A 288358-nucleotide genomic window follows, 5' to 3' on the forward strand; every position below is an offset into this window, starting at 1 on the left:
TAAATCAGGGTTCCCACAACTACCCCCTTAGTTTTCATGAACTTACTTGAGCAGCTCATAAAACTCAGAAAAGCATATTAACTTATTTATTCTAATAGATATTACAAAGGATACACAGAAAGAAATGTATAAGACAAGAAATGGGGGAAGGGACCCAGAAATTCCAGGCCCTCTTTGGGTGGTATACACCAGGAATCTTCATTTGTTGATCTATTCAGAAGTTTATGGAACTCAGCCCTTTTGGATTATTTATGTATTTATTTGCCAGTTATGGGCCTTGGAGTCAGGGCCTGAACACTGTCCTTGTACTTTTCTCAAGGCTAGAGTTCTACTCTTGAGCCACAGCATCACTTCCGGCTTTTTTCTATATATGTGGTGCCCAGGAATTGAACCCAAGTTTTCATGCATGCTAGGCAAGCACTCTACCACTAGGCCAAACTCCCCGCCCCTGGATTTTTTTTTACAGAGGATTCATTACATAGATACAACTAAAAGATGGAAAACTATGTAGAAATGTGACTGGAAAAAAAGAGACTAGAATCTAATGCAAACAGACAGAGAGGAGAAACCACAAAGGCCGGCTCAGATTTTTCTAGGCAGCTCTATACAGAATTCTTTCCTTTTTGATCTGAGGCAGGACACTTACTGAAATTGGAGTCTTATGATCTATCAGATATGATAGGTCAGATAATTTTTTGGTTGGTCATGGCCTTGGGCTCTTTTGCTCAAGGCTACAGCCCTACAACTTTGAACAACAGTTACACTTTTCTTTTTCTAATGGTTAATATGTGTGTGTGTGCATATATATATATATATAATCATATATATGTAATAAAACATAGCTTCAGTGGATGTTATTTATACAGTCAGAAAATATAAGTATTCATTAAAAATGCATATAAAAATCACTTTTGTTCCTCAAAATGTTCACTGCTTTGTGACAAAATGGTTCAAGAGCTATTACATAGGATGTAGTGGCTGATGCACTCTACAATTATGAAATCAAATTAAGTTATCTTCTGTCAGATCAATTTGTGAGTGTCAAGGGAATATTCCACAACGTATTCTTTTGCCAGTTCTAGGGCTGGAACTCAGGGCCTGGGCAATGTTCTTGGGCTTTCTCAAGGCTAGAACTCTAGCACTTGACCCACAGCACCACTTCTGGCTTTTTCTGTGTATGTAGTACCGAGGAATCTAACCTCGGGCTTCATGTGTGCTAGGCAAGCACTCCATCACTAGGCTACACTCCCAGGCCCCAAACATATATATATATATTTTTTTTTTATTTAAGCTTCATAACTTTACTGGAGGGAGGTATGCTACCCTAACAGGAGATGGAAACCCTTGAGTTCCTTTGTCACAAAGCAGTGAACGTTTTGAGGAAGGAAAGTGATTTTTTACAAGCATTTGTAATAAATGCATGCACTTCTTGACTATATAAATAACATTCAGAGAACCTATGTTTGATTACATAAATGTGATTACATGCATATATGGTTACATATATATATGACTACTGCTGCTTCTCAAGTGAGAAGTTTACACAGTCATTACCACCCTGGTCCTCAGAACCTGCCTCATTTGGTCACCTGATATGACCTTTGTCACTGGATGAGAGTTGCTGGGAGGAACTAGGTTCCCTGCACATGGGTAGGCTCTAATAAGTGACCAAGGACATAGATACAGCTTAGTAAAAGATACAAAAGGCTTCTTAACAGGGTAATTTTTGTCAGTCCTTGGGGCTTGAAGTCCTGGGTCCTTGAACTCCTAAGGCTTGAACTCCTGGTCCAGGCCACAGGACCAGAAGCTTTTGTGCTCAAGGCTAATGCTCTACCACTTGAGCCACTCCTCTATTTCTGGGTTTAAGGGTACTTAATTGGGATTAGAGTCTCACGGGCTTTCCTGTCCCCAACTGGCTTTGAACTATGATATTCCGATCTCAATTCACATTACAGGCATGTGCCCAATGTCTGGCTTTCATGAGGGTCATTGTTTGTTTTTTTTTTATCATCATCTAATGATGGCTATGAGAAGGAATAAGAAGTGTCCGGAATTTATACCGACATTAGTGATGTTTCTATCATAGCTGAAGGTATGTGAGCCACTGTGCTCAGAGATGCTTTCCCTGCATTGCCGCTCCCACCTCCACCCCTCCGATTCCCTGGTGCTTGAGTGTCCCTCATCTCTCTTGGTCACAAGATCTCCCACACAGCCTACTTCAGTATGGGATCCCTGAGTCGCCCCACACCCCAGGGAATTTCAGCTCCCACAAAGGCACCCAAACTCTCTGCCGAGTCCACACACCAGGAGGTGAGACCCTGTTATTCTCACCAGATCTCGTTGGTCTCCATTAAAAAGCGGATCAGGTCCTGCGGGTCGCCATGATGACGTCAGGTTTCCATGGCAACCTCATTGTGCTTTCCACCGGAAATGCCCACGCACAGCCCTCCCCTTTCTTGGGAAGCAAAATCGCCTTTGCACGCTAAGATCTGAGAAACCAAATTAGAGTGTCTGGGAGGGGGCATAAGCAATTGGTGGAGCTCTGTTCAGGATGCTAGAACAAAGCTGTAAAATGGCCTTAGGGAAGAGTTATCAGTACAAAAAAATGCACTGAACCAACTAGAATTTATCACAAAAAATCTAAGGAGAATTTATCGACTTTATTCTTCATATATTAGAATGGAAATACAAATATATAGCAATATTTTCTACATAAATATATAAGAATATTATAGGCTGCAAATTGCTGCCTATTTTTTTTAAAGCACAGATTTAACCTCTACAGGTGGCTTTCCCCTCTAATCCTACTTACTCCAGACACATATCTAAGGATAAGGGTTCAAAGCCAGCTGGGCAGAAAAATCCAAAAAGACTCCAAGTAGGGTGTATAGTTCAAGTGTTAGAGAACTAGCCATGAGCCAAGAAAGTGGAGACTGAGAGACTCTGAGTTTAAGACCCAGTACCATTCATGAATGACAGGAATGGGGAAAAAAGTCCTGTCTGGCCAGGGGTAATAGTAAAGGGGAAGGGAGGAGGAGGTGAGCAGAGACCGTGAATATGGTTAAAACCCTACATGCATGTATAAAAAATACTAAAATTAGGGCCGGGAGTTGGGCCTAGTGGTAAAGTGCTTGCCTAGCATGCACGAAGACCGGAGTTCAATTCCTCTGCACCCCACATACATACAAAAAAGCCAGAAGTGGTGCTGTGGCTCAAGTGTTAGAGTTTCAGCCTTTGGAAAGCCCAAAGACAGTGCTCAGGCCCTGAGCCCAAGCCCAGGACTGGCCAAAAAAAAGTAGTGTATACGAATAGTATTCTAAAGTATATCTCTTTAACCAAAATTAAAAAAATGAAAGTAAGATGACCTGAAAGTAGGAGAGATGCTCTGAGGGACTGGGAAGGGAGCCAGGAAGAGGAAGAATAAGGGGAAGAGGAACAGGACAAAAGAAAGATGAATGGAGATGAATGATACACATATATGATTAAAGGTACTGATGTACATGTATAAAAATGTGCCAGTGAATCCCACTATTTTATATAATCAGTGTGTTAATAATTATAATGGCATGGGCCGGAAGCTCACCTAGCCTGCACGAAGCCCTGGGTTCAATTCCTCGGTATCACATACACAGAAAAAGCCAGAAGTGGTATTGTGGCTCAAGTGGCAGAGCACTAGCCTTGAATAAAAGTTGTCCAAGGAGAGTGCCCAGGCCCTGAGTTCAAGCCCCCAGGACTGGCAAAAACGTAAATAAGTAATTATGGCAAAGTGTTGTGCAGTTGTGTGGATGTGTGTGCCACACACTCCTTAGCACTCACACAATTGTCACTCTCCAGGGAAGAATGCAAGGCCTGGATGCTTTTTTGCTCAAGTGTAGTGCTCTACCACTTGAGCCACTTCTCCACTTTTGGCTTTTTAATGGTTAATTGGAGCCAAGCATCTCATGGACTCCTCTATCAGAGGTGGCTTTGAATCACAACCCCAACCTCCTGGGGCCAGGAGTTTGGCTTAGTGATAGGGTGCTTGCCTAGCATGCATGAAGGCCCAGGTCCAATTCCTCAGTACCACATACATAGAAAAAGCCGGAAGTGGTGCTGTGGCTCAAGTGGTAGAGCTCTAGCCTTGAGAAAGCCAAAGGATGATGCCCAGGCCCTGAGTTCAAGCTCCAGGCCTGGCAAACAAAATCTCAGCCTCCTGCATAGCTAAGATTACAAACATGAACCACCTGCATTGTACCACTTATAAAGTTTGTTAAACACCATCCTTTCAAAATAAAAACAACTTTGTGACATGTTACTATACCTAAAGTGGCCTTGAATTTCTTAACTAATTGCTTTTTGGAACTTTATGGAATTGTCTTTCAAAACTTGCTCTCAATTTGTGGTAGGATGAATTTGCCAGTTGTGGGCTTGAACTCGGGGCCTGGGCACTGTCCTTGGAATTTTGTCAAGGCTAGAGCTCTACCACTTAAGCCACAGCACCACTTCCAGCTTTTCTCTATGTATGTGGTACCGAGGAATTGAACCCAGGCCTTTGTGCATACTAGGCAAGCACTCTATCACTAAGCCAGACTCCTTGCCCAAGATTACACATTTTTAAGAAAAAAAGTTCAAGACAAACCAAAAGATGACTAAATGGTCTGATAAGATAAAGGAAGCATCAAACCATTCACAGATATGATAACAAGTTTTGATCACTGGAGAATTTAAAAATAATCATGCTTAACATGTTAAGGAAATATTGCAAATAGTAGACAACATGAAAAAATAGACAACGTAGCCAGAGAGATGAAAACCTAAAATGATTGAAGAGGAAATGTTAAAAATTGAATAAGGATATTGTTACAGTATCTTACCTTGTTATCTGATATACTGTATATATGTTTATTTGTTTATTTGAAATAGGATAAGGAAGGAGGAAATTAAGATGAGGGGAGGCAGTGAGGGGAGGGAAATGGGGATAAAAACATGAGAAGGGATAGCAATGATTGTTAAGTAATGCACCTTCTATCTGGCGAATATAATGTAATCCTTCTATTAATTGCAATAAAAATATATTTTAAGATGGAATAAGGAATGCCTTTGATGGGTTCATCCATAGACTGGGCATGACCAAAGGGGTGTGTGTGTGTGTGTGTGTGTGTGTGTGTGTGTGTGTGTGTAAAATAGAAATAAGAGGATATTTCTCATATGAAATGAAGGAATTTTTTAAGTTCAGGCTCTGATGGCTCACATTTGTAGTTATAGCTATTCAATGGGCATAGATCTGAGTGCAAAAGTTCAAAACCAGGAGCTGGGAGTTTGGCTTAGTGGTAGAGTGCTTGTCTAGCATGCACGAAGACCCGGGTTCGATTTCTCGGTACCACATACATAGAAAAAAGCCAGAAATGGTGCTAGGGCTCAAGTGGTAGAGCACTAACCTTGAGAAAGTCCAAGGACAGTGCTCAGCCCTGAGCTCAAGCCCATGACTGGCAAAAAAATAAAAAGTTCAAAACCAGCCCGGGCAGGAAAGTCTGTGAGTCTCATCTCCAATTAACCAAAAGAAAACAGTGGTGCTGTGGCTCAAAGTGTTAGAGCACTATCCTTGAGCAAAAAGAGCTCGGGGATTGCACACAGTCACTGTGTTCAAGCCCCAGTACCATAAACAGAACAAAACTTCTAAGTACTGTGAAGCAATTCCAAAAAACAATTAACATATTTTAATTGGAAAGCCAGAAAAAAAAGAGAGAACAAAGCAAAAATGATATTTGAAATAACAATGGCTGAAAACTTTCCAAAATAAGTGATACCAAATCACATATCTAGAACGATGTGGAATACTGAAAACTATACATAGGCATATAATATTGAAACTGCAAAAACCAAAGATAAAAAAGTTATGAAAGAAAATAAGGGAGAAAAATTTATCTTCTGAGAAACAAATAGGCATTGCAGCAGAATTCTCAATCAAAACCATGTAAACAAGAGGGGAGCAAAGTGAAATCCTTAAAAGGTTGAACGAAAGTAATTACCAGACTATCTTTTGATAGTGAGGAAAAATATTTTTCCAAACAAAAACTTGATAGCTTATAGCATTAGTAAACCTCTGAAACCTTTCTTTGAAAACTATTAAAATTTTATTCATGTATAAGGAAAGTAATATAAGTCCATGATCATATCTATGTAAAGAATGGAAGAGTATCATAAAAGGAGTGCTGTGTGTGTGTGTGTGTGTGTGTGTGTGTGTGTGTGCGTGTATTGTTAGGAATAACTTGGGATGTGAAGTGTCATGTAGGTAAAGTTTACTAGTGCAAAAGGGAATGCCATTAGCCAAAAACTTGGCAAGCAAGTACACAAAGCATACCTGCTGCTCCTTTTTTATACCTAATCCAGCAGTCTTGGCCCCTCCGCTCAGATTTGCTTCAATTGAGGTTCGCAACCAGCCAAAGGATGTGGCTTAATTAACAGGTTGCAACTAAAATTGAAAGAGCTTCTTACAGTATGTTTTAATTAAAAGGGAGCAGGAAAAGGATGCAACTAAAATGTAATTATCAAGAGCTAAGCCACCTGATGGAAGTGGAAACTTTTTAGAAAAAAAATTCACACAAGATTAGCAGAAAGTAAACAAACAGCATTTATAGAAAAGAAGCCCCTCCCTCTCCTCTCCTCTCGTGTTTTCAGATCCTAAGAGTTTGAGTTTGAACTCCCCTCATCTCTGTCTCTACCTCTCTCTCCTTCCCTCCCTCTGCCCTCCTCTCTCTTCCCTGTGTTTGCAGATCCTAGAGCTTGAACTCAAAGGCTTGGGTGCTGTTCTGAGCTTTTGCCCTAAACTAGAGGTCTATCACTTGAACCATAGTTCCAGTTCCAGTTTCTTTTGTGGTTAGTTGGAGGTAAGAGTCTCATTGACTTTCAGGCCTGCAACTGTCTTTGAATAGCTATCCTCAAATCTCAGTTTCCTGGGTAACAAGTATTACAGATGTAATTTTAAAATAATCCTTTAAAGAAATAATAATTTTTTGCCAGTCCTGGGCTTGAGCTCAGGGCCTGAGCACTGTCCTTGGACTTTCTCAAAGCTAGAGCTCTACCACTTGAGCCTCAGCACCACTTCCGGCTTTTTTCTATGTATGTGGTACCAAGGAATCGAACCCGGATCTTCATGCATGCTAGGCAAGCACTTTAAACACTAGGCCAAACTCCCGGCCCCAATAATAATGTTTTGTAGCTTCTTATAGTGCTATACAGTGTAGATAAGTGAAACAAATAACAAATACTCTATTAAGGCATCTATATGTCTCAGAATTTACATAACATGGCCCGGAAGTTTGACCTAATGGTAGAGTGCTTGCCTAGCATGCATGAAGACCCAGGTATGATTTTTTGGTACCACATGCATAGAAAAAAGCTGGAAGTGGTTCTGAGGCTCAAGTGGTCGATCTCAAGTCTTGAGAAAGTCCAGGACAGGGCTCAGGTCCTGAGTTCAAGGCCAGGACTGGCAAAAAAAAAAAAGAATTTACATCACAGAAATCAAGTGGAATGTAGCAAAGATATGAAACCAACCCAGATGTCCCTCAGTTGATGAGTGGATCAACAAGATGTGGTATTTATACACAATGGAATTCTATGCTGCTGTCAGAAAGAACGACATCTCCCCATTTGCAAGGAAATGGAAAGACAAAAAAAATCATATTAAGTGAAGTAAGCCAGACTCAAAGGAACATAGGCCCAATAGTGTCATAATCAGTAGAAACCTTGGGCTCTCCTAGCAGAGATTTACAGTAGAACAAAATCTAGAGACATTAGGAAAATAGTATGACATTAAATGTAAGGACCTCCAGGATAAGGAAACAAAAGCCATATAATGAGTGACTGTTGTCCTTAATGTACTATGTTATCTCTCATCTCTTGCCATCCCTTGGTTATCTCATATTGTTACAATATTTCACCTCGTTATCTGATATATTTTATATGTGCTTAATTGGTTATTTGAAATTGGCTAGGGAAGGGGGAAATCAAGATAAGCGGGGGGAGGGTGGGAGGGAAATGGGGACCATGTCATGAGAAAGGGTATCAATGTTTGTGAAGTTATGCACCTTCTATCTGGTGAATATAATGTAACCCTTCTATTAATCACAATAAAAAATTATTAAAAAAAAGAAATCCAAGTGGAATGATGTTATTTGAAAGTATGATTGTATTGGTCAAACATGTACAGGGGTAGGAGATGTAACTCAGTGTGATGCAGTACTTTCCTGGCATGTATGAGGCTCTAGGTTTGAGCCACAGTACCGCAAAAATGTACATTGTGAATCCCAGACTAAACATTAAATATAATATCCTCTGTGTGTGTGTGTGTGTGTGTGTGTGTGTGTGTGTGTGTGTGGTACCTATATAAATGTCAGAAAATGCATGTTTCAGAGCATGAAAATTATTAGGTATAAAAGATGCCTTATATAATAGAAGATCAATTCTCCAGGAGCACATAATTTTAATCATCATACTTGTTGGCTGTGGCCTTGATCTCCATGCCTGTGTCCTGCCCCTGAGCTCTTTTTTGCTCAAGACTCATTCTCTACCACTTTGAGTTACAGCACCACTTCCACTTTTCTGGCAGTTAAGTGGATATAAGTCTCAGACTTTCCTGCCAGGGCTAGTTTTGAACTGCTATCCTCAGATCTCAGCCTGCTGAGTAGCTAGGATTACAGGGGTGAGTCACCCTTTCCTGGCTTATTTATACATCTAACAAAGTGTCAACAATGTGAAAGAAAAACTGACAGAACTGAAAAAATGCATTATTAGAGCTGTCAACTTCAAAACTTCCCCCAATCAATAGTTGACTAAAATAGGCATATAGAATATAGTTAATCTAGAGAACACTATGAATCACCTTGCTCTAACGGACCCTTGTTCTAATTTTTCGAACATCCAGTAGAACACCGCTTTTCCTCCCAAACTCTCAGAATATGTACTAAGGGGACCACAGTCAAGGCCACAAAAATGCACAATAGAACAAGAATAATAGAAATCATAGGAATATGCCAGCTATTATAATTAAACTAAGTCAATGGAAAGACAGGTGGAAGTTAAACATACTTCTGAATAGCACATGAATCAAATAATTATTTTTCAAGATAAATGTAAAAATATTCGAATTAAAAAATATTTTAGGGGCTGGGAATGTGGCTTAGTGGTAGAGTGCTTACCTAGCATGCCTGAAGCCCCAGGTTCAATTCCTCAGTGTCACATAAACAGGAAAAGATGGAAGTGGCTCTGCGGCTCAAGTGGTACTGATAGTCATGAGCACAAAAAGCTCAGGAACAGTGCCCAAGCCCTGAGGACTGGCAAAAAAATAATAGCGGGGCACTGGTGGCTCATGCTTGTAATCCTAGCTACTTGGGAAGCTTGCAGGTCGAAGCCAGTGAAGACGGGAAAGTCCATGAGACTTACCTCCAATAAATTACTCTGAAAAAGCTGGAAGTAGGTAGAACACTAGCATTGAGCAAAAGCAGCTCAGAGATAGCCCCAGGCCCAAGGTTCAAGCTCCAGCACAAGCAAAAAATAAAAATAAATTAAAACTTATTTTAAATGAAAATATAACATATCATTCGTACAGGATGTAATAAAACCAGTGTTCACAGAGTAATTTCAACCTTAAATGTATATGTGATGAAAGTCGATTTGAAATAAATAATCTAAGCGTTACTTTTGGAAACTAGACACACAGAAGAATAATTTAAGGCGAGACCAAGCAGAAGAATAAAAAATTTAGAGAATAAATGAATGAAATTGAGAGCAGAAAAACATTAGAAGAAATCATTGAGACCAAATTCTGGATCTTTAACAAGTTAAATAAAATTGATCCATCTCCTGCCAGCCTATCTAAAGAAAAGAAAGAGGGCACAAATTAGCAATATCAGAAATGAAACTGGGGTTACTTTCATAAGCCCGTGCACGTGCAGTAAGAAGAAAATGAAGGAATGCTGTAAACTAATGCAAATGAGATGGAACAGTTCTTTGATATAAACAGACTACCAAAACTCATAAAAAGAGAAATAACCTCAATAGCGTTGCATTTGTTAAATACATAAAACCTTTGAAATACAGACACTATAGTGTGTATCTGCATATGTATTCTTATCAAACATTTAAGGAAGAGTGTCAGTTTCCCACAATCAAGTCCATAAATTAGAAGCAGATAAACACTTCCAGATGCATTCTATGAGGCCAACATTACCTAATTTCAAAATTAGATAAGGACATTAGAAGAGCTGGAGATATAGCTCAGTGGTAGAAAGTTTACCTAGCATGTACAGCCCTGAGTTGTATCCCCACAAGGACACAACAAGAAAAAAAAAAAGAAGCAATCAATTGCTCTAGTGAAAGTAAGATATAAAAATCCTCAGTAAAAGCCAGGTGTGGTGGCTCACACCAGTAATCCTTGCTACTCAGGAGGCTGACATATGAGTATCAAGATTCAAAGCCAGCCAGGGAACAAAAGAACTTTATACTCTTATCTCCAATTAACCCCTAGAAAATGGGAAGTGGGGCTTGGCTCAAGGGTAGAGTGGTAGCCTTGAGCTGAAGAGCACAGAGACAATGCCCAGGCTCAGGAGTAGGGTGGTAGCCTTGAGCTGAAGAGCTCAGGGACAGCACCCAAGCCAAGTTTAAGCCCCATGACCCACAAAAAAAATTCTCAATAAATACTGCAAAGGTCAATCCAGTAATGTATTCAAAATTAAGGAAGTGGGGGCTGGGAGCATAGCCTAGTGGTAGAGTGCTTTCCTGGCATGCACAAAGCACTGGGTTCAATTCCCTGGTACCACATACACAGAAGAAGCCAAAAGTGGTGCTGTGGCTCAAGCGGTAGAGCTCTAGCCCTGAGAAAGCTCAAATACAGTGCCCAGGCCCTGAGTTCAAGCCCCAGGACTGTCAAAAAATTAGGAAGAGTGGTTCAACAATTGAAAAGCAATCAACATAATTCACATTAACAGACTGAAAAATTAAAGAAATCATTTGATGAATTACCTCATGCAAAAAAATGTATTTGATAGAATTTGACACCAAAACACAAAACTAGAAAGAGCTTCTTCAAAAATCTATATCTAGTATCGTAGTTAATGGTGACGAGAAATATTTCCTCTTAAGGTCAAAAATAAGATAAGGATACCATTTCTCATTGTTCTCATTAGACATAATACTGGACATCATGGCTAGCTCAGTATGAAAAAAATAGAAATAGGCCATGAGTTTGGCCTAGTGGTAGAGTGCTTGCCTAGCATGCACGAAGGCCCAGGTTTGATTTCTCAGTACCACATACATAGAAAAAAAAAGTGATGCTGTGGCTCAAGGGGTAGAGTTCTAGCCTTGATTAAGCCCAAGGACAACGTTCAGGCCCTAAGCTCAAAGCCCAAGACTGGCAAAAAGAAAAAATATAGATAAAACTAGTATACTGGAAAATAGGAAATAAAATTGTTTTATTTGCAGGTGCCATGACTGCCTATGTAGAAAATACCAGAGAACTGAGTACTCAGGGCTGCAAAGCTCAAGAGAAACAAAGTTAATATAGGAAAGCTAACTGCTTTTCTACATACTATACCAGGAATGAACAATTAACATTTGAAATATTATTTACAATAGAACTTCCTAAACACAGAATATGGAAAAACGCCTTCTAATGTATTATAAATATATAAAAGCCCTCACTGAAGAGAGATGGAGAAATATCATGCTGACACAAGTAAACTTGAAAATGAATCGAGTTTAAGATCCAAGCCAAAGGAACTGTATTTAACAATGATTGGTAAAGGTGTTTCCTACAAGGGCACAGATTAACAATTTGGAGACTACTATATATACACAGCAGAATGTAGTAATTTTTTTGTTCTTGTTTTTGCCATTCCAGAGGCTTGAACTCAGGGTCTGGGCAATGTCCTTGGTATTTTTTAAGGCTAACAATCTACCACTTGAGCCACAGCACCACTTCTGGCTTTTTCTGTGTATGTGGCACTGAGGAATTGAATCTAGGGCTTTGTACATGTTAGGCAAGCACTTTATCATTAGACCACACTCCTGGCCCAGAATGTAATAATTTTAAAGATAGGTAGAAGTCAACAGGAGTTATATTTCTCACACTTTGCATTAGGTTACAGATAAGCAAAGGAAACTAGAATGATTCATGTAGTAATTGCAGTTGGATTCACCATTGTAAATTTATGTTTAGTTTTATATAGATACAGATGTTCACATGTAGGAATAGTTGCATTCGTTTTTTCTTTGTATACATAATGATATATACATATGCAGTTATTACATATGCATGTATTTTAACTGAGAGAGCTAGAACCCAATGGCATCCCTATAGTCATGGGTAGCCTAGCCTCCAGAATTTTTTTTGTTTGTGAGTCCTGGGGCTTGAACTCAGAGACTGAGCACTATCCTTGGGCTTTCTCAAGGCTAGCACTCTACCACTTGAGCCACAGAACCACTTCTGGCTTTTTTTTATCTGGCCAGATGCTAGGTGGCTCATGTCTGTAATCCTAGCTACTCAGGAGGCTGAAATCTGAGGATCACAGTTCAAAGCCAGCCCAGTCACAAAAGTCTGTGAAACTCTTAATCTCCAATTAACGACCAGAAAACTGGAAGTGGTGCTATGGTTCAAGAGGTAAAGCTCTAGCCTTGAGCTGAAAAATTCAGAAACAACGCCCAGGCCCAGAGTTCAGTGCCCAGGCCCAGAGTTCAAGCCCCACGAGCAACCAACCAACCAAACAAACAAACATAAATCTGAAAATAATTATTCTTGACCAAATGATAAGGCTGAACTGTGGTTAGTTACATGGCTGACACAGGAAGGCTAATTCATTATGTCTCCATTCTGTAAGTTTTTGTTGTTTATGTTTGTCCTGGGTCTTCAGTTCAGGGACTTGGGGCTGTCTTAGAGTAGGGTTTTTTTTCTTATTTTGATTGTTTTTGCTTAAGTCTAGCACTCTGTTACTAGAGCCATATCTTTATTTCCAGGGGATTTGGGGGTGCTTAATTGGAGCTAAGAGTCTCACAGACTTTCCTCTGCACACTGGCTTTGAACTGTGATCCTTAGATCTCAGCTTCCTGAGTATCTAGGATTATGATGCTACCAATGGTTGTATCTTATTTCCTCAATGATGAGTGATGCTTAGTGGCAATCTGTATATATTCTCTGGAGAAATAGCAAGTCACATCCTTTGCTAATTTTTTAAACTGGAGTATTTTTATTTTTTGGAGTTTAAAAGTTCTTTATATATTTTCAATTTAACTCTATGCAATATGTGACATGCAAATATTTGCCCCAGTGCTACTTGTTTTTCTGAGTAGTTTATTGGAGATAAGAGTCTTATGGACTTTTCTGGCTGGACTGTCTTCAAACCTCCATCCTTAGATCTCAGCCTTCTGAGGATTACAGAAGTGAGTCACAGGCCTGTGGCTTGAGTTAATTGTTGTTTATTGTATCAGGAAAATGTTGCAATTACTCTTTGGCAGGCCAGTATCTACTTTCTTAACACATTTGGTTAAAAAAAAGACCATCATTACTTAATTCTTTGAATAATGTTGACACCTTCATCAAAAATGTGTTTAACTTTATAGTTAGATAGAAGCAAGAAGTTCTGCTGTTCTATTGCATGATAGGGTGTCTATAGAGTTAACAAATTGTATACTTCAGAATAGGAAGAGATGATTTTATATACACAGAAAGAAATGATAAATAATGAAATAATTATTATGCTTATCTGATCATTGATACCCTGATTCTGTCATTACACATAGTATATAAGTGCTAAAATGTCACACTGTAGTCCCTAAATATACACAATGATTATATGTTCAGTAAAAATAATATAAATCTGAAGAAATAATGATTTCGAGTGAATCATCTAGTGGAAAAGGTGGTTATGCTTCCGTTGTAACCTTTTTTATTTCAATAGCCTTACTTCAGGTGTGCGTAAGAATCCGAGATCTTCTTGGAGGCAACAATTACGGTTACAGGGAGGGACATGGGAACGAGTCAGGGACTTGCCTTAATCTCAGTGCCTGAGCCTTTACTTTGAAGGAATGAATAAACCTGGATGAATCATTTCCTTTCCCTTCTTCTTGGCTGCCAAAAAAAGACACATGAGGAAAAGGGTGACATCAATCAAGATGAATTATAAATTGATTTGTTGAATGGCAACTCCTTTTACATTCTTTAAAGATAATAAAATATACTTTAAGAAAAAGGTTACAACAAGGAGTCAAGTTAATGGGAGTTATTGTACTATATTGAATGTCGATATTCTCCATGCCATGTGCTTGTGCTGCTGTTTCTTCTGCCATTTCTTCTTCTTCTTCTTCTTCCTCTTCTTCCTCTTCCTCTTCCTCTTCTTCTTCTTCTTCTTCTTCGTCAGTGGTGGAGCTTGAACTCTTGGCCTGGGAGCTTGTCTCTGAGCTTTTCAACTCAAGGCTTGCACTCTGCCACTTGAGCCACAGAGTCACTTCTGTTTCTGGTGCTTAATTGGAGGTAAGAGTCTCATAGATTTTTGTGCCCAGGCTGGTTTTTGAACTGTCATTCTCAGATCTCAGTCTCCTGAGTAGCTAGGATTACAGGCGTGAGCCACATCTACACTTCTGGGTTTTGGCTTGGTTAATTGGAAATGTCACATGGTTTTTTTCCTGCTTGGGCTGGCTTTGAACCACTATGCTTAGACCTCAGCCTTTTGGGTAGCTAGGATTATAATCATGAGTCAACATCACCTGACCACATTTTTTTGCTAGTCCTGGGCTTGAGCTCAGGGCCTGAGCACTGTCCTTGGACTTCCTCAAGGCTAGAGCTCTACCACTTGAGCCTCAGCACCACTTCTGGGTTTTTTTCTATGTATATGGTACCAAGGAATTGAACCTGGGTCTTCATGCATGTTAGGCAAACACTCTACCACTAGGCCAAACTCTCGGCCCAACCTGACCACTTTTAATTCTCCCTTTTTGCCATGTCATCTTGCTTAAGTGGTCTTAATGGGGCAGAGTTAAGCATATTAGAAAACAGCTATGGGACTATAGATACGATAGGGACTCTGAAATATCCTGAAAAAATGACAATAGGAAAAAGCTAGGGTTGCAGAGACTTCCAGTCATGGGAAGCAGCATGTTCAAAGGCCAAGCAGTGGGAAGTAACTTCGTCCTTTCGGGATGCCCAGTGGGTGTGGGAAGGGGTGTGGCTCCACATGAGAGTAAGGAGAAGTGAATGGTCCAGAGTTCCCCAGGCCCTAGCAGGCAAAGGTTCATGGGCCACACTCTGGTAAGGCACTGGGAGGTTGTACATAGGTTTGGTTCCACTTGCATTTTGGTTCCATCTTGCCTGAAATATGTTGGGCATGGAAGACAAAAATACCACCTTCAGAGTTAAGGTTGAATATTCACATTATATGGCATCTTGGGTGGGAAATCTGTGCTACTGTAGTAAGATTTTCACCGTGGTATCTGGCTGTGGTGGTGATGATGATATTTAACAGTGTGGCTGAAGTGAATAAGGAGTGAAGGAAAGATGCTCCACCAAAGAATTCAGGTTAGGCTATCAGTTCTATTAAGGTAGGATAAAAGTCACAAAAAAACATAGCTCCAGGCCGAGAGTTTGGCCTAATAGTAGAGTGCTTGCTTGCCTAGCATGCACAAAGACTGGGGTTCGATTCCTCGGTACCACATACATAGAAAAAAAAAGCCGAAAGTGATGCTGAGGCTCAAGTGGTAGAGCACTAGCCTTGAGAAAGTCTAAGAACAGTGCTCAGGCCCTGAGCTCAAGCCCAGGATTGGCAAAAAAAAAAGAAAAAAGAAAAACATGACTCCAGTTCCCTTGTATGAGGCAGAAACAAGCTATACCACTTAGAAATTACTCTGCTTGTGACAAAAGGTCCATATGGCCCCAAGACATTTTAGTTATTAGATTCATACCAAATCACAGTTCCTGGTTATTTTGCTATTTATATAAGATATGTTTCACCAAAGCCTAACATTTTCTCTTAACAAGCTATAATTTGGAAGGATCACAGAACATATTTATTTAAATTTCTAGCTAGGATTTTATTTTCTGCATTTTGACATCATAGACCACATGGAGCTAATTAGCATTCAGAACCCAGTGTTTAATAGAACAAAAAGATAAGTGTGTGTGTATGTGTGTGTGTGTGTGTGTGTGTGTGTGCACATGAGCACGCACTTACCTGCATGTGTGGTTGTACAGGCCTTGGGGTTTGAATTTAGGGTCTGGGTACTGTTTCTGAACTTTTTTTTTGCTCAAGTATAATGCTCTATCACTTAAACCACAGCTTCAATTCCAGCTTTTTGGTGGTTAATTGAAATTAAGAGTTTCATAGACTTTCCTGCCCAGGATGATTTTGAACCACGATTCTCAGATCTCAGCCTCTTGAGTAGCTAGGATTAGAGGCATAAGCCACTGGTGCCCAGCTTGTTTATTTTAAAGTTACCAAATTGGTATTATAGAATAATGATAGTTTTAAAATGCTCTTCATATAACAAGATACAAACTTTTAAAATTATACTCATTAAGCTATGTTTAAAGTAAAAGTCACTGTTTTTAGTGAGTCTGTAAGACTAGCTAAGTACATAAGTTGTGTAATCACTATGACAATCAAGGTTTAAAACAGGCTGAACATGGTGGCTCATGCCTAATCTTAGATGATTAGGAGGTGGAAATTGGAAGAATTAAAGTTCAAAGCTAGCTCAAAAAAATAAAAAGTTAGTGTGACTCCACCTCTACACAAAAGGATGGGCTTCATGAAACATGCTTGTCATCTTGGCTATGAGATGACTTCTCAGCTATGTAGGAGATGTAAAGTAGGAGAACTGCAGTCCAGGCTGGCCTGGGCAAAACCAGCAAGATGCTATCTGAAAACTAAAGACAAAAGGGCTAAGGTACTGCATCAAGTAGTAGAGCACTGACCTAGCAAGTGGAAGGGCGTATGTTCACATCCTAATGCCACCAAAGTTAAAAGAAAATATATGCAATAGTTCCATTACGCCAAAAATTTCCCCTATGCCTCTTTATAGTTCTGCTATTTGCTCCACCAAAACCGTGGTTAGGACATACTTGCATTCTGAACATGCCCAGGTTCAATTCTTCCTATTGTTATTGATTCTAGTTGTATTCATTGCTGTCAGATAGCACATTCTGTATGATTTATATTCTTTCAATTTGTTATAACCTTTTTATAACACAGGATAGTAGTTTTTTTTAATGAATTCACTAGCCAGGAGCTGTGGCTCACACTTGAGCCACTCAGGAGGCTGAGATCTGAGCATCAAGGTTCAAAGCCAGCCTTAGCACAAAAGGACCTAAGACTCTCATCTCCAATTAATCTCTAGAAAACTGTAAGTGGGGCTTGCTTCAGGGGTAGGGATCAGGGGTAGGGGTGGGCCTTGAGCTCAGGGACAGGGCCCAGGCCAAGTTCAAGCCCTATAACCTATCAAGAGAGAGAGAGAGAGAGAGAGAGAGAGAGAGAGAGAGAGAGAGAGAGAGAGAGAGAGAGAGAGAGGGAGAGGGAGAGGGAGAGGGAGAGGGAGAGGGAGAGGGAGAGGGAGAGGGAGAGGGAGAGGGAGAGGGAGAGGGAGAGAGAGAGAGAGAGAGAGAGAGAGAGAGAGAGAGAGAGAGAGAGAGAGAGAGAAGAGACTTGTTTTAGTTTTAAATTTTGACATTTTTCTGAAGTTTATTTTGAAATCAAGTTAATAAATGCATTAAAATTTTTTTCAGTATCATGAAGTTATTTCTTAAATGTTATTTGTTTTGAAGTGTTTTATTATTAATATAACTACAATGACTTTATTTTTGTTACTCCTTTTATTTTTATTTTTTTGTGCTGGTCCTGGGATTGAACTCTGGGTTTGGGTGCTGTCCTGAGCTTTTGTGCTCAAGGCTAGCACTCTATCAATTGAGCAACAGCTCCACTTCTGATTTCTTGTGGTTGGCTGGAGCTAGGAGTCTCACACACTTCCCTGCATTCAGGCTGGCTTCAAACTGAAATCTTCACATCCCAGCCACCAGAGTTGCTAGGATTACAGGGGTGAGCCACTGGTACACAGCTTTGGTTAGAATTTTAGTGTCATAATTTTTCTTATATTTACTTTCAATCGTTATGAATCCTTGTGTTTCAGGTTTACTTTTTTTTGCCAGTCCTGGGCTTGACCTCAGGGCCTGAGCACTGTCCTTGGACTTTCTCAAGGCTAGAGCTCTACCACTTGAGCACCAGCACCACTTCTGGCTTTTTTCTATGTATGTGGTACCAAGGAATCGAACCTGGGTCTTCGTGCACACAAGGCAAGCACTCTACCATTAGGCCAAACTCCTGGCCTCTCAGATTTACTTTTTGTGCTCATACATTCTGGGGATTGAATCTACAATGTGAGGTACTCTGTCACTAAGATATGCTACTAATCTTTCATGTTTATCCTATGTAAGTAAAATATAGTTTATTTCTAGTCTAAAAAGTCTTTATCTTCTAATTGCTGCATGTATACCACACTAATGTGACTACTGACATTAATAATTTAACCACAGGGTAAACTTCCTTGTCTTTGTGCCACCAAACCCATCTTTCTCTTCATTTTTCCCTTCTCTTTTTCATTTGGGTCTTTTTTTCAAATATATTTTTAATCTTTAAATTTTTTTTTCAAATGTATTTTTTGTCTTTTCTTTTTTGGTACTGGGGATCAAACCCAGGACATTGCACTTGTTAGGCAAGTGCTTTGCCACTGAGCTACATCCCAGCCCTCTTTCTTCCCTTATTAATGTGGACATTATACAGTCTTCTGTTGTTTCTTCATTATTTTCCAGCAATTATCACATACAGTCTTTACAATAAATGGCTAATACTAATGTATACTGTTACACATACTTTATATATTGAAAATACTTGACATAGCTTTAGTCCACTTAATGCAGGTTGTCAGTGCTTTTACGTGAAAAATACTTCTAGTATTTTCTATATGCTTACATTCTTGCAGAAAGCCAGCAATCTATTTAACTTTTATCTTTCTAAACATATTTTTTTCTGGTTACTTAAAAATTTTCTCTTTTCAGGTCCGGGAGTTTGGCCTAGCAGTATAGCCCTTGCCTAGTATCTATGAAGACCTGGGTTTGATTCCTCAGTACCACATATATAGAAAAAAAACTGGAAGTGGTGCTGTGGCACCATTGTGGTGCGGTGGTAGAGCTCTAGCTTTGAGAAAGCCCAAGGACAGTGCCCACACCATGAAGTCAAGCCTGGAGGGAGCAAAGAAAAATTTCTCTTTTCTGTTAATTCACTACCTGAGCTTCCCCCCAGGCCCTTCTATGGAGGATATGTTAAGTGAGCCACAAAGAATGGCTGAAATTCAGCAGTACCAAACCCTACAATGTAATGCCTTTCCCTATAATTTAAGTAACATATCTTACCATGTTCTGTGGCTTACCATAGATTTGTAGTTTGAGATCCAATAGCAAAAAATAGCTGGACTATTTTTTCTTTTCTCACTATTGCATGGACAAAAGATTAATTCTTACCATAGATCTTAACAACCTAAGAGTATGATTTTTTTTTACATTTTGATTTATCAAGAACTATTATGTTTTTGCTTTAAAAAAAAAGGTTGTATAAATGGGGCAGTGTTGGTTCATGCCTGTAATCTCACTGAGGAGGCTGAGATCAAGGATATCAGTTCAAAGCCAGCCCAGACAAGAAAATCCATGAGACTCTTATCTCCAATTAACCACCAGAAAACTGGAAGTGACATTGTAGCTCAAATTGATAGAGAACTATCTTTGAGAGAAAAAGCTCAGGGTCAGTGCCCAGGCCCCAAGTTCAAGTCCCATGACTGACAAGAAAAAGGCTATTGTATGTCTTTTTTGCCAGTCCTAGGGCTTGAACTCAGGCTCTGAGCACTGTCCTTTAGGTTTTTTCAAGGCTAGAGCTCTACCACTTGAGTCTCAGCACCACTTCCGCCCTTTTTCTATGTATGTGGTACTCAGGAATCGAACCCAGGTCTTCATGCATGCTAGGCAAGCACTTTACCACTAGGCCAAACTCCCAGTCCCTATTGTATGTCTTTTCTGTAACCTATCTTAATTGCTAGCATCATTATCCTTGTGTTTTAGGGATCACTATTAAATAAAATACAATACCACAATACCAAACAATGAGCCAATAATTGAAATAATCAAAACGAAATGACTCACAGGTAGATAGCATATATTATGTACAGATATGTTACATACAAGCAAGCATGTCACATAAGAGGATGAATAGGACAACATAAGTTTTTTTTTCACAAAAGTATGTTTTAATTTATTTAAAGACACCAGTGTTATAATAATAGATATTTGCTTCAGTGTAAAGTTAGCTGCATGGTTATCTTGTTTGATAAGTAAAATGATGTGTTTCAAAATCCAAAGGTGTTACAAAACGATGTAGCCTCTTGTTCTCCAAGTACTTTAATAAAAATCTCTGTGGTTCTTTAAGCTACAGCTGTAGTAGGCCTATGCCTTGCTTCTATGTTTGTAAAATAACTTTTTTTAATCATCTTACTCAGAATGACATGTGATTTCAAAAATTATTATTATTATTATTATTATTATTGTTGTTGTTTTTAGTCCTGGGGCATTAACTCAGGGCTTGGGTACTGTCCCTGAGCATTTTTTTCTCTCAGAGCTAGTGGTTTACCAGTTGAGCCACGACTCTGCTTTTGGCTTTTGGGGTGGTTAATTGGACATAAATGTCTCATGGAATTTCCTGCCCAGGCTGGTTTCTTAGTCTCCTGAATAAGTAGGATTACAGATGTGAGCACAAACATGAATTATTCTTGGAATTTTCCTTTTCAATATTTTTGGAGTATTGTTCACAGGTAAGTGAAAATGCAGAATATGAAACTATGGATAAGAGGAGATTAGTGTAGTGTGTGTGTGTGTGTGTGTGTGTGTGTGTGTGTGTGTGTGTGTGAAACTATGGATAAGAGAAGACTGGTCTGCTATTAAATTAGTTTAAGTTTGTTTTTATATATTCTGTTTGTGGTTGAAGTGATTATTTTATTTTACTGTCGGGATGATGTATACAGGGCTTGCAGTTATATTCATCAGGTAGTAAGTACATTACTTCTCGCACATTGATACCCCTTCTCATGTTTTTGTCCCTGTTTCCTTCCCCCTACCCCTCCCAATCATCTTGTTTCCCCCCTTCCCTTCCATTTTGAAGTGATTCTTGTATCAGTGTCTTTACTCAGTTATAAAGTATCTTCAGTCATTACATTTTCAGAGATTGTTTTTGTTTTTTTGTTTTTGTTTTTTTTTTGCCAGTCCTGGGCTTGGGCTCAGGGCCTGAGCACTGTCCCTGGATTTTCTCAAGGCTCTACCACTTGAGCCACAGCACCACTTCTGGCTTTTTGCTATGTATGTGTTACCAAGGAATCGAACCCAGGTCTTCATGCATGCTAGGCAAGCACTCTACCACTAGGCCAAACTCCCGGCCCCTCAGAGATTGTTTTTGAACAAATGCATTTACCTTCTGAAAGTACAACTCAACATGCTAGAACTGGTCTCTTTTTCTATTATACCTTACATCTTCCCTTATATATTTCCCATCTTTTTTACATTTTGTGTAGACTTACACTTTCTTCAGAGTATAATTTCTGGTCCTTCCTTTAATTCTTTTTTCAGCATTGTCTAATCTCTGGTTAAAGCCATCTATTTAGCTAAATTACTAGTTCATGTAATAATGTTTTTCCATTTGAATTCTTTCATTTTTTTTCTTGCTTCTGTTTCCCAATTGCGATCTTCAAGATTAGATTTGTTTACCTAAATACACTTATCATATTGCTTTAATAGTCTGTATTAGTAATTTGAATCATTGAAATCTCAGGGAGCTGCTGTGTTTCCTATTATCTCCTATTTATAACTCATATTGTTTTCTTTCTTTTTTTTTATACATATTGCGCCTGACCAATTTTTGTTTGGAATAATTTAAGACCTAGGATGATAGAATCTTACTCCAGAGATTTTGTTTGCTTTGGCTGTTCCTAGAATGGTATCTCCTGCCTGGAAATCATAAATTAGGAAGACTAACAGTATCAGATATATAAATTCATTATATCCTTTATTATTCAAACTAGCGTGTAAAGAGTAAACAGACCAATGGAAAAGAATGGAAAGCCCAGAACGTTTTCCAAGTACATATAGGAAGTTAGTATATAATAAAGGTAGAATTTCAAATTACGGAGACCAAGATGGACTTTTTTAGAAATACTACTAGAGTAATGAGAAGCCAATTCGATGAGAAAAATATCTAACTTCTTACATTGAGATCCATACTTATTTCACATCATACACAAGTATAAACTTGAAGTGTAAACAAGTAAAAACCAATGTATACTAGAAGAAAATATGAGTGAATTATTTGGCTACAAGTAGAAAAATGTGTTTTTACTACGAATTAAAATGTAGAGGCAGCAAAAGTTGGTAGATTTGACATTTTTAATACATGACACAAAAATGTCAAGGTAGAAAGAAGAAACTTGACAAATCTGCAAGAAAAGAGTTGCAACATATGCTAAGTAGATAAAAAGCCTAGTAAGGTTAAGCTATGAAGAGCACTTAAAACGCACACTAGAAAAATGTGGAAAAGACATAAGCAGTCAATTCACAAACTAAGATAAACTGTCCTTACACCGAAAGCAAAATAAAACATCATTTAAATACCACCTCCCAACCTTCCAAGTTAGTGTTAATTTAAAAGTTTGCTGTATGTTATGTTGGAAAGAATTAGAGCGCACTCTCCTATTATTACTGGTAGAAACACAAATAGGGTCTGAGATTTGGGGAATGAATATCCTCGTGATGTAGTGTGAAGAGTCGTGAATATTATCCAGGGGTTCAGAACTTAGGAACTGAGAAGGTCGAGAACATAACCCAGTAGAATGATAATTTTTAGGCAAGCAGCTCCGCTTTCTAATAGACTTCCACCATTTTCTGTAGTAGAGCTGAAATAGATGTGCTGAGTTTGGTTTGGGGGTTTGTTTTTGGTTTTTGGTTTTCAGACAGGATCTTGTTAAAGGCTCAGGCTGATCTCGAACTCCACATTCTTCTGCGTGATCTCCTAAATTGTGGAATTACAGGTCTGAGCCACTATGCCCAGAGTTGTTTTTAAAAGTTGACTGTACACTTCGTGAAAGTCGAGTACACTCTGTGATGGGCTGTCACACCTCTAATGGGCACCTCAGAGTGTTCCAGGAGCCATGGCAGGTAGAGGACCTGGGGTCAGAAAGCCCTGGTCCTCTGTAACGCTGGGCTTTAACACACACACATACACACACACACCCTATAGCCCGTGTGTTCTTGGTCCTTTGAGGATGGGGTTGAGATGGGTCAGGAGTCTTGAGGGGAGGCGATCGAGGGTGACGCGACACTCACGTGACCGGCCAGGCGCCGACGTGGGCACGAGCCCCCGCGCCCGCCCTACTGTCCAGTCCTGGCGCCCGCGCGCAACCAGCTCACTGAGCAGCCTGAGCTGCGGGCAAGCGGCGAGCGGGCTTCTGCGAGCCCGAGGAGGCGCAGGCCTGTCCTGGGTCCCGTCAGGTTAGTGTGGAGGCGGCCGCTGCCAGCCGACCCAGGTCAGGGGTGGAGGTGGATGGCAGCTGCATCCAGGAGCAGCAGCTCTGCAGCTGGGTGGGGAAGGAATCAGCCAGACTGGTGAGGAGAGGGGCTCCGAGCGGGCAGGGCGGCCAGGGAGGAGGTGACGGGGGGGGGGGGGGGAGGACCCGCTGAGGCTCCGCTGCCTTGTCCACCCCCATCCCTCCATCCATTTTCCAGTAGGCAAGGGGGGGTGCGCCCCGCAGTGCGACGGTGACAACGTCGACGCGTTCGGGAGCAGCCCCCTCCCCGCACACTCCGCGCCGCCCGAGGTGACAAATCGATCAGAACCGAAGGCGGCGGGGGCGGGGCGAGGCGCCTCTGGGGAGGGAGGGGGATGCACACCAGAGGTAGTCTGCAAAGCATCCTGCTTTGGTGCCCGGGCCTGAGGAGAAATGGCGGCTGGGGTGCGCGGGTGGGGGCCGGCGGTGGATGGGGGGGGGGAGCAGAAAAAAAGAGGGGCGAGAGGAGTCGGCGTGCAGGCGAGGGACCGGGTCCAAGTGTCCTGTCTGTCTGTCTGTCCGCAGGTCTGCGTGTCTGCTGTTCCCAGCGCTGGGCCAGGCCTGAAAAGGAGGCGCAACCTGTCCTGATCTCCGCAGGTCAGTGGAAGGTGGCAGCCTGCACAGGGAGTCTGGAGGGCTGAGAGCCGAGGGCCTGGCCAGCGCAGGAGGTGGGGGCCTCTGCGCGTCCCCACCCCAGCTGTGATGCCCTCACCTGCCTCTCCTGAGGGACCAAGGCGACAGCAGCAGGGCGAGGCAGCCTGGGAAAGGTGGGCTCGCGGGGGGGAAATGTGGGTACGCGTCAGGCAGAAGGGCACTTGGGGACCCCCACCAGGGCGAGATACACAGGCCAGGTGAACCCCCGTCCACGCTGGGGGAGCCTCACTCTTCCTGCCTCCTCTTCCTCTCCCTACCCTCCAGGGCAGCAAAGGGACGGGACATCGCGACATGGAGAAACTCTCCAGCGACCTCGAGGGAAAGCTGGACCAGGAGGGAAAGTCGGAAGATGGACTAGAACCTGAAGCTGAAGGGAAGGCGGCGGAGGAAGAGAACCCCAAAGTGGAGGGAAAGGCGGCGCGCGAGGGCCAGCAGGAGGGTGGGGGAGAGCCAGAGGAGGAGGGCCACCCCCGGGATGAGGACAAGTCAGGAAAGCAGGGCAAGTCGTCGGAAGAGGAGCCCCAGGCCACCACAGCCAGCGAGTCGCGCGCCGCCGAAAAGCGTCCGGCCGAAGACTATGTGCCCCGGAAAGCCAAAAGAAAAACCGACCGCGGCACGGACGACTCCCCCAAAGACTCTCGGGGGGACTTACAGGACAGGCATCTGAGCAGTGAGGAGATGATGAGAGAGTGTGCAGATATGTCCAGGGCTCAGGAAGAGCTAAGGAAAAAACAGAAAATGGGAGGATGTCACTGGATGCAAAGAGATGCACAGGATGCATTCGCCCCCAGGGGCCAGCGGGGGGTGCGGGGAATGAGGGGTGGAGGAAGGGGCCACAGAGGTTTACATGACATCCCCTACCTTTAACGCCCTTGGCCTGAGAGTCTGACTTCCCTCATGAGAACTCTGCACACCCTGCTTTTCCTGGTGGATAAGTGCCAGGCCCTGTGCTTTTACCTTAAGCTTTGCATTAGGTGTCACTGTCCTGACCAGCAGTGTTTTCACTGAATTACAGTGCTCTCTCTTTTAGTACAGGATTTTCACCCATGCATGTACATTGTAAATTAACAATAAAAAAGTTTGCCAAGCTGCATATATGGTATCAGCCTATTTTTTCAAAATATAACTGTGTTTGTACAATGCATTTTTACACAGAGAAAACAAAATATGTGGGACCAGGACTGTGGCCTAGTGGTAGAGTGCTCACCTAGCACACAGAAAAAGCTGGAAGTGGTGCTGTGGCTCAAGTGGCAGGTCCTGAAATCAAGCCCCATGACAAAGAAAGAGAAAGAAAGAAAGAAAGAAAGAAAGAAAGAAAGAAAGAAAGAAAGAAAGAAAGAAAGAAAGAAAGAAAGAAAGAAAGAAAGAAAGAAAGGAAGAAAGGAAGGAAGGAAGAGGAAGAAAGGAAAGGAAGGGAAGGGAAGGAAAGGGAAGGGAAGAAGGGAAGGAAGGAAAGAAAGAAAGAAAGAAAGAAAGAAAGAAAGAAAGAAGGAAGGAAGGAAGGAAGGAAGGAAGGAAGGAAGGAAAAGAAAGAGAACTGTATGCAAACTTCATGCTAGCCTGTGCTGCAAAGTATGCCCTAACACTTGATAGTAGCAAGGTTCTATGCCAATCTTCTTCTGTGTACCTGTCCCAGGACTTCCCTGAGTGTGTCCAGATCAGTAGGCATAGCTCCTATCACTTTTGAAGCCTTTACTCTGTCCTCTGTCTCCTTTATTTGTGACTTTTTTTGGCCCTTTCTGTCTCTCTCTTTCTCTGTCTCTATGTTTTTCTGTCTCTCTCTTTCTCTGTCTCTATGTTTTTCTGTCTCTGTCTCTGTCTCTGTCTCTGTCTCTGTCTCTCTCTCTCTCTCTCTCTCTCTCTCCTTCCCTCCCTCCCTCCCTCCCCCTCTCTCCTCTTTCTCTCCTATATCAGTTGTGGGCCTTGAACTCAAGGTCTTGGCACTGTCCTTGAGCTCTTTTGCTCAAAGCTAGTGTTCTACCACTTTAAGCCACAGTACCATTTCTGGTTTTTGAATGGTTAATTGGAGATAAAAGTCTTGTGGGGAATTTCCTGCCCAGGCTGGCTTCATACCACAATTATTAGATCTTAGCTTCCTGAGTATCCTGAGTAGCTAGGGTGACCGGCATGAGCCACCAGCAACCGGCTTTTTGGCCACCTCTCTCTTGTCTCTACATTTTCCTTAACACTGCATTATTTTTGCCATAATAACATTTTTTCAAAACTAAAACCAGAATAACACATGATAATAATACATACATGATAATAATACATGATAAGCATTTGTTCAGTTAAATGTTCATAGGAGAGCTGAAAACAAAATCTCTATGGTCAAAATGTAGCGTAAGTAAAATTTACCTTAGCTCCGGGACCCATGGCTGGCAAAATCACCTTGGTATTTATCCACTGCTGTAAGAGTCAGCCTTATTGTCTGGAAAATGGGAATAATACTAACATCACAGGACTGCTTAATGAATCTGATTACATGCTAACAATGTGATCTGTACAGAGCTGGCTTCTTGGCAGTAGCAAAATCCTGAATTGTATGAAATACCTTGTGGAAGGGAGGGGAGAAAGGACTGAAGGTCATTCTCACATGTGCCCACACACAAGTTTATGTATCTGGTGAACATTCCTGTCCTCTCCTTATACTCCCTGCTGACAACACCTTCTCTATTGGAGTCCCCTTGGTGATGAGTATTACTGGCTCTATATCGCCCACAAAAGGCAAAAGCCCCTATTTGGCCACTGAAAGGAGTTACATAAAGCTTTTTTCCTTGCTGCAGATTTGGAGGACATTTTGGATTTCAGAATATGTATATTTAATGGATAAAATCTATGCAAATATTGCATTAAAAATAAACTCTGATGGGCCGGGAGTTTGGTCTAGTGGTAGAGTGCTTCTCTAGTATACACGAAGATCCAAGTTTGATTCCTCGGTACCACATACATAGAAAAAGCCAGAAGTGGTGCTGTGGCTCAAGTGGTAGAGATCTAGCCTTGAGAAAGCCCAAGGACACAACTCAGACCTTGATTTCATAGCCCAGGACTGGCAAAAAAAAAACCTCTGCAATCTGAAAGATTTCTGATTCTAATCATTTTTGATGAGGGATGTTTAGCCTATAATAATGTGCTTGCTTTCCTTGTGGGAACACCATGTAATGCCTGACAGTTTTAATTATTTTTTCTGTCAAATATTACTAAATTCTCACCAATAAAATCCAAAGTTCTTGGTCTGTTCTCATCTCACTAAAGAGCTGAGCCAGATTTGTACTCTTTTTGCAATATTACCTCAATTAATTCTTCAGAAGAGACTCGCACATCCGATGTAAGAGAAGAAAAGGTTTAGAGTGCAGAGTCTAAGAAGAACTCTCTGCTAATCAGTTTTCCCCACACTCTTAGGAAACAACATCTGTCGCAGGGACTTACTCTCAAGGAGTAGGAGAGAGATCAGTCCCATCCTTTAAACATCAGCTCACATAATGTATTTCAAGAAACAGGAGTGCAGAGTTCTCTTATGATAGATTTTGTAACCAAGTTTCTGTCTGTTTTGGCCCATTGGAAAGCTCTTGAGATCTAAAGGCATACCAGGTCATTTCCCCCCCAAATAGCTCATATCTGTTAATGCATGTAATGAATATGCTCACAAAGGGCATCTACTAAAGAAGTAACTCTCAATAACTGGGAATTCAAAGTGAGCATATCTGCAGGTATCATTCACCCTCTTCCTTATCCCTCTGTAGCCCTGAGTTTGTTCAATAGGGCCAAGTACAAACTGGCTATGAAACAGATCAAAAGCTTTGATTTCCTTTACCTCCCTGTCAGATGACAATTGAGTTTGTAATCTACCCAAAGCCAAGGCTAATTATAAGTCCCTAATGTGGTACCATACCCAGAGGGAAGGTAGGTTATAATGGTTCTCTTTGGGTATAAAGGAGTCATACTTTAATCTTAAGTGGAAACAGTTGAACTTTCAAAAGGATACATTTGATGTCTAATTGCATCTATTACAAAAATTTACCCTCTTAAAATATACAGTTCACTGTATTCAGTATTTTCAAAGTTGGTCATCCATACTTAATATCTAAATTTTGAACATCTTCATCATCTAATAAAGAAGCCCTGTATGTAGCAGCAAAATGCACATCCCTCTTATACCTCCAGCCCTTTTATTTTTTAGCAATCACTAATCTACCTTCTGTCTCTATGTACTTGAATATGTACACTGATGGCTCATGCCTATAATTCTAGGAGGCTGGCATCTGAGGATTTGGGTTTTCAGCGAGTTCTGGCAGGAAAGTCCTTTGGAGTACATATTTAGGGGTAAAATTGCTGGGTAAAAGGGCAAAAGATGTAGTTAAGTGATAGACTAACAGGCATTAATCCCTGGATTAAACCCTCTGAACTACTGTAAAAAATTTTGGCCAGGGGGCGGGGAGTTTGGCCTAGTGGTAGAGTGCTTGCCTAGCATGTATGGAGACCCAGGTTCAATTCCTTGGTACCACATACATAGAAAAAAAGCTGGAAGTGGTGCTGTGGCTCAAGTGGTAGAGCTCTAGCATTGAGAAAGTCCGAGGACAGTGCTTAGGCCCTGAGCTCAAGCGCAGGACTGGCAAAAAAAATTGGCCAGGTGCTGGTGGCTCACACTGTAATCCTAGCTACTCAGGAGCCTGAGATATGAGGATCAAGGTTCAAAGCCAGCCCAGACAGGAATGTCCATCATACTTTTATCTCCAATTAACCACCAGAAAACCAGAAGTGGCAATGTGGCTCAAGTGGTAAAGTGCTAGCCTTGAGCTGAAGAGCTCTGGGACAATGCCCATGCCCAGAGTTCAAGCCTGGTGACTGGGGGAAGAGAGGCGAATTCAGCAAGAGCTAGACCTCAGTGGCTCATGCCTATAATCCTACCTACTCTGGAGGCTGAGATCTGAAGATGGTGGCTAAAAGCCAGCCCAAACTGGCTTTGACCTGTGATCCTCAAATCTCAGCCTCCTGAGTAACTAGGATTACAGGCGTGAGCCACTGGCAGCAGGCTTAGGTTTATTTCTTTATTCACATTTGAATATCTTTCATTTGTTCCTCTTGTCTAATTGTCCTATTTAAAATATCTAGTATGACATTAAATAAAATTCAAGAAACCAAACAGCTTTACTTGGTTCTTGATCTTAGCAAAAAAAATTAGTCTTTCATCTTAACTATAAACTATATATCTATGTATATTCTTAACTTTTCTAATTAGCCAGCAAAGTGCTGCTGAATTGGAGGAATAATTCCACTAGTCCAGCCCTAACATAGGCAAGCAAGTTTAATGAGGGCACAAGGCCTGAATTCAAGCCCTAGTACAAGCACAAAAAATGTCTACTTCATCTAGGTTATCTAATTTGTTGCTAAAAAAAAACAACAAAAATCTACTGTGTAGCCAATCAGCAAGGAGGCTACAAGATAAATTCAAACTCCAATTTGTACTTGACCAAGTAGAAGTGTGGGTTGCCTTAAGAATTCCTTTTGCAGCTGGCATCTGAAGAGTGGGGGAGTCTTAGGAAACTGAACTCTTAACCTTTGTGCTCTGTCCTAACTAAGGAGTTGGTGTTGATAGCCTGCAACACCCTACCGCCTGACGTACACAGAAGCCACTACTGTAGTACTAGGTTTATGCTAAAATAAAAACTATTTCATGATCCAACAACAAGAGCTAAAATGGAGCTCAAATTTGCCTTCTTTGGTCACTTTGTCACCCAATGGAGGTGAGGTTTAGTGAAACTTCCCTTTAAATATAGGAAGTCTTCTCTTCGAGTCCTTGATTTCTATCGCAGAATAAGAATTTCTGGACAAGTCATCAAGGTAAGAAAACTTGGCAGAGGTTTATTGAGTAAATAGACAATCAAACAAACAGACAAGAAGCAGACAAACAGAAAGGCAGAGGCACACTCTTATGGAGTGTGGGTGATCTCATATGGAGATAGAGAAGCACACAGCTCCTTGGGCTGCTGGGGTATTGATAGGGTAAAGGTAGGGGGTCTAGCTTCAATGTTATGCAAAGATAGCTGCTTTGTCTTTGGCTCTTTGAGTTTCAAAGTAAGAAAGCATCCTGCCATAAAACAGAAGCTTGAGAAAAAAGGCACCCTTTTATCTGTATTTTGGGCAGGTAGTTTGATGTTTTTCTCCAGAAGACATACATAATTTCGTCAGTTAGCTGTTAAGTTGGGTGAGATATGCATTCCTCAGGAGGAAATGCATTCTGTTGTCTCTCTTTGAAGCAATGATAGCACTTCTAAAAACTGTATTTTTTTGAGTTGCCTTGACCAGGCCTCAGTTTCCTTTACTCTGCTTCATTTCCCCTAAAATGACTTTTGTTCCCTTAATCTTAAGGGAAGTACAAGAAGGAATATTTTGCTGTAAGATGACTGTACTTCATTTTCCCTTGTATATCTGGCTTCATTTTCCTTAAAATGGATGGACAAGCTTTAAGCTTGGTTCTTTCAATCCCTGGTAGCCATTTCCCATGTCTCATTTTCCCTAGAATATCCTGCCTCAACTTTATACTGGGAGAATTTATAGGAAGGGAGAGGGAAAAATTTGTCTGTTGACAAAATGGTGAAAAGAGAATTCTAGGGTAAATTTGAGCAGGAATAGACAGATTGTCATGCAGTTAACATCTTCTGGTTTGTAACATTAGGTGAGATAGTTCCTTTTGCACAAATCTATTCTTGCAAAGCCTATTCCAAACCATACTTAAATGGACTCTAGAGACGGTTCCTGAAAGACAACTGAAGATTATTATGTAAGGAATTTATGTTCAAATGCTTCCAGGCCTTAACAAATTTCAGTATTGGAACTGAAGAGAATTGTAGCAATCCAGAGAATTGGTTGGTGTTGGAAAACACCACTCATTAGTTGTCAGAAGTAGTGCCAGAAAATGCCACATATGTTGAAAGGTAATCAAGAAGATATCAGTGATACTTCAGTTTGATTTGTCACAGGCCACCTGAGTAAACTTGGAGAACATCTCCTGAGATCAGAACAAATCTCCATCTGTGTAACAATTTATGCTCCAAAGCATTGTTAAAAACAATGGTGAAGCTGGGCATGAGAGGCTGACACCAGTAATCCTAACTATTCAGAAGGCTGAGATCTGAGTATTATAATTCAGAGTCAGCCTGGGCAGTAAAATCCATGAGATTTTTATCTCCAATTAAACCACTCAAAAAGCCAAAAGGAGAGGGGTGGCTTAAGTGGTAGTGTGTCTTCGCAAAAATAAAGTTCAGGGCCTAATTCAAGCCCCATGACCAGAACACACACACACACACACACACACACACACACACACACACACACGCACGCACGCACGCACACACGCATGCACACACGCACGCACACAGTGGAAAAAACTTAGGAGGCAATTACTGAAGTTAAATGTCTGGGTAGGGCCAGGTAAAAATGACAAAGACCATCCTGCCCCAAAAGCTCTCTGTCCTTCAGAGACTGAGGGGATATTCAGTCTTGTATTATTCAGGAGTAATACAAGAGGTTTCAAACTGAATATAGGCATACATTTTACTAAAACAATCCAGCTAATCACCAAATAAATAGATATGGAAATAACAATAACAAGACCTAGATGGGTAAGGGAAACCCGCACCCGGAGCTTGTATATATTATTTAGAATAGTTTCTTAAGCAGATTACATGCATATAATCCTCACATTTGAGAGACTGAGGCTGGAGTGTGCAAAGTTCCAGGACAGCCTAGGCTACATAACAAGAACTCAAAAAATGTCCAGTTTCAGCCGGGAGTTTGGCCTAGTGGTAGAGTGCTTGCCTACCATGTAAGAAAACCCGGGTTCAATTCCTTGGTACCGCATGTATAGAAAAAAAGCCAGAAATGGTGCTGTGGCTCAAGTGGTAGAGCTCTAGCCCTGAGAAAGCCCAAAGACAGTGCCCAGGCCCTGGGTTCAAGGCCAAGGACTGGCAAAAAAATTTTCAGTTTCCAATAAAAAGAAATTTAAGCTTTGAGCCAGATGCTGGTAGCTCACAACTTTAATCCCAAGTACTCAGGAGGATAAGATCTAAGGATCACGGTTTGAAGCCATCTAGGGCAGGAAAGTCCATGAGACTCATCTCCAATAAACTACTCAGAAAAAAAAGCTGGAAATGGTGCTGTGACTCAGATGGTAGAGCACTGTCCTTGAGAAAAAGAATCTCATGGACAGGATGCAGGTCCTGAGTTCAAGCCCCCCCACCACAGTTTTCAAGTAAATAGGAAAGAATTATCCATATGCCAGAAAAAAGGACAACAGTCATAAAACAGTAGCATATGAGTTAGATTAATTGGCTGATTTAACAAGTTTAACCTTGGCTGGGAGTTTGGCCTAGTGGTTAAAGTGCTTGCATAGCATGCATGAAGACCAGGGTTAGATTCCTTGGTACCACATACATACAAAAAAGCCGGAAGTGGTGCTGAGGCTCAAGTGGCTCAAGAGGCTCTAGCCTTGAGAAAGTCCAAGGACAGTGCTCAGGCCCTGAGCTCAAGCCCAGGACTGGCAAAAAAACAAAACAAAACAAAACAAGTTTAACCTTCCCATAGTTGCTGGCATAGCAGGGATGTACCATTTTGTTCAGCTTCTCCCAATAGAAATAGAATTTCTGACTTTTGTGCCATTCTTGGATCTTAAACTGAGGGCCTAGCTGTTTTCCCTACACTTCTGTGCTCGACGTTAGAGTACTTCATGACTTCCACTTCAGAATGTTTTGGTAGCAGTGTGGCACAATTGGTAGAGTGCTAGCCTTGAGTTGAAGAGCTCAGGAATAGCAGCCCAGGCCCAGAGTTCAAGACTCACAACCCACACACAAAAAAGTTACAAGTGGAGCTCTGACTCAAGTGGTAAAGCACTAGCCTTAAGCACAAATTGGCTCAGGGACAGCACCTCGCCCTGAGTTCAAGCCCCAGGATTGGAGGAAAAAAGGAATTAAAATATGGCATCAAATTAAAATTTTCTGTATATCAAAAGAAACTATTAACTGAGCACCAGAGGTTCATGACTATAATCCTAGCTACTCGGGTAGCTAAGATCTGGAGACTGTAGTTTAAAGCCAGTCATGATAGAGGGCCTGGTATGAACAAGAAAGCTGAGTAAGAATGTGAGGTCAAGTTCAAGCCTCAACATTGGAATAAATAAATAAATAAGTAAATAATAATACATTGAGTCCTTTGGTATAAATCATGGCCAGTTCCATGACTTTTAATGTCATCATTGTATATGGATATCATAATCAATCCCCCTTAGCTAGTACAATTCAGCACCAACACATCATTATCTATATATTTAAGAGAAAATTATTAATATTTTGTAAGTTATGGGGCTTGAACTCTGGGCTTGGGTGTTGTTTCTGAGTTCTTCTGCTCAAGGCTACTGCCCGCCCTACCTCTTGAGCCACTGTGCCACTTCCAGTTTTCTAGTGGTTAATTGGAGATAAGAGTCTCACGTTCTTTAGTGCCCAGGCTGGCTTTGAACTGCAATCCTCAGATCTCAGCCTCCTGAGTAGCTAGGATTACAGCCTGAACCACCATGCCCAGTTGAGAAAATAATTAAAAAAACAAAAAACCTTTCATGGCTGGGAGTTTGGCCTACTGGTAGAGTGCTTGCCTAGCATGCACAAAGACCCAGGTTCAATTTCTTGGTACCACGTACATAGAAAAACCAAAAGCGGTGCTGTGGTTCAAGTGGTAGAGCATTAGACTTGAGAAAACCCAAGACAGTGCTCAGGCCCAGAGTTCAAACCAGGACTGGCAAAAAAAATTTATAAAAAAAATTTTAAAAACCTTTCAAGAAAACTCCAGGCTCATTTGAGTCTTCTTAGCTGGGCAAAGTGGCTCACGCCTCTAATCCTAGCTACTCAAGAGGTTGAGATCTGAGAGTCGTGGTTCAAAGCCAGCCCAGGCAGGCAGTAAAAAGTCTGTGAGACTCTTATCTCCAATTATGCACCAGAATCTGAACTGTGGCTCAAGGGGTAGGTGGTAGCCTTGAGCTGGAGAGTTCGACACCCAGGGCCCAGAGTTCAAGTCCCACATCTGACAAAAAAAGTACTCTTCTTAGTATTCAAGGGTGCTACAGTTGGTCACTTGTCCTGATAGTATAAAACAAATGAGCAATAGTGTGTTCTCTGGAAGAAAGGATATTTTCATAAGTGGCATCTAGCCATTTTTAATCAATAAGACGTAGGTATACCCTAGGTGCTGGTGGTTCACACCCGTAATCAGTCCTAACTACCCAGGAAACTGAGATCTGAGAATCACAGCCAGACTGGGCCGGAATGTCCGGGAGACTTTTTTTTTGTGGGTCATGGGGCTTGAACTTAGTATGGGTGCTGTCCCTGAGCTCTTCAGCTCAATGCTATCAGCCTACCCTTGAGCTAACCCCCACCTCCCATTTTCTAGAGGTTAATTGTAGATAAAGAGTCTCAGGTTCTCTTGTGGCCAGGCTGGCTTTGAACCTTCATCCTTAGATCTTAGCCTCCTGAGTAGCTTGGATTACAGTTGTGAGTCACTACTGTCCAAGAGACTCTTATCATCAATTAACATGCAGAAGTGGATCTGTGCTTTAAGAGGTAGAACCCTCGCCTTGAGAAAAAAACAGCAGTGGGTTAGCACCGAGGTTGTGAGTCGGAAGTGGCACAGGCACATACACCTACATACACACACACACACACACACACACACCACAGATACAGGCATGAATTTGAAAACTATAAAAGACAAATCTAAAAGCATAATTTTGTAATCCTGATACTCAGTATGTATTAAACACAACTATTGCATAATTTAATAGCAAAGAACTCTTTGGTGCATCTATCTTTTGGAGCACAACAGACTCAAGACCCAAAAAGTTGATTTAATGAATTAATATATTTGTCAAATTGAATCAGAAACATTAAGAGGATTTAGAGTCCTGTAAAATGTTTTTATTTCTGTTATGAATAATAACTTGATATATGTGTATATCTATGTACATAGAGAGAGAATACTGTGCATTGACAGCAAAAGCTCTCATTTCAGATAATTGTTTTTGGATTGTACTTAGAAGGATGTATGTACATTTTGCCCTTACAAATTCTTTATAGATGTCTAGAACTGTATGCTTACCAATTTAGAGTGTAATATAAATGTGTAGCTCCAAAATCCAAAATAATGATATGAAGGGAAAATGAAGATTATCAGACAAGGGACAAGAGATGAAAACATCATATGCTAGGATGTGAGCATGTTATAAATTCGTGAAGTTAAAACAGTCAAATTACAATAGAGGATCTAAATGGGTGGGAGAAAATATATGTGTATATGAGGCCTTGGTAACTGAGGGAAGGTGGAGGGGGAAAGATGGTATTCAGCAGAGAGGAAGAGGTAATGACGCTCAAGGGAACAGATGCTAATTTTCCACACTCAGAAAAAGGAGGATATAAACCAAAAGAGGTGAGTGACAATGTGCGCTCCTTGTGTCTAGCGTGAGGATGCTGGCAGGCTGCTGGCGAATGGTTGCTGGACAAAGTGGTTACTAGGGATCGGATCTCGGCAGTGACGTGCAGCCGTCACGTGACCTGGAGCCTATGTCTGCCCAAGTCCCTCTCGTCCTGGTCCTTTTTTTTTTTTTTTTTTTTTTTTTTTTTGCCTGTCCAGACACCATCTCCCTATTAGCCTTTGGTCGAGAGGGAAACCAGAAGGAAGTAAGTTCCCTAAATTCCATGAAATGGTGTGATTGCCGATGCCATGCTGTCTTGTAAGCCCTGGGATCGGATCGGGATGGACGGTCCAGGGCTTTTCCGTAGGCTCCAGCCCCGCCCCCTGAGCCCACGACTTTAGAACAGAAAATGGTGGTCTTGAGGGTGGGGCGGGGCGGGGAGGTGAGTGCAGCCGTTCTGGCAGGGGGAGGGGCAGAGCATTGGCAATAGCTTTCAACTTCCCGCGGGAAAACAAACAAGACCCTTCCTGGGTGGGGAAGCCCGAGTACTTGGGCTTGGCGATGGGGGAGTCTGAGAAATGAGATGAACTCCAAAGGGGCTTGGAGGGGGTAGCGGGTGGTGTACAGAAAAGGGGGTGTGTGTCAGTCTGTGACTCCACTGCTCTCCCTGCCCCCGTGCTCTGTTTGGCGTCTTTCTGCAGATCTGCAGCAATCAAACCCAGCGTCTGGAGGAAGGGACGACTAGGTGCCCTGTCTCAGGAGGACCAGGTCGCAAAAAGGCTTGAGCAGTGGGCCAGGACTGGGAGTTTAGTCCTGGAAATCACCTAATGGAATGGAGTCGTGGGTACCAGTACCCCGCCCTCTGTCACTGCGGGAGAGGCCTGTGGCAAGGCCTGCTGGGAAAATGGTGGGCTTTGGGGGAGGGGGAGGGAGCCGACAGAGCCACTGTTTTAAGGACCTGGGCCCGTAATAGAGAAACACAGGCATCGGAACCCATGACGGAATTATTGGTCCACACTGCCCAAGATTGTGACTTTAAACTGCCTTTTTGTTTTCTTGTCTCTTAAGACTTAACTGTGCTTAAAGGAGAAAATCCTCACCATGGAAAAATCATGCCAAGAAAACAAAGACGAACCCCCGAGCGCTCCAAAGGCAGATGAGGAGCAGCCTCCGATGGAGGAGACCCCTGAAAAGCCAAATTCGGATGAGGATCAGACCTCGGAGGAGCAGTCCTCCGAAGAGGAGGACGACGAGGAAGAGGATGATGATGATGATGATGATGATGACGATGACGACGATGACGACGATGATGATGAAGATGATGATGATGAAGATGATGATGATGATGAAGAAGAAGAGGAGTTCTTCCCGGAGGAGCTTCTGCCAGAGCTGCTGCCCGAGCTGCTGCTGTCACAGGAGCGCCCCCAGCGGCAGCGCCTCTCAGTGAAGGCCCTGCTGGAGGAGCGACCTCCCATGGAGCAGCCTCCATGTGGCTCGGGCAAACACAAGCTGGAAGAGGGAAGTTTCAAAGAGAGGCTGGCTCGTTCTCGCCCACAATTTAGAGGGGACATACACGGCAGAAATTTAAGTAATGAGGAAATGATACAGGCAGCTGATGACATGGAAGAGATGAAAAGAGTAAGAAACAAACTGATGATAATGCACTGGAAGGCAAAGCGAAGCCGTCCATACCCCATTTAATGGGGGCTATGTTTCATTTTGCTTTGTCTGAGTGTGGCCACCTGGACATGCTTTGCATTTTCTTCCATGGCTTTTCCTCTTTTGTTTTGTTTTGTTTTGTTTTGTTTTGCGTTTAACATCTTATGAAACTTCAGTTGCGATATTTGACTTATAAAGTTGTTTCTTTTTGTAACTTCCTAAAATCAGAATATTGTCCATTTGCATGGAAAGATGTACATTATATATTGTGAAGTGAAAAAAGCAATTTTCAAAGGTATATATAGTATCTCATTTTGTAAAGACACATATATTTATATGTTAATATGAAAAGAAAAAACAAAGTATATAAGTAAAAAGCTTAACACTTGCTATCTGTGTAGTAAGAAAATAGATGAATCTTTTTTTATTTTCTGCCTTATCTGAATTCTCATTTTTCCATACACAATATAATGAAAAATGTGAAGCAATGTTGAAAGAAAAACATGTTAATCAGCCTATACAGATGTGACCACTAATAAATATTTGTCAATCCATAAAAAAAGAAATGTGAATCCCTGTTCCTTCTGAATATCCTAAGTAAAGATAGAAATTATACATTTATTATGAGTCATATTTTCTCATTTAAATAAGAATAAAACTTGCCTTACAGTGCTGCTGTGGAACCAAATGAGGTAAAGATACTGTGAACTGTTAATTCCTTCATCTGCTCATAGAGGACCCCATTTCCTACAGATTTCCTTCAAATACACAAGATAGTACACAAAGGGAGACTATTCATGCCAATATTTCTTGTGAGATTCTAGATGGGTACGGCACTATTTCTGTCTTACTGTGCTCTGGGATACTACAATAGCTGTCAGGCATAGCTGCCTATTCTCCAAAGTCTTCCTCCTTCCACTGGCCCCCATAGCTGCTGATATACTCAAAGTGAAAAACCTTACTGATTTGTCTGTAGTCCCTGGTGAGCCACAGCTGCACTATAACTTCAGCAGGCATGTGCAGGACGACACTGTCTTTTCTAGTTTTAATATTATACATACCCAGGTATATAATATCCCAGTGATGGGTGGACCCTCAATGTCTTCAAAAATGCTTACCAGAATAAATCCTTTCTATTCCTCCTCACTTAAAGTCTCTCTTTTTAAATTATGATTCATCCTGAGTGCCAAGATTGCTTGCCCAAGTCAGTGTAACAATTATGCTTTTATGGCCAGGAGTTTGGCCTAGTGGTAGAGTGCTTGCCTAGCATGCACGAAGACCTGGGTTCGATTCCTTCAAACCACATACATAGAAAACAGCCAGAAATGGTGCTGAGCCTCAAGTGGTAGAGCTCTAGCCTTGAGAAAGTCCAAGGACAATGCTTAGGCCCTGAGCTCAAGCCTAGGACTGGCAAAAAAAGAATTATGCTTTTAAATTTCAAAAGGAACCCCATGGGAGTTCAACATTCAAATTACTTAAGTAGTTTTTGCATCAGTGTTTTTCTTGCAAAAATATAGAAAGCTAGGCTGTACCTCTAAATGCACACTAATGTTGCCTTTAAAAAGCATATTTTACTTGTTAGATTTATTTGCATGTGTGCCATGACATTCATCTGCGTGGGTATTTCAGGAACATATCCTGTGATGCTAATAACAGAAACTACCATTGGCAGATGGTGGGTGTCTCTGAGGTGAAGAGTAGCTGGGAGTGTGCTAGTGTCCCACAGGAAAGTCCAAACTATGCTGAGTGTGTGCTTTAGGTTTGTCTGGGTTCCAGAAAAGATGGCAACAGCCACAACCTGAAAAATGTCCCTATACAGAACAAATAGTGTTCTATTCAGCATAAAAGGATTAGTCTTCTCACCATAGGTCAGAAGCCATTTAATAGGAAGGCATGAGGGTAGCAGAGAAAGAACTTTTTTTGCCAGTCCTAGGGCTTGAATTCAGGGTCTATCCATTGTCCTTGAGCTTTCTCAAGGCTAGCACTCTACTACTTGAACCACAGCACCATTTCCAGCTTTTTCTGTGTTTATGGTACCAAAGAATGCAATCCAGGGTTTTATGCATGCTACCACTAGGCCACAATCCCAGCCCAAAGAAAGAACTTGTATTAGAATAAACTAGCTAACTAGAAAATGGCTTGTCATCCTCAAGGCCATGTTAAGAACAGACTTTTACATGGAATTTAAAGGAATGGATGTTTAGCCACAGATGGAAGAGTTCCAGAAAAATCACTCTTCCTATTTTGAAGAGGTGATTCCTTTCTTTATGTACATTTTGGTGTTATCTGAAGGACTGCAGATGTTCTGCATTCTGCAAATCTAAAGGAAGGTTATGGAGTAGTAGGTCTTATGACTAATATTCTCTTTTTTCCTTTTTCTTGCAATAGCAGACACTAGCAGATACTATATTAATCATCCAGATGCAGCTTTTTATTTTAAAATTTTAAGAAATGGTAAAGAAAACAAATTGAGTTTCTAAAGGACAATTTTCAAAAGTCAAGTTAACCCACTGAGCAGCTTCATTTCTAAAAGAAGCTTCCCTCAGCATGGGGAAAAGGGTGGAGTCACAGCATCCTACAGCTGCAAGGGATCTCCTTCATAGTCCTACTACAGCCTCATCTACCTTTAAGGGACCTAAATGGGAACAAGAGCAGGGACAGGAGGCTCCTGGGGCTCCAGAGCTCCAAGCACATCATCAGTGACATTCTGGGTCCTGTCCTGTTCCTCCTAGCCTGTTTCTGTCTCCTTTCAGCTCTGGTCACATCAGCTTATGTGTTTCCAGAAAGTCATAATCCAGTTTTTCTCAGAGCCTCTTCCTTGTTTTCCTGGACACATGAAGAATGTGTGTGTGTGCGCTCGTGTGTGTGTGTGTGTGTGTGTGTGTGTGTGTGTGTGTTTATGTAGGCCCAGAAGCTGGAAAGAGAAGGCTGTTGCTCCTGCATTTCTCACCTGGAGATTTTCCCTGGGGTAGGAATGGGAGGCAACCAGAAGAACCACTAGCAGGATGGGATTGCTGCCATTAATGCCATTAGGAAAGAATGCAGAGGGGGCAAGAGAGGGCACCCTGAGCTAGGGAGGACAAAACTCTAGGCAGATAGGCTCTGTCAAGTGAAAACAAGGGCAGTTAGAGGGAGGAGGGGAAGCTATGTTCTGGCCACCGGAACAGTAACACATGAACTAGAAACCCACCCTAAGCTTCCTCAGATTCCCAAGAGAAAGCCACAGGCCTGGAGACTGTTGCCATGGCAGCAGCTATCCAGTGCTCACAGCCTTCTTACTTTCTGCTTGGCTGCACTGTGTGCCTTTCTGATGCATTCAGCTTCTGCTTTCCACCAAGGAGGGTTGACGTGGCTCAACATGGCTGGATGGAAATGGTCTTCACCAGAAGACCCCTGCGGTGTACTCTAAAAACTGTTAGAAAGTGAGACATAGGGACCAGTGTTTTCCTGAATTATATAGGGTAGTTATGGAGGATAGAAGGAATAGCTGTGAGTTCACAGATATAAATTCCAAGACCAAATTTTCTGGCTTGTTACACAAATTTGGCAGATTATTTAATATCTGTGTTGTTTTTCATCTGTGAGATTAAAAACTGATTTAAAGAACTATGTTCTGGGTAAAGGGCATGCTTAGCACAAGTGGTCAAGGGGAGAGGGAGAGAAAAAGGAAAAAAGAGAAAGAGGGACAGTTTTGTCTTTGAGTCTAATGTGAATTTAAGCATACATAAGAATAATTTGGAAATTGATTCAACTCGGTATTGGTTGATTATTATGAAAGTAGCGAATATGCAATGCAAACTATATTAAATAGATGCCAATGCAAATGACTGAATGTAGCAACCTGCTGTGTGCCTTTGTATGCCACCATGCTCTTTAGATCAGAGAAATTATTTAAAAAAAATAACATTTGTGTGGTTCTGGGGATCAAGTCCTCATGCATGGTAGGCAAACACGGACACTGAGATACATCCCTTAATCCTGGATTTCATGCTTTTAAAACTCTTTATTCTTAAGAGGTCACAGAAAGCACTTTGGTCTATTCTAAAAGGCAATATATCTACTACCTAATAAATAATTTCATCCAGCCTCATATTCAGACTCTTGGCCCTGGCCTTCTTTTTGTTGCAAGATTTGAAGTGTCTCTCCTCTGTATTTTTCCTACAGGGAAGAAGTTTTCAATGCGTGTCAGTTTGCAGGTTTTTTCTTTGTGTTAAATTTGGCCACAATTATTTACTTCTATGTGTGTGTGTATGGGGGGTGTCTTCTCCCCCACATTCAGTGTAGCAGAGGAAATGCCCTAGAGCATTTAGAGTGGGTGGAAAGAAATCAATACACATATATGGATACATGGAAGAAAATGGGGGAAAAGGTAAAAAATATCCCAAAAGAAGGAGATCTGTATACCCTTATGCCAACGTTGAGGCCAGATGCACAAACTAAGCAATGCATTTGTGATATGCTGCCAGAGTCTCTTTTCCACTGGTCTGTGGGAACTATTTAGTTCCTCCACCAGAAGGAAGGTGGTAGCACAGAAGTGGTTACTAATGGCTCTCAGTAGGTATAGTCTATTTAAAATATTCCAAAGAACAAATACTTTGTCAGTAATGCTGACTGGGTTGTCTCTTCCAGCTGTAACAGGAAAAATGGATATCAGAGCTTAGAATCTGTGTCTCAGCCTAAATTCTGAAAAGCCCTGAATGTCAAGGCCTTTGAGAAAAGAAGGAAACAAAGTTAATTTAACCATTTACTTGTCTGGTTTTTCTTTTCTATTTTAACATTTTAACTACTGATTTCAATCTACATTGATTAGACAGTGTCTTCTCTAAATTCATATTGGCCTGGTAATCATCTATATTTCACAACTGTTGAGGGAAGACATGGAATGTCCTGCTGGCCTACCTTAACACTCACTCTGGTACATAGCGAGCATGCAGTAATGGTGAGAGTCCCAGAAATTTTTAGAGAATGAGTACTGTTTCCTTGTGGCTGGATTTTATGTCTCTTTCTTTATGACATATTCTATTGGACATAAAACAAATTTCATAAATCAAATCAATATGGGTACCTTCTTTTTCTCTTTCCCTTCCATCCTTCTTCCCTCCATCCCTCCCTCCCTCGCTTCCTTCTTTCTTTCTTATCCTGGGGTTTGCAGTCAGGGCTTTGTGCTTGCTAGGTTTGCCTGCTCATAGGTAGCTGCACTCTACAACTTGAACCACATCTCTCTTGCCCCAGAATGTTTTTTGCCAGTCCTGGGGCTTGAACTCAGGACCTGGGCACTGTCCTTGAACTTTCTGAAGGCTAGTGCTCTACCACTTGAGTTACAGCACCACTTGTGGCTTTTTCGGTTTATGTGGCACTGAGGAATTGAACTCTGGTCTTTGTGCATGCCAGACAAGCCCTATAACACTAGGCTACACTCCCGGGCTCGTCCAGTTTAATTTGCTCGTTATTTTCTGCCTGGATTGGCTTTCAACTGTGATCCTTCAGAGTTTAGCCTCCTGCATGAGCTACTGGCATTTGGATATGGCTGCTTTTTATTGAATGACTAAAATATGAAACTCTATCATACCAAACACAAGATAATTTTAAAAGTTACAGAAACAAAAGAAGTACTTGCCAGGGTTTAGGATGGAGCTTAGTATTGCCTACCATGTGCAAGACCTTAGATTTGATCCTCCACACTATAAATCAAACAAAAACAATGTTGGCCAACTAATCATATATTTATGTTAAATTTTTAAATTTATTTTTATTGTAATTAATAGAAGGGTTACAGTTATATTCGCCAGATAGAAGTTGCATTACTTCACATACATTGTTACCCCTTCTCATGTTTTTGTCCCCATTTCCCTCCCCTACCCCTCCCCTCTTCTCTTTCCTATTTCAAATAAGCAAATAATTGTATATACACTATACCAGATAACAAGATAAGATACTGTATCAATGAGTTTCTGTTAGATTTGTAAGCAATAACTAATCCATGACTATGTATAGGTGAGGTTTTTTTTATGGGGGGGCGGTGAAGAATGACTTAAACTGGAAACACTTTTCTCCCTGACAACCATGTTTTAGAATGGCCCTTGATTTATATGTAGCTGAATCAGCTCCCCTATCCTTCCCCCTCTCCAAACACACCCTGCTACTCTAAAAGAGATAAGCTGTGAACTGAGGGCCATTAAAAACCCCATTCCTATAATTCAAGATAAGAATCCATCTCTGCACAAAAAGCCACTTTCAAGTTTCCCATCCTACCTGCTTTCCTATGACAACTACCCTAGACCCCTGCCCTGCCTGACGTCACTCTCTCTGCCTAATAAAGAGATCTTAGTTGTAAGGGACTTTAGCCATTTCTTCTCCAGCTGGGTTGAAGAAGACATGGACACCCTTCTCAGGTTCTTCAGTCCAATAAAACCTGTTTGGGCTGTGAGTTTGTCTTTCTGATTTTTTACCTCTTTCATACTCCTAGTACTTGATATATTTCCTTAGAGAGTTCAGTAGCAGAATATAGATACGTAGAAGTGAAAAAAAAAACATTTGCATGATTGCAGGTAATTGAGAGATGAATTCAGTTTGAAACTAATGAAGCTTAACCTTCAGGATCATTAATTTGTACAGACACCACCCAAGGCATCCAGGAAGATTGTGGAAGGCAAAATTCTAAAGTGATCTCCAGTAGTATTTGCATGTATATGATTTCTCCCCTTTTTTGTAGATGGAACTTAATTACATATATTACTGCCATAATTATGCTATAGTATTTAACTAGAGAGATTTTGCAGCTAAAGATTCCAATAAATGAATTAATCAAAAGTGAAATTACTTGTATTGGCATTGGTCCGTAAGTCAGAGAGATTTGAAGAATAAAAGAGATTCAAAGTGAGAAAGATTTTCTCCTTTGCTGGCTTTGAAGATAAATGGGAACATGTGTCAAGGTATGTGAGTTATGTCTAGGAGTTGAGAATGACTCCTGGTAACAGCCAGAAGGAAAGGAAGGGGCTGGGAGCATAGCCTAGTGGTAGAGTGCTCGCCTAGCATGCACAAAGCCATGGGTTCAATTCCTCACTTCCATATACACAGAAAAAGCCAGAAGTGGCACTGTGGCTCAAGTGGCAGAACACTAGCCTTGAGCAGAAAGTGTCCAAGGGCAGTGCCCAGGCCCTGAGTTCAAGCCCCAGGACTGGCAAAAAAAGGGGAAAGTAGGATGTCAGTCCTATTAACATGGATTTCAGTTCTGCCACAGAAAAAAGACTTCAAGCTCCAGATGCACCTTTACAGATTGTCTTCAACTTTATAACACTTTGAGAAGAAAGCCTGATCACACCATGACTAGACTTCTAACTTGCTCAGATGTGAGCCAAATAAGTGGGAGTTATTTTAAGACTTTATGTTTGTGATATTCTGTCACTACAAAACTGACATATGGGTCATAGCTATGTCACAAATATTTTGTAGAATTAGCAAAAGTGGGAATATTGATCCCAATTCACGACTGCTGTCTATTCTGACTTCCTGTTCTATTGTTGGTAAGATGGATGTGGGCATGTTGTTCGACAAGAGGAACTTGATTTGAAATTGCATTTAGTTTAGGCTTGGTTAGATAATTTATTCATGGATCTTTTCCATATATTATTAACTACAAGTAAGAGTAAACACAGGGTAGTAAAAAAAAGCCCTAATATTCAAACTAAGATTATTCACCTCCAATGCTATAGAACCTGCCTGCTATACTATACTGGCTTTCATAGGCATAAGTAAACAATCAACAAGTCTTATACTACAGTTTTTTTGGCCAGTCCTGGGGCTTGAACTCAGGGCCTGAGCACTGTCCTTGAGCTTTCTCAAGGATAGCCACTAGAGCCACAGAACCACTTCAGGCTTTTTTTAATGTATGTGGTACTGAGGAATTCAACTCAGGGCTTTGTGCATGCTAGGCAAGCACTCTACCACCAGCTCACACTCCCAGCCTTATACCACAATTTAAAAGCATGATGATCTATCATTGCCTCTTGCAAGAATTTGAAGGGTACTCAAAGTACTCCCCACTTCCTTGATTCCAATATAATGTTTTAGCTTTAGTTCTCCCTACTGCCAAACAAGTACCACATGATTTATCAAAAATAGATTCTACCATAATTTTTGCCAATTATGGATGTGGATTTGCTCAGTCATCTATATGGGTTTATATGTTTCTTTCTTGGTGGTTTGGCATGAAATAATCATATTACACAAGTTATCAAAATCAAAATATTCACCAGGTGATGGTGGTTCAAACCTAGTTACTCAAAAAGCTGTGGATCACAGTTTGAAGCCAGCCTGGGCAGAAAGATCTGTGAGATTCTTATATCCAATAAACTAATCAGAAAAAGCCAGAAGTGGTGATGTAGCTCAAGAGATAGTGGTAGCCTTGAGCACAAAAAGGCTCAGGCACAGTGCCCAGGCCCTGAGTTCAACCTCCAAGACTAGCAAAAAAAAATAGATCAGAGTAGCTGGGCACCGGATTCCAGTGGCTCATGCCTATAATCCTAGCTACTCAGGAAGCTGAGATTTGGATCGCCATTCAAAGCCAGCCCAGGCACAAAAGTCCATGAAACTCTTATCTCTAATTATCCACCAAAAACTGGAAGTGGTACTGTAGCTCAGATGGTAGAGTGCTAGCCTTGAGATGAAGAGCTCAGGGACAGAACCCAGGCCCAGAGTTCAAGCCCCACAACTGACAAAAAAAGATCAAAATACATTACTACGATGAGGGCATTGATATCAGACTGATTTATGAGTATTAAGGAGATATGATTCCTGGCTGGGTATATAGGTCAGTGATAGAGCTATACGACTTGAGCCACAGTACCCTTCCAGATTTTTCTATGTATGTGGCACCAAGGAATCAAACCTGTGTCTTTGTGCATGCTAGGCAAGCACTCTACCATTAAACCAAACTTCTGGTCCTGTTCTAATTTTTTTGCCAGTCCTGGGCTTGAGCTCAGGGCCTGAGCACTGTCCTTGGACTTTCTCAAGGCTAGAACTCTACCACTTGAGCCTCAGCACCACTTATGGCTTTTTCTATATACGTGGTACCAAGGAATCAAACCCAGGTCTTCGTGCATGCTAGGCAAGCACTTTAACCACTAGGCCAAACTCCTGGCCCCCTGTTCTAATTTTTTATTAGAAGTAAATGCTAACTCAGATATCTAGTCACCTGCATTGCCCATACCTTTCAAATATAGGCAGCATTTTAAAAGGGCCCCTGAATTGCAAATTTTATGCCCCTCAATCTCTTCCTGAGGAAGTAAGGAGTAGAAGCTTTTTAGTTGCAATTGGAAAGGGTTAATAGGGACATGCATGTGGCAGAGAACTAGAAACAACAATTACAAAGGTTCAATTAATAGAAGCTTTGAAGACTAGACCATTGCAACAAGATTTTTAAATTTTGGAAGTTTTTGGTCCCTCAGAACTATGGGAGTATGTGTCTATAACAGCTGACTTCATGGAAAAGCCTCTCACACATAAGAGCTCCTTATAAGGGAAGCTTCCAGCTGCTCTGTACAGTTCAAACTTCCAAAATAGTGACTGCTTAGAGGATCTATATTTGTATTATCACTGAGGAGGGAAAACAGGTGGTTGAGTTATTTGCTACTCACATGCACTTTTATCTTACTCTTACTTCTGAAAGGAAAATAGTCCTTTCCTGTTTTATAATGACAAACAATATTTAGGCTAATAATAATAACAGTAGTAACAATGACGACCACAAGGAACAGAGAAAACACTAAAAAAAAATTAATGAAAGTCTTACTCTCTGGTTTCATTTCCCGTGTTTGATTTCGGCATCTGAACAGGACTTCAAGTGAAGTGGCAGACTCTTAGGGTCTTGGAGGAAGGGAGGTGGGAATTATAGGGAGTAGGAGGGGGGAAAAGAAGATGTGGTTTATTTAGCCTAAACAGCAACCCTCACCAATAATCTGAGAAAAATAATTCCACGAAGGTAGAGTACACAGTGGCAAAGACAGAAAAGATTCACAAGTCCAAAAGAAGGGAGGGGCCAGCAAGCTCCTGTGGAAATGCTGTTGACTTAATTGGGGACCCGAGCTCACCGAACAAAGAGCTGACATGAATTTACATCTCTTTTCCCGCAGCACCTTCTTCCTATTTCCTTGGAAGCAGGCTGGTACGCTTCTGGCCACTAAACAGAAACAGAGGAGACTGCAGCCTGCTCCTGATCTAGAGGTTAGAATGAATAATGGATAGATCCTTAGAGACAGGCAAAGATGAGGAGGATACGGACTAGGGTAGCATTCCTAGTCGCTTTCCTACTCAAACCCTGATCCATATTCAGGCAAAATGGTGGACTTGAGGGAGGGATCTGGGAAATGGGGGCTGCAGTTAGGTTTGGATGCTGTCTCCTTATTGCACTGAAAACAAGCTGGATTTTGCCTCACAGAAGGAGGAGGGAGGAAGGAGGAGGAGGAGGGAGGAGGCAGGAGGGAAGAAGGAGGAGGGCGGAGGGAGGAGGAAGGAGGGAGGAGGGAGGAAGAGGAGGATCCCGGGTTCTCTTGCAGGTTAGGGTTAGACACGGAACCACCTGCAAACCCCTGGAAAGGAAAAGAGTGAGTAAAACCGGAGCTGCATTTCTCACACCACGACCACGCCCTCTGTCCATTTTGATTCAGAAAATGGTGGGCAAGTGAGAATGTTGGGAGAGCGGAGTCAAATCATGGGTGGGTGCCAGCTTCCTATTGCTAAGAATGTGGGCATGGTAATCGAAAGATGGAGAAAGAGGTATAGGTGGATACGAGAGTGGGTGGTGCCTGTAGCTCCCAGCAGTGGTGGCAGGAAACACCTTAGAGGATCAGCTCTCTGAGACTACATTCCCTACAATCCTTCCTTGCTTCTTTAGTCCTTTCAGAGAAAAATCAATGGCTTACACTAGAGGAGTATGTCCAGCTCACACGTGCCAAGTATATACATTAGTGAAGGTCAAGGTTGACTAGGGCTCTGCTCTCATGGTCTCTTAGGACTCAGGATAACAGAAGTTTCACAGCCTGTATTATTACTGATGACAGTGGCAGCAGGAGAAATCATGAAAATCTCTTACCCACTATACAATAGTCTAGAAATAGCATGTTCTTGTTGCTCACAGAATAGCTCAAACTAAGCAAATAGCACGTCATTTAACAGCAAAGGCTGGGAAGGAGAGGAACTAGAAAACATAATTTTCTTTTTAGAAGTGAGTGTAAACTACAAAGTGAGAAAAAGGAACCAAGAGATTATTCAAAGTATCCAAGGGTAAATACTTCTGTAAAAACAAAACAAAGCCAGGTTCTGGTAGCTCAAGCCTATATACTCTTAGCTACTCAGGAGCCTAAGATTGAAAGATTATTGCTAGAAGCCAACCTGGGCAGGAAAGTTTGAGACTTTTTTTTTTTGCCAGTCCTGGGGTTTGAACTCAGGGCCTGGGTGCTGTCCCCAAGCTTCTTCTGCTCAAGGCTAGCATTCTACCACTTGAGCCATAGCACCATTTCCAGCTTTTTCTGTTTATGTGGTACTGAGGAATTGAACTCAGGGCTTCATGCATACTAGGTAAGCACTCTACTGCTAAGCCACATTCCCAGCCCCAAGCCTGAGACTCTTATCTCCAATTCACCACCAGAAAACTGGACGTGGTACTGTGGCTTCAAGTGTTGGAGTGTTAGCCTTGAGAGAAAAAAAAAAGCGCAGGGATAGTAGCCAGGTCCTGAGTTCAGGCCCCATAACAAACAAAAATAAAAATATTGATGACTGTGATAGGATAAAACTTGCTTCTTTTCTCTCTCTCTCTCTCTCTCTCTCTCTCTCTCTCTCTCTCTCTCTCTCTCTCTCTCTCTCTCTCTCTCTCTCTCTCTGCCATTCTTAGGGCTTGAACTCAGGGCCTGGTTTCTGCCCCTATGCTTTTGTTTTTGCCCTACAATTTTACAGCTCTATTACCAACTTTTGTAGTTAATTGGAGATAAATCACTTGGGTTTTTCCTGCCCAGGTTGGCTTTTAACCCTGATCCTCAGATTGCAGACTCATGAGTAGCTAGGATTATAAGCCAGAGCCAATAGCTCCTGGCTAGAATATATTACTTTTTATTTGTTTGTTTATTGAATTCTTTACTAGGTTCAACTTAAAGTAGAAGTGGCTGCTTCTTCCCTCAGAGCCTACTAAATGAAGTAGCGTCCAGAAATATTGGGACAAAAGAAAGTTAGCAAGCAGATAGGAACTTACCCATCCCTCTTGCATTCACCTTGCTCAGATTCCCAGGAGGAGCTGGGACATGCCCTGGCCTGTCTTGATGGTTCTGTGATGACTTAGTGCTATGTGATACAGAGCAACCTGTGTCTGAGTCAGCCTAGGTCCAGAAGCATAGAACTTGTAGAGGAGAAGCAAAGGAAGCTTGCAAAGGCATGTAATCCTGTAGCTCAGGAGAAAGGATCATTATATTTTTTAGCCATATACACAAAAATTTATGTACATATGTATTTATTTATTAATTTATTTTTGTATGTGTGCAGGTCCTGAGGATTGAATTCAGGGACTGAGTGTGCTCCACATTTGGCTTTTTGGAACCCCAATCCTCAGATCTGTTTCCTATGTAGCTAGGATTACAAGTGTGAGCCACCAGCTCTTGGCTTATTATCATTATTTTACTTCACAGTTAGTTGTGCATTTTAAAGTATGTTATCTCATTTAATTCTAGAAATTACTTAGCTAAGTCTCATATCCATAAACTAATTCAAATGACAAAAATTGAAGAGAACTCTGTTTTATGTGTGTGCTGATCTTGAGCTGGAAGTCAGGGCCTGGGCTCTATTTCTGACCTTTTTTGCTCAAGATTAGTATACTACCACTTGAGACACATATCTACTTCCAGCTATTTTGGATTGGCTTCAAACTGTGATTCATAGATATATCTTAGCCTTCTGAAGAGCAGGATTACAAGTGTAAGCCACTGGTGTCTGGCCCAAACCAATCTTAGCAAACTACATTATTCCATTTTCATACATGTACATATTTTTTTTTGATAGTCGTGGGCTTGAGCTCAGGGCCTGAGCACTGTCCTTGGACTTTCTCAAGGTTAGAACTCTACCACTTGAGCCTCAACACCATTTCTGGCTTTTTTCTATGCATGTGGTACCGAGGAATCGAACCTGGGTCTTCGTGCATGCTAGGCAAACACTCTACCACTAGGCCAAACTCCCGGCCCCGTACATAAAGTTGACTCTCTTTTTTTCTATTAACCTTTCCCCCTTCCACTTAGTGCACCCACTCCAGACAAGATCTGTTTTCCATTCCTGTCATTCATTTTGTTTAATGTTTACTGTTTTTTCAAAGTGATTCACCATGGTATTTCACATGTGCATACTTGAAATTAGATTGACAACTTTACTTACTGTCACTTTTTTCATCTCCACTACTGGTATTATCCAATAGCTTTCACTGAGTTTCATCTTTTTTTTTTTTAGTTGTGGGGTTTGATCTCTGGGCCTGGGTGATGTCCCTGAACTCTTCAGCTCAAGGCTACCGTTCCACCATGTTGAGCCACAGTGCCACTTCCATCAGTGAGTTTCACGTTGACCTCTACATTCACAGATGTGATGAATGTGTGTGTGTGTGTGTGTGTGTGTGTGTGTGTGTGTGTTTATGTGTGTGTTACTGGAGTTTGCAGTTTGAACTTAGGGCCTTGGGCTTACTATCATAGCATATTTCCACTTGAACCAAACCTCCAGCCATTTTTTAATCTTGGCTTTTTTTTTTGGTGGTCTTGGGGCTTGAACTCAGGCCTTGAGCATCATCTTTGTGCTTTTTTTTGCTCTAGGCTAGTGCTCAAGAACCTGGTAAGCCTGGAGAAACTGAACCCGATTCTCCAGACCAGAGGGTTGGATAGAGGCAACAGGAATAAAGGGTATAAAGACATGATGCCAGGTCAAACCATCAGCAACATATCCCTACCTAGTGTGGATAACACCTGTTGACAACAGGGCTCTCTTTAGGGTTTGGTGTCTGTTATAATCATAGGATGCTTGTACAATTAATGGGAATAAGGAATCATTGATAATATTGGAAGTAGATTTTCTATTAGCATGGTAATGTTCTTTTAAAAGTTACCCAAATACATGGTGTTTTTTTTACATGTTTAAGCATGTGAGCTAAGATTCCTATCTGTTTGGTAGGCCTCCCATTCATTTAACAAATATTCTGTTTTCTTTTGGGCTCTTTCATGCATATCACAGTCTATTTCACAACTGTCCCCTGAGAAGGAGCAGTCTTTATTCTTGGCATTACCAAGGGCCTGTTAGGTGGTACTCTAATAATTAAGCCACACTTCAGCCTGTTTTATTCTTATATTTCAGATAAATTATTATTTTTGGTTTTGTTTTGCCTGAGGCTGGCCTAAAATCATGATCTCCCCATTCACAACCTCCTACCTCTACCTGTCACTGAGATTAGAAATGTGAGTCTGGCCAGAGTCATTGAGAATTCAACTAGGAGTTAGGAGTGTTGCATAGTAGCAGAGTGCTTGCCTAGCATGCACAAAGCCTTGGGCTTGATTCCTTGGTACCAGCTGGAAGTGGTGCTATGATTCAAGTGGTAGAGCGCTAGCTTTGAAAAAGCTCAAAGATGAGGCCCAGGACTGGCAAAAAAATTAAACTAATTGGTTAGACCCTAGAGGTCAAGAGAATATACCGATGAGGGGGTCTCAAAGTTTGCACATATATTCATCCATGAGTCACCAATATAGAACTTGAATAATTTACGCCATTTGACCCTAAGTATTCACCTACCTGTAAATATTCACTAAGACACAATACCAAGATGTACTGTCTTCATTGAACAGAGATTTGAGCACTTGTTTATATTTTTGGTACTTAGGGATTTGAATTCAGGGCCTTGGGCTTGCTAGGCTGGCAAGATATTGCTGAGACATACCTCCAGTCCTGTTTTCTCACTGGTTATTTCTAGGATAGGATCTTCCTTGCTACTTGGGCTTCTTGTTGTTGCTAGGACACATACATGCACCACTGTGTCTAGCCTTCCTCCATAGAGACAGTTTTGAAGAGCTTTCTGCTTAAATTGGCCTAATACCATAATATTGCTAGTCTTAGCTTGTCATATACTTTGGATGACAGGTACATGCTACTGTGCTGAGCTATGGGTTGAGAAGTGTCTTGTTAACTTTCCTGCCTGGGTGGTCTTGAACTGCCATCTTTCACTTCTTGGCCTCTCAAGTAACTAGGATTTAAGGCAGGAGCCACCAGGTACCAGGCTCATTTGAGAAACTTCTATGTCTTATAGACCAGAGTTAGAGTTGTTAATTACATAATCAGTAAGGTACATGGAATTATCAACAAACCTATCCCTCCCCTCCGCCTTTTCTTTCTGTAGAGATTAGACCCAGGGCCTCACACATGCAGGGAAGCACTTTAACTACATCCTCATTCCCAAATCCCTTTCTTTACACTAGGTCTTTTCCTATTCCTGGTTTACTCAATTGAAACAGAGCAGAATTTGAGGAATAATAATCATTTACTGGGGGCTGGGAGCGTAGCCTAGTGGTAGAGTGCTTATCTAGCATACACAAAGTCCTGGGTTCAATTCCTCAGTGCTACATACACAGAAAAAGCCGAAAGTGGTGCTGGGCTCAAGTGGTACAGCACTAGCCTTAAGAAAGCTCAAAGACAGTGCCCAAGCCCAGGGTTGCCAAGCCCCAGGACTGGCAAAAAAATAAACATTTGCTGGGTTTAGTCCTTTATATAGTGGTATAAGTCACAATGCAGCTAGATCTGCTCTAATACTGTTGTCTAGGCACGAAAAAGAGTGTTCCTTGAGCAACCACTCCCATTTTTTTAGTCAGTTCTGGGCCTAGACACTGTCCCTGAGCTCTTCAGCTCAAGGCTATCGCTCTCCCACTTGAGCCACAGCACCACTTTGTTTTCTAGTGGTTAATTGGAGATGTGTCTCATGGACTTCTGTACCTGGGCTGACTTTGAACTATGATCCTCAGACGTCAGCCTCTTGAGTAGTGAGGATTATAGGCGTGAACCACCAGCATCCAGGGACCACTCCCATTCTTATTCTTGAGAGTGTGTATAGGTGTGTGTTTATAGTGGTAGAAGAAATATTTTATGTATTTATATTTAGGGTACATGAATCTGTTTACTCACCCTTCTTTTAAAAATTAGCCTGCTTGTATTTTTAGACTTATTCCTCTAGTCTTTGTGAAGAGAAAAAAAACAATTTTATACCTTATATCTTTTATATTTTTGGCATTTGTATTTTATGTTTGTGTATCACTATTCTGTTGTGTCATGTTTAATAACTTTTATCATCCTATTTTGCAATAGTTATTTAAAATATTTACATATAAGAACCTATCCAGGGATCTTGCCAATAATATAATATTTGAAAGGCCATCCTTGAGTCAAGATTACAAAAATCTCTTCTATTTTAAAGAAATAACTTGGTTTCATTTGTGAGTCCACTTAGAATGTATTTAGAATGCAATGCAAAAAAAAAATCTAACATTCTACTCAGAGGTATTCTTGAACTGGGGCTTTAACTCTGAGCCTGGGCACTAAATCTGAGCTTTTTCCCCCTCAAGGTTGACACTCTACTTGAACCACAGCTCCATTTGCTTTTTTATTTGTTAACTGGAGATGAGTCTCCTGAACTTTTCTGCCCTGTGGGGGAGGGGCTGGCCTCGAACTGTGACCCTCAGACCTTAGCTTCCTGAGTAGCGAGGATTAGAGTTGTGAGCCACCAATGCCTACCTCTTTAACTATTTTTCTTTTCTTTTTTTTGATATTGGGGTTTGAATTAAATACCTAGTGCTTGTTCAGCTGGTACTCTACCTTGAGCCACTCTCAGATCTGCTTTTTGCTGTTTATTTTTGCAGTCTTATAGTTTTCTGCCTGAGCTGCCTTTAAACCATCAGCTTGCTGAGTGACCAAGATTTCATGAGGCACTTGGCCTAGTTCTAAATATTTCTTGAACAACCTATTCATTTGCTGATTCAAATGTTCTAACACATGAAGAAAATGCATATACACATTTGCAGAGATTTTTGTTCTGTTCCTCCTATATATACTAGATGCCTAAAATAAAAAGATTTTAAAATGTACCATTCTAGGGCTGGAGATATAGGTCACATGGAGGTGGAGCACCAGCTAAAGGCCTGAGGTTAGTCTTTTATCAGCTCTCCTTTCCCCAGAGTACCCTTCTATAACAACTCCTTACCATTTTCAAAATTTCCCTATTTTTTTTTGCCAGTCCGGGCTTGGGCTCAGGGCCTGAACATTGTCCCTGGATTTTCTCAAGGCTAGGGCTCTACCACTTGAGCCATAGCACCACTTCTGGCTTTTTGCTACATATGTGGTACCAAGGAATCGAACCCAGGTCTTTGGGCATGCTAGGCAAGCACTCTACCACTAGGCCAAACGCCCGGCCCAAAATTTCCCTATTTTTATACTTGAATTTTTATCAGATGATTAATAAACTGGTTGGACTTCCTTTTTACATCAATTTTGGGGAAATATGTGTGTAATTCAAGGGATTTACAGCAAAATATTATTTTGGATGTGATTTTTTCCAGTTTATACCCTGTCCCTATCCATTTCCCTTCTTGCTCTGTGTATCTCAATCTTGCCAATACAAACCATATCAAAGGTATTTGTAGCTTTGAGGCAGAGATTGACCAAAATGAAACTGCAGGAGACGGGGGAGCAAGTGAAATCAGATACTTATTTCTACCTTGGCTTCACTTTACAGGATCGCTGAGCTGACTCCATTCTGAAGCTCACTGATGCTGTCAGACCTTTTTGCATGGAGCTGTATACCATATTGCACCAAGATTCTTCTTGCTTTGTCCTCGTCCTCCCATTCTCCCAAGGGAGAAGCAGTAATCTTACGTGAAGTATTAAGCTGGGTCCCTCCTGAATTCCTGGTGAAGTGCTAACTCTTAGTAACTGAGAATGGGACTGCACATAAAAAGCTTTACAGTTAAATTAAAATGAGGTAACTGGGGTAGACCCTACCCCAACGAATGGGTCTTAATCAGTAAAAAATTAGTACACAGCCAACTGTAGAAGACTGAAGAAAAAGGAGGTGCATGAGGCCTCAAAGAAACCAAACTCTTCCAATACCATAATATAACAGCTTGTAGAACTGTGTTAAAATAAAGTCCTGTTAAAGCTACTTGGACTGCAGCACTTTTGTTATGATCAATTAAGCTGACAAATACATACCTTGTTCTCAATTCTATCCCCCTGCTAACAGCATGAATAAGAAAATATCACAATGTCTTATCAAGCAAGGTGCTGACTTGTGGCTCATGCCTGTAATCCTAGCTACACAGAAGGCTGAGCTAGAAGGATCACAGTTCAAAGCCAGCCCAGGCAGAAAAGTCTATTGTCTCTTATCTCCAACTAAACAGAAACAAATTGGAAGTGTGGCTCAAGCAACAGTACCAGCAGTGCAGTGGCTTTCTTTAAAAGAAGCTAAGCAAGAGTACAATGCAGAGTTCAGGCCCCAGTCACAACACAAACACACACACATACAAAACTCTCCTCACCACCTCTTGCAAGGACCCTGGCTAATCCTATTCATGGCTCTTGGGGGAGGAAGTTCTGGGTTTTGAAATTAGGACCTCACACTTGCTAGGCCCTTACTGCTTAAGTCACACTCTCCTAGCCTCTATTATTTCTATATTTCTTCCAAATGTTCTGCAATAACCATGAAATACTTCACTTGCTTAAGACATGAAAAAGGCTTGATTAGACTGGGAAATATCCATGCTAACATTGATATCTAAGCAACCAACAGCATCTCCTTTACCTTAGGATTCCCACCGTGGCATCCAAGGGATTATAAAAAGAACACTATAACTGTGTTGTATTCTCCTATCTATGTAAGTATAAGGTACTGTGAAGAAAAGAGGGAAGTAGCTTGACAGATCACAGTTCTGGCTGCCACACCTACCCCACCCTACCCCCCCCCGTTTCACATTTTCATGAGCCTGTTAAATTTGATGGTATTAGTGACATTAATGACAAACTGGAAAATCTCTTGCTTTGAATTTTAGAAACAAATTTTATTTAAGATCTGAAATACAACTCCTAAAATACCAAGTTTTCCAGAAAACCATGGCTACACAATAATGCATTGTGTCTATCATGTTATAACGTGCATTAGTCGCAAGTACAGTCATTAAACCACCATCCTTCAACAATTTCAGCAAAGATAGAACGCCAAGGGGATAACATAGATGGATTTGCACTGGATGGGTTGTTTTACTTCAAGCACCATAAACAAAGAACACAAATGCAAGGGTTTTCAGGTATATACATGAGTTGAACCTTTGGCACTAAGAATCAGGGCGTTTTATCACATAGCATTAACACATATTAGAAAATTTTGTAGTGTCAAAGGGATTGAACCACCAGCATTCAAGCAATGTTGTCAACTAGGCAATAAAATGTTCTACTGAATGTTTCTTCATCTAATTACTGTATACACTGGTAGCAACTCTGAAATAAAGGAGTGTGTACTCCTTTTATTTTGTTTACATCAGAAAACAAAAACATAAGCCCTGTTATACATTAACAATTTTAAGGAACATCGATTTTACAAGGAAAAGACTAAGAATAAGTATCGTTTACAGATACTAAACATCAACCAGTGGTGACAAAGCCTTCACAGGGCTTTGCGGTGATAATCGGCAGATGCGACTTTGTAATCACTGGTGGTAAAGAGAGAGGCGAAATTCTTGGCCAGATATTTTAAAAAATCATGCAGATAACCAAGCAATAATGCAAGGCTCTTTTCGTCAAGGGGCGTGTAGGCCAACATTGCTCCAATTCTAACAAATAATCGCAACAGGTGTGGTGCCCCATAAACCTGTGACATAGGAGCATCAGGATAAGCCAACAGAATTTCAGCATACTGAGGCCTCTCAAATTTGTACAGCAGCTGAGTGCCCAACATCACATTAAAATATTCCTTGATACCTCCCACAATTTCGTTAACAGCATATTCCTTATTATCAACATTGCCCTGTGATTTCTTACAATTGGCATACTCCTCTAGAATGGCATCCACATTCTTCTTAGCAGGCAGTTGAAAGAGCTGCTTCTGTCGAGTTACCAGATCCCAGTCCTCAACAAGCCACGGCTTTAATTCTTCTGGAATCTTCACTTTGACTTCCATTTTATTCTTGAACGCCTCTTCGGTCTCAACGGTAGCATCAGCTCGGGCCCTCTTCTTTCGTGGGGGCTGGGGAGCCTCGCTGGTACTACCACCATCGCTATTTCCAGGAGCCTTTTGCTTGCTCTTTCTTGTTTTCCGCACTGATCCAGCAGGGGGGTTCTCTGCAGAACGCCCTCCCCATCTTCCTGGGAGAGCTGGCTCAAGATTCTTTGGCTGTGGGCCAGTGGTCTTCTTCCCAGAGGCAGCACCTCTCATCTTACTTCTTTGCATACTGCCTCTTGCAGGCTTTTTAAAATTCTCTTCTTCTGGAGATTGTTCTGCAGGAGGTTGTGGTCCCTGCTTTCTGGAACTCATTCAACCCTGTTTTTATTCCAACCACTGTAATAATATAAAGTGTTTTACTTGACTGTTTTCTATGATGACATTTACTATGTTTCATAAAGGCCCAGCAGACTACTTTCTGCTTCTTCTTCCTCACTACCACGTACAATTCTTAACCACTGAAGCACTTAGCAGATGTGCCAAGTTTTTTTCTTTTTGGCTAGTTCTGAGGCTTGAACTCAGGGCTTGGGCACTGTCCTTGGAACTTTCTCAAGGCTAGCACTCTGCCACTTGAGTCACAGCACCACTTCCAGCCTTTTCTATATATGCGTTATCAAGGAAATGAAGCCAGGGCTTCATGTAAGCTAAACAAGCCCTCTACCACTAAGCCATGCTCCTCGCCCCCCAACAGTTTTTTTTTTAAATGTAATTCAAAAAATAGGCATTTAATTCTAAGGAAAGAATGAATTATGTGGGAAAGACATGAAGAACAATTTCAAAGAAATATTGAAGGAATCAATCAACCCACTTAAACTAATGAATAAAAGCACCCAGCAGAATATGGGAGAACAGAAGAAATCACCTATTCTTTCAACTACTCTGTCAATCATCCTCTACTGCATACCTGCTTCTGGATAAATGCTACAGTAGGTGTTTGCAATTTAACAAATATAAGTGACAAATACAAGAATTTTTATAGACAAAATATTTTGGAGCAAAAAAAAGTAAATCCTTCAGGGTGAATGAAGGCAGAAATTCATGTATGAGATTCTAAGGATAATTAAGACAAATGAAACAAAAATAGTAATAGCAATAGGACAATAGAAGAATGTTATATTGAAAGCTGAAGTAGTTGAAAGTCTCAAGGAAAATAGATTAATTGCCATGAAAAAATGTCGCAGGGAAGACTAGTAAGGATACAAAAAACCCTCATTATTCTTATGGTGTGCTACACAAAATGACTTACATAATCTTGGTTCTTTCTCTTCAAAGATCTCCTAATGATTTCCCAAATGGAATTTTACAGATTGTCTCCAATGTTCTGGGAGTAGGAATGAATTGAGGGACAGGACCTAGAATGGAAAAGCATGTATCTGCAATGAATACAAACTCCAAGATATTTATGTTCTCTGCCTTTTTTTTTGGGGGGGGGAGACTTACCCCTCGGCATCATAGGCTCTTGTAAGAATATCAAAGTGCGATGTGACAGAACTAGTACAGTAGCAATGATTTTAAGTGAATGCAAATGCAAAGATGTTCATACATATGCACACTACAAGAATATTCTAATACGCAGAGATCCATGTACTGATATGGGAAGATATTCAGTATGCCATTAGGTAAATTGGCAGGTTGCATAATACTATGCACAAAAGGGCCCCAAAGGTACACAGTACAGATACAATCTTCAGAATAGTTATAAACAGCATTATCTCACTTGGTTCAAGCACATAAGCCTAAGTATATAGAATATGAGCCTATAAAAAAATCAAGGTAATCTCCGAGAAAGGGATGGTGACAGGTCAGCTGTTAAGTCTGGTTCCTTATACAACAAAATTAACCCAAAGAAGCCAGCCAATCACTACCCTTTAAGAGTATGTAGGCAAGCTGGGTGCTGGTGGCTCAAGTCTGTATTTCTAGCTACTCAGGAGGCTGAGATCTGAAGATCATGGTTCAAAATTAGCCAGGGCAAAAAAGTCACTGAGAGACTCTTACCTACAATTAACCACTGGAGCTGTGGCTCAAAGTGGTAAAGTAGCCTTTAGTTGAGCTTAGGAATAGTGCCCAAGTCCTCCACCCCCCCCAAGAACCCCCACCTTCCCCTGCTCTAGCTATCAGGGAAACCCCAATGGAAGGAGATGAAAAAGGAGTTGTCATTGCCTGCTCAAGCTTGTAATCCTAGCTACTCAGGAGGCTAAAATCTTGAGGATTATGGCTTGAGGTCATCCCAGGCACAAAATCTACAAAATGTCTCCAAAATAAGGAGCAAAGAGCAGGGCTGAAGAGGTAGGTTAAATGGCATCAGCATAACATGCAAGTCAAGTAAGAGTGTGAGGCTCAAACCCCAGTACCTCAAAAAAGGGGGGTAGAATTCATCATGATCATCATCAGGACAAAGGTGATCCAGAAAACCTATCTTAAGGCCCATACAGTGCAGCTACACTAGAGGGACCAGAACTATCGCCTAAAGATGATTTAATACTATGCACTGATCTGTGACCATTCCTTACGAAAAATGGCACCATTATATTTCTTTCTTGATCTTAGTATTTCCTAAATGTTTTTTTGGGAGCCAGTCCTGGGGCTTGAAGAACTCAGGGCATGAGCACTGTCCTTGGGCTTTCTCAAGGCTAGTACACTACCATTTGAGCCATAGCACCACTTCTATTTTTTTTTCTGTGTATGTGGTACTAAGGAATCGAACTCAGGGGTTCGTATAGGCATGCACTCTACCACTAGGCCATGCTCCCAGACATTTCTAAATGTTTTATATCCTACTATTCATTTCCATTTGCCTCAACCCTTCTGCTATGCCTATCCTCAATAGCAGCATTTTGCCCCTAGTGGATATGCAAAAAAAAATAGCATGATTCTACACATGAATACTGGACTATAAACTAGGATGATCAGTCACTATTATTCCATCTATTCTTAGACTAGCCTGACCTAAAAAATATACAAGCCTAGGTGCTGCGTTAGGAATGTTACCCACCCCCATCTCTCACCCTTTTTGGCTGAAAATCTGAGCCATACTCCAGTTTGGCTTTTTATGGGGTGGTTAATTGAAATGTCTCATGGACTTCCTGCTTCTAACCGGGATCCATATATCTACGACTCCTGAATAATTACCAACAGTTGAGCCACGGGTGCCTGGTTAGTTATCACTTCACTTAGCTATTCTGGATTATTCTGTAGTAGTAATTCACATAAACATGTTTAGCCTCATTTCCTATTATTTCTTTAAGGCTCCCAAGAAGTATTTAATAGGTTGAAATGTAATATGTTTAAAGGTTTTAATATGTTCTCAAATTACTTTCCCTCTCAAAAAGTCCTACCGACATGCCTAAGTATGTGAATTCTTTTTTGGTGGAGCTTAAATCCAGGGCTGTGAGCTTACCAATAGTCACTCTAACACTTGAGCCATGCCACCACCTCTTTTTGCAAAAGTACAATCTCATAATTAGGCTGGCTTGGAAAGCAATACTATTTTTGCTTCTCATGCATCTGGGGTGACAGGTAGCTACCACCATAACCAGCTTTTCTCAGTGTGGACATGTGGGTCTTCTTAGTGTTTTGCCCAGGCTGACTTCAAACAGCCTTAGTAGGTAGAATTAGAGAGATGGTCCACTATGCTTGGCTTCCCATTTCTATTGGCTGAGTTAAGAATAGAACGTAGGACCTTATACATGCTAGGCAAGCCCTCTACTACTTGGCCAAATCTCGCAACACTTTTCAAAAACAATCTTCATTTAAAATGTGCTAATTGGGCAAGAAAAATGTGTCCGCCTATTCAGTTAACATAGGTATCTTAACATTTAAAAAGGTATACTTTCCATTCATATTTTTTTCTTTTGAATTCATTGTTCTTTTACACAGTTAAGATTGTTCAAGTTCTCAACCTTACAGATGATGTGGACATTGTCTTACCACCTCTTCTTCATCAGACTTACTCTCTAAAAATATATACATACCTTCAATTCATTTAATGTACAGAATCATATAAATAGCACTGATCTATACCAGCTTCAAACATCTTCATAGAAAAAAGTTGGGTGCAGTGGCTCATGCCTATAATCCTAGCTACTCCAGCAGCTGAGATCTGAGGATCATGGTTCAAAGCCAGGCCGGACATTAAAGAACATTGAGACTCTCATTTCCAATTAACCACTAGGAAATGGGAAGTGGGGCTGTGGTTCAAGGGGTAGGGCGGTAGCCTAGAGTTGAAGAGCTCAGGGACAATACCCAGCCCCAAGGATAAAGCAGGAGACTTGAGCTAAACACTCAGGGACAGCAGCCAGGCCCAGAGTTGAAGCCCAATGACCCATACAATATGTGTGTGTGCATATGCGTGTGCGTGTCACCAGTGCCTGGCTTACATGTTATTGCCCCCTTTTATTTGAGTTGCTTAGTGTTTCTCATTAATTTCTAATAATCTTATGATTTTAATTAATTAAAAATATTCCAGCCAGGAGCTGATAGTGCATACCTGTAATCCTAGCTACTCAGGAGGCTTGCTATTTGAAACTAGCCTGGGCAGGAAAGCCAGAGAGATTCTTATCTCCAATTAGCCTCCAGAAAACCAGAATTGGCACTGTGGCTCAAAGTGGTAAGACTGCTAGCCATGAGCAAAATAGCTCAGGGACAGTGCCCAGGCCCTGAACTCAAGCCCCATGACTGACCAAAAGAAAAATCTAGTTGGACATTGGTGGCTCACGTGTATAACTCTAGCTATTCAGGAGGCTAAAATCTAAGGATCATAGATTGAAGCCAGTCTAGGCAGATAATTCTGTGAGATTCTTATTTTCTATTTAAGCACGCGCACGCGCACACACACAAATCCAAAAGTAGAGCTGTGGCTCAGGAACAGTGCCTAGGCCCTGTGTCCAGGACAAGCACACACAGACACACACATCTTATCAGACTGCCTATAAGTACATATCTCAACATTACAGAACTGGTTGCACTTTTCCTTTGTGAACTTTTAAAACTTTATGTAATGTTTAGAGAAAATGCTCCCAAACTAAGGTTGTACAGATTACAGATGATTCCCATAGTATTTCTTGGCATTTTTATGATTTTCCCTAAACTTGTAATAATCTTTTCCTAATAATCATTATAGAAACAGATCATCTTCTCTGATGACTTGAAATACTGCAGCATTCTAAATTTCTAGTTATATGAAAACGAAGCTTTTTTTGTGGGGGGGGCAGCCTGCACCTTGAGGTCAGGGCTTGAGCACTGTCCTTGGGCTTTCTCAAGGCTAGAGCTCTACCACTGGAGCCAAAACACTACTTCTGGCTTTTTTCTATGCATGTGGTTCTGAGGAATCAACCCTGGGTCTTTGTGCATGCCAGGCAAGCACTCTACCACTTGGCCAACCTCCCAGCGCCCCCAAAAAGCTTTTTTTCCCTAATACTTTTTGTGTGCCAGTTTCAACTCAGGGCCTGAGCTTTTGTGTTCTACCACTTTGAGCCACAGTTCCATTTCTGGCTTTTTCATAGGTAAGAGTCTTTTCTGCCCACTCTGGTTTTGAGCTGCAATCCTCAGGAAGAATGAGCCACCAGTGTTCTGCCCTAATAATTTTCTCATTACCTTATTTGAAAACATATCAATACTTCTATGCTGGAAATATATCTAGAAATATTACAGTTGGATCACAATGGCCTGTGATTTGTCAGCTTAAAAACATAAGCACTGCTATAGAATGACACATGCAAATGAGTTCCAATGATGTTTGATGCAGCATTATTTTAAGTCATGAAAGGCAACCCAAATGACTATCAATATGCTAGTTAAGACTCACTGTGGAAGAAAATTAGAATAGTGAATGGATACAAAGCTATTAAAACAATTTAAGTAAAATCAGTATCCGTAACACTGTATTTATACAAAGAAAACCAAATAGTATTTTATGTATTTCCATATTGATTTTTTAGACAGGTATGTGGTTTAGTGGCCTAAAAAGAAATGGAGAAAATTAAGGGTAATAAGAAAAGGGAAATGGGACCTAATCTAATCTTTTCTTGTCAGTTGTGGGACTTGAACTCTGGGCTTCGGTGCTGTCCTTGAGCTCTTCAGCTCAAGGCTATGGCCCTACTCTTTGAGCCACAGCACCACTTCCAGTTTTCTGGTGGTTAATTGGAGATAAGAATCTCACGGACTGAGGCTGGGAGTTTGGCCTAGTGGTAGAGTGCTTGCCTAGCATGCACGAATACCCGGGTTCGATTCCTCAGTACCACATACATAGAAAAAAGCTGGAAGTGGTGCTGAGGCTCAAGTGGTAGAGCTCTAGCCTTGAGAAAGTCCAAGGACAGTGCTCAGGCCCTGAGCCCAAGCCAAAGACTGGCCAAAAAAAAAAAAAAAAGAATCTCACAGACTTTTCAGCCTTCAGATCTCAGCCTCCTGAGTAGCTAGGATTATAGGTATGAGCCAGTGCACCTGGCTACTGTATTTTTTTTGTATGTTGTTGCTACTGGGACTTGAAGGCTTCAGGTTCGCATAGGTTTTTCTGCTCCTGGCTGAGGGGTTACTGTTTGAGCTACACCTGTAGTTATGGTTTTTTTTTTGTTTTTTTTTGCTGGTTAATTGGAGACAAGTGTCCTAGATTTTTCTACCTGGACTGGCCTCAAACTTCAATTCTCTATTTTAGCATCCTGAGTAGTTAGGATTAAGGTGTGGGCCATGGAAGCCTGGCTATAATAGTTAAAAATTTTAACAAAAAACGGTGTTGACACTGTCAATTACATGATTACTAGTTTTTTCTGGCTAAAATGGAATTTGGAACTCAGGGCCTTCTGCCTGCTAGGCAGGTGTCCTATCACTTGAGTCATGATGTCATCCCATGATTACATTTTTTTTTTGCTCAGGTCCTGGGGCTTGAACTCAGTACCTGGGTGTGTCACCGAGATTTTTTGCACAAGGCCAGGGCTCTACCACTTGAGTGACACTTCTAATTCTAGGTATTTGGTTGTTACTTGGAGGTAAGAGTCCCATGGTTCTTTCCTGCATAGAATAGCTTCAAACCTTGACCCTTAGAACTCAGCCTCCTGAGCAGCTAAGATTAAGTTGGGAGTCAACAGTACCAGCTACAATTTTTTCTGTGTGTGCAGGTACTCAGGGCTGCACACTCTTACTTGGCTTTTTTGTTCAAGGACGGTGCTCTAACACTTGAACCATACCTCCACTTCTGGCTTTTTAGTGGTTAGAGGTAAGTGTCTTGGTTTTTTTCTGCTAAGGATGGCTTAGAACCATAACCTTCACATCTCAGCCTCTTGAGTAGCTAGGATTACAAGTGTGAGCTACCAGCACCCAGCTAATTACAAAATTTAGTGAGAATACATTTAAAAAGCACTGACTTTTATTTATGGATATCTTATATGGCCATATCAATTACTCATTAGCATGTACTATATGCTTTAGAGGCATATCATGGAATTCAGACTAGTTTCATTCTCTAGTTCTAGGTTCCGCCCCCCTTCAGAGATCTAGGTGAAGGTATTCTTCATCTTTGCCATTAATAATTTTCTAAATGATCTCATGTAAACAGGGGTTTTGTGGAAGTGCTATCTTCTGAAATCTAGTTTGCGGAAGGAAAATCAATGAAGGAGCCTTCCTTCAGCTCCTCATGGTATGAACAGGTCATCTGAAAATCAGATTCTAAACACAAACATCTTTTGTGTACATGTGCCACAAAGGTGTGGTGTGATTAACACCTATAGTTTGTTGGAATAATTTTTTTTGGGGGGGTACAGGGGATCAAACCCAGGACGTTGCACTTACTAGGCAAGCGCTTTACCACTGAGCTATATCCCAGCCCTAGAATAAATCTTTAAACGCATCAATTACATTTATACAATTTTCTCTTGGATCATGGAATAATTAAGATTGTTTTTAGTTTGAATAGAAGACAAGTGATAGAAAACGGTTAGCAGACTAAAATATAATTTGTTAGGTCAAATTACAACTCCTGGATGCTCCCTTATATGCAAATTAATTCATTTCAAGTAGTAACTGCTGCTTCTGGAAAATGAGAGAAACCAACAATATTAATTTTTTATAAAAATAGATATCCATTGTATTTAAAGCATAAGTACAAATGCATAAAACAAGGTAAGTCAAAAGTAATAAGACATTATTAAAAAGCAAATACTTCTATGAGGAAATGTAGGGAGAACTTAAGTATTTTTCCCAGGATATAGATCTTAGTATCTTCATGCAACTACCAAATTAGCGGTGCATATGTGAAGTCTCAAAGAAAAACAATTATTTAAATTTGTAGTACTATAGAGCACCAATTTTAATATCTTTTATTAATAAGATTACATAGCCCCCATGTTATCCATTTTCTATACTGTGGCAGCAATGGAACTAGCTCCATCCTGTCCTTCTCAGAACGTAACAGTATTTTGTGAGATAGAAGATAAAAAAAAATCTTCAAAATATTTCTGGAGATTGAGGAAAGGTATATGATATTATCTCATTCAGGAACTGAGGTAGGCAGATGCACTTACCAAGAATTCTGCAGTCAGGGGAGGGATTCTGCAATCAGGATATGATCTCCTGATTTTTATTGTATAACAAACTTAAGCTTTTCTGAGGATGGCCTAGAAGATCAAACAAAGGGACAGGAAAGGATATAGAAAGATGAGACAATCGTTTGCCTTTCAATCATTTAAGGTAATTTCATTACACAAAAGACACCAAAGCTGATAATAAAAGTGCTTTTTCTCCCTTTCTTATGGTTAAATTTTCAAATTTACTTCGGTTTATAAAATGCAATTGTTTTAAAAAATTATTAAAGATAGTGTCTAATGGATAAAAATGCAAAAGGAATTGTATTACAAACCCACAAGAATCCATCATCCAGCTTCAACAATTATCAACTGAAGGCCATCTTGTTTCAACTGTAGCCCCACCCACCACCCCCCCATGGACTTTTTAAGCTCGCGGAATAAACGTTATTATGAAAAATTTCAAAAAGAATAGGAAGGAAAATCGATTAACACAAGAAGCCCTACCTACCTATTATTCAATTTAAAGGATTGTTAATTCAGAACCCGAATTTTGTCTCATTCATACCCCTCCAATTTTCCCCCGTCGCTAAAATTATTTTGAAGCAAATTCTAGTCATCTACGTATTTTGAAGCCAATCGCAGACATTGTTCAATCTGTTCGGATATATATTTTTTTTCACAAAATAACCACACTACCACTATAAGCGTCTAAAAAATTCAATTTCATAAAAAATATCAAATGTGCATTAATTTTTTTGTGATGCATCCTAATTTTTTTTTACAATTGGTGCGTCTTACCAGGATCCAAACAAGGCCTACTCATTGCATGTGGTTCATTTCCAGCTCGCTTTCATTCTCCATCCGCCCCCCCCCCCGCCTTAACTTTTTAATATACGAAATTCCCAGCCCCGGTATTTTGAAGCAGTTAGCAAATTATTTCGTCGATAACGATTAATGTATGTTTTTTAGCTTTAATTTCCCTTAGAGAAGAGGTTGATGCAAGAAAAAACACTAGAACGAGTGAATTTACATAATTCATAATTTTTCTCATTTGGCTACGTGAATATAATATACGTTCATAAACAACAGTTTATATCGTTAAAAGCCGGCTTTATACTAAATCTTTTCCACACTATTCTACAGTATACGTCTCTGAGGAAACGCCGCGGAGGTAGATACTATTATTATCACCACTTTACAAACATGGAAACCGAGACAGAAAGGAGTCTTGCCCAAGCTGGGCGTTGGCGAACGGTAATATAATTCAAACTTCGTACGGTATCTTAAAGCCACTAGCTAATCTTATCTTCATACGCAAGAAAATGAGGAAATTATCGACCCTTTCTTCCCACCCCACACCGAAACCTGAACCGAAGATCCAGTTCTTGCCGGCAGCAGACGAGTGGCCACCGCCGTTTCTCCAGCCGCCATACTAAAGCCAGGTTTCTCTGGCAACTAAATATACACACGCAGACACGTCACCGTGGAGGCGGGATAATGCCCTTTAACCAATCACAATCGTCCTCTCTGAGTTTTAGAATGTTCCATAAGCAAATGATTGGACCATGACCCTCACGTCAGTAGTGACGTTTCGCCGCAGTAAAGGTGGGGGTAGTAGCCAGCTTCTTCACGGTGAAGGCCTAAAACAAACCAATCACCTTCGTCCTTTGTGCGGACTGTAGCCAATGACCTTCCCCGTCTTAGGCTTGTAGCCCGCCCTCCAAGATCGTGACAGCATTTAGGTCAGGAAGCTATAGGGCAGCGTGTTCACGTGGCTTGGTTTCACGACCCAGAGTTCCTCTGACCATAGGGTTTTTTTTTTCTTCCTCCCCCTCTTCTGCAGGGAGGCATTGTGGGTTTGTGATTTTTTTTCCTCAACTGGGAAAGGAAGTGTCTACGTGGCCTGCGGAAATAGGATAGACGGAAATGAGCTAAGGTTCCCGCGAGTGGGGAAGAGCGAGGTTAAATCTAGGGCCACGCCCCCAAGCCTGTTGCGCAACTCTAGGAACTGGAAAAAAAAAAGGCGCAATGGAGGTTTTGAAGTGTGTGCGAATGGGGGTGGTGAGTGCCGCGGCCTCCTGCCGTTGGGGATTGGGTTACATTCGGGGGCGAGTTCGCGGGACCACGGGGTCGGTTGTGAGCGCGCGCCAGCCCTCGTGGCGCTGGAAGTGGTGGGTGTGCGCAGGCGTGCGCCCCTGGCTTGGGGGTGGAGTGTGCGTGGGTGATCTGCTTTCTTAATGTTGGTGGTTTTCTACATTTGTTTGCAAAATGTTTTTAACGGAAATGAAAATTAAAGAAGGTGACTATATCAGAAAAATGGACTTTAATTAAGACATACCCCGGCCGTCTGTACAGATTTTAATATAAACTCCCCAAATTCATTTTGGTAGCACATTCTTCCTCTGTCCAAATCCTGTTTTAAAGTACAGCCCTCCTGAAGTTAAAAGCCAAATCCCTATTAGCAAAACCAAAGGGCGGTTTCTTTCAACCTCTCCAGTATCCTTCCGCTTCCCAGCCACCTGTCCCCTTCCCCACCCGCCTCGTTTTCTCACATCCCCGCCCCCCTTTTTTTCACTCTCCTCTCTCCATTTCCCTCCTCCCTCCACCTCAGGTCTTGGTGCCTTCTAATAACACTACATATTATAAACTATCCCTCTACTAGACTCCAAATTTCGGTGTTCTGGGGGTTGGAAAGGTGATAGTACCTTTTTTTGGTCATTTCTGCTCATAATGCAATTCTTCAGGCAGATACGCAGTTCATTTTCTAGAAAGTTCTCTGCGTGAGAACTCAAATTTGCCACTAGATGCCGCCAAGTCCCAGCAAAGGATTGTTAATTTTCTCACCAGAATGATGGGATTTTTGTCTCCTCTTCCCATTTTCTGATTTCCCAGATTTCCAAATTATGAGGATCACGTATCTTTCTTTTTTTCATATATTTAATTGTAATTAATAGAAAGGTTACATTATATTCACCAGATAGAAGGTACATTACTTCACAAATATTGATACCCTTTTTCATGTCATGGTCCCCATTTCACTCCCCCCTGCCCCGGAGGATCACGTATCTTTCATTTGATAAGTATCCATGTTAGCCAGGGAACTATGATCCACGATCCAAATATTTTTTTTTACCAGTTTCTGCTTTTCTCCTTGAAAGAATTAAGCTCTCCATCTCCTCCTTGTATTTTTCAGTAACAGTTGATAAACGACCCTGAAACTGGTGCTGATGAAAATCTCTGTGAAGCAGAATGGCAAACATGGGAATCCAAGTTCTATGGAGGTGAAGGCAAAATGATCTGTGAGTTTGTGACCAGCCCAGGTTGTGTGGGAACAGAAGCCTAAGAAAAAGAAAAAGAAAGTCCTAACCCTTTTGTTTACTGGGGTTTTTTTTTCAGTCCTTCCAAATGAAGAAACATGTGGACTAGTCAAAAGTTGGGCTCTCATATTAATCTTTGTGAACCATTTCTCAGATATGTGTTTGCATTTTATTTTCTGTAATGTTGCAGCTAGACTTTGTCTTAGAATAGGGGACTTAACCATATTTCACCACTTTCTATCCCTATGAAGAAAATGATGTACCTCAGTGTTTTGCATGCTTTATTTTAAATGTTATGTCCTTTGCATATTCTTTTTCCCTTCATAAAATTCTTTTTTTGCCAGCTGTGGGGCTTGAACTCAGGTCCTGGGCACTGTGGTTGGACACTTTTTACTCAAGGTTAGCGCTATACCACTTGAGCCACAGCACCACTTCCAGCTTTTTTCTGTGTGTGGTACCGAGGAATCAAATTCAGGGCTTCTTGCATGCTAGACAAGCACTCTTTCACTAGGCCACACTCCCAGCCCAACAAAAATTCTTATTTACATGGGTATTACTACATCAAAAGCAAATAAAAATAATACCTGTTTTGTTTTTTTTTTTGCCAGTCCTGGGTTTGACCTCAGGGCTTGAGCACTGTCCTTGGACTTTCTCAAGGCAAGAGCTCTACCACTTGAGCTTCAGCACCACCTCTGGATTTTTTTCTATGTATGTGGTACCGAGGAATCAAACATGGGTCTTCATGCATGCTAAGCAAGCACTCTTCCATTAGGCCAACTCCTGGCCCACCTCTTTTTTTTGTTGTGGTGGGACTTGAACTCTGGGCCTGGGCCTTGTCCCTGAATACTTCAGCTCAAGACTAGTGCCCTACATCTTGAGCCACAGTGCCACTTCTGGTTTTCTGGTGATTAATTGAAGAGTCTCGTGGAATTTTGTGCTCAGGCTGGATTTGAACCTCAGTCCTCAGATCTCAGCCTCCTGGTAGCTAGGATTACAGGTGTGAGCCACCATGCTGGGCAATAATACCTCTTATAGTTATTAATTAAATATACTTCTACACACATGACAAGAATTTTTTAAAAGCACTGTTCACCTCCTTTTTTTGCCAGTCATAGGACTTGAACTCAAGGCTTGGGCACTGTTCTTGAGCTTTCTCAATGCTAGTGCTCTACCACGTGAGCCACAGCACCACTTCTGGCTTTTTCTGTGTATGTGGTACTGAGAAATAAAACCCAGGGTTTCGTGCACGCTAGGCAAGTTCACTACCATGATAGGACACCATTGGCCCAAAAGCAGTGTTCAAAGCATATTTCTCAGAAAGGCTAGAAACATCACCATCACCTGAGAAACTGTTAGGAATTCAAATTTTCAGGTCCTTCCTCAAACATAATGAATCAGAAATTCTGGAGGTAGTGTTTGGTATTTTGTTTCAGTGATGCCAGTGCCTGCTGAAGTTTGAGAACTGCTGTTTCTGAAAGGCAAAAATGCAATGCTTATTTTTTTTTGTTGTTGTTGTTCTTTTTTTCATATATTTTTTATTGTAATTAATAGAAGTGTTACATGCTATTTGCCAGATAGATGGTGCATTAATTCCCATACATTGATACCCTTTCACATGTCTTGGTCCCCATTTCCCTCCCCCCCCCCCCACCCCTCATCTTGTTTTCCCCCGTTATGCAACCACTAGAGGGTGCCACAGAATGCAAGACAAGGCAGTAATGATTTATTCTGAGATACCCTGCAAATTATCAGTTTAATTTTGCAGATTAAAAATTAATATGTAGAGCGCAACTTCTAGTACTCACTTTTTAGTAATCCTAGCTACATAAGAAGCTGAGATCCAAAGGATGTAAGTTTGAAGCCAAATAGCAGAAAACTCCATGAGACCATCTCTAAAACAACCAGCAAAAAGCCACACTGGAAGCATGATTCAAGTGTTAGAGTACCAGCCTAGCTACTGAGCAAGTGTGAGGCCCTGAGTTCAAATCCTGAGCCTCTCAGAAAACAAAAACAAAAAATACCAAACCGAATAATGCCTAGAGGTGTCAGATTAGTTTTCCAGTGCACAAAACACACATGTAGTTCAAGATTTGAACTTAACCTGCCTTAAAAAAATTATTAACATAAATTACCAGTACAAAAGTTATTTCAGGGGCAGAGAGTTTGGCCTATTAGTAGAGTGCTTGCCTAACATTCTCAAAGACCCAGGTTCAATTCCTTGGTACCACGTACATAAAAAAAAGCCAGAAGAGGTGCTGTGGGTCATTTGGTAGAGCGCTAGCTTTGAGGAAAGCCCAGGGACAGTGCTCAGGCTGTGAGTTCAAGCCCCAGGCCTGGCCAAAAAAAGTTATGTGAATTTTCACATGTATAGAATGTATTTTGACCACAGCACCATATTTCTCTTTTTTGATGTCTTCCATCCTTGTTTTTTTGGTCTTGAACTTTTTGTGGCTTGAACTTGGGCCCTGGGTTCTCTGAGCTATATTGCTCAAGGCTACCCCCTACTAGTTTGAACCTCAGTGCTACTTCTAGATTTTTGGTGGTTAATTGGAGCTAAGAGTCTCACAGACTTTGCTGCACAAGCTGGCTTTGAACTGTGATCCTCAGATTTCAGCTTCCTGATTAGCTAGGATTACACACGTGAACCACCAAGACCCAGATTTCCTCCTTTTTTAAAAAACAGTTGTAGATATCTTGTTCCCTGCTTTAGCTGATTGAATGTTGATTGAAACATCAAAAAGAGTACAGAAGCCAGGGGCTAGTGGGTCTCAGTAGCTAGTCCTAGCTGAGATCTGAGGGTGGCGGTTTGAAGCCAGTCTCAGTAGGAAATCCCATGAGTTTCTTTTTTTTTTTTGCCAGTCTACCACTAGGCCAAATTCCTGGCGCCTTCCGTGAGATTCTTATCTCCAATTAACTACCAAGAAACAAAAGTCAGAAGTGGAGCTGTGGCTCAAATGGAAGAACACTAGCCTTGAGCGTAAAAGCTCATGGATAGACCCTGAGTTCAAGCCCCAAGAGTGGCACACATGCACACACACACACACACACACAAAATAATACAAAACAAACCAAGTAAATATAAATGGGTGACTTTCCTTTTTTTTTTTTACCCAGTCCTGGGCCTTGAGCTCAGAGCCTGAGCACTGTCCTTGGGCTTTCTCATGGCTAGAACTCTACCACTTGAGCCACAGCACCACTTCTGGCTTTTTTCCCTAAATATGTGGTACTGAGGAATCGAATCTGGGTCTTCATGCCTGCTAGGCAAGCACTCTACCACTAGGCCAAACTCCTGGCCCTAAATGGGTGACTTTCATACTTGTTTTCCTCTCTATTTTTTGCTAGTCCTGAGGCTTATACTCAGGACCTGGGCACTGTCTTTGGACATTTTTTTGTTTAAGGCTAGCACTACACCACTTGAGCCACAGTGGTACTTCTGGCTTTTTTTCCTATGTATGTGGTATTGAGGAATCAAACCCAGGGCTTTGTGTATGCTAGGTGAGCACTCTACCACTAGGCTATATTTCTGGACCCCATTTCTATTCTTTAATTGGTTTGGGGGAACAATCTTGGTGTTTTTCTTGCTTCCCCCATGCTCTGTATTTACACTTCACTTTTTGTCTGAATTTATTTCATGTGTGATGTAGGAATCAGGATGATTCCTGATGATTCTGAAAGCAGTTATGTTTTAGTTTTCATCTGAATCTATTTTATGTAAGATATAGGAATTGGGGTGATGAAGAAATAGACTTGTTGAAAATCTATTATGGGTCATACACTATGTTGCTTTATATCCATTAATTACCAACTATACATCTGTAAGTTATGTGACAGTTATTGTTTTATATACAGTGAAAGTGAGTTCTAGAGTAGGTATTTTTCTTTGGCTGCATGATGTGTAAGTAATAGAGCCTGGATAATTCCAGGTAAATCAGACCCTATTATACTTATTAATGTTTCTAATCCTTTGCTTTGACTCTGGTTTAGTATCTTCTTTTTCTCCTCCTCCTCCCCCCTCTCCCTCTCCCTCTCCCTCCTTCTCCTCCTCCTTTTCTTCTTGTTCATGTTATGATGATGATGAAGAAAATGATGTGACTTTTAGCAAGTTATTTAACTTTCCTAAGGTACAGCAGCATCATCATAATGAAACAAATAATTGCTGTGTCATAATTTCAGACTCACACTATCCAGTACAGTAGCCACATGGCTTGTGGCCGCTAGCATATGTGGCTATTTGTTAAAATTAATTAGAATAAAAAATTGATTCTTCAATCATATTGGCCAGCTTCAAGTGTTCAGTAGCAAATTGTGGCTAGTAGCTTTTATAGTAGTATAGATACAAAAATTTTTCAGAATTATTGCTGGACATTGCTGATTTAGAGGATACACAGATGCAAAAGGGCCTGGTATGGTGCATGTCTTATGGTAGGTACTCAAGAAAATGAATTTCCCTGCTTTTTTACAACATTAGAATTGAAGGTCATTCTACATTATTGGTGTGGTCAGTAGAGAGAATTAACTCAACCCAAGCCACTATAACAGTGTTCTATCTGGCACTGAATACACATCTCCAAACTATTCCTATAGCATTCTGTCTGTCAATAATGTGAACTAACTTTGTAATCAGAGTAATAGTAGAAAAAGGGCAGAAAAATGCTTTTTGTGTGCAAGACATTACTGTGACACCTCTGTTCATCTGTTATCTTAACGTCTCCAGACTTCATGAAGTCTAGCAATGTTAAAACTCACTCAAAGTTGCTCAGCAAGTAGAGATTCAGCAAGAAGTCAGACTTAACATACTAAAGCCTTGGCTTTTTTGTACTATACTATGTTACCCTTTCTATGTGAATACTCCCTTGCTGCCTCTGCTTACTATTGGGATAAAGCTTCATCAGATTCCTCACTTATATGAGTCTTCTGAAAAATGTGAGTTATTCTTCTTTAGAGTTTACAGTTGAACTATTGTCACCACACTGTTTCAGCTGGAAGGAAAAACATAGATTAGATTTATTTGGTTCCAAAGCCCAAGGCGAGACAGAAATTATTTATGGTCTCAGCCTTCCAGACACCCATTAGCTCCAAGAAGCCTGTGTTAATTTGCAAGGCCACCATTAGTTCATACAATGCCCTTGTGCTAATTAGAAACATGGGTTACCTGGGGGCAGACAAATTGCAGAGATGTGTCCACTCCAGTGGAACAATGAGAAAAAATGCTTTTTTCCCCTGTGGGCTACTTCAACCACATCCAGGAACTTGAAACTAAATTTTAGTCTGGTCTAATGATCTCTTAGTGCAATATGACATTGTACAGGTTGAAGCCTGTCTGTCATTATTTGCTGGTCTTATGGATAAGGCATTTCTTTTTTTTTTTGCCAGTCATGGGCCTTGAACTCAGGGCCTGAACATTGCCCTGGGACTTTTCTCCAGGCTAGTGCTCTACCACTTGAGCCACAGCAGCACTTCCAGCTTTTTTCTATGTATGCAGTACTGAGGAATAGATCCCGGGTCTTCGTGCATGCTAAGGTAAACACTCTACCACTAGGCCAAATCCCCGGCCTCTGGATAAGGCATTTCTTGTGACTAAGAAAACCTTCTAAGGTAGGTAGTGGTCAGTGTTGTGGAGCATGAGGGAAGTTTCTAGTACATTCCCATACCTTTTGGATAGCTAAAAATTGGCCTATCCAAAGGTTTAGTTGATTTTTTTTTGGTCAGTTCTGGGGCTTGAACTCAGTGCCTGGTGCTATTCCTGAGTTTTTTCCCTCAAAGCTAGCTCTCTACTACTTTGATCCACAGTGCTACTTCCAGTTTTCTGGGGATTAATTGGAGATAAGAGTCTCTCAAAACTGGTGTTGGTGGTTCATGCCTAAAATCTTAGCTACTCAGGAGGCTGAGCGCTGAGGATTGTGGTTCAAAGCCAGCCCGGGCATGAAAGTCCATGAGACTCTTATCTCCAATTAACAACCAGAAAACCGGAAGTGGCACTGTGGCTCATCGTGATAGAGCAATAGCCTTGAACTGAAAAGATCAGGGACATCTCACAGGGCCAGAGTTCAAGGTCTACAATTGACAGTCTTACAGACTTTCCTGACCAGGCTGGCTTTGAACCTCAATCCTCAGATCTCAGCCTCCTGAGTAGCTAGGATTACAGAGTGAGCCAGTGGCACCTGGTTTTAATTGATTTCTAAATACTTGGTTCTAACTTACTTATTGGATATTTGTGTTATAATTATTTGCATAGTCTTATAATTCATTGTAGCTTTTCCACACATGTGGATACTGTATCCTGACTAACCTCACCCCTTTTGTCATTCTCTCCTATCCCATTTCTTCTTAAAACAATTTCAACAGGCTTTATAGTTGTTTTCAAATATGCAAATGAATGATTTCAACCATTCTCATCCTCATTCCTCTTCATTAGCCTTCTTCCTTACCTCTCCCCGTCAGATCCTGTTTTACTTTCCTGTCATTCATTTGTATGTGTATTAGTTGTACCAAGAGATTTCCCTATGATATTTCAGATATGCATATATTTTGTTCAGAATAACCTCTGTTGTTATCTTTCGCTGTACTCTCTTGACATCTTTCATTGAGCTTTTTTATTTTCTTTATACATAGTTGCAATTTATTTTGAAATGTTAGATATTTCTTAAAAGAAATGCTTGCTTAGTGTAAAAATTTTAAAACACAAAACATAATATTTCAAAACTAAGTAAAATGATAGTTCTATAGTGAAGTTTTTTCTGTGTATATTTGCCTCATTCCATAGGAATTTCATAAAACTAGCTGAACAGATTCATCTATATCAGTATAGTTTGCTAGCTCATGACTGGCAGGCAACAAAAACTGAAAATAACCGTGAGAAGGGTAATTCCTTTTTGTTTTTTTGCTGGTCCTCGGGCTTGAACTCAGGGCCTTGGCACTATCCCCAAACCTCTTTTTTCATTGTAATTAACAGAAGGGTTACGTTATATTCACCAGATATAAGGTGCATTACTTCACAAACATTGATAACCTCTCTCATGTCTTGGTTCCCATTTCTCTCCCCTCACCCCCCAAACCTCTTGGTATTCCAGGGTAGTGCTCTACCATTTGAGCCACAGAGCCACTTACAGCTTTTTTTGAGTAGTTTATAGGAGATAAGAGTCCTTTGGACTTTCCTGCCCAGGCTGCCTTTGAACCGTGATCCTCAGATCTCACCTTCCTGAGTAGCTAGGATTACAGGTGTGAGCCAACAGCACAGCACCTAGCTAAGTTTTATCCTTGTAAGATATCTATTTTCTTCTATAATTAACCCTCAACCCTTACTGACCCAACCATTTGAAAGAAAGAAATTATTTCAAATGACCCAAACCACTGAGAACTTTACCCTAACAGTGAAGTCCTTGGATGACCTTGGAGTACAAGACTTGCATATTTTTCTCTTCTGAGATAATAGTTGAGCATGCAGTTTACCAAAAATTTGTGGTCTTGTGAACAACATACTTTATTTGCAATGATCACATAATATCATTCATGTTATATATCAACTAAGAAAGATGAGGGCTAATTGACCAGTGTTCACAGATACATGTATTCTAAGTTTTACTTCAAAGGTTGCTTTGAAGCATTTTTTCCAGAGTTAAATTTGGTTTTGCTTATAATGTCTACTTACTGTTTCCATATCATTGAAAATGGTATTTAAAAAAGCTGTGGCTTTTAAATATATCAATTGCGACATTAAAAAATAACAAGAGAGGGGCCGGGAGTTTGGCCTAGTGGTTAAAGTGCTTGTCTAGCATGCATGAAGACCCGGGTTCGATTTCTCGGTACCACATACATAGAAAAAAAGCCAGAAGTGGCGCTGAGGCTCAAGTGGTGAGCTCTAGCCTTGAGAAAATCCAAGGACAGTGCTCAGGCCCTGAATTCATGGCCCAGGACTGGCAAAAAAAAAGAAAAAAATAATAACAAGAGAGAGAGATGGGGCCGGGAGTGTGGCTTAGTAGTAGAGTGCTTGCCTAGCATGCACGAAGATCTGGGTTCAATTCCCTGGTACCACATATGTAGAAAAAAGCCAGAAATGGTGCTGTGACTCCCGTGGTAGAGCTCTACCCTTGAGGAAAGCCAAAGGACAGTGCTCAGGTCCTGAGTTCAAGCCCCAGGACTGGATAAAAAAAGAGACATATGGGCCGAGAGTTTGGCCTAGTGGTTAAAGTGCTTGCCTAGCATGCATGAAGACCTGTGTTCTATTCCTTGGTACCACATACATAGAAAAAAGCTCGAAGTGGTGCTGAGGCTCAAGTGGTAGAGCTCTAGCCTTGAGAAAGTCCAAGGACAGTGCTCAGGCCCTGAGCTCAAGCCCAGGACTGGCAAAAAAAAAGAATTAAAAAAAAGAGACATATTTGGGTGCTGGTGGCTCATGCCTGTTATCCTGGCTACTCAGGAGGCTGAGATCTGAGGATCACACTTTGAAGCCAGCCCAGGCAGGAAAATCTGGGAGACTGTCTTCTCTAATAAACAGCTTCACTGTGTCACGAGTTAAAAAATAATTGTAAACTAAGCCCCGAGTTATAGCTCTACAATGACCAAAACAACACCAATAATACAAAAAAAACCCTCATAAATAGTGATGTTTCACATTTTGTTGGCATTACATTCTAGAGACCAGTGTGATAGATAAAAATCTTTGAAGTAGCAATAAGTGAACTATGATATAGCATGGGACAACTATATACTGCTGCTACTTTGTGGATTTTCACCTATTGATGGGGTCTACCCAATGTAACTCCCATAATACTTGAGGGATTCACTATACTCAGAAAAATCCAGATATGGAGCTGTGGTTCATTGGTTGAACAGTAGTCTTAAGCAAAGTAAGCTCAGGGATAGTGCACAGGCTCTAAGTTCATGTCCCAGGAATGGCACACACACCAAAAAAAGACAGGCCAGTAGTACTGAAAAGTGTTGCATGTAAATTATTGAAGCTTATTGTTGGAATCATAGCAGTTTATCATATTATTTTATTATTTTGTACATTTATGAATGTTTCCATATAAAAACATTTTATTAGCATATATTAGTTGTGTGGAGGGGGTTCATTATGACATTTCTATATAAATCTTTTTTTAAAAGTAAAAAACAGGGGATGGAATTTTGGCCTAGTCGTAGAGTGCATGCATGAAGACCCAGGTTCAATTACGAGTACCACATATATAGAAAAAGCCAGAAGTGGTGCTGTGGCTCAAGTGGTAGAGCTCTAGCCTTGAGGAAAGCCCAAGGACAGTGCTTAGGCCCTGAGTTCAAGGCCCAGAACTGGTGAAAAAAGTGCTTCCTTTGCCCAAAGAAGAGAACATGTATAGCTTTCTTATCAAAATAATTCTTATTAACCATAAGATGTGGCTAAATGCATTCCCTTTAGTAGAAATGGGTCATGTAAAAATCTAGGAAGGAGTGATTTAGATTTTAAAAGAAAAGCCTCTTCAACAGACTTTCTGATAAGGTCTCCTAGAAGGAAAATCCCCTGCCTACAGTCACTTCCACCAGACCCCATCAGAAGCATTGCTTTAACGAACCATTGTCAATGAAAGAAGTATTATATATCTCTCAGGCATTTAGAAGTGGAGGAAGGTTGAAAACCTCAGAGGACTCAGCTAACTGGTATAAACTATGTTAGCTAGCAGACAGAGAAGTACAGGCAGAAGGAATCTGAGGGCAAGATACAGCTAGGAATTTGAAATTTGATAGGGAAGGGGGGAAAACCAAGATGGGTGGGGGGTGTGGGGGGGGGGAGGGAAACGGGTACCAAGACATGTGAAAGGGTATCAATGTATGTGAATTAATGCACCTTCTATCTGGCAAATATCATGTAACCCTTTTACTAATTACAATAAAAAAAATGTGGTACATAAAAAAAAAAGATACAGCTAGGAATGTACTGGGACTCTGTGCTTCCAATAAGTTGAATGCTGCAAGGCCAGAGCTGTTAAGGAAGGAGGAAACTGGGGTGCAGGATATATGACAGAAGACCTCGTTATAGACCTCATGAATATTCTTAGAAGGTGCCACGACTCACCGCATTGTCAGCTTTTTAAAGCATGAGAAAGCCGTCTATAAGCAAAGATCATGTGTGTGCGTGCATGCACACATGCACACACATGTAAAGATATGGAACCATATCATTCAGCTTGGAAAATCAAATTCTGGGAACTTCACATTTAAACTGTGCAGTTTTGTTCTGTTTGCTGCAGTTTTTCACTATTTGACTAAGCAAATGAGGGTATTTGTAAACTACTGGGAATGAGCAGACACGGTTGGACTTGCCGGGCACTGTTAAGAGAATGGAGACCTCCAAGGACATGTTCTTTCAAGGCCCTGAGGTTGACATAAAATGATTTGAAATTGAGAACAGAGCAGAGAGAAAGAGCAGTTCCTAAAAGGTACAAAGCTGAGATTCACCCAACTGTTCCCAGGCTATAGTTGTGAGTGGGACATCAGTGAGATCTAGGCGAGCACAGCCAGTTTTCAATAGAGCTGGTCTGTGAAACTTGGCTAAGAGGACAGAGGAAGATTGATATTTGGTCCAGAGTGGGGCTGTCAGCTGTGCTCACCGACTCACCAGGCTCCCAGCTGTAAACAAAAGTCCTGGCCCATCATGGCACTGCAGAGCAGTCCAGGCTGGTGTAAGTCTCTGAGGACAGCTAGACCATTTTCTCATTCTGGCTGACAACCAGGAGACAGAAGAAACAATAGAAGATGGGGTGGGGGGGAATTTCAAGGGGTGGAGCAGTGACTGTTGGGAAGGAGCTGTTAATTTTAGATCTTAGGTCTTTGAATGAAAGTAGTACATATATTTTAGGGAATATAGACCCCTTTCCTTATGTCAGCTTCACAGATAATAGTAAATTTCTAAAGATGGCCTGTAGACATTCTGGTGCATAGTTCATTCACTTATTGATTCCTTCAGTTAGGATCTTAGGTCCATCACTGTACTAAATGCCCTGGATGATACTTAAGTAATAGAAGACAGCTTTGTATGTTCTTAGAAGGAGTTTGAGTATGTTTATGAGGTTAAGTAATAACACCAAATAGTACATTTTTAATGCCATGTGACAAAAATAGGATGGACATCAATTAGATAAGGGGTATGGAGAAATAGCCACAGTTTGGGAAGGGAAAAAAGGTACCAGGAATCCTAGGCTAGGATCAACAGAGGCCAGCTTTGGCTAGAGCAGAAAGTTATTATGTTAGAGACTCTTCACTTTTCATCCCCTCATCTTACCATGTCTAACCCAGCTTTGAAGTCCTATAAGTGTAACTCCTTCAGGGAGGCTGCCTTGAGCCACAGTACCAGGTTATGTTTTGCTTTGTGTTCCCATAGCACCCATTGCTTTCCCCTTTCAAATACCTCCATTTGCCCCTTTCTGTTCATTCTCTTTTCTACAGGTGTCAGGGAAGTTTTCTACAACACCCTCTTTCCCAACATCTAGCATAGCTAACTACATCAGTCCTCTTCTGATGTATTTTCATAGTGCCTGCACGTTGTTTCCATTTTGTTATTTTTCAAGTCTTCATCTCTTGCCATAATGCAAGGCCTATGAGTGCAGTACGGGTTATTTCACTGTGTATCCTCTGTGTGTAGTACAGTGCTTGGCATGTTGCAATAGGTACTCTGCAAACATTTGTGAATGAATCCAAAAAGGTGACACAATATTGGTTAGTGAAAGCTATCCTACAGAGTTAATCTTAGGCTGGGAGTTTAACATAGTGGTAGAGTACTTGCCATGCATGCACGAAGACATGGGTTCCATTCCTTGGCACCACATACATAGAAAAAATGCCAGAAATGGTGCTGTGGCTCAAGTGGTAGAGCTCTAATCTTGAGAAAGTCCAAGGACAGTGCCCAGGCCCTGAGTTCAAGGCCCAGGACTGGCAAAGAAAAAGAGTTGATTTTAATATCTATGTGCACAGAGAAATCTTTAAAAGCTTTCAGTTGATCTGGGGATGTAGCAAAAAGATTTTGCAGCCTGGCACAGTGGGTAGCTTTGTCAATAATCCTAGCGTGTCACTTGGGAGATAGAGATTTGGAGGATAATGGTTTAAGGTCAGTCTAGGCAAAAACTTATTAAGATCCTACCTCAAAATCAGAAAGTTGTATTTGAATATGGTGATAGATACCTGTAGTCCCAGGTATGCAGGAGGCTATAGATAAGAGAATTTGGTCTGAAGCTAGCTAGCCTTAGACAAAAATATGTGCCAAAAATGGACTGGGAGGGTGTCTCAAACTCCAATATTAACTTTTTTTAATTAGAGGAGGAAAACATCATAAGAGACATTTTTGCAGAATGTGGAATGGAACTGAGGCCCTTGTGTAAGTTAGACAAGTGCTCTGCCACTGACCATCTCCACACCTGAGTAAAAAGTGACTTCTAGAAAAAAAATAATGTGCAAAACTCAGAGAATACAATTTTACTTTACCCCAAACACTTGCTTCCCAGTTATATATCTATGTTGCCAATCTTGGGGCTTGAACTCAGTGCTTGAAGACTGTCCTTGGGCTTTCTCAAGGCTAGAACTTTACCACTTGAGCCACAGCAACTCTTCCAGCTTTTTCTATAAATTTGGTACTGAGGAATTAAACCCATATCTTCCTGCATGCTAGGCAAGCACTCTACCACTAGGCTAAAATACTGGCCCCATCTATATTTTTGAGGGTGGTAATGGTACTGGTATTTAAATTCAGGGTGTATTCTACCACTTTAGCCATTTACATACCTTCTCTTTTTAGGCCAGTTATGGGGCTTGCACTCAGGGCCTGGGCACTGTCCCTGAGCTTCTGTTGCTCAAGGCTCGCTCTCTACCACTTGAGCCACAGCACCATTTCCAGCTTTTTCTGTTTTTTATGGTACTAGGGAATCAGACCCATGGCTTCATGCATGCTAGGCTTTTTATTTGTTGGTATTTGATTTGAACGTAGGGCCTTGTTTGTTTTGTGGGCACTCTACAATTAGAGTCACACTTCTAGCCCTGCCTTTTTCTGGTTATTTTTCAGATAGAGTCACATGAACTTTTCTGCTTGGACTAGCTTGGAATTATGATCTGTTTCTCAGCCTCTTAGAAGCTAAGATTACAGGTGTGAGCCCCCCGTCTCTTGGCTAGTAGTAGACCTTCTTTTAAAAAGTGGGGACTCGGGCCGGGAGTTTGGCCTAGTGGTAGAGTGCTTGCCTAGCATGCAGGAAGACCAGGGTTCGATTCCTTGGTACCACATACATAGAAAAAAGCTGGAAATGGTGCTGAGGCTCAAGTGGCAGAGCTCTAGCCTTAAGAAAAGTCCAAGGACAGTGCTCAGACCCTGAGCTCAAGCCAAGGACTGGCAAAAAAAAAGTGGGGATGCAAGGAACTCAGAAAATGGGTGCTTATTTCTACTAGATTTCCCCCTTCTTTGTAGAGGCTAAGTGGTAGAGATGAGAATGGAAGGGTGCAAGCAGTAGCTATCCTTTAACCTTATGAGGCTGATCTTACTAAAGCCTAGGGCCACCAAGGTGTAGCTCATAAGCAAAGCGGGCTAGAAAAACTTAGGGAGTGAACGGGAAAGGAGTTAGATTTCCCAATAAAAGTAGAAGAGCTTTCCTATACCCTCAGGGAGTTAACATAAAATTATAACTCTTAGAAAGCTTCAAAGGCACTCAGAGAACACCAACCCTCACATATTAATGAATTTATTAATGCCAGGGGATTTTTTCCCATCTATAATTCAGGTCCCAGGTGGTTAGAAGAACAGGAAATGAAGATGTCAGAGAGGCAGAATGCATGTACCTTCTTCACTGCTGCCTTCATCTAAGGAAGAGTTAAGGGAAGATGTGCATAGTATTTTGTAGCTACAGTCCTAACTGGATAGTTCTTGGTTACAGAATAATATCAGAAGTTATATGCTTTGAAGATGGGTCCATTACTATTCTTCTCTCACTCCCTTGAATCCTTTATTCTTATTTTTTTTGCCAGTCCTGGGCTTGAGCTCAGGGCCTGAGCACTGTCCTTGGACTTTCTCAAGGCCAGAGCTCTACCACTTGAGCCTCAGCACCACTTCTGGCTTTTTTCTATGTATGTGGTAACTAGGAATCGAACCCCGGTATTTGTGCATGCTAGGCAAGCACTCTACCACTAGGCCAAACTCCCGGCCCCGAATCCTTTATTCTTAACATGAGTCTACCACCAGGGTATTAGGGAGTTGGATTCTGTATATATCAGAAATGAATGAAATTAATTTTCATGGCTAATTATTTTTTCCATTAATGTTGGATAAAGAGGGTTTGTAATCCTAGAAATTGAAATCCTTTTTTATTTTATTTTTTATTAAAGAATTTATTTATTTTTTTGCCAGTCCTGGGCTTGAGCTCAGGGCCTGAGCACTGTCCTTGGACTTTCTCAAGGCTAGAGCTCTACCACTTGAGCCTCAGCACCACTTCTGGCTTTTTTCTATGTATGTGGTACCGAGGAATTGAACCCCAGTCTTCATGCATGCTAGGCAAGCACTTTACCACTAGGCCAAATTCCCGGCCCCTATTAAAGAATTTATTAACATTGATTTTACATCGTATTTCAAATGACATGTTTAACAAACAAGTATTCAGGAATGGAATCTCTATATACAATCATTGTGACTTAGATTTTAGAACATAATTAAAATTAGCCTAAGGGTTTGAATGTCATAGATACATATTAATCTATGTAATAAAACATGTCTATAGAGTCATAAATTTTTATGTCTATGTAGTTGTGTTTATATTTCCAATACCATGTCCATAGCATTGGTACTCAAATATTGAGTCATCGCGCTTGTACTGTTTGGATCTGACAGCCACATATTAAGGATACCATGCACCTTTTGTTCCTTTGGTCTTGACTTGTCTCACTCAACATGATTCCCTCTAGATTCATCCATTTCCCTGTGAATGCCATTATTTTATCTTGTCTGTTGGCTATGTAGAATTCCATTGTGTGTGTGTGTGTATGTGTGTGTGTGTATATATATATATATATATATATATATATATATATATGCCACATTTTTGTATCCATTCATCTGCAGTAGGGCATCTGGATTGTTTCCATCTCTTGGTTATTGTGAATAGTGCAGAGATGAACATAGCTGAGCAGGTGTCCTTATCATATCTTGGGTTATGATGTTCAGGATAGATGACCAGGAGTGGTATGGCAGGATCGCAGGGAAGGTTTATTTTCAGTTCTTTAAGGAACCTCCACACTGCTTTCCAGAGTGGCTGAACTTGCTTACAATCCCACCAGCAGTGCAGTAGAGTTCCTTTTTCTCTACAACCCCGCCAGCATCTGTCATTGTCTTGAGTTCAAAATCTTGGCCATTCTTGTTGGGGTAAGTGATATGTTAGGGTTGTTTTTATTTGCATTTCCTTTATGACCATGGATGATGAGCATTTTCTCATATGCTTTTCTGCCATTTTAACCTCTTCTTTCGATAAGTCTCTCTTTAGTTCCCTTGCCCTGTTAGTGATTTGTTTGTTGGGTTTGGTGGGGGGGGATTAGTTTAAGTTCCTGTAGATACTGGATATTAAGCATTTGTCTGATATATTATTGGTAAATATCTTTTCCCAGTTGGTTGGCTGTCTTTCTACTTTAGTAGCTATGCATTTATCTGTGCAGAAACCTTTTATTTTTAGGTAGTCCCATTTATCGAGTCTCTCTCCAATCTGTTGAGACCCTGGGATTCTGTTCAAGAAGGTTTTGCCTGTGCCTGAGTTCCAGTGTCTTCCCAACTCTATCGTATAGCAGTTTTAAGATGAGATGAGACAAAAGGATCAAGTCCAAACCTGAAAAAAGTATAAATCCAAGAGACTCATAAACTCACAAAGAATTCTTGGTGAAGCAAACCTTGTATTTATAGAAGTGAAGCTTGGTATAACCTTTTCTCCTTGTATTAGTAGCTTATTACCAAGATTTCTGCGATTCTCCCACCCCATTTTTTGTTCATTTGTGGGACTTGAACTCAGGGCCTCGGTGCTATCCCTGAACTTTTTCACTTAAAGCTAGCACTTTACCACTTTAAGCCACAGTACCACTTTTGGTTTTCTGGTGATTAATTGAAGGTAAAAGGTCAGGCGCCTGTGGCTCAAGCCTTTAATCCTAGCTATTCAGGAGGCTGAGGTCATGAATCCAGCTCAGTCAGGAAAGTCCCTGAGACTCTTATATCCATTTAACCAACCGACATCCCAGAGTGGTGCTGTGGCTCAAAGTAGTAGAGCACTAGCTTTGAGCAAAAAAGTTCAGGGACAGTGTCTGAGCTCTGGGTTCAAGCCCCATGACCAACCGTCCCCCCTTCCCCCCCAAAAAATGGGTCTCATAGACTTTTCTTCTCCAGTTGGCTTTGAACTACAATCCTCCAATCTTAGCTTCCTGAGTAGCTAGGATTGCAGGCATAACACACTGATACCCAGCTTCTACTATCCCTTTTCTATGGGGACTGTGAATATCTAATATGAGTGAATGGCCATCACAGGAACAATTTCCTGTGATGTAAATTACCTTTGGCATGAATCTGTTGCAGTCTATGAGTCAGAGCAGTCACAGAATGAGTCTCTGTAGCTAACAAATGATGTCATCCTCTAGTTTTTCCCTTGCTATTCTATTCTTAGTTTTCATATCCTCATCCAAGTTGAGGGGGGAAAGGGCATGGGCTTTGCCCCATCAAGCCCTCAGTATCCTCATGTTATTTGACAAGGAGAAAAGATTAAATGATTTGGGAATGACCTTCTAGTTTAGTTGTGTCAGGGTCTAGAATTCTAAGACATGATCTATTGACCCAGTTGTTTTATGGGACATCTCATGAGATGTTAGTTTTCTTAAGAAGTCAATGGTTTGTTTCTGTGGTGGAATAGTATGAGTAGTTAGAGCAACAAATTGGAACAGATTATTGCTGTGACCTACATCTCAAGTATTCTTGCCCTTTTTGATGTTTTTCTAACAGTGATAATTATTTACTAAAGTAGTTAGAAATTATTATAAAGCTGAGGATTACTATGTCTGAGATCTGTCAGCAGGCATTATTAGTAAGGATAAAGGGATAGAGTGACAAGTGTTTGGGACTTCTGTTGGTTGATAACTTGAAGAAGCATATAAGAAAAGATTCCAAATTATTAGATTCCCTTGTCATGATGGCTTTTCACTTCTGACTATTCCTACAAACCAGGTCTTCCTATAATAATAGCCAAACAGTACAAATATAACCCTTGAGCTATTAGATGGCTTACCTCTAGATGCAGTTTGGCTTTTCAAGAATTTTAAAGCAACAGTAAACTGTCCCACTGCCAGAAAACAAACCATTTTTATTAACACATGTGAAAATTGGAACAAACAGTTCAATAATTTGTAGAATGCCACATAGTCATTGTCTGCTAGATCATTCCTGGCCTTTAGATGGTGTTTTAGAGGGAGAAAGATGGTGTTTTAGAGGGAGAAACTGGGGCTGAGGAAGGTGAGATAAGTTTTTCAAAAAACCTGTATGGACTAAATACTGGAATTAGAATTGAAACTTGGGGGCTGGGAGCATGGCCTAGTGATAGGGTGCTTGCCTAGCATGCATGAAGCTCTGGGTTAGATTCCTCAGTACCACACAGAAAAAAGGTGAAAGTGATGCTGTGGCTCAAGTGGTAGAGTGCTAGCCTTGAGCAAAAGATACTCAGGGATGGTGCCCAGGCCCCGAGTCAAGCTCCAGGACTGGCAAAAAATTTTTCAAACTTGGGTTATGTCTGGCACCAAAACCACCACACTGGTATATCACTACACTGATATGAATGCAAGAGAGAAAATATGTGTATACATTTTTTCCTAGAGCATATTCTATAAGGAAAAATATTCCCTAAGTTGAGGTGATGGTAAGAATTTTCCCTTATCTCAGGGAGTTGACAGTGAAAACAAGTACTTCCTTTGAAGTGTACCACATAGTATAATGCAGCAGGGTATTTGTAGAAGGCTGAATAGGGAAAGCAGCAGATGGAAAAAAGAAAAAAATGAACTACTACAGAGAGGTGGTAATAAGGTGAGTTCTCTTGTGACTTCTCCAGGTGGTTTCATGACAGCATACTGTCTTTGTCCTTCCATGGAGAGAATGCTCTCCATTGGCTCAAATGCCCTTTTCTTCACTTAATATTGGATAATGAGCTATCAGTCTAATTGTGAAACATTGGCTAATGAGTGCTATCAGTCTTAATTGTGAAGTATGATAGTATGATATAGCGGAGAATATGATTCTGTCTCTCCAGCAGGAACAATGTGTGGAACAAGAGGAAGCAGATAGTTTTCATCTAGTGATTGCCTTCCAGTTTTTCTATATGAAAGAGTATTGTTAGAAAATTCTCATTCTTCATTCAGTGTGGCAATTTACAAGGTTTTGGTGTTTATGTGTATGTGCGTGTATATGCATGTCAGTACAAGGGCTTGAACTGAGTGCCTGAGTTCTTTTAGGTTTTATGCTAAAGGCCGATGCTCTACCAGTTGAGCCAAACAGCTGCTTTCTGGCTTTTTGATGGTTAATTGGAGATCAGAGTCTAAGGGACTTTTCTACTAAGGCTGGCTTAGAACCATGATCCTCAAATCTCAGTAGCTAGGACTAGAGGTATGAGTGCCCAATGCCTAGCTGGTTATCTTTTAATTTCTCATAGTTTTAGAGAGTAGTTCTTCTATGTGAACTCTATGGTTTTATAAGATGCATCCCTTACCCTCAGAGCAGCCCTTATCCTCAGAGTTTATTTTCAATTCTATATTTCTTTCCTTGAACTAATCAATAATACAAACTGGATAGTAAGCTAGGTTGTGGCTTTTCTGGGTGGTTAACATGCTTGCTTGATTTGTATTCATCAACAGAGCAGCCTTAGATGATCATGAAGTCAAATTTAAGATTTTGGATAGGCAGGATTGATGAGGTAAGAATAATAACTACCAATTCCATAATAACAAATCAAGAAGAGAGAGAAGCAACTGAGGACAGATAATCAAAATTCCCAAGAGATGATATGTTCTGGACAAAGTGGAGGTATTTATGTGTCACAGTGAAAAGACAAAATAACTAACTCAATTTAAACGTTTTAAAATAGAAGAATGTCTGTTCTTTGGTGATAGGTGAGGAAAAATGGTGGTAGGAGAAAGTTAAAGGAACAAATTTTATTCACTACCCTTTTACGTAGAAAGCTCTTTTTGCTTTGCTTATGAATTCTGGGAAGGCAAGAGGCCCTGCTGTGCATGAAGGGAAAAGAGGACAACAAACAACTGGTTTTCCAAGTAGCAGAGCAAGCTGAAGGAAAGATGAAGGTGCTGGTAGCCTTAACAATAACTGAATAAGGAAAGCCCTTTCTCTGGAAAAATATATGTATAAAATATTTAACTGAAATTAAATATTAATAATGAATTAATGAAAACACTTAGAACACTTTTATTTATGTAGGAAGTTCCTCCCTTTAAAATGCTATTTTAAATCTCAGAATCATTTTGGTTGTGAAAAAAAGTAGTATGGGTCTCTGGAGGGGTGAGAACTACAAGAAAGATGATAAACAGACATGACTTCCAAATAAGCTTCTAATATCCCTGCTTGCCAACTCACTGTAGGAAGAAACGTCTAAATTTAAGAATGGATTGCTAAGTGTCAGACATCCTCTGTGAGATGAGGCATTTTCCCAGCCTCTGTATATCTGTGGGAAGGATAAAGAAAATGAAAATCATATGTGTCTGATTCTGCCACTGTACATCTCCTTTTTCTGCTTATCTTAGGGGCTCCACTGGGAGGAATGGTACCTTCTACCTGGCATTGCTTCTGAGTAGCTTTGTAGACTCCTTTGGGCTATTATGCTAGTTGGTACTTTGGCTTCTTTGGCACCCAGCACCAGCTGATGCCCTGCCAGGCTGTGTGGCTCAGTACTATAGCTATCTCCAGGGTATTGTTCTTGAGACTTCCAACAGGGCAGATTTGTGCAGTTGGCCCATCTGGACAAGATCTATAACAAGTAGAGCTCTGTGTAATAAGCTCATCTCCATAGTCCATCCCCCGCTATCCCCGCCTTCGGGCTGCAGCAGCCTGACACCCCAGTTCCACCATGGAGACTATCAAAGAGGTACTCTCTGCTCCTTTCAAATGGAGTATTGCTTGTGGCATCATATTGATTGGCACTACCTGGGCAGAAATGGAAAAACAGGGGATCTTTGCTGTAATTCCTACACTCAAGAGGCATAGAAAGAAGAGTCAGAAATTTGAGGCCAGCCCAGTTTGGGCTACATAGAGTGACCCTGTCTGAAAAAAAAAAGTTGGTGTCAGTGGCTCACATTTGTAATCCAAGCTATTTTGGAGGCTGAGATATGAGATTTATGGTTTGTAGCCAGCCCAGGCAGGAGAGTCTATGAGACTCTTGTCACCAATAAAGTACAAAAAGACAGAAGTAGAGCTGTGTCTCAAGTGGTAGAGTGATAGCCTTGAGCACAAGAATCTAAGGAATAGCAGCTAGGCCCTGAGTTCAAGCCCCAGACCAGTATACACACAGAAAAATTTAGACCAGCTATCTTGGTCACCTCTGAACACTCTTTAAAACAGACAGACAAGAAGAGTATCTCAGAGAACCAGAAAGAGTAGACAAGCAATATGAATAGGGAAAAAGAAAGCTCAACTTTTGCTTTGACTATAGGATTTACTTTGACCATTGGATTTATTAACCTTCAATTTGGAATTCCATGTGGAAGGAGAAAGGGAGGAAGGAAGGAAGGAGGGAAAGAAAGAAGGAGGAAGGGAGGGGAAAGAAAGAAACTGATTTCTAATATAATGAATTATTATTCTAGGTTCAGAGAAAAGGACATGAAATCTAAGAGGTTACTTGACAACTTTAACTGTTGGCCCCACAGGAACAGAACATGATGTTCTGTTCTTCACGGTTGAGTCACTTCAACAGACTCAGGGAACCAGGTCCATGCGTCTCCATGTCCCTGGAGTATGTTAGTTTTAAAATGGTTTCTTCCATACCAGCCCTCTTCATTCTGACCTTTCTAGTAGCTTTATCTGAGTGATATATCTCTTCCCTGCTCCTGCCTAGAGAGGAAAGGAGATAAGAAAAAAGTGAAGAAAAACTGATTATTGATGTCTATGACTTGTATAACAACTACTATAAAGTTTGTTGAGTTGATGTTTGTCTAGGATAGAGACCATCTATATGCCTGCTTCCTCCTCAGGAACTTAGAAGCCTACTTCATGTAGAACAAGGTGCCTGCCTTGTACCAGTATTTGCTCACATGGAAAAAAAAAGAACAAGTAAGAACCTTGGCACCCGTGGCTCATGCCTACCTACTCAGGAGGTTGAGACCTGAGAATTGCAGTTCAAAGCCAGCTCAGGCAGAAAAGTCTGTTAGACTCATCTCAAATTAACCACCAGAAAACCAGAAGTGGTGCTGTGGCTCAAGTGGTAGAGTGTAAGCCTTGAGTTGAAGAGCACAGGGACAGTGCCCAGGCCAAGAGTTCAAGCCCCATGACTGACTTAAAAAAATTAAGAAACTAACAGGAATCACAATTTGGAGTCAGCCCAGGCAGACAAATCTGCCTCTTATTTCCAAATAACCAGTAAAAAGCTGGAACTGGAGGCAGGGCTCAAATGGTAAGAGTGCCAAACTTGAGCAAAATAAGCTGAGTGAGAGGACCTGAGTTCATGCCTCAGCATAGGCAAAAAAAGGAGCTAAATATGGTGGGTTATGCCTGTAATTCTAGCTATTCAGGATGCTGAGATCTGAGGATCCTGGTTTACAGCCATCCCAGGCACTAAACTCTGTGAGAGTCTTTTGTTTTTTTTTTGGCCAGTCCTGGCTTGAGCTCAGGGCCTGAGCACTGTCCTTGGGATTTCTCAGCACTAGAGCTCTATCACTTGAGCCTTAGCACCACTTCCAGCTTTTTTCTATGGATGTGATACCGAGGAATCGAAGCCAGGTTTTCGTGCATGCTAGGCAAGCACTCTCAACACTAGGCCAAACTCCCAGCCCTAAACTCTGTGAGACTCATCTCTAATTAGCCACTAGAAAACCATATGTGGCACTGTGGCTCAAGGGGTATAGCAGTAGTCATGAGCTGAAGAGCTCAGGGACAACACTCAGGCCCAGAGTTCAAGTCTGACAACCGACAAAAAAAAAAAAAAAGGCGGGGAAAGGAAAACAACAAAAGAACACTCACCTAGTAGTGGACTCTGAGAATAATAGTTTCTATATTTCAGTCTTCCTGTTCCTACTATTCCCTTTGATCCCACTTTTGTTTTTAGCATCAAGTAAATTTCTTTTTTTTCATTGGCAGTCCTGAGGCTTGAACTCTGGGCCTGAGCACTGTCCTTCAGCTTTCTCAAGGTTTTACCACTTGAGCCACAGCAGAACTTCTGACCTTTTTTTCTGTGTATGTGATAACTAGGAATCGAATCAGGGTCTTCATGCATGCTTGGTAAGTACTCTACTACTAGGCCAAATTCCCGGCCCCTCAAGTAAGTTTCTTACAGGGTATAAGCATTTTTCTCTTTTTATACTATCCAGCATCCTAACAAATGATGTCAATATGCTACTTAGGGAATAGAATAAATATTTCTGATCATTCTGGGTTCTTGCCCCAATTCTGACAGAGTTGGATTTCTCTGAACAGTCGAACACCTCTTCTTCAGGCCATATAACGAGGGCTTAGCGTAGTACAACCTATGATTGTTTCAGTTGGGAAACCTTTTTCCTTGTTTTCTTCTCAGTGTAAGAACACCTGACTGGGTCACACAGAGCAGCATTTGTGGATGAGACAGTCTCCGTATTTGAGCATGTAGCAGGAGAGACAGAGAGCTGAATAAAGGCCAAGATCGGAAGTGGCAAGGTGAAGAATTAAGGTGGTACAAATGGCAATCAAGTAGTAGAGGCCAGAATAAAGGTGGGGAGGTCAGCAAGGGCAGAAAGGAATCCTGGCCCCAGGGCCATGGCCATACCTTAATCTCAGGGAAATGAGAGCATAGCATAAAGGTAGAATTAAGGTAGATGAACCATATTTGTAAGTACAGCCACCAATGGCAATTATGCAGTGTAGGACCACATAGCTTTGGGATTGGTAATTGAAGTTTTGAGTGGGAGGTCCATTAAGAACTATTCAAGGTCCTCATGGTATCTAATGGAGGAGAAAAGCCCAATCAACAGAAAGCAGGAAGCCAGCAGCTGGACTTTAGAGCCCACTATATTCATAGTGCCTGGTGGATATCTTCTGATCTTAGTACTTTATAGACAACCCAATAGAAGATATTGAAGATGAGAAAAGTGAAGGGAAAAACAGCCCGGGAAATGGTGTCGATTCTCTTGGCTCGGTCCACGTAGACTTTCCGCATGGTTTCTCCCTCCTTTAGAATAGGAGCAGGAAGTTGGGGGCTATAAATGCTAGAACCTTCCATTGGACCTCCATCCCTTGCCTGTAGGCAGTGTCCCAGGCCATACCCACGGAAGTAGAAACGGCTTTCTCTTATTATGTCTTCCTCCTGGAATTACAGGGAAGAAAAGACAGAATTTGAGGTAAGAGTTCAAAGAAAGGGGATAAAGATCAGGCTATAAATGCCTCATGATGCAGAAGAGACAAGGTAGATGAGTACACAGGTGTATTGCATGTTTTATTTTTCTTTTTTGCTAGTCCTGGGGCTTGAACTCAGTGTCTGAGCATTGTCCTTGGGCTTCTCTCAAGGCAAGAGTTCTACTACTTGAGCCATAGGACCACTTCTGGCTTTTTTCTATGTATGCTGTATTGAGGAATCGAACCTGAGTCTTCGTGCACGCTAGGCAAGCACTCTACCACTAGGCTACACTCCCTGCCCATGCATGCTTTTTTAAAATTTTCTTTTGGTTGATTGTGAGGATTGAACTCAGGGCTCAAGTGCTGTCCCTGAGCTCTTCAGCTCAAGGCTTGCACTCTACCATTCTGAGCCACAGTACCACTTCTGGTTTTCTGGTGGTTGGAGATAAGAGTCTCATGGACTTTTGTGCCTGGGCTGGCTTTGAACCATGATCCTCAGATCTCGGCCTCCTGAGTAGCTAGAATTACAGGTATGAGCCACTGGTGCTCAGCTGCTTTTTTTCTTCTGTTAGTCTTGGGGCTTAAATTCAGTCAGGGCCTGTTGGGTGCTGTTTCGGAGCTTCTTTTTTTCAAGGCTAGTGCTCTAGCCATGAGCTACACTTTGAGCTACAATGCCACGTCCTATTTTTGAATGGTTAATTGGAGATAAGAGTCTCACAGACTTTCCTGCCCAGGCTGGCTTCAAACTGTGATCCAGATCTTAGCCTCCTGAGTAGCTAGGATTACATTTATGAGTCACTGGTACCCAACTCTTTGCATACTTTTTGATAACAACATGATTACTCATGAGACAGATGTATGCTAAGCAGCTATATGTGGTACATATGGTATATACTATGGTTTAATTTATAGATAGGCCTTAAAGTTGTCTTTTGAAAATGTATAACATTTAAGCTAGCTGCTAGTGACTCATACCTGTAATCCTAGCTATTCAGGATCTAGGATCATGGTTCAAAGTTATTCTGAGCAGAAAAAATTCATGAGACTATCTCCAAATAGCCACTAAAAAGCCAGAAGCAGAGCTGTAGCCCAAGTGGTAGAGCACTAGCCTTCAGCAAAAGCTGTTAGGGATGGCACCCAAACCCCAAATTCAACAAAAATTCTGCATAACATTATTCAGAGACACCTAAAACTATTGTGAGAGGGATGATATCTCAATGTTAAATGATCTCTGACTGGTAGTAAAAAAAAAACTAATAAAATCACAAGACAATGAAGCTAAGATATCTAGACTGGGTGGGATTAATTTTAATGAATTTCAAAAGCTTCAGAATTACTTCTCCTTATATATAATGTCTTCAAAAAATTATCCTGACTCAAATCTTGAAAATTCTGTAAGTTTTAAATAACCAAATTAGCCACCCATAAATGAGTATAAAGTTGTTCATTTTATTGTAGATAGGTGTTCTTCTCTGCAGATCAGCACAATTAACATAGGTATTGGTATACCTAGAGTAACATTTATTACCCAGTGCACTTTCTACTTGTAAATGCATGCCTTATGAACAACACATTAACACTTAGGGGGAAAATTTTATGTAAGCACTAACTAATATGTTAGACTGTAGAAAGTCCATTAATTCAATAGTTGACTGCTATCTTTAATTATGATATAGAGACAGAGAAAGAAAGAAAATTAAGCTCCTGAGTGATCAGTGGGGTTTTACATCCACAAAAGGTTCTCTGTCCCAACTCAGAATTTATTTGCTGTTATTTTAGGACATAGTTGAGAAAAATGTCCCTCAAAGATTGAAAAAGGCATTCAGTTGAAGGTTCTAGAGTGAAAGCTTCAGCTTAGTATTTAAGAGGTCACCAGAATTGAAATGCCCCATGCCCTCTTATAGAGTAATGCTAACTTTCAGTTTGCCCAGAAGTAGGGTGTTCCTAAGATCATTTAGTACTAAAAGTAAGAAGTTCAAGGTAAACCTGGAAGTTGGTCACCCTAGTTACCTCACATAATTACTGTAAGTTAAAAATAAGATCTATGTATATAATAAGCCAGATGCTGGTAGCTCATACTTACAATCCTAGTTATTCAGTAGCCTGAGATCTGATGATCCATGTTCAAACCAACTAGGTTAGAAAAATTCACAACACTATTATCTCCAGTTAATCAGCAAAAAGATAGAACTGAAGTTATGACTCAAGTGTAGAGTAGAAAGTGTCAAACAGGAGCCTGAGGTCCAGAGTTCAAGGCCCAGTACTGACAAGAAATAAACAACAAAAGCCATGTGTATTATCTGGGTAAAACACTGATACAATGTGGATAAAGTATATTTTAAATAGGCTCTTCATAATGAGATGTCTACAGCTATGAAAAACACCTTTGTAGGTGAGACAATGATGTGGTAGGAGGTCCTACTAACTTGTTTGCATCACTGGAAGTGACCTGTCATGAGGTCAGGCCTGTTACTGGGCAGCAGGAACAAGGCAAATTCGGGCCAGAAAATCCCTAGCAGACCTTATTCCTTCCTTTGTTCTCTGTGGGCTCATAGTACAAACTGGAGATGGCCTTGATCTTGTTTACTGCTATATCCCCCAATGCTGTGCCTAGAATCTAATAGGCACTCAGTACAAATCTGTTGAATAAATGGACTGATGAACCACATACTTCAAGATATAGGGAAATGAATGGTGTGTGTGTGTGTGTGTGTGTGTGTGTGTGTGTGTGTGTGTGTGTGTGTGTGTGTGTGTGTGTGTGTGTGTGTGTGTGTGTGTGTGTGTGTGTGTGTGTGTGTGTGTGTGTGTGTGTGTGTGTGTGTGTGTGTGTGTGTGAAGCCAGTATCCTCTCAAGGTCTCAAACTGCAGTCTGTTCAGAAGAAAATCACATTTGCAAAGTACTTGGCAGGAACAGTCTTTGCCCACCCTGAAAAATGGTTTGCTGCCCTTTGGCCTCTAGAAAGGATTAGCAATTCTGGCATTTGAAAGAGTTGAAATCTTTCCACCAGAGAACTCTGTTGTGCTATCCTTGATTTGTCAAGGATTTTAGGGAGAGAGTTATGCTGTAGGCCAGAGGCCATTAATTATTGTGGTTGTACTTTGGCCCTGAGTTTAGTTATAATGGGGACACCTCAGATCTCTGCTCCATTATTTCTGTAGCCTCTTTTACAAAAACCTTTGGTTCTTACAGGAGAGATTTGCTGGGCCCATTTTAGAGAAAAAGAACAGGAGGCAAGCAAAATATCTCCTAAGGGGCCAAGTGCTGGTGGCTTACATCTGTAATCCTAGCTACTCAAGAGGCCAAGACCTGAGGATCACAGTTCAAAGCTAGCCTGGGCAGGAAAGTCTGTGAGATTCTTATCTGTAATTAACCACCAGAAAACAGGAGTGGAGCTGTGGCTCAAAGTGGTAATACACTAGCTTTGAGCAAAAGAGCTTGGAGGACAGTACCTAGGCCCTAACTTCAAGCCCCACAGCCCACAACAACAGCAAAATCTCCAAAGGAATTGAAAACAGAAGGGTAAGTGAAATTATTTTTCCCCTACTTTCCAGCTCAGGTCCATCAGATTACTCCATTTGTTCTCCACTGCTCTTTAGGTAGAGGAAAATAAACACACAATGTGTGTTGGAAAATAGTTTTGAAAGAGAAACTTGTTTCTATAGATTCAAATATTTCCCCTTTTGTCCAATCACAGTAAATCTAAATAGTGTTAGTTTGGAAATATTTGCCAGGATGGAAAAGCCATTTCATATGGGAGAGGAAATAATGGCCAATAAAATTAGTTGCTCTTAGTTCTTTTTGATTTTAATATATATATCCTTTGTAGTTGAAAGAGCAAGGATGATTGATCAAAAAGCCAAGGGTGAGGAGTCCTGGGTTTGGGTATTACCTATTTAGGAAAAATTCCTAATGGAGATGGCTATGTATTTGTAAACTGTGTGTTGGGGAGTAAGCCTTAAATACCATTTTGTAACTTACATGGCTATTGATATAAAACTTCCTTTCAGCTTTGGAAGGAACAAAAGCTGAGAGGATAGAGAAAAGATATTTCCCCAGCTGGGGGAAAGGCACAATGTAAGAAGTAGAGAAAGAGTAATACAAGAAATAAGAAGAAAAGAGATTGGAAATGGAGTTGCTAGATGGAGGATGAAGAAATGTCAACAGGATTCTGGGACCAAGTCTCTGAGAGGACTTGGTCGTGTCTTGAAATTTCACTTCACAAGTCATTCTATTGATAATGGCTGATTTTCTCTCTGTCCAGTTTCACAGAGAGCCCATTCCAACCAGTCTGCCCAAGTTGATTACACAACTGCTATGTTGAGAGCCTGAAGCTAGAGCCAGCTGAAGCGATGAAAGACAATTTTTCCTGTGACTCTTGTAGACCAACTGGGAAGACAAAGTGGAGGTTCATAGGGGAAAATCTCAACCATTTTAGACAGTGATATGGAAGGAAATCACCATGTAGTAGTGGTGGGTGAATGAGGAAAGACTAAGGTAGAAAAGCCTTAAGATTAAAATTTGAACAGATGATTAGCTCCTAGAATACTCCTTAAAAATCATAAGACTTCCCCTTGCCTTATTAGGCTCCCTTTAAAAATGTCTACTTTCCTAGTTGGAACAGCAGGACCCAAAAAGAAGTTCTGGAATAGATGAACTCTATCAGTTTGTTCAGCCTGCTTATAGAATGCAGGATATGTGATATAGTTCCATTTACCAGCAATTGCTTTAAGAAACTCAAGAAGGGACATAATTACTAGCATAGATTTGATTTTAGTCATATTAATAATAAGCCTTAGCCCACTTAACAGACACATCCCTGGGTCCTAAGCAGGTCCCAGACTGCTGATATAGCTTTGTAATAATTGAAACCTGGTGATGATGACAGTCCATTATGAGCTCAGAGCCAACCTTAATTTAAGCAGGAGAGGACTGTGTCAGGTGGGGTTGGGTAGGTAGTACAAGCAACTAGGTGAAGCTAGTATCAATCCTGGTATAGCCCTCAGTAGCTACAACTACCTTTTGTTTTGGGGACATCAACACTGGCAATTTAATTGGACAAGGGACTCTGGACTGATTGGAGGCCTGATCTTCTTTCTCAAGGTAGGCATTAAGAAGCCCTCAGTATCAAAATTCCTATAAGGTTATCTGAAAACAGGTCTAATACAACTGAAAAATGGTGGGGAGAACTACCTTAGAAAAGGCATCATCCACTTTTCTTCCTCTGTGCCAATTCTATTTTATTTTTATTTATTTATTTTTGCAGAAAGGCTTTTAGGACTCTTGAAGAATGAATTTTAGTCAAGATGAAGTTGTGAGTCCTTCCACTAGAGGGCATGCTGCCTAGGAACTAACTAAACTAGAGAGAGGCAATAATAAATTTGGAAAAACTATTGAGACAGGAGCCCTCCCCTCTGTAGGAAAAAACATTAGCAAGGGGCATGAAGCCATGGAGAAAGTGTGTCAGTTACTATTAGTGTGGACATATGGTGGGAATGCCTCAAGAACAGCTGAGGTGGGAGCTGGGTGTTAAGAGGGAAAAGTTCCTGTTTTGATATGGTTCAAACAGGTTAGAGCCAGGATTTTTCTTTCTTTTCTGTAGTACTGGAAATTGAACCCAGAAACTACATGCCTGCTAGATGATCACACTGTTGCCCAGCTATATCTCCAATCCTTCAAAGTCAGGGTTTTAACAGTAGGTAATTATTTTCTACCCCCTAAAGGCCATTTTATGCTTGCTCTTTTGATTTGGAAACCTTAGATGAGGCAGAAAACATGGAGTCAGAATTAAAGACAGACCAGATTTTGTCTCTGGAGAATAAGCAAGCAGTATGTAGCTCAGCCAAGGTTTGCAGCTTTATTTATAATTGGTCCTTTGCTTCTGTGAGAGTAGCCCAGCCACCTCCGTTGTCATGACAACTTACCTAGCACCTATTGTCTGGGCAATTGAGGGTAAACTGCTCAGTTGTCATGACGACAAGCTTTCTGTAATATTTCCCCCAGGTGATCACTCTGCTATAGAAGAAATGGGGTTAACGAACAAGAGTGAGGAAGAACAATATCTCAAACCCAACAACTCTGATGTATCCAATGAAGATTGAAAAGAAATTCAGCAATTAGAAGAGGCAAGTAGTGTTCTTTCAATATGAACAGTTTGGGGACCTTCTTTTAATGCTCCCTTAGAAAAGCATCAGTGTCTGATTCTTGAATGCTTAGGCCACCAATCGTGTAGGACATCCAGAGTACCTCCTTTTGGGTATGTAGAGGGACTGAAGCAATCATTAATACTTCTCAAAGCAAGACCATATGAACCAAGTGGATACAGTTCTAATATTACATCATGCTTTCGGTGCTTACAACATTCCAGGTATTGTGCTCATACTCTTAATTATTCTACTAGGTTCCTTATTGGTCCTAGTTTGGAGGAAAGGATTTCAAAGGAAACATGATTTGAAAACAGGATTTCAAAGGAAACAGGCTTCTCCCCAGTCATACTCACCATGCGTTGGCGCCTCTGCCTTCTTCGGAGTCTCATGAATTCCTTATGCTGACGAGAAACAAAATTGACAGCAGCATACTCCAGCAAGGCAGCAAACACGAAGAGCAGGCAGACAGCCATCCAGATGTCAATCGCTTTCACATAGGACACCTACAATATCCATCAGCAGAGCAGTCAGACTCCTTGGATTGTTTCCATTGCCTATCCAATGGATTTCTTACTTATACCAATTGCCTGTTATTCTTCAGTTTTATCCTGAATTTCTGGTAAGTTTTAAAGAAGCTTACCATTATATGTCCCATTGTCTGAGGACCCACATGAAAAAGATCCCATGATCCTTAACCTCCCTGAACTCTACACCTTCCACTTCTATCAACCTTTTCTGCCTATACTTCTTTTCCTTAATTATTGCCTTCTTGTTTCTGCTTTTGTTTATTATTCTCATCATTCTTTTCTGCTTCTGATCCTTCTGATATTTTCCCTTCTGATTCTTTCCTTCTAATTTTTCTAATAAATAGCAGTGGGTATGAATATGGCATTTGCTTTCCCTCTGTTACTCGACAGGTTCTCACAGCTACAGTGGTAGTTGGGCAGGGTTCATGATTCCCATGAATCCTATAACGGTGTTTAAGAGTTAGAGAGAAATGGTCTTAGCAAGGTTTACTTCATGGTAGCAGAGCACTGGGTCTCCGAATTTTTTGATTCAGTAGCCTTGTCATTAACTTACACTGTAGCCTCATAGATAGACTAGGAGCTCCTTTAGTTCCATGCTGTTCTTCCACTGGCATTTTTTTTCCTATTGCTTTTTACAAAGGAAAATGGATCTCAGCTCAGCTCTCATTTGGGAGAGGAGAACAGGGCAGGGTCCCAGAGGAAGCAGCAGCAAACTCCTGTCATTATATTTCACTAACTGCAAGGTACTACTGGCATCCACCTGTCCAGTTCTCCTCCCAACCTGCCTGGACAGCTGCTGTGAATATTTATCCCCTTCTTCCTTTGTGAAACTTGTAATTGACCTCTTCCGGAACTGGGTGGGGCCAGGAGGAGGAGGAGAACTCCGCTTTAGGAGATCCTTTCATCTTTTTAATCCCCAGTGACTCCTTACAGCTCTATAGCAGGAGTAGGTTTTGTAACATATAACTTCTTTCATTACTTGCTATGTTGAGCAGTGAGGGTGCTACAGATGCAGGTAAGGAGAAGGCTTACCTTGGTGACTTTTTATTCATGGTCCTGGGAGTTGAAATCAGGACCTCACACATGCTAGGCAAGTACTGTACCACTAAGCTCTATCCTCAGGCTCCTAACTTAGTAGTTCTTTTTTTGCCAGTCCCAGGGCTTGAACTGAGGGCCTGATCACTGTCCTTTGGATTTCTCAAGGTTAGAGCTCTACCACTTAAGCCATAGCACCATTTCTGGCTTTTTTTTCTATATATGTGGTACTGAGGAATAGAACCTGGGTCTTCATGCATGCTAGGCAAGCACTCTACCACTAGGCCAGATTCCCAGCCCTAAGTTAGTAGTTCTTAACTGGGGAAAACATTGCCTCACACTCAGAGTCATTTGGAAATATTTGTAGAAATTTTGGTCACGTAATTTTAGAATATAATCTATAATATATAGCCCCATTCCTGTTATCTGCCCTAAATGGCATCCATGCTAAGGTTGAGAAACCCTGCTGTAATTTTTTATTTTTATTTTTATTTTTATTTTTTTGCTGGTCCTAGGGCTTGAACTCAGGGCCTAGGTGCTATCATCCCTGAGCTTCTTATCACTTGAGCCACAGTATCACTTCTGGATTTTTCAGAGTAGTTTATTGGAAATAATAGTCTACGAATATTCCTTCCCGGAATGGCTTCAAACTGTGATTCTCAGATCCTTGCTGTAATTCTTTAAGGGAAATTCCAGTGAAAGGGTGGTGGCAGATTAGTATGAAACTCTAATTACTAAGAATCCCTTAGTGTCTCCACATTACCACCTACTAAGTAGTCCTATTTTCATTTTCCTTCTCTCAGTCCCACTGGACCCCCAGATGTCAAATACCTGCAGAAGATATAATGTGGAGGGCGGAAGGGTCGTTAGGGGCTTTGGATCATCCAAGGGAAGGACACATTCTGTCCCAGGAACAGAAGCTTAATGATGATGATATATTACTAACACATTCGTGAAAATGCTCAATAATTTGTCCCCTTATTAGTTCAGCTCATATGATAATACATCTACTAACTATCCTGGTATATAACTTTTATTGAATGAATAAACTGAAGGGTAATTTAGCAATAAGTTTTTCTCTGCTGGCTTCTACCTGATCTATCTGACCTTCTTGCCACTACCTGTCCCAAGAGCTAAGGGACACTTAGGTTATAGGACCTAGAGAAAATTGGGACTTTTCTTCCACTAAAACTTTAGGTTGAATCTTGCATTTTGTCCTTTTTGTTGTTCTGAGCACTTGCAGTTGTAGAGATCAAAGACTTAACAAAGAGATGGTGATTTATTAAAAACCCTGAAATTTGATAATTATAAAAATAGTTAACATCTGAGTGGCTGGGAGTTTGGCATAGTGGTAGAGTGCTTGCTTAGTATTCATGAAGCCCTGGGTTCCATTCCTCAGTACCACATACAGAGAAAAAGCGAGAAGGGATGCTGTGGTTCAAGTGGTAGAGCATTAGCCCTTAGAAATCTCAGAGACAGTGCTCAGGCCTTGAATTCAAGCCCTAGGACTGGCAAAAAAGCCCCAAAACACAAAAATATAGTTAACATCTGGAGAACGATGATTCCCATAAAAGCAAAGAAGTAATTTCCTAGGAACATGGGTTCCCTTATGAAACAAGCTTCTGCTACTCTCATTTTAGACACTAGAGTTGTAGAAGGTGGGATTAGTCTGTTTTTCAGAAATCCCTGGTCTGTCTCATCTCTTCCTTAGGGCTTCCACTAAACCTAATATTGCACAAACTAAAGAGTGTGCAGACGCCCCCTGCTTACTTAGTCATTGCTCTGTGGGGTGACTAATGAGGCTATTTAGCTCAGGAAGCATGCCTGGATATTTTGCTTACTGGGCAATGAGGCCATAAAAAGAGTCATGAAAATCTGACAAGAAGGCAGCAAATGTTACAAGCAAACAACCTCCCAACAAAGTCCATTTTTTTTCCAAATGAGGAAACTAAGAGCAGATGGGTTGTGTTCACTCATAGGAGGGGGCGAGAAAAGGAGGTTCTCTTGGCAAGAAGGAGGCATGAATTTCAGTATCTCCCTGAGTTAAAGAATCTTCTTGCATGGTAGAGGCAATAAACTAGGTCAGAATTCCCAGGGTTGAACCTCTCTTCTGCCTGTGGTCTTTATACAAGGCTACTACCATAACACATTCATTGTAGTTTAGCCTGGCCCTGTGGTCCTTGCCTAAGTATAATTTGCCTCTCAGTGCCTCTGTCCATCTAGGAAATAATTTACAGGGTGTCAGTCCCTGACAGCTTTTTCTCAGGTACTAGATCCTGATCTGAGATTTATTACTGTTTATTCCTATAGAAGGTTTTGGACTACTTCAGAGTTTCCTAGCAAATAAAAATAATGTAAAACACTGGCTGCTTCAGTCCTAGATCCCCCACTTACTTTTTTTAATTTTAATATCTGATAATTACAACAAAAGTTAACATTTGTACTTATTTTAAAGAATAACCATATCTTAGCTACGGTAAGGCTGCAGTGAACATCATTGTGTTAGTAAGTTTAGTATGCCCTTGTTTCTTGACATTTGAGTAAATGCCAAGGCGTGGGATTGCTGGGTCATTGTCTTTTGAGGAATCACCATACTGCTTTCCAGAATGGTTGAACAAGTTTACACTCCCACAAACAAACAGTGTAGTAGCGTTCCCTTCTCGCCGCATACCTGCCAGCATGTTATTAGATTTCTTCATCATGGCCATTCTAACTGGAGTGAGGTGGAATCTCAAAGTTGTTTTGATTTGCATTTCTTTTATAGCCAGAGATGTGGAGCATTTCTTCATGTGTATATAGGCCTTTTTTTTTCTTTTTGCCAGTCCTGGGGCTTGAGCTCAGGGCCTGAGTACTGTTCTTGGACTTTCTCAAGGCTAGAGCTCTACCACTTTGGTACCGAGGAATTGAACCCTGGTCTTTGTGCATGCTAGGGAGGCACTCTACCACTAGGCCAAACTCCCAGCCCCTCTATAGGCCATTCTTATTTATTCTTCAGAGTAGTCTCTTGAGTTTTAAGGAGATCACCACTGAGGAAAACCAGGACTTCTCAGAATGCATAGTTTAAATACAATTGATGATAACACATGACTGACAGAAAGCTTTTCTGCATCACCTGAGCTCCATACTGGGCACATGGGACTTAAAAAAATAACTAGCTGGGCACGGTGGCTTACACCTATAATCCTAACTACTCAGGAGGCTGAGATCTGAGGATCAAGGTTCAAAGCCAGCCCAGGCACAAAAGTACCTGAGACTCTTATCTCCTATTAACCTCTACAAAAATGGGAAGTGTGGCTTAGCTCAAGAGTACGGTGGTAGCCTTGAGCTGAAGAGCTCAGGGACAGCGCCCAGGCTGAGTTCAAGCCCCATGACCCTTAAAAAAAATAGCTACACTTGTTTAATACCAGACGTCAGAGCCTGGCACCAGTGGCTCACGCCTGTATTCCTAGTGACTAAGCAGTCTGAGATCTGAAGATTGCAGTTTGAAGCCAACCTGGACAGGAATGTATGTGAGACTCTTATCTCCAATTAAGTACCCCAAAAAAGCTGGAAGTGGAGCTGTGGCTCAAGTGGTAGAGCACTAGCTTTGAATAAGAAAGCTCAGGGATAGCTCCCAGGCCATAAGTTCAAGCCTTAAGACTGTCCAAAATTAAAAACAAAACAAAACAAAACAAAAAAACCCAAGCAAACATGTAATATTCACAAAATAAGGTAAGTTCCATCATATAAAATGACTGCTATAAAAGGAGAAACTGGGATTTAAACCCAAATCTCTCACACTTAACCCCTAGTTCCTCTATATAGAAGATTCATAAATTCAGCACCGGTGTCTCAGCTAACTCCCTACTCAAATTCTGAATAAAATGTCTTATTAGAAACAGAGAGATGGGAGATGACAGGGCTTAGTCCCCAACAAATCAGAATAAGAGGGGATATGTTCACTGAAAGACTCAAAAAGAATTCTACTACATTGAGTTTCCATTATTTCTTCATGACTAAGTACAGTACCTGCTATATACTACTTGCTTGATAAATATCTATTAACTTAAAGTAAGGTCTCACTCCCTGATTTGCTTAGAGCCTTGCTGACTATTAGGATTTTGAAGTGACCTTAAAGTTCCCTATGTGAAGACAGGAGGCAGCGAGAACTATTCCCAGTTTCATCAGCATAAATCTTTCTGTGTAATCAAAACATCACCAGGCCCCAGATGATCAGCGTTTACTGCTTTTAGCTACCTCAAAATGTTTCCTTCCCTAAAGAATAGATAGTGTACCTAGACATCTTTGTAAGACAATCTTATTTCTGATTTAGTAAGAGGACAGATGTTGGTTCAAAATCCTGATGTCTCTTTGGTTATTTATGGTGCGATATGACCTTGAGAAAGTCACTTTGTTGCTCTGTCCTGTATTCTCATCTGTACTGTGTAGGAGTGAGGCTTTCTGTTTGACAATGGTCTTTTGTTCTGGGATATGCTATTTCTTGCTATTATTTCACTAACCTCAGCCTCTACATTCTTTGTAAGAGAATCATGGACTAGTCTGCCTGAGCTGGCTTTGAACCAAGATCCTCAAGAACTCAGTCTCCTGAGTAGCTAGGATTGTAGTCATGAGCTAATAGCATCTTGCTTCAGGAGTTCTTAACCTTAAGTCCAACGTGAAGAGTGAGTGAGCAGAAAGGAATACAAACTGAATGGGAAGCAGAGCTTGGTAGCAATCAGGTTCCCTTGCATGTACTCACCTTAGGCAAAGAGGCCCGGGAGCCAGAGCTCTGGGTTGTCATGGTGAGCACAGTGGTGATGCCAAGACCTACACGGGCGGGAGCTGCATCCATATTGATCCAGAAGGAGACCCAGGACAGGATAACAATGAGCAGGCTGGGGATGTACATCTGAATCAGATAGTAGCCCATCTGTCGTTCCAGATGAAATTTGACCTCTATGCAGGTGAATTTCCCTACAACAGAAGAAATGAAGTATCAAGCCTTCAGTCCCTAGCCTGAGACTAAGTCTGAGGATACAGTACTAGAGTAGCCTTATCTGTTAGCTAGCCTCTCTCTGGTCATCTCAGAGAGTCAAGTCAGTAAATGAGGCTTTCAAAATGGCCACAGGAGGTTTGCCCCTTTTGCTCTTAGTAACACAAGATCTGTCTGTTTTTCTTCCCTCTCCACTTACATCCCTCTTTTCACTTTCTTCCTTCCCTGTTTTTCCTTCCTTCCTTTCCCTTCCTTCCTTGTACTGTGGTTTAGACCTGGGGGCCTGTGCTTACTGGACAGGTGCTCTATACTGGAACAATACCCCCAGTCCTTTTTGCTTTTTTTGCCAGGCCTGGGGCTTAAACTTTGTGCCTGAGCACTGTCCTTGGGCTTTTTCATGGTTAGCATTCTACCACTTGAGCCACAGCACCACTTCCAGCTTTTTCTGTCTGTGTGGTACCAAGGAATTGAGCCTGGGTCTTCATGCATGCTGGGCAACTAGTCTACCACTAGGCCAAACTCCCGGTCCCTCCTTTTTACTTTTTGAGATAGAGTCTCACTTTTTTTGCCTGGGCCATCCTGGACCATAATCTTTTCAATTTTTGCATTTCTGAGATGAGAGGTGTATGCCACTAATGCTCAGCTTTTTTTAAAAAAAAATAGAGTTAAGCTTACTTTTTTGCCCTGGTCTGGCTTCAAATCACAATTCAAAGTGGCATGCACTACCATACCCAGTTATAAGATGTTTGAAATGATAGCACCGCAAATAGGGTAAATGGCAAGAGAATTCCAGAATCAAATTAGCTGGGTTGAGATATTAAACATTCTACTTAGTTGTGTGGCCTTGGAGAAAATGCCCAAGCTTTTCTTTTTGTTGTATGTTTCAAGACAAGGTCTCATTATATAGCCCAGGCTGCCATGGAACTTATACTATTTTAGGTCCCTAAATGCTAGAATTAAAGGCATATATTACTGTCCTCATTCTATTCTGGATTTTTAAATTTTTCTTATGGTGGGAATATGAGGTTTGAACTCAGGGCCTTAAGATTTCTAGATAGTCACTGTAATACTGACTTACACTGTAGTCCTATATTCACTAATTATTATTATTTCTTGCCAATCCTGGGGACTGAACTCAGGGCTTGAGCATTGTCCTTGGGCTTTCCTCAAGGTTAATGCTCTACCACTTGATTCACAGCACCAGTTCTGGCTTTTCTATATATGTGGTACTGATGAATCAAACCCAGGTCTTTGTGCATGCTAGGCAAGCACTGTACCACTAGGCCAAATTTTTAAGATACATTCTCTCATACTGCCCTGGGCAAGTGCTTAGACCATGATGTGCCTATAGCAAGCTTACTGTAGTAGAGTTTCGGGGATGGCAAGTAAGCAATACTGTGTCTAAAATTTTGCTGAGATAGAGCCTGTCAGACTTCTGCCTAGGCTGATTTGGAAATGTGATCCTCCCAATCTCAGCCTTCCATGTAGCTTAGAATAACAGGTAAGTGCCATTTGCCCAAGCTATGAGTTAAGAAGAGGTCTCATGAACTTTTCTGCCTGGACTGACCTTGAATTATGATAGCGCCCCTATTCTCAGCTTCCTAAGTAGCAAGGATTTGGGGCATGAGCCACTGATGCCTGACCAGCCAAAGTTTTGAATTTCACTTTCATTGCCCATAGAACAGAGTATTCACAATTTTCACCTCCATCATTGGGCTATTGGAAAAGCTAAAATGAGATCATGCATTTGAAATGTTGAACACATAGGTAGCTGTTAAAATTACTCTATTATCAATAAAGCAACTTGTTTAGACTCCATTCAGGTGTCAGTAGCCTCCCTTAAACTTGATAGTATCCCAGACATTGTCTAGCAACTGTACAGAAACTTTAAAAACAAGTGAGAAGAGCTAGACAGCAGACATCTGGAATATACTCAAAGGAGCCTAGATATGGACAGTGGGCAGCAGATTCCTATAGAGCATCAGGCAGCAACGTTCTATTCTAAGGAAGAGTGCGTTGGCCCCACGCCCATGTACTGATGTTCTGCTTCCCCTGTCAGCCATCTTTACTTTATTTTGCTTCTCAAAAGCAGAAGTCCAGCATATCCCAATAAGAGAGATGATGTGTATAATCATCTCAGTATCCATAGGAGATTGGTTCCAGGATTTCCTGAAGATAACAAAGTATGCTGATGCTCAAGTCCTTTACATAAAATGGCATAGTATTTATATCATTTATATATGTTCACATATATACACACGTACATACAAACATACATACATAGCTTCATATATATCTACATACATATATTTTAAATCATCTCTGGACTACTTATACTTAACACAGTATAAATTTGGTATAAATGATTGTGAAATTCTATGCTGCTATCAGAAAGAATGACATCACCCCATTTGTAAGGAAATGGAAAGACTTAGAAAAAATCATAGTAAGTAAGCCAGACTCAAAGGAACATAGGCTCAATGGTTCCCCTCATTTGTCATAATCAGTAGAAACCTTGGGCTCTCCTAGAGGAGATTTACAATAGAGCAAAACCTAGATACATAAAGCCATATAGTATGAGGGTAAATGAAAGGACCTCCAGGATATAGAAACAAAAGCCAAATAATGAATGATTGTTGTTCTTAATGTATTATGTTATCTCTCATCTCTTTTGCTATCCCTTGGTTATCTCATATTGTTACAGTATTTTACCTTGTTATCTGATATATTGTATATGTGCTTATTTGGTTATTTGAAATTGGATAGGGAAGGGGGAAAACAAGATGAGGAGCGGGGGTGGGGGGAGGAAATGGGGAACAAGACATGAGAAAGGGTAATCAATGTTTGTGAAGTAATGTACCATCTATCTGGTGAATATAATGTAACCCGTCTATTAATTACAATAAAAATATATGAAAAAAATTGTTATACTATATTGTTTAGGGAATAAGAGGACCAGAGTCTGCACATCTTCAAAACAAGTGGAATTTGTTTTGTTTGAATTGGAGCTTGAACTCTACGTCTTGCACTTGCTAGGCAGGTACTCTATCACTTGAGCCATATCCCCAGCCCTTTATTACTTTAATTATTTTCCAGATAGTGTCATGTACTGGCCCAAGGCCAGCTTTATACCTTAATCCTCCTACCTATAGCCTCTCACTTAGCTGAGATTACAGGTGCATATTGCAATGCCAAGCTTTAAAAAAATAACTGAGGAGTCCTTGTTTTTGCAGTTTGGCCTAAAACTCTAATCCTCCCGATCTCTGCCTCCTGTGTAGCTGGGGTTATAGTCGTAATCCACCATACCTGTGCATAAATATGTATGTATATGCATATACATATATATATACACATCTATTTACCCCTTTTTTTGCCAGTTCTGAGGTTTGAACTCAGGGCCAGAGCACTGTCCTTGGGCTTTCCTCAAGGCTAGTGCTCTACCATTGGAGCCAGAGCACCACTTCTAGCTTTTCTATGTATGTGATAGCAAGGAATCAAACCTGGGTCTTCATGCATGCTAGGCAAGCACTCTACCACTAGGCCAAACTCCTGGGCACCTACTCATATCTTTTAAAAATATTTTTGAGTTTTTTAATTGGTTCCTTGGATCTGGAACCTTTCAATGTAGACATTGAAAGCCGACTGTAATTTTTATTTATTTATTTTTTTGTTGGGTTGTGGGGCTTGTACTCTGTGCTTTGCGCTGTCCCTGAGCTCTTCAGCTCAAGGCTACTGCCCTAACCTCTGAGCCTCTGCCCCATTTCCCATTTTCTAGAGGTTAATTGGAGATAAGAGTCTCTTGGACTTTAGTGCCTAGGCTGGCTTTGAACAGCAATCCTCAGATCTCAGCCTCTGGAGTAGCTCAGATTACAGGTGTGAGCCACCATGCCCGACTTGTAATTTTTAATTCTGTCTTGGGTTTACTTGATTTCTCAAGGCTAGTAATTTCTTTGTCATTCCTTTTTTTTGAGACAGAGTCATACTGTAGATCACCCATCTGTCCTTAAACTTACTGTGTAGCCCAGTCTGACTTTAAATTCCTGATCCTTCTCTGTCCAGGAGCTGGAATTTCAGCCACTAAGCCTGGCAAGGCCAGTTACTATCGCTTTGCCATACTGTCTGATAGTATGACCTCTTGCTATTTCCAAGTTCATGTTGGACTTCTTGCCATGACATGCCTTTACTGTATACCTATAGTTACTTTTCCTTTCATCCTTCCTTTTTTTGTAATAGCAGTTTTGTTTCTAATTATAAAATCAACACTCATTTAGTAGAAAAACAGGAAAAGAATAATAATCTCAAGCTCATATTTATCAAGCACCTACTAAATGTTCTGACTGTATAGTTTAATTATGTAACAAATCTTGGAACAGTAACAAATCTTGGAACAGTTATGATTATTATGTCCCATATCACAGGTAGGGGTACTGAGGCATGAAAACATGGTTATGTTTCTCTAAGGACACTCAATAAGTTTCTAGACTCGAAACTTAGGTCTCTCTGACTTAAAATTTCTTGCTCTTATCCATTCTGTCACATTATATAAAAGCATTTGCTACTACTATTTTCTTCCAGGATTTAAAAATTCATGGAATTATAAAATTCATTCCTTTTTTCACAGTATAATCTTTCTGTGTTTACAAATTTGAAACTTTTTTTTCCCATTTGTACTTTCTCATGTAGACACAAGCACCTTGAAAGCATCCTTCTTTAATGCCTGCCTACTTATGGCACCAATCAAGACACATTATATGATTTACTCACTTCTGCCCTACTGGCAGATATTTGAACAAATCCGAATTTGCTAACATAGTGACTCAGGATCTGTACTTGGGGGTCTAAACTCATGGTGATACTTTAAAATGCTACTTGTAATATATTTCAAGGAGTGGCATTTCTGGATAAATATGTATAGAAAAAGTCAGCTTTAACAATGAAGGCCACCTGCATTAGAGTTCTCAGGATGCTTATTAGAAATACATCTTTCTGGGGATCATTCCTGGCATGTATACACATCAGAATCTGAGAGGTGCAGCCCAGAAGTCAACATTTTAACACACTCTCCAAGGGAATACATTGAATAGAGTTGGAAAACAACTGACCTACATACTAATTGCCAATTCTTCCTCCCTGGAGGTTATACCATTTTCTGCTTCTGCCTCTGTTTTCCCAAATCAATAAACTGTTGTTCTTCCCACACCCATGCCCCTACACTTCCATGTACATTTATATATGTGGGGAGGGGAAGTTGGGGGGACCAGTATTTCCCCCTCTTTAGCTTCCTTAAAGCCCAGTGTCTGCACTCGTCACAGCCAAATCATGGGGAAAAATGAGGCACCGACAACTCTTAGGGAAGCTACAGAGGGTGGATACTCACTCTGGAAAAGCAGGTCCTCTTTCACTTCTTGGAAAAGCATGCCAGTTTATGAGAGCTAGGTAGCGGCTGGTAGCAGTAGAGATGTAGACAATAAGCTGGTTACTGCCGTCAGCAAACATGTTCCCTCTTAGTCCACCATTGATATTGATGTCAGTTTCCAAGCTCTCACAAAATTGGTCACTCTCATGAAGTGGGACACTCTTGCTACTTATCGGGTGCATTGTTCAGTAACGTGTGAGAGAAAAGAACATGGGCTGTTGGAATGCTAAAACTATCCTTTATTAGCTGTGCGATGTGGATAATTGATTTAACTTCTTAGAAAACCTTGTATCCTTTTCTGGTATTGATTATCACTGGCATGGTAAAAGAATTAAAAATCATAGCATCATATCTCCAGTAGAAGTTGTCTGTCTTTTCCCCTTGCCTTCCTTTCCTTCTAGATACCATCTATCTGATACCTCACAGCCAGTAAAGAGCCTGGTTCTTACCTGTGTTATAGTGCTTGGTACAATAGCCTAGATCCTTCTCATCCTGCAAGATGAACTGGGGAAGAGTCAACCCCTCAGCTACTTGGACAGCAGGAGCATCTTCCAGCCATTCAAACATGAGGTCATTCATGGTGTAGCCAACTGCAAGTGAGAAAAATAGCAGAGAGCTGCAGAATGGGTGTTGAGTGAGAGGTAGGTTTATAATTGGCAGGCTAGCATAGATGAAGAAGGCATGTGGTTTAGGAATTGTATGTTCCTCTAAGAGAAACTTTGTCTTTGAAGCTTATCCTAAGTGGACAAGTCAAAAGGATTCCAGATTCTGCTCCTACCCAATTCTCAAAGTTGAGAAAGCCCCAAAGAGAATTTATTCTGGTAGACCTAGAATGCAGGCCAAGAAGGTTGGAAAGATGTCAAGGACCCCAGCTGGGAACTTCCTGCCATATCTCAAGCCCAGAGGAATAAGCATGTGTACTGCCCACATGTCTTGAGCTGAATCAGCCCCATAGGCAAGGCTGCTGCCATTTCACCTCAGGGAACAGAGAGCTATTTCTGTGCTGCCAGTCATGCATGGGACAATGTGCATACCACAGACACCCAGCCAGCTCTGGCCTTGAATTGGGACAGATTGAGAGTGAGTATCTGAACATGCTGAGTCCCTCACAGATAAACTAAACAGTTCATGCATGAAGGCGCTTACTATGTGTAGGGCCATGTATACAGCCATATTCACATGTGTCAGGAGGGACAGGAGCAGAAACACTACGGCTCAAAGAATAGGGACTTGACTCAATTGCTGTTTGACTGTGAGATTAGTCAATTTCCCTTCTGTAAAATGGTAATGGTAGTAGCTCTGCTCTACTTAGTCTTCCAAGTTGTGAAGTGCTAATGAGAACACTGTATGTGAATTCTGCTTATGAAGAATAAGGTGCTGACCACAGGGTGCATTCTATGCATCACTTTTATGTGCTAGTAACAACTTTATCAGCCTTGTTCTCTCACTGAAGAAGTAGAAAGAGTGGAAATAGGTGATGGATCATTTTCCCAACTTTTGACTCCTCACTTTGGGAAGTGCCTACATTTTTGGCCCCTGTGCCATAGAGGAACCTTTGGCTGACTTCTGTAGGCAGTATTCTGTGCCTGGCCCTCTTCTCCCCAACTGTTATGTGTTTATAGGTATCAATTGCAAGGGTGTCCCCTACCCTGCCCACCACTGGCATTTTTAAGAGCATCTTCAGAGTCTTAACTGAGAAATAAAAAAAAAATCAGATACCATAAAAGAGAATATACCTTTGGGTACAGGAGTTGTACTTGAAAACAATTGCCTACAGCTAGTACCAGTACATTTATATATAATGCAGGGGCCTTGCCATTGCCTAGCCCTGTGGAACAGCCAGTCAAGTTATGTGGGGCTGGAAAAACACAATGGGCTTGGTGTCACACAGTCCTGGCTTCTAGTCTCCTCATTATCAAGAATTGACTGTGTGTTAGGCAACTCGCTCCCAACTCTGGGGTGGGGGTGGGACTTCCCCTGTGTGGAATATCATGACTTAGGTTTGACTGGCTGTATTCCAGGACTTTGTCTGTGACTACAGACACTCACAGCTTTCCAGCTGCATCGTGCAGGTCTGGATATCCATGGGGAAGTTCTTGAGGTCCATCGGGCAGGACAAAATGAGAGTCAATCTGGTAAGAACAGTAAGAAAAAGTGACATCAGCTTACTAGGACTGAGCAGCACAGAACAGAGACCCTCCTCCCAGCCCTCCACCTCCATCTGGCTTCCACTTGATGTCCACCAGCTGCACCTGATGCTGTAGAGCACATTGCCATTCTTGAAGATGCGCAGTAGCTTGTTATCTGTGGTCACCTCATGGAAATTGGCTCCCTTCTCATTTGCAAAGAACAGGTCTGGTTTCCAGATAGAGTCCAGCATAGAGGGGTCAAGGTCCAGAGAGTCATCAGGATATTCTCTGTAGGCCAGACGTGGGTCATTCCACTGCTGCCGTAAGAAGACATTGACCCGGTAGTCCTGGGAAAGTTCAGAGATGAGCCCATCAGAAGCATTGCTATTCCCAGGGGCCTAGCATATATATGTATGTATCTATACCTCTATACCTGTATATTTATCTATCTACCTACCTATCGATCTACCTATCTACCTACCTATGCAGGAGGGACATGAAGAGGAAATGCTGGGGGCTCATCTTAGAGGCAGTAGCATTTTTCCATTAAAAGAGTCTGCTTTAGGCTGTTAGGGCAATCATTGGAAGGGAAAAGGCATTTATGTAAGCATTTTCTGTGTGCCACATTCTCTGCTAAGTGCTTTCTCCATATGTATCACCTCATTGAAATCTTGCACCAAACTTGTATGTCATGATCTATATTTCAGAGATGAGAAACTGAAATTGAGAGATTTATGTAAATGCCAAATAGTTATTAGAAATAGAATTTGGATTTGTCTGATTTTAAAGTTTATACTCTACATTGTTGGGGGCCGAGTAACGCCATGTTTAATAACTTTCTGGTGAGACCTGTAGTAGGGGTAAACAAGTGGACCTCTGTCCTGTCCACCTGTTGTGCTGATAGGTTCCCGCACCCAATATAAGGAGGGGAGTTTTAGAGAGACAGATTCCTGCCTTGATGAAGCTGCGTGGCGTCTCTGTTCGTGCTCTGGAGAAGCAAGGCTGAGTGCGGGAGGACAGTGGGCCCTCTCCTCTCGCGGCTCGGACGGGTTGGGGTGTGTTTTTCCCCATCCCTCCTCAAGAGGGACTGGGGATAAAGCACCCTGACACTACATTAATCTACTTGTTTGACCATTTGCTGCTTAAGCTAGTGTCTTTTTTTTTGTCAGTCCTGGGACTTGAACTCGGGGTTTGGGTATTGTCCTTAGGCTTTCTCAAGACTAGCGCTCCACCACTTGAGTCACAGCCACTTCTGACTGTGTATGTGGTACTGAGGAATCGAACCCAGGGCTTTGTACATGTTAGGCAAACACTACCACTAGGCCACATTCCCAGGAGGCTAGTCTGCATTTAGTCATGAAATTGAGGCTAAGGAAGAATGTTCTACCAGTGACCAGTTTCAGATATGACATGTGAAACCAGAAGACGACAGCAGAGGAAGTAAATGTTTGTTAATTAGTGGGCTTTACTCTTTCACAGGAGAGTGGCAACAAGGAACAGAAAGACTCCTTACCATAGTGGTCTCGGTGACAGAGCCAAAACTGTTGATGAAGATGTTGCAGGTCACGTTCACAGGAGGGCCTGAGGGTAGCAAAGCATAAGCCATTGGCAGGGCATTCCAGGAAGCGGGAATTAGGTTTCAAAACTCCCTCCTTCAAAGTTAGACAAAGAACTCCTGGGAGAAGACTTGCCCAGAGGGAGGTGAGGCTCTTTCTGAGCTAGAACAACTAGCTTTAAACTTCTAGCCTCTTTTCGTGAGGCAGGGCACAAGGAGTGGAGCTGACTGTATGTCACCAAAGGTGGTGAACTGTGTGTGGAGGATTTTGTAGGATAAATGTTTCTTTACCTTTAAAATTTGGTCGAATCCTGGCATCATATCCAGACGTTCGCCCCATAAGCTTGTCCAGGAAATCAGATGGTGACATGGGCTGGGAACCTTTGGTTCCAGACTTGACATCCTCTTTTGCCAAGGCTACCCTAAGCAAGAGAAAGAAAGAAGTCTGGGACCAGTTTTATTCTGCATTTTTCATAGACTTCATTTTCATCTCTATCTACTATTGATAGGGCTTCTCAATGTGGTGGATAGGATAAGAGGATGGATCTCTGGATATCAATGTACAAGATGAGGAAGAAAAAAATCCCACACATAAGTCAATGTAGCAACTCAACTAGTAGTTCCAGGAAAGAACTTTCTCATAAGTAAGGTCTTTTACTCCGAATCCTCATTGACAGGGAGGTAAGGAATGTTATATCCTTTTTACATAGATGAAAACTGAGACTTAAAAAGGAGCCACTTGTCCAGGAGTCTTTACCTTCTTGCATGCACAACAGGAAATGTTTCTCCTTTTCTATTTGCTCCAGCTTTATCCTGTTACACTAAAATAAATTAGTGCTTTTAAAATAATGAGTTAGCCTGGTGGGCGCGGTGGCTCACGCCTATAATCCTAGCTACTCAGGAGGCTGAGATCTGATGATCAAGATTCAAAGCCAGTCTGGTCACAAAGGGACCTGAGACTCATCTCCAATTAACCTCCAGAAAATGGGAAGTGGGGCTTGGCTTAAGGGTAGGGTGGTAGCCTTGAGCTGAAGAGCTCAGGAACAGCTCCCAGATGGAGTGCAAGCCCCATGACCCCCCCCCACACACACACTAATAGTGAGTTGTCACTCTTGTCAGTTCTGATCATGGCAAGATTTGAACCCTGTGCCGCGGCCTCCTCATGCTGAAGGTGCTTTGAAAGCTCTCAAATGAGAATGAAGTCTTGCTTATTGCAATGCTTTACTTATAATTGGGCCTCTGCAGTATTTCCTAGTCTGGCCTAGCCAAGGATGGGAAAGACCCATGGCTGAAAGGTGGTATCTGTGGCTTGGGCTTCATGCTTGGGCTCAGTTTCTGAAGGAGCCTTGGCAGGAGGCTGTGCTTTGAGTTCTGCTTTAGTTCAGAGTTGTGGCCACTACAGGCAGGTGAACTCTCACTCCTGACTCTCAGTCTTAGAACAGCAAAGGCCTTCTACCTGTTTGCTTACTAGCCAATAAATTGACTCAGCAAAGCCTTGGAGGCTTTTGCCCAGGGCCAACCTCAGGCTGGACTCCTGACTGCATCCATTGCTTTATGCTCCATCTTGCTGTCATCACCAGCACCACTGTTTCTATAGCAGCTGCTCCACTGTATAGCTGAGTAGCTGGACTGCTTTCCTTGTAGGTCCTTGTCTCCTTTTACCTAGTGGCTCCCTCTTTCCCAGGAAGACTATGTGCCAGCCAGTGATTAGTACAGTGATGAAAAAAGCTAAAACCTACATGTACTTTACTAGTTCTTGTGTCATTACTCTTTAATTATCACTATTAGTCAGCCCTTGAGCATTGGTTCTAGGACCTGCTTGTAGTTATCAAATCTGGCTCAAGTCCTTGATATAAAATGGTATTGTTTTTGCATATAATGTATACAGTTATTGCATGTACTTTAAATCATCTTTTAATGCAATGTAAAATATTATGCAAATAATTATTGTACTGTATAGTTTAGGAAATAACAATAGAAAACAAGTTTGTGTGTGTGTTCAGTTCACATGTAGTTTTCAAAAACAATGTTTTTCTTTTTTTATCTGCAATTGATTGAATCTGTAAATATGGAAGTCATAGATGTGGAGGGTCAGTTGTATAGATGGAGAGAGTGAGGGTCAGTGAGGTACAGTCACTTCACGATCACATACCTAGTTCATGGTTCAGTCAACATTCAAACTCAGAGCTATTGATTTCAAGACTATCTACCAGGATCCCATGAGGCTAGCACTCCAGGGTAATCTGCCAATGAACCAGAGTAAGGAAAGGCCAGTCACATTGAGACCTTCTGGAGTCCTGCTTCCTTAAATTTCTGAAGCAGGAAGAAGTCCTTACTGTGGAGACAGAGTCTACCCTGACCCCCAGGAGAAGTAACCAGAGAAGGTAGTCTAAGCAGGCTGTAGAAATCCAAAAGGGTTGGTATGGTGCTGAAGCAAGCAGAGGTCTGTGGCTTTACCACAGGATGTATGTGCTAGCCAGGTGCTGTTGGCCACCTGCCACCTGCCTGCTGAGAGGCCACAAGGACTCTGTACATGGAGCAACCAGACACTTGCCACTGTCCTCAGCCCCACTCTCAGGTCACTCATCACTAGTCCCAGTTGTAGGGTCCTGGGCCATACTAAGACTCTTCAACTGAGTACCCTCTTCCAGGGCTACCTTGCATGAGAACCAGAAAAGAGTCACTATGTGCAACCACACTTTCTTCTCTAGAAAGTCCCTAAAAGTGGCAGGACCTAGCAGGATTCAAAACTTGCAGTCTTTTTCCTACAAGGCTCTTGGGTAGGGTGAGGGGGAGCTCTAGTTATTTGCTGGGTTATCTTAGTGACCTTGTGCTGGTTACTCACCCTCTTTAGGCCTCAGTTTCCACATATATCAAAAATGACTTAGACTACAGAGTCTCAAAAGGCCCATCTTGCTCTAATTGCCTACAGTCTCCAACCTCAAGTTGCAGTGCTTCCACTGAAGTTTGCACTTTGAGGCAGCCTTCCCTCCCAAAGAGCAGTCAAGGCTGTAATGAGTGCTCTCTTCTGTTCCTATCTTTCTATAAACTCCAGCTGAATTGCCATTCCCCTTTGAGCTGCTTCTCAGCCCCAAGTGTACTGTCCCTCTCTGTACTGATTTCTGTCTGTCAGGCAGTGTGTTGGCAAGAAGTTCTGAAGTGTTTTTTAGATTAAGAGGAAGAGGAGGCCCGATGCGGTAGCTCACGCCTATAATCCTAGCTACTCAGGAGGCTGAGATCTGCGGACCAACGTTCAAAGCCAGCCTGGGCACAAAAGGACTAAGACTCTTATCTCCAATTAAGCTCTAGAGAAAACAGGAATTGTAGTTTGGCTCAAGGGTAGGGTGGTAGCCTTGAGATGAAGAACTCAGGGACAGCACCCAGACCCAGTTCAAGCCCTATGACCCACAAAAGTAAAAGAGGAAGAGGATACTGCCATGGCACCCACTACTTTGAGAGGCACATTCCCTTGAAGACCAGTTCAGTCCAAAACATAGCCATATTTCCTGCTCAGCCAACCCTGTCCAGCTTAACTGACTCCTGGTATAATAAGAAAGGGGTAATTGGTGGGACATGTAGAAGAAGCCCCCAACATGCCTTGTCTACAAGTCCAGGGACTACTGATACTTGATGTCCCTCAAGGGATAATGGGCAGGTAAATGCAGAGGTAGGGAGGTTACAGAAAGCCAAGGTTTGGGCACCTCACATCCATCCTAATGTGATTTTGGAACAAACCCTTGCTCTTTGAGAAAGCTTCTTGGGCCGGCGGCTGAAATGTACTGTCATTTTTAGGGATTTGAGCAGCAGGGAGGGAGACAGGATTAGATGGCAGGACAGGTGTTTTCCATTTGGGAGCTTTCCATCTAGCCTTTTTCTGGGCCCAAGAAACCCTCACCCATGCAGAGACTCTCCCACCAGCACTAAGGCGTTGACAACTTATATCCTCTACTGAAGCCCTCCAGACTGTGGCGTGTTTTTTTTTCAAACTTAGAGGAAACTGCCACCTGCCCCAGCTGTCCCCAATCCCCAGCCAGTGTTTGCATGCATCTTCTTCTCATCCCCACTTAGCTCACCTGAGGAGGACCTGCCCTGGCAGGGTCCAGAGGAGAAGGAAGGAGAGAGTTGCAGGAGCAAGAGATGTCATTCCACGGATACCTTGGAGCCCTTTTCCCGGCCTGGCTGCCAAGGTGAGAACAGATATCCCTGTAGGAACGGCCAAAAGTACAGAGCCTTCCTCCAACTTGGGCTTCCCACAAGAGCCGGTGGGGCTGGGCTAGGAGTTGTTCGCTCTTTTTTTTCCTTCTGTCAGTCAGGGACCAGAAACTGTTCCCTTAGAAATGATCATAACAGAGATAACCCTACCAGCTCCTGCTTGGGTTCCCCTTGGGCTGTGGAGGGCCTCAGCTTGCCGGCCAGGGAGCTAGCAAAGATGCTCTTTGGGTAGCAATCACTCTCCAAACCCTGGAGAGTCTTGGAAGGGAGGGAGGAGGGAGACTGGTAGGAAGATGTTTCCCTCCTCTCCCTCTCACCTCCCCTTAGATGCACCCTCCGAAAGCAGCAATTTAAAGGCACAGACGCTAGCAGCTGGAGTGGGATTCCAAGTAAGCAGGTCTGTGTGCCTGGGAGGAGCTTGGTCTGCTGCCGCTGCTGCCTGGGGACAGCCGGAGGTGTTCTGTCCAGCCTCCAACTCTCTAGCTGGAGGAGTGCAAATAGGCGGCCCTGCTACTCCCCACTCAACAGCTTTCCTTTTAGCCTGGCGCTGAGCTGGATCCCAATAGAAAAGTCCTAATGATTTTCCTAGGAGGAAATCTACCTATTCTCAGAGAGGTTAGGTGGAGCCTCTAGGTATCTTCGATTTGGCAGCTTCAGGTGAGGACCAGGCTGGGGGCAGGAGGAGAAAAGTGTTTCCTCATCCTCTGGATGAAGGTACAAAGGACAGATGATTCACAGTTTCTGAGCAGCCCTCCTGTGGGTCTGCCTATTTGGCAATCTGTCCTTCTCTTTGCTCCCACTCCCTTTTATTCTTGTTCTTGTGCATTTTTCCCCTGCCTTCTTTTCCCTTTCTCAAGTCCCTTCTTCGGAACTTGAGAACCTCTGTACCTCTCAGAATCCTTCCTTCTGGTCCCCTGCTCCTTTGGGGAAGGCTGGGGGCAGGAACAAGCGCTCAGCCAGATACCAACTGGCAGGATTTGTATGCCCTTCATCCCTAGATGAAGGAAGGAGGTAAAGGGGTACACTGTCTCTTTTGCTTTCAGCACAATTGCTAATGCGATCTAGAGGCTTCAGCAACTCTACATTTTTTGCCAGTCCTGGAGCTTGAACTCAGGGCCTGAGCACTGTCCTCAGGCTTTCTCAAGGCTTGCCCTCTACCACTTGAGTTACAACACCACTTCCAGCTTTTCTGTGTATGTGGTACTGAAGAATGGGACCCAGATCTTCATGCATGCTAGGCAAAGCACTCTACCACTAGGCCAAACTCCCGGCCCAGCAACTCTACTTTTAATTACCTAACCCTTCCCCATATTTTTCAGTGTGTCATTTAAAAGCTCAGGGATTCCTCCCAGTGCCTCTTCTTTTCTCCTCCTTTTACTCTGCTCAACTGGCAGAGCGCTAGCCTTTAGCCAAAAGTATCCAAAGACAGTGCCCAGGCCCTAAGTTCAAGCCCCAGGACTGGCAAAAGAAAAATATGCCCTGAAATATTAATGAGTGAGCTGAGCTTGTTGCAGTTGGGACTGAGAACATTTACACCTCAAAAAGTAACTATAAAAGCAAAATACTAATTATCCTAGAAACATCTTCACCTGCTTACCCTTCCTTCTCCTTTAAGCACTACAGTCCTTATTCTATGGACAGGAATGGAGCCTTACAGCACTTCAGGGCAGAGCTACACACTGGGGAACTAATCGGAACACGGTCTCCTTTTTTGTGTAACTCTTCCCTTGTGTCCCTTTCTCTACCACAAAAGTTCCCCATTACTGCTGGGTGCAGTGGCTCACACCTGTAAATCCTAGCAACTCAGGAGGCTGAGATCTGAGGATCAAGGTTCAAAGCAGCCCAGACACAGCAGTCCCAGAGACTCTTATCTCCAATTAACCACTAGAAAATGGGAAGTGGCACTGTGGCTCAAGGGGTAGGGCGGTAGCCTTGAGCTGAAGAGCTCAGGTGCAATGCCTAGGCCAAGAATTCAAATCCCATGACAGAAAAAAAGGTTCACCATTATTCTCAAGTTGTAATCCAAGACCCTCTACCCTCTGATTTGTTCATTCTGCTCTTGTACTAATGTTTAGAAATGCCTGTTCTTTTTCCAGTATTTGTATGTATGTGTATGTGTGTGAGGGGAGGGAGGAGAGAGAGAGAGAGAGAGAGAGAGAGAGAGAGAGAGAGAGAGAGAGAGAGAGAGAGAGAGAGAGACAGACAGACAGACAGACAGACAAGGAGGGGTGAAACGAGGGGGGATAAGGCGGGGGAGGGGAAGAGAGCGAGACAAAGACAGAGAAAGAGACAGACATAGAGAGGGGTGAAAGGAGGGGTAAGGTGGGGGAGGGGGAGAGAGAGAGAGAGAGAAAGAGAGAGAGAGAGAGAGAGAGAGAGAGAGAGAGAGCGCGCGCATGTGAGTGCACTTGGGACTCAAACACTGTACCTAACACTCTGGCTCATTCTACCAATGGAGCCATACCTCTAATCCTTTCCAGTATTTTGTTATTGTTGAACTCTGGGCCTGGACACTATCCCTGAGGTCTTTTTGCTCAAGCCTAGCACTCTACCACCTTAAGCCTTGGTGCCAAGTCTGGTTTTCTGGTGGTTAATTGTAGATAACAGTCTCACGGATTTTCCTGCCTGGGCTGGCTTTGAATCTCAATCCTCAGATCTTAGCTTCCTGGGTAGTTAGAATCCTAACTATTAATGTATGAGTCACTAGCACTCTGCCTTTTTCCAGTGTTTTAACATGGTCTTCCCCACAATGTACTTTCCCACTCTTACCTTTCTTGACTGAGGTTTATTGTGATTTTGTCAAGGAAGACTTTTTGAAATGCTGCTATCACCCATGGGTCTGATTTGAGTGACTGTGCTGAGAATTGAGATGGGGGAAGGTTTGAGGGTACACTACCATATAGTGCTAGCTTACTTGCCTTTTCCCCCAGTCTATCAAGATCTCCCTGAAAGCAGAGATATATTTTCCACCAACTGCTCACTGCACTGTACATAAGGAATACTCATTAAAAGATATACAGTGGGTGAAGTGAAAATTCTGGATATTGTGGTTTTTGTTTATTTGAATGTTTTAAAAAGTATTTTTAAAAAAGATATACAGTGGGTACCCAAAGACACTTTTGCAAGCTCATTGCTTATGCATCTCAAGTTAAAGAAGAATGATAAGTTTCACACACGCATACACACACATCCAACAAGAGGCAATGGAATTAAGGAGAAATGAAGGAGCAGTTTTTAATTCCTTGCCCCTTGGGTCTGTGGCCTCACACTCAGCAGTATGAAATTCTTGGCTAATGGAAAGCATAGGCCTCTGGGAACTGGTCCATTGTCTCAGGTCCCACCTCTTCTGTACCCTATGGGATCTCTGAGTGGTGAGAGTATGGCATCTTCCCAGGAAGATGACCTTTTCTTTTAAGATACTACAACAAAGAACAAATGTCTGGCTAGCATGATGAAGAGCTGTAGATTTCCTAGGGTCCTAGAGTGGAAGGGAGGAAAGGAGAGAAAAAACCAGATAAGCTGCTGCTTAGATTTGAGAAGTACCAACAAGGAATCTTTACTCTCTGAACTTGACCTGAGCATCTTCTTATAGGGGAAGGGTACTAAGTTGTGTCCGGTCTTAAACTAGAGTGTATATTTTGTAGCTTTTTTTCTGCTTGGCAATTGATTGCTGCTACACTGGCCTGAAAAACTGACTTCATTTCAGTGCTAAGGTGATAAAGAAGCTACAAGAGGCAACATGTTTTTTTTTCAGGATGAAAAACATAATTTTGTTATTTTTTAAAAAAATGTACTGAAAAGCTAAAAGTGAATTAAACACACTTTCATAAATATTTCATTCCAGGAAAGATTCTCTCATGGTCCAGTCATATGCAGGGAAAATTGCAGCTGCTCCCTGCTGACATTGGAGAAGCAGTAGATTTGAATTGGGATAGGTATTATTGGTAAATTCAGTGATTTCTAGGCTGCATTTTGAGGGACAGAATTGATAGATTTGGCATAGCTTCTTCGACTTAATTCCTATTATCCAGATAGGTAATATGGGGGGGTGGGTAAACTATCTTATTCATTGAAGTAGAAAGTAGTTTGAGAGATAACTCAGAGGCAGGCTGTGCCATATTAAGGAAATTCCCATGGCTTTAGTTGCTTTTCTGAAGCAGTGGGGTAGGAAGTTGGAGAAGGGGGTTGAAATAAAAGATAGACACCTTTTAAAGAAAATCTGCTGACGATGATCAGAGCACTTCAGTTGGATCTCTAAGGAACAAGGCTGCATCTTTTTGCTGTGTGTGAATTTTTCTTTTCAGGGTCATATTCAACTTCCAGGGATGTGACAGGTTACTTGAAAGGAGTAGCTTAACTTTCATTGTTCAGGATCATTGCAAGCAGATGCAGGAAGCCCTTTAGCCCTGCTGACTTCAGGAGATGGTGCAGAGAGCATGTGGGGTAGAAGAGGTGGTAAGAGTTTCACAGGTCTCACCTCAGCTGGAGTTAGAAAGAACAGAAAGCATAGGTAAATTAGGCTTATTCAATGCTCTCCTGACTTTCAAGTCTGATGCTTTTTTTTTAATTTTGCCATGAACAAATTTGACTTTCTCTGTGTTTGGTGGTGGGAGGGGAAAGAGAGGGAGAAAGAGAGGGAGGGGGGGTAGAGAGAGGAGAGAGAGACAGAGACAACAAAAGACAAAGGCAGAGAAAACTGGGACTTGAACTCAGGACCTCATGTTCTCACTTGGCTTTTTTGCTCTTAGCTGGCAATCATTGAACCATTTGTGGCTTTCTGTCAGAAATTAAGATATATTAGTCTCTCAGATTTGTCTGCCCTGAATGGCTTTGAACCTTGATCCTCAGATCTCAGCCTCCTAAGTAGCCAAGACCACTGGCACACAGCTGACCATTTTATAGAATATTTCAAGTGTGGGGGCTGGGAGTTTGGCCTAGTGGTAGAGTGCTTGCCTAGCATGCACAAAGACCCAGGTTCAATTCCTCGGTATCACGTATATGTAGAAAAAGCTGGAAGTGGCGCTGTGGCTCAAGTTGCAGAACGCTAGCCTTGAGAAAGCCCAAGGACAGTGCTCAGGCCCTGAGTACAAGCCCCAGGACTGGCAAAAAAGAAGAATATTTCAAGTGTGGGCTTTGCAGACAAAACTTGGGATGTATAAACTTCAGAGACCAAGTAACAACCAGATCTTCAAAGACAGTTATTAGTGCTGCCTTTAGTGCTGGCTTCTCTCTTTAGTGTTAACCGTACAGTGATGTTGTAGGGCTTCATCTAAGATAGGTATATTGACTAGCACCCAGTATGCATTATCTTTCCCTTGCTGGATTCTCAGGATCATCACTCATCCCATTAGCCACATGAGAGCAATTCACTAGCTGTACAGAAGTTTCCTTAGGGTTTCCAAAAGTTTGCATTGACTCTCCTGTCTCTTGGATCTCATAACTGTAATGTCCTCATTCAAGGATGATAGGACTATGTCATGCCTGAAAGGTAAAATGATTTTCTTCCTTGTGACCATGATTATGAATATCTTACTTTACTCATTTAGGGATTGTGATATTCAATGCAACACAACTTGGAATATTTATTGTATGGAATGAATCTTATTTCTATTAATTCATGCATTCATTCAACAAATACATATTGAGTGCAAGTCACATGCCAGATGTTCTAGATGCCAGAAGATATTATATTAACCAACTAGAAACCTATGCCCTCATGGGGCTTATATTCTAGTGGATTAGAAATGGAATAACTTTCCTAAGAAGCCTGCTGCATGAATCTTCACCTCATGACCTGACTGCTTCTCACAATGTTTGATCAGGATATTTATCACATGGCCTAGAAAATAAACTATCTTTTTATCAAGCAGTAATGAGCTTCATTTCCACCCATGCCACAATGTACCTGCTAGTCTTATTGCAGAAGTCATCCCCTCCCAGATACCTTCCTACAGAGCTTATCCTTCACTAATCCAGCCCTACAGAATACACAAGTCTAAATCTCATAATTGTCTAGTCTGCAACTGCTAATAAGCATCTTCCTCATGGGAGGATTAAGAATGCTCTTCACTGTGGGGTTTCTGTAAATGATCTCCAGTTATTAAGGATTTTTGCTGTCTTCTCTCCCTCCTCTCCCTTTCTACATTTATTTTAGTCTATTGTTCTACCCTTGTATGTTTCCTTCTGTCTTTTTTATTTTGCCAAGAGCAAATTAAATGTCAGCTGTTCTATGACAATGGATACTGAAGTAAGGAAATTTTAGTTGGTAACTCCATAGTATTCTACACAAAATTGAGTTTGCATTAACCATATCAACAATAGAGCTGTAATTACATGTGCAAATTTTATATGTTGATTCAAATAATGTGTTAGTCTAAACTTGGATTCCTGTGGGGGGATCATCTTCTGAGTAGACACCTTTGTGTATACCTACAGAGAAGCACATGCCCAGAACTCTACTTCATAATCTGAAGGTGATCCCCATCCTCACTGCTAGAAGGTATTGTCTAAAATTGTAACTGGGGTTGGTGTGTGGTGACAAGCCCTTTTCATTTGTGGCTGTGGCATCTCTATATTATTGTACTATGGAACCTTAGCCACAATGACGTATGCAGAATAGAATGGAAATACTTTTTGTAATGTAGAATGATTACTTGTGTTTGAAGTTATGCTTCTATGGCCCAGAATGACAAATTCTAATCAATGACAGGTACTCCTAAAAAGTTACCAGGAAAGCTAATCTGACAACAGGCTACTGCAAACCTGAGCAGGTCACACACATCAGCTTTTGCTGTCACCCACTCCTGCACTGTCAGCAACATCGTTGTCAGACTCTGAGTTTTGCTTTGAGAACTCTGGCTTCTCTTTGCTGTCTATTGTCAATTTCTTCCAGTAACCTTCACATTTCCTTTCTGTCATGCATTACGTCCCACGTGTTCTCTAATCCCCTCTTTCCACAGCAGTATGTCCATTGCTGAGTCAAAGGCAGGTGCTGTTTCACAACTGCAAACCCAGAACTAGTGTCAATTATAGTCCAGTTTCAGAAAAGACAGATAGGATGCTGAGGCCTTGACCTTTTCAGATAAGCAGTAGCACAGAGCCAGGGATCTCAGTTGCATCACCTCTAACGAAAGCTCTCTAGAGACCAGGTCTTTTCCATGATGGAACCAGGTTCATATAATAGTAGAAGGTAGCAGCAGAAGATTTGCTAAGTATGGATGAACATTTCAGCAGTCCAGAGAAGTATTCAGGAGGAATGTTCAGTTTATGCAGAGCTTCTGGAGAGATAGAATTTGAAGTGGCTTTTTTGATGGCTCAGTTTCCAGCAAAAAAAAAATACTGTGATTCCATTCAAAAGCATTCAGCAGCAATCAAAAGAGAATGCTATAGAGATAAGCCTCAGACAGTAATGGTGGTGCATGTCTCTAAGCACTTAGGAGTCAGAGGCAGGGGGACCACAAATTTGGGGGGGGGAGAGGGGGGGAGAGAGGGAGAGAGAGAGAGAGAGAGAGAGAGAGAGAGAGAGAGAGAGAGAGAGAGAGAGAGAGAGAGAGAGAGAGAGAGAGAGAGAGAGAGAGAGAGAGAGGTGTGTGGAGGGAGATAGGGAGGGATCAGTATTGAACAAACCTCAAACCAGAGACCTAATCCCTGAAAAGCTTTTAAGCTGAAAATACCAGTGCCTGGGGAGTTTTAGTTCATGTTAATTGCACTGATAGACTCCTGGTGTGGAACCAAGTTACTATAAACTCTACCCCAAAGGCCCCTCCTCATCCCTTTGTCCTAAGGGGACTCTCTTACTCCTGTAAAGATTGAAAAGGAGTTTTATTTAACTGTGAAAGAGATTTCTTGTATTCAAATGTGTCCAAATTCTCAGAGGTAGGGAAGACTATTGGTTCCAAGTTGGAATAAAATTATTCTAATATATTTCAACATATTTACTTAGTTTCAATACGATCTACCATTATTTGGCCCATCTAGATCCATCTTATGACTGTAAAGCAAAGATCCACGATGGAGCTTGGTACAGTTGCTCACACCTGTAATCTCAAGAGGCTGAGATTGAGGATCAAGGTTCAAAGCCAGCCCGGGAACTAAAGAACCTGAAAGTCTTATTTCCAATTAACGTCTAGAAAATGGAGAGTAGGGCTTAGCTCAAGGGTTGGGCAGTACCCTTGAGCTGAAGAGCTCAGGGACAACATCCTGGCCCAGGGGTAGGATGGTAGCCTTGAACTGAAGAGATCAGGGATAGCGCCCAAACCAAGTTCAAACCCTATCACCCATCAAAAAAAAAAAAAGATCCATCATGTTTTACATCTGTCCTCTCATTTTTACTATCTCATCTCCAGTTTCCAATGCATAACTATGTCATGTTTATAATTTCTTTTTTCAGAAAACTAACATGTATCTACATTTTTATATGTTTATTGTAAAGGTGACAAACAGGGGGGTTACTAAGGTAATGAGTACATTGTTTAAACAGTTACCCCCTCCTGCTTTTAAGTTCTTGAAAGTCAAGATAGACTAGAGCAGAATGGTGCAAGACTTATTTTGTAGTTCTCATGTCCAATTCCATCCTCATTCTCTGCCTCCATTGCTCTATATGTACTCAGATCTCTATGTGTACTCAAATCTCTAGTAACAAACCGGTTCTTCCATAGATAAACAGCTCTCCTGATTCCCAGCAGGGGTCAAGAGTGATTTTTTTTATTTAACAAATGGGGCAATGGGAAAGATAGAATGTTTGATTCTTCATAGGACTTGATTTAAGCAGACTAGAAAGGAGAGACCATCATCTTGTTTTCCTCTCTCCTCCTCTCTCCCCCTCCCTCTCTCCTCTTCCCCCTCTCTCACACTCCTCTCCCTCTCTCCCTCCCTCTCCTTCTCCCTCCCTCCCTCCAGCCCTCTGTCCCTCTCTCACACACACTTTTGGAAAATGGCTCTTTTCAAGTCTGATGCTACAAAAATTTGACCACGTGTGTGCCCCCCGACAGTGGGACTTGGACACTTGGATCACTCTTAGTTTTTTCTCCTCTCAAGGCTTGTTTCCTACCACTTGAGCCACAGCACCACTTCTGGCTTTTTGTTGGTTAATCAGAGATGAGAATCTCACAGACTTTTCTGCCTAGGCTGGCTTCAAGCCTTCATCCTCAGATCTCAGCCTCCTGAGAGCTAAGATTACAGGAATGAATCAACAGCACCTCAAGCATCTTAATATTGTAAGAATCCAAATCCACTTGGGAAACTTTACAAGGAAGAAATTGTATTTTTTCCAGCCTGTGTTCCACAGAGCTTGGCCACAGAATAGTTCTTTTTCCTGGAGGTCGAGCAAGATGGTCATCAAGTCAGGACATAAAACCATGTAGGTTCTCACTGTATATTCTAATCAAGTGGGAACCAACTAGATTTTTAAAGTTACCTTAAATAAAATATTTTTTTTGCCAGTCCTGGGCTTGATCTCAGGGCCTGAGCACTGTCCTTGGACTTTCTCAAGGCTAGAGCTCTACCACTTGAGCCTCAGCACCACTTCTGGCTTTTTTCTATGTATGTGGTACTGAGGAATCAAACCTGGGTCTTCATGCATGCTAGGCAAACACTTTAACCACTAGGCCAAACTCCCGGCCCTTAAATAAAATATTAAAGGGAAAAGAATGAATAGTCACAATCAGTTCCTTTTTCTTTTGCTGTGTTAGTTGCAAAAAATATCTCCATCCCAGTTGTAATATCCCAGTCATTTTGAGGTTCATGAACCTACCCCCTCCCCAGCAATAGAGTCATCTGTACTCACTGAAGGGAACTAGGAGTCATTTTAATAGCACAGCGGCTACTCTTCCCCCTTCGGGCTGATAGAGAGCAGCCCCGCTCTTTGACCTTTCGTGGAGCTGAGGTTTTAAAGGAGAGCACCACATACAGCTGGTCCTATTCACAAGGAAAACACCACATGCACATGGTCAAGCGGTTTAAGTATTTTTACAAAACAAAACAAAAACACAGAATTAGAAGCTAATCCTGACAGCAGTGAGGGGAACCTTTTAAATAACTGTAGTAACCTGTTGGGATTGGCTGTCTAATTCTGTTTTTGTTTTTTTTGTAAAAATGTTTTCCTTGTGACCACCTGTGTGTGGTATTTTCCTGGTGAACAGGACCACCTGTGTGTGTGGCCCTCTCCTTTAAAAGCTCAGCCCCAGAGGAAGTTGGGGCTGCTCTCCATCAGCCCGAAGATGGATAGTAGCTGCTGCACTGCTATTAAACTGACTCCTAGCTCTGTTCACTAAGTCCTGGTGACTCTATTGCTGGGGAGTTTGAGGACCCCCAAAATGGCTGTGATATAACAGTGACCTGATGCATGAATCATGAATGAAATAAGTGAACACAAGATTTTTTTTTCTTAAAGGCCTTCTTTTTTCTTTTCAGCCTACTATCCAATGTCTTACTGCCAATTCTTTTCAATCCTGCTTTGTAGCTTGCCCTGCCTCTGTCTTCATCACCCATGATGAAAATAATCTTGATTGTTTTTAGGTGATTTAGAAGTATCTAGTGGGTTTTCACTTGGTGCCTAAAATGTTTAGTAAAGAATGCGGGGAAAGACTGCAATTTGGGAGAGGAAAATTGCATGGGGCGGAAGGGCTTGAATTCCCCCAAAACCCCCTTAAAATGTTAGGCAAAACCAGGTTTGAATTGATTAAAACAAAGATCAAAACATAAGCCTTTGAAGGCCATAGAAGGGGGAAATGAAGGCTCAAGGTGGTGCAGAACTTGGATTAGATTTCATTAACTTTCACTTCTAAGCCAGCCAGTCCCTGACATGCTGCTCCCTTCTACTCATAGTCTAAAATTGATCCCCTGTGACATCTATTCCTCTCCTTCTCACTCCATCTCATCATCCATGAGCTCTTCCTGGTAGAGTACATGATCAGGAAATCTTAACTTCCTGAGTTATTGCTTTACAGGAAAGTTTCAACAGTAAAGCCAAGGAAATCCCTTTATATTAAATTGCAAGTAGGCTAAATTTTGCACATGTAAGCCACTTCCTTCACTGTTTACTCAATAACTCATTCTCAAAAAAACCGCTGAGGAGAGAAAGAGGATAAAGGGAGAGCAAGGGGAAAAATCAGAATTGGCTAGATTTGTTGAGAAATTCTTAGCATGTTTATTTCCTTATCCAAATAATTTCTTTAAACTCTGTTCTCAGACTTCATTCTTTAAACTCATTCCCTTATACTCCTGGGCATGCATTGTCCCAATTATCTCTATAAACAAGCTCAGAAGTGGAAAGTGCAGAGCTGGGCCTCATAGACAAGGTTTTTGTCAGTCGACAGTCTCCCCAATGACAGAGACCTCTGGATAGGCCTGACATACAGGGAATACTGATGAACTGTGTATTGGATGATTGAAGAAAGAGGGCATGCAGGAAGAAAGGTAAGACTCAGCTAGGATGCTTTCCCGCATATCCTTCTTTGCTCTTCAGCTCCTGTGGATCTTGGCAAGAGAAATGAGGGACCAGGTACTAATGACTCACACCTGTAACCTTAGCTATTTGGGAGGCTGAGAACTGAGTTCAAAGCCATCAAGGCATATCTAGGCGACTCAACTCCAGGTAACCAGTAAAAAGCCAGAAGTAGAGGTGTGGCTCAAGTGATAGAATTCTATACTTGAGCAAAAAAACAAGGGAGAGCATCGTAGTTCGGAGTTCATTCCTCAGTATAACCGCCCCCCCCCCACCTAAAAAAAGACATGAGGAGGATTTTGTAGTTGTGTAGGGCCTTTTTCTTGGATCAGGAGCACTTCAAGTAATTAAAGAGTTTGCCTGGATTTCATTCTTCCTATTCAAAGAGTAGGACAGGGTCTTCCTGAAATCTCTTTTGAAAATAGACTGTTTGGGGTCAAATTCTTTCTCTACTACTACTTACTAGCTGTGTGACATTTTGAGCCAGGTTAAGCTATAGAGCAAGAATACTAAAACCAATCATCTCTCCTAGTCATGCCCTAGGAAATGAGTAAATTCTCTCTTTCTAGTACCTACCATGGCCACTTGTAAATAGCAATCAGTTTTCAGTTAGGACTGCCATCCATTCCTAAGTGAGGCACCTGTAGTAGAAGCCTATGTGTCTTTTAGCATGACCTTTTCACAACAAACTCCTACTTAAGGCTTCAGGCACAGGGGTTGCAACTCGTACATATACTTACAACTATGGGATGAAAACCTTGCACATACTCCGATCCCTTACAAATAATCTGAGTCATGAGCCTTCATTTCCCTAAGATCAGCCCACTATTATTACCATGAACTCCTCCTATACTCCTCAGTCTTGGAAAACTGCAATTATTTTTGCTAGTCCTGGGGCTTGAAATTAGGGCCTGAGCGCTGTCGTTGGGCTTTCTCAAGGCTAGAGCTCTACCACTTGAGCCACAGCACCACTTTGGCTTTTTCTATGTATGTGGTACTGAGGAATCAAATGCAGGTCTTCATGTATGCTAGGCAAGCACTCTACCACTAGGCCAAACTGTCAGCGGAAAACTGCAAATTTTAAGCACTTGTTTGCTCTTGAGCCATTTAATTTTGGCCTGCTGGTTCCCTTAGTGGTATACTTGCTCTTTATTAAATTCTTTGTTTTGCTGTGTTAGTGTTTATTCAATTTTTTTGTTGAACCCGGGTCTTGGTACATGCTAGGCAAGCACTCTACCACTAGGCCAAACTCTCGGCCCTGGTAATCGTTATTCTTAAGCCTTTCTTTCCATTCTCCTGCTTCTGTGGGCTGGAATGCTTTTATTGTACTGTATCCCCCAGCTCAGAGATGAAAAGATACCAGGAGAGAGATTGTGAGCATAGAGGGAATACCACATTGAATCACTCAGAGAAAAAAAAAATCAGATACTTAGTGGGTCGTTAGAACTACATCCTGGATAAGGACTTAGCTCTGGGAGAAGTGATAATTAGAAATCTTCTTCAGGGTAAATGGGACAGGAAATTGTGAGGACAGAGAAAAATCTGGAGAAATAATAGGGAAAGGAAAGCTGGGGAGACAAAGGTTTGGAAGAAATTGGGAGGGGCTAAAATAGCTGAGGAGAAGCTAAATTACTCCTGGGATATTAAACACAAATGAGGGAAATAAAATTAACATCTTTATTGAAAAGAAAACAAGGAAGTAAGAAATATCCTTGTTAGGGGAAATCTCATGTAGAAAGCAGCAGGTGCTAGAGGTCTTTGGAGGCTGGTTACCATGGTGATGCTATATGTCTTTTCTATTACCTTGTGAATCTGTCAGCTGATGGTTCCTATCTGCTTTAATTTCTTAGACCAGAGCTTAGCCTTGGTGAAGCCTTAGTGTTTTCATTTCCTAATGCTGTTGTCACATCTCCTTTCTAATTCTGTTACAGGAAATTTTAGGCCCTAGGCCTAAACTCTTTAAGTTTCATAGATCACGTTCAGCCGCTCAGGTGAACATGTCTATGGTGAATGGCCAAGAAAGGATGTTTATTATGTGACTTGGACAGCTGCAGGAAGAATGCACTTCAGCTTATCTTCTTGAACCTGAATAGCCTTAGAATTTGAATAGCATGAAGACTGGAGCAGGAAGGAATGAGAGGTATGCAAAGCTAGAGTCAGAGTCACAAGTGTGCTCAAGTGATCATAAGTGGAAGCAGTCACAGTTGGTCTGGCAGCTCATAATCAAAGGATTGGTCAGATGGGACCTTGCTACAGTACAGGTGACAGCTGGTAGATGGTCTGGTCCTTCCTGGCTTTCAAGATGTCTACATAGAGACTGCAGGAGAGAATGGTTCAGGACAAAGGACATGTATACAAAGTACAGGCTGAGATGCCTAGCTTTTCTTACTTTCAGTTAATTCATGGATGTACATGTCAGTGTTCCTTAGCAAAAACAGCAGCTTTTTTAGGGCTGGCAGTGTGTCCTAGTGGTAGAGTGTTGCCTAGCCTGCACAAAGCCCTGGGCTTGATTCCTTGGTACCACAAACACAGAAAAAGCCAGAAGTGGAGCCGTGGCTCCAATGGTAGAGCGCTAGCCTTGAGAAAATCCAAGGACAGTGTCCAGGCCCTGAGTTCAAACCTCAGGACTGGCAAAAATAAAAACAGTAGCTTTTATGAGATGTCCTGTCTAGGAAGAAAATGCAGAGTCCATGCTGCTTGTGTACCATTTTCTAGGTGGAGGAGAAGGCAACTCACAAGTTCCTAGCAGACTAGGGACACCTGGGCCATAGGGAAATGGAAGAGATTTTATTTTTTCGATGATCCTGGGGCTTGAATTCTGGGTCTAGGTGCTACTCCTGAGGGGTTTTTTTTGCTCAAAGCTAGCACTCTACCACTTGAGCCACAATGCTACTTCCAGCTTTTTCTGAGTAGTTTATTGGAGATAAGAGTTTCATGGACTTAGTCAGCACTGGTGGCTCACACCTGCAATCCTAGCTACTCAGGAGGCTGATATCTGAGGATTGATGTTCAAAGCCAGCCTGGACACAAAGGTCTGTGAGACTCTTGAGCCATGGCACCACTTGGGGTTTGCTGTGATTAAAGTGGTAGAGCACTAGCTTTGAATTGAAGAGCTCAGGGACAGCGCCCAGGCCCAGAGTTCAAGCCCCACGATCAACCAATAAAAAGTGTCATGAATTTCCCAAAAGTCCAGGCTGGCTTTGAACTATAATCCTCAGATCTCAGCCTCTAGAGCAACCAGGATCACAGGAATGAGCTACCAACACCTAGCAGAAGAGATTTTTATGACTCCTTTTCAAAAATAATTTCAGGCATGCACATCTTTAAGAAACTAGCATGATCAAATATTCTGGTTTGCCCAGATTGAAGGGTTTCTTGGGACAAAGAAGTTTCAGGACTAAACCTGGGCATGTACCAGGGAAACCAGAATGGTTGCTTACCAAAAAAAAAAAACCTGGAAGTTTGGCCTAGTGGTAGAGTGCTTGACTAGCAACCACAATGACCTGGTTTCTATTCCTCAGTACCACATACATTGGAAAAAGCCAGAAGTGGTGCTGTGGCTCAAGTGGTAGAGCTCTAGACTTGAGAAAGCCCAAGGACAGTGCCCATGCCCTGAGTTCAAGCCCCAGGATTGGCAAAAAAAATCTGGTTGACTCATGCATATAGTCAGAAAGCAATTTGTTGAAAACACAAAGTTTGGTAGATAAGTTAATAGACAGCAGCCATTGAGAACTCAGATCTTGACCTTATCAAGATGAAGGATTTGAAAATGACCTGGCCCAAGTACAGGGGCACACTCTGCCTTTCTATCTGCACTAATCTTGTTGCCACTCTTTTCTGGGTCATAGCTTCTTCCTTCTTCTGTCTTCTCCCTTTTTCCCTTCCCTCTCCCCGTTTTGATCAGGTAGAGGCTGAATATCATTACCTCTTAGTTTTAACCCAGCTGTCTAGTGGATATTATGCCAATATCTTGGATTTTATTGAATTTATCATGACTTACAATTTTACATTTTTGTGAATGACTTTTTATAACTGCCCCTCCTAATTAGCCTTGAAGTCCATGAGGTTGAAGCCAGGCTTATTTGTCATAGCTGTTTACCCTATAGCCTCTGGCACAGGGTTAGGTATAGTAGTAGCACATAATATTGTTGAATAAATGCATGAATGAAAGAATAGGGAGGGTGGCTGCCCATCCCAGTCTAGATGACAATGCTGATGGGCAGTGCCTTTATAACACAGACTGGGTAACTAAAACAAACAGAAACTTGTCTCACACTGTGGAGGCTAGAAGTCTGGGGCCAGAGTGCCAGTCTTGTTCTGCTGATGTCCCTGGTCTTAGAGCATTTGGTCCTTGTCTTTGTCTTTCTCCACCCTCCCAGTGCTCCAAGACTCTCTTGATACTAATCCCATTATGGAGCTTCGCCCTGGTGACCTCATCTGGATTTCATTACTTCCCAGAGACCCCATTTCCAAATGCATATAGAGGGTGAAATCTTCAGCAACTTCAATTGCATAAATATTTGATCCGTAAGAACCTTCAATGAGCCGGGTGCGGTGGCTCACACCTGTAATTCTAGCTACTCAGGAGGCTGAGATCTGAGGATCAAAGCCAGCATAAAAGGACCTGAGACTCCTACCTCCAGTTAACCTCCAGAAAATGGGAAGTAGGGCTTGGCTCAAGAGTAAGGCAGTAGCCTTGAGCTGAAGAGCTCTGGGACAATGCCCAGGCCAAGTCCAAGCCCGATGACCCACAAAAAAAATCAAATGGCTTGAAAGAGGACAAGGCAGGGATAGGAATCCCTCTTCAGAAGTTCCACTGTCTAGGAGGAATCGTAAGTCACTTCCCAAGAATATGACAAAGTATTAGATAAGAAGCCAGAGGAAGTGCTGTGAGTGCACTAGCTGGGTGTGAGGAAGAAGAGGCTGTTGTTCTTTTACAAATTTATCAGCACAAGTTCTGAAAGACTGGCCTAGGAGACTTGCAAAACAATGACATGTTCCTTCCAGAAAGCCAGAGATGAAAGTGCAGAATGAGGATGTTTGATGAGAGACAAGAGGCCATCATTACTAAAGATGCATTAGGAGCTGGGTGCTGGTAGCTCACGCTTGTAATCCTAGCTAATCAGGAGGCTGAAATCTGAGGATTGTGGTTCAAAGCCAGCCCAGGCAAAGTCTGTGAGACTCTTCTCTCCAATAAACTACTCAGAAAAGCCAGAAGTAGCCCCATGGCTCAAATTGTAGAGCACTAGGCTTGAGCAAAAGAAGCTCAGGGACAGTGCCCAGGCCCAGAGTTCAAGCCCCAAGACCAGAAAACAAAAGAGAGACAGACAAGGGACAATCTTTACTAAGGATGCATTAGGGCTGAGTACTGGCCATATTACATGTACTTTGGCAGTCTTTAGAAGTAGGCACTATTGTTGCCCCTATGTCCCTATTTTCCCCACAAAGGAACTGAGGCCTTGTGAGGCTGTTAGCCACTGACACATACCCTGGAGGCAGAAGCCCACAGACTAGCCCAGGAGCCCTTGCTCTGAATGGCTGCCTCACATGCTGCCTCCCTCATACTGGTCAGGACTCAGGAAGGGAAGCTCCATGATGCCCCTGGGCTCATGCAGCCATCAATACCTGATCCAGAGCCAGAAATTCCATCTTGTCTCCCTTGACATGGCTCTGGCCCTCTAGCTGCACTCGGAATGACTTGTCCCATGTTGCTCCTCCAGCAGGGTGCCCCCAGCGCACACAGGACTTGAGGGCTTTTGGTCCTGTGAGTGATTTCTCTCCTAGAAGCTTGTGAGACTGAGGGCTGTGGTTGGGGACAGGGCTTTGTCACTGGTGTAGAGCTTTGGAGCAAAACGACATCCCAGAATCGTACCATGCTCACTCCTTTGAGCCTCCGGAAGTTCCACTCACTCTGCCTGGGGCCTGGGTCTCAGGGCCTCCCTGTCCCTCTGCCCCAAGTCAGGGCAGCCCCCAACCTTCCCACTGCCCATCTTCCCCACACCCCTGGATTCTCTCTGGTCAGCCTGGCAGCCCAGGGCTTTTAATGAGAAGTTTTGTCATGCCCAGGCAGTGCAGATGAATAATTCAGAAGAGGCTGTCCAGGAAATGTTCTTCTTTCAGAGAAGAGTCCCTTGACAGTGAGAAAGGCAGAGAGCCTCTGCATGTTGTTGTCACCCCTCTTCCTTCCTTCCAACAGCACAGATAAGGAGCAGGATGAAGAGCATACAGGAATCGCCAACAAAATTCTGAGGAAACCAGGCAACAGTGTTTATGCCTATAATCCTAGCTACTCCGAAGGCTGAGATCTAAGGATTGTGGGTTGAAGGCAACCTGGGCAAGAAAGTCCATGAGGCTCTTTATCCAGTTTACCATCAGGAAACCAGAAGTGGTGCTGTGGTTCAAAGTGGTAGAGTGCTAGACTTGAACAAAAGAGCTCAAAGGGCCAGGAGTATGGCCTAGTGGTAGAGTGCTTGCCTAACATGCACAAAGCCCTGCGTTTGATTCCTTGGTACCATTTACACATATAAAGCTGGAAGCAGAGCTGTGGCTCAAGTGGCAGAGCACTAGCTTTGAGCAAAAAGTGTCAAAGGACAGTGCCCAATCCCTGAGTTCACGCCCCAGAACTGGCAAAAAAAATGCTCAGACACTACTCAGGCCCTGAGTTCAAGCCCACATCTGACCAAAAAAATTCTAAGTATATGGAAACAAGAGGTTTATCATTGTGATTATTATTAAAGTACTATGAAGTTATTTCTTTTTTTCTTCCTTATGGTTTATCTCATGTTATTGCATGTGACTTACTTGAAATAGGGAAGAGAAGGGGAAAAACAAGATGATTGGGAGGGGGGGTGAGAGTAAAGCATGGGAAGAGGTATCAATATTCAAGAAGTGATGTACCCACTACCTGACGAATATAACTGTAACCCCTCTATACGTCACCCTGACAATAAAATAATAATAATAATAATAATATGGTCAACCAGAAAAAAAAAAACATTCTGACGGATCCTTTTTGGGATCCTTCAGGATCTTTGCCACTTAGGCATTCAACCTACTTTTTGTACCTAGTGCAACATCCTTAGTAACCTACTGATTTTTGCTCTGTGAAGGCACGATCTCTTTTATGACAAATGTCTGTCTTCACCAAGCAGTGTTGTCATTTCTAGAGCTGGTCACCTGTTTCTTTATTCATTGGGCTTTCAGAATGATTGATTGCTCGGAGTAGAAAGAATATAGACCTGAGGGAAGATGTGATGTATGATGTGCATTCCTGGACCTCACCTAGATACAGAGGATGGGAAGGGAGGCAATGGCAACCTCACCAAAGCAACTGTTGAGCTTGCAATCATCTAAGCACATAGCTGTCCTAGGTGGGATGGAGGTAATTCTTAACATCTTTAAGAAGACACGGTGATAGGATTCTGACAGTATGGACAATTGTAACCCAGAAGGTTTGTCTCTTTGTGAGAATTTCCAGTGCTTTATTTCTTTGCCAAAGGAAACCAAAGGCTTAGGTTCTAGTGTTCTGGTGTCATTGTCCTTTTCTGCAAAATGAGAAATAACTATCAAATTTCCCTCATGACTGTTACAAGAACTATAGGATGTAAAAATGTGTCTTGTAAACTATGAAATTTGAGTCAGGGATATTTACAAGTAGAAAGGTATCCTCAACAACCCACATGTTCTCACCTAAGCCGATTTAAACATGCAGAAATTTGCTGGTGTTGGGAGCAAAGAGTGTAGTGGAGGAACTGTATCTGTGTCAAGGCAACTGGCATGTCTGGGAAACATGTGGTGATCTTATTCTTAATGGTACTTCTGTGTCATAGGATATGTAGAGGAAGCAGGCTATGGAGTCCAACGATCTGAGCTGCCCTTTGTAAACCACAACATCCTTGAGCCTTATTATTCTCATCTGTGGAATGGAACCAATAATCGTTTCTATCCCTTAAGGTTAAATTAGAGTGTGCATGTAAGATACTGAAGACAGGCCCTGGGGAAGAGTGTGGGCAGGGTTGATCTTCACCAAGCCTGTTGAAAGCTAATACAAGTTAACATTGGAGGCCCTCAGCAGCTTCACAACAGTTCCTGAGGGGTGCTGCCTAATGGAAACTTGCCATTCCTCACCTGTCTTCCCTGGCTTCTTTCTACTGTTTCCCTCCTTCGACCCCCACATATCCCCAGGACCATTTTTAATTTTCCCAGTATTAAAATCATTCCAAGCAAAGCAGCCAGCCTTCTCTCTTCACTACCAACTGGATTGAGGACTGAGGAAGCCTGGAGGGTTTACTGGTTGCCATGGTGAGGAGTGGACCCTGAGAGGATTAAGGATCTGGAAACTTGAGCACTTTTTTGTTTGTTGGTTTTGATGAGTTTTTGTGTTTCCTTCCCCAACTCTTCTTTCCCTCTACTCTTCACCTGCCTACCACTCCACAGTCTCAAACCACTAAAGGAGGAGATTACTAGGAGCAAAATCGGCTCCTGCTGTGGGCTACATGAATGCAGGCTGCCCTGCTGAGGATAATTTGTGTGTACTTGACAATGCAGACTCCTGGGAAGACAAATGGAGAGCACAAGATGTTACACCTTTATGGTATCGTGAAGCATCTTGAGTCAGGGAAGGATTGCTTGTGGGGAGGCTGTAACTCAGAGCTCTTAAGATATCTTTTTTTCTTTCTGGACACAGAATAGAAAAGGCATTAACTGTGACTTACAAGTTTCGGCTGAAGGAAGACCTCTAGAAAACGGGAAGGTAGCTCTGTCTTGTATCTCTCACACCCCTAGTTCTTTTTTTGACAAATATAGGCATCCATTCCACAAGACCTCTCTCAATCATCTGATGATCAAGGTGGAGCATATTTGCAGATGTAGGCTACAAAAGTTCTGTGAGCCTAGTATAATACTTATTGTTGCCATTATTACTATTTTTTGTATTTCCCTTCAATTTAATCCATGTCTCTGAGAGAGGAGATAGCTGAATCAGCAAGATTTTTGTGGACTGAGTACCTGGACTACAGTCAAAACCGATCTTGCTTCATTCTTAATTGGTACCCTGGGGCTGAGGAGAAATAAGAAGGGAAGGAAAACCTGAGTGTACCAGCCAGACCAGATTGTGACATATGTTGACTTCTCAGTGTCTCTTATCCCTTGCTTCATTCTGTAGGAACCACATAAAATTAGCTTGATTGGATGAGTATCTCAGAGTGAATTTTTATCTAATGGTATCCCTGTACCCTTAATGCAGCCTTCTTATTCATGCTAGCCTAGGAACAGATATCCTATTCCCTTATAAATCTCCAAATTTGTATTTTCAGCTTTCAGGGACTTTGTGTGTGGGTGGGTGGGTGGGTGTGTGTTCAGGACCTGGTCGCTGTCCCTGAGCTTCTTTTGCTCACTTGATCCACAGCTCTATTTCCAGTTTTTGTTTTGGGGTTTTTTTTTTTGGTGATTGCTTCAAAACCAGCCCAGGATAGCTTTGAACCTTGATCCTTCTATCTTAAACTCCTGAGTAGGATTACAGGTGTGAGCCACTTGCACCCCACTCCAGGGGCTTTTTGTTTTTAATCTTTACTTCTTGTGACTTTGTGTATACTCACAAATATTTTCTTTTTTTTTTTTTTGGTCAGTCGTGGGACTTGAACTCTGTGAGCATTGTCCCTGAGCTCTTCAGCTCAAGGCAACCACCCTACCCCTTGAGCCACAGTGCCACTTCTGGTTTTCTGGTGGTTAATAGGAGATAAGAGTCTCACAGACTTTAATGCCCTGGCTGGCTTTGAACCACAATCCTCAGATCTCAGCCTCCTGAGTAGCTAAAACTCAGGGCCTGGACACTGTCCTCGGATACAGTTTGCTCAAGGCTAGTGTTCTGCCACTTGAACCATATCGCCACTTCTGGCTTTTTCTGTGTATGTAGTACCATGGAATCAAACCCAGGGCTTCATGCATGCTACGCAAGCACTCTACCACTAGGCTAAGTTCCCAGCCCCATATCCACGTTTTATTATCCTGAGTAGTTTGTTTCCTGAAGGAAGCTCTACATCATCAACTCCACTAGAATCTCTGTTCAGGGCTCTGTATGTTAACTTACTGCTTATGGACTGAAACTACAGGAAAGGCCTGTGCTGGGTATAACAGACCTAATCTTGGCAGGGCTGGCTTATGGTATAGATAAAGCGAGAATAAATGTTTTTCTCATGCCAGATGCAAACAAAGATAGAAATATTAAAGTGTTAAACATAAAAAGCAAAACTAGACAATTAGTAGTAGAAAATGAAGGGGGATATCTTTGCAGCAGTATGGATCTTTTCTCAACCAAGAGAATAATCAGCTTATTGAACAGAGAAGTGATAGATTGGGAAAAATATTTGTGAACTGTATTAGCATATTCAAAATGAATATCCAGAATAATTAGAGCAAGAAAGAGTTAAAAGATCTGATAGAAAAACAGTGTTCAAATAGTAAACCAACAGAAAAGGAAGCCCAGATAAATAGGTAACAGTCACCTGAAAAAGTGTTCAATCACATTATAAACCAGGAAAGATAGTTTTGTTTTGTTTTGCCAGGCTTGTGGCTTGAACACTGTCCCTGAGCCTCTTTGTGCTCAAGTCTAGCGCACTCCCACTTAAGCCACAGGGCCATGTCTGGCTTTTTTGTTTTTTTGTTAGTTGTGGGACTTGCACTCTGGGTCTGGGCACTATCCCTGAGCTCTTCAGCTCAAGGCTACTTCCCTACTCCAGGTCCTGGGCATTGTCCCTGAGCTTTTCAGCTCAAGGCTGCCACCCTACCTCTTTAGCCACAGTGCCAGCACCACTTCTGGTTTTCTAGTGGTTAATTGAGATAAGAGTCTCAGGGTCTTTAGTGCCTGGGTTGTTCCTCAGATCTCAGCCTCCTGAGTAGCTAGAATTACAGGCATGAGCCACTGTGCTCAGCTCTTCTGGCTTTTTTCTGAGTAGTTTATTGGTGCTAAGACTCTTAAAGATTTTTTCTTTCTGCCCAGCCTGTATTTGAACCACCATCCTCAGATTTTAGCCTCCTGAGAAGCTAGGATTATAGGCATGAACCATCAATGCCTGGTAAGATACAGTTTAATACACATTAGATGGGAAAAAATTCAAAAGAATTAATAATAGAGGAGACTGGCCCTATATATGCCATAAGTCCCTAATATGGAATTATGTAAATGGACAGAGCCATTTTTGGAGAGAAATTTTGAAGTATTTAAAGAATTTGAATTTTTATGTGCCCTGTGACAGAGAAATTCTTCTAACTATATCCACCAACTATATCCACCAAGAACTGAATTCACAGGTACACAAAATGGCTTGCATGGAAGCATTTGTTATAATATTGTAGTAGGGAGTAATTGAAATGGTGCTAAGGCTCAAGTGGAAGAGCTCTAGCCTTGAGAAAGTCCAAGGACAGTGCTCAGGCCTTGAGCTCAAGCTCAAGGTAAAGAAATAAATAAAATAAACGAAAATAGAAACAAAACAGAAGGGTCCATGAATAACTGATGGTGATGAGAATCTAGTGGATTTCCAATTAATGGAATCCTTTGTATTTGAGGCACATCCTATCTGAAAGAAAACCAAAACCAGAAAGGAAATAGAGAAAGAAGCAAGAAATAGGATACAGTAGAGGAAAATGATCAAGACAGGGTCTGTCAAACCAATGTTTATTTACCAAACTTAAGTCATTTTTTTCTGCTTCACCCTTTTTTTCTTCTTATTAGAGGGAAGTGGTAATGATCAAGGATTACTAAGGGTCTAGAAGTGCTACCATAACACCACCACAGACTGTGTAATTTATAATAGAAGTGGGTTTTTTTCTTCTCCATTTTAGATACTGGGATATCCAGATTACGGTGCAGATTCACACTCTGGTTCTGAGATGACATTTTCTTGCTGTATTCTCCATAAATAAACACTATGTCTTTATATGGCAGAAGACAGAAGGGCATTAATCCACTTATGAGGATTGAGTTCTCCGGACATGAACATCTCTTAAAAGTCTATCTCACAGTGGGGTTTGAGATTCCAACGCAAATTTGGAGGAACATATTCAGGCCATAGAACTTGGGTATTTGCATCTACCCCTGGGTGTCAATTGGAGGAGATGCCTGGCTGAAAGTGAAATGAGGGCACCTGATTAGAGATCCTCAAGTGCTCTCCACATTCTGAATATCTCATTACTATGTGAACTCCTTTTGTTCATCATGTTCCTCATCTACCATCATTGTGCAGAGAATTTGAACTAAGGAATCCAATCACCAAGACTGGCAGTTTGGCAGTGTTGGATCCAATGAGACTACTCTCCATTTTACTCAAGGGCAGGACAAAGCTTTAAAGTTATTGTCAGTAACACTGCTATACCTGCCCAGAGATTTCCTTGACTGCTCTGAATGATGCACCACATTGTCCAGTAACCTGAAAGTGAGAGACCTAACAGCTGGTTTAAGGAAATTGTCTTCCTTGTATAGAGACATCGTAAATGAACCTTTCTATTTAGTTGAAGACAACTCAAACCCTAAGCTTAAGAGTTTCTCATAGAAAAGTGGCTAGAATTCCTGTTTCCCACCTGTCTTAACTTTGGTCGGCGGAGGCCTGTCAGTTTAGCTTAGTTGGCTTAATCAAAAGATAGCTAGAGTTGGAGCCAGTAATCATTGGGGATCTGCTGCCAAAAACTTGAAGAGCAACAATGAGAATAGCCCTTTTTCGAAGAAAGAGCAATCTAGGAGACTGGAATCATGACAAAAGAAGCAACTAGACAGGAATGAAAAATCACCAGTCTGGCTCTTAACCTATGGAGATTAGCACTTCCTTGTAGTGATCCCAGAGTATAACTAAACTACTCTTCTACAAACCAGGAAAATGGTATAGATGGGAAAAGATCAGGCAAACATACATGGTCCTAAAAGGAGAAGGGTTCTTGGGAGTGATTACTTACTTCATTACTTCTGGGCAGTGTTCCCCACTAGGTAGTATTCTTACTAAGCCAGTGTTAGGACTTGGCATTGACTTTAGTTTTAGTGGTACTAAACACAATGGAAGTCTAGAAGAACTAGGCCATAAAGCCACTAAGCTGTCTGTCTGAGAAGAAAGGGACATGATCGTATAGTAACAATCTGTATGTACTTGTGCATATTTTTGTCCTTGCCTTCATCTTTGTCTTCACTTCCTCCCCACTCCCATGGCTCATTCCTCTACATCTGTTATGCCTGTCTGTTTACCTCCAAGGTCAGACGGTTGGGATTTGCTGATTTTTTAAAAATTCTATAGAGATTTTACCAGTCTGCCTGCCCTAAAACACAAATGGCATTGGGAGTGCCAGCCCACTCCAGATACTCCTTTGTCCAATGTCTTTGGCTGAATAAGGGAAGGAAAGAAGGGGGACTAAGGCCGGGGGATAAGGGAGTGTTGTTTATATGTTACATAGTTTACTTTCTCAGCTTTTGTTATCAACTCCTCCTCTCCTCCTCACATTGGACTTTTTCTTTTATTTTTTACACATTTATTTATTTTATGAAATCCCTTCAAGCAAAGTACAAAGTTGTGTATGATTAAAATAAGGAATAAAGAAAGGCAGACCATTAAAATGCAAGACAATCTCTGAACTGATCTCTGAAATTCTAATACTTCTTAAGATAATTGGAGCAAATGCACAAATTTATCATGGAAAATAAGATTAAACCTAGGAATGCTAAGCAATGCTACCTTGACTCTACAAGGTAAAAACAGAAAGACAAATCGGGAAATGGACTTTGTAGCCAAGAAGGAAACTGGGTCATATTCTCCTCCATTTCTAAAGGTGCTCTTAAAAGTTTATTTGGGTGAGCTGGGTGTCAGTGGCTCATCTCTGTAATTCTATCTACCCAGGTGACTGAGATCAGAGGATCGTAGTTTGAAGCTAGTCCAACCAGGAAAGTCCATGAGACTCCTATCCATAATTAACCACCCAAAAAGCTGAAGTGGAGCTAAGTCTGATAGAGAAAAAATGGTGGAATGGTAGCCTTGAGCAGAAGAAACAGTGTGGGGCACTGAGTTGAAGCCTCAATATAATACACACACACACACACACACACTTGGGTGAAATCATGTAGTAATTGTCTTACTGTGCTTATCTAATTCATCTTAACATCATGCCTTTAGATTCATCTATGCTATTGCAAATGACAGAAAATTATCCTTTTAAAATAACTGAAATATATTCTACTGTAGTATATTCTACTGTGTGCTATCCTACATTTCTAAAATCCATTCAACTGATGGATATTTATGCTGAATTTTGTCTTGGTGATAATGCATGTGGTACTGTAAACAAGAGAGTATAGATAGATCTGTCATTGACATACTTTTCTTTTGTATAGTTAGGAGTGAGATTGCTGAAGTTCTACTTCTAATTTTTTGAAGAGTCTCCATCTTAGCCACACTAACATTGCATTAAGGTTCCCCTTTCCATAGATCTTACCAGAACTTATTGTGTTTGGCTTTTTGATTATATTCTTTCCAGCCAATTGGAGGTATCATCTCATTGTGATTGTGGTTTTGATGTTCTTTTAGAAAGTAGATTGGGGGGGCCGGGAGTTTGGCCTAGTGGTTAAAGTGTTTGCCTAGCATGCATGAAGACCCGGGTTCGATTCCTCGGTACCACATACATAGAAAAAAGCCAGAAGTGGTGCTGAGGCTCAAGTGGTAGAGCTCTATCCTTGAGAAAGTCCAAGGACAGTGCTCAGGCGCTGAGCTCAAGCCCAGGACTGGCAAAAAAAAAAAGTAGATTGGGTAAGTAGCTTGTAAATACTCTTACCTCCTTAGCTGCTAGGAAGTTCATAAGTTGAGTAGTTAATATTCAAAATACAGCTCACAAGTTAGTTTTAAACCTTAAATACTAAATTTCTTTTTTTTATTGTAATTGGTAAAATGGTTACATGATATTTGCCAGATAGAAGGTGCATTAATTCACATACATTGATACCCTTTCACATGTCTTGGTACCCATTACCCTCCCTCCCCACGCCCCCCACCCATCTTGGTTTTCCCCCCTTCCCTATCAAATTTCAAATAACCAAATACAAATAAATTCAATATATCAGATAACAAAGTGAGATACTATAACAATATGAGATAACCAAGGTACAGCAAAGGAGATAAGAGACAACATAGTACATTAAGGACAGCAATCATTCGTTATATGGCTTTTGTTTCAATATCCTGGAGGTCCTTTCAATTAGCTTCATACTATACGGCCTTATGTATCAAGATTTTGCTCTATTGCAGATCTCTGCTAGTAGAGCCCAAGGTTTCTACTGATTATGACGAATGAGGGAAACCATCATATTAAGTGGACTTTTTCCTAAATAGGAATTGGGGATGGGAAGGGAGAAAGGAAGAAATCAAGTTATGTGCTTTCAGCCATTCCAAGAATTCTCCAGCCCAGAGAAGTAACTAGTGTAACAATTCCCTAGTTTATAGTTGATAAAACATCCTCAAAGAGCATAAGAAAAATCCCTCAGGGTCTCCTGGATGGTAGCTGAGATTCAGATTTGACTGACTCCAGATACATTGCCCTAAGCCACAGAACATAACCTGTTTGTGTTCTCGTATCTGTTGTCAGCATGTGTGGCTATTAATGCAGCATTTTTCCTGGGCCTCAGTTTCCCTGCCAAACTGGTGGGATTGCAGTGAAGATCAAATTTGTTAGGAGTTATGAAATAATAAAGGAGGAAAATAAAATATTAGTGTATGGAGTTGATTGCCTGAGCTGCAGTCATAGCAGTGTCCTTCCCTGGTTCTATGATTTTGGGTGAATTATTTCAGGTTTCTAGCTGTCAACTCCTTAAGATAGTGGCCTTGGCTGGGTGCCGGTGGCTCACGCCTGTAATCCTAGTTACTCAGGAGGCTGAGATCTGAGGATCATAGTTCAAAGCCAGCCCAGGCTGAAAGAGTGTGAGACTCTCATCTCAATTAACCCACCAGAAACCTGGAAGTGCTAGCCTTGAGCTGAAGAGCTCAGGGACACCACACAGACCCAAAGTTCAAGTCCCACAACTGCCAAAAAGAAAGAAAAAAGATAATGGCCTCAAAGTTCCATCCTGTTCTATAGGTGTTTGTTCCTTCTTCTTTCCCCCTGTCCTTACCGTGCTCTCACATCTCTAGGATCATTCTTTTTTGAGACAGAGTATCTCTATGAAATTGAGGCTGGCTTTGAACTCAACTTTCCAAGTGCTGTGATTATGGGTTTGAGTCACCATACCTGGCTATTTCCCTTCTTTAGTCAGGCTATCTGCTGTTAGAATCCCATTTAATCTTCATCCCATTTAATCTTCATTCTCTATGTTCACATTGACTGAATCTGAAATGGCTTAGAACAAGGAGAGTTCTTACAGGCAGGCTCCATGATTGCTACTGTCCCCTTACTGTCCTATACCGTCACAGTGTTGGTCTTGAGTATTTATGTTCCTCTTCACCTCCTTAATTGTGGTGGTGATGGAGCAAAAGCCATGCCTAGACCCAATCTCTTTACATTCTAGTATAGCCCCACTCTCACAGCCCTCCCTGTATGAAACAATGAGTGCCATTGGCTACATTCATTGTCAGCTGGGGATATAAGGGACATGGAAAAGCCCTGACCTAAGGCTTGGGCTCTGAAGCAGCTTATGGTAGCAAAAACCTGTTAAACATTTTTAGTCAATAGACTGAAACAAGTCTTGAATTCATGAAATATCACTTTATTAGCTATCATGTATAAAATACACTGTTGGCACTAAGAAGGGAACTATTAGGCAGAAGAGAAACTTACGGGCTACTGGGTAAGACAGATTTATCTCCCTTAGTAATACAGCATTTTGTGTATTTGACCACTGCCTTCAGAAATGTATCTCATTCCCAAAATTTTCCATGAGACACGTAGGACAGTATCATCTTCAATTTACATATGAGTAAACTGATTTCATGTGAGTATACATGAGACCAAGTACCTATAAAAGTAAGACCATAGTGGTTCATGCTTGTGATTATAGCTACTTGGAGGATGGAGATCAGAGGAACATGGTTTGAGGCCAGTCCAGGTATAAAAATGTTTTTTTTTAACCAGTCCTGGGGCTTGAACTCAGGGCCTGGGCACTGTCACTGAGCTTCTTTTGCTTAAGGCGGCTAGTACCCTACCATTTGAGTCACAGCACCACTTCTGGCTTTTTCTGTGTGTATGGTATTGAGGAATTGAACCCAGAGCTTTGGGCGTACTAAACAAGCACTCTACCACTAGGCCACACTCCTAGCCCATAAAATGTTCTCAAGACTCCATCTTGACCAACGGCTGGGCACAGTGGCATGTGCTTGTTATCATAAGCTATTGGAGAAGCATAAATATGACAACTGCAGTCCAGTTGACCTAGGAATAAAGTAAGACCCTACCTGGAAAATAACCAATTCAAAAAGGAACTGGTGGAGTGGCTCAAATACTAGCATGACTGCACAGCAAGCATGAGTCCTGAGTTTTATTCCCCAGTACTGTTTAAAAAAAGAGAAGCGTAGAAACCAGTTGCTGAGATGTCTAATAACATGGGGTATACAGGTTCAAAACGTACACAGTAGTGAGCCATTTTAGAGAGAAGTGCCGTGGGAAGATTTTTGCTTTCCTTTTTAGCCAGCCTATTCTTGAGGGATCTTAGGGTCACCAAGACTGTAATTTTATGCAAAGGAGTCAAAGCCTAAGGAACTGATGGAGACTGAGCTCAAGCTGCAGATAGATCACTGGCTGAAAAAATGGAGGGGGTCCTGCAAGATAAGCAGAATCTAGAGAAATTGAGGCATCTTCTGGGTGTCCCTATTGAGCCTGCCTTAGGAAGGTTCTGCAATGCAAGCCCAAGAGGCTGCCCACAAAGCTATGCTCACAGCATCTTGAATGAGGCAGTCCTGCAGAGCAGCTGAGTGTCTTAGCATCTGTCCTCACCATAGGTGCTCTCCAGAGCCCTAGGAAATTTGCAGGTCACCCAGCCCCCAATACTCTGGGCTTCTTTTTAAAAAGCAGAGCTGGCTGGAGGGCACATGTGCCAGGCTCCTTCACTAACAAGTAGTCTCTCTTCTGGAAGCCCTGCTCTTCCCTTCTCCTGTAATAATTGAGCACAGAACTAGGTTCCTGTGAGAACACGCATATATGTCTGTGCAGGGGAAGCTGGGGCAGCAGCTGTATTGCCTGGGGAGAAGAGGGAGTTCTGTTCCCCAGTTACCTTACTAACTGCTTTCTTCAAATAATTTTGCTGTACTCATTTCCTTTTCTGGCCTTCTTAAGATCCAGATAGGGGCTTACTACTCTATACCTTAAAGTCATACTATCCCATCTCTCTCTCTTTTAGGGTAACTTATTTGTATTTTCTTTATGGTGGATAAAGCCTCCAGGATAAAGCCTCAGGACATGAAGCCATGTCCTGAATGAAGAACTGAGGGGGAAGACACAACATGGGCCTTTTTCTGCTTGTAGGTACGCTATCCAAGCAGTGTGAATGGTAACTAGAAGTGTGGCTGTAAAGAGGTTATTTAGCTTCCGAACTTTGTTCCTTGTCCTACAAGCTTTCAGTGCTTCAGTTACCTTGTCTATAAAACAGGGATTACAGATTTAATGCATAATTAGCAAGTGATTTAGAATAGGGTTGAGCATTTATCAAGCACTCAATAACTATTACTTATAAGGAGTTTTGCTCTGCCTTTTAGGAAATAGAATCAAGAGGATTTGTAGCTTCCAAGCTGCCAGGGGCTCCTGTTAGATACCTGCCCCAGCCAAGGGGCTGTGACACCTTCTAAAGTTTTTTGTTCCTGGATCATTTGGTCATCCTGAGCCAGGAAGACCTCTAAGAAGTGCCTCCTGTGCTGGCTCCAGTGGTGTGATTCTTTGAGACTCCGTGGTCTTCTCCACACTAAGGACAGAATGGTCTAGATTGAAGGAGGAGTTAGATACCCATCAGCCTCAGTCAAGAACAGCAGGAAATACTAGAGGGATCTGGGGAAGCAGTCATGGTCTACAGGAGTTGAGGGAAGGTACTCTATGCCTCCAGCAAGAGCAGACAACTCTCCAACACCATCCATCGCAGCTTACTGTTGGAGCCAGCCAGCAGCAAGGCAGGATACCTGATTAGGAGGTGAGGATGAGAAAAGAAAAGAAAAGACAAGTAACAGATGGGGTCGTGAGGGCTACAGCCCAAGACTACAGCTTAAGGCTGTAAACTTAAGACTGCAGCTCTCATCCCGTTCCTGTCTTATATAATCTACAAAACAAGACCCTGTCAGGTGTTACATTGATAATCAAGTCTCAGCAGAGAGTGATAAAGCAATAATACGTTCGTACCTAATGGTAATCAAGTCTCTGCAGAAAGTGATTCACAATACCGACGATTTAGCTCAAAGTTCATAGGCATGACCTCATATATGACAGCTCATTTATTTGTGTGGTTTATCTTACTCAGTGATTCAGATTCATGGGCCAGCCTGACCCCACATTCGGATTTCAACAGCTTACCAGAGACATTACCTGAGGAAGTTCACTAGCCTGAGGCCAAATAAGTATAGGAGAGTCTGCAGTCAATGAAAACACCAGAGCAGAGGAAAGGGGGAAATAGTTGAGTAATTCAGGCGAACTTTAAAGAAATATTTTTTTAAAAATGAGCTTTTAGTACATATCTTTCTTTGTGGTGGTATGGGGATTGAGGAGAGTTACAACTGGATAATTTACAAAAATATTTATTTTGCCTTTTCCAGGAAGAGGTACATGTGTGAATTCAGTGTGTTGTATCACTGTTGATTATGGCTATATATGACCATGCTCAAGAATCCATTTATCACTAGAATTTTCTTTGTTGAGTCCTCCTCACCCCCACATAGAAGGCATGTGCCTGCAGTGGTTGCACCTTCTGTCCTTGGCAGAAGGAAATTTGCAACCTTTTAGTCCCTGTACATTGACAGTGAGTACACTGGATTCTGAGAATGGAAGCAGCAACATAATCCTGGACCATTCCAGACATAGGAATCAACCCAGGGGAATCCAGCACTGAGAAAATATGTTTTAAAAGAGACACCTAAGTCACCTTGCAGATCCTTCCAAAGAGACAGAGTGCTGGCAGAGAATAACTTTCCTTGGGAATTTGCATTTGTCTGGAATGTGATGTAGATGGCACATACACTAGTACTTAAGGATGAAGTCAGGGTAGGATTTCTAGGAAGATACTAGCCAGAAGAAAGCAGGAGGGTGATAATCCAGACAAGGTGCCTGACAAGCCAAGCCAGACCACTTATATCAAGATATGGAGGAAAAAGTACAGAAAAAGAAGTACTACTTTGTTAGCCCCTTATTATAGGTCATCCAGAGGCTTCCCTGTACTAATGGTAATGGATGCTTTTTTTAAAAAAAAAATTGCCAGTCCTAGGGCTTGAACTCAGGCTCAGCACTGCTCTTGGGCTTTCTCAAGGATAGAGCTCTAACACTTGAGCCACAGCACCACTTCTGGCTTTTTTTCCTATGATTATGGTACCAAGGAATTGAACCTGGGTCTTTCATGCATGCCAGGCAAGCACTCTTAGCAATAGGCCAAACTCCCAGCCCGATAATGGATGTTTTTTTAATGAAGAGGGACATTATGTGGTCTCATGGAACTGTTACAACTACTTTTTTGAGTTTTGTATTAATATATTAACTTTTCAATTAGACACAAAAACTCAGAAAAGCTAACTCACTTCCCAGAATTGTGCAGCTGGTGCAGATTTGAGACTTGAATCTAGTTCTGACTTTGAAAGTTGTACTTACTGTTTTACACTCATTCCTCAGCATGGGCAAATGCTTCAGAATTTTGTTTTTCAGGAGAACCTAGAGGAAAGAAAATGTCTTGATTCTATTGGTCATAGTTGGATAGGATAAATAAAAGAAATGGCACCCAAATCTCAATATTTTAATAAGTTAACAAGCTTTTGTATCCGGATCGCAGTCCAGTGCTGCTCGGAAAGGATAGAGTTAGTAGGCTCTAATCAAAACAGTCATTCAGGAACCCATACAATCTGGTTCATAATGTGGTTTTGGCAATCTTTTTATACTATGTTTTATGGTTCTTTAGTAGGTCCTCTGCATTCTGGGCAAGAATTTGAGGAAGAGAAGATGAAGGAGGCACATCCACTCTACTTCAGTGTGGAGAAGACTGAAGTACCACCATTCACATTCGGATGGTCCAATCACCTTGGGATGGAATCTGAGAAAAGTATTTCAGTGGTGGTCCTATACAAAGAGGATGTGAGTTCCATGAGCATTTGTACAGTCTCTGCTACACTGACCTCAGATCATCAGCTCTTCTGATCATGAAGGAGTGTCTTTACCTCTCTGTGCCTCCATTTCTTCATCTATAGAATGAGACTACAGTAGCATCTATTAATCTGATATGGTAAATACAGGTGAAGTACTTAATGCAGAATGTGGCATGCAGTTAGTACTTAAGTGGCATCAAGCTGCAAATTCTATTTTCACTATCTTTTTTAAAATTTTTTTCTTTTTTTTGCGAGTCCTGGTCTTGAGCTCAGGACCTAAGCACTGTCCTTGGACTTTCTCAAGGCTAGAGCTCTACGACTTGAGCCTCAGCACCACTTCTGGCTTTTTTCTATGTATGCGGTACTGAGGAATTGAACCCGGGTCTTTGTGCATGCTAGGCAAGTACTCTACCACTAGCTCAAACTCCCGGCCCATTTTCACTATCTTTTAAAGACAGTAGACACTTGTCAAAAACTCTGGTTAGCCTAGCTATCTTATTCTGTTTTATGTTGATATAACAACATTCTAAGATTGAGTCATTTTTATTGCACAAGTTTCTGGAGGCTGGGAAGTCCGGAAACATGACATTGAGGATATCATGCTACTCCAACTGATTATGTAAAGTGGAAGGGCAAGTGGGCATGTGTGGAAGAGAAAAGGCACAAGTTGCACCTATAAGAATGGCAGTAATCCCTCTTAACTACCTAATCACTTTTTAGAAGCCTCCATACTTAACAGCATTGAATTGAGAACCAAATTTCAATAGAATTGTGGAGGAAACAAACCATATTCAAACTGAGACAGTCTTTTCCAGATATTTACCTATAGAACTTCTGCTTTTGAAAGATCTGAAAATGAGTTTTACTTTTCTGCTCAAATCTAGCAGAGCCACTTTGAGCCATAGTTGCACTTTTGACTTTTTGGTAGTTAATTGGAGATAAGAGTCTCAAGGACTTTCCTGCTCAAGCTGGCTTTGAACCATGATTCTCAGATCTCAGCCTCCTGAGTGGGTAGGATTACAGGTGTGAGGCATCAGCACCTGTCTGAAAATACTATTTTTAGTATCTTACAACCCTTGGTGTTGGTGGGAGGCATAATTACCCAAAAGTGATGATCTGGATTGTACACTCCTTTTTTACTTGTCACCTTTCCCCAGTGGAAACGGCATTCTCTGAAACATGCTCTGGGAGATTCTGCTCTCCTTCCAGTGAGGGACTCTAATGAAATTTGTCAGTGCTTTGGAAATATTTTCATTGGATTTTAATGGCCTCTTTCTTTGCTATTCATTACCTTCTGTTTGGAGGGGGTAGTGGAGAGAGAGTCTTTTTAAAAAAGATGCAAACTATATTAGCTGGGTGCTAGCCAAGGAGAAGGAGATATTTGTCTGTTGGTGTTAGAGCTTTCTAGGAGAAGGAGCAGAAACTGGTTCAGTAGCTGTGGTGGCTAGGGGCTGAATAATATAATGGAAGCTTAGCTAGACCAAGTCAGCCCTGTACTCTAATTTTTCACATTGAAGCTGAGAGGATTAAATCTCAAGAAGTTAAGGGTTATTACACTGAGCCTAAGCCTCTCCTATGTGGATGGTGTATTCTGATTAATAAAGCCAACCGTGCCAAGGTTCTGTGTTTTGGGACTTGTGCATAGGATGCCTATTCTTTTATATCCTCTACATTTGGGATCTATCTAGTACAATTTCTCCCCCTACTGCCACAGTATCTAGTGGAGGAAGGTTATAAATATGACCTTAAGCAGCTCATAACAGATACTGCCCTAGCTGATTCTTAATGACCCACTGTCTCAGATAATTTGGTCCCTGCTAGCCCCTTCTCAAGACTCCTGGCCTTCCTTAGTCTCATCCTGTTTCCTCTGTTTTCTGGCTGGCTCAGAGAAGGAACTTCTCTTCTGACATCTGTAAGCATCGGTGTTTAGAAGTAGCATTTAATCTAGTCTTACTGATGTAAGCTGTCACTTGCTCATCAAGCCATCCTAAATGAAAGTGGAATCCTAATTAAGTAACTTAAAACAAACATAGCCTCTAGGCAAACTACCCTATTCTCCCAACACTCATTTCAACTTGCTGTTCCTAAGACTCTGCTACTTAAACTTTGTTCCTCTTCCACCCAACTCATAACTCCTCTCCGCTGCCCTTGGTTTAGCCTGGCAATTATCCTAGAGCAGACAGTCCTAGATCAATGAGTACACACACTTAAGACCTAAGGGGCCTCATGGCTGGGCTTCATTCCCACATCAGCCAGCATATCTTCCCACTCTTTCCCTGAGTCTTCCTTTGGTATCTCTACACTTGCTCCCAGATAGGAGGGAGAGAAGAAAAGGCCTTACATGTTGGGAGAGGCTAAGGTAAACTCCTTAGAACAGAAGCTGTATTTTATACCTCTCCCTTTTTGCCAGTCCTGGGGCTTGAACTTAGGGCCTTGGCACTGTCCTTGAGCTTTCTCAAGACTATCACTCTACTACTTGAGCCACAGCAAAACTTCCAGCTTTTTCTGTGTATATAATGCTGAGGAATTGAACGCAGGGCTTTCTGCATGCTAGGCAAGCGCTCTACCACTGGGCCACACTCCCAGCCCTCCTTTTCTTTTACTAGCTGAGATAGTCTAGGTATGCTACCTAGGCTGACCTGGAACTTGCATTCCTCCTACTTCCGCCACCTGAGTGTTGAGATTATAGACATGCATTAGCATGCCCAGCTGCCATACCTGCTCTTAGCCCCCTTTAGTTCTTATGTCCAGCACAATGTGGGCAGAAGTCTAACAGCCATAAGAATCCATTCCATCTCAGGCTGGGAGTTTGGCCTAGTGGTAAAGTGCTTGCCTAGCATGCATGAAGACCTGGGTTCAATTCCTCAGTACCACATACATGGAAAAAGTCAGAAGTGGTGCTGTGGCTCAAGTGGTAGGGTTCTAGCCTTGAGAAAAAAAAATCCAAGGTCAGTGCTCAGGCCCTGATCTCAAGCCCAGGACTGGCAAAAAAAAAAGAATCCACTCCATCTTTTCTAGGATGCTGACAGCTAATTCTCCTCCGGCAGCACTAAATAGAACTTCTGCAGTGGTGGCTCTGGTCCCTCCCTTCATGCTTCCTAGAATTGCCTGTGCTGAGCTGGCAGCAGTCTCACCATGGCCTGCTCCTTAGCACTCTGTCTGCAAATGGTCTGAAGAAAGCTTTGGCTGTTTTTTTGTTCCAGGCTTAAATGGTCACAATGATACTAGTAATCATGTGCAGCCCCAGAACATACCATACATCACATCAAGATACATTACCACCTTCTGACTCAATACACACACATACACAATTGAATGTGCAACAACTATGGGCAGAGTTAATGAGAACATTGAAATTTGCCAGAGTTAATCATAGAGGGGACAATATGCCAGAATGACAACCAGGACTTAGAAGTAGTTTGTGGAAAAATGTAATTTTTCTAAAGAAAGTTCCAAGGAACCTGATCAATTCTGTAAGTTGTGTACTCCTTCAAGGCAGTATGGAATAATACAAAGAGCAAGTCCTGGATTCTTGTGTGACTTTCTCAGTTTACCGGCTGTAGTTTAGGGGATAGTTTTTTATTATTAAAATTTTTATTGTTTGAGGGATAGTTTTTTAAACTGTGTCTCACTTTATAAAATGGAGAACGATCATTTACCCTTGCAGGATAAAAGTGGGGTAATATATGTAATATTCCTTGCTTCAAGGGAGAATGGACATGATAGGGAACCAGGTGGTGCCCCTGTAAGTATTAGGGTTACACAGGATTTGGGCTTGTCTTGAGAAATTCGGGAGAGGGCATCTATAAAAAGGGAGTGTTAAGGCAAAATTAAGATGTCATTGAAGAGACAGAGAGCCTTCATTCATATTAGAATGAGGGAAGTTTGATAAGATCTATTGTTAGACACTATTCATGTTTTGTCTGTGTTTAGGTCTGATTGCATACTGGTCTTTACCCATAATGGCGCTGTCTGATGTTAATGTTTTGTAAAATTGTTTTAATAAAACAACATGGAAGGGCCAGGAGTTTGGCCTAGTGGTAGAGTGCTTGCCTAGCATGCATGAAGACCCGGGTTCGATTCCTTGGTACCACATACTTAGGAAAAGCCAGAAGTGGTGCTGAGGCTCAAGTGCTAGAGTTCTAGCCTTGAGAAAAATCCAAGGACAGTCCTCTGGCCCTGAGCTTAAGCCCAGGACTGGTAAAAAAAATGGAACAACTAGTAGGATCTATTGGGGTCTAGTTGTTAGAAGTTGATTATTTGTTTCTTGGTGCTTCTGTTGTAGCCAAAGACAGAAAGTAAGGCTGAAGGACATGAACCGGTGATTTGCTTATTTTCCCCATTTCCAACATTTTTTTTGGAGAATATAGTCAGTAGCAGGACAAGCATTAGCGTGTCCTGCTCATTACATTGCAGGATTAGCCTTTGAATCCTCTAACCTATGACAGTGGTTGACAGTGGTTGTACTGTATCATTTAAAACTAGACTGTGCAAATGAGCCTACTGTAATGTTAACAATTTGCAGAAATGAAGTGATTCTTCGTCCAGGAAACAAATAGCTCTTTAAAAGGTTCAGCTGTTTTATCTTGTAGCATATAGTTATAGCAAGAAGTACTTGTTATAAATTTCCCCTTGATTAGTTAAGAGGAATTTAAGGATAATATGTTTATTCATAAGGACCCTAGATTCTGAATTTAGATCATTTGGGGCTTGTATGCATGGATGAACATGCATGCTGGTAATGAAGCTTGAACTTAGGGACTTGGGCTCTCGCCAGCTTTCTTGCTCACAACTGGCATTCTACCATTTGAACTATGCCTCTGGTTCTAGAATTTTGTTGGCTAATTGGAGATTGGATCTCTGGGAGTTTTCTGCCTACACTGGCTTCAAGTCTCAGTACTCTAGAGTTCAGCCTTCTAAGTAGCTTGGATTACAGGTGTAATCCACTAGCACCTGCCATTTTGTTGGATGTTTAGAGTAAATGTTACTTATGACCTTTTCTATGGGTCTAAAGCAAGTTTTGAGTCATTTATGCTAGTTATATTATTCCTAACATAGGATTCACAGCTTGTGTAATATGCATGAAGGAACAATCAGTTATCCCCTCCCCCAAGGACTTTTCTAACTAGCCTATGGGTCTCACATGGTAGATAATTTTTTGCCAGTCCTGGGGCTTGAACTCAGGGCCAATGTGCTGTCCTTGGGCTTTCTCAAGGCCAGAGTTCTAACACTTGAGCCACAGCACCACTTCCACCTTTTTCTATGTATGTGGTATATCGAGGAATCAAACCTGGGTCTTCATGCATGCTAGGTAAGCATTCTACCACTAGGCCAAACTCCCAGCCCTAGAAATAATTTTAAAATACATTTTTGGAGAAATATGATACTCTGGAACAGTGATCATTTTCATTTTAAATATCTAAAATTCTCTTAAGTATTACCCAAAATGCACAAAATTAACTAAGCTGTAGCATTGATATTTGATGCTCATATATGAAACAGCAGTTTATTAGGACACAAGATTATATTGGGAGCTAAAGCATTATTTGTGACAAGAGAAATGAGCCCATTTTGTGCTCCTCTAAGTTAGTGTGTGTGTGTGTGTGTGTGTGTGTGTGTGTGTGTGTGTGTGTGATGCTCAGGATGGAATTCAGGGCCTTGTGCTTACTGAGCAACTGCTCTCTCACTGAACTACATTCCAGCCCAGTTAACCTAATTTTTTAGTAGAGTTAAAACAGTTCTTGTTCTTGCAGAGTTGAGTGTCTGAAGGTTTGTAGTTTCTTAACACAAGTGAACAATTAATTGTAGGGTTTTCCCTTCAAGTAAATGGAGAACTGTGATTGGCTTTAGCACACCTCAGCAACAGCGTGAAAGGGTAGAACAATAAATTTCCAAAGGAGGCTAGACAACTAGCTGCAAAGTGTGAATTGTTCTTCTCAATGGAGAATCTATACAGCCCAAGGAGCCATTTATAGATATAGAAGTAAGCTAAATGGAATCCTTAACAAGTTTTGCTATTGCTATTATGGCTTTTAGACCAAATGACTATGCCTTAGCTACTTTAATGGAAGGTTGAGAGAAACAGTATACTTGTCCCATTTTTTTTCCGCCAGTCCTGGGCTTGAGCTCAGGGCCTGAGCACTGTCCTTGGACTTTCTCAAGGCTAGAGCTCTACCACTTGAGCCTCAGCACCACTTCCGGCTTATTTCTATGTATGTCGTACCGAGGAATCGAACCCAGGTCTTCATGCATGCTAGGCAAGCATCTTAACCACTAGGCCAAATTCCTCGCCCCACTTGTCCCATTTTTAAGATTAGCATCAATTAGTTGTACAGAGGGGTTTCATTTTGACATATCCATAGATGCATACCTGGATTAGACTTACCCCTCCATTCTCCATCTTCCCTCTTCCCTTCCCAAACCAATGTCAACAAGCTTCATTGTTCCATTTTCACACATGTACATAAGGTATTTTGACCACCTTCATGGCCTTTTACCTGCTCTGTTCACAGTATATTTCTGACTTATCATGAAATGAAATACCCTTGGCACAATAACCAGAAGCTTTGTGAACAAAGGTGAAAAGGGAGTTTATAAATCTAAAAATCCACCTTTTCTGGTAGACAGATATTCTATCAGCCTTTGTGCTTAACTATACCTCTTTTAATTTGAATTCAATATTAAAAGATATATTTGCATATTATACTTATGTGGATGAGAATCAAATATTTTAATACTAAGTTTGGTAGATAAATTTTTCATAAGTTTAACTTCACTGAAAGTTGGACAGACTACATCAAACTCTTTTTCTGATACTCAGGTTTATACTCAGGGCTTCATGCTCACTCAGCTTACTTGTTTAGATGGTACTCTACATTTGAGACATGCCTCTAGTTCTGCTTTTTTACTGATTTTGGAGATGGAGTCTCATGAACTTTTCTGCCCAGACTGGCATCAAAATGCTATCATCTGGATCTCAGCCTCCTCAATACACACAATATAGGAGTGAGCCTCCAGTGCCTAAATGATTTTTTTAATCCCTCACAATAGAGGGAAAAATAGAGAATGGAGCAGGAAAAAAATGCAAAACAGAAGTCAGCTGCAGTTCATTCATCACTAAAAAACTAGTTACATTTCTCCTGCTAAGAGAAGAAAGGTGATTAACATGCAGCAATACATTTTTTTCAGATATAGATACAGAAAAATGTGGCAAATAACTGGTTCAAGCCCAAGGAACAGAAAAAAAAGAAAGATTATAAGAATACATAGGCATGGTGGCTCACACCTATAATCCTGGCTCCTAACTACTCAGGAGGCTTTATGAGATCAGAGGATCAAGGTTCAAAGCCAGCCCGGGCACAAAAGGACCTGAGACTTTATCTCCAATTAACCTCTAGAAAATGGGAAGTGGGGCTTGGCTCAAGGGTAGGGTGGTAGCCTTGAGCTGAAAAGCTCAGGGAGAAAGCCCAGGCCCAGGGGTAGGACAGTAGCCTTGAACTAAAGAGCTTAGTGACTCCCTGGCCGAGTTCAAGCCCCAAGACCACAAAAAAAAGAATGCATAGGAAGTGGCATTGTGGCTCAAGGGGCAAGGCAGCAGCCTTGAGCTGAAGAGCCCAGGGCCAATGCCTAGGCCCAGAGTTCAAATCCCAGGGCCAACAAAAAATACATACTAGAGGGCCCAGGAGTTTGGCCTAGTAGACAAGTGCTTGCCTAGCATGCATGAAGCACTGGGTTTGATTCCTTGGTTAGTACATACACAGAAAAGTCTGGAAGTGGTGCTATGGCTCAAGGACAGTGCCCAGGACCTGAGTTCAAGCCCCAGGACTGTCAAAAAAAATCCTAAAAGAAGCTGGGAGTGGTGGCTGTAGGATTACACCTGTACTCCTAGCTACTCAGGAGGCTGAGAACTGAGGATCACGGTTAAAAGCCAGCCTGGGCACTAAAAAATGTGAGACTCTTAGGGGAAGTAGGGCTATGGTTCAAGGGGTAGGGCAATATAGTCTTGAGCTGAAGAGCTCAGGGATAGTGCCCAGGCCCAGAGTTCAAGTCCCATGACCCACAAAAAATATTAGAAAGCCTAGAAATTTATTTAATCATGAAGTCATAAAAATCTGATCAGATAACCAAAATATTCCAAGAGACACCATCATTCCTAGAATCTAGAAAACAAAAAGGCTAAAAAGATTTAATGAAACACTACTTCTCAATTCAATGTGAACTCTTACTTCCAGATATGGGAAGACTGGTATCTTAAAGCAGTAGGTAAAGGAAATTCAAACGTAGCCACTATCATTAAGTGGAAGATCTGAGTCCAAAGCTGTGAGGTCTCAGCTGATTCTAGATAAAGCTCCATATCTGTGAAAGTTTTCTGACCAAAGCCCATGAGCAGCACAACCAGTGTTGTGTTTATTGCTCATGAATGGGAGATAAAATGCACATAGTAACAGTAGGTCTCGCCCCTTGTTGAAATGAGCAACAAACTCAGCTTACCCAACCCTCAGTGTATTCCTGGTGGGTCTCTTTAACAGGCTTTGAGAGCACATAAAATGAGTGCTGGCGCTGTGACTGCTAGTACTTACTAGCTGGGTAACCTTGACTAAGTCACCTAAGTCCTCTGATAGTTTGTACCTCTGTCAATTGAACATAGGAACACTTTCCAATTCTTTAGATGCTATAAGACCTCAAGATAAAATTTGTTCACAAATTGTAAGGTTGGGCTTAAAGTGACTCCTAGACTAAGTAACTCGGGAATGTAGAGGCCTGGTGTCTCTGGAAGTGTGTCATTTTGCTATACACAACCCTTCTGGTGAAATTTTGTTGCTTGCACAAATCCCACATGTGAGTTGTTTTGTAAAAATAGAAGTCAGGCAAGAACAGTGTTGCTGATACAGTGTGACAAAAACAAGGAAAGAAATAAGGAAAGAGAGTAGCTATGAACTGAAAACAAAGGTTTGTTAGGAGCCCAATTTAAAAGCCTATGGGATCCAGAGACCTTTAGAATTCTCAGAATATTAAGGAAAGACATTGGATTTCTCAATCAGGGATGGAATGAGGACCTGAGATACATTTGTTTTGCCCAGTATTGGTATTTAAACTCAGGACCTTTTGCTAGCTCAGCTAGTGCTCTGTACTTGAGCCACCAATTAAGCCCAGCTTTTTGCTGGTTAGTTTGGAGAGGGCATTTCACAGACTTTCCTGCTCAGGCTAACTTTGAACCTTAAGTTTCTGGATGAGCCAATGACACTAAGTAGACATGAACCAATTTTAATTGAATTTGAAAGGATAGGCTTACATTGCTTGCAGTAGACACTCAGGGCAGTACCAGACATCTTGGAGATACTCAGCGTTAGCTGTGGTTCTGTTCTCTCCATTTGGTTAATATTCTCAACATGCTTTCCGGAAAAACTTGTTTCCATTTTTTATCATTTGTAGGGCTTGAACTCTGGGCCTGGGCGATGTCCCTGAGCTCTGTAGGTCAAGGCTAGCACTCTACTACTTTGAACCACAGTGTCACTTCTGCTTTTCTGGTGGTTAATTGGAGATAAGAGACTCATGGACTTTCATACCCAGGCTGACTTAGAACCATGGTCCTCAGATCTCAGCCACCTGAGTAGCTAGGATTATAGGCATGAGCCACCAACACCCAGCTAGAAAAGGTTTTTCCCCCCTGTGGTTTGAATTCAGCACCTCATTCTTTTGCTTGACTTTTTCACTTATTGCTAACATTCTTTTTTTTTGCCAGTTGTGGGGCTTGAACTCCGGGCCTGAGCACAGTCCTCGGACTTTTCTCAAGACTAGAGCTCTACACTTAAGCCAAAGCACCAGTCCCAGGTTTTTTTTTTCTATGGATGTGGTGCTGAGGAATCGAACCCAGGTCTTTGCATGCTAGGCAAGCATTCTACCACTAGGCCAAACTCCCTGCCCCAACTTACTGCTAACATTCTATCACATGAGCTATTCCTTATTTCCAGTCTTTTTCCCTGGTTAGTTGGAGACAAGAATCTTTTTTTTTTTTTTTTGCCAGTCCTGGGCTTGAGTTCAGGGCCTGAGCACTGTCCTTGGACTTTCTCAAGGCTAGAGCTCTACCACTTGAGCTTCAGCACCACTTCTGGCTTTTTTCTATGTATGTGGTACCGAGGAATCGAACCCGGGTCTTCATGCATGCTAGGCAAGCACTTTAACCACTAGGCCAAACTCCCGGCCCTGGAGACAAGAATCTTTTGAATATTTCTTTCTGCCTGGGCTGGCATTGAACCTTAATTCTCAGATCTCAACATGTGGAGTAGCTAGGATTACAGGTGAGAGCCACCAGTGCCTAGCTAAAGAATATAAGTATTGGGGCTGGGAGTTTGGCCTAGTGTAGAGTGCTTGCCTAGCATGCATATCTATTCCTTGGTACCACATACATACAAAAAGAAATGATGCTGTGGCTCAAGTAATGCTGTAGACTTGAGAAAGCTCAAGAGTAGTGCTCAGGCCCTGAGTTAAAGCCCTAGGATCGAATATATATATATATATATATATATATATATATATATATATATATATATATATATGATTCTTGAGTATCTGGTATTATAGTAGGCCTTTTGAGGAAAAGTAACTCCTGATGCAGGATGGGGCCCTTTTAGGCTTATAGCTTAGAGTCAGTGACTCTTCCTAAGACCAACTTCTTGGAAGAATCTCTTGGGTTGAAGGATTAGAATGACTTTCTTACAGCTGGACTGCAGTACTAGAGCCATGGAAGAGAGAATATCCTGATGAGGATTTTGTTGCTCTTTCTAAAAGTTTCTGCTGTGGGCAGGCAGGAGAGACTGCAGGAAGCTGCTGCCACTGTACCTTTGAAATCCTTCCAAGAACTGCTGGATACAGCTTGTGGAAATAATTGCAGTGCTTTAGAAATTTTCAAGGATTTTCAAGGATAACACAAAGAGCAGGTAAAACCCTCTTTGGAGGATCCTCCCGGGAATCACTTCCTAAAACTTTCTGGTTTTGGATTAATTGTGCTTAAAAAAATGAATACTGGTCGGGAGTTTGGCCTGGTGGTACAGTGCTTGCCTAGCATGCACAAAGACCTGGGTTCAATTCCCTGGTACCAAATATATAGAAAAAGCCAGAAGTGGTGCTGTGGCTCAAATGATAGAGCTCTAGCCTTGAGAAATCCCCAGGCCTGGTAAAGAAAAAAAAATGAATACATTATTTTTTCCCCTTGGAGGGCTGAGATGCCCACAAGTCTAGAAGAGCTAGACCAGGATGCAGGATGTTAGCCCCTCACAGTCGGCAGCAACTTAGCAGATCTTAGAGACTGGCTTCAGCTCAGGGACCCAGAGCATGTCACAACATCCTGGTTTCATAGAAAAAAATCTCACCATGGATTTCCTTAGGTGGGATTAACTGGAGAGTGAATATTCGCCATAAACCAGAGTTTGCAAGGGAGGTCCCTACTCAATGATGGAAAGAGGTCTGTTCTCTTCTTGAGCCAGGATGTGGGTTGTCAAATGGGCCCTGGTTGGTGGGGAAATCAGCTGCCTAGGCTTTATCTAGAGCTTGGCTGGGTGAGAAAAGAAAAAGGGAAGACAAGGTCTCTCTCTGTGAGGTATTTGTTCCATGCTCCAGCAACATGATTTGTGCTTAGCTGTAGTGAATAGCTCTCGGCAGGGAGAACTGAGATTTCCCCTTCTCCATTTTGGCTGCTAGCCTAGTTTCCCAAAGAAGGTACCTTAACCTCAAGGTTAGACCTGTGCTCCACAGCATCATAGCTTCCAACTGAGTTGTTGCAGCCCCAAGTGAGATCTCAAAACAGCCCAATAGAACCTTGGCCTGGTTTCTTTGAGAGTTACAACAAACATTATTACTGCTATTGGTATTATTATTGTATTTGTTCAAGGGGTGGAATTGCATCTCTGAAAAAGCTACCAAGACTATGGCTTTGAAAGGAAGAGGTGTGAGTAGCTTCCAGATCCAATTCCATCAGAGGCAGCTGTAGCCTTCAATATCAAGTTTTCATTCCTGTGGAAGCCTGTCTTTTGGGTTAAAGACCTTTGTGAGTATCAAGGACTCATGTCTTCCCCAGTAGGAAGCACAGGCATCATGAGCAGTGGTTGGAGCAGTAGAAATCTGCTAACCTGTGTTCATGGCTATAGTGTCACTGGCCACCTGAGACCAGGAGGGCAGATCTGAGTTGCTTCTGGACTTTCTCCCCTCAACCCAGTTTGAAGGACTTTTCAAAAGAGACTTTCAATAGAGTAAATAAGAAATAATACATGGTTACAAATTGCAGCCACACTAAAGGGCATAGCAGGACTAAGCCTTCCTCCCACAGCAGTCCCCAGCCCTTTCCCCAGAGGCAGCTACTCTTAACAGGATATAGGCAGAGCGTTCTCTTGAGCACATTTTTTTTCCTTCTGGGTTATGCTGAATCTTAACACTGAGTCTGTTTATGAACACATGTTGAACCATACGCAAAGTAGACAAAATAGTGCAACAAACCTCCATGGACACAGCAAGTTTCAATCTATCCAAATGTGTTCACTTTTGTTATGTTCATTAACCTTGTTACTAAAATTTTCTGGAAAGGGAAAAATCCCTCTTATAGGAAAATCCATCTTACACCTCACCTATAAATATCTCTGTATGGATTTCTGATAAATATCCTTTAAAAATAATTATGATGTTATGATCACACCTAATATACCAAACATTCTTGCTTGCTGCTTCTCGCTCTTTCTTTTGTTCTTTTGCGTGCGTGCGTGTGTGCGCGTGCGTGTGTGCGTTGCACCAGTACTGGAACTTGAACTCAATGCCTCATGCTCTGTTGGCTTTTTCCACTCAAGGCTGACACTCTACCACTTGAGCCACACCTCTGTTTTCTCCCATAATTCCTTAGTGTCTACTAATTTCTACTTGTTTAGAATCCCACTCATCCTAAAACTTCATGAAACTTACCTTTGACTTTGATTTCCAACTGGGACCTTATACCGTGAAATGTATAGAAGGTTGGAAAATCAGGCAACAGCAGCCTGAAGCCTTGTCCACTCCCATCCTCCCCCCAGCTGTTCTTGCTTAGGAAAGAGGCTCTGTATTCATTCTTTCATAACAGAACAATAGTCCAAGCAAGTTCCAAGCAATAAGTCTGGAAAGCAGTATTCTCTAGAGGAGGTTCTGTTCTGTTCCTGCTAGGTAGCATCAGGAAAGTTGTATTCCATTAGTCACAGGAGAAAGAAAATCAGAATTGGTCCCCTGGAGTAGAAATACGTTATTTGACCGCCAAAGACAGTAGTTCATTTCTTCTGGGCTCATAGATCATATCAAACATATGACCTATCAGTCATAGCAAGCAAACACCTTTGCAAGGGCTACTGTGTAAAATCTTGGGAAGTTTTCATACTGGTGGATGTAAGTTGTGTGATCAACTGCCTTGTCTACACTGCTCCTAGCTATTTGATGCTCCTCAGGCACTCTCTTGCTGAGTTTATTCATTTGATTACATTGGTTTCCAAGATACTCTTTATCCCAAAGCTATGAGCATCTATCCCTCATCCGTGCATATCCAGTTCACCAGCTGTCTGTCCGTTCTTGCCCTGCTCTCTGAATCTCCAAGAGAGGCTGCAGGGCACCTTTCACGGCCCATTCCCTGCCAGCTCAAAGTATATGACATGTCTGGCTCTCTGCCCTTAGTTCTCTTGGCCATAAAGGCATAGTCAAGCCAATCGGCATCATGTTGGGTGTGGAAAGTTCTAGCTGCAAATATACAGGGCTTAATATAGTGCTTGCCTGCCTGTCATCCAGGCTTCTATTGCCAGCGCTAGAAAAGCAATGAGAGGCAGCCACTTGTTTTCACAAATTTGGTCTGTGGGTCTGGGATGACATTGTCTTGGGGAGGAGAAGCCAGCCTCAACTTTACAAGGCCAAATGTTAGCAAGTGGCCCATGATTCTTACTGATAATATGCCTTCTCTTTTACATGAGCCCAGAAGAGTAGGCCACCAGATTAGGCACTTGAGTCGTTTTCTAGTTTGGGGAAGAAATTCTTGGGCTTCTGGAATTTCAGAATGCAGCCTATAAAATGATGGAAAGAGAATCTTATTTGTGCTGTAGACGCACATACTATGGGATCCTAAAGGATAGAGTGGAAGTAAAAATCCAAGTATTTTGAAGTTATTTCCAAGAAAGATGCACATGCAAATCAATCTGTGATCAAGGGTGCCCAGATTCTCTGAGGTACCATCAGAACTGCATGAAGCAAACTGTTTACCAGTTCCAGACAATCCTGCTTTGTTCCCACCCAAGGCCCACAGCAGGCGGCAACCATGAAGGTTGGCAGTGCCCTCTTGAGGATTCCCTGGGTACTGCAGGAGCCAGGAACCAGGATGCTCAGGGCATCCAGTAGAATCAATTGCAGCAGAAAGTGATACATAAATGGGGATGGGTAAATATTAAAAAGAGGCCTCTTAAGGACCTATTAAAGAAACTTTATGGGGGATGTTAGAGATAATTCGAGAGAGGTTTGAGGCAGCGTGTCTGAATGTACAGAGCATTGGAAATATGCTAGATCCTAGGAAGCTGGAAAGCTTAAAATATTGGGATCAACATGACAGTCATTTGGCAGAGCCTCTTTCAAAGCCCTGGGCATAACAGCAATGTTGAGACCAGAAGATCTACTCCACTAAGTGGTCAGGAGAAAGAAAAAGGGAGAGAGGAAGAGGGGAAGAGGCAGAGACAGAGAGACACAGAAAAGGAGACAGACAATGGAACAGAGACAGAGATTGAGACTTGGAGCAAAAGAAAATGAGTGGTAAGACAATGGAAATGAAAGAAAGGGCAGGAGAGATGTGCTTTAGGGTAACATAGCTGATAAACTGACATTTGTAAGTTTATTGAGAAAAATTTTTTTTTCTAAATAGTGTAGCCATTCTCACAGCTGCTGCTGAGAATCCAAGGGGAAGATTTGTGAGAAGAGACAGACTGAATATTTTCTGTATACCAAACTACTTCATCTATTCTACCTGTGACAGATCATCTATCTTCATTTCCTATAGCGGAATACCAAAAGTTTGGGTACAGTTCCTACTGCCATCTGATGAACTGATGGTACAGCATTTGGAAATCTGCTGTTCTTGATCACTCCCCTCCTTCACAGACATTCAGTCATCTTACAGAAGTTTATTGCTGACCCAGTCAGCTATGACCTCAATCTGGCCTGCTCTAGACAACTACTACTGCTACTATTCTACAAGGGGCAACATTACAAGGATACTTTTGCCTTGAGACTGGTTTAATAGCAAGGGATGAAGAGCCCTAGGACTCTAAGCAAGCTTCAACACTGAAATCCAGCGACCTCACCCTCCTATCAGCAGACCCCAAGCCAGAAACATGTCCACAAGCCAGAAATAAGTTAACAACCCAAAGAGAAAACTTTGAGACACAATCTTTCCTCTCTTGCCCCATAGGAAGATTGTAGGCTCAGCATCTCCCCCTCTCCACTATTACCCCAAGGCAAATCATACAAAAAGTTTCTTTTTTCTGGAGTATCAGAGGCATCAGGCACCTACTCTATGTGCCAGCTAGTTTCCTTATACTCCATCCATGAGCAGATTATGACCTTTAAGCGAACTATGCCTATCTGAGGCTCCCATAGGGAAAGTGAACCCTAACAGGGTAGCTAGAGAGGCACTGATTAAGGTTCACTTGTTCTAGAAAACCTTCCCTGGCTACTCCCATGTAGTCAAGTATCTTCACAAATTTTAGAAATCACTATTATCTATAAAGTTATTTCATATATTACTCCCCTGGATTTTTTTTTGCTTGTTGGCCATTTTTCTTAGTATTTCTTTATCTGAGGCCACCTGCTGTCTCACCTCCAACCCTCACCCTACTTCTCCCTAGCTGGCCTCTGCTTTGTGAGGAAGACACTACACCCGCCAGATGGAATTTTAACTACCCAGTTCCCAGACTGTGTTCTTGTCTTCAAGTTGAGTTTGCTCCTTGGAAATAACCTACCTTCTTGTCTTTGGTCTTTTCGTTAGCTTGGTCTGAGAACTTACACAGGTATTGCTCTCTTCTGGCTCTCTGTTAGTCTAGCTTATAAAATTCCTGCAATTCTAACTTCTTTCATCTCGCTCCCAATCTATTCATGGAAGCAACAGCTTGCGTTTTGTTCTCATTCAGCTGAAAAGCAAGACGGATTTGGAAGAAATTTTGTAAAGACAAATTTTTCTTCCCTATTGTGTTTGAGAGGGGAGGGGGAGGAGTGCTTATTTCCTCAGGAGGAGGGGGAAGGGAAAGGTGGACACTGCCAAAGGCAGCTGGGCATAAGGAGAAGATTTGGAAGAACTCTAGGAGCTCACATGTAGGTTTTTGACTCTGACTTCCTCTTCAGGGATACCATTCCTATGGCTTCCCATCCCACACCAAATGCACCCAAGGAGCAGTTGGAGGCTTCCAGGACCTCTCCATTTTCTTTCCACCCCCAATCCACATTTCTGGTTGGCTTTGCAACAAAGCAAAATTCCAGAGAAGCCTTGGAGTGGCGGGGGGTGGGGGAGAAGAGAAAAAGAAAAGAAAATGAAATCTTTCCCAGTGAAAGGCAGAAAAGAAGATGGAACCCTTAAAGAAGGGAGTATCCCTGAGGAGGTGGGGACAGGGGGAGGAGAAGGGGAGGAGGAGAGGAGGAGGAAAGTGAGCCTGTCCCTTTAAGGGGGTTGGCTGTCAATCAGAAAGCCCTTTTCATTGCAGAAGAGGACAAAGATACTCAGAGGAAAAAGTAAAGGACCGAAGGAGACTGGAGAGACCAGGATCCTTCCAGCTGAACAAAGTCAGCCGCAAAGCAGACTAGCCAGCCGACTACAACTGGAGTCAGAGACCCAAAGACATGGGTGAGTTTCACAAACTTTAGCATCCGAGACTCAGGTAGGCACAGGAATTCACAAGAGAATTTCTAACTTTATGATCTGAGGTTTCTAATTATTTAAGTTGTGTTTGTACACTTGTTTTCTTTTCTTCTAATTCCTTAGCATTCCATTCCATTGTCTCTCTACTCTCGTGAGCATGATGTAGCAGCACGTGTGGAGTCGCACAAATCCTTGGAGAGAGTAGCCAGCAGGACAAATGAAATCTGGTGGCCTTCTACCTCCTCACTTCCTTCTCTCTCCTCTCTTTCCCTCATTCTAAGGCCATTCTTATGGCTGGGTCAGCTGGCACACCTGATTCTACTGGAGGCAACTAAATAGTGGCTAGCCCTCAAATGGACCAAATAGCTGCTTGCTTGAAATAAAGTTTGCCTCAGTAGAAACTTGGGGAATAAGACAAGATGGACTTAGGTTGACCATGGCTATAGAGGCCATTCTCAGGTTCAGGAAATGAAAGACCTCAATGACGTTACAAATATGGGTAAGGATGTGTGTGTGTATGTGTGTGTGTGTATGTGTGTGTGTGTAGATGTGTACACACCTATATAGGTGACCATTTCAAGTAGATAAATATGACCTCAATTTCTATCATGACAAAGAGGCTGCTGGGACTTAAGGGGCTCTTGCTGACTTGGTTGAGAAGTGAGGGTTCTCTAGGTTCCATGAACAAAATAAGAAACGAAGTTTAGTGTCTGGTAGTGTATATGAAGTACAAGGTGCATAGAGCAAAAGACTTTGTTTATACAGGATGCAGCAGAGACATATACACATTGAAGCACTTGACAAAACGAGAGTAGCAACTGGAAGGCATCTTGAGTGAAATGAGACTCAGTTGCCTCTGTTCACCCCACCAAATGTAGTGTCTAGTAGACTACAATAAGATTCACAGAGTTAGGAATATTTTAAGTGATTATATTGCGCTAGTATCACCCTTCAGGTTGTTTCATCCTGAACCACTGAGAGAGCTGTTTTAAGTACATATTCAGGTATGATAGTTAATGGGACAGAACACTGGACTACAAATCAGAACAATCAGGTTTAAATCCTAGATCTTCCTCTAATGAATTCTGTAATCTTTGTTGGGTCACCATGAATCACCATTTCATCATCTGGAAAACAGGAGTAGCAATAACTGTTTTGTCTTTCAGGGTTGAGGATCAAGTAATGATATAGAAGCCCTTTGAAAATAAACAAGCTCCATAACAATTTGTAATTCCTAATAATAGCAATTGCTATACAATAACACATGCACAGGATGACTCTTTCTGAGGCAGTTGGATTTTCTGTGTGCATACTTTGTGTGTTTAGATAAGACTCATTTGACCAATTAAGTGTGGCCTGGTGAGAGGTGAATGCAGGAAGAACTCAGCCCTGCCCTAGGTAACATCAGGCTTCTGTCTAAGGTCAACATGACCTACTGGTTAGGTTGCACAGGGAGTAAAGAAAGCTGTTGACTTTTGCTTCCTTGGGGGATGAAAACCCTAGTAAAGCTAAGAAGAACAAATAAAGTGACCACAGAGACAATTTCTTATTAAGGAGGTGTTGATTTCCTCCAAAAATGATTGCCACAGATTAAGTCATCTAAGGATATGTATTGTGATAGGTTCATACTTGAACCAGATGCATCTAATGGAGTAATTGAGTTTTCAGTTATTTGGTCACAGCCATCACAAATATTTTATAAATTATAAACAATCACTTATAAGATGCTGAACTGCAATTACTTCTGATGGAATATGTATTGCAGCTCATTTCAGTAGGCAATTTATACAGTAGAATATGGTATCAGAAGGGAAATTTAGAAATTATATGAGCCAGAGTTAGGCATGGTGATGGATACCTGTAATCCTAGCACTTGGGAGGCTACAGCAGGAAGATAATAGGTTGAAGCCCAGCCTGGGCTATATAATGAGACATTGACTTAAAAAATAGTTGCATGAACCAAATCTCATTGTAGAATTCGTTTCTAAGACTGGGACTGGGGTTCAGTCACAGAGTTCTTGCCTAGCATGCATGAAGCTCTGAATTTGATTTCTCAGTACCACAGAAATGGCTCAAGTGGTAGGGTGCAAGCCTTGAGCAAAAGAAGCTCAGGGACAGTGCTCAGGCCCTAAGTTCAAGCTCCAGGACTGGCAAAAATAAATTCACTTCTATAGCAACAAGTTAAAACATTCCTAAATTTCTGCTTAACCACCTTCAGGAACAGGAGAACCCACTACCTTAACCATAGAAAATTCCTTAAGCCTGAAGGTGGAGAACAGCATAGAATTTAGTGGTACCTACACAAAAGGCTTGGGTGTGGAGTGATAGCTTATTAAACTTTGTCCAGACTTGGAAGGGAAAAATTCTAAATGAGTCTTTGAGAGGACAGTGGAAGTATAAGGAAGTCCAAGAGCTCTATTTGATTATTCTCTGCTCAGCAACACAATGTCATCTTGAACAGCAGAATAACACAGTGACATCTTGAACAGCAGAATATTAGCTTCCAAGAGCCTGTTTTCTTGAGAACAGTGGCTGTTACCGTGGTAACCAGACTAGGATGCTTCCCTTCAGAAATGGCTGCTGTAGTTCTTGTTAGCTTAGGGTAAGTAAATGTACCTCAGGCAAAAAAAATGTGATGGTAGATCAAAGATACAATTTTACCAAATGCCTAAAGACAAGATGAAGCCCATCCAGGTGGCTAGAATGCCATCTGTGTGCCAGAAGTTAAAAAGAAACCAGATCTGGACTTACCCAAAATGCTGACTTACTCTTCCTAGGGACATGACTAAAATGATTAAGGACAGCCTTCACCACCTCATTTCTCATTTTGGCCCTTCAGTCAGAAGAACTCATGGAAGCCAGAAAGATTGAGTGGTTTGCCCTACTTTATAGGGATTTCACTTTGGCTCTGAGCTAGAAAAGCCACAAGTTGACCCAAAAGCTTGACAACAGAAATGTTTTCTCAGAGCTATCTGAATAGTAACACTTCGAAACTTGGAGGTAGGTAAGAGTGGACATAGTCTCAAAATCCCTTTAAGGTTGAATCCGAACCAGTGACATCTTTCTTCATTTCCATTTTGTACCCCTGAAAACCATATTTGGGTGTAATTGTTTGTTTTAAAAGAAAAAAAACATGAAATACCTACACTGACCACAGAACTCCAGGTTTAGAAGATCAAATGGGAACAGTGACATGATCAGTTATGGTCACATCAGCCATAGTGGGTAAATAGGTTGATTACCCTTCCTTTCCCACTCAAAGGTCCTTATCCAGTTCCAAACTTAAAAGTACAGCTAGTGCTTACTGAAGAGTTCTTTCTTGGCTGTCTTTTATTCTTCCTTGGCCTCTGAGATCTCTGCCCTACAGAACTCTATAATATCAGTGGGCACTGGTGCTACACAGCAGTAATCCTAGCTACTCAGGAGGCTGAGATCTGAGGATCTCAGTTCAAAGCCAGCCTGGGCAGGAAAGTCCATCCATGAAACACTTATCTCCAATAAACCACCGAAGAGGTAGAAATGGAGCTGTGGCTCAGGTGGTAAAGTTCTAGCCTTGAGCAAAAGAATCTCAGGGACAGTGCCCAGGCCCTGAGTTCAAGCCCTAGGACCAGCACCAAAAAAGCAAATCCATGGCATCCCCATGAAGAGAGTAAGTTTCTTTAGACCACTAGCAAAAGAGAAGCAAGAAAAAAAAAGAAGCAAGTGGTGACGGTCTGGCCTAGGGAATAAGGTATATTGTTGTCTCTAGTGTCAGACACTTCTTGTTCTCGCCATAATTGGGTAAGGAAGAAACAATGGGCTGAGAATAGAATTTTTAACAATCTTGTATCTATCTTAATCTCCTAATGTTAGGTTTTAAACTGGTTGTGTGTGTGTGTGTGTGTGTGTGTGTGTGTGTGTATGTGTATGTGTATGTGTACGTGTACATGTACGTTTGACACAAGTACAGAAAATAACGTGATCCCAATATTGTCATATGTAACTAATACCTGTCTAAAAAGAAGACTGGAGTTCCTTTTTATTTAACCTAGTCCACATGATTTGACTACCCAGCATGGATTTCTTGGCCGCAGTACCTATCGGGTCCTTTATGGGTAGAGTTTTATCTGCCTGGGTAAGTCCAGAAGCAAGTCTTTGTGTCTATCACCTCCTGATGATTGTTGTTTTACTTCTAGAACCCACCCACTGGTCCCTATCCATCCCTAGTACCAGTCACAACTACTGTAGTATCTTGGCCCTGTCAACTGCTATAGGCCCTGATCAAGGAAGCCTCTGTTCATGGGGTGAGGTTATGGGGTGGGTTCTGGGAGGAGGGTAAGACTGTAGTACAGATTAGAGACTTAGGGAGATGGAGCCAGTTTTTCACTCAATGAGCCTGCCTGTTGTTTAGCTCTATTGTATAGGGTTCTTCTATCTCTCCCTTTGTCAGCTGGATGCAAGGGACAAGCTGGGAATTGTACAGGGCACAATTGGTCTCTATCTACTATTCCATTTGATGAAATCCCTTCCTCTCCTCCCTGTGATAAGTTCCCAGATTCACAATTTCCATCTCATAGAGCTGGTCCTTAAGGCATGCCTGGGCATGGGAAAGAAGGGAGGGCTTAAGAAAAGCTTTTGGATCCTGTTTAAAGAGACAGCATCACTACGTCACTAGAATATTGGTGGGAAGGGCTTGAAGCTCCTCTACTGACTGATTAGATTTGTTTTGGGAGTTTGCAGATAAATGTAGCCAACTCTGAACTTTGTTCTGTTTGCTTGTATTTTGTCCATAGGACTTGCTTATGTCCATTTTAACATTTGATAATAGGTAGCTTGGAGTTTTAATTCACAGTCATAAATTTGTTCTTCCAAACAAGATAGTAAGTTCATTGAAAAAGAGATTCGACTTTCTAATTCCCTTCTGCCTCTAAAGAGTATCTAGGTTACTGTCAATATACCTAATGCTTGTTCTAAGTCCATGTAAACACAAATGAAGTGACAACACTGGGGAGGACTATTGCTTTTCACTAGGATCACTCACCAAAGTAAGCAAGTTTAACCCAATTGAACTACATTGGGTAATATTTTACTATAGAGTTCTTTAATGCCAACTTTGCATTGTTACAATTTGTACTTATCCTTAACCTTACTCCAGCAAATACCTTGTCGATCACGAGAGGCTCTAAATTAGAGGGCATGTGCTTTTAGGTTATTACACATCCCGAAGTTCATTTCTTGGGTGGTGCAAATTCAAAGTCAATCCAGATAGACATTTTCATAATGCTTCAATTGTCAGCTACTTTGATGAAAAGACAGTTTCTTCCGTGTTCTGAGTTGTTTTTTTCTGGTTGGAGTTCAAAATATGATTTTTATTGGGCAGAACGACTGAGATTCTTCATAGATCTGAATTGCTGTGCCCTTAGAACACATATTCCATCCCAGTTGTGAAGAGATGAGTATCTGATCTGTTGATATTGTTGAACTGTTCATAGCTCCGCAGTGATGGATTGAGCTGTTGAGCCAATTGTTTTAGTTTCCACATTAGAGATTCATTAACACATATATTCGTTTTTGAGTAGCAATGAAATAGAGAAGGGAATGCTAAGTTATTTGAATGCTTAGGAAACTAGAGCTGAATGGATGTAAAAGAAAATGGTACTTAAAATGTGAAGCAAATCCTCTTACATCATTGGAAAACTTGGAAACATTATGTTAAATAAACAGTGACATATAATTAACCATAAAGAAAATGTTACTGATTCGAAGTTGCTGCAAAGACTTCACTCTCTTTCACTCATACTACATATAGCATTTTGTGGTGATTTAGATGATCATCAAGTAATCACATACCAAGGATGATAAATCATTTGTCAGGGATGATAAAATCATTTGATCACTTGATGATGAGAGAAAAAAAACTGTCCTTCTTGTATGATATATAGGGGAAATCAACTAAAAGTTCAAATGAAATGCCCTATTTGACTAGCAAGAGTTCAAGTTTCTCCAATCCTGATCACACCTGCATCAGCCACCACTTAGCCCTTCCCAGGGTGAAAAGGCTGGGGTAAGTGAGTGGGCCCAATAGGGCCACTTGCTAGGGTGGATGACTCTCCTCACCCTAGGCTAAACAAACAGTCCTGTCATTGTTCCTTAGATCTGACCCCCTCCCCACCCCCAGACCTCAGGCCCCTGTAGAATATTAATGAGGCTCCTGAGATCTCAAGGCAAAACAAGGCTTCTTTGTTTGGGGGAGCTAGGGAGGGCTCTGTCCAAACCCTGACCCTGTGCTGGGGAGAAAGGGAACAGTGAGGTCAGTGACCTCCCTCTCCCTCACCCCCAGTCTTCAGAGACCTCTTTACTACAAGAGTCAGAGTTTGAGGGAGTGGAGAGGAATGGGAAGGGCAATGGAAGAAAACAGTGATGCTGTTTACTACCCTTTAACTTACAGGATGCTTTAAGTATCTTCACCTGTTGAGAGAAATCAGTTTTGTTTTTTTTTTTAATGATTCCCTCAAACATCAACTCGCTTCAACTGTCCTACTTTTCTCTGTGGTGTACACGTGTGGATGTGTACATTTGTGCACATGAATACTCCAGGCTAGCCTCAGTGAGGTACTCTCACTAAGCATGCTTTCAAAGTCCTGCTGAGTGAACTCAAACTCCACTCAGGCGGCACAGCTACAAACTGTTTGCTTCGAATGGAGGCCAAGATTTCTGGCAGCAATACTCAGTATTTGGCTTAGCTTCATCTCTGGCATAATGTACAATATCTTTGAAGGGGAGGCTCTTTGAAGTCAAGAAAAGGGCTGTCATTTCAAGGGATAGGGAACAATGAATCTCCCTCATTTTGTGGTTCTGATAACAGAAACAAATACCTCTACCTCAACTTTCCCATGATAGAAATAATTTGGTTGTTCAAATCTGTTCACACAGATTGGTCCCATGGAAATCATAAAATGTCCAAGCATTCTGATGTTAAGAGGATGAGGCAATGAACTCCTATTTCCTCTGGTACCCTGTTGTACACAAATACGTTTGGCTAGAAGAAATGCTTAAATATAGAAATATACAATCCCAATGAGTATTAAAGGAGTCATAATAGGGGCTGGGAATGTGGCCTAGTGGTAGAGTGCTTGCCTATCAGGCAAGAAGACCTGGGTTCGATTCCTCAGTACCACTTACACAGAAAAAGCAGAAGTGGTGCTATGGCTCAAATGGTAGAGCTCCAGCCTTGAGAAAGCCCAAGGACAATGCTCAGGCCCCAGGACTGGCAAAAAAAAAGCCATAATATGCTTAATGCAAAGCTAGTGCTTTCCCAATACATCTGCTGACTGTTTGTATGTACATACACTACATGAATAAATATAAAATGGTTTATATATAATTACTATACACATATAATTTATATACTTGTGTGCATCAATATATATTATATAGTTCACGTATTAGCTGATATGTGCATATATAAACACAGTCAAATAAATATAAAATAGTTTATATATAATTACTATACACGTATAATTTATATACTTGTGTGCAAAAATATGTACTACATAGTTCATGTATTAGAATTTTTGTCTAAAGATCTTTATGTTTTTATTTTTCCACTTTTTACAGATTTGGACAAGAGAGTAAAAAGAGCTTTTACAGTCATTTACTTGACATTTGACAAGTTTCACTGATACATTAGAAAGTGGAATTAGTACTTGGGACACAGCTGCTGCCAAAGCATATGACTTCTTTGGGGCCTTTCCTGTTGCACAGAAACACTGAAATGGGGCTGTAGGCTACCAAGTCTGGGGAACTCAGGGACTCTTAGCACTCTGACACCTATGTTGTCACATCCTGGTGTATTTCCTTGTGACAGACATACCATGATTGGCTGACTGTATCTTTGTAGCCGTAGTGACAGAATCTCGAGGCCTCAGTGTAGTTAAGAGTAGCAACACTAGCCACACTACAGTATGAAGACAGGAAATGAATTCAAAGAAGTTGTCCCCAACTAGTGAAGCCTATGTTTTAACTATTGTAATAACAACATTCCTGTTATTTCTTGTCCTGTGCCAGTTTCCTTCTTGTGTTTGTACTGATTCTCATATATGTAGACTAAGAAGAATTGAGTATTCCATATAACAAATGAACACTGTTCAGGAATATCCAAGATCATACAATATCTCATTTTTCTCTCAATACTTGAGGTACTCTCTTAGGTCAAATCCTGTCAGATAATAGCAACATGTCTGGTGCATATCTACTTCTCCTAGAATTCCAAGTATATTTATTTTCTGGAACCATTTATTTAGCTGTTTGGAATTGTTTAACTAGGTAGTTGTATTATTTTCCAATAAAGGTAAAGACTTCAGTTTTACTGAGGAAGAATTAACACCCAGCACAATGTTTGGCATATTTATAACATAATAGATGAATAACTGAAGTAAGTAAACAAACTGTGAAACAATAAGACAGGGAGTGATTCCCTCATCTCTCGGGCTTGCTATATGAGTTATTCAATACCTGTATACATTCTGGGAATTAAAGATAATGATTTATTTTTAAAAATGGAAAAAAGTAAGAATTCTTAATCAGCCTCACATTCCAAAAGCCCAAACCTCAGGATTATGCTAGAATGGTAACTCCAGAGTGACCACTCTCCATGTGCTTGGGAACATAGAGGTTGTAAGTGGATGAACTGCTTGCTGTGCATACCTGACTCTTTCCCCTCTTTCTTCTCCAGGCTTGTTAGAGTGCTGTGCAAGATGTCTGGTAGGGGCCCCCTTCGCTTCCTTGGTGGCCACTGGATTGTGTTTCTTTGGTGTGGCACTGTTCTGTGGTTGTGGACATGAAGCACTCACTGGCACAGAAAAGCTAATTGAGACCTATTTCTCCAAAAACTACCAGGATTATGAATATCTCATTAATGTGTAAGTACCTGTTGCCCCACACAAACAGATCTCATGTTCCCTCTTTCCATTCTGAAGACAGAACTCATTACTACCTTTGTGATCCAGCCCAAGCCTTCTCTCTGTGTAGACATTTTACCAGTGTGACAGCAAAAGCTCCAAACAAGGGAATATGTCAGGTTTAGATGGGGGAGGTCTGCCTTCCTACCAGCCCCCTCCCACTCTCCCTGGTTTTCTCACATATTCTCATTTCCACAAGTGTGGCTAAATTTGCTGGAGTTACTTCCTCAAAATGGCAGGTATCAGGAACCCAGGGGAGGCACAATGACAGAGTAGAGTTACTACTCTTGGATTGGCACAGCTTGTATACATATGCTCAGGGTTAATGGGTTAGTACTGAGTGTCTCCAGCTCCTACAGCAAGTCAGATAACTATTCCTTCTCTGTTTAGATCTTCTCTCCTTTGAGGGAGTATCTATGATGGGTCAGGCAAGGAAGTTCTGTAGGTTATGGAGTAAGCAAGGGATAGCAGAGGAGCCTGCCCGTATCTGTGCCCAGTCTTCATTTACATTAGTAAAGACAAGGTGAAAGCCAGGAGAAGCCTAGTGATTCACCTCAAGAACCTCCAGCCTTGGGTACTGTGAGAGAAGAGCTAGGTCCTCAGTAAATAAGACTACTCTTCTTTTGTCTGTCACTGTAGGATCCATGCCTTCCAGTATGTCATCTATGGAACTGCCTCTTTCTTCTTCCTTTATGGGGCCCTCCTGTTGGCTGAGGGCTTCTACACCACCGGCGCAGTCAGGCAGATCTTTGGCGACTACAAGACCACCATCTGCGGCAAGGGCCTGAGTGCAACGGTAACAGGGGGCCAGAAGGGGAGGGGTTCCAGAGGCCAACATCAAGCTCATTCTTTGGAGCGGGTGTGTCATTGTTTGGGAAAATGGCTAGGACATCCCGACAAGGTGATCATCCTCAGGATTTTGTGACAATAACAAGGGGTGGGGGATAATGGGGCGTGAGTCTGTGGCCTCCTCCCCACTCAAGGCTAGGTCCTCTCTAGGTCCAGGCTTTTGAGTGAGGAAGTGATGGTTACAGCCGAACGAGCTGGTCAGGAAGAACGTGGTGCCTGGCTGCTTAACTTCATCTTTCAAAAGTTCTCTAGAGTTTGAGTGTGGTAGGTCACACCTGTAATCAGAGTGTGGTAGGTCACACCTGTAATCACAACTTCTCTGGAGGGAGAGGTTGGGAAGATCACTGTTGGAGCCCAGCCCTGGAGAAAAAAAGTTATGGAAACCCATCTAATCAAATAAACCATCAGTGGTGGCTTATGCCTGGTTGCCCAGGTATGTGGGAATATAAGGAAGATAATTGCAGTTCAGGTCCACCCAGACCAAAACAATATGAGAACCTATATTAAAAAATAGCCAGAAAATCAAAGGGGCTGGGGACATGGCTCAAGTGGTAGAGTCTGCCTAAAACAAATTTACCCTGACTTCAAGTACCAGTACCACCCCCAAAAATAATGTTCCCTAGAAAATTTCATCTCAAACAGAAAAGCATAAGTTTTGTAGATGCTTTGTACAATCAGACCATTTCTAAGCCAGCTGTTGGTATCCTTTTATCCCTTTCTAGTAGAGACCACAGAGTGTAATTTTATGAGAGCCTAAAACAGTGCTCAAGGGAAGGAGTTATGAACACTTGATCAGAGATGGAGGGAGGGAGGTCACAGATATTAAATAATTGGCTCCAAGGTGGACTGTCCAATATTCTGGGATCCTACATTGTTAAGGCTCCCAGAGGGAATTAGAGTAGATCTGCATATGTAATATTTTCTTTTTCTGGGGCCTCACTATACTTCTAAGTGAGAAACACATTGGTTTTTCAGTCACTTTTTCAGTTAAAGATTTTTTTGGGAGCTGAACACCTGTGGGTTGTAGCTATATCTTTTTATGGCCAGCAGTTAGCTTAGAAAGGTTTTGGTATCTGAAATTTGAATCTCCTATTGGCTTTATTAAATGACTAGGGAACAAATATTCTATGATCAGGAACATTGTGTGAGCTCAGCCTAAGGCACAGAATGGCACCACTTTCTTTCAAGATCTATTTTTATTTCTTTACATCTTATCTACCAAAAACAAATCCCCTGAAGCCTCTCTAACCCAGGGATCCTCCTCACTCCAACCCCCACCCATTTCCCTTACCCCCCCCATCACACTTAGGGCCGGTTCTCAAGGAGATACTGCCAATGATATTTGGCAGAAGTGCCCTAATCACTAATTTCATTTGGGGGAGATCCCTGGAATCTGGCTTCATTGGCATATGCCACTCCAGGATCTCCCAGTTTGTGTTTTAACATCTGTAAGCTAATGCTGACTTCTAACCATGCCATGTGGATTGTTTTAGTTTGTGGGCATCACCTATGCCCTGACCGTTGTATGGCTCCTGGTTTTTGCCTGCTCTGCTGTACCTGTGTACATTTACTTCAATACCTGGACCACTTGCCAGTCTATTGCCTTTCCCAGCAAGACTTCTGCCGGTATAGGCACTCTCTGTGCTGATGCTAGAATGTATGGTGAGTTGAGTATGGATATCTTTGTTCCCCTACCAATGACGGAAACATCTATTTTTTTCATAGAATAAGGAGGGTGCTAATCATGGGAAAAATATAAGATGGTGAATACTTGGGTTCCCACTGAACCTGGAGAGATGTCATCCCAGACAGGGAATGTGGAAGTGGTACGAGTTTATTTGGCTGTTCATATTGCACTACTCAAAGCTGAAAGTAGCGCATTTCTATAACACAGTAGTTCACACGTGTTCAACAACAACAATTTTGTATTTCTGTAAATTGTTAGACAAAAGGACCCTGATTTTTGGCAGGTGGTAACCTTATAGTCAGGATGATTATAGAGGGGAAAAGGGCACTGAAAGAGAGCATTAATGTAGCCCTGTAACTCCACAAGGTTCACCAGGTACCATCTTGCATCTTTCTTAGGTGTTCTCCCATGGAATGCTTTCCCTGGCAAGGTTTGTGGCTCCAACCTTCTGTCCATCTGCAAAACAGCTGAGGTGAGTAGGCCATGTTGCTGTTTTGCAATAGAATGCTTAATACCATAGGAATTTCCATGTATGATCTTCAGTTTTAAGGACTATAATTCCACTTTGCTGGATTTAGAACGAGCAGATTTCCCTTCTAGGCCCAGAGCATGGCCTAGTGGTAGAGTGTTTGTCTAGCATGCATGAAGAGCCAAGTTTGATTCCTCAGTACCACATACATAGAAAAAACTGGAAATGGTGAAGTGGCTCAAAGGGTAGAGCTCTAGCCTTGAGAAAGTCCAAAGACAGTGGTCAGGCCTTGAGTGCAAGCCTCCGGACTGGCAAAAAAATGAAAAAGAGCCGAGTCCATGGGCATAGATAGTTAAAAACATGCTTTTTCCTTAAAGCTAAGTAGAAAGATTTCGAAATCCCCCTTAAAAGAGAAATGTGTACCTTTTAGATGAAGAATAGAGCTTCATGGCAAAATTCCTCAAAAGAAAATTTTCACTTTTCTTAAGAACTTTATCAAGAGAATGGGCTTGCAGAAACACACACAGGTTCTATGAAACATTTTAATTATGGAGTTTCTTAATCTCTAGTGAGAGGTAAAATAAGTGCATTTGAAAAAGGGAAATACTTTATTGAGAACAGTTATTATACAAAAATAAGGCAGGGGAATAAAATTAAATCCTGGGGAGGAAGGCAGTGAGCTATTTCTTAGAAAGTAAAGTGTTTGCCTTAAGTTTGGGGACCCCAAGCACCACTGTAAGGAATGAGTTAATTATTGGGGAACACTATCACATTTTCTAAATTTTCTGTGTTCTGTGTGCTGAGAAGTAGATGCTATAGTGTACATTGCAGAATGGGAGGAGTATACTTACAGAGGTGAGGTTTTAGAGAAAACACAAGAATGACATAAATCCATTCCGAAAGCTACATTCACTATTTACAGTGAGGAATTGTTTTTCTGTCTCAAGAAATAATTCTTTCATTTTTTTCCTGCAGTTCCAAATGACCTTCCACCTCTTTATTGCTGCATTTGTGGGAGCTGCAGCCACGCTGGTTTCCCTGGTGAGTTATCTTTGAATGATCTTAGCAAATAAGTGATTCTGCAGTAGCTCAGATCCAGTTATGGTCATAGGCAAGAAGACAAAGACCTTCAAGTCTTGAAATGCCAAAGAGAGAAGCTAGGGAAAGGATATCAAGGTATAGATTCATTTTTTTGCTTTGAGTTGGCAAGACAGAATGCCTTCATAAATCAGGAACACGAAAAGTAAAGAAAAAAGGGAGACTTGCCCAGAAAATATAAGATCCCTAGGTGCAATCCTCAGGACCACCAAAAGCAAAAGAAAAGAAAAATGACAAGCCAGGTGCTGGTCACTCACACTGTAATCCTATCTACTGCAGAAGCTGAGATCTGGAGGATCATGGTTTTAGGGAGCTGTGGAAGAAAAGTTTGCTAGACACCAAAATAACCAGCAAAAAACAGACAGGAGATATGGTTCAAGTGGTACAGCACCAGTGTACCAAGCAGGAGACCCTGAGCTCAAACCGAGGACTGTCAAAGGGGAAAAAAAGAAAAGGAAGTAAGAGAAATTAACAGTCATGAATAATCATATCATGTTCAACATTTGCAGAGCATATAATATTACCAAGTGCTTTACAGTCATAATAATGTTTATCCTCAACAAAGTGTGACCATGTCAGTGACAAGAACACTACTAAGCATGATTTGCTGTAGCCCAGGGTTCAATTTACTATAAACAGGAATCCATTTTGGACACTGTCTAATGGGTTTAGTTGTCATCGTGGAAATACTGAAAGGACCACCTAACATTACTAGAATTGTTATGAGTCAAATATAATTATATGTCTCAGTTCCTGCTGATAATATTACACTGTAGTGTTAAAGCAGTATGCTTATTGTACCACTGACAAACTTAGGACACTTAAGAGCATGAAAATTTGCATGAAATTATTGAATAATCAACCAGGGAATGGACAAGGGTGAGCTTGTAAAATCCTGCCCACTGCTGAGTCATTTATAATAAATCAACTAATTTCTCACTTATTAAAACAAATACATGCATTAAAGCAGGGGAAATATATTGCATGTAGTGTGGCTGCATGAACTACAAGTTCCTTATGACTCCAAGCCAGTCACACTTATGGCCAGGGCAGAACTTAGGTGTAGTTCAGTTTCTTGAGGAAAACTCGAGGCTGTGATCTAGAGGTATAGCTTTAGTGGTAGCAAGCCTGAGTTCAAACCCCAATCCCACTGAAAAAAAAATCGATATTAGACTATTAGAAGGATGTATCTCAGACAGGATTTCCAGTCAGATGTGTAAGAGCTTGGGATGTGCTAGTTATATTTGTTATTGTTTGGCAGAGTGGGAATTATTCCCTTTATTGATTTAGGATTTTCTTTTCTTTCCTCCTCACTCTGAAAAGACCTGGAGGAGGAAAAGTTTCCTGTTCTACTCACTCTTATCTTTCTTCTGTTCCCTACAGCTCACCTTTATGATTGCTGCCACTTACAACTTCGCCGTCCTTAAACTCATGGGCCGAGGCACCAAGTTCTGATCTCCCATAGAATTTCCCCTTTCTCTAATAACAAGGCTCTAACCACACAGCCTACAATGCTGCATCTCCCATCTTAACGCTGCCTTTGCCTCTGACTGGCCCTCTTATTACTTGATGAGTATAACAAGAAAGGAGAGTCTTGCAGTGATTAATGTCTCTCTGTAGACTCTCCCTCTTATGTACCTCTTTTAGTCATTTTGCTATAGCTGATTCCTGCTAGAAATGGGAAATACCTGAGAAAGGAATGGAGGCTCTACTTCAGTTTCCAAGCATCTCCAGAGGACCTGGAAGTGCTTTCTTCTCAAAGATCACTTCCCCTGATGGAAACAAAGTGGGAAGAAAGATGCTCAGAGAGAAGGAATGTCCTTGCTCCACTTGCCATCAATAGGGGCCAAATATTTTCTCCTTGGTGTACAAACCACAGAAGTCACTTCTTTCTCTCTATTACCACTGAAGATAAAAGGAAATAAAAAGCATGCTAGCAAAACAATAAGAATGTTTGCCCAAGTCTGCCAGTTGCAGCTGGGAGAAGGGGGTCGAAGCAAGGATCTTTCACCCTTAGAAAGAGAGCACTGACCCCCCTGTGGCAATGAACTATTTAAGACTTAACTCAGCCAACCTTACTTATAGCATAAGGGAACGTAGTTTCCGTGTAGACTAAAGGGGTTATCTGGCCTTACACCTCATTAGGAAGAGAAACAGGGTAGTGTCAGCATCTTTTCATTCCCTGCTCCTGGATAACAGCTACCATGACAACATTCTGGTTTCTAAGGAGCTGAGAATAGAAATAAACTAGCTTATAAGAAAGAAGACTGGCTTACGGAGCAGCAATGCTGGTGGGTAACAGTGTAACTTGAGCTGGCCATTTCATAGAGTCTGGATAGATAACACTTGGAATAGAATGTCTTTTTTCTGATAATTAGTTCTGTACTCTGGTCTCTGTCATATCTTCACAATGGTGCTCTTTTCCTGGGGTATTATCCATTCAAGTCATAGTAGGTGATTTAAAGATCTTGATTTGTGTCAAATGAGGCACATCGTACATTTTCCAACTTGTTTCTCACTTGTTGGGGATTGTATCACAATAGTCTGGAGAATGATTCTTTGATAATAATCATTTTTTTAAAGATTGGACAGTAAGCATCACAAATGATGTTTAAAAGCCACCAGTTCCAGGAATCTATTTTGACTTATTTTTGCAAGTATTCTACCTTTGCAGGAACAGATTTGATGAATTTGAACCTCAATTTGAATAACCCATTTGGTGATGTTTTTCTTCCTAATGAAATATGATTTTACTTAGTGATGTTCTCTTGGCATGTTGAGTTGGGCTTAACATAAACGTTACTTTCTCCTGGTATAGATCACATAAACAATACCCGAGTGGACAGCTATTCAGTTTGTAAGCTCCCATGAAAAAGGATCAAAAGAATTTGAAATCTGGATAGTTCCCATATTTCAGTCTTTCCCTGTTTATATTAACTTTTGGGTTTAAAAAATCCAATTGGTTTTTATTGAAGGCAAGATTTTTAACTATAACTCATTTGTTGCAAAGAATTGTGTTGTTCTTTCCTCCCAAAGTGGTTTCAGCAAAGTTTAAGGAGATAGAAGATCTTCACGATAAGACACTTGATACTTGTTTTCACACCAGTATATAAAATAAGCTTCCAGGCTGCCCAGAGTAGAGAGGAAAAAGTTCTGTAAGAAACCAATCAAGATCAAGGAAGTAAAGTAATCCATACCTTGTGTTTTGTTTTGATTCAATAACAACAAATAACCAACCCTTTCCCGAAAACCTCACATGCATACATACACACATGTATACACACAAAGAGAGTTAATCAACTGAAAGTGTTTCCTTCATTTCTGCTATAGAATTTTGATTTTAACACACATAAAGAATAAACTTTTAGAAACTTATCTTACAAAATGTATTTTATAAAATTAAGGAAAATAAAATTAAGAATGTTCTCAATCAAACATTGTGTCCTTTGAATTAATTGTTCTGTTTGACCTCTCAACAAGAACTTAAGGATTATACCTAGTTTGGGGAGAATGTTTTTCAGATAATCTCAAGCCATTCTAACACCACTTCTATGAAATACCGAGTAGAGAGATAAATCACTTCTTTTTTTCATATATTTTTATTGTAATTAATAGAAGGGTTATATTATATTCACCAGATAGAAGGTGTATTAATTCACATACATTGATACCCTTTCTCATGTCTTGGTCCCCATTTCCCTCCCCCCACCCCCACCCCTCATCTTGTTTTCCCCCCTTCCCTATCCAATTTCAAATAACCAAATACAAATATATCCAATATATCAGATAACAAAGTGAGATACTGTAACAATATGAGACAACCAAGGGACAGCAAAAGAGATGAGAGATAACATAATACATTAAGGACAACAATCACTCATTATATGGCTTTTGTTTCTATATCCTAGAGGTCCTTTCAGATAAATCACTTCTTAACAATGTTTGAGAAGTAATGTACTCACTACCTCACGAATGTAATGGTAACCCCTGTATATATGACCCAGACAATAAAACATAAATACATAAAAGCATACCTTGACAGAAAAACAATAAAATAAATCACTTCCATTTCTATAGCTGGAGACATTAAGAAGTAAAGATAAGCTACCTCCAAAACTCAATAGTACATTTTAAATTTGTACTAGAACTGGCTTCTTGATGCCTAATTATTACCTATTTAGTTTCAGCTCATCTTTGAACTTGGATTTCAAAATGTTCTGCACATTCAAAATCAAATATGATTACTTTATCAGGGTAGTGGCACCATTGCCCCTGTGGTATTTAGGACAAAATTATTCTTACATTTTCTCTTTTTTTATATATATTTTTATTGTAATTAATAAAAGGGTTACATGATATTTGCCAGATAGAAGGTGCATTAATTCACATACATTGATACCCTTTCACATGTATTCTTATATTTTCTTTAAATTGTTTGAATATTCGAATAGTACCTTCATGCTGCATGCATGACTAATAATTATCCTTACCTGAAAAGTACCAGATTAAAGGTTTAAAGTTCACTGTTTATGGGGCAGAATACATGTGGCAAGAACAATGCAAAATACTGCTGTAGTAGGGCAGTATTGAATTTAGCAACACCTACTTCTCTTGGATGGCTTAGCTCACTGGCCCACATAACAGCATTAAAGGCGTTTCACAACCTCAGGTTAGAATTTGGTATTCTTGGACAACACTCTTGATGACCATTTTAAAGCTAACTTAAAGCCAGCTATCAGTGACTCATGCTTTAATCCTACCTTCTCAGGTGGGTGAGATCTGAGAATTGAGGTTCAAAGCCAGCCCAGGCAGTAAAGTCTTGTCTGTGAGACTCATATCTCCGATTAACAAGCAAAATGCTGGAAGTGAACTGTGAATCCAGTGGTAAAATGCAGACCATGAGCAGAAAAGCCATATGAAATCTCAAGGCTCTGAATTCAAGCCCACTGGCACAAAAAAACTAATTTAAAATTAGCTATAGATTTGTGGTCCCATGCTTGTATCTTGCAAGTAACATGACAAGAGGAAAAAAAGAGACTGCTGGAGGTACCAAGTCATCAGTTGAAAAGCTCCATTCAAAAACTAGCTTGAATTGTAAACTTCAATTTCTGTATCACCACATTAATATTCTGCAAGTTAGTCTGGTTGGATGACTTTAAGCCAAAAACGAATAAAATATGACATGGCCTTATTTTTATATCCTGCCAAATAAGGACATAGCACCTTATTTTGGAAAATTGATTCAGGGTGGTACAGAGTGAATGTATTTTTGCCTCAGAGGAGTGAAAGCCAGTTCCCGAGAACGCTGTGTTGTCCATCTGTCCTTATTTGGTTCTGCCCTCTGGGACAAAGCTATAGATGGAGTTTCTAGTCTCGCAGAAGCTGAGAGCATCTCCAGTCTATCAATTGAGCCCATTGTTCTTAGCTCTCCCACACACCATAAACCTCCTTTCTCTGAACTGAAAGAGCTCTCTTTGTGTTTAGATCAGCCAAAGATCAAGATGCAGTGGTATAAATGAGAAATATTTTCTTACAGCATCGGTTCTATGTCTTTTCCAATCTTCAGGGTCAGAAATGAGTGTAGCTACGCAGTGTGTGGAAGCTGCAGCTTTGTCCAAAGGCACATTCATTCATTCCTTCTATGTATCTGAATTGAACCCCTCCTCAGCTTTGTGCTAAGTCCTTGGTGTTGGAATTGAGGGCATGTGAGTGATGGAGATATATATGATCTTACACTTAAGGATCTCTCTCACTTTCAACTACAGCAGAGAAATCTTCCAGAGTGGACTGAAGAGGAGGTAGAGAACATGGAAAGCACAGCAGGACTGGTTGAGTGTCATGGACATTTGATTTCTCCCCTCAGTGTGTGGGAGATGTAATGGTAAAGGGTCATGACTTCACATGGCTCTTGTTTTGCACAGCCTTGATAAAAACAAAACTTCAATTTAGAGTCCTGAAAACTTGTGACTTGTTCTCTATGTCTCATCCTGCCTCTATCTTACATGTGACAGTATTTATGCACACAGGGGTACAATGCATGTGCTTGCTGACACCCGCCCACACAGTCATTTGAGAAGTCAGAAGGCACAAGGATAAGGATTTATGTAAACAAGCTTTTCAGCCTGCACTTTTCTCTCAATCAAGGCTACATCTGAGAAGCAAAGCATGCAGTCTCAAGAGGGGGGGAAAGTCACATAAAAGAAGATGTAAAAATACAAGTGTATATCTAGACAAAGAAAACTGATGTGCTATGATATTAAGAGATGGAAAATATTTAATAGCCTTGAATTGTTTCACTTACTAATATAGAAAGTAATTCAACTCTGGGTTCTGGGGTAACTGGTCTCATTAGTATATTAATTATGCAAAATAACTTTACAGATGTCACAAGCATTAACTCCAAATGCTGGACTCTGAGGGTTGCAATATCAAAAGCAAACATTTGAAATTTTTTTAGGCTTCCAAATTTAGATGATTTTCCACTGAGAATTTTTTAGTTTTGATTATTTTTATTGCAGCTATGTAAAATGTTGACTTTGAAAGAAACTGAGGAACAGCATAAGAGAACTCTGCATTGTAGAGACTTGCTTTGGTGAGCCTACAATATTTTTTTTATTGTCAGGATAATGTATAGGGGGTTACAGTTACATTCGTCACATAATAAATGCATTACTTCTCACACATTGATACTCCTCATGTTTTTGTCCCCATTTCCCTCACCCCACCCCCTCCCAATTATCTTGTTTGCTCCCCCTTCCCTTTCCTATCTCAAATAAACAAAAAAAATTATATAATATACCGGTAACAATATGAGATTAAACATAAGGGAAAAAAGAGAAGAGTAATATAGTACATTATGAACAACAATCACAAAGATAAACCTCTTGTTTCCCTATCCTGGAGTTCATTTTGTTTAGCCTCATCCTATATGGCCATATATACATAGCTTTTGAGCTACTGTGATCCTCTGCTTGGAGAATCCTATGCATATACTAATTATTACAAACGGGAGAAATCATGGAGCCTATGTAGATGTTCCCAACTTCTTGCTGGGGAATGCATAAATAATTCAGTAGAGCAAGTACTTCAATATATTCTGGAAGGAGGACACAAGTAAATTGCATTTTTCAGTAGTAGGTGGTTTATGGTTGTTGAATGAATTTGTGTGTGTTTGTTTTAATAAATACACTTGTTTCAGCCACTCAATATTTTTAGGCTAATTCTTTTTGTCACTCATGGGACATGAACTCTTAGGCATTGTCCCTGAGCTCTTTTGGTCAAGGCTAGTGCTTTACCACTTTGAGCCACAGCTCCACTTCTGGTTAAGTGAAAATAAGAGTCACACAGACTTTCCTGCCTAGACTGGCTTTAAACTGCAGTTCTCAGCCTCCTGAGTCACTGGATTACAGGCGTGAGCCACCAAAACCTGGCTGAGAATAGTTTTTAGTCATATTTTGACATGTGGTTTTGAGGGTCCACTTACCAGAGTTAAAGGAGATCCAAAATAATTGTCTAAAGAGTCCCTTGATTCAGTCTATAGGCAGTCACATCTAACAATAATAGGTAGCCTCTATTGAGTACCCTGCAAAACATCGTATCTTTACAAATCTCATTTAATCCTTACTTCAATCCTGTGAGGCAGAATCAACTATTATGTCTGAGCCTCATTCTAGAACATGTGCCCTTCTTGGTCAAATCAGTTCCCATGTCAGGGTGTTGATACTATCCAAGCTCAGCTGACTATTAAAACTGCAGAAATAAGATGCATACAGGTATTTGCCAGGGAGCAGAACTGCAATGACTGTAACTCAGTATATACAGAACCTCTATTGAGAAAAGAACTCAGGAATGACAGCGGGAATAACTGGAATCATTTAATTCCCCAGTCATTGTTGAACCTTTCTGTTAGTGCTTCCCCATCAGTAACACAGATCGAACCCACCCTGCCCTAGCATCTTCAGTGTTGGTCTGAAGGCAAGCAACATCAGAATCACATAGGAGCTGGTTAGAAATGGCAGAATCTCAGCAGCTGACCTACAGCTACTGGCAGAAACTACAGCTCAACAAGATTTCAGAATGATACATGTGCACATTAAAATTGGAGGTTTTCTGCACATAATCATGCCCGTAATACTAGCCACTTAGGAGGCTGAGATCTGAGGATCAATGTTCAAAGCCAGCCCAGGCACAAAAGGACCTGAGACTTTTTTTCATATTTTTTATTGTAATTAATAGAAAGGTTACATTATAGGACCTGAGACTCTTATCGCCAATTAACCTCTAGAAAGGGGAAATGGGGCATGGCTCAAGGGTAGGGTGGTAGCCTTGAGCTGAAGAGCTCAAGGACAATGCCCAGGCTCAGGGGTAGGCAGTAGCCTTGAGCTGTAGATCTCAGGGACAGCACCCAGACCCAGTTCAAATCCCATGACCAACAAAAAATATGATAATACAGGCATGGTGTCTCATGCCTGTAATCCTAGCTACTTGGGTGGCTGAGATCTGAGGACTGTGGTTTGAAGCCAAACCTGGAAAGAAACTCTATGAGGCTCTTCTCCAATTAACCATTAAAAAGCCTGAAGTGGAGCTGTGGCTCAAATTATAGAGCACTAGTCTTGAACAAAAGCACTCAGGGACAGTGCCCAGTTCCTAAGTTCAAGCCCCATTACTGACATATATATGCATTTATCTATAATCACTAATGTTTAAGATATATATATTCATATACTAATAAAGGACTCCAAAACAATCTAAAAGAATAAGATAAATATTAAATAATATTTTAGTTTCTAGTTCAACAAGATACAAAGTCTCATATTGGAAACATTATGGATATTTTAGTGAGAATAATGATTCATTGAATCACTTTAATCTTGAGATCCTGGTATAACATCATGGAATATTGAATTCAATTTAAACTGATGCTTTGGCTGAAGTGACTGTCATAGCTGAATATGACACCTTACAAAGATTTGTTTATGGAAATGAACACTGGACATTGGCAATGCTCAGTAAAACATGATACTAAATTTTTAGTCTCACTACACTTATGCAAAATTACTTAAAATTTTGGTTTATTGCATTTCTAGTTTCTCTAACAGCCAAATATTTTTAGAAATGAGTTTAAGCTATTGGAGTAGCTGCCTTAGGGCAACTTAAAAATGTCCTCCCAGCCAGGTGCTGGGGGCTCATGCCTATAATCCTTATTACTCAGTGGCTGAGATCTGAGGACTGCACTTCAGAGCCAGCCTGTGCGGGAATGTCCATGAGACTTTTATCTCCAATTGACCACCAGTAAATTGGAAGTAGAACTGTGGGCACAAAGTGGTAGAGTGCTAGCCTTACAGCAAAAGGAATTCAGGGACAGTGTCCAGGCCCTGAGTTCAATTCCCATGACTGCTATAAAAGAAATGTCCTCTTCCTGCCAGGTCACAGGGTTGGGCACTGTCCCTAAGCTCTTTTGCTCATAGCCAGCATTCTACTACTCTGAGGCACAGCTCCACTTCCAGTTTTCTGGTGGGTACTTGGAGATAAGAGTCTCACTGACTTACCCTCCCCTGCTGGCTTTGAACTTCAATCTCAGATCTCAGCCTCCTGAGTAGCTAGGATTACAGATGTGAGCCACTAGCACTCAGCCCTTACAGTTACTTTTTGATACTTATGACCCTCCACCACAAAGTTCCAGTACCCTGAGGCAGGGAATTTGGCTTAGTAGAAAAGTACTTGCCTAACATGCATGAAGACCCAGGTTGGATTCCTTGGTACCACATACATAGAAGAAACCAGAAGTGGTGCTAAGGTTCAAGTGGTAGAGCTCTAGCCTTGAGAAAGTCTAAGGACAGTGCTCAGACCCTGAGTTCAGTACCCAGAACTGGCAAAAAAAGTTCTAGTATCCCATTTTTCTGGTCTGATTATCAACCTAGGATTGTCTTTTTTATTTTTTTGTTTTTATTTTTATTTTTGCCAGTCTTGGGCTTGAGCTCAGGGCCTGAGCACTGTCCTTGGACTTTCTCAAGGCTAGAGCTCTACCACTTCAGCCTTAGCACCACTTCTGGCTTTTTTCCTATGTATGTGGTACCGAGGAATCGAACCTGGGTCTTCGTGCGTGCTAGGCAAGCACTCAACCACTAGGCCAAACTCCCGGCCCCCTTTTTTTATTTTTTTTTATGTTTTGGCCAGTCCTAGGGCGTGAACTCAGGGCCTGTGTGCTGTCATTAGGCTTTCTCAAGGATAGAGCTCTACCACTTGTGCCACAGCACCATTTCAGGCTTTTTCTATGTATGTGGTACCAAGGAATCGAACCCAGATCTTCGTGCATGCTAGACAAGCACTCTACCACTAGGCCAAACTCCCAGCCTTATGATTGTCTTCCTTTCAAGTTCCTACCATACTTATTTTGTAGTGTGGCTCAGATTTGTCTTTACCAGTTCACTATCTTGGTCCTGTGAAGTGGTGACAGGCTTCTTCATGACCATTGTTATCCTGCCTTAAACTCTCTGTATGATTTGTTCACCATTGAACCTTGTTTCTGCACTCTGACCTAACTGTGACTAAATTACTGTTTCACCACAAGATCTATCAACCTGAGATAAATAATAGCAAATGCATATGAATGCAGTGTACCAGCATTGTTCTTTGTACTTAGTACACTTAAAATCATGAAACACTCATAATAAGCAAGAGGTCAATACTATTATTAGCATCATTCTTTGCACTTAGCCACTGTGCAGTAGTTTTTCAGCATAAGGAAACATCATTGCATGGGGACCAGAAAAAAATGATATAACAAATCTGTCCCCATTGCTTCTAGAAAGGAACATGTAAGGACAAAATGAGTTTAATAAGGCTAGAATGCTGAGTCCAGGACAGGCTAAGCAAAACATGGAACACTTGGGCTTCACTATGAAGAAAAATCGCACAACAGAAATGACACAGTGCCAATTATATCATCTCTAAATGCAGAAGGAGTTTTATTTAAAATAGGTAAAAATACACAAAAACTAGCAGATGATTTACAGAGAAACAATATGATTGAAGACTATGGTAAATATATTAAAGTAGGTTCATGGAGCTGTGGACGAAAATAGCAATACGGATCAAATAGGAGGAAGGAAAAGAAAACATAAAGGAGGAGATTGAAAAGGTGGAGGAGACAGACAGACAGACAGACAGACAGACAGACAGAAAGACAAGCCAGGAATATGATCAGCTCAATCTCAGGTATTTGACATCCATATTAAACAAAGACTTGCCCTGAAATGATATCCTTTGTTCTTAAAAATGTCCATATTTTTCCTGGTTGGGAGTGTGAAATTTAATACATCTCACAAGTAAAAGAATGACTATCACAGGCAATCAGTGTATAACAGATTACTTTTAAGAACTTAATGGAGATATAATTCACACACAAACAATTGACCCATGTAAAAATACAATTCAGTAGGCTTAAATATGCTCACAGCGTTGTGCAGCCATCAACACAATTAACTTGAGAACATGTTCATCATTCCCCAAAGAAACTGCATACCCATTAGAAGTCCCTCCCTACTCTCTCCACTCCCAGGGCCCCAGGCAACCACTAATCTCCGTTCTGTCTCTGTGGATTTCTCCATTCTGAGCAGTTCACATAAATGGCATCAAACAGTATGTGGCCTTTTGTGCCAATCTGTTTTCCCTTAGAATAATGTTTTTGAGACTTACTCATGTCCTCACATATATCAGTACTTTATCTTTTTTTGAATATTTTTATTATCTTGAAGTAGTTGTACAAAAGAGTTGCCATTTGGACATTTGAAGCAGGACAGGCTAGGGGAAATGAGACATGGTAAATAGCTGCTAGGAATTCAAAGACCCAAACTTAAAACTTGTCCATCCACTTTCCTTAAGATGAAGGAGCAAAGTCATTTTATGGAAAATGAAACAGGATAGACAAAGGGAAAATGAGGTACACTCAGCTTGCAGCAAATACAGGAGCAAGTCATTCATCTACTTCCCTTAAGATGTAGGAAACAAAGCCCATTTAGGGGAAAATGAGATAGAATAACTTGACATACAGTGCCATCTTTGAGTAGAATACAGTGGCTCATGCCTATAATCCTAGCTATTCAGGAGGCTGAGATCTGAGGATTAAGGTACAAAAGGACCTGAGAATCCTATCTCCAATTAACCTTTATAAAATGGGAAGTGGGGCTTGGCTAATGGGGTAGGGCAGTAGCCTTGAGCTGAAGAGCTCAGGGACAGCACCTAGGCCCAGTTCAAGCCCCATGACCCACAAAAAAATGCTATCTTAGCTTCAAAGAGAGACAACAGAATGCATTTCTTCTGATGGATACATTTCTCACCCCAAGAATTAACATTTGCCTAATGGGATGTATGCCTTCCAGAGAAAAATGCTTCCCCAAACTTAGGCAAACTTTGCCCAAAATGCAGAGAACAGGGCTCCTTCCTCATCTCAAAAATAAGGATCTGGTTTTAGGCAGGATGCATTCTTTTTTTATTGCATTTTATTGTCAGGGTGATGTGTAGAGGGGTTACAGTTACATTTATCAGGTAGTAGGTATATTTCTTCTTGAACATTGATATTCCTTCTCATGTTTTTCTCCCAGCTTCCCTCTTCCCACCCACTCCCAATCATCTTGATTTGCTCCTTCCCTTTCCTATTTCAAATGAACTTTAGGGGTTTTTTTTTTTTGGTACCAATCCTGGGGCTTGAATTCAGGGCCTGAGCACTGTCCTTGGGCTTTTTCCTCAAAGTTAGCACTCTGCCACTTGAGCCACAGAACCACTTCTGGATTTTTCTATGTGTGTGGTACCGGGGAATTGAACCCAGGTCTTTGTGCATGCTAGGCAAGCACTCTACCACTAGGCCACACTCCTGGCCAAACCTTATTTTTTTTTTAGGAATCTTTTTCCTGTTTTTTTTTTTTAGCCATTTGTGTATCCTTGGAGATATGCTTACACAGCTATTTTAACTATTTTTTAAATTCTGTTGTTTATAATGACTAGTAAGAGTACTGTACATAGTTTGCCTACCAGTTCCTTATCAAAAACAGTTTTCAAATATTTTCTTTCATATCTTGAAGGTGTCTTTCCATTCATTTAAAGCTTATTTCATTTTTTTCAATAAAGTGTTTTTACTGTATGAATCTTTTACATTTTTATTAAAACTTATTTTTTTGCCAGTCCTGGACCTTGAACTCAGGGCCTTGGCACTGCCCTTGGGCTTTCTCAAGGCTAGAGCTCTACCACTTGAGTCACAGCACCATTTCTGGCTTTTTTCTATATATGTGGTACCGAGGAATTGAATCCGTGTCTTTGTGCATGCTAGACAAGCCCTCTACCACTAGGCTAAACCCACAGGCCTTGTTAAACTTATTTATAAGTATTTTATTCTTGTTGATGCTGTTAGGAATGAATTCTCATGATAGTATCCTTTTTAGATCATTCACTGTCAACATATAAAAATGTATCCAGTTTTATATGTTAATCTTATATTCTGCAACTTTGCTGAACTCATTCATTAGCTGTAATAGATATTTATAGTTTCTTTCATTTCTTTAAATATTTAATGTCATCCATGAATAGAAAACAGTCCTACATCTTCTTTTCCAATTTGAACACTCTTGTCTAATTGACCTGGTTAGAATTTCCATTACAATATGGAATATAAATGTGTTAGGGAAAAGCACAGACTTGGCAGGAGACCAAAAGAAAACACTCAGAGAAGCAGGAGTCTGGAGATGGACCTTCTTGCTCCTCCCTTTACTTCCTTTAAATGTTCCCCTCCTTAGGATTCTTCAAGAACTACTGTATGGTCCCTTGCATTCTCAATCTCATTACCTGCTTTACCAGCTCAAGCCTAGAGGCCATCTATCTACAGATGCTTCAGACTCATTATATGCCTAAAGATTATGCAAAGTTGATGCCCATTCTGGTTTGTTGAAAAGGCATCAAAAGAGGAGAATGTCAAGGGGGGGGTGGAGACTAAATCACAACATATGGGAAGTTTTCAGACAAGTGTTGTGAATACCAAAAAAAAAAAAAATGAGCGAGATTCGGCCAGTACTGTCTCTCACCGCTCCCAAGAATTATGGGAAACTTCCAAGATTGTAACTCACTTGATGGCTGCAAAGTGCTGAACCCCAATGACCTTGGTTGTAAATCCTTACTGTTATCTCTTGAACCCCAGGTGGCTATAAATTCCTATTATCTTTTGATCACAGAGTGTGACCTCTATTTTTTCAGAAAATGACAATTAGCTTGGTCTGTACCCCCTCCCAAACCTAAAATTGCCCATTAAATTCCTTTAAGTTTTTATAGAACTTGCTCAGATTTTTGGATTGGGAACATCCTCTGGTCCCACCAGCATCGAATAACCCCAAGGCACTCCTACTTCTCCATGGGCTTCCTTTAGTCTCTCTCCAGTCTGTTTTTGTTTTGTTGTTTTTATTTTTCTGTAATGAATGAAGACATTGGGCATCGTCTTATTCCTGATCATAACTGAAACATTTTCAGCCTTTCCTTATTAAGTATAATTCAGGTTTTTCTTAGATGTCCCTTTTCAAGTTAAGGAAGCTACCATAATCCTTGCTTGTCCAGTGGATTTTATTGTGAAAGGGTGGTTGCTTTATTTTCATCTTTTAAGATGATACAAGGCTTTCCCTTTTATGTTGTTAACATGATGCATTAAATAATAATGACATATTAACTGGAGTTACACTCCAGTTATATATTCTAATTGACCACAATATATGATTCTTTTTACATGTGTACTGATTCCATTTACTACTATTATGTTAAATGCATATGCAGTATCTTCAATAAAAGTATACACTTTTTTTGTCCTAGTACTGGTGCTTTAATTAAAGAGGTCTGGGCACTGAGTTTTTTGCTCAAGGCTAGCACTCTATTAGTTGAGTCACAGCTCCACTTCCAACTTTTTGTTGGTTAGTTGGAAGTAAGTGGCTCATGGTCTTTCCTGCCCAGGCTAAATGCAAATTGATATCCTCAGGCTCAGCCTCCTGATGATTGCAGATGTGAGCTACCAGCACACAGCTCGATACACAATACACATTGTTGTTGTTGTTGTTTTGTATTTTCTTTTTTAGGACTGGGTATCCAACCCAGGATGTTGCACTTGCTAGGCAAGTGCTTTGCCACTGAACTACATACCAGCCCCATGTTTTTTTATATACAGTGTATGCATATATTTATAAGAACAGTTGGTTTATTTTAATTTTTCTCAGGTTGTTTTTATTTGGGAGGAATTAGGAAGATTGTCCTTGCTATTTTGGGTGGAATTCGTGAGGAATTGACATTAATCCTCATTGGAAAGTTGGTGAACTGGGCACAAATGGCTCACACCTACAATCCTAGCTACTCAGGAGGATGAGCTCTGAGGTTCACATGAAGACAAAACCATGAGATATAGAACTGAGGCATGGCTCAAGTAGATTGCACTTATGGGTAAAAAAAAGCCCATGCAGGTACACACACACACACACACACACACACACACACACACACACACACACACACACAAACTTGGCATGAATAAAACTAATGTAATTATAGATTGAATTAATATAAATTGATTATCCTGAGGGAGAAAAGTTCCACCACAATGAAGTTCTTGGGAGGGGGTGATGGGAGCTGCGCAATCCTCTCTGTGCCAGGATTGAGACATTTAACAGACCCAGTGATCGTGGAAAGCAAAGCTAGTGGTTGAATTTTGCACTGCTGCTGTCAATATATCTATAATGGAAAGAAAATTATTTGTCTTTTCTTTTTTGTATTGGAGATTGAACCCAGGAGGCTAAACTCACTAGGCAAGTGCTTTGCACTGAGCTACAGCACAGCCCATAGTTGTAAGAGAAAATATGAATATTAGATCTTTCTCAAAGGTCAGTGCTCACAAACCAAAGGCTCATTTGATTCCTCCCTCATGAGACATATCTTGTCCTGATGATTCTGCCAGTTCCCTTCTTACTGTAACTGAAAATTCAATTATTAAAATAACCAGGTGTTTGCTCTTCCAGCCTTCTTTCCAGCCTCAGATTTTGAACCCACTACACTCCAAGTATTCTTTTTTTTTTCAATGTATAGGGGGGTTACAGCTATATTCACCAGATAGAAGGTGCTTTACTTCTCATACATTGATACTCCAGGTATTCTTGACCAAGTTAACTCTGGGATCCAATCACTTTCATATTAAAAATTCTGTACTGAGGGGCTGGGAGTATGGCCTAGTGGTAGAGTTCTCACCTAGCATGCACAATGCCATGGGGTTCAACTCTCCAGAACAACATACACAGAAAAAAGCCAGAAATGACGCTGTGGTTCAAGTGGCAGAGCACTAGCTTTGAGCAAAAAGTGTCCAAATACAGTGCTCAGGCCCTGAGTTCAATTCCAGGACTGGCCAAAAAAAAATCTGTACTGGAAGAAATGAATGATTCTGGTATGGTCTTCATTTTGGTCCTTGTCTGTGCTGTTGTCACCCCGCTACCTTCCCTCCCACAACAACATGCAGAGGCTCTCTGCCTTTCTCACTGTCAAGGGACGCTTCTCTGAAAGAAGAACATTTCCTGGACAGCCTCTTCTGAATTATTCATCTGCACTGCCTGGGCATGACAAAACTTCTCATTAAAAGCCCTGGGCTGCCAGGCTGACCAGAGAGAATCCAGGGGTGTGGGGAAGATGGGCAGTGGGAAGGTTGGGGGCTGCCCTGACTTGGGGCAGAGGGACAGGGAGGCCCTGAGACCCAGGCCCCAGGCAGAGTGAGTGGAACTTCCGGAGGCTCAAAGGAGTGAGCATGGTACGATTCTGGGATGTCGTTTTGCTCCAAAGCTCTACACCAGTGACAAAGCCCTGGCCCCAACCACAGCCCTCAGTCTCACAAGCTTCTAGGAGAGAAATCACTCACAGGACCAAAAGCCCTCAAGTCCTGTGTGCGCTGGGGGCACCCTGCTGGAGGAGCAACATGGGACAAGTCATTCCGAGTGCAGCTAGAGGGCCAGAGCCATGTCAAGGGAGACAAGATGGAATTTCTGGCTCTGGATCAGGTATTGATGGCTGCATGAGCCCAGGGACATCATGGAGCTTCCCTTCCTGAGTCCTGACCAGTATGAGGGAGGCAGCATATGAGGCAGCCATTCAGAGCAAGGGCTCCAGGGCTAGACTGTGGGCTTCTGCCTCCAGGGTATGTGTCAGTGGCTAACAGCCTCACAAGGCCTCAGTTCCTTTGTGGGGAAAATAGGGACATAGGGGCAACAATAGTGCCTATTTCTAAAGACTACCAAAGTACATGTAATATGGCCAGTACTCAGCCCTAATGCATCCTTAGTAAAGATTGTCCCTTGTGCCTCATCAAACACCCTCATTCTGAAGAGCCCAACCTGCTTGAACCTTGAACTTTCAACTCTGGCCCTCTAAAAGGAACATAACATTGTTTTCCAGGTTGCCTTATCACTGCATTCAGGTAAAGGTTTGTGAAATTTCCTTCTAAAAGAAGGGACTCTTAAAGTTCTTGACTTCAGTTGCAGCATAAAAAATTCTGGACAAGTCATAATTGTAAGCAAACATGTTGGAGCTTTAATAAGTAAGCAATCAGGCAAGCAGAAAGAGTCTAAGAGAGTGTGGGTGCTCTCAAAAGGAGAGTTACTTAGCTCTTTGACATCAGAGATATTTATATGATAAAGGCATGATCTGACTTAAAGTTATGCAAGGATAGGTGTTTATCTTTGCTCTTAATCACTCTTGGTAATATACTTTTACTACTTGGACTCAGTATCTGAGACTGACCTGCACTTGAAATATATCACCATTATGTTTGGGTATCCCTTTTAGAAAAGAACGCATTCTTCCATATGTTTTTGTTTGTTTGTTTGTTTGGGTTTTTTGCCAGTCCTGGGCTTGAGCTCAGGGCCTGAGCACTGTCCTTGGACTTTCTCAAGGCTAGAGCTCTACCACTTGAGCCTCAGCACCACTTCCGGCTTTTTTCCTATGTATGTGGTACCGAAGAGTCGAACCCGGCTCTTCGCTCATGCTAGGCCAAGCACTCTACCACTAGGCCAAACCCCCAGCCCTGCCATATATTTTACAACTGGTGTTTATCCTTGGGATACAGAATGCATCCTGAATAAATATTTATCCTTTGAAATAAGCACTTTGTGCCAGGAGGAGCCATTTTCCCCAGTATTTGCTTCTCCGGGATACATGTCTGTTTTATGATACCCTTTATCAGTTTTTAGATCCTGCTAATTGTTTGAGCCAACAGGCAATGTCAAATGGAGAAAGCTGTTCTTGCTCTTCCCCTCCCCCCTTGTGCTAATATTGAAGCTTATGAAGGAATGTCAGGGTTAAAACTGAGAAGGTAGTGCTTCTATAATTCTAAAAACCTCACCTCTGCATTCTTAGCTGCTTTTCACCATGCCTTATTTTCTCTATTCTGTCCTGCCTAATTTTCCCTAAAGCAACTTTGGTCTTTTACTCTCAAGGGAAGTTGATGCGTGAAGATCAGTGTTTGCTTGAAATGAGTTTTTAAATTTCTGGCTGCTGTTTACCATGCTTTGTTTTCCTTAACCTACACTGTCTCAGCCTCAGCCAGTCCTTCAGAGTATGTGCAGATGAATTGGTAAAAGCACAGAAGCCTCTCCCTCCTCACACTTCAGGTATCCAGCCAGCCAGATGCATTCACAGTCCTTCCCCTGGCATCTTATCTAATAATTTGGTTGCTGTTCATCATACTGTCAGGATGTAACTTATGATTCTTCCTAGACACCGAAAATTCTGAAAAGGAAGTCCTATCCCTTGCTTTATCCTCTTCCAGATCATTGCTGGTTCTTATGGATCGCATGTTTATTCTATTCAAATTGCTAAAGCTTTCACCCTCAATATGTATTTGGAAATAAGGCCTCTGAGGTAATGAGGTCCAGATGAGGTCACAAGGGCAAAGCTCCATAATGGGACTAGTGGCATAAGAAGAAGAGACCTCTTTTCCTGGAACACTTGTCCTCCATCTCCTTCTCTCCCACTTGCCCTACCCCTAAGGCATAAGCAATTGGCAGCCACTTGACAGCTAGGATGAGGGTCGTCAGCAGAAGCCGACAATATTTGGTACTCTGGCCTCAGACTTCTAGCCTCCACAGTGTGAGACAGGTTTCTTTTGGTTTTAGTCACCCAGACTGTGGCATAAAGGCACTGTCTGTCAGCATTGTCATCTAGCCTGGGATGGGCAGCCACCCTCCCTCTTCATTCTTTCATTCATGCATTCATTCAACAATATTTAGCCATCACAGTACTGGGGATTACCTGAAGAATCTTGTGTATGCTAGACATTTTAGCTACCACTGAACTATATCCCCAGCCAATAACCCAATAATCTACTATCTTGAAGTCAAAAGCGTATGTGGAGGAAATTAAAGCTGAAGAGGGAAATTTAGGAAAATGGAAGCTCCATTTTGCTGCCCATTTCCATGTCTACGCATCTTTCCAATTGAAATTTTAATATCCTGTCCCCAGCCAGGGACAAGTGCTGAAAACAGTCCTGGACTGGAACCAATATTTGAAGACTTCGTGGGTCCTGGCTTATTGTAGAGCCTTTGGGAATTTGCTGAATTTCTTAATTTTCTCAATTTCAATATTTGTTTTAAAGCATTTCCATCTTTGTAATCATTGCAATTTTGACAACTATGTCACAAAAGCCTGTTTATGAAGTTCTTTTTAATAATGTTTAGCCTCCGAGTACACACAAAACCTAATATAAATAATTCAGTAGTAATCATAAGGAGGCTTGCTCTGATATTTATTTTTCTTCTTGATAATAGAAAGTAGCTGATTAATATACTTTTTTGAGGCAAGGTCTCAATATGTAGTCCAATCTGACTTTGAACTTACCATGTTTCCATGTCAGCTTCCTATCTGCTAGCATTCTAGGCATTCACCAATGTACCTGGCTCAGATTAACATCTTGAAGGACAAGAATAATTTATTCCTCAGCTATTTTGTCAGTTATGTTACTAGGCACATGTGTATATCAGTTGTGATAATCCTCATAACAGCTGGGACAATACATCAGTTTTTTCTTTGCTCAGACTAAAAAAAAGTCCTGAGTATAGAAAGGTTGCATAACTAGCCTCAGGTAATACATCCATTTCATGGCAGGATTGGAATTGGAATTTAAGAGGTTAAAGATGTAAACCCACAAAATGTACCAAAATTGAACATTCCAAAATGGCTTGTTTTGCATGTGAATCTTGTCTCAATAAAATAAAATGTGTTTACAGTTGGTGTTGTTTAGTAAAACATTCTAATGTAAACAAGTCATTTAATTGCTCCAGATTTCATGGAGGTTTGTGTATAAGTAAGAATAAAGGAAGACAAGAGGAGTGATTTTTGGTGTTACTTCAGCTCTAACACTTTGCAGTCCAACATAGTTGGTCTGTGGCTGAACACTAAAAGGTCGTTATTGTCCCCTTGTGGGTGAACACTGTATGTGCCGTTATAGGCTGTTCATAATAACAGAAAACAAACAACTTCAAAGCAGCCATTTGATGCCATTCAGTGAAGCATCTGCATGAATGAGTATTCTGTTTTCAGTTGGTTCTCATATCATAACGACACAGGCTTAGCCCCAAAACCTTTCTAAATAAAAGTAATGCATATATAGTCTCAGATGTGAGCAGGAACAAAAGACAAATCAAATTGGCATTTCTCTCTCCTTCACCTATCATATTATTCTATTCCAAAAGAACATAACCATTTCAATAATTTGGTAGTATTTTCTTTTGTGTGCCAGCAGCAGAGTTGAAACTCAGTGCCTCAAGCTCTTTCTCAGTCTAGTCTGGTAGACATTTTTTGCTCAGGCTTGCTTCAAACTATGATCCAGATCTCAGCCTCCCAAGTAGCTAAGATTACAGGACTGAGCCACTAGAGCCTGCCTTGTTTATTTTTAAAATACTATGAAGGGAGTTAAAAGGCAAAAGATATGGGCAAGGGTTGCAGAAAGTCAATACTATGCATAAGACCAAAAGTTAATACTCTTGATCTAAATATGGCTTCCTAGAAATAAGAAAGAAGCAAAAAAAAAACCATTTCCCATCAAGAATGGGCTAAATAGCAGAGCGGTCCATTTACTTAATGCCGGGGCCAACCGGCAGCAAACCAGGGTTCGCAGGTTGGGGTTCCTGAAATAGGGGACAAGGACTAGGAAGAAAAAGAAGAGAGACAGACACACCGGGTCCGGGATGTCCGCAGTCCAGGCAAAGACTGCCGAGACTGCCGCGTTTATTTTCCACTCCCCCTTCTTCCCTCCTCCTCTCCCAGGGAACCTCCAGGTGTTACATTTATATGGTAATTCTCAGGTCATTTACATAGAATAGGGCCAGAAAGCAATAAGACAATATAGCCATCATCTGATGCAAGTCAAGGTACAGTTTGATTCCACTCTGGCTCCCAACAACTTAAGAAAAAAGAAAAGTGTTCAGTATATATGTGCACAGCTATTATTTGCCAAGAATTAAGTAAATGCAAATAAAAACATGAAGTTTTTATCATTCATTACATTGCACAAATGTTCATATTTCCTATGTGTGGGTGTTTGAGGAAATATGTCTCTTCTTACTCTGTTGGTGTGGATGTAATTTCAGACAACTTTCTAGGGATATAGATAGATAGATGATAGTCTCTTGCCTCATCTTGAATACACCACAGGAAGGCATGATTTGTATTTTTACTCTAATCAATACACCTAATGTTGAACTAAGAGCAATTTCTTTCACCAAGACAACATTTTCAAGTTGCTTTTATCCATTAATTCAGTAGAAGAAGCATAACTTGGCAAATATGGTTAAAATGCATGAGTGCTACAGCCTCATTTCCCATTTACCCATAGTTCATGGAGCCTCATAGCATTTGACAGATCACCTTAAAATTGCATTCCTTCACACACACACACACACACACACCATTGTTTGGGGGTTGTTTTGGGGGGAGGAGGGAATCATGGGGCTTGAACTCAGTCTTGGCACTGTCCCTGAGCTCTTCAACTCAAGGCTACCATCCTACCCTGGAGCCAAGCCCCACTTCCCGTTTTCTAGAGGTTAATTGAAGATTAGAGTCTCAGGGACTTTCATAGCGGGCAGGCTTTGAAACTTGATCCTCAGATCTCAGCCTCCTGAGTAGCTAGGATTATAGGCGTGAGCCACCGCACCTGGCACACACACACACACACACACACACACACACACACACACACACACACCACTGTTTCAAAGGGCATTTATGGCTGGCTTAAAATTCTCTGAGTTTCCTTGGAAAGACAAAGAGATATGTGAAGGCAGATCGGTACAGAAACTCCTGTATGAGTGATGGTGACAGCTCCACACTAGAAACTGGAGGGATGCTTATTCTCATTGAAAACAAAATGCTCCATAATCCTTTACCTTGTTAGAAAAAAGAACTTTATGCAAATAGAACCCATAACCTGCAAGCAGCAGCAGCAGCAGAGGAGTTGGGTAGATCATTGATCATCCGGTTCTGCAAGCATATCCATAAGAGGATATAGAATAATCTTTCTAGCTGGGAGCCAGGGGTTCATGCCTGTAAGCCTAGCTGCTGAGGAGGCTGAGATCTGAGGGTCAAAGTTCGAAGCCACCCTGGGCAGGAAAGTCCATGAGACCCTTACCTCCAATTAATCATTGAAAAAGCCTAAAGTGGTGCTGTGCATCAAGTACTAGAGGGCTAGCCTGGAGTGAAAAGAGCTTAGAGACAATACCCAGGGCCAAAGTTCAAGCCCCAGAACCAGCAAAATAATAATAATAATAATAATTGTAATCTTTATTTTGTGAACATCATTTCACCTTTCTTCTCTGAAAGAGAAATGATTAGATTAGGAGAATCTATTGGTGTGGAGATATGAGGAAAATGAAGAGACTGACTGTGAAGGGGGGACATCATTGACTATTCTAAAATGTGCATACATTAACACATTAACACTATCAAAAGATCTGAGTGCTTGTGCCCCTCCCCCATCAATTGCTGTTGAAATCTTAATTCCCAAGGTTGAGCTCCTATCAGGGGGTGGCCCTTTGGGAGAGTGTTGATTTGCCACAAAAGGGATTAGGGCTTTCATAAAAGAGGCCCGGGAGAGACCTTCTTTCCCTTTTGCATAGCAAGACAGCTCAAAACATTGAATTCCTTGCCAAACACTGAATCTGCCAGCACCTTGACTGTGAACTCAATCGTGAACCAGCCCTCTGAACAATAAAAAAAATGAGATTCTGTTGTTTGTAAACCACCACTTTATGTTATTTTGTTATGACATTGGTATGAAATGTATCATGATTTTGCTTTTCTAAAATCAAGTGTCTGCCTTAATCAACCCTCTTGCTCAACAGCCAGAAGAGAAAGCAGCGCCATAATTATTTGGATCACTGAGGTTTAAAGCAATTGCTGCAGGAACTACTTAGAGTAATTAACATTAAAACGAAAGTAAAGAATGCCCACTCTAACACCAATCCTGAAATGATACAAACTGAGTAACTGATACCTCAATTATCCCATGTGCTTTAAACATTCAATTACAGGATTGACTAAAAAGTATATTCAATTACAGGATTGACTAAAAAGTATATATTACACATCCTTTTCTGGAAGGACTATGGCCAAATTATTTTTAAAAAAATTGACACTGTACTATTTCTTAACACATCAAGAGGAGATTTCCTATAGGCAGAAAAATGTTAAAGATAGAAAGATTCTCTCTCTCTTTCTCTCTTCTCTTTCCTCTTTTCCCTCTCTCTTCCTCTCTCAATATCTTTCCCTATCCCACTCTCCCTCTCTTTGTCTCTGTCCCTTTCATTCTTTCAGCCGCATTGCAGTTTTAATTCAGGGCCTCCAATTCCCTCCTTTTTGATTTAGTTTTTTTTTTTTGCCAGTCCTGGGGCTTGAACACTGGGCTTGAGCACTGTCCTTGGGCTTTTTCCTCAAGGCTAGCACGGTGCCACTTGAGCCACAGCATCATTTCTGGCTTTTTCTATGTCATGTGATACTGAGGAATGGAACCCAGGTCATTGTGCATGCTACGCAAGCACACAACCACTAGGCCAAACTCCCAGCCCTGATTTAGTTACTTTTTAATAAAGTCTCACAGATTTTTTGCCTAGGCCTGGCCTCTGATCACAATCATCCTGTTCCACCCTACAGCTGAGATGATATACACCATCAAGTCAGGTTTGTTGTTTGAGATGGCTGTCTTTGCTAACTTTTTGCCAGGCTATATTTGTCACAACTCTCCTTATCTCTGGCACTCAACTAGCTCGGGTCACAGATGTGAACTTCAGTATCTAGCCAGAAATCTAGTTTTCTGATTTTAAAATATCAGGTATAGGTGAGAAAATTCTTTATTTCATTTTATTTTTAAAAATTATCTTCAAGTAGCTATACAAGGGGTTTCAATTTAGCAGGTCAGTTTGTGAGAAACCTATTTTAAAAAACGTTTATAGCAGTACTTGTGATTGAACCCAGGACCTCGTGAAAATTATATAAGTAATTTATCACTGAGCTACAACTCCAGCCTGAGCAAAGCCTTTTTAAGAAGCCTGTAAAGCCAGGCACTGATGGCTCACGCCTGTAATCCTAGATACTCAGGAAGCTGAAAGCTGAGAATCATAGTTCAAAGCCAGCCCAGGCATGAAAGTCTGTGAGACTCTTACTTGCAATTAACCACCAGAAAGTAGCACTATGGCTCAGAGTGGTAGAGCATTAGTCTTGAGCTGAAGAGCTCAAGGATAATGTCCGGGCTCAGAGTTCAAGCCCCACAACTGACAAAAGAAACAACAATGAGAAAGGAATAGGAAAAAACATAAACAATATATGCTGGTTATTCAAAATGTACTTTTTATTCACTTCAACACAGATGATTTTTTACCATTGAAAAAGGAAATATCCAATACACAATTTTTGAGAATTTTATTAGCAGCACCTGCAACAAGAGGATTGTGGAATAGCTCAGGATAAAGTAGAGTTGGCTGAGGCAGGCACAAATAAACCTGAAATTCATCAATCCACTGAAGACATATGGAATCTGAGGCCCCCTGAAGGTTAAACCAAATAAATAGTTTGTACATCGAAATGGACCATTGAAAAATGGAATACTTCTAATTAGAAATATATTATTCCAAAAATCTACTGCTCATTTTTAAAACAACTACTGAAAATATTAGCCGGGACTAGCGGCTCACACCTGTAATCCTAGCTACTCAGGAGGCTGAGATCTAAGGATCATGGTTCAGAGCCAGCCTGACATGAAATTCCATGAGACTCTGATCTCCAATTAATCATCAGAAAAATAGAAGTGGTGCTGTGGCTCAAGGGTAGAGTGATAGCCTTGAGCTGAAGAGCTCAAGAACAGTGCCCAGGCAGAATTGAAGCCTCACAACTGACCAAAAAAGTAGCACTGCACATTGTAGGGTACACTGTCCATTTCTAAACTGATATGAACAGTTCCTGATACTCAAAGATTTCAACCGTTGGTGCTTTTAATCTTACCCAAACTCTTAAATCAGCAATAGCTGAGTGTTACTCATCAAAATGCTACTGTTTTGCCTCTTAATAATATTAAGTGCTTTCATTAAAATCTTGTGTAGCAATCTGGCAGGGAAAAAATGGTATGGCTAAGAAGAAAGGGGCTTCAGTTGAGCTAATGGTAGAATGAGTGCTTGTCTTACATGGAGAGAATGCTATGGATTGAATACTCATGGACAGTTTTTTCTCAAATGAGCACATGCCATTCAAAAACCACAAATAATGTTGTGAGTTGATGGAGGTCTTTTATGAAGGCCTGAGATCTACAAATAGAAACTATTATAAGCAGAGTGCAAATAGAAAGAGAAGGCCCCAGGTCTCATGCACGTAAAAATAATTAGCATTTAATCGTCTGGATATACAGATTTTTCACCTTAATGTTATAGCAAAAATGATTGTAGAACTTGGAAACCAGTATGGCTGGCTATAGGCAAAGGCAGGATAGGAACCAATATTTAAGAGCTGTGGGGGACCCAGTTCTGGCTTTGACTTCTGGCAGCGAAGGTAATTGGACAATGGGATCAGGACTATATCTTAACTGCAAATATTGGGTATGACTGGATTGAAATACTTTCCTTCTCTTGTCTATGTGACTCAAAAGTCCCAGAGCTCTTAAAGCACATAAGGTCCCATATGTAAGGCTGATTCCATATGTGGCTACAATGGAGAGTTCTAGGCTGTATTTCTGTGAAAGCTCCCACCCCCTCCCTGGCCTAGGTATCTTTAAGGAACATTTTGAACTGTCCCTCACTATGATGGGTCACAATTTTTAACACAGGTGTTTGAAATGACAAAACAGATCCACCAACAATAACCAGACTGCATACTCATCCAGTATGTAATTGGCAGTCATGGTAAGCAAAAATTATCAAGCCATTTTTGTTTGGAAGATGGTATGTTTAGGATATTTCTACCAGAATTTAAACCACAGTGCAAAAGCAAAAGGAAGAGCTACCAAGTGGCAGTTAAAGGGTGATCAGACAATGGTTAGAGAATACTCAGAGTCCCTCTCCATAGTCTTAGCTGTTAATATTTAGACAATCTAACCATAATATGGCACTGACATCATTTCAAAATTCATAGAACTTACAGTTGGAAGGGACCTCACATTAAACATGTAGCCAGTATGGAAATTCTTTTATGGTGTTTTAACAGATGATCAGCCAGTGAATATTTTCACTGGAAGGAGCTCACTATTAAGGCAGTCTATTTCACTCCTGGACAACTCTAATTATGAGAAATTCATTCTAACACAAAGTCAAATTCTGCTCTTTTGTCATATTCACTGTCCTAGTTTGGCCAGCTGAACATACAGTACAACATATAAGAAATGAGTTCCCTAAACAATAAATATTTCAGTCAAGGAAGGTTTGAAGAGAAACCCACTATCCCCAGTCTTTTCGGAAGCCTTCCTCCTGAGCCAGCATAGTGGGTCAAAGGATCATCTAGATTATGAGCAGAGAGCATTGCACCCAAAGCCATATACTAAGCAGCATTGCTAAATTGATAAGAGGTTGTCAGAGAAGCAACCTCTCCTCTATGCAGCAACAGTAGACTCAAAGGAAAAGCACATCAACCATGTATTTGCAAGGGTGATTGGCATTATTTAAGCAGAGTCCATTCACTAGTGTTGTGTGACTTCAGCTTCAAAGAGTATAGTCAATTTGCAGTGTCATTAGCGTGGCTCTTACAGAAATGGTATTTCTTGAAAAGCTCAGATGGGAGCTATTCATAAAATAGTCACTGTATACTGGTTTACTTGTGTGTTCCCAATCATCACAGTCTCTTTACAATTCAAGCTTAGGAATCATTGTCCTTTTTATTGTAAAACTCAAGAGTTCTTTTCCTCTTGGCAGACACTGCTTGGCAAGACTCTGGTGGTGACATTTGCTAGTTGAGAAATAGAACAATATAAGGGACAGCTGTAGCTCTGTAACTCCTTCATGCGGCTGGGTTCTAGGTTTAAACTGTGATTTAAAAAAATACTTAACTCTCTCAGGACTAAAACTTTCTGAAATGTCCTGAGACTCACAAGAAGGGAAAAATAGCAGAAGTCACGCAAAATACATTTGGCTCAATAAAGCTTTTTGTGTTTAAATCATGTTACAACTTCAATTTGAAAGGCTCCATTTTATTCTTACCCTCTTTGTGTGTGTGTGTGTGTGTGTGTGTGTGTGTGTGTGTGTGTGTGTGTATGTACATGTGTGCACACTCTCAGAGGGGCACAGCAATTCTTATATTATTGATGGACCAATTTGCATCTTTTTAAAAGGCTCCCTAACTTTTAACAGCATGAAGAACCTGCTTTGGAACCACTGTTCAAGTCAATGGTATGACCTAGCATGCAATGCTCCAACTGTTCCTCTACAGCCAACACCTGCCTGACAGCTTCTTCAAAGGCCACGGTCACATTAGTATCATCTTTGGCACTTGTTTCTAGGTAAGGATAATCCCCATTCTCCATACACCAGGCTTGTGCCTCCTCAGTAGTCACTTGCCTATCCTCCTTGTCTACCTTGTTACCCAAAACTACAAAGGGGAAATGTTCAGGGTCCTTCACATCTGCATAGTAGATGAATTCTTTTTGCCAGTTACCAAGATTCTCGAAGCTCTGACGGTCATCCACACTGAAGGTCAAGAGGCAACAGTCTGCCCCCCTGTAGAAAGGTGTCCTAAGGCTCTTGAAACGCTCCTGTCCTGCAGTGTCCCAGATCTGGAGAGTTACAAAGCGTCCATCTACCTCCAGATCTCGATTCAAGAACTCTACCCCTATGGTGTGAAAAGCCTGGGAATCGAACTTATTGGTTACATAACGGTTCATAAGTGAACTTTTCCCAACTCCACCATCACCCAAGAGAATGACCTTTAAGAGAAGGGATTTCCCACTCATTGTTGCAGCACCAGACAGGAAAAGTTTGTAACCAAGAGAACCTGAAAATAAAGGAAAAAGTAGAAGGAAGATCATTAAACTGGAAAGTAGGCCAGGAGTTTGGCCTAGGGGTAGAGTGCTTGCTTAGCATGTATGAAGACCGGGGTTCAATTCCTCGGTCCCACATACATAGACAAAAGCCAGAAGTGGTGCTGAGGCTCAAATGGTAGAATTCTAGCCTTGACAAAGTCCAAGGACAGTGCTCAGGCCTTGAGCTCAAGCCCAGGACTGGCAAAAAAAAAAAACTGGAAAGTAAAATCGGTTCACAGCATATTTCTCTCATTTATGAGACCCTCCAATTTAGGATTCCTTGATTTAAGTTCATTAATTAATGTAACAGAAGAAAATAAAAGTCTTTTGGGGGCTGGGAGTACTTGCCTAGCATGCACGAAGCCCTGGGTTTGATTGCTTGGTACCACATACACAGAAAAAGCCAGAAGTGGTGCTGTGGCTAAAGGGTAGAATAGTAGCCTTGAGAAAGCTCAAGGACAGTGCCCAGGCCCTGCATTCAAGCCCCAGGACTAGAAAATAAAATCTTCTTGTATGAGTGGGGAGAATCGGTCTGATTTCGCTGCCAAGGAAAAGGCTGCATGCCATGATAAAGCAACTTGCAGATGGTCTTATAATTTGGTTCAATTTATGATTTGGTTCAATTTTTACTCTTTTCTGGGGAAAGGAGCCTAAATTAAGAGTGCCACTCATATGTGTGACCATATTAGCTTTTGTTCACAACTATCTAAGCCTTAAGCTAACAGTATATGGGGTTAGAAGTTTGCTCCAAAGGGACCAATTTTCTTGGAGTCTAAACCTGGATATTTTATTTCATGCACACAGGTCTAGTTCATAATTCATTTTAAACCACAATGTTCCAGGGAAAAAGATCAATATTCTTCAGGAAGTTTCTCCATCATACTTGCATTGATATTGATACCTGCATAAGTAATGGATCTTTTTTTGCCAGTCCTAGGGCTTGAACTCGGGGCCTGAACACTGTCCTTGGGCTTTCCTCAAGGCTAGTGCTCTGTCACTTGAGCCACAGCACCATTTCTGACTTTTCTATGTATGTGATACCAAGGAATCAAACCTGGGTATTTGTGCATGCTAGGATAGCACTCTACCACTAGGCCTAACTTCTGGCCCCATAATGGATCTTTTTGAATCTTTTCTTCATGAAATAATGGCCCCTAAGTCGACACCAATTGATGGATACTAATATAACAAATCTTATCAAGGAAGAAAGTCTTATTTTTTAATTTAGGTTCTATTTCCACAGTAACAACATTTAAAAACAATCATGATCAACTCTAAAGTTCTAATAATTATATAGTGCTTTTCTCCTTTACAACATGTCTACACATGGACCATCTAGACTAAATCTTAAAATGAAAAGATGAATTATTTACTGCTTGAGTATCTTTTTTCTGTGTGGTAATTCCACACTAGGTTCACTGAAAGAACTCAACACTGATTATGTTAATTGAGTAGTATTTATGCAAGAGATTCAAAGGGAGGACAACTAAACACTAAGGACTGCATGCAAAAGAGCTTTTGGAAGCAAACACTTTTAAACTGTAGTTCCAAAAAATCAATAGCCTTAAGATTATTTTGGAATGGATATGAACTATTATATATAAATATATATCCATTTTTTTGCCAGTCCTAGGGCTTGAACTAAGGACCTGGGCACTATCCTTGGACTTTCTCATAGCTAGTGCTCTACCACTTGAGCCACAGCACCACTTCTGGCTTTTTCTGTGTATGTAGTACTGAGGAATTGAACCCAGGGCTTCATGCATGCTAGGCAAGCACTCTACCACTAGGTCACACTCCAGATCTATACATTTGCTTTCAAGAGTTCAAATTTTGGACTTGAGGCTTGGCTCAAGTGGTAGAGCACCAATTTAGCAAATGTGAGGTCCTCAGTTCATACACACACACACACACACACACACACACACACACACACACACACACACACGGGGGGGGGAGAGAGAGGTGTTAAACAAGCTATCAATAATTCATAGTAAATCTCAAGATATATACCTACCCACTTAAGATTTTGTCACAATTTGTTTTTCTTTTTTCCTGTTGTTTTACTTTCTTTTTTTGAGATCTACAAAAAAGAATGGGAAACACTTTTCTTAAAAAAATCTCTAACAGATAATGCTATATATAAAAACTCATTCAATACCCCAGTGCAACTTCAAGTCATCTATAGAGGATGATTTACACAAACATAATTTAAAATTCAAAGTACGAGAGGTGTTTAATATGAGCAAAGTCATTTTATTGCCAGCATCTTAACTTGTCTAATTTGAGTGTACTTGATTTTTCTAAAGGTTTATGTGGCCTTTCCATTGATTGCTTCATTCAGAGTAAAATTAACTCAAAGATACTAGGTGATATTCACAACAGATGATATTCAGGATTAAAAAAGCAGAGGCCAATCAAAGACACATTGAAATCTTGATTCAGAGACAAAACTTCTCTTTATACTTACCAATGTTCCCTTACCAGGAAAATTACTAATGTCTTCACCAATTTGCTTTGAGATCATCTCTGCAATTGACTCCATGGAATCAGAGAAATAGGAATTGTGCTTGTGGGCTTTCTGTTTACTATATTCCTTTGACTTATTTTATTTGTTAATTTAGATTTTCACACTTTAACATAGCTTTTCATATTTAGCTGACTTAACTAAATTCTAGTTCACCTCCATTTAATATGTTATTTAATTGCTGGAAGGGTCTTATTGATACAATATGCAGGATACTGGTCCAGTGCCAGGCACGGTGATTCATGCCTGCAATCCTAGCTACTCAGGAAATGGAAATTGGGAGAATCATAGTTTGAGGGCAGCCCAGGAAAAAAGTTTGTTGGTTTTATTGCAACAAAAGTAGCCAGTTATGTTCATTAATTTCTGTAACCCCAACTATGTAGCACATGTAGATAGAAGATCAGCCCTGGACAAAAGAAAAACCTTATCTAAAAAATAACTTAAATGTAAAAGGGCTGGAGGCAAGGCTGAAATTGTAGTGCCTGCCTATAAACATGAGGCCCTGAATTCAAACACCAGTATCTCCAAAGAGTGGTAAAGAAAATAGAAAAGTTAGGGCCGGGAGTTTGGCCTAGTGGTTAAAGTGCTTGCCTAGCATGCGCGAAGACCCGGGTTCGATTCCTTGGTACCACATACATAGACAAAAGCCGGAAATGGTGCTGAGGTTCAAGTGGTGGAGTGCTAGCCTTGAGAAAGTCCAAGGACAGGGCTCAGGCCCTGAGCTCAAGCCCAGGACTGGCAAAAAAAAAAAAAATAGAAAAGTTCGTCAGATCTGTCCAGTGTTCTTTCTTATGGAAGAATAAAGAAGCTCTAAAAATTGCTGCTTAATAATCTCAGACTTCTGAGGAGCTGGGATTATTTGAGACAATGTGCTCAGCTTGTTTTATATATTTTTTCTTTTTTTTGGCCAGTCCTGGGCTTGAGCTCAGGGCCTGAGCACTGTTATTGGGCTTTTCTCAAGGATAGCACTCTGCCACTTGAGCCACAGCACCACTTTCAGCCTTTTTCTATGTATGTGGTACCAAGGAATCGAACCTGGGTCTTCGTGCATGCTAGGCAGGCACGCTACCACTAGGCCAAACTCCCAGCCCTGTTTTATATATTTTTGAGACAAGGTTTTACAATGTAACCCAGACTGACTTCAAACTTGTGGTATACCTACTTTAGTGCTGAGATTACAGGAGTGGATCACAAGGTTCTGGCAGTACAGACCCCTCAAACTCTCATTTTAGAAAAGTAATACAGGGTGGTGAGTGTGGCCTAATTTTAGAGTGGCTTATCTATTATACACAAAGCCCTGGATTCAATTCCTAAGTACCACATACACAGAAAAATCCAGAAATGGTGTTGTGGCTCAAATGGTAGGTAGAGCACTAGCCTTGAGAAAGCTCAAGGGCATTGCCCAGGCCCTGAGTTCACTCTCCAGGACTGGCAAAAAAAGTAATACAAGGAAGTATAAACTTGCATACAATACTGATGTTTAGTATTAATGGAACATGCCAAATGGGTTTCTATTAAATGACTTATCAACCCCATTATTCCTAGCTGATGATACTCAACAGATGGGTCAAGAATAGAGTGAATATGGACACTAACTCAGCTCCAAGGAAAATGAGGAAGTATTAATAACTAGCAGAGATAATGTTCAAGTTGCTCATGCATTCCTTATTTGGTTATGTGTATGCATAACTTCTAGGTACATGGGCTCTCTGTTAGGGAAAAGGAAGAAAAACCAGTGCAGGAGCAATGCTTCAAGAGCACTGGGCTGGAAGCAATCAGAACATCAAGGTTGTCCTCACTGCATCATTCGTTTGCAGTGAGCAGATCATTTAGTATTTCTGGTTCAGAAACGTCTTGTACAAAAAAAAAATATACCTGATAATACCTTCCCCCAATTAATATGCAGAAGCTGCAGGAGATCAACTTAGAAAGTTTGGAATGATTTGTTAGCATTTTTCCATAATTTTGGTTTGGGTTTGTTTGTGTGTTTCCTATCTCATTCCAGTCAGCAATGGGGCACTGAGTATTAACCCTTCTCACAAAATGTGTGTTATGCAGAGGATAACAATCCTCCTTTTCTCTTTCTTTGGTTTAATTTTTATTTATTTTATTATTTTGTCTGTGGGGCTTGAACTCTGGGCCTAGGCGCTGTCCCTAACACTTTGAGTCTCAGGGCCACTTCCGGTCTTAATTCCCGGACTGGCTTTGAGCTACGATCTTCAGATCTCAGCCTCCTGAGTAGCTAGGATTACAGGTATGAGCAACTGATTCCCAGCTGTCTTTCTTTTATATCTAACAATGCTTGTGAATCCCCCAAAATTTTGAGCATCTGCATATGGCAGAGAATCTCAGTGTTGGAGGGACTTTAAGGATCTGACACTATCCTACTGCCAATGTTTGAAAGAAAACATTTATGTGCCTATTGTGTGCTGTATCCGCCAAAGTCTTCCTCTTTTTTTTTCTGCCAGTCCTGGGGCTTAAAGTCAGGGCCTGGGCACTGTTCTTGGACACTTTTTGCTCAAGGCAAAAACCCAGGGTTTGTGCATGCTAGGCGAGCATGCTACCTACCACTAGGCCACGCTCCCAGCCCCTCTTCCTTCTCTTCTAGCTCTCAGGGTTTTTTTTCTCTTATCTTCTTGTTTTTAGTTACTAAATCCTGCTTATTTTTCCTCCAGTATTTTTTTTTACTATTCTCCATTTACCATTTTTCTATGCTGCCCAGGCTCATTTCAAGCTCAATCAATTGATTCTTGTACCTCAGCCTTCCAAGTAGATAGGACTTTAAGTGTGAACTACTGCTCCCAACTTGATCATCATGTTGACCCACATATTTCTCCTATTTTATTTATCATAAGAGCTTCCTAACTCTTCTCCCTAGCTTTGCTTTCTCACCATCCAATCTATCATGCAAATCTTCATCACTTGAATATCCACTGGATAGAACTGTAGATAGAACTGTGTAATTATTTAAGGCAAAGATTTGTCCTCAAGGATTTTGCAATGTAATATATAATCAAAAAATCTCAGAGTAGGGGCTGGGTATGTTGGCCAGTGATGGAGTGCTTACCTAGCAAATGTGAGGCCCTAGATTCTATGCTCCAATAGGGTTCAATAGCTCAATAGAGAGATACAGGAGAGGAAGACAGTAGCATAATTTTTACCTACAATTGCGAATGATCCATTTCGAAATAATTAGATGATAGAAATCCTCCATACATGGAAATTATTAATATTTGAGGGAGGTGGAAGGGACTATTACCCTGATTTGGTTTGTTACACATTGTCACATATATCAGATTCTATATATTACCCCATAAATATGTCTCAATAAGTATGTCTCATAAGTATGTCTCAATTTAAAAAAAACAAACAACTCTTTCTTTAGATTTGCTGTTGTATCATCTACTGCTTGATTACGAAGACAAACTTTTCCTAAGTATCTTTCCTACACAACCAATTATAGACTCCTTAATAGTAAGAGCCCTATTTGCATATGTCTTTGAAGCTCCTTCAGTATGTTCTCTAGAATCCTTTATAAAGATAATAAATATTTATGAACTAACTGATTAGGTAGGTAGCTGAATTCGTGCCTTTGAACTAATGCCAAGCTAAAAAAGACCCATAGTTCTGCAAGATGTTCAAATATTATTACATATAAGATGTTTAAAAAGTCTAAGTTAGGAATTTATCTGGATCACCTTCCAGACAAGACTTAATAGGAATTCCACCTGCTGAAAGTAATGTTTGCTTCCCTCACTGTATTTTCATATTTTAAAAACAAATATGCATTTCTAACAATATATCCATTCTCCCTCAAACAAGAGCAGAAAAACCCTATCCACTTTATGTTTTCAGGGGATGCTTTCATCCCTACTCTTAGTTGCCACTGTTTGAAAATTAATGTGATGTTCCTTATTATTATTGTGTGTGTATGTGTGTATGTATATGCACCATTACTGGTGCTTGTTCTGAGGACCTTAAGCTATTGTTCAACATTTTTGGTCATTTTAAGTGCTCTACCACTTAAACCACTCCTCCACTTCAGGGTTTTTGCTGGCTGACTGGAAATAAGAGTCTTTCAAATTTGTCTACCTGGTTGCATTTAAATGTGTTTAGATCTCAGCTGCTTCAGTAGCTATGATTGTTTACAGGTATGAGCCACCAGTGCCTGGAGCTTAGTATATATTTTCATCAATAAATAACTGTCACAGTATATAAGTAAATGTTGTTTTTGTTTTTGTTTTTTTTTTTTTACTGAAACAGCTAACATCCATTTTCCCTTTTTTGCCCCACCGAACAGATTAACAAGTACAGTGTAAGGATAATCTATTCATTTTTTTTCCAGTTAGAGTCTGAGTCTTGCACAGCAAGGTGAAGTGGTAATTTCTATAATTCTTTGTTCAATACACTTGAAACATTTTGAATTTGCTGTGCCTGAACCCACACCAACTTATTAAAATTATTGTATTTAGTTGAAAATGCTTGGGAGTGGGGGCGGAGTTAAGGGAGGAGGGTATACAATGAAGGGAGAAATTGAATCTTTGAAAATCATGCATATTAGTGTGACGATGAAGAGAAGAGAGGCAGGCCAGCAAATTGCCTGTGTTGATTCAGTTGCTATGGGGAAGAAAAATGCTGTGAATCAGTAGTGTAGGTTGTTTAGGAGTGCATCTTGTGAGAATTCTGTAAGGCAGGACTGGGTGGAGGTAGACCAATAGTGGGTGAGTGTAGCTTTGATAGAAGTGTGCACAGAGGAGGAGCAATGCTTGAGGCTATGGGGAAAGCCCATTTTGTGGTGACATACTGATTATAGTCATTCAAGTTACTGCTGAATCCTGGCCCAAGTATTCTAAATTAGTGCACTGGAGAATTGGGTGCAACATTCTTTAGTGTGTCTTAATAAGGAACACACAAATAAATGACTGGAACTTTAAGAGATTAACTTAAATGGTGTGAGCTGCATAAAAACACAACCTGATGCTTGGCAGTTGCCAGGGGGTTGTGCCCCATCAGGGAAATCACGTGATATCCTGAATTCATTTCGCACACAGTTAGGTAACATGTTATCAGCTTTAGCCATGCTGACTCCACACCCCATAGATGCCATATAGCACAGAATTAATATTGCTACCATTCTCACCTTCATTCCCAAGTTTCTGTTCTCTGCCACTTAGAGGGTCCCATGTGGTATTTCCCATATAACCTGTCTCTCCTTCACAAGAATAACCCTGGAGCGATAAGCCCATAGACATACTACATAGCAATTTACCACTGACTCCAGGCCTGTTCTTTCGAAGTCCATGGCCAGGAGACAAAATAGATAGGTAAGCGGATGAAGACATAAAAGCAACTTCATTAGGAGAGCAGGAATATTGACCATCTCTATATAAGCTGTTAGTACTGGGAACTTAGAAAGGGAGATGCTACCCATAATTCCAAGTATTTCGGACCCAGGTCCCCTCACCTCATCCTCAGCTATGAGAGCCGAGTTGGCTGTGGCGCATGCGCACTGAGCCACACCCGCTCCCTACAGAGCCCTGCGCTTATCTCCCAGGCTCTGGCAGCCACTCTGGATTACTCAGCTACGCACCCCTGCACCATCACCTAATACCCAGTATGGACCCCTGCAGCAACCTAGACTCCCTTACCGAGATGCGAGTGGCCCTGGAGCTCACTAGGAGCCAACGCCCTTTCTCTCAGTCCCCACCGGCCGCCACCTCCTGGCCTCACGGGTCACGAGCCTCAGCCCCCTCTTCCTGCCCACGCCAGGCACCAGGGACCTTACCCAGCACAATGGGGAGCGCAGCGACGACGGCCACAGGGCCCGGTCAGCTCCGCTCTGTGCGTCTTTCCTCAGCTTTCTCTGCGACGCCGTGAAGGCTCCTGCTGACGCCTCGTCCTGGATGGGGCAGCAAGTGTAGCCTGGACCTTCAGTGGCCTGACAGCTGCTGCTCGCTCCCGCCGCTGCCTGCCGCCGCGCAGCGTCTCGCGCCCGCGCTCGCCAAGGGAGGGGGTGGAGCCCGCGCCGCCTCCTCTTGGTCCCAGCTCGGTGCTAGGGACCCGCAGTGGCCGCTGCCGCCCTCCCAAGTGGACAGCGCTCCCTGGCTGGCTGACTCTTCTTTCATGCGCAGTGGCCAACCCTAGTCTCTCCCTTTTTTCTTCCCTTCCCCTAGCTGATTGGAAGGCCCAGTGACAAAGGACCGTCCATCATCGCTGTCCCCTGCTCTTCTGTGGCCCAAGGCCTAAGCCCTCAGGTGGACCTAGCCAGAGTCTGCTTTTCCTCCTTTGCCATAGGATTCGATTCTTTCATCCTTGCCAATGGAATAGCACTGCACCCACTTGCTTCCAATAATCCTGGCAAACAGGTGATCCCAAGACATTCCTAGACCCAGTTGATGGTTACCTGCTGAAATTCTCATGAGAGCCCCACAGAAAAGATCCACATCCATAGCTCAAATTAGTTGGTGCATTCCTCCCTCCCCCAAACTGGAATCACAGGATGTCAGATCTCCTGAGGTAATTTAACGTGCACCCCACCAATGTGTCAATCACAGTCATATCTGGAGCTTGCCATTGTGTGAAAATGTGTGCCTGTATAGCATCATATGTGACCCATGTAAGGCTGCACATACACCCTCGATTCAGGCCATTCTCTCTCTTCACACACCCAATCCATCCTGGTAGGTCTCAGCGGAAAACACTTCGAAAGAATATCTTTTTTCAAAACCCCAGGATACAAAGTGTCTCAATTTATTTTTTTTACTTTCTCCTGTAGATTTCTATGCTTTTGCTACATAACACTTATTAATTTAGGATGATATATTTGACCATTTCATTATTTGGACAGCCATCTTCCCCACTAGACCTGTATTTCACAATGACATTAAATCTTCAGAGCATACATGCTTTGGTTGTGCTCAGAAAATATTTATTCAACATAGGTGAATGCTGCGTCATCAATAAATACTGCTATTTTTAAGACAAAATAAATGGACCTAATCCTCTGTGCTCCCATTTAACTCAGCCCTGCTTTTCACATAGCACTCTATAAGACTCTTCTGATGAAGAAAACGTACACACAGTTATGTAAATATTTGTTTTGCTCACACATTCTCATCTGTAATAAAATAAAACTATGTAGAGCACTGGCCCTGCTTATGTTTGCCTATGGTTGGTCCTTCAGATTGGAATCGTGACCCCACTGTGGTGGTATTGCAGTGGTGGAACCTTTAAGAGATGGAGCTTAGTGGTAGATAATTAGGTCATAGTCCAGACATGCTGAAATACCAACTCTGTGTTAAGAAACTCTTAGGGGAAAAAAAAGTAATAAATCTTCATGGCCTTGGATTAGCAATGAATTCTTAAATATTATTCCAAAAGCAAGAGCAACATAAAATATAAGATAAACTTGACCTTCATCAAAATAAAAACATTTTATGCTTTGAAAGATACTATTGAGAATGTGTAGCCAGGTCTTGTGGCTCAAACTTATAATCCTAGCTACTAGGGAGAGAAAGATCTGGATGATCACAATTGGAGACCACTCTAGGCAAAAAAAAGTTTGCAAGACATCATCTCAACCAATAAAAGTACATGTCTTCATGTCTATCGTCCAACCTACACAGCCAGCATAAATAGAATCTTTGCAGTCCAGGTTGACCCAGATATAATTGTGAGACTCTATTTTAAAAAAATACAACTAAAGCAAAAAGGCTGAGGGTATGTGAATCAAATGTAGTATAGCTGCCTAACAAGAATAAGGCCCTGAGTTCAAAATCTAGTTCTGCTATTAAAAAAAGTAAACACACTAAGCAAAACGTTTTACTCCTCTATCAAGGAATATGTAATTGACTTTTTGTCATTAAAAGAACCCAAGCACAACATACAACTCCTACAGTAGGAAGTACTGTGTATATAGACTCTATACAATTAATGAAGAAAATTAAACCAACACACAGAGACTGCTCTGCTAGAATGCTGAGGAATTGATAGTTATTTTTAGCTCATAGTGTAAAAGGCCGTAGAGTAAAATATGGGTGACATATATTTCTGTTACTAGTTGGAGGAGCTGATCGCATAGAAAGTACCTGGAATCAGGGGTCTAGAATGCTGATAGAGTGTTGATACTGACTGACAGCCATATACTATAAATGAGAAAGCTAAGAAGTCCCTTAACCATCTAGCCACAATTTCTCCATCCTCACAATATGTCTGGGAGCAAGTAAATGAAATAAAGCCCTTTAGAAAAGAAAAACTATTCAATTTCATTCAATTCAATTACAAATTTCTTACATTTATTAGTCATTTTGCTTTAATTCTAAACACAGTAAAAAGAGATTTATCCTATCATACAGTTTTTGTTTTGTTTTTTTGTTTTTTGGGTTTTTTTTTTTTGCCAGTCCTGGGCTTGGGCTCAGGGCCTGAGCACTGTCCCTGGATTTTCTCAAGGCTAGAGCTGTACCACTTGAGCCACAGCACCACTTCTGGCTTTTTTCTATGTATGTGGTATCGAGGAATCGAACCCAGGTCTTCATGCATGCTAGGCAAGCACTCTAACACTAGGTAAAACTCCCGGCCCCTATCCTATCATATAGTTACGTAATTCTTAAAGGAATTTTTAGAGCATCTTAAAGGAATTTTTTAAATATTTTTATTGTAATTACTAAAAGGGTTACATGACATTTGCCAGATAGAAGGTGCATTAATTCACATACATTGATAACCTTTCACATGTCTTGGTCCCCATTACCCTCCCCCCCCACCCTCTCTCTTGGTTTTCCCCCCTTCCCTGTCCAATTTCAAGTAACCAAATACAAATGTATCCAATATATCAGATAACAAAGTGAGATATTGTGACAATATGAGATAACCAAGGAACAGCAAAAGAGATGAGAGATAACATAGCACATTAAGGACAGCAATCATTCATTATATGGCTTTTGTTTCAATATCCTAGAGGTCCATTCAATTAGCTTCATACTATATGGCCTTATGTATCAAGGTTTTGCTCTATTGCAAATCTCTGCTAGTAGAGCCCAAGGTTTCTACTAGTTATGATGAATGAGGGAAACCATTGAGCCTAAGTTCCTTTGAGTCTGGCTTACTTTGCTTAATATGATTTTTTTCTAAGTCTTTCCATTTCCTAACAAATAGGGCGATGTCGTTTTTTCTGACAGCAGCATAGAATTCCATTGTGTACAAATACCACATCTGGTGGATCCATTCATCAACTGAGGGACATCTAGGTTGGTTCCATATCTTTGCTATGGTGAATAATGCTGCAATGAACATTGATGTGCTAGTGGATTTAGTATGCCCTTGTTTCTGGGTGGTTGGGTAAATGCCAAGTAGTGGAATTGCTGGGTCATAGGGGAGCTCTATGTTTAGCCTTTTGAGGCACTGCCACACTGCTTTCCATAGTGGTTGAACAAGTTTGCACTCCCACCAACAGTGTAGTAGTGATCCCTTCTGGCCACATCCCCTCCAGCATCTGTTGTTATTAGTTTTCCTGATCCCGGCCATTCTAATTGGAGTGAGGTGGAATCTTAGAGTTGTTTTGATTTGCATTTCTTTTATGACCAGAGATGTTGAGCATTTCTTCATGTGTCTGTAGGCCATTTTTGTTTCTTCTTCAGAGAAGACTCTCTTTAAGTCTTTGGCCCATTTTTTAATGGGATGGTTGTTACTTTGGAGATTAGTTTTGGAGTGATTCAATTTTTTGAGCTGTTGATATATTTTAGATATGAGGCCTTTGTCCATTGTATGGTTGGTGAAGATCTTCTCCCACTGTGTAGGCTTCCTCACTAATTTACTAGCTATGTCCTTTGCCATACAAAAGCTCTGCAGTTTAATGCAGTCCCACTTATCCAGCCTTTCTCTGATTTGTTGTGATTCTTGGTCTTTATTAAGAAAGTTTTGACCTGTGCCAAGGAGGCCTAGTGTATCTCCTACTCCTTCTTGTAAAGTTTTCAGTGTGTCAGCTTTTACCTCGAGGTCTTTGATCCATTTGGAGTTAATTCTGGTGCAGGGTGACAAAGAAGGATCCAACTTTAGTTTTCTGCAGGTGCTTAACCAGTTCTGCCAGCACCACTTGCTGAAGAGGCTTTCTTCCATTCTATTTTTTTGGCTCCCTTGTCAAAGATTAGTTGGCCATAGGTCTGTGGTTTAATATCTGGGTCCTCAGTTCTATTCCATTGGTCTTCAGGCCTGTTCTTGTGCCAGTCAGTACCAAGCTGTTTTGATAATTATTGCTTTGTAATAGAGTCTAAAATTTCGTATTGTAATTCCTCCTGCGCTGTTCTTTCTGCTAAGGAGTGTTTTTGCTATACGGGGTCTTTTATTATTCCATATGAAATTTTGGATTGCCTCTTCTATTTCTTTAAAGAATGACATTGGGATATTGATGGGTATTGCATTGAATTTGTAGATAGCCCTTGACAAGATTGTCATTTTCACGATGTTGATTCTTCCAGTCCAGGAGCATGGGAGGTTTTTCCATTTCCTTAGTTCTGCTTTAATTTCCTTTTTTAGGGTTTTAAAGTTTTCATCAAAAAGGTCCTTTACATTCTTAGTTAAGCTAATTCCTAGGTACTTTATTTTCTTTGAGGCTATTGTGAAAGGAGTTGCTTTCCTGATTATTGCCTCGTTCCTCTCACTGTTGGCATAGAGGAAGGCAGTTGATTTTATAGCCTGCTACTCTTCCAAAGTTTTGAATCAGCTCAAGGAGCTTGGGAGTAGAGTCTATAGGATTCTTTAAATACAGAATCATATCATCTGCAAAGAGGGATAGTTTTACTTCTTCTTTCCCTACTTGGATCCCCTCTTAAAGGAATTTTTAGAGCATTGCTCAATACTATTTGTGTTGTTTTCAAGTTCTGAAAACTACTTTTGAAAAAATCATATACCACCCAAATTCATACCATTTATTAATATGGACAAATAAAGAAACAAGTAAAGACAGATTTTTTGATGAACTGTAAAGATAAAATGGCAGAATTTATTTCTTGAACTATCTCTTACTACATAATTGTCAGCACAGTTTATATTCAACTCATGATCTTCTTGCTATTATCTAATTTTATCCATGAACTTCCAATGTACTTATTACAAGGTTTTATTTTCCCTTTTCTTTTTCTTCTTTTGTGTCAATCATGAGGCTCGAACTCAGGGCCTAGGACTTGTCCCTGAGCTTTTTCGCTCAAGGATACTCTTCAAGCTACAGCGCCACTTCTAGTTTTCTAGTAGTTAATTGGATATAAGAATCTCACAGAATTTCCTGCTTGGGCTGGCTTCAAACTGTGATCCTCAAATCTCAGCCTCCTAAGTAGCAAGGATTACAGGAGTAAGCCATCGGTGCCCAGCTTATGTCAAGGTTTTCTAAAGCTAACACTGAAAACATGCCTACATTTTTTTCTATACTGGGTTTGAAGTCAGGGGCAACTGCTTGCCCTACAGCTGAGACATTTCTGCAACACTTCTTATTTGAGTTATTTTTCAGATACAGTCCTAAGCTTTTTTAATCGAGTTGGCATTGGACTATAATTTTTTTCCTGACCTTGCAGAGCTAGCATTATATGTGTATACTACCCCCACAACATTTGGCTTGTACATTGAGATTAGATATTTTTGCCTAGGCTAACCTTGAATTCTGATCTTGTGGGGCTGTGGCTCATCCTTAATAGGGAAATTATCAAAATTAAAAGAGAGGTGGGTGTACAGGGAACTCAAGAAACTAATTCCCCCCAAAGCCAACAAACCAATCACTAAATGGGCAAGGGTAATAAAGAGAAACTTATGGAAAGAAGAGGTTAAAATGGCAGAAAAGCATATGAGAAAATGCTCATCATCCATGGTCATAAAGGAAATGCAAATAAAAACAACCCTAAGATACCACCTTATCTCAATAAGAATGGCCAGGATTCTGAACTAAGACAATGACAGATGCTGGCAGAGTTGTAGAGAAAAAGGAACCCTACTGCATTGCTGGTGGGATTGTAAGCAAGTTCAACAACTCTGAAAGCAGTGTGGAGGTTTCTTAAAGAACTGAAAATAGACCTTCCCTACAATGCCACCATACCACTCCTGGGCATCTATCCTGAACATCAGGGCCCAAGATATTATAAGGATACCTGCTCAGCTATGTTCATCTCTGCACTATTCACAATAGCCAGGCGATGGAAACAACCCAGATGCCCTACTGCAGATGAATGGATACAGAAAATGTGGTATATATACACAATGGAATTCTACATAGCCAACAGACAAGATAAAATAATGGCATTCACAGGGAAGTGGATGAATCTAGAGGGAATCATGTTGAGTGAGACAAGTTAAGACCTAAGGAACAAAAGGTGCATGGTATTCTTAATATGTGGCTGTCAGATCCAAATAGTAAAAGAGTAAGGACTCAATATTTGAGTACTCAATGCTATGGACATGGTACTGGAAATATAAACACAACTACATAGACATAAAAATTTATGATTCTATAGACAATATTTTATTACAAAGACTAATATGTATCTAGGACATACAAATCCTCAGCCTAATTTTAATTATGTTATAAAATCTAAGTGCCAGTGATTGTATATAGAGATTCTGTTCTTGAATACTTGTTTGTTAAACACATCATTTGAAATATGATGTAAAAATCAATATTAGGGCCAGGAGTTTGGCCTAATGGTTGAGTGCTTGCCTAGCATGCACGAAGGCCAGGGTTCAATTCTTTGGCACCACATACATTAAAAAAAAGCTGGAAGTGGTGCTGAGGCTCAAGTGGTAGAGCTCTAGCCTTGAGAAAGTCCAAGGACAGTGCTCAGGCCCTGAGCTCAAGCCCAGGACTGGCAAAAAATCAATATTAATAAATTCTTTAATAAAAATGAGAGGTGGGTGCTGGTGGCTCATAAATTTAATCATAGGTACTCAGAAGGCTGAAATCTAAGCATCACTGTTACAAGCCAACTGAGGCAGTCCATGAGTCTCTTATCTCCGATAAACTACTCTGAAAAGTTTGGAAGTGATACTGTGGCTCAAGTGGAAGAGCACTCACTGGATGTGAAGAAAAGAAGCTCAGGGCAACACCCAGGCCCTTAGTTCAAGCCACAGGACACACACACACACACATTAAAAGCGATACATTTTGGCAAGGATGTGGAGAAAATGGAACCTTTATATGTTATAAGTGGGAATTTAGAGTGTCAGAACTATTCTAGAAATCAGTATGGAGGCTCCTAAAGACATCAAAAATAGAACTGGGGTCGGGTGCTGCTGGCTCACATCTATAATCCTAGTTACTCTGGAGGTTGAGATCTGAATATCATGGTTCAAAGCCAGCCTGGGCACAAAAGTCTGTGAGACTCTTTTCTCCAATTAACCATTAGAAAACCAGAAGTTGGGGGCCAGGAGTTTGGCCTTGTGGTAGAGTGCTTGCCTAGCATGCACAAAGACCCGAGTTTGATTCCTCGGTACCACATACATAGAAAAAAGCTGGAAGTGGTGCTGAAGGTCTAGCCTTGAGAAAGTCCAAGGACAGTGCTCAGGCCCTGAGCTGAAGCCCAGGACAGGCAAAAAAAAATCCAATGCAGGACAGATGCTGGTGGTTCTTTCTTTCTTTCTTTCTTTCTTTCTTTCTTTCTTTCTTTCTTTCTTTCTTTCTTTCCTTCTTTCTTTCCTTCTTTCTTTCTTTCTTTCCTTCTGTTTCTCTCTCCTTACCTTCCTTTCTTTCTTTTTCTTTTTCTCTTTCTCTTTCTGTCTTTCTTTCTTTTTTTTTGCCAGTCCTGAGGCTTGAACTCAGTACCTGGACACTGTCCTTGAACACTTTTTGCTCTGTCACTTGAGCCATAGCACCACTTCTGGCTTTTTGTGACTATGTGGTACCCAGGAATCAAACCCAGAGCTTTGTGCATGCTAGGCGAGCACTCTACCATTAGGCTATGCTCCTAGCCTCTATCTTTCAGCAGTCATGGAGCTTAAACTCAGGGCCTAGGTGCTGTGCCTGAGCTTTTTTGCTCAAGTCTAGTGCTCTATCACTTTGATCTACAGTGTCACTTCCAGTTTTGTGGCGATTAATTGGAGATAAGAATGTCATCGAAAGCCTGTCATGGTAGCTCACGCCTATAATCCTAGCTGTTCAGGAGGCTGAGATCTGAGGAACGCGGTACAAATCCAGCTCAGGCACTAAATAAAGAACGTGAGACACTTATCTCCAGTTAACCACTAGAAAACCGGAAGTGGCACTGTAACTCAAGGAGTAGGGCAGTAACCTTGAGCTGAAGAGCTCAGGGATAGCAACCAGGTCCGTCCAGAGTTCAAGCCGCATGACTGATCAAAAAAAAAAAAAAAAGAGTGTCATGGATTTGACTGCCTGGGCTGGCTTCCAACCAGAACCCTCTAATCTCAGTTTCCTGAGTTGTTAGGATTATAGGCATCAGCCACAAGTGAATAAGAATTATCTTAACCGCATGAAAGTTGCTCTTTTTAAGTTACTTTTATTAGCACTTATTATTTGTAACATTTCTACGCATGCACCCAATGCACTGTGATCAAACTCACCTTCTCTATTAGTCTCTGCTTCTTCAAACAATTTCAGTATGTTTTATTTCCCTGTTTTCATATATGCAAATAGAGTACTTGGACAATATTCACCTTCAATCACCTTCTCTGTTCATCAGCCTACTGGTAGAGCCTTGTATATATGTCACGCTCCACCCCTTTCTATTCCACACGATATTGGCACTTCTTGCCATCATAGTCTCCAGGTACAGTCTTCTTTCTTTTTAAGCTTTCTCAAGCAAAGAAACCTCTTTATATTCCAAGGCTTGAGTTTATACTTCCCATCCAGAATGCCATTTATTGATTCTTTGCAACCTTTTTCTTAGCTCTTCTTCAGATGGCCTTTTCTCACCATCTTATGAGAAATAATTTCCTCTATGCCTGCCTCATATAACTGTTTGTTTCAATGCTTTGTCTCTTTCATTGACATTTACAATAGCAATCATTTTATTATTATGTTCTACTTCTTTAATGTCAACATCTCTCACTGGAGCACAAGTCCTAAATTTATCTCTTGTTCAGTGCACAATCCATTCCTACAGCAAACCCTCCACAAATAATACTTGTTGAACAAAAAATTAAAACTATCAGACATGAGTGGTTCCCTTGACATAGTCAGGAGTCTAGCTCAACATAATCTATCCAGAGGAAAAACAAGGAGAACACAGGACTCTGGAGATAAATTCAGCCTCACCACCCCTAAGAAGCCATGCTTAGGCTGCAGAGGGTGTGTAGGATCCAGTGGCTCATAAAATCTCTGAAATGATAGCCAATAATTTATGAGTATGTTTATATTTATCATATTCATATGTTTAACACTACCAAAATACATATAATACAACAATGTATTTTCCTTTTTATTGTTGGGGTAATGTATAAAGAGTTTCAATTACATTCGTCAGGTAGTTGGTGCATTACTGCTTTTTATTTATTTATTTATATATTTTTATTGTAATTAATAAAAGGGTTACATGATATTTGCCAGAGAGAAGGTGTATTAATTCACATACATTGATACCCTTTCACATGTCTTGGTCCCCATTACCCTCCCCCCCACCCACCACCTGGTGCATTACTTCTTGAATATTAACACCCCTTTTCATGTTTTTAATCCCTGCTTCCTTCCTCACACCCCCTCCCAATCATCTTGTTTTCTCCACTTCCCTTCCCTATTTCAAATAAACAAATAAACATATATACAATATACCAGGTGACAAAGTCAGATACAGTAACCACATGTAACAATGTATTTTCACCACAAGGTATTTCAAACGTAATCAGTCATGTTCTTTATAGGCGATGGTTTAGTAATAAGATACAAGTTTAAATTTGCATGACAAATTTCATCTTATTACATCTTGTGAATTTATCTCTATAACTCAAATTGGACTTCCTAGCTATTCAATGCTATGTTAAAAATATTAGAAGTCAGCCCGGCACAGTGCCTTACGCCTGTCATCCTAGCTACTCAGGAGGCTGAGATCTGAGGATCGAGGTTCAAAGCCAGCCTGGGCACAAAAGGACCTGAGACTCCAATTAACCTCTAGAAAACAGGAAATGGGGTTTGGCTCAAGGGTAGGGCGGTAGCCTTGAGCTGAAGAGCACAGGGACAATGCCCAGGCCTAGTTCAAGCTCCTTGACCCACAAAAAATGTTACAAGTTAGGCCAGGAGTTTGACCTAGTGGTAGAGTGCTTTACTTGTATGCATGAAGACCCAGGTTCGATTCCTCAGTACCACATACATAGAAAAATGCTGGGAGTGGTGCTGTGGCTCAAGTGGTAGAGCTCTAGCCTTGAGAAAACCCAAGGACTGTGCTTAGGCCCTGAGTTCAAGGCCCAGAACTGACAAAAAATGTTAGAAGTCTAAATGACTCCTTCAAAAATGTGAGACCTAGTGGAAAAATCCCTTCCTTTTCTGGAATGTGGAGCTTCTTACACAGCAAGAACAAAAGGAATGAGATAAATATACAGTAATAGTCTTTTTTCAGATATATATATATATATATATATATGAAAATACAACATAGGTTTTTAGATCTTAAAGAATTCTTTGCCAGGAACCAGGGCTCATGCCAATCAGGAAGCTGAAATATGAGGATAGCAGTTCAAAATGAGCCTGGCAGGAAAGTCCGTGAGACTCTATCTCCAATTTACCACCAGAAAATCGGAAGTGGCGCTGTGGGTCAAAGTGGTAGAGGGCTAGTCTTGAGCTGAAGAGCTCTGAAAGTGCCCAGGTCCAGAGTTCAAGCCCTACAGCTGACCAAAACAGAACAAAACCAATGCTTTAAAATCTGATAATCACTATTTGGGAGGTGGTGATCAGGGGAATGATGGTTTGAAAAAAGTTCATGAGACCTCATCTCAACCAATAACTGGACATAGTGGCTTGTGCCTGTCATCCTAGCTACTTTGGAGACTGAGATCAAGAAGATCAAGGCTCCAGATCATCTGGGACAAAACAGACCTGAATCACAGGATAAATGAACTGGGTATAATGGCCACATGCTTGTCATTCTAATTCTAGTGGGATGTGTGAAGGGAATGATTGAGTTCCAGCTTGTCCTAGGCAAAAAGACCCTACTTAAGTAAGAGGGGGGGCTAGGAGTTTGGCTTAGTGTTAGAGTGCTTGCCTAGCATGCATGAAGACCTGATTCCATTCCTCGGTACCACGTACATACAAAAATGCCAGAAGTGGTGCTGTGGCTCAAGTGGTAGAGCGCTAGCCTTGAGGAAAGCCCAAGGACAGTGCTGGGGCCCTGAACTCAAGCCCAAGACTGGCAAAAAATAAAAATAAATAAAAATGAAAACATTAAAAAACAATCAGAGGAGCTGGGAGTTTGGCCTAGTGCTAGAGTACTTGTCTAACAAGCACAAAGACCATGGTTCAATTCCTCAGTACCACATACATAGAACTCTAACTTTGAGGAGCCTAAGGACAGTGTCCAGGCCCTGAGCTCAAGACCAGGACTGGCAAAAAAATACAATAATAATCAGAGCATGAATAGCTGGAGATAAGGCTTAAGCAGTAGAGAGCCTGCCTAACAACCATGAAGACCTGAGTTAAAAAATCTAGTACTACAAAAATACCTGATAATCAAAATTAAATCTGAAGTAGGGCGCGGTGGCTCAGGCCTGTAATCCTAGCTATTCAGGAGGCTGAGATCTGAGGATCAAGGTTCAAAGCTATCTCAGGCACAAAAGGACCTAATACTCTTTCTTTTTTTTTTGCCAGGCTTGGGCTTGGGCTCAGGTCCTGAGCACTGTCCTTGGACTTTCTCAAGGCTACAGCTCTACCACTTGAGCCTCAGCAACACTTCCAGCTTTTTTCTATGTATGTGGGACCAAAGAATCAAACCCGGGTATTCGTGCATGCAAGGCAAGCACTCTATCACTAGGCCAAACTCCCGGCCAGGACCTAATACTCTTATCTCCAGTTAACCTCTAGAAAATGGGAAGTGGGGCTGGGCTCAAGGGTAGGGTGATAGACATGAGCTGAAGAGCTTAGGGACAATTCCCAGGCCCAGGGGTAGGATGATAGACTTGAGTTGAAGAGCTCAGGGACAGTGCCCAGGCCTAGTTCAAGCCCCATGACCCACAAAAAAGAAAACACCTAAATCTGATGACTCTGTTTACTAGAAGCAAGAAAACTCAAGCCAGGCACTAATGGCTCAAGCTTTTTTTTTTGCCAGTCGTGGGCTTGAGCTCAGGGCCTGAGCACTGTCCTTGGACTTTCTCAAGGCTAAAGCTCTACCACTTGAGCCTCAGCACCACTTCCGGCTTTTTTCTATATGTGGTACCGAGGAATTGAACCCGGGTCTTCATGCATGCTAGGCAAGCATTTTAACCACTAGGCCAAACTCCTGGCCCTGGCTCAAGCTTTTAATCCTAGCTACCCAGGAGGCTAAGAGCTGAGGATTGTAGTTCAAGGCCAGCCCTGGCAAAAAAAAAAAAGCCTGTGAGGCTCCTGTCTCTAATTAACTACCAAAAAGCTAGAAGTGAGGCTGCAGTTCACATGTTAGAATGCTAGCCTTGAGCAAAAAAATCTCAGAGCCAGTGTCCAGGCCCTAACTTGAGCTGCAGGATCAATACCAATCAGAAAAAATAAAACCAAAAATCACCTTCAGAGTTTATGGCTACTAAATTTATTTTATTTTATTTTATTGTTGGAGTGATGTACAGAGGGGTTGCAGTTACTTTCATCAGGCAGTGGACACATTACTTCTTGAACATTGTTAACCCTTCCCATGTTTCTCTCCCACTTTTCCTCCCTACACCCCCTCCCAGGCTACCAAATTTCTGCTACTAGGAATTGTCTAGCCTCAAGATCAGAAATCAAGTCCCCTTCAGAGTTTTCCAGATTTAGCCAACTGCGTCAATCACCTGGAGGCCTTGTAAAATACAGCTAAGTTCTATTTTCACCTATCTAATAAATCAGTTTTGAATGGCGCCTCAGAATCTGTGTTTTAGTAAGGTTCCACAGCAAGATGAGGGCCCTGATCAGATGATTTGGGGAAACACTGTATCTTGCTTGTAACACTGATATTTTCCTCTTGACACTTTGCCCTCACAACCACCATAATTTCTGACATTTAAGGATTGTAGATGTTCTTATTTTATCAAATTAATTGAGCAGAGAGTTATGAATAGTGAATGAAGGTAAAGTTGTGAAGTTTGCCTTAATCATCCAATTTACTCTAATTGATGTTCAAGCTGAACCTCTTCCTGTGTCACATTGTTCTGAGGGTGATTTTCGTCAGCGCTCCTCCTAGCATTACATTTGGTTCCTGAATTCTGGGGATTTTCAGGCTGCAGATAAACTAGCATAGGGTTAGGAATCTGTTCTTGAAAATGAAAATGTTTCTTTAATCAGCTTGTGATTTACCTTTGAATAAAGATCACTTTCACTGAAATAAGAGTCTTATAAATCACATTTTATACATAAGGAAATGGACAAATCACATTTTATACATAAGGAAATGGACATTTAGAGAACCTAATTGATTCACCCAGAATCAGCAACACAGCCAAAGCACAAGTCTATCCATCTTATCTTGTGCTGTCTACTGCATCTGGGGAATTCCTCACTGATGCGGACAGATTTTAAAAAAACAAAAACAAAAACAAAAAAAAACAGTTCCTGTCCTTGAGAAAGCCAAGATCTTCAGATTGCAAAATAATTCAGTCAGCCAGAAGATGCTGGACCATTGCTAATGCCATTTGAACTGCATCAGAGCAAATTGCTTTGAATCTTGATTCTTGCATTTATCAAAATGACCTTTGGAATTAGTGTAGGAGGGAGAGGGATTACAAACTAACATACTAGAGACTTGTTTGGGGCTACATGACATATATATGTATCTTTTTTTCCACATAGGCTGCCATTATATTGTACAGGCTCTTCAAAAGCTTCTGGGCTAAATCAATCCTCCTGCTTCTCAAGCAGATAGGACTACAGAAATTCAGTACTATGCTCACATGACACTTCTAAATTTTTTACAGTTTGTTTGAAAACCTGGGAGAATTCACTTTTTAAAATCTAGATTTTTGTATTATCTTGAAAGAAAAAAAGAAAAAACCTAAAGATCTAGTCTTATGAGATCAGGGTTCCCTTGTGGTCATTTCTCTCTGGCGGGAATGAGCTACTGCCTACTTTATATGGGCTGGTGTCAGCTAATTCCAACACAGTCCCTAACCAGAACTTTTCATTCAGTAGTGGTTACCTAACTCCTGCTATACTTAAAGTTTGCTAAATGTAGCAACTCTGGAGGTTAGCTGTTGTCTGAACCAGGTCTAACAGTAGGTGGCAGTAGCAATCCATCATTAACATTTATCCTCCAGTTAGGAAGAATTTACTGCAGCACCAAATGATTTCAAGAATCATCCTTTTCCTCTGAAGTACCACTCCCTCTCCCCACCAAAAAAAAAGCCCAAGGAGACTGTATTTTAGTAGATCCATATTTTGACAAAAAAAAAGTTATGAAAAACAGATTTAGTGCTAGTAGAGAGCAGCCTGTTGTGCACAATAGGAATGTATAAGATATGTATAGACTAAATGGCTACCAAGGAGGTAAGGGCATCAGGATCACCAAAGCTCAAAGAAGCTGATTGGCTGCTTAAGGATCCTTTTCTCATTGTACATCTCTGTCACACATACACACGAAAGCAAGGTGGGCGGAAATGGCTGATGCCTGTAATCCTAGCTGCTCCAGAGGCTGTAATCTGAGGATTGTCATTTAAAGCCAGCACAGATTAGCTTTAATCTCCAATTAACCACCAAAGAGCCAGAAGTGGAGCAGCTCAAGTGGTAGAGTACTAGCCTTGAGAAAAAAACAAACAAACAAACCATGGACCTGGAGTTTGGCCTAATAGAGTGCTTGCCTAGCATGCACAAAGACTGGGGTTCAATTCCTCGGTACCACATACATAGAAAAAGTCGAAAGTGGTGCTGTGGCTCAAGTGTAGAGCTCTAGCCTTGAGAAAAGCCCAAGGACAGTGCTCAGGGCCTGAGTTCAAGCTCCAGGACTGGCAAAAAATAACACAACTCAGGACAGTCTAAGTCCTGACTTTAAGTCTCAGAACCAACACACACACACACAAAACAACAACGCAGATCATACACTGCTTGGCTCTATGGATGCTTCTGGGGGATCAACTAGGCAAGTGAAAAATGGTCTTGCCTGGCCACAATTTGCTTAGAGTGAATGCAAAGTGGGTACTGAGAGACAAAGAGGGACAGGAAGAGCTCATTTCATGGTGGCCAAATAAATCATTTGCTGGAGAAAATGATGACAAGGTTTCAGCAGGCTTCATCAAAGCTACCCATAAAGCATCAACAGCTAGACCTCTACCCTTCTCTGGCCCCTCTCCATATCTACTCATCATGCTTTGCTGCCTTACTTTTCTTACCTAATATACCACACATCTGTCTCTTTATTTTCCATCCTTTTATGGCACTATTTGACCAGGTGCTCATCAATTCATGCCTGAAAAACACCATGAACTAACTAATAGGGAGAAAAACAAAAGTGTCAGTTTAAGAGCTAAATAACTACAAATATCCTCTTAGAGACAAACAAAATCTGTTTGTTTTAGCTGAAAACCTTGATAGGTTGTTTTGATTGCTCAAACATTACCTTTGTGGCAGGACTGGAATAAATGTAGAGCTTAAGTGCTTCACTGGCGAAATTAGTGGTAATGGATTAGTTGGGAGATTGTAATCTGAGAGGAAGAAGAGAAAAAGATCAAAAGAGAAAAAAGGAAAATTCAGTAATACTGAGAAAACATTTAAAGCAAGAGTGCCTAATATTTAATTTAAAGTGTTTGCTGTATACTACATATCCTTCAGTTAAATCTGTGGGTAAATGAGATTATTGTGCACTTACTTAGTGTTCTTCTTTACCCTTACTCTTCCCCATGATTTAGATTCCAGGAAACATTATGACATGACATGGGCTTTCCTATGTTATGGCTTCCAATTGGGTTATATCACGAAGAGTCCCTGGCAGGGGTCTGAGTGAAGGCATGGTGTTTGCTCACTAAGGTCCCAACCTCGTAGCTATTGGATGGCCAAGTTCACAGAACCTGATAGATGACCCTCTCAATGTCTCCATTTCTGATCAACTAATTATACTTCTTCCTTTCCTGCCTCTACAAGATGTGTAGAGAAAACTCCACTGTTATACATCATTATTTTTTGTCAATCATGGGGTTTGAACTCTAACACTTGAGCCACAGTGCCACATCCAGTTTTCTGGTGGTTAATTGGAGATCAGAGTCTCATGGACTTTTGTGCCCAGGCTGGCTTTGAACTATGATCTCCAGATGTCAGCCTTCTGAGTAGCTAGGATTATACGTGTGAGCCACCAGTGCCTGGCCTCATGGGATTTTATATTAACCTCTGTGATCGCTTAACACCCTGCCCACATTTATAGCAATAGCCTCTTTATTAAATTATCTTAGTCTAATAATAATGAGTGATTTCTGCCAGAATTCTAACTGATGCATTCATTAGGTCTTTTACCCATTATCTCAGTTAATTGTTGCCACAGCCCTATTGGTAGATATTACTATTATTACTAGTGCTATATTGCAGATGAGCATATGTGAAGTAAATTGGCTAAAATAGTTCACCCAAGGACTTTCTGAGGCTTTGGCTTCCAGATACCATGCTTTCCCCCATTCTAGTGATATTCTTGCATTCAGATTCTAAACTTCCTGTTACCCTGTAGTAGTAGTAGTAGTAGTAGTAGTAGTGGTGGTGGTGGTAGTGGTAGAAGAAGTATAGTAGTAGTAGTAGTAGTAGTAGTAGTAGTAGTAGTAGTAGTTGTGGGGCTTGAACTCAGGGCGTGAGTGCTATCCCTAACCTCTTTTTGGTCGAGACTAGCACCCTGCCACTTTGAATTACAGCCCCACTGCTGGTTTTCTCTTGATAAAAGTTTTTGGAGATAAAAGTCTCATAGACTTTGCTGCCCTGGCTGGCTTTGAACTGTGACCCTCAGATCTCAGCCTCCTGAGTAGGTAGGATTACAGGCATGAGCCACATGTGGCTAGCTTAGATTATTCTTACTAAAACATTTTTCTAAGGTTCTGTAGTACTTACCTTCTAACTATCTTTTATTATCCTCATGCTTCTTCCCTGCACAGTCTTCCAGTCAAGCCAATTTTCCCTGAACATTTTATTGTCTTATCCCAGCCTTCTTTTCATAAGGGTCCCCAGGCCTGGATTTCTCTCCTTATCATCATTTCTGTTTTTTTCTTTGTTAGTTTCCCTCTTTCTTTTCTATCAAAGCTCAGCTGAACGCCCCCTCTCACTGACAATATGTCTACTGTTAGTCTTGTCACTTTCTAATAAATACGTTTTGTGCATCATGTTAACTTGTCTCGAGTCTCAACTATAAAATTAATATCAATTGCTAACCTATTCATCTCAAACTAATGGATATTACTTATGTCAAAATGACTTACCAGGGGCCAGGAGTTAGGCCTAGTGGTAGCCTAGCATTCCTCGGAACCACATACACAGAAAAGTAAAAAGACACACAAAATGACTTACCAGGCTGGTACTTTGACTTAGTGGTAGAGTGCTTGCCTATTATGCATGAAGCCCTGGGTTTGATTCCTCAGTACCACATACACAGAAAAGCTGGAAGTGGGGCTATGGCTCAAGTGGCAGAGCCTTGAGGAAAAAGGGTCCAAAGATGGTGCCCAGGCCTTGAGTTCCAAGCTCCAGGATTGGGAAAAAATGACTTATCATTGAAGCCACCTAATCTATGGACTCTTCTCCAGCAACTTGATCATGATTTCGTAAGTGATGTAAAATACATGCCTATCTTCATGTTGTGCTACACAAAATTCTCCTATTTGGAATAGTATATTATATGGATCATATGGAGAAAAAGGTCCTATTTCTCACTGTTGAGACCAAAAGGAGCCAATTTCTTTTGCCAATCCTTGGCTTGAAGTCAGGGCCTGAGCACTGTCCTTGGGCTTTCTCAAAGCTAGAGCTCTATCACTTGAGCCACAGCACCACTTCTGGCTTTTTCTGTGTATGTAATACTGAGTAATTGAACCCAGAGCTTCGTGCATGCTAGGCAAACACTCTACTACTAGGCCACACATTCAGCCCAGGAGCCAAAATTTTTTACTCACTATTCCCAAGAACAGTATAGCACATGGCCAAGGGGCTCAGTTCATTCCTAGGACTTTGAGTATGGAAGAAGTGGATGCAGCATTATCAATAGCCAAGGATATGGTATTGTTTAGAAATTCTCAAACTTCAGTGCACGGAAACTTCTTGGCATGGTGTGGATACATGTATGTAAAAGACTGGCAGAGAGAGAGAGAGAGAGAGAGAGAGAGAGAGAGAGAGAGAGAGCCAGAGAGAGAGAGCCAGAGAGAGAGAGAGAGAGAGGCGCCTTGAAGTTCCTTAGGCGCAACACAGACCTGCTACATCTGCTAAATAAATGTCCCTGGGAGAGAGGCATGGGAATCATCATTTTCGCAAATTCCTAAAGGCTTTTGTGAGTTTGATATAATGCAAAGTTTGAAAATCATGGCTCTAGGAGAGCTCTGGATAATACATAATTTCTGGGTTTTTTTTCCTTCTTCTTTTCCTGTGATTTTCATTATTTGCTTCTATAGAAGACAAAATCAAATTTCTTTTCCGAGGCTTTGGGTTTAATCTTGTTTTGAGAATGATCTTATGTTCTTCACATTACTCACTCCCTTACACACATATTAAATAACACACACAACACACATACACACACAGATACACTTTCTCTTGAAAGATGAATTAGTTTGATATGTCATCAGTATTTATCATATCACATTTCTCATTTCTCTAAAAGCAGGAATTTACTTAGTCTCCATAAACCACTTCCAAATTTCAGGACATCAATTTAAAGCTGAGTGATGGTGGTTCATGCCTATAATCCTACTCAGGAGACTGAGATGTGAAGTAGTTCAAAGCCAGCCTGGGCATTGTTGCTCAAGTGGTAGAGTTAGCCTTGAGCAAATGTAGCAGGGAGATAACACCTAGACCCAGAACACCCAGATAACATCTCAGCGTAAGTTGGGGGGCACAGAGAATTAATTTATTTTCTTGCCATGGTATGATGGGAAATGATAGGAACTTTCAGTAACCATTAGTACACATCTAGGATTCTCCTAGCACAGAATCACAATAGCTTAAAAGCTATGTACATATAGTCATACAGGATAAGACTAAATGAAATGAACTCTAGGATATAGAAACAAGAGGTTTATCTTTGTGACTGTTGTTCTGAATGTATGATGTGAAGTTATTTCTTTTATTTTTCCCCCTTATAATCTCAGGTGGTTACTGTATCTGACTTTGTTACCTGGTCTGTTGTATACACATTTATTTGTTTATTTGGACTAGGAAAGGTAAGGGGAAAAACAAGATGATTGGGAAGTTTGGGGTTGGGAAAATGAGAGAAAACCATGGGAAAGGGAATCAATGTTCAAGAAGTAATGTACCCACAACCTGATAAATGTAACTGTAACCCCTCTATACGCTGCTCTGACAATGAAATACAATTAAAAATTCAAACACTGACTTTAGCACAGCCCCTGTACAAAGAATACAGTACAGAAGAATAGTATAGAGAGCATTCCTAAGTAGGACTATATTTGGTAGATAAAGGCCGATTATATTACAAGATAGCTCCATTCAGAAGAAATCTGATGGAACATGATACCTCCAGGGCTCTGCTTGGAATTATTATGTTGAGTATTTAAGATAAACAATCTTGAAAAAAAGACTACAGTTGTTATTGAAAAATATTATGACAATAAAATAGAAAACAAGTGATTTCCAGATCAGGAAAAAACATGATTCAATTACAAGTAAATCCCTCTGGGTGGCGCCTTAACATTGTCTTATACATCAAGAACAAAACATTTGAAGCCAAAGGATCTTTAAAGAGACCTATATGGTAATTTGTTTAAAGCCCAGTATATTTCATTGTCATTCATTTAATGATTATTATGTTCACTGATATTGTTTCAAAATACCAGTGTAATGCCATAAGACATCAAAATTTTTTCCAATTTTATTTTGACATACTAGTATCAATTATATGGTATAAGTCCTTTTTTAAAAAAAATAGGAAGCTATTACAATGTTTTAGAGTTATTAAGTGTTTTCATTTGCATAGTCAGAAATCAACAAGCAACAAATAATTCTTTAGAAAGGCTAACTCGCAATCCAACAAAATAAACACCAGGAATTGGTACTTGAAAGGGGAGAGTCGAAGGGGAGGGGGTATACATATGAAGAGAGGAAGGGGGAGGAATGCAGTCGTGAAATTAAAAATATATCCTACACAACTAAGAAAACTGAGGGAAGGGATTGCGTTGGGAGAGATGGGGGAGAATGTTGAGAGGGGATATACTGATCAAGATGAATTGTATTCATAAACTGCTTTATCAAATGGCAACTTCTTTGTACAATTACTTAAAGGTAATAAAGATATGTTTTTAAAAAGAAGAAACCAGGGGCCCGGAGTTTAGCCTAGTGGTAGAGTGTTTGCCTAGCATGCATGAAGACCCAGGTTCGATTCCTTGTTACCACATGCATAGAAAAAAACCAGAAGTGGTGCTGTGGCTCAAGTGGTAGAGCTCTAGACTTGAGAAAGTCCAAGGATAGTGCTCAGGCCCTGAGCTCAAGCCCAGGACTGGTAAAAAAAAAGAAAGAAACCAGGTGCTGGTGTCTCATACCTGTAATCTTAACTACTCAGGAGGCTAAGATCTGAGCATCACAATTTGAAGCCAGCCTGGGCAGAAAATTTATGAGACTCTCATCTCCAATTAACCACTAAAGAAGCCAGGAGTGGAGCTGGAACTGGAGTTGTGGCTCATTTCATAGAGTGATAGCTTCAATCATGAAAAATTCTCCAAGACAGCACCCAGGCTCTGAGTTCAATCTCCAGCACAAAATGTTTGCCATTTAAATACACCTTCTATTTGGCAAATATAACTAAAACCTCTCTATACATTACAATTTTAAAAAAAGAGCAACAGGAAAAAAATATTGGCCATTCAAATGAACTTTTAAAAATATTAACTCAAATCCTCTTCAGAAGTGAATGCAAATGTACCCATATTTAATATTCAAAGTCAGATTGCATACTACTTATACTCTTGGGTAAATATGTTTGTGACAAGCATAATACAAATACATGGCCATCAATATAAATTCACATAGCAATAAAAAGGTCCTTAGAGCCAGGCGCTGGTGGTTCACACCGGTAATCCTAGCTATTCAGGAGGCTAAGATCTGAGGATCACCATTCAAAGCCAACCCAAGGCAGGAAAGTTTGTGAGACTCTTATCTCTAACTACCAGAAAACCAGAAGTGATGCTGTAACTCAAAGTGGTAGAGAGCTCTAGCTTTGAGCAAAAAAGCTCAGGAACAGAGCCTAGTCCTTAAATTGAAGCCCCATGACTGACAAAAAGAAAAGAAAAGAAAAGAAAAAGGAGCATACCACAATATAATACAGACTATATAACATATGTGGCAAAAAAAGGACAATTTCAAACCAGGTGCTAGTATCTCACACCTGTAATCCTAGCTACTCAGGAGGCTGAGATCTGAAGATCATGGTTCGAAGACAGCCTGGAAAAAAAAGTCAATGATACTTTTATCTCCAATAAACTACTGAGAAAAAGCTGGAAGTGGCACTGTGGCTCAAATGGGAGAGAACTGGACTTGAGTACAAAAAGACTCAGGGACAGTGCTTAGGCCTTGAGTTCAAGCCGCAGGACTGGCAAAAAAAATCAACAAGCATGATGAAGAATTCAATAGGATAGCATTTCATAATGGAAGAACTCAAGTGACTGACACTAATCAAATCTATAAAGAAGAGAAACAAAATAGAGCTTGATATGAAAGATCTGAGGGTGAAGTTAATATATCTCATTATACATTTGAGAGAATACCTAAGAAAAAGGGCACCTAATAAGCATCAGCATCTAATGGTGCCTCAAGTACTTAATAACAAAATAGAGTCATCAACCTGAGGAAAGTAGTATTAATAGAACATAGGTCCTTAGATTTGTGAGATTGTGAAATTCAGGCATAATCTAGCTCGTCATTGGACAACACTACCTCCAATCACAGGAATCATAATGTGATACAAAAACCCACTCACTGGATATATTACAAGGTAGTAAGCACAAGTCTTTGCCTGGGAACTTAGTGCTAGACTGATAAAACCTAACACTGAATGGATCTAACAAATCCCAGTCACAGGCCAGCCTGTGGTTGGGGCTTCTGAAAGAGCTTCAGTGCCAAGGAAAGGCATGTGGCTTCAGTTTCTAAACTTGAGTTCCAGTTCTCATGACTTCTAATTGTTCCAACAACCTTGGGCTACCAGTCTTTCTCAGCAATAAGCATCTTAAATCAATGGCCATTGTGGCCCAACATCAGTGAACCTGATAGATCATTTTACCTTCAGTTTCCTTTGAGAAACTTTTGTTTGACCTGTGCTAAGAATGCACTTTTTCCTGTTGACTCCTGGGGTGAAGACTAACCCTAAAGTACTCACTTGAAGTGTTTGATACATGGTACCAGAACATGACATTTATTGTAATGCTGAATCTAAAAGGTGAGGAAAGATGAGATGCAGCTTTGATCTTCTGTGATGTACAGTTGAATGAAGAATTAGCAAGGGAACAATTTTGAGTGACTGTCACAAATGCATAAATTCCAGAGAGTAGGAAGAAGCTAGACATTATATTTGGCATGCTTCCTTTATGGAATCCTAATTACAAATAATGCATAGTCTATTTTTTTTCATGTAGGCTCTGAAACACAAAGAGGAACACTCATTATGAACTGGAACAGTCAGAACATCTTCACAAATGAGATATGATTTGAGTCAAAGACTTGCAATGTGCGTACCTTTTGGATAGAAAGACCATAGTGCTGTGGCAAGCAAAGATTTATGGGAGTGAAGAACAGCTCATCCCAAAACCCTGAGTCAGCTAAACCTAAAGCCAGTTAGACAACAAGGCACTCTCCAATTGTTCCCTAGCAACTCTCCATCACTACTCTTAGCAGGCTTATCTGTACAACTTCACTAACATAAAGTGAGGCTCCAGAGGGGAAAAGTCATCTTCCCTTATCTCATTGTCAGAATTGAGCAAACAGATGAACCCTAGTCCATCCAGAGGGTGTGCGCCTGCACAGCTGTCTGACAATTGCTTAAAGTGAAAATCTCATGACTAAGAATCAGTATGGCCACCATTTGTTAATTGCTGAACATGCACTCTGCAGCCTGTTTGTAATATTCCTCTAAATCTTCTCGGCAGCCTTGTAGGCCCTTGTTTACCACGGGAAGAACCTGAGCAGTCACGTCTCTCACACAAAGTAGTATCTCCAGGAGGTGGAAAGTCATAGATTTCAATCCAAACCTCATTTGAGTCTGAACCTATTCTTTAATTCTTCCTGCCATGTCTACTCCCACTAGCTTACAATGGACCATAGAATCCAAGAAAATGCTCTTTCTATATTGCATCTCTTCTGTAGTTTGGCATTCCCAGTCATTTTCATAAAACGAAGTGAATAAATCATGAACAAGATACTGAAATCAAAGCATTCTCATTTTCCCATCAAACTTCTTTCAAATCCACAAGAAATATCCATTTTCTGTCCCCAGATCTTTTCCTCAGGACTCTGACCAGACATTCTAATTTTAATTATTGTCTCAACACAATCATTTTTAGGGCCCTTTTATATTTTCCAAATTCTCATTGGTTGGAAAAGAAATTATATGGGCCCTTCTCTATACAGAAGCAGGGCCAGGATTTTGGCCTACTGGTAGAGTGCTTGCCTAGTATGCACGAAGATTCCTCAGTAACACATACACAGAAAAAACCCAGAACTGGTGCTGAGGCTCAAGTGGTAGAGCTCTAGCCTTGAGAAAGTCCAGGGACAGTGCTCAGGCCCTGAGTTCAAGCACAGGACTGGCAAAAAAAGCTGAAGTTATACATCAGCTCTTCTAGCCAATTTGACACACATAGAGGAAGTGACCTGCAGTTCTACCATGTGAGGAGGAGCTTCATCACGAAGGGAGGGAGGGTGGCACATGTTGCCTGAGGGGAAGGAGAAGCCATCATCTCCTTAAGGTGGGAACGAAGAATGGTCAAACTTGGAATTATAGGCTATGAGTGTAATCCTAGCACTTCAGGGACTGAGGCAGTAGGAGAAGCTTGAGTTCAGCCTAGGCTACAGAGTGAGGTCTTGTTTTCAACAAAGAGATGGAGGTGCTGGGAGCATGGCCTACTGGTAGAGTGCTTGCCTAGCATGCATGAAGACCTGGGTTTGATTCCACGGTACCACATACACAGAAAAAGCCAGAAGTGGTTCTGTGGTTCAAGTGGTAAAGCACTATCCTTGCGATTCCCCAAGGAATGTGCACAGGCCCTGAGTCCAAGCACCAGGACTGGTAAAAAAAAAGAAAAAAGAAAAAAGAAAAGAAAACCATAAGGGGAGAGGGAATGGTGATGAAACTCAAGAGTATTTTTTAAGTGAGATCTAACTTGTTGAAACTGGAATGGTCCAAGACCATGGACGAATGAACAGAAGAAGGATGAGAAGAGAATGCCATCAAAATTCAGAGTATATCCCATAATTTTTTTAAAAAAGTGTGGGAGGGAATAGGCCGGGAGGAATGGGTGAGAATGTTGAAAGGGTGCTATCAATCAGGACTTCTGAGCAGAGCTTTATCCGCAGGAACCCCAGAAGACTGACTTGACCACCCAGAAGTAGTAGAAATCAATATGCTAGACACTTTCGCCTCTGACTCCTCACCCAAGGTGCTGAAGAAGGTAAATCAGGGCCTCAGTCTTTTTTTTTTTTTTGGCCAGTCCTGGGGCTTGAACTCAGGGCCTGAGCACTGTCTTTGGGTTTTTCCTCAAGGCTAGCACTCTACCACTTGAGCCACAGCATCATTTCTGGCTTTTTTTTTGCCAGTCCTGGGCCATGAACTCAGGGCCTGAGCACTGTCCTTGGCCTTTCTCAAGGCTAGAGCTCTACCACTTGAGCCTCAGCACCACTTCTGGCTTTTTTCTATGTATGTGATACCAAGGAACTGAACCCGGGTCCTCGTGCATGCTAGGCAAGCACTCTACCATTAGGCTAAACTCCAGGCCCCATTTCTGGCTTTTTTGTATGTATGTGGTACTGAGGAATGGAACCTGGGTCTTCGTGCATGCTAGGCAAGCACTCTACCACTAGGCCAAACTCCCAGCCCAAGGACTCAGTCTTTTGATCACATCACCAGCAAGGCCACCTTTCTGGTCTGCCAGGATAACAGCATCACTATCATTTCTTCAGAGATTCATAGGGCTGAGTATCTCTGGCAACCTGGGGATGATGAAAGTAAGCATTCTTCCCTTCAAGCATTGTTACTTCTGTGGTTCCATTTATTCCAAAGAAAATAAAAGGTTTTTAGTTTATTGTTTCTACATTTAATTATTTTATTGAGTATTTCTTCTACATACATTTCTAGGCCAATCAATTCATCTTACAATAATGTCATTTATCATTTCATTCTCAGTCTATTCCATGTGTCTGAAATTTATCCAGTGTGTTTTTTCTTATTAGATGGATAAAGTCAAAGGTAGATGTGAGAATAATTCATACTCAAGTCAAACTTTCCCAACACACCCTACGTAAAGAACTTACTTAAATCATTCCAAAAAGCAATTCATATTCCAAAATTCCAAGAGTTTAACATTATTTTACTGCTTTCTGATTAATCTAGTTCATGTCTTTTTTAACAAAGGACTTTTATAGTGTACAATTATTCACAGATAGTGGGGACATCCAATGATGATAGCCCAGATTCCAGTCTTAGCTTGTTTGACCAATCTGGGTTCTGCACTCTTTGAATCACAGAAAATTGGCCTACAGGGTGGGTAGGCTTCTGGACTCAAGCAGTAAGAGGCTCCTTGTGAAATTCAACCTGGATGTTGAGGAGGCATAGGTCTGATTCTTTATAGATATTGGGTTATTTATTTTTAAATATAATTTCTTTTTTGTGGGTCATGGGGCTTGAACTCTGCCTGGGCGCTGTCCCTGAGCTCTTCAGCTCATGTCTATCACCTTATCCTGAGCCTAGTTCCACTTCCCATTTTCTAGAGGTTAATTGGAGATAAGAGTCTTAGGTCCTCTCCAGGATAAAGAAACAAAAGCCATATAATGAGTGATTGTTTTCCTTAAAGTACCATGTTATCTCTCATCTATTTTGCTGTCCCTTGGTTATCTCATATTGTTACACTATTTCACCTTGTTATCTGATATATTGTATATATGCTTATTTGGTTATTTGTAATCAGATAGAGAAGGGGGAACACAAGATGAGGGGTGGGGGTGGGGGTGAGGGAAATGGGGACCATGACATGAGAAAGGGTATCAATATATGTGAAGTAATGTACCTTCTATCTGGTGAATATAATGTAACCCTTCTATTAGTTACAATAAAAATAAATGAGTGGGAAAAAAAGAGTCTTAGGTCCTTTTGTGCCTGGGCTGGCTTTGAACCTTGATCCTCAGCTAGGATTACAGGCATGAGCCACCGTGCCAGCTAATTTTCTTTATTTTTTAGTTTTTACTTTGCCAGTCCTGGGGCTTGAACTCAGGGCCTGGGCACTGACCTCGGGCGTTCTCAAGACTAGCATTCTACCACTTGAGCCACGGCACCACTTTCAGCTTTTTCTGTGTATGTGGTACCGAGGAATTGAACCCAGGTCTTCATGCATGCACTCTTAAAAACTAGGCCAAACTTGGAGCCCATATTCTTTTGAAAACAATGTCTTGAATCTTGTCAGAATAATGGACCTTTTTAAAGAACTGAGAATCCCAGTACTACACTAAGTCACATGATTTCTACCATGTTTTATGCTTGTACTTCAAAATAGTAGTGCTTGTTAATATGATCTTCAAATATTATTCCAAAGTTATCTTTGCATACTAGACTTATTTCTGTTGTGTTATGTGAAAAGTCATTGTATGTATGCTAAAAACTTACTTAAAGTAACAAAAGCACATGTCTAGCTATTTTGAAAGTATACAACTACTAAAAGCTCCATAACACAAAGAAAACATATTAGGAAACATGAATATGAATATTGACATTCAAATCACTTGGATAGTACAGAATTTTTTTCACCTAACTGCTGACCTTCCTCCTCTAAGTTTAGCATATGCAGCAAGAGACATACCCCAAGCTAGGAACTTGGGACTCATGCCTGCAATCCTAGCTACTCAGGAGCCTGAGATCTGAGGATGGTGGTTCAAAGCCAGCCCAGGCACTAAAGTCTGTGAGATTCTTATCTCCAATTAACCACCAGAAAACCAGAAGTGGCGCTGTGGCTCAAGTGGTACAGTGATAGCCTTGAGCTAAAGAACTCAGGGACAGCACCCAAGCCCAGAGATCAAGCCCCATGACCAACAAGAAAGAAAGAAAGAAAGAAAGAAAGAAAGAAAGAAAGAAAGAAAGAAAGAAAGAAAGAAAGAAAGAAAGAAAGAGAAAAGAAAAGAAAAGAAAAGAAAAGAAAAGAAAAGAAAAGAAAAAAAGAGAGGGCCGGGAGCTTGGCCTAGTGGTTAAAGTGCTTGCCTAGCATGCATGAAGACCCGGGTTCGATTCCTCGGTACCACATACATAGACAAAAGCTGGAAGTGGTGCTGAGGCTCAAGTGGTAGAGCTCTAGCCTTGAGAAAATTCCAAGGACAGTGCTCAGGCCCTGAGCTCAAGCCCAGGACTGCCAAAAAAAAAAAAAAAAAAGAAAAGAAAAAAAGAAAGAGAAAGAGAGAGAGAGAGAGAGAGAGAGAGAGAGAGAGAGAGAGAGAGAAAGAAAGAAATAGACCCCATGATCAGTTGTGAATTTTTATTTTTAAATTACCATGGTTAAAAGCAAGCATGCTGACAGCCACAGGTAGACTAATCCTGGGTCTCTAGTGAATTTCACGCAAGATTTTTTTGCCACTCCTGGAGCTTGAACTCAGGGACTGAGCCACTGTCCTTGGACTTTATCTTCAAGGCTAGTATCCCTTCCAGCTTTTCTATGTATGTGGTACCAAGGAATCGAACTCAGGTCTTCTTGCATGCTAGGCAAGCACTCTACCACTAGGCCAAAGTCCTGACCCATGGGCAAGATCTTAAAGGCTTTATCCCAGCAACTTGCCCATATTCTCAGCCAATGTCTATGCTTAGAAGCTATAGAACTCTGATTAACTGAGCCAGTCATAACTGAGATTGACATTATACTTGGATGGTCCCACCATCCATGCATATTTGGGCTACAAGAAGGTTTTTTCGTTTAAAATTAAGAATAATAATCTGAAAAAATGACAATAGTAACTTCAGACCCTAAAGAGCTTGAAATATAAATTATTTCTTGTAAAACTGATGTAGATATTTATATATTGTCTGTTTTTCATACATATATTTAATTAAATATGGGCATGTTTTATGAAAAGGTATACTGTGATATGTGTTCTTTTTATATTAGCTTCTTGCTTTATTTCCAACTATATCTCTATACAACAAATCTCTGCATAGTTCCACCAACACTGTCTGGAGAATCAGAGGTAGGAAAAGGTAAATACCATTATGACAAAAAATAACTGTGTCCTGATTCCTAAGACATCATTGCTAAAGAGTTTTAAGTATCAGAATGAGCATGAAGGAAAAAGGATTAAACAAATCATTCAATAAAATCCATTATTTTCTTTGGAAGAAATTTCACGACAGGAATATATGAAAGTACAACCTGGTTCCCCGAAGAATCATTCTACCATCATGTCAGCAGAGATGCACAGTGCTGTGTGCCTCCTGCTGGGTGGGCACATGAGCAAGCTGACACCAAGGCCCTGGCCAGCCATGTTCATGCAGAATAGGTGAGCAGAATTAAGGTACTCTCTGAACACTAAAATCCAATGAGTCTTTTCAGAGCCACCACTTGGTCTAAAAGGACAGCATCCTTCACATTAATGGATTCCTTATGAAAAACGAATCATATATCTAATACGTTTGTAGTTCAGTTTACTCAAAGGATAACAATAAATGTGTTAGCTTATAGTTCTACATTTACTTAATTACAATTAATTTTTGCCAGTCCTGGGGCTTGGAATTCAGGGCCTTGGCATTGTTCTTGGGCTTTCTTAAGGCTACCGCTCTACCACTTGAACCATAGCACCATTTCAACCTTTTTCTGTATATGTGGTATCGAGGAATTGAACCCAGGGCTTCGTGCATGCTAGACATCACTAGGAATGGTTCCTGGCCTTAAAATTAAGTTCTGATACAAACTTTCCTCAGGTACACTTCATAGAGATCAGGAAGATCATAATTGTTTTAGTAATAACATCATTTATATTTTTTCATTCATGTTCTCAAAGGAATTTGTATTATTAGCATTATACAACGGTACTTTTTCTATACTTGACAGTCCATAAAATGCCAATGCTGATATAAAAATCGAATTTACTCATTTAAACCTTTTTTTGTGTTTGTGCCAGATCTAGGGCTTATACTGAGGATGCACACAATCACTGAAGTCTCTCACTCTACCACTTGAGCCATACTTCCAGTCCATCACTTTGCTGGCTTTGGACAACATCCTCCAAGTCTCAGCTTTCTGAATAGCTAAGATTACAGATGAGAGCCATTAGCTCCAGGTTAATCTTTTTTTGCCAGATCTGGGGCTTGAACTCAGGGCCTGGGCACTGTCCCTGAGCTGTTTTTGCTCAAGGCTAGCACTAAACCATGTGAGTCACAGTGCCACTTCTGGCCTTTTCTGTTTATGTGGTACTGAGCAATTGAACCCAGGGCTTCATGCATGCAAGGCAAACACTCTACCATGAAGCCACGTTCCCATCCCTCAAACCTTAATAAAACTTGGAATTCAATTCAGTATAGAAGTGGGAGTCCAATGGAGTCCTCTCAGAGGGCAATTATTATGGTATATAGGGGCTCCTTCCATATTTCTTCCCTGGGCTTGCACTGAGTGTTGAACGGCTTATGTGGGTATGCTCCCCACCTCCACTCCTGACTCTGTTTATTGATTAAGCAGGAATTCAGAGCACTGTGAGAGCAAAAAAAGCTATGATGGCCCATGTTATTTATTTGTCATGTGTTATGTCTACCATTTTCTAGCCCTCTCTACCTGAGGTGAGCCATTAACTACAATCCTTTCAGGCTAAAGTCATATGTATTTCCATAGAAATAAAAGACAAAGGGCAAAGATTCTTATTAAATGTAAGTATATATTGGTTTAGTTCTAGGGTGTTGATAAAACTCACTTGCTCTTTTCTATTTTCAGTACCAGATCATATCTGCCTATGTACACTGACAGGAAAAAGTGGGAAAACACTGACCTGTGATTTTTCAAAGGATCTGGATGTACATAATGAAACAACCATTTCATTTTAGACTCTTTCTTGTCCCATATCTGTAACTATTACAATAATCCTTCGTATGGTTCATTCTGCAAATAAATAGATACAGTAGAAGGTCCTAAAAATCTCAATTCCTGCTTGCTGAAAAATCTCCCCCTTACTGGTAAGGCAAGAGAAGCTAGTGGCATGAGTAACCTCACATTACATATCTAATAAGTACAGGTTCCAAACTACAACACCTGGGCAGTTGCTTTTGACACCTCACATATTAGTATTGGCTTGACAACTGCATGTCTTTTCACTTATTTTCACCACTCCATTTAGCACTTAATTTTTGGCTGTAATGGATGGCTATTAGTTACAGTAGGACACTAGAGTTATTGTACAACCCCTGGCAATACTTGTTTCCCTTTGAACTATATGAATGTACAGAGGCAGAGGTGGTGAATTTTTCATGGATGTATAACACCATTTAAACAACAGCAAATGTGGTGGATGACACAGCCAGCATCCAGAGATCTGATGAGCAAACCTGAGCTTATCTGGATTCAGGGTGGTTTCCCATCTGTATAATGTCTGGGGCAGACCCATCATGGAGGACTTCAAATTGTATTCTGTGAGTCTCTAGTGCAGTCATGGGAACATTTAGGATACTGAGAAAGCAGCATGTCATTGCAAGGGGCTGATGTTATTGGAAAATTGTTCTGGGCTAGAGGTAAAGGTAGTGGTAATGAACAAGTTATCTTACACAGTATAAATCCTTATGTAAAGGGCACGTATGGTATCTCACACCTGTAATTCTAGTTATTCAGGAGGCAGAGATCAAGAGAACCATGGTTTAGGAACAGCTCAGCCAAAAAGTTAGCAAGAACTCATCTCAGCAATCAAGTTAGGTATGGTAGTTCATACTTGTAATCCTAAGTGGAAAGGCCTATTCAAAAAATAACTAAAAGAGCAGGGAGTTTAGCTTAGTGGCAGAGTACGTACCTAGCATGCATGAAGACCTGGGTTTGATTCGTGGGTACCACATACATAAAAAAAAAAAACCGGAAGTAGTTCTGTGGCTCAAGAGGTAGAGCTCTAGCCTTGAGAAAGCCCAAGGACAGTGCTCAGGCCCCAAGTTCAAGCCAGGACTGGAAAAAAAATAAATACATAAAAGCAAAAAAAAGTGTTGAGAAATGGTTCAAGAAGTAGCTATCAACTGCCTAAGAAGCATATTACCCCATCTGTCTTGTTTGTAGAACTTTATGCCAGAGCAAACAACCTAGCTTCCATTCCCTGTAAACACTAAGAGGTCAGGATGTAAGCACTTAGGGGAGGGAAGATACTATGAGGCTGTAAATAGGACCAGACAATATAATTTCTTTTGCAGGAAGATAGGTAAATTGATAGATCACAGTATGAATGGCTATACTTTGTGGCCAACAGTTTTAACTGACAGACTTTTAGGTGATTGGGCTTCTATCCACTTAAAAGTGATAATGACTTAAAGGGTTGAGATACATGTCTATTCATTTTTATTGTATTAGCTAGTTCAAGCTGACATAAGAAAACACTATTGACTGGGTAATGTAGACAATAGAATTTGCTCACAGTTCTATATACCCCAGGTCCAGGTCTATCAGTGTCAGGCTCTGGTGACCGTATTCTTTCTGATATGTGGATGGGTCACCTTTACTGTGTCCTCACAAGGGATTGCTCAATCAGTACCCAATCCTTATGGCTAAAAGACACTATCACCAGATATTGTCACAGTGGAGATTACAAATACAAGTTATGAGTTGGGGAGAAATAGTTCAGTCACTATCATTTATATTGACCATGAAAACAAAAAATGCTTGGTTTAAAACTATATTCTGTTCAGTTCACGAACCAGACCAGAGGTTCATTGCTATCAAGTCATTAGCACATGTTCAATAATACAATGTACACACAGTACAAGACCATGTGCTTAGTATGGTGTGGTATGTGTTTGCCAGTCCTGGGCTTGAACTCAGTGCCTGGGCAATGTCCCCAAAATGGTTTTGCTCAGAGCTAGCACTCTACCACAAGAGCCGCAGTGTAACTTCTGACATTTTCTGTATATGTGGTACTAAGGAATCAAACCTAGAGCTTCACTCTACCACTAAGCCCTGGTGTGGTGTGTTTTAAGAAGTGATCTTTGCTCCCTTCCTTGGCCAACTCTAGCTTTAAGTGTTACCTTCCATTAAGGTGAAAATATTACACTGGAAGGTAATGGAGTCAGCTTGAATTCCAGTCCTTTTCATCTTGTACAGATCACTTCATATCCTGTTTCCACTTATTCATTCTGAGTTTATGGCCTACCTAGCTGAGCATTGATCACTCACACCTGTAATCCTGGAAGGTGGCTAAGATCTGAAGATCAGGGTTTGAAGCCAGTGGGGACAGAAAAAATCCCAGTGAGACTCCAATCTCCAATAAACTACTAAAAAAAAGCCAGAAGTGGCCCTGTGGCTCAAGTGGTAGAATGCTAGCCTTGAGCACAAAGAGGTTCAGGGATAGTACCCAGGCCCTGAGTTCAGGCCCCAGGACCAGGAAAGAAAAGGGCCTACATAACCTCCTCTTTCCAGGTTCTCTTAACACTGATTCCATCTGTAGGGGAATAGCATTTAGCATCTGCCAGAAGAACTCACTGAACCTGGACAAAGATAGCAAATCCCACATTCATAATCTGTAAAGAAATTTTTTCTTTAGGCAATTTTAGTGTAAAAGAAAACACTTAATTTCATTCCTTCACAAAGAATAAACTTACTGGAAGCCCATAAGTATATGTATTATTTTAATATTATAGTTGAAATGAAAATCAAGAAGCTGCAAAAGCATCCAACGTTTTATTGATTATGAAGCAATGAAGGCACCTACTAGGTTAAAACTGGCTTGCTCTGTTAAACACAGGGCCATCAAGGGTGAGATTACTGTGATGTGCATCTGCTGTCTGGAAGTTCCCTTTAAAAACAAACTTAAGGGAATCTGACTACTGCTGACCTCTTAGGGAACATGGTGGGGAAACCATCTGCAGGTGTCTCACATTGCTACACATAGATTTTAAAGAAACAAGCCTCCCAGGTGGTGTCGATGCTTTTTCTTGAGAGGATATCCCCATTTTAGGATGTTTGGATACATTCCTTCTCCTGCTGGATAGCTAGGGATAAAAACAAACAAGAAGCCATTAAGAGAATGTTTTCCCTAAGATTAGTTTCAGTTTCCTGCAAAAGAACTCTTCACTACCAGATTGGGGGAGGGGGGGAGGAAGAGCTTTAGTGGTAGTCTTCAACTGGCATGCATCTTAAAAAAGAATTTTTCTCGGACCGCGAGTTTGGCCTAGTGGTAGAGTTCTTGCCTAGCATGCGTGAAGACCCGGGTTCGGTTCCTTGGCACCACATACATTAAAAAAAAAAAGCTGGAAGTGGTGCTGAGGCTCAAGGCTCGTGTTCTAGCCTTGAGAAAAAATCCAAGGACAGTGCTCAGGCCCTGAGCTCAAACCCAGGACTGGCCAAAAAAAAAAATGTAAAGAAGAATTTTCTGTCACTGAAAGCTGCCAAACATGCTTTAAATTTATACTATCAAGTCACTACCACAAATCTTCAGTGATGTCTGTATGCATGTTAACCACCTGAACTCCACATCAACTGGATTTTTGTCATCTGAGGAAGATTATGCTATTTCTACTTTTATTCCATAGACTACATGAGACTGAAAAGTAAATGAAACATTTTTTTCTAATCTATTACTAAACTGTATGCAAATTATACTTTCATCCTTTCAGATAATTTTTTGGTTGGTTATGGGACTTGAATTCTGGGCCTAGAGGCTGTCCCCGAGCTCTTCAGCTCAAGGCCCTACTCCTTCAGCCACAGCACTACTTCCCGTTTTTGGTGGTTAATTGGAGATAAGAATGTCACTGACTTTAGTGCCTGGGTTGGCTTTCAACCCTGATCCTTAGATCTCAGCCTCCTGAGTAGCAAAGATTACAGGCGTGATCCACCGTACCCAGTTACTTTCAGATAATTTTGACTGATTTTGGAATACTGACCTGGGCTGGGAGTTTAGCCTAGTGGTAGAATGATTGCCTAGCATGCATAAAGACCTGGGTTCCATTCCTCAATACCACATATATAGAAAAAAGCCAGAAATGGTGCTGTGGCTCAAATGGTAAAGCTCTAGCCTTGAGGTAGGCCAAGGACAGCACCCAGGCCGAGTTTAAGGCCCAGGACTGGCAAAAAAAATAACAAAAAGTTTCCCACAGCACTTGCGAATATTCTTAAAGAGTTTGTTCAGAAGGAGGTAAGTGGAGAGCAAAATGGATCCCTTGAGACTGGAAGCCTTAAGTATATTCAAGACCTAAACTTTCTCATCCATCTTACATCGTGTTAAGGGTGTCAAAACTTCAGCGTGGGATGCAGAAAAAATACAAGATAACCAAAAGTGGACAAAATTAAGATTTTGACTTTTTCCAAGGTTAATTTTAATGTTATTTTCCAACAAGAAATTCATTGATATGTTAACTGCTGTATTAAATAAAATGGTATACTAATACTCACTTTGTAACAAAATTTACTAGAAAAAGGTTCATTTACACAGCCTATCATCTTTCCCCATTGTTTGTCTTAACCAGAAACTCCTCATACTTACTTTCCTTTGAGGGAAGAGTGTTTTTTTCCTCAGTATTAGTTTTCTTCAATTTTGATCGGTCAAACTTCTCCACTTCGGACATGTCTGGTTTATCACTCATCTTCAGTAAGAGGCTGAAAAATCCCCACAATTGTTAGTTATCTAAGAAGGATTTCCACTAGCCACATAGTAACCATAAGATATTTTAATAGTGATGTAGTTTTTTAATTTTTTTTTTTTGCCAATTGTGGGGCTTGAACTTAGGGCCTGGGCACTGTCCTTGGACACTTTTTGCTCAAGGCTAGCACTCTGCCACTTGAGCCACAGCACCACTTTCAGCCTTTTCTATGTATTGGTAGAATAGAACCAAAGCTCTGTGCATGTGAGGTGAGCACTCTACCACTAGACTACATTCCAGGCCCCATGATGTTTAACAGGAAAAGTCAACAGACTTTAGAAAATACACGTTTTTATTAAATTCTCTATCATTAGATTATTTATGGTAGGTAGTGATAGTGAAGATGCACTAGAATTCAAGATACCCCTGGAGCTATTAGGTCTGACTTTTAAAATCAAAGGAATGGTAAAACGGAGGAACAGAAACATATGAGCAGATAGAAATATAAAAACAAGGTTAGGAGGAGGAAAAGGAAGGGGAGAAAAGGGGGTTGTGGAGCAGGAAGGGGATTACCACCCGGACTGGATTGCATGGTAACACAGGGCATAACTTTTTGAGTGCGTTCATTTTCTCTTTAAGTTTTTTGCATTAGCCCAAAGAAAAAGAGCAAGACATGCATACAATTGGACTAATTTATTTCTACGTTGTGTCCAAAGATAGTAGCAATAGATTAAGATGCTACCATAAACGGAAGAGGGATTTAATTCAGCTTAACCTATTACACATATGCAGTCTTCTTGTGGCACTGGTTCGTCAACGCTGTAAGAAAGAACAGCTAATTAGGATCTGCCTTGAGACTTGAGCAGAATGAGTTGAGCCTCATTTCACAGTCTTCTTGACACGGGGAAGAGGGAAGAACGTAAGGTGCCTGGCTGTGGGCACGAGGTGCTGGGAGCCCACGTATCATTCCGGGTGTGTTCAGAAGAGACAATGAGGAGCCCCCACAAACCGGAGGGGAGGCGCTCTCCTGTGGGTGCCTGGCCCCACCCTGGTGGGAAAGGCAGGGCTGGTGCCCGGAGCAGAATGGAGAGGTCCCCAAGCAGCCACAAGTTCCCAACGCGCCTCCGTCCCGCCCAGGCCACCCTAAGCCTCGCTCCTTTCGGCGGCCAGACGGATGCCAAGCGCAACGCTAGAAAAACCGAAAAACCAGGGTGCACACAGTCCCTGCCGGCGGGCGGTCCCGAGCAGTTTGCGTTTCTCTTCAAGCGACCATTATCGCAATCGGGTGCCTTGGCCCTAGGGGGGTGAGGGAGCAAGGGGCCAAGACCCCGAAAGTCCTTCCAGACTGGCTCCAGGCATCCTCCCGTCCTCCCCGTCTGGGAGCTGAAGTCAGGCGGCCACCGGGCCGGCTCCCGGGTCCTCCCCCCTCGGCCGTCCAGGGACCCCGGAGGCTCAGCATCTTTCACTGAAAACCTGGAGGCGGCGCCCCGAGGAAACAAAGGCGCGGGTTCTCACTCATCCCCACCAGCCTTGTGGAGGCCAAACAGCGGGACCGCAGCCTCCTCCGCCCTACTCTCAGCACTCGCCCCGTGCCTTCCCGTGCTCGTGGCCCCGGGCTCAGACCCGGCCACGCGTCCTCACCTGGAGGCCTGGTGACTCCGGCTAGGACCTGGGCTGAAGACAGGCTGGCCGGCACAGAGCTGGTTGGGTAGCTGAGCACTCCAGCGCGGGTCATTTTAACTCCTGCAGCAGGCCACGCCCTCAGGCCTCGCCCCACGCCTCTCCGATTGGACGCTGGATCCCGGGCTTGCCTCGGCCCCGCCCGCCCAGCTGCGGTTCTGGACCTCTGGCCACCCCGCTCCCCACCTGGCTTTAGGACGCAATGGAAGATCCCGCCTCCCCTGCCAGCCTCCGTGTGGGTTTCAGAGCAGCCCCGGACGAGTCCTTGGGAGAGCCCACTTCCTCAGCCTCGCTCACTGATTCTGTCTAGGGGGTCGGTGTTTCCCTGGAACGAAATGTACTCAAGCCTTCTCCGCTTTTTCTCCTTTAAATAGAACGATGTGGAGATGACCACTGTTTTGGACGCGATACTCGCTGACCTCTTCCCGATCCTTAGCCAGGCGGTAGAGCAGCGACCCTGCTCGTGGTGAAGGTGGGGGGGGGGGAGAGGTTCATCCACTCCCGCAGCTGGACACTTCTGTGCAGTGAGGCTGTCCTATGTAAAGGTCACGCTGCTGATCTTCGCTGCCACTAATTTTAATAGGCAGTTTGAAATAATCACGGGAGAATTTGCTGAGACAATCTTTATCCCTAATCTCTGTTATGTTCCTTGGCTGACAGAAAACACTGGCTGAAGATTGAATCTCTACATTGATGTTTTTTCAAAAATAAAATCATGGCAGAGCACAATTTTGGACATCATTAACTCACACTACCTTGTTGCTAATTGAGGGTTTAGGGTCATTTTCTGGACACTCACCCAGACTATAGTCCGTTTAAGGCAAATGGAAATAGAATTAAGCCTCACTTGCGCGGCTCATTTTCTACTTTGCTCGTATATGGTGCCTTTAGACCTACAAAGATCAACAAGAATGTCCAACTTTCCCCACCTCATTTCATCCTCTGTTGTATACTCTTTTGACACTTTGGTTTTACAGTTTAAGTTGATTGGAAAATCTCAAAAGAAAAACATACATTATCTTCCGATCTCTGCCTTCCCAAATAGCTAGGGTTACAGGAATGAACCACTATGCCCAGTGAAAATTTTTAGTTGAACACTTTTGAAGGACACGGTCCATTCATTCTACAAGTATTTATTGAGCGCTTATGTACGGTGCAATTACTTAGGCACTGGAAATAGAGTGGTGATTGAAAGCGCATTCTCTTATACATTAGGTGATAGGAATCTCTTTCGTTTTCCTAACTCAATATTGTTCCCATTGCAAAGCCCACTGACTACCCTTCCCCCAGAGAGATCTTCCAGAACGTCTCCAACAGAGAATCTTAATCTAACTATGAAATCACAGTCTTCCATCCCCTCATGTTATGGGTGCCTTACAGACTGGCTCAAACAATAGGTTCTCTGAGCCAGACCTATGCCATAAACTTGTGAATCTCTTTAAACCCTCAAGCTACCTGCGACCCTGCTCCCCACCCTTTGAACCCTCCGGTTCCCTGTGACCTTGATCCCTAACCATTACCCTATTCCCTCCACCCCTCACCCCTCTCTGCCTTGTGTCTCCTGACTCTCTCTCTTCAGGTCACCAGGGCATGCCTCTTCAATTTTCCATTAAAGTTGATCTGTCCTGTCCTAGAGGTTTTCTGTTCTTTATTCTCATACCTTCATACCTCAATTTCCTAACCTGGGGGTTCTTTGTATTGAAAGTACCAGAATGTGAAGTGGAAAAATTAGGGGCCAACTGGTGCAATCTTTGGCATATTAGCTTGGAATACATGGATCTTACTGAAAATGTCAAGTAGGCAGGTGAATAGATTCCTTGTGTCATTTTTGTGTTCCATTCACAATTCCTCTCCAGTCTCCTCATCATCTTCTTTTTTTTGCCAGTCCTGGGCTTGGGCTAAGGGCCTGAGCACTTCCCTGGATTTTCTCAAGGCTAGGGCTCTACCACTTGAGCAACAGCACCACTTCTGGCTTTTGCTACGTATGTGGTACCGAGGAATGGAACCTGGGTCTTCGTGCATGCGAGGCAAGCACTCTACCACTAGGCCAAACTTCCGGCCCCTCATCATCATCTTCTTTAGGACTGCTATTTCCTGTGTATGTGCCTGGGTGTCTGTGTGTTACTGAGGCTTGAACTCAGGGCATCATGCTCTCACTTGTTTTATTGCTCATAGCTGGCTAAATTTTCAGTCCAGTGTTTTGCTGGTTAATTCGGAATGAAGTCGTGCAGATTTTTCTGCCTTGGTTGGCTTCACACCATAACCCTTCAGGTGTCAGCTTCTGAATAGTTAGAAAAACAGGAATATTCATTGGCACCTGGTCACTGTTCACGTTTTGAAAACTTAATGGCAACTTTATAATATTATATTGATCAATACATATAATGATGAATAAATCATCAAAAGATAGCCATACATGTAATTGATTTCTTTTATTCTGATTTCTTAAACATTTTCTCTTGGATAAAACAAGAAAGCATTACCTGTAAGAAACTCATGAAAGTTCTATTTGTGAGAATCCTTTTTACTGCCATTTATTTTGAAAATTAGATAACTAATAAAATTCAACAGAAGATATATGTTAATCACTGTGAGGAATTACAGAACATTAGGAAGCATTAAATTAGAATCACAAAGATTATTTTGTCTTTATATTAAAATCTAATAGTTTGAGGGCTGGGAGATTGGACTAGTGGTAGAGTGCTTGCCTAGCATGCACGAAGCTCTGGGTTTGATTCCTCAGTATTACATACACAGAAAAAGCCAGAAGTGCTACTGTGGCTCAAGTAGTACAGTGCTAGCCTTCTGAGAGCTCAAGCACAGTGTCCATGCCATGAATTCAAACCTCAGAACAGGAAGAAAAAAAGAGAGAAATAATCCCAATAATATTTCATATTTGGGCTGGAGGTGTGGCCTTATGGTAGAGTTCTCACCTAACATGCACAGAGCCCTGGGTTTGATTCCTTGGTACCACATACACAGAAAAGATCAGAAGTGGTGCTGTCATTCAAGTAGCAGAGCACTACCCTTGAGCAAAAAGTGTCCAAGTTCAAGAAAATGTGATATTTAGACACAATGAAATTGTAAGTTGCCATCAGAAAGAATGACATTGCCACATTCATAAGTAAATGAAAATATTTGGAATAAAATCATGTTAAGTGAAGTAAGCCAGACTCAAAGAAACATAGGCGCCATGGTTTCCCTCATTTGTAATAATTAGTATGTGTCTAGGATTTTCCTAGCCGAGGATCACAATAGCTCAAAAGCTATGTGCATATGGACATATAGGATGAGGCTATGTGAAATGAACTCCAGGATATAGAAAAAAGAGGTTTATCATTGGGGTTGTTGCTTTTAATGTACTATGTGAAGGTATTTCTTTCCTCTTTTTTCCCCCTTATGCTTGATCCCATGTTGTTACTATATCTGACTTTGGTACCTAGAATGTTGAATATATGTTTACTTGTTTTTTGAAATAAGGAAGGGAAAAAACAAGACGATTGGGTGGGTGTGGGGGGAGGGAAAGTGGGAGAAAAGCATGGAAATGGGTATCAATGTTCAAGAAGTAATGTATCCACTACCTGATGAATGTAACTGTAAGCCCTCTATACATCACCCCAACAATAACATAAAATTTCTTTTTTCCATATATTTTATTGTAATTAATAGAAGGGTTACATTATATTCACCAGATAGAAGGTGCATTACTTCACAAACATTGATACCCTTTCTCATGTCTTGGTCCCCATTTCCCTCCCCCCACCCCTGCCTCTCTTCTTGTTTCCCCCCTTCCCTAACCTATTTCAAATAACCAAATAAGCATATATACAATATATCAGAAACAAGGTGAAATACTGTAACAATATGAGATAACCAAGGGACAGCAAAAGAAATGAGAGATAAAATTTCTTTAAAATGTTTCCAAGATGGGGCCGGGAGTTTGGCCTAGTGGTTAAAGTACTTGCCTAGCATGCATGAAGACCCGGGTTCGATTCCTCGGTACCACATACATAGAAAAAAGCCGGAAATGGTGCTGAGGCTCAAGTGGTAGAACTCTAGCCTTGAGAAAATTCCAAGGACAGTGCTCAGGCCCTGAGCTCAAGCCCAGGACTGGCAAAAAAAAAAATGTGTCCAAGAATAGTGCCCAGGCCTTGAGTTCAAATTCCAAGCCTGGCAAAAAAAGAGAGTTGTTCAGGGTGGGGGTAGGGGGGAGGGAAATGGGGACCAAGACATGAGAAAGGGTATCAATGTATGTGAAGTAATGCACCTTCCATCTGGCGAATGTAATGAAACCCTTTTATTAATTACAATAAAAATATATGGAAAAAAAGAGTAGTTCATTTGACAGAGATAGTATTATAAAGGAGTAGGAAGGGAAAGCCTTTTTGACAAATTATATTGGGACGCTTGGATAAGTACATACATATACATATATTTAACTCTATATCATTATATAACAAAAAATAAAATTAGACCTCTATACTCACATTTTACACAAAAGTCAATTCAAAGTTTATCAAAGACACAAATATGAAATGTTAAACTATAAAATGTTTAACTGTTAATATAAAGGAAGATTGGTATGACATTGGAGTCAAAGAAGGCTTTCTTTGGTGGGGGGCACCAACAAGCACTTACTATAAAATGGGGAATGGGACTGTGGACTAGTGGTTGAGTGCTTGCCTAGCATGTGCGAAGCCCTGGGTTTGATTCCTCAGTACCACATACACAGAAAGAGCCATAAGTGGTGCTGTGGCTCAAGTGGTTGAACACTAGCCTTGAGAAAACCCAAGGACAGTTTCCAGGCCCAGGACAAACCATCAGGAATATGAAAAAATAAGCAACCATCTGAGAAAATACACACACATATAAAGAACAAAGGACTAAAGTTAGAATAACTCCCACAAATTAATTTGAAAAGATTACACAACCCAATAAAAAGTGAATATTTTGAATAAATGCTTCAGGAGGAAAGAAACCCTAATGTCCACCAGACAAATGTAAAATGCTGAACATTATTAGTAATTAGTAAAAACCGAATTTTGAAATGATTCTGCAAAAGCAAAAGTTAAGCCTGGTAATAGCAAGTAATGGCCAACAGGTGGCGCAATTGGAAAGGTTAAGTATTACTTGGAAGGCCATTAGGACGTTAGGTGTCATATTGTTAAGATAAAGCTGCCCATAGGACAAAAACCAGTAGTTGCATTTTGAGGTAAATACCCTAGAGACACCTGTATTCATACAAATTATCAGGAACATTCACAGTAGCCATGTTTTGTAACAGTTAAATTTGGACATTCTAATCAAAATGTCCCTCAAAGCTAATGTGGAAAATTAGTTGTTGGCTACTTGGTTGTTACCAGCTGTCAAAGGCTCATGCCTATAATCTTAGATATTCGGGAGACTGAGATTTGAGGGTTGCATTTTGAAGCAAGCTTAAGCAGGAGGTCCTTTCAATTAGCTTCACATTATATGGCCTTATGTATCAAGATTTTGCTCTATTGCAGATCTCTGCTAGTAGAGCCCAAGGTTTCTACTGATTATGACGAATGAGGGAAACCATTGAGCCTAAGTTCCTTTGAGTCTGGCTTACTTCACTTAATATGATTTTTTCTAAGTCTTTCCATTTCCTAACAAATGGGGCGATGTCATTCTTTCTGACAGCAGCATAGATATTGAAACAAAAGCCATATAATGAATGATTGTTGTCCTTAATGTACTATGTTGTCTCTCATCTCCTTTGCTGTCCCTTGGTTATCTCATATTGGTATAGTATCTCACTTTGTTATCTGATATATTGAATTTATTTGTATTTGGATATTTGAAATGTAATAGGGAAGGGGGGAAAACCAAGACAGGTGGGGGGTGTGGGGGGGGAAGGAAATGGGTACCAAGACATGTGAAAGGGTATCAATGTATGTGAATTAATGCACCTTCTATCTGGCAAATATCATGTAACCCTTTTACTAATTACAATAAAAAAGTAAATAATAAAATAAAATAAAAAAGAAAGCTTAAGCAGCAAAGTCCGAGAGAATTTTATCTTCAATTAACCAGCAACACTTTAAATCATATCAGATAGTTACTGTATGATTTAAGAATCATGCCTAGAAAAAGGACTGCACATATTCAATACAGGGTTTTTTTGTGGTCCTACAGCTTAAACTCAGGACATGGGTATTGACCCTGAGATTTTTCACTCAAAGCCAGTGCATTTTGAGCCACAGTGTCACTTCTGGTTTTCTGGGGATTAATTGAAGGTGAATCTCAAAGACTTTCCTGCCTGGGCTGGCTTCAAACTATGAGCTGCAAATGTCAGCTTCCTGAGTATCTAGGATTATAGGCCATGAGCCACCAGCACCAAGCCACCAAGATTTTTTTTGTCGGTTGTGGGGCTTGAACTCTGGACTTGGGCAATATCCCTGAGCTCTTCAAGGCTAGTACTATACCACTTGAGTCACAGTGCCTCTTCTGGTTTTCTGGGGTTAATTGGAGGGTAATCGAAGGTTCATGGACTTCATCAGCCTGGGCTGCCTTTGAACTACAATCCTCAGATCTCAGTCTCCTGTGTAGCTAAGATTACAGGCATGAGCCACCAGCGCCTGGCTTACCCAGATATCTTCTATCCACAACTGATTGTAAGAACATAGAACCTGCAGCTCTTCTGGAAGACCGTTTTCTACTGACTTTATTATCAAATACTCTGGTATCATCTTGCTGACTATGCATTTAATAAGGAATTTTCATTGCTAGACACAATAAAGCATATTTGGCTTTGTGAAGGGACCCAAGTAGAAGGCATTATCATCTATAAGGAGAGAACACATGTTTGTCTTGGAAATACTCAAAATTTCATAGTTGAAACAAATGGTATAGCTGTGTGATTGCATTTGTAAAATTCCAGTTCTTACAGTGGTTAAAACAACCATGGAATGGGCCAGGAGTTTGGCCTAGTGGTTAAAGTGCTTGCCTAGCATGTACGAAGACCCGGGTTCGATTCCTTGGTACCACATACATACAAAAAAGCCGGAACTCGTGCTGAGGCTCAAGTGGTAGAGCTCTAGCCTTGAGAAAGTCCAAGGACAGTGCTCAGGCCCTGAGCTCAAGCCCAGGACTGGCAAAAAAATAAAAACAACTATGGAGTTGGAGTTGGGTATCAGTGGCTCATGCCTGTATTCCTAGCTACTCAGGAGGCTGAGATTTCAACATTGCACTTTGAAGCCAGCCTGAGTATGAAAGTCTGTGAGACCCATATGACTGGTTAACAACCTGAAAATTGGAGGTAGAGCTGTGGTTCAAGTGATAGAATGTTAGTCCTGAGCAAAACAAAAACAAGAACAAGCAAGGTAAAGGATAGACACCAGGCCCTAAGTTCATACACCAGATCTTGCACACCAGCATACACACACACACACACACACACACACACACACACACTCACACACACACCACACAAACTCCCATGGCATAACGAATACAAACTCACCAAATTTTTCCAGTTGTAAGTAATTTTATTGTTATCATCATCATCATCATTGGCATCAATTTCATTAGCACAAAACTAAATCCACTATTAACAGAAAACAAAACACAGCCCAAAAGCCTGTGTCTTGTTGACAATGGATCAGTGACATTATTTTCAGGTACAAGGGACAGCACCCTGAGGATATAGACCATATCACAGCTTTGTAAATTAATTCAGTAATATACACACATTATTGAGCACCTAGGCACAATGGAGGATTTAAAAATTCATACAAGAGCTGGGAGTCAGTGGCTCACTCCCTGTACTCTTAGCTACTCAGGAGGGTGAGATTTAAGGATTGCAGTTTGAAGCCAGCCCAGGCAGAAAAGTTTTTGTGATTTTCTTATCTCCGATTAACCACTCAAAATCTGGAAATGGAGCTGTGGCTCAAAGTGGTAGAGTGTTAGCCTTGAGCAAAAGAGCTCAGTGACAGAGCCCAGGCCCTGAGTTCAAGCCCCATGACCGACAAAAAATATACAAGAATACTGACTTTCAAGAAGTTTGCAGAGGGCCAGGAGTTTGGCCTAGTGGTAGAGTGCTTGCCTAGCATGCACAAAAACCCAGGTTCAATTCCTAAGTACCACATACATAGAAAAAAAGCCAGAAATGATGCTGTGTCTCAAGTGTTAGAGCTCTAGTCTTGAGAAAGCCCGAGGATAGTGCTCAGGCCCTGAGTTCAAGCCCCAGGACTGGAAAAAAAAGTTTGCAGTCAGGTAGGAGGTATTGGAGAAAGGAAGAAATGTCGGGCCACACAGGATCAGTGTCACGTTGATGAGCTCTTGGAAAAATGATATCACAGAGACTAACATCACATTCACATTAGGGGAAATAAGAGAAAAGGGTCTATGAGAAAGGTGGCATGTGGGCTGGGCATTGAGCATGGGGAAGGCTTTGGTAGACTGTCCAATAGTAGTCCTTCAAGGTAGAAATGACAGTGTAGCCACAGGTACATTCATGGTGTGTTTGGGGACAGGACAATAGTTCTTGGGGTCCATGTAAGCAGGAGTGCTGTGCTGAGTTGAAAGGCATATAGAGGTCAGGTTTTGAATGTTCTCATTAACATATTATGATCTGTTTGGCCTGTAATCCTAGCTACTCAAGAGGCTAAGATCTGAGGATCAGGGTTGAAACCAGCTCAAGTAGACAAATCTGAAAGACACTTAAACTCACCAGCAAAAAGCCAGGAGTAGAACTGTGGTTCAAGTGACAGAGTGCCAGGATTGAGTGAAAAAATGCTAAGAAAGAGTATGAGGCCCTGATTTCAAGCCCCAGTACCAGCACACACAAAAAGAACTTTATATCACAGTCATATATTCAAGAAAATATGTGAACAATTGTGTAGAGATGTGGTCATGTCTTCAAGAAACTCCAAGGGTATCTAAACAGTGTAATCACCTTGCTATTAAAAATGTTTCCACAGATAACCCCAAACAACCTAGAATAAAAAGTTCTAATATTGTATGTAGTTATATTACATCTTTCATTATCTTTACTCTTTCTTTCTATCCTGTCTCTTCTCACTCCAATCTCTAGACTCCCCAGTTCTTGCATCTACTGAGTTGAAGCCAGGTAAAATTAGGATTTCCAGTCATACATAGCTGCACCCCAAAGCTAGGAACCATAGCAGAAGAGAGAGGGATTGTTATAGAGGCAGTGAACCATAGCATGAAAATGTAGCCATGAGAAGTTTTCTGGAAACTCCATCCTTGGAGTCTAGCATAGTTTATTGCAGTTGGAGTTCTGCTTACTTTGGTGTGGAAGCCATCTGAAGGAGTCACAGCCACATGACTGTATGAGATCATCTTTTTAAGTTTCTTTGTAGTAAGGAATTCCTGGCAGGAATTACATTTAATCTGGATTACAGGTTATTTACAGGCCTTTTGCCTGTGAGGGCACTGAAGTTGTAGATAGACCCGGCTGCCCAGGAGATCCTGCTGGGCTTTAACTGTGCTTAACAGGCTAGTAATTGCAAATGTCTCCCAGGCAATGACACTTTACAGATAATAAAAAGGATGGCATTAGATCATCAAACCAAAGAAATAAGCTATGTAGAAACATTCAGGCAAGATCTAGAGCGAAAGTGCCATGATCACATTTCCTGCAGTCAGTCAGTCTTTCACCTCTTTCTTGGAGTGAGACTTCCTTTGTAGGAAGTCATGGATAGCAGTAGTGAGCCCCCAGGTCACACTGGACCTGAGGATAACCAGGGAGCCCCCTCGGTAAATCAAGAGTACCTTTCGGCCCCGAGTGTCCCACAAATCCCTGGCAGAGGCCCACAGGCTTGGCATTCTCTGCCACCCAATATGGGACTGCATGTTGGCAACCAGAACAATGAGAGGATACAGAACTAGGCAGGTGATTGTCCCATTGACACTACCAGATACCAAGGCAGGAACCCAATGGGGCAGACCTTGCTGTGCCAAGCCCTCCTGGATGGGATCCTTGAAAGAGAAATACAGAGCACTCCCCAGGCTGTTTCTGACAAGAACCGGCCAGAAACCACGATAATAGCCCAGAGACAGCCGCCCCCACAGCCCATAGGAGTTGAATTCCTTGAGAATGCTGACGGTGCTGGGGAAGCGAGCTTGCTTCCGGCCATCCTGGAGCACATTTTGCACTCTTTCAAAGGGGCTCAGTGCCACAGCTTCCACCACACCAGACATGAGCCCCGCAGCCCAGCGGTGTCCCAAGGGATGTGGTCCAACGGGTGAGAGAAAGCACAGCAGGCTGTCATATGTCCCAAACAGGAGAGTCCCTTGCAATGTCTTGGAGAGAAGAGGGGGGTAGATTCCCCGGTAGAAGTACTGAGGACCTTCATGCCAAAGTTGCTTCATAGCCTCTGACACAGCCATCGCATGGATCTGCTGCCGGAACACAACCTTATAAATAGGGAAGGTCAGAAAAGTCGACATAAAGTTGGAAATGGCTCCAAGGGTATAGGCCTGGGAAGGCCAGCTTTTCTTTCCTGGAACCTCTGCTCTTGTCCAGTGCTGAAGCTCCTTCCCGGCAGAGTGGTTCTGTTCGCCCATCCTGAAGAAAACTGGATGCCAATGAGAGAACTGGTAAGAGGGGGAAAAATAAGTTAAAGTGGCATGTAAAGCTGTTGGCAAGCATTTTCATTGCTTAGTTAGAAACAGAGCCCTATGGCTGGGCACAGTGGCTCACGCCTGTAATCCTAGCTACTCTGGTGGATGAGATCTGAGGGTCGTGGTTCAAAGCAAGCCTGGCAGTAAAGAACGTGAAACTCATCTCCAATTAACCACTAGAAAACCGGAAGTGAGGCTGTGGCTCAAGAGGTAGGGGGTAGCCTTGAGCTGAAGAGCTCAGGAACAGCACCCAGGCCCAAACTTCAAGCCTCATGACCCACAGAAAAAAAGAAGAGAAAAGAAATAAATAGACCCTATGAAACCCAGGTCTGAGGATATAATCTTTTGGACTAATTTTTGAGAAACACATACACTTAATAATTAAGATTAAACATGCATGAAACTAGTTGGGTATGATCCCTCAAGCCTGTAGTTCTAGTTACTTGGAAGGTAGAAATCTAGAAGATCATGGTTCCAGGCCAGCTAGGAAAACTGTTTACAAGATTCCATCTTTAGCAATGGTGGGGCCTGGTTGTGTGTCTCTGTCATCCCAGCTACATGGGAAAACATAAAAGGAAGTGATCCAAACTGGCTGGGCAGAAATAATACCTTATCTCAAAAATAACCAGTGTAAAAAAAAAAGGCAACTGGGCCGGGAGCATAGCCTAGTGGTAGAGTGCTCACCTAGCATGCACTGGATTCAATTCCTCAATTCCTCCGTACCACATACTAGCCAGAGCACTAGCCTTGAGCAAAACGTATCCAGGACAGTGCCCACGCCCTGAGTTCAAGCTCCAAAACTGGCACAAAAAAAAAAGCAACTGGAATGGCTTAAACAATTACTGTTTTCTAAAAAAATAAAAAAATTCATCAGGGCTTGGAACATGGCCTAGTAGTAGAATGCCTGCCTAGCATGCATGAAGAACTAGGTTCAATTCCTTGGTACCACATATATAGAAAAAAGACAGAAGTGGTGCTAAGGCTAAAGTGGTAGAGCTCTAGCCTTGAGAAAGTCCAAGGACAGTGCTCAGGCCCTGAGTTCAAGCCCCAGGTCTGGCAAAAAAAAGAAAAAAAAAAGAAAAAGAAACCTCTAGGATATAAAAACGAAAGCCATATAATGAGTGATTGTTGTCCTTAATGTACTATGTTATCTCTCATCTCTTTTGTTGTCCCTTGGTTATCTCATATTGTTACAGTATTTCACTTTGTTATCTGAGATATTGGATAGATGCGTATTTGGTTATTTGAAATTGGATAGGGAATGGGGGAAAACAAGATGAGGGGTGGGGGTGGGGGGAAAGGAAATGGGGACCAAGATATGAGAAAGGGTATCAAAGTTTGTGACGTAATGCACCTTCTATCTGGTGAATATAATGTAACCCTTTTATTAATTACAATAAAAATATATTAAAAAAAGAAAAAGAACAGAAGGAAGAAAGAAATTGAAAGAAATTTATCAATCGTAAATGAAAATAAAAGCAGTTTTTCTTGAAAGTTATCTCTACAGCATTTTGCTAATATAACAAATTTCAATATGCAAAAACATGAGACTCTGGAGGGAAGGCTCCAAAACTTATTGTGTTTTCAACTTTTAGAGTTATAAGTTGTTACACTCTTTCCAAAACAACTTTTGTTTTAATTACTTATAAGTCATTTCAAAAGATTACAACTAAACAATGGATATGGACCAGTGTCACCTTATTGATCAACCAAAACAACTATTTCTTGTCCAAAAACAAAAAACTGAACTCTGGGCCAGCAGTTTGGCCTAATGGTAGAATGCTTGCCCAGCATGCACGAAGACCTAGGTTCAATTCCTTGGTACCACATACACAGAAAAGCCAGAAGTGGTGCTTTGGCTCAAGTGATAGAGCTCTAACCTTGAGGAAAGCCCAAGGACAGTGCTCAGGCTCTGAGTCCAGTCCCCAGGACTGGAAAAAAACCAAAAACTGAATTCAGATCTCACTCATACTCGGCAAGAGTTCAACCATGGAGCCATATCCCAAGAACCCACCAAAAAGTATTTTTAAAGGTATTCAATAATTGTTGTGCAATACTTTTTAGGTCCGTTGTAAATTGGTGCAAAGAGAATTCCCTCACTTTCCTTAGTAGATTCCAGTTCACATTAAGCTCTCTCATGGAAAGACCCCACCTATTCCCCCAATTAGAGAAGGAAAGAGCAGCTGTTCTTGAAAGCTTCATGCAAAGTAGTTAAGCACCTGGCAAGTGTATTTACAACAGATCGGGATTTCTTGACATCCACCATTGGGACATGTAATGATTCTCTTCTTCCCCTCCTCCTCCTCCTCTTCCTCCTCCTCCTCCTCCTCCTCCTCCTCCTCCTCCTCCTCCTCTTCCTCCTCCTCCTCCTCAGTTTTTGTTAGTCCTGAGACTTGAACTCAGGGCCTGGGGACTGTGCCTGTACATTTTTTTTGCTGAAAGCTAGCACTTTACCACTTAACTCACAGTGCCACTTTCTGAGATTAAAAGTCTCATACATTTTCCTGACCGGGCTGGCTTTGACATGTGATCCTAAGATCTCAGCTTCCTGAGTAGCTAGGATTACCAGTGCAAGCCACCAGCCTTTTGAACTCAAGGTGCTCTTACTGCTGAGCTATGCCTCCAGCCCAGATCTATGCTTATTTTGAGGATAAGGTCTCTCTTCCTGACTTAGTTCACACCTATCCACTTATGTTAGGCTTCTTGAAAGCCAGGATTCCAGGCAAGGGCCACCTCATCCCGATATCTGTTAAGAAGGTCTCACAAACCTTTTCTGTTTCTGTTTTTGTTGGCCATTAACCAGGATCCTTATAAACTCAGCCTCCTAAGTAGCTAGGAATAAGGAATACAGTGGGGCTGTGTAGCATGTGCTTTACTAGGAGCACCTGTCCTGCTCATTGTAACATGCTCCAGGCCTCATTCTGCTTACTGCTTACTCACAGCACCAGTACAGATCTACCCGATATGAAAGAACTGCATCTATTGTTCCCCATCCAAGAAAGATAGGGAACAAATGGGGGAGCCAGGACACATGAAGGAACTTTGAGATCAAACAGAAATCATAGCTGGAAATAGTGGCACAAACATCTAAGTGTCAGCTACACAGGACACTGAAGGAGAGTCTGGGGCTGGGAGTTTGGCTTAGTGGTAGAGTGCTTGCCTAGCATGCATGAAGACCTGGGTTTGATTCCTCAGTAGCGCATACACAAAAAAAGTCAGAAGTGGTGGTAAGGATCAAGTGGTAGAATGACAGCCTTGAGAAAGTTCAAGGATAATGCCTAGGCCCTGAGTTCAAGCCCCTGGGCTGGCATAAAAACAAAAAGAAAAAGAGAGTCCTTTGAGCATAGGACCTCCAGAACAGCCCGAGCAACATAGTATGAAGGAAGAAGGGGAGGATGAAGTGAAGGAAAGGGAAAGGAAGGACAGAAAGGAGGCTTAGTGGAGACCAGTTTTTCCTGCTTCCTTCCCTGAGCTGAGGAGACAAGGAGTGCAGCAGTGGGGAGCTGCTGTGTGAGGGAGTGGAAGCACCCAGCTGTCTGGGTAGGGGAGAGGAGGAAGGGGAGAGGGTGTGATGAGCAAGCAGGCTCAGACCAGGTCTCACATCCACACTGACAGCAACAGGAAGCCTGGTGGGAATTGTACAGCACTGGCTTCACACACAATCTTGAGCTCTGTGGTCTGGGGTGGGGTTGGTGTTGGGACTCTGCATTAGGCGACTATGGCCCCCATAATGAGGGAGAAGAGGGTGCAGGCTGAGGCCCCACTGTAGCCTGTCTTGGAGTGAGTGCCTCTCCTTCCAGAATGGCCCTCCTCAGCAATGCTTCCCCCTGGCTTCTTGGCCTGGCCCATCCCTATCCCACGATATCACCTGCAACTGTCCCTTCCCCTGGAGCCACATTCATCTCTTAGTGGAGATGGAGAGGCTCGGATTCCTGTGTGCTGCCCGGTACCACGTACCCTTCTCCTTGCCCCTCCTGAGCATTGCATGGAGGCCTTAACATCAGCCTCCTGTGTTCAGTTCATTACCTCCCCAAATCCACACACACTCTCACCATATTCTATGGAGACCTTAATCCTCAGCCTCCTTTACTGTCAAGGCTAAAATTAGACCCAGGTGGGGGAAGGGACTGCATGGACCCACTTAGAAACAGGCCCTTTAAGCCAGGTGCATAGGCTCCTGCATGTAATCCTAGCTACTCAAGAAGCTGAGATCTGAGGATTGAGGTTCAAAGCCAGATCAGGCAAGAAAGACCATGAGACTCTTATCTCTAATTAATCACCAATTAACCACTAGAAAACTGGAAATGGCTCTGTGGCTCAAGGGCATAGGGTGGTAGCCTTCAGCTGAAGAGCTTACGGACAGTGCCCAGGCCCAGAATTGAAACCCCATGACCAACAAAAAAAGAAAAAAAGAGAAAAAAGAAATGCCTTTATATTTTATTGTCTCATTCACTTTAATAATAAAGTGAGCATACAGGTCAAAATGCTTTGCAGTGGCCGGGAGTTTGGCCTAGTGGTTAGAGTGCTTGCTTAACATGCTTGGAGACTGGGGTTCAGTTCCTCGGTATCACATACATAGAGAAACTGGAAGTGGTGGTGTGGCTCAAGTGGTAGAGCGCTAGCCCTGTGGAAAAAAAGCCCAAGGACAGTGCTCAGGCCCTGAGGTCAGTCCCCAGGGCTGGCAAACAACAACAAAAAATGCTCTACAGGCTTCTCCATAGGGATGAGGGAGTGAATTCACGCCAACACTCAACAGAGGAATTTGACTTTTTTTTTTCTGGGCTTGGGCTCAAGGCCTGAGCACTGTCCTTGGACTTTCTCAAGGCTAGCACTCTACCACTTGAGCTTCAGCACCACTTCCGGCTTTTTGCTATGTATGTGGGGTACCGAGGAATCGAACCTGGGTCTTCGTGCATGCTAGGCAAGCACTCTACAACTAGGCCAAGCTCCCAGCCTGGAATATGACTTTTGTACCTGATTCTTTCCATCCACTTTCAATGTCTAAAGGTGAACAACAATTTATAAACATCTTACCTTACTTTATCAATTATATATTTATTACAAATAACTCATTATAAAATTTCATAACTGAACTATAGTAACTCATACCTGTAATTCTAGCTACTTAGGAGTCCGAGATCTGAGGATCATGGTTCTAAGGCAGTCCACGCAGTCACGTCTGTGAGATTTATGTCCAATTAACCACCAGAAAACCAGAAGTGGAGATGTGGCTCAAAGTGGTAGGACACTAACTTTGAGGGAAAGAGCTCAGAGACAGGACCAAGGCTCTGAGTTGAAATTCTTTTTCTTTTATGAAAGGAAAGAAATTTACTTTTTCATATATTTTTTCTGTGAAAATGCTTTGGTGGCATATAGAAAATCTGAGACTTTACCAAGTGCTTAGCTGTGTGGCCTTGGGCAGGACATTAGGTTTCATACAGTCTGAGATTTTTCAGCTACAAAATGAGAACAATAAGACCTACCACAAAAGGTTGCTGCAAAGATTAATAACATAAAATGATACAGTGGTTGAGAATCCATTACTTGATGATCTTTATACAAAGTATCAAAAAAAAAACCAACTCCATCATCCCTCTCCACACATCACATGCTCCTGCACCAGATAAGAATGGCATTCCACAATAAGCTCTGTGGCCCTATTCAAGGCATTGAAGATCTTTTTTTTTTTTTTTTGTAAATGTGAAGGCACAGCATAAACGTCCAGGAGAACCAGGTCCTTCAGCATGAACTCCAAAGTACAGAAAGGACCTACAGTTGGTCTTGAGAAATTTTCACCAAAATGCCCTCTAATTAGCTTTCTGTCCCTACACCCAGTTAAATGACTCTAGGGAATTCTAGATTGTCTTGGCCAGGCTAGAGCAGGTTAATAGGTGACCATACTAAGATCCAGCTCCACATTTGTCTATACATTTGATCAGCTCACAAATACACATTGTTCAGCTACTAAATGCTTCTGGGTTAATCACAGTAGAGCAAGAGATGTAAAGGACTCCACGCCTGTATTTGGTCTCAAATGCTTGGGAACTTGGTGGAGGAGACCACTCAGCAATAAAGACAAAACTAAAGTATGCAATAACCAAAGTTAAAGCAGAAAGACAGAGCAATTTATTCTGCCTGGGACAGAAAAAGAAACCTCATTGTTAGCAAGAATTTGGTAAAAAAGGAACTCCACTACTTTGTTGGTGATGATATAAATTAGTACATTTGCTATGGAAATTACCATGAAGGATCCTCAAAAATAAACCCAAATAATCACTGGGCATCAAAAGCTCACACCTGTAATCCTAGCTACAGGCTACAATAGGGGGATCATGTTTCAAAGCCAGACAGGCATAAAAGTCCCAGAGAGACACAATCTCCATGAAGAGAAACTAGATGTGGTAGTGCATACCTGTAATCCTAAAAATAATGAGAAACCTAAAGTAGACAGATTGCAGTCCAGGTATGTACCCAGGCAGGAAGCAATATTCTACTGAAAAAAACAATAATATTCTGTCCAGCAAAACATAGAGCAGGAGGCATGGCTCAGTGGTAGACCCCCAGCCTAATAAATTGAAGACTCTGAGTTCAAACCCCTATACTACCCAATAAAATCCTATTATATGATCCAGCTAGCCCACACCTGGGTATATATCCAAAGCAAATTAAATGATCATACCAAAGACATATCTATAAGCCCAAATTTATTGCAGGTAGCACTATTTACAATGACTAAGTTATTGAATCACCCTAGGTGCCTATCAACTGATGAATTGATAAAGAAAATGTGGTACATATATTAATACAGTGGAGTGGTGTTCACAGAGTGAAATTTGGAAGCAGCATGTATGAAAGTGGAAAACACTGTCACATGAAGTTAGTAAGGCTCGGAATGACAAATACAGTACATTCTCCATTATGTGTAGAAGGAAACTTTTTTTAAGTCCACATGATAGTAGAATAGCAATGAAGAGGGAGGGTAGAAAGAAAGTAGCAGAAGAATAGCAGAATACAATCAATGCATGGTGTATGTATATATGAAAACACACTGAATCTAATTAAGAGTGCTACTGGGGGGAGAAGGGGCTGGAAATACACAGTGAAAGGAGGCAGACAGACTATATCAAAAGATGGCCAACATTTATTTGTTAAGCTGCAGGGAACAGACAGGAAGTTTGGAGTCAGACAGGTCTGAGTTTTGATTTTAATCTGCTACATCCTAGCTTTATGATTGTGTAAAATGATAGTCATGAAAGTTACATGAGGTAAATCATATAATGTACCTGGGATATATATGTGTGTATATATGTATGTAAATATATGTATGCATGTATGTATATATATATGTTGTTCCCTAAATTAGATTAATGGTTTCACTTTAAAAAATGAAATAGCTATTAGAATATGACTGCAACTAGACAAATCCAAAAACTACAGTTGAGCTAAAGCATGGGTCATCTGAAGAATTTTTTCCCTCCCCTCCCTTCCCTTCTCTTCCTTTCCTTTCCTTTTGTAATGTTGAAGATCAGACCCAAGGCCTCACCTATACTGTACAACTGCTATACCAGTGGGTTATACTCCAAGCCTTGCAGAATTCATTTTGTTTATCTGGAAAACAGTAAAGAAGAGTTTTCATGGCTTCTGCACTTTGACAATCCCTTGGCTGGAGTCCTAGTGGCTCCATTTGCAAGTTGTGTGGCCTTCTATGAATTACTTAACCTCCCTAAAACTCAATTTTTCTCTCTGCAAAATGGGATAATGATGCCTGTTTGGGAAGGATTGCTGAGAAGCTGAAGTGAGATAACAGAAGGCAAGTTCCTGGCATAGAAGAGGCAAGCAGCCAAATGCAGCTAATACTGTTTCATCCGAAGCATTCGTCTCCTTACCTTCAGGCTTATTTGTTGAAAGTGGAAACTGTGGTCACTTTAGAAGCATCATTTAGAGCATATTCCTACATTGAAGGCCAGAGATAAAAGATGCCCTTTATCTACTCGGAGCCAGCTTATAAATGACCCTACTACTGACCCAACTCTTGCACTTTTTCTTGTACATAATCCATTTCCTTTTTTTGCCAGTCCTGGAGCATGAGCTCAGGGCCTGAGCACTGTCCTTTGGCTTTTTCCTCAAGGGTAGCATTCTACCACTTCAGCCACAGCACCACTTCCAGCATTTTTCTGTGTAAGTAGTACCAAGGACTTGAATTGGGGTCTTTGTGCAAGCACTCTACCACTAGGCCAAACTCCCAGCCCTCCTTTTATTATTTCTATGCGGTCTATTTTTGGTCCCATTCTCAATTACAGATATCTAATTAGGTGAGAGAGGTAATAAAAACATGTAACAAGTGTTTGTAAAAAGGAGAAGTCAGGGTCAGATGGCATAGCACTGAGAAACAGAAGGAAGAATCCGAAGCAAACCCAACAGTTAGTGCCTGCCTCACCCTTGACTGCAGGGTGAGCAACCTGCTTTCTTGATGCCTCCAACATTGCACCTTCCAATACCTAGGTTGCACTGTTCCATCTCCAAGAGAAAGCACCAATTCTGAAATGAAATTTGCATCCTTTTAAAATCTGCATTGTTGACTCCAAGGAATCGTCCTTACTGCGCTGGTAAATAAGAAGGTAGAAAGGAGAATGAAGGGGCCAGAAGTTTGACCTAGAGGAGGAATGCTTGCCTAGCATGCACATAAAGACCTGGGTTCTATTCCTCGGTACCACATACATAGAAAAGCCAGAAGTGGGGCTGTGGCTCAAGTAGTAGAACGCTAGCCTTGAGGAAAGCCCAAAGACAGTGCTCACACCCTGAGTTCAAGCCCCAGGACTGGCAAAAAAAAAGAAAAGAAAAAAAGAAAGAAAGAAAGAAAGGGGGATGAAGATGAACCTAATAGTAGTTGAAGAGCATCAGGCTGTTCACTTATGTCCAAGCATCAGGAAAGAAGAACAAACCCCACAGGAGCCTCCTAGCCACAAGTCTTTAGGGAAGTAATACCTGCTCTCTAAGAACCAGAAGTCAAGAAAATGGAGCAGGTTTTTAGCCCCTACTTCACGGCCCATTCACCCTGGACAGCCCTGCATGCCGTTTCCATGGAGTTGCTCCTTCTCTGAGGCCTGTGATGCCAAATCCAGCAAAGTAGAAGTCCCCTGAAGAGCTCACAGAAGGGCAACCTAGCAACCTATCCTTGAGCCAGGAAATGAAAGAACTCTATCCGTGGCAGAGCTGTGATGTGGGGGTTCCGTCAAATAGTGTTCTACTTCTCCCATTTCTTCCTCAAGCAGGAGTTGCAAGGAGGAAGATAGGTTGTAAAGCAATGGTTCTTAATTATTTGACGGCCATAGAGCCATTTGAAAAATCTTCAGAAAAATGCATGAAGTCCAAATTGTCTGAATACAGTTTGAGGAAGAGCCCTAGGCAGGAACCTCTGCTGTGGAATTAAGTTTCATGACAGATACATTGTGGACAGACTTAAGGCCTTCAGCCTGCTAGTGGTCTACAAACCTTGCACCTTAGACTCAACTATAGCAACAGTTAAGATCTGAGTCACAATTCTGATTCCCAGTCCTTGCCAATCAAGTTCCCAGAGGTGGAACCCAGGAATCTGCATTTCAAGCAAGATTTCCTAAACAACTATGCTGGTACCAAGACTTTGGATAACAGGATAAGGTTTGGATTCAGTGTCTCATTCCAAAGTTTGACTTCACCTTCTAACTCTAGGTGAATCATTTTCCTTATTTGTAGCTTCTTTGGGATCATAAATGGCTATAGGAAAAAGATTATTCATTTTGTTTGGTGTGGTTCTGTTTGCTTACTTGTTTTTCCTGTTACTGGAGATGGAATGCTGGGTCTCTGTAAGTCAGGCATTTTACCACTTCAGCCACACTTCCATTCCCCTCCCCCAAGAAGTAAAGTTATTTTGTTCTTTTATCAACAGGAAGTTTGTTCCCATGTGAAACCTATGTTTTAAAAAAAAAGTGAAAGCAACCTGCCTCAGTTTTTTTCTCTGTACAATGTACCCCAAAAGGTACCATATTCTTTACTGTCACCCTGTGCCCAGTCTCTTCACAATCCCACACCCCACAGAGCAGTAGACTGCTGTTTAGATGTTTGAGAGTGCCTACCTACATAAAAATGCTCTCCAGGCCGTGTATCAGGCTGGCGTGCAAAATCCAATGCTGCTACTAATTTGCTGTAAGATACAATGCCCTAAACTTTCTGTGGCGCAATTTCATCGTCTGTAAAATGACGATAGTAGTAATCCCTGCTCCCTAGTTAGATATAGCCCCACATTGGTCTTCTCATCCCAATCACTTTGGCCTTTTTCCACGAACCCTTCATCTTCTGGTCGAGAGGAGTGTTTCAAAGGAGCAGCCTTTGAAGTCAGACATGATGACCTGCGTGTGAGCTTTTAGGTTTGCACTTCGTAATCGTACTGCTTGGGTGCCTAGGCTCCCCTCTCTGTTAAATGGGCACATCGCTTCTTCACAGGGATGCTAGGAATAAATAGGATGTCCGTGCGAGTGCACTTAATAAATGCTCCCCCCTCCTTTCCCCTATACAAAGGTGAAGAACTCTCATTGTTCACTTGCTTTCTGTCCCACCTCGTGTTTAAGGCATCCGATCTCAAAGCCTGGAGGACAGCCGAGGTGGAAGGCGATACAAGAAGGGAAGCGAAGGGAGCAGCAAACTCACGGGTGAAATGTAAATGGGCCTCGGTCCCTGCGTCTGAGCTGCACTTGACGCCGCGCCACCAGCTCCCGCGCCGCTCTGTCGCAGCCCCCGCTAGCTGGCTCCCCCCTTCTCGCAAGCATTAGCATCAGGGACAAGGCTATGCAGGGAGGCCCGCCCTCGGCCTCGCTGATTGGCCACGCCGCCCCTCTCGTCAAGCTCTTTTGTCTCAATGGGAAGAGGCTAGAAGGAGCTGCAGTGGCTGGACAGGCTGAACTGGAGGGCGGGGGCAGCTGCGGCTGCCTTGGAAACCGCTGCCTGGACTCCGCTACCCCTTGCTGGGCGGGTTAGCGAAGGAGCTCGCTTGGTTGAGCTGCCCCTGGTCTTTTAGCTGCGGCAGAGGCGCCATCCGTTTCCCCTGCAGGGCCTCAGAGACCGGAAGGCAAAACCGAATTGTCAGCGGGGCCTGAGCATCTGCTGGCAACCCGCTGAGCCCAGGTAAAGAAATGGCCTGCGACACTGAGGAAGCAGGTTGGGTTTATCTGCATGCTATCCATTGGTATGATTTGCATGCACTTGGGGTGGGGGCGTTTTCAGGAAGATAGCAAATAGCAAACGTGAGAATTTGCAAGATGTCTATCTTGAACCCCCTTTGCATCCCATTTCCTGTGAAGAAATGAAATGGAGGGCATCCAGCTTTCCTTCTTTTTCTCTGTGACAGCCCATCAAAGATTCCCAATTTGAATTTTGTAAGGCAAATTGAAGAGCGGATAGGCCGGTGATTTCCCTGGTGAAGGTATGGGATCAATGGCGGATGTTGGAGGGGTGAGGAGGAGGGAGGCTTTGGCTTCTGTTTCGAGGATGAGGAAAGGAATTTTTCCTCTTAGAAATACTGTGAAGGGGGATAGCAATATGGCATGAAAGACGGCTTTTGACATTTCTTCCTCTTCCATTCTCTGGGCTGTGACGCAGTCTCAAATGCACTGAGTATCTGCATCTGTGACCCTCTGTGGACTGAGAACAGCCATACCCAGGACGTGAGCTGTCACCTAGGAACCTGTTGCAAAAGCTACATTGGAAATAAAGACGATTTTCTGGAAGAATCTGAGAAACAGCAAGAAATTTCAGAGAAGGTACATGGGAGGGGAGATGGGTGTTGACACATATAACCTTGAAGTTAATAAACATCTTATAGCTTACATAATACTAATTTAGACATATTAATTGACATCGTATTAATATGTGAAACATACACCATCGCGATGTATTTTGAGAGCTTACTAGCTGCTCCAGACATTATTTCATCTAGAATTCTAAGCAACAGTTGTTGCCCCTACTGCAGAACAGGTGACGTATGGGAGAAGGTGGGGGAAGGGTGGTAGATGACTCTAAAAATGCCCGGCTAGTACAGGGACAGAGCCTTGATGCTCATAGGGGCTGGGATTTATCAGAATGTTTAGAAGAAACAGCAAATGTAGAACATTTTGCAGTGTGCTTAAGAAGGTAGAAAATGCAGGGCCGGGAGTTTGGCCTAGTGGTAGAGTGCTTGCCTAGCATTCACGAAGCCCTGGGTTCAATTCCTCCTTACCACATACTCAGAAAAAGCCGGAAGTGGCACTGTGGCTCAAATGGCACAGCACTAGCCTTGAGCTCAGTGCCCAGGCCCTGAGTTAAAGCCCCAGGACTAGCCAAAAAAAAAAAGTAGAAAATGCAAACTTGTTCCCCTCTGCTCTACTCTGTTACTTAATTAATCTTTTTCCTCTCCTTTTACAGGCCCTACTGAAATACAAGGAAGACATAGCCCAGGGACCTTGCTCTGGCGATTCCTGCAGGTTAGGCTTTTTTCCCCCTTAAAAGCCAGCAGATTGTCTATCATCTTCAGTCATGTCTAGTATCCTTGCGCGACTTCGTAACAACCAGCAGCAGAATGCACCCTTGCCACCTTGGGCCTGTTCCCTATTGAGGTCCCTAGGTGTGAGTCTTGCTCCTTTAATGACCAACATAGTAGAAAGAAATGTGAAAATGTTCTCTGGGAAGGTGGCGCCAGCCCAGGGGGAGGAAACCTTTGAAAACTGGTTGGCTCAAGTCAATGGTATCCTGCCAGATTGGAATATACCTGAAGAACAAAAGTTGAACCTCCTAATGAAAACCCTTAGGGGGCCAGCCCGGGAGGTTATGCGTTTGCTTCAGGCTGCCAACCCCAGTCTAAGTGTGACAGATTTTTTGCGGGCAATGAAACTGGTGTTTGGGGAGTCTGAGAGCAGCATGCCTGCTCATGGTACATTTTTTAACACATTGCAGGCCCAAGGGGAGAAAGCCTCCCTGTATGTGATCCGTTTAGAGGTGCAGCTCCAGAATGCAATGCAAACAGGTGTCCTAGCAGAGAGAGATGCAAACCAGACTCGCCTGCATCAGCTCCTTGTAGGAGCTGACTTAAGTAGGAACCTGCGCAACAGGTTTAAGCATCTCCTTAGAATGTATGCAAATGAGCAAGAGCGCCTTCCCAGTTTCCTGGATGTAATCAGGATGATAAGGGAGGAAGAGGATTGGGATGACAGTTTTATTAGACGGAAGCGGCCCAAGAGATCTGAGCCAATAATGGAGCGAGCAAGCAGCCCTGTGGTATTTCAGGAGTTCCAGCCAATGGCAATCAGCAGTGCTGACTGCAATGAGATCGAGATAGATGATACTCTGGATGACTTAGATGAGGATCTGATTCTAGTGGACTCTGAGGACCCTCCACTCTCATCCTCAATTGCCCCGCCCCTAAGAGGCAGGGCTACATCCCAGAACCAAATACTGGTCATTGATTCTCCCAACCATGCCAGGGCTCAGTCTCCTTCCACCAGCTACGGTTCTATGTATAAGAATAATAGTCCGGAGCCTATGCACAGAGGCAGGAAGCGCAAATACACAAGCCCCTATTCCCTTTGGGATGAAGATGACCTCCCCCAAGAACCCTGTGACGATGAGAACAAGGCACAGGTTTTTGCAACAGTGATGATCACACTGCAGGAGATGTCAGATACAGAGGAGACATCAGAAGACGTCCCTAGAGGACACAATGACCTCTCAAGGTCACAGTAAGATGCTGAGCGTCTCAAGGTCACAGTAAGATGCTAAGTAACATGCTAAGTCCTAAGTGAACCCTTAACTGTATTCAGAGTCTGAGGCTATGGAAAACAAGGATGGGGGTAGGGTACTTAATGAAGGAATTCTAAAACATTTTGCCCTGTGTTGTATACCACCACAATGAAGGGTGATGGTCTGAGCAGCTTCCTCGCTTCCTCCTCTGCTTGCTTAATGGTCTTATCTCTGTATCTTTCTTCAAAGTGTTTACTCTGTATTCTGTTAACCTGTGTTAAACGCATAAAAATTACAATAACTGAACTATAAATTACCTGAAACGGCATCCGCAGCTCTTTGCTCTTTGGTGAATGTCCTTCTAGATATTTCCCTGTAACTGTGTACCCCGATAGATGTATGTGTGGATAAAATGATCAAATGTGTTGTACTAGATTGTGTTGTTTTGATCAAATAATATATCTTGTGGACTTCATTTAATGACTATGTGTTGTTATTTTTAGGAAGAAAAAGGAAAAATTAATTGTAACAACTCTAATAGCGACAATAAGGTGGGGTTTGGGGATTTGAAACAACTTCTTTTACAGATAAGCAGCTGAAAGAGGTTTAATATCATTCCTAGAGCCTCCTATTACAACGGACCTGACTCCTAGATTATAGACCCACTATCTGCACCCACTCATTAATAATGCTCTAGTGCTCTCAAATGACAAGTCTCACGATGGGTGGGGAGGGCAACAAAAAAAATAGAAAAAAATAAAATAGTGAGTCAGGCTCCATTGGTTCACAATTGAAATCCTAGCTATTTAGGAGGCTTAGGTTCAGATGATCACGTTCGAAGCCAGCCCAGGCAGAAAAGTACTGGAGACTCCATCTCCAATTAACTAGCAAAAAGACAGCCTAGAAGCTTGTCTCCAATTGCAGAGTGCCAGCTAAGAAAGCAAGCCAAGCAAGAAGGAGGCCCTGAGCTCAATTTATAGTACAGATAGGGACTCACTCAGAGAATAATGATTATTCTAGAAACTTTATTCTGGTTCACACTGGGAAAGGTACATGATCCTATGACATCTGTTAGTCCAGAGATTGGAGAGTGATGACATCTGAGCTTTGTCCCGGAGCGGCACTAGTTCCTTATAGATTCATCCTGAACAGAAAAGACTGACAAGGGGTGGGAATGCTTTCATTTAAGGCAGGGAACAGAGTGAAACAAACACTGAAGACTGGAGGCAGTTTTTCCTGAAGGCACTGGGGCTTCCTTCCAAGAGCTGAGGAGACAAGGAGTGCAGCAGTGGGGAGCTGCTGTGTGAGGGAGTGGAAGCACCCAGCTGTCTGGGTAGGGGAGAGGAGGAAGGGGAGAGGGTGTGATGAGCAAGCAGGCTCAGACCAGGTCTCACATCCACACTGACAGCAACAGGAAGCCTGGTGGGAATTGTACAGCACTGGCTTCACACACAATCTTGAGCTCTGTGGTCTGGGGTGGGGTTGGTGTTGGGACTCTGCATTAGGCGACTATGGCCCCCATAATGAGGGAGAAGAGGGTGCAGGCTGAGGCCCCACTGTAGCCTGTCTTGGAGTGAGTGCCTCTCCTTCCAGAATGGCCCTCCTCAGCAATGCTTCCCCCTGGCTTCTTGGCCTGGCCCATCCCTATCCCACGATATCACCTGCAACTGTCCCTTCCCCTGGAGCCACATTCATCTCTTAGTGGAGATGGAGAGGCTCGGATTCCTGTGTGCTGCCCGGTACCACGTACCTTTCTCCTTGCCCCTCCTGAGCATTGCATGGAGGCCTTAACATCAGCTTCCCTAATTCTCCAGATTAAAGAAGACTGGGAGGGCCTGCTGGCCAATCTCATACCCAGGTCCTTTAGCTGAGACCTGACACAGTTAAAGGCTCAAATTCTCATTCTCTCTTGAGCAACGCTGGCAGCCACATGCATGCCTCCAGAGTCAAGGGGCCCCTCCCCCCATGCCAGGCAGGAAGCACCTCCTGGGCCTGCAAATCCGCAGGGTGCCCAACAATCTTATAGTCATACCTCTTTATTTCCTTCCCTATCTACCCTTAGGAATACCATTAGAAAATCTATGCCAGATTAGAGTGTTATTCCACTCCCTGCTTTTCCTGGTCACCTTTTCTTTTACTCTTCAAATGTTATTTACCTAGTTTTAGAGCCAAGAGTTTGGCTTAGTGGTAAGAGTGCTAGCTTACCATGCTCCCAGGTTCGATTCCTTGGTAACACACACACACACACACACACACACACACACACACACACACACACATGGGCTGGAAGTGGTGGTGTGGCTCAAATGGTAGAGCTCTAGCCTTGAGAAAGCCCAAGGACAGTGTTCAGGCCCAGAGTTCAAGGCCCAAGACTGACAAAAAAAGAAATCAAATGTTATTTACCTAGTTTTATAGTTCATTCTGTCATGATTTTTCAGAAATGAGGTAAAGTGAAAAAGAAACAGATACCTACTTAAGCACTGGCTTTGTTTTCCTTGGAGTTAATTCTGAAGTGAACTCTGAGGTTCAGTATAAATCACAGCTTTGCATACTCTATTTCATCCCCTTTTATTCCTTGCCCATCTTCTTCTCTGTTGTGCAACCTTAAAACTCTGTGAATATTTATTTCACCAGAAATGCAAATTTTATGCAACATTCATTATGCAAAGCTGATCTTTTTCGCCTTTTTTTCTGCCATTCCTGGGCCTTGAAATCAGGTTTTAGGTACTGTAAGCTTTTTTGCTCAAGGGAAGATCTTTACCACTTGAGCCACAGCTCCACTTCAGGCTTTTTGGTGATTAATTGAAGATCAGAATCTCATTTACTTTCCTGCCCAGGGTGGCTTTGAATAGCAATTCTCAGATCTCAGCTTCCTAAGTAGCTAAGGTTACAGCGTGAGCAACTGACTCCCAGCCAAAGCTGATACACTGTACTTTCAAATTATGTGACACTAGTTTTTCCTTTATTCAAGATATGTATGAATCAGGTGCCATGATGGTTCATGGAAGACACGGAGGAAGGATCACAAGTTCAAAATCAACCTGGGCTATATAGCCCAGCAAAAATGTATAGTTCTTTTAAAAGGAAGACACAAGAAGTAGCAATGTGGCTCAAGTTGTAGAGTCTTAGCCTTGAGCAGAAGCTCACAGACAGCACCCAGACTCTGAGTTCAAGGCCAGGACCCGCAAAACAAAACAAAACAAAAAACAACAACAACAACAAAAAAACCAAAATACACAGTCCTAGGTTGTTGAGTGTGATAGCCTTCATTCAAAATTACCAGTTTTGGGCCGGGAGTTTGGCCTAGTGGTAGAGTGCTTGCCTAGCATGCACGAAGACCTGGGTTCAATTCCTCGGTACCACATACATAGAAAAAAGCTGGGAGTGGTGCCAGCAAAAGTTCATGAGACTCTTATCTCCAATAAACTACCAAAAAAATGAAAGTGGAGCTATGGCTTAAAGTAATAGGCAACTATCCTTGAGTGAAAAGGCTCAGGGACAGCACCCTTACCCTGAGTTCAAGTACCATGAGTGACAAAAAAAAGGTAAATTCAATAATTTTTGAAAAAATAGCCTCATGTTCAAAAGCAACTCTGTTTATTTAATTTTTTTTTGTTGGTTGTGGAGCTTGAACTCAGGGCCTGGGTGCTATCCATGAGCTATTTTTACTTGAGAATAGCACTCTACTACTTTGAGACACAGTGCCACTTAAGTTTTCTGGTTGCTAATTGGAGATGAGTCTCACAGAATTTCTTGCCTAGGTTGGCTTTAAACTGCCATCCTCAAATATCAGCATTCTGAATAGCTAGGATTACAGGCATTCATGAGCCACCAGTGCCTGGCAACAACTTTGAAAACTGCAGCAAAACCTGTTTTTATTAAATCTCTAGTTAGATAGCATGTTCTATGATTAAGAGTAAATACACACACACACACACACACACACACACACACACACACACACGCCGACCTGGTATGGCAACGTTTTTTTCATAATTATCCCAAACTAGAAACAAATGTCAATAACAGTTACTGGTTTTATTTATCTCTATCTATCTATCTATCTATCTATCTATCTATCTATCTATCTATCTATCTATTACATTTAGGAGTAGGGTTTATAAGATCATAGGACACTGTCGAACTATATACTAAAGTTGTATCAATTCTAATTAGATTTTCTGTTGGCTTACAAACTTTTCATTGTCAACTTCTGATTTTTGAGTGGTAATTAGATATGGGGGGGCAGGAGTTTGGCCTAGTGATAGAGTGCTTGCCTAATATGCGCAAAGGCCAGGGTTTGATTCCTCAGTACTAAATACATAGAAAATGAAGGTAGTGATGCTGTGGCTCAAGTGGTAGAGCTCTAGCCTTGAGGAAAGCCCACAGACAGTGTTCAGGCCCCAAGTTCAAACCCCAAGACTGACAAAATTAGAGATAGGGACTTTTTGGCCCAGGCTGATTTTGAACCACACTTTTCATGTCTCAGCTTCCTAAGTATCTAGGATTACAGTTGTGAGCCACCAGCACCTAGCAAATGCATCTTTGTCTTATTCCTGAAATCAAGGACTTTCTCTGCAGTGTTGGAGATCAAACCTAGAGTCTTATAAGCATTGGGCAAGTATTTGCTCTACCACTGAGTTCATCCTTAGCTCAATAGGTCTACCTTCAGCAAGGTAGAGAATGACATTTGCTGCAGGTTTTTAGTATATTCCATTTGGAATAATCCCAGATGCCCCTCAGAGAACAAATGGATCAAGAAAATATGGTAGTTGAATGCCTGTGGCTCACACATGTAATCCTAGCCACTCAGGAGGTTGAGATCTGAGGATTGCAGTTCAGAGCCAGCCTGTGAGATAAGAGTCTCCAAGAATCTAGGCCCTTATTTCGAGTTTACCACCAGAAAACTGGAACTGGTACTGTGGCTCAACATGGTAGAACACTAACCCTGAAGTAAACAGTTCAGAGACAGTGCTCGGGATACAAGTTCAAGTCCCATGACTGACCAAAAAAAGATTGTGTATATGTATGCAATGACATTTTACTTATCCATTAGAAAAAATGAGATTGCACCATTTGTCAAGAATTTGAATGGCCTGCAAAAATTATAATTCATGAAGTCAGGCTCAGAGACACAAGAGATGTATGTTCCCCCATATATATGGAAGCTAGATTTGGCTTATACTCTTATGTTTGGTGGTGTGCAAGTAGACACAAGTGTATTAACTGAGAATATGGTAGGTTCAAGGATGAATTCAAATAGAAAGACAAGATCAAATTTCAACAAAATAAGTACCAGGAAGCTGGCACTTTAAGTGGAGGGGTGGGATGAAGGGAAAGGGGGTAGAGGAATGAAAAGAGGGGAGAATGAAGTCTAGAGTCTAATGTCTATCTTAAAAAAATAATAATGAGGGAAGTGGTAGGTAAGAAAAGTGGAAGAATATTTGAAGGGATGACATTGATTGAGAGGCATTGTATTCGTAAACTGCTTTGTTAAATGGTATCTTTTGTAAATCTACTTAAATGAAAATAATTTTTCTAAGTGCAGGTCACTCACACCTGCAATCAGGAGGCTGAGATCTGAGGATCACAGTTCAAAGCTAGCCTGGCACAAATCTGTGACGCTTATCTCCAATTAACCACCAGAAAACTGAACTGATGCTGTGGCTCAAAGTGGTAGAGGGCTAGTCTTGAACTGAAAAGTTCAGGGACAGCACCCAGACCCTGACTGACAGAAATTAGTCTACCTACAGATGTGGATCAAATGGTAGAATGCCAGCCATGAGCACTCAAGCTAAGCCAGTGCAAGGCCCTGCCTGAGTTGAAACCCCAGTACTAATAACAAAAAAAAAAACAAAAAAAGAGAAAGAAAGAAAGAAAAGAAAAGAAAAAAAAAAAACCACAAGATGTGGGCCAGGAGTTTAGCCTAGTGGTAGAGTGCTTGTCTAGCATGCACAAAGACCCGGGTTCGATTCCTGGGTACCACATACATAGAAAAAAGCCAGAAAGGGATGGGAGTTTGGCCTGGTGGTAGAGTGCTTGCCTGGTATGCACAAACACCTGGGTTTGTTTCCTTGGTACCATATATATAGAAAAAGCCGGAAGTGGTGCTGAGGTTCAAGTGGTAGAGCTCTAGCCTTGAGAAAGTCCAAGGACATTGCTCAGGCCTTGAGCTCAAGCCTAGGACTGGCAAAAAGAAAGAAAGAAAGAAAGAAAGAAAGAAAGAAAGAAAGAAAGAAAGAAAGAAAGAAAGAAAGAAAGAAAGAAAGAAAGAAAGAAAAGAAAAAAAAGCCAGAAATGGTGCTGTGGCTCAAGTGAATGAACTCTAGCCTTGAGAAAGCCCAAGAACAGTGCCCAGGCCCTGAGTTCAAGACCCAGGCCTGGCAAAAAAAAACCCACAAGATGTTTCCTCCCATTAAGTCACCAATAAATTGTTGAATTTCAACAAATGGTTTTCTATACCTATTAACATATAATAGTGTGTTAAATTACGTTGTTTGCTTTTTTTATATTAAGGAATTTATTGGGAGCAGGGAGTTTGGCCTAGTGGTAGAGTGCTTACCTAGCATGTATGAAGACCGGGGTTCAATTCCTTAGTATCACACACATTGGAAAAAAGCTGGAAGTGCTGCTGAGGCTCAAGTGATAGAACGCTAGCCTTGAGAAAGTGCAAGAACAGTGCTCAGGCCCTGAGCTCAAGACCAGGACTGACAAAAAAAATTTTTTTTCTTTGGGACCAGGAGTTGGCCTAGGGGTAGAGTGCTTGCCTAGTAGGCATGAAGACCTGGGTTCAATTCCTGGGTACCACATACATAGAAAAAGCCAGAAGAGGTGCTGTGGCTCAAGGGGTAGAGCTCTACCCTTAAGAAAGCCCAAGCACAGTGCTTAGGCCCTGAGCTCAAGCCTGGGACTGGCAAAACAAAACAAAACAAAAAAGAATTTATTAACATTGATTTTTATGTCATGTTTCAAATGTCATGTTTAACAAACAAGTATTCGAGAAGAGAATCTCTCTATATGTTGTTTGCTTTTTAAATGATAAGCCAATTAGAAATATCTTGAATAAATCCATTCCAGTCCTGATTTATTATAATTGGCATATATTGCTGAATTCAACTTGTTAATATTATGTTCAGGATTCTTGTATCTCTGGCTGTATTAACCTGACATATTCTTTTTCTTTTTGCCAGTCCTGAGGTTTTCTCAAGGCTAGCGCTCTGCCAATTGAGCCACAGCACCACTTCCAGCTTTTTTGTGTATGTGATACTGTGGAATCGAACCCAGGGCTTCATGCATGCTAGGCAAGCATTCTACCACTAGGCCATGTTCCCAGCCATAACCTGACATTTTCTTAATGACGCCCCCTAAAGAAATGAATTCATATTCTCCATGCATTAAAGAATTAAATGGCAAGGTACACAGAGTAAGTTTATTTGAAAGTGAAAGTAAAGCCATTAAATAAAGTAATAATACTCTCTGAGAGAGAAGCCTTAAAGAAGAACTCAATAGAGTTCTCTCATAAAGTGTTTTTCTTAGCCATGCGTGGTGTATCACGCCTGTAATCCTAGCTACTCAGAAGGCTAAGATGTGAGGATCGAGTTCAAAGCTAGCCCAGGGAACTAAAGACCCTAAAGACCACTGTGAGACTCTCATCTCCAATTAATCACTGAAAAATTGGAAGTGGTGCTGTGGCTCGTGGGTAGGGTGGTAGCCTTGATGTGAAGAGCTCAGGGACAGCGCCCAGGCCCAGAATTCAAGCCCCATGACCGACAAAAATAAATAAATAAATAAATAATAAAGTGTTTTTCTTTTAGTCAGTTGTCAGACTTGAACTCAAGGCCTAGGTGCTGTCCCTGAGCTCCTTTGTTCAAGACTAGCCCTTGAGCCACAGCACCACTTCGGATTTTTGTGTGGCTAATTGGAGATAAGAGTCTCACAGGGACTTTCTTTTCTGCCAGTTCTGGGGCTTGAACTCAAGGCCTGAGCACTGTCCTTTGGCTTTCTCAAGGCTAGAGCTCTACCACTTGAGCCACAGCGCCACGTCTGGCTTTTTCTATGCATGTGGTACCAAGGAATTGAACCCAGGACTTCCTGCATAGTACACAACAACTCTACCATTAGGCTACTCTCATGGCTGTAAAGTACAGTTGTAACCTAAGTAAATGTTTAACATTATTATATTAAAAACTTCTTATTTATTTTATTTTATATTTTGCCAGTCCTGGGCTTGAACTCAGGGTCTGAGCACTGTCCTTGGGCTTTCTCAAGGCTAGAGCTCTACCATTTGAGCCTCAGCACCACTTCCGGGCTTTTTTTCTATGTATGTGGTACCAAGGAATGGAATCTGGATCTTTGTGCATGTG

General features: G+C 41.5%; 9 protein-coding genes and 1 long non-coding RNA gene across 17 annotated transcripts; 5 read left to right on the plus strand and 5 right to left on the minus strand.

Annotated features, from left to right (window-relative positions):
* The first annotated feature begins 23480 nt into the window (after nucleotides 1–23480).
* On the plus strand, nucleotides 23481–25390 carry Tceal3 (transcription elongation factor A like 3). 3 transcript variants are annotated; one of them, XM_090327236.1, is made up of 3 exons: nucleotides 23481–23587; nucleotides 24169–24240; nucleotides 24562–25390. In XM_090327236.1, the coding sequence occupies exon 3, from the start codon at nucleotides 24589–24591 to the stop codon at nucleotides 25162–25164; it is 576 nt and encodes a 191-aa protein (XP_090183362.1). In that variant the 5' UTR covers nucleotides 23481–23587; nucleotides 24169–24240; nucleotides 24562–24588; the 3' UTR covers nucleotides 25165–25390. The 3 variants fall into 3 exon arrangements, with proteins under 3 accessions (XP_090183362.1, XP_090183364.1, XP_090183363.1); XM_090327238.1 differs by lacking the exon at nucleotides 23481–23587 and adding an exon at nucleotides 23680–23701; XM_090327237.1 differs by lacking the exon at nucleotides 23481–23587 and adding an exon at nucleotides 23988–24048.
* A 10313-nt stretch (nucleotides 25391–35703) lies between these two features.
* Tceal1 (transcription elongation factor A like 1) lies at nucleotides 35704–37547 on the plus strand. Of its 3 annotated transcripts, none has more exons than XM_090325797.1 (2): nucleotides 35704–35763; nucleotides 36836–37547. In XM_090325797.1, exon 2 carries the CDS (start codon nucleotides 36851–36853, stop codon nucleotides 37448–37450), a length of 600 nt encoding a protein of 199 aa, XP_090181923.1. In that variant the 5' UTR covers nucleotides 35704–35763; nucleotides 36836–36850; the 3' UTR covers nucleotides 37451–37547. The 3 variants fall into 3 exon arrangements, with proteins under 3 accessions (XP_090181923.1, XP_090181922.1, XP_090181924.1); XM_090325796.1 differs by lacking the exon at nucleotides 35704–35763 and adding an exon at nucleotides 35883–36014; XM_090325798.1 differs by lacking the exon at nucleotides 35704–35763 and adding an exon at nucleotides 36499–36517.
* A 10391-nt stretch (nucleotides 37548–47938) lies between these two features.
* Nucleotides 47939–55420, plus strand: LOC150041271 (uncharacterized). 2 transcript variants are annotated; one of them, XR_016533884.1, is made up of 3 exons: nucleotides 47939–48009; nucleotides 50888–50983; nucleotides 55191–55420. It is a non-coding gene; the product is annotated as an uncharacterized LOC150041271 (long non-coding RNA). The 2 variants fall into 2 exon arrangements; XR_016533883.1 differs by having other exon boundaries at nucleotides 48008–48120.
* Nucleotides 55421–56490: 1070 nt separating this feature from the next.
* Nucleotides 56491–67649, minus strand: Morf4l2 (mortality factor 4 like 2). Its single transcript, XM_090327049.1, has 4 exons — nucleotides 67547–67649; nucleotides 66179–66271; nucleotides 58915–59020; nucleotides 56491–58004 (listed from the first exon to the last, which is right to left on the minus strand). Exon 4 carries the CDS (start codon nucleotides 57978–57980, stop codon nucleotides 57114–57116), a length of 867 nt encoding a protein of 288 aa, XP_090183175.1. The 5' UTR covers nucleotides 57981–58004; nucleotides 58915–59020; nucleotides 66179–66271; nucleotides 67547–67649; the 3' UTR covers nucleotides 56491–57113.
* Nucleotides 67650–68140: 491 nt separating this feature from the next.
* Plp1 (proteolipid protein 1) lies at nucleotides 68141–185101 on the plus strand. Its single transcript, XM_090326414.1, has 11 exons — nucleotides 68141–68242; nucleotides 69375–69480; nucleotides 99033–99154; nucleotides 151553–151725; nucleotides 168470–168609; nucleotides 177338–177524; nucleotides 178203–178359; nucleotides 179906–180074; nucleotides 180498–180571; nucleotides 181544–181609; nucleotides 183050–185101. Exons 5-11 carry the CDS (start codon nucleotides 168606–168608, stop codon nucleotides 183119–183121), a joined length of 729 nt encoding a protein of 242 aa, XP_090182540.1. The 5' UTR covers nucleotides 68141–68242; nucleotides 69375–69480; nucleotides 99033–99154; nucleotides 151553–151725; nucleotides 168470–168605; the 3' UTR covers nucleotides 183122–185101.
* Nucleotides 92712–118953, minus strand: LOC150041274 (glycine receptor subunit alpha-4). Of its 2 annotated transcripts, XM_090326412.1 has the most exons (9): nucleotides 118883–118953; nucleotides 115101–115231; nucleotides 114768–114835; nucleotides 113378–113601; nucleotides 113175–113257; nucleotides 111575–111715; nucleotides 105476–105690; nucleotides 99529–99678; nucleotides 92712–93002 (listed from the first exon to the last, which is right to left on the minus strand). In XM_090326412.1, exons 1-9 carry the CDS (start codon nucleotides 118951–118953, stop codon nucleotides 92712–92714), a joined length of 1374 nt encoding a protein of 457 aa, XP_090182538.1. The 2 variants fall into 2 exon arrangements, with proteins under 2 accessions (XP_090182538.1, XP_090182539.1); XM_090326413.1 differs by lacking the exons at nucleotides 114768–114835; nucleotides 118883–118953 and having other exon boundaries at nucleotides 115101–115211.
* A 21443-nt stretch (nucleotides 185102–206544) lies between the features above and the next one.
* Nucleotides 206545–218730, minus strand: Rab9b (RAB9B, member RAS oncogene family). The gene is made up of 3 exons (XM_090326286.1): nucleotides 218516–218730; nucleotides 212221–212286; nucleotides 206545–210175 (listed from the first exon to the last, which is right to left on the minus strand). The coding sequence occupies exon 3, from the start codon at nucleotides 210132–210134 to the stop codon at nucleotides 209529–209531; it is 606 nt and encodes a 201-aa protein (XP_090182412.1). The 5' UTR covers nucleotides 210135–210175; nucleotides 212221–212286; nucleotides 218516–218730; the 3' UTR covers nucleotides 206545–209528.
* A 33332-nt stretch (nucleotides 218731–252062) lies between these two features.
* Nucleotides 252063–255637, minus strand: LOC150041276 (thymosin beta-15A). The gene is made up of 3 exons (XM_090325618.1): nucleotides 255603–255637; nucleotides 253865–253977; nucleotides 252063–252374 (listed from the first exon to the last, which is right to left on the minus strand). The coding sequence occupies exons 2-3, from the start codon at nucleotides 253962–253964 to the stop codon at nucleotides 252337–252339; spliced, it is 138 nt and encodes a 45-aa protein (XP_090181744.1). The 5' UTR covers nucleotides 253965–253977; nucleotides 255603–255637; the 3' UTR covers nucleotides 252063–252336.
* A 7529-nt stretch (nucleotides 255638–263166) lies between these two features.
* Nucleotides 263167–266219, minus strand: Slc25a53 (solute carrier family 25 member 53). Its single transcript, XM_090325675.1, has one exon. The coding sequence runs from the start codon at nucleotides 266193–266195 to the stop codon at nucleotides 265275–265277; it is 921 nt and encodes a 306-aa protein (XP_090181801.1). The 5' UTR covers nucleotides 266196–266219; the 3' UTR covers nucleotides 263167–265274.
* Nucleotides 266220–277155: 10936 nt separating this feature from the next.
* Nucleotides 277156–280463, plus strand: Zcchc18 (zinc finger CCHC-type containing 18). Of its 2 annotated transcripts, XM_090326272.1 has the most exons (4): nucleotides 277156–277409; nucleotides 277633–277707; nucleotides 277884–278044; nucleotides 278685–280463. In XM_090326272.1, the coding sequence occupies exon 4, from the start codon at nucleotides 278796–278798 to the stop codon at nucleotides 279996–279998; it is 1203 nt and encodes a 400-aa protein (XP_090182398.1). In that variant the 5' UTR covers nucleotides 277156–277409; nucleotides 277633–277707; nucleotides 277884–278044; nucleotides 278685–278795; the 3' UTR covers nucleotides 279999–280463. The 2 variants fall into 2 exon arrangements, with proteins under 2 accessions (XP_090182398.1, XP_090182399.1); XM_090326273.1 differs by lacking the exon at nucleotides 277633–277707.
* The last annotated feature ends 7895 nt before the right edge of the window (nucleotides 280464–288358 follow it).

This window comes from Megascapheus bottae, chromosome X (assembly GCF_031878675.1).
Source record: "Megascapheus bottae isolate mThoBot1 chromosome X, mThoBot2.hap1, whole genome shotgun sequence".
NCBI lineage: Eukaryota > Metazoa > Chordata > Mammalia > Rodentia > Geomyidae > Megascapheus > Megascapheus bottae.

Coding starts and splice junctions, on each gene's coding strand:
- Tceal3 (XM_090327236.1), top strand. CDS start 24,589: ATGGAGAAACTCTCCAGCGACCTCGAGGGAAAGCTGGACCAGGAGGGA.
- Tceal1 (XM_090325796.1), top strand. CDS start 35,898: ATGTCTGCCCAAGTCCCTCTCGTCCTGGTCCTTTTTTTTTTTTTTTTT. Junction 36,015..36,835: donor GAGAGGGAAACCAGAAGGAA/GTAAGTTCCCTA, acceptor CTGTGCTTAAAG/GAGAAAATCCTCACCATGGA.
- Morf4l2 (XM_090327049.1), bottom strand. CDS start 57,980: ATGAGTTCCAGAAAGCAGGGACCACAACCTCCTGCAGAACAATCTCCA.
- LOC150041274 (XM_090326412.1), bottom strand. CDS start 118,953: ATGACATCTCTTGCTCCTGCAACTCTCTCCTTCCTTCTCCTCTGGACC. Junction 114,836..115,100: donor GATTCGACCAAATTTTAAAG/GTAAAGAAACAT, acceptor TGCTACCCTCAG/GCCCTCCTGTGAACGTGACC. Junction 93,003..99,528: donor GGCAGAGGCGCCAACGCATG/GTGAGTATGACT, acceptor CTGTAATTCCAG/GAGGAAGACATAATAAGAGA.
- Plp1 (XM_090326414.1), top strand. Junction 178,360..179,905: donor GCAAGGGCCTGAGTGCAACG/GTAACAGGGGGC, acceptor GGATTGTTTTAG/TTTGTGGGCATCACCTATGC. Junction 180,075..180,497: donor TGCTGATGCTAGAATGTATG/GTGAGTTGAGTA, acceptor CATCTTTCTTAG/GTGTTCTCCCATGGAATGCT.
- Rab9b (XM_090326286.1), bottom strand. CDS start 210,134: ATGAGTGGGAAATCCCTTCTCTTAAAGGTCATTCTCTTGGGTGATGGT.
- LOC150041276 (XM_090325618.1), bottom strand. CDS start 253,964: ATGAGTGATAAACCAGACATGTCCGAAGTGGAGAAGTTTGACCGATCA. Junction 252,375..253,864: donor CACTCTTCCCTCAAAGGAAA/GTAAGTATGAGG, acceptor TTTTATCCCTAG/CTATCCAGCAGGAGAAGGAA.
- Slc25a53 (XM_090325675.1), bottom strand. CDS start 266,195: ATGGGCGAACAGAACCACTCTGCCGGGAAGGAGCTTCAGCACTGGACA.
- Zcchc18 (XM_090326272.1), top strand. CDS start 278,796: ATGTCTAGTATCCTTGCGCGACTTCGTAACAACCAGCAGCAGAATGCA.